At 40.0% G+C, this 213,284-nt stretch overlaps 27 protein-coding genes and 1 long non-coding RNA gene across 40 annotated transcripts; 14 read left to right on the top strand and 14 right to left on the bottom strand.

Moving 5' to 3' along the window:
* Positions 1–5,065: 5,065 nt before the first annotated feature.
* On the top strand, positions 5,066–6,999 carry LOC117568933 (golgin subfamily A member 6-like protein 2). The gene is made up of 3 exons (XM_034249859.2): positions 5,066–5,158; positions 5,326–5,781; positions 5,850–6,999. The coding sequence occupies exons 1-3, from the start codon at positions 5,138–5,140 to the stop codon at positions 6,366–6,368; spliced, it is 996 nt and encodes a 331-aa protein (XP_034105750.1). The 5' UTR covers positions 5,066–5,137; the 3' UTR covers positions 6,369–6,999.
* An 8,520-nt stretch (positions 7,000–15,519) lies between these two features.
* LOC117569396 (uncharacterized) lies at positions 15,520–19,081 on the top strand. Its single transcript, XM_034250532.2, has 5 exons — positions 15,520–15,702; positions 17,646–17,951; positions 18,035–18,106; positions 18,167–18,256; positions 18,317–19,081. The coding sequence occupies exons 1-5, from the start codon at positions 15,679–15,681 to the stop codon at positions 18,884–18,886; spliced, it is 1,062 nt and encodes a 353-aa protein (XP_034106423.1). The 5' UTR covers positions 15,520–15,678; the 3' UTR covers positions 18,887–19,081.
* Positions 19,082–19,097: 16 nt separating this feature from the next.
* On the bottom strand, positions 19,098–20,080 carry LOC117568188 (uncharacterized). Its single transcript, XM_034248645.2, has 2 exons — positions 19,413–20,080; positions 19,098–19,345 (listed from the first exon to the last, which is right to left on the bottom strand). The coding sequence occupies exons 1-2, from the start codon at positions 19,595–19,597 to the stop codon at positions 19,108–19,110; spliced, it is 423 nt and encodes a 140-aa protein (XP_034104536.1). The 5' UTR covers positions 19,598–20,080; the 3' UTR covers positions 19,098–19,107.
* Positions 20,081–20,487: 407 nt separating this feature from the next.
* Positions 20,488–31,644, bottom strand: LOC117568187 (ras-specific guanine nucleotide-releasing factor RalGPS1). Its single transcript, XM_034248642.2, has 7 exons — positions 31,368–31,644; positions 24,387–24,477; positions 23,961–24,325; positions 23,569–23,896; positions 23,052–23,503; positions 22,787–22,990; positions 20,488–21,745 (listed from the first exon to the last, which is right to left on the bottom strand). Exons 2-7 carry the CDS (start codon positions 24,444–24,446, stop codon positions 21,139–21,141), a joined length of 2,016 nt encoding a protein of 671 aa, XP_034104533.1. The 5' UTR covers positions 24,447–24,477; positions 31,368–31,644; the 3' UTR covers positions 20,488–21,138.
* Positions 31,645–32,280: 636 nt separating this feature from the next.
* Positions 32,281–38,336, bottom strand: LOC117568175 (uncharacterized). Its single transcript, XM_034248610.2, has 3 exons — positions 37,121–38,336; positions 35,191–36,109; positions 32,281–35,086 (listed from the first exon to the last, which is right to left on the bottom strand). Exons 1-3 carry the CDS (start codon positions 37,206–37,208, stop codon positions 34,498–34,500), a joined length of 1,596 nt encoding a protein of 531 aa, XP_034104501.1. The 5' UTR covers positions 37,209–38,336; the 3' UTR covers positions 32,281–34,497.
* An 869-nt stretch (positions 38,337–39,205) lies between these two features.
* Positions 39,206–39,925, top strand: LOC117566675 (leptin receptor gene-related protein). The gene is made up of 3 exons (XM_052004780.1): positions 39,206–39,224; positions 39,293–39,548; positions 39,618–39,925. Exons 2-3 carry the CDS (start codon positions 39,327–39,329, stop codon positions 39,732–39,734), a joined length of 339 nt encoding a protein of 112 aa, XP_051860740.1. The 5' UTR covers positions 39,206–39,224; positions 39,293–39,326; the 3' UTR covers positions 39,735–39,925.
* Positions 39,926–40,345: 420 nt separating this feature from the next.
* On the top strand, positions 40,346–53,315 carry LOC117568174 (TBC1 domain family member 31). Of its 3 annotated transcripts, none has more exons than XM_034248606.2 (5): positions 40,346–40,792; positions 40,855–40,968; positions 41,424–43,839; positions 43,905–44,043; positions 44,119–44,322. In XM_034248606.2, the coding sequence occupies exons 1-5, from the start codon at positions 40,500–40,502 to the stop codon at positions 44,265–44,267; spliced, it is 3,111 nt and encodes a 1,036-aa protein (XP_034104497.1). In that variant the 5' UTR covers positions 40,346–40,499; the 3' UTR covers positions 44,268–44,322. The 3 variants fall into 3 exon arrangements, with proteins under 3 accessions (XP_034104497.1, XP_051860734.1, XP_034104498.1); XM_052004774.1 differs by lacking the exon at positions 44,119–44,322 and adding an exon at positions 53,233–53,315 and having other exon boundaries at positions 40,347–40,792; XM_034248607.2 differs by lacking the exon at positions 44,119–44,322 and adding an exon at positions 46,936–47,812 and having other exon boundaries at positions 40,347–40,792.
* Positions 44,562–45,971, bottom strand: LOC117568176 (cyclic AMP-dependent transcription factor ATF-7). The gene is made up of 2 exons (XM_034248611.2): positions 44,778–45,971; positions 44,562–44,719 (listed from the first exon to the last, which is right to left on the bottom strand). The coding sequence occupies exons 1-2, from the start codon at positions 45,904–45,906 to the stop codon at positions 44,610–44,612; spliced, it is 1,239 nt and encodes a 412-aa protein (XP_034104502.1). The 5' UTR covers positions 45,907–45,971; the 3' UTR covers positions 44,562–44,609.
* Positions 53,316–88,975: 35,660 nt separating the features above from the next.
* LOC127565538 (uncharacterized) lies at positions 88,976–94,129 on the bottom strand. 2 transcript variants are annotated; one of them, XR_007954861.1, is made up of 3 exons: positions 93,734–94,129; positions 93,472–93,660; positions 88,976–89,323 (listed from the first exon to the last, which is right to left on the bottom strand). It is a non-coding gene; the product is annotated as an uncharacterized LOC127565538 (long non-coding RNA). The 2 variants fall into 2 exon arrangements; XR_007954860.1 differs by lacking the exon at positions 88,976–89,323 and adding an exon at positions 92,333–92,761 and having other exon boundaries at positions 92,889–93,660.
* A 1,684-nt stretch (positions 94,130–95,813) lies between these two features.
* LOC117569859 (homeotic protein distal-less) lies at positions 95,814–123,091 on the bottom strand. The gene is made up of 7 exons (XM_034251193.2): positions 122,082–123,091; positions 119,205–119,380; positions 116,639–116,832; positions 96,724–96,865; positions 96,514–96,618; positions 96,193–96,406; positions 95,814–96,084 (listed from the first exon to the last, which is right to left on the bottom strand). Exons 1-7 carry the CDS (start codon positions 122,219–122,221, stop codon positions 96,066–96,068), a joined length of 990 nt encoding a protein of 329 aa, XP_034107084.1. The 5' UTR covers positions 122,222–123,091; the 3' UTR covers positions 95,814–96,065.
* Positions 123,092–144,825: 21,734 nt separating this feature from the next.
* Positions 144,826–145,316, bottom strand: LOC117570803 (uncharacterized). The gene is made up of 2 exons (XM_034252659.2): positions 144,981–145,316; positions 144,826–144,924 (listed from the first exon to the last, which is right to left on the bottom strand). The coding sequence occupies exons 1-2, from the start codon at positions 145,221–145,223 to the stop codon at positions 144,922–144,924; spliced, it is 246 nt and encodes an 81-aa protein (XP_034108550.1). The 5' UTR covers positions 145,224–145,316; the 3' UTR covers positions 144,826–144,921.
* A 352-nt stretch (positions 145,317–145,668) lies between these two features.
* LOC117566676 (uncharacterized) lies at positions 145,669–147,373 on the bottom strand. 3 transcript variants are annotated; one of them, XM_052004203.1, is made up of 4 exons: positions 147,283–147,373; positions 146,129–146,284; positions 145,912–146,076; positions 145,669–145,847 (listed from the first exon to the last, which is right to left on the bottom strand). In XM_052004203.1, exons 2-4 carry the CDS (start codon positions 146,168–146,170, stop codon positions 145,698–145,700), a joined length of 357 nt encoding a protein of 118 aa, XP_051860163.1. In that variant the 5' UTR covers positions 146,171–146,284; positions 147,283–147,373; the 3' UTR covers positions 145,669–145,697. The 3 variants fall into 3 exon arrangements, with proteins under 3 accessions (XP_051860163.1, XP_034102114.1, XP_051860162.1); XM_034246223.2 differs by lacking the exon at positions 147,283–147,373 and adding an exon at positions 146,350–146,606; XM_052004202.1 differs by lacking the exon at positions 147,283–147,373 and adding an exon at positions 146,350–146,606 and having other exon boundaries at positions 145,912–146,064.
* LOC117570801 (origin recognition complex subunit 4) lies at positions 146,885–148,570 on the top strand. Its single transcript, XM_034252657.2, has 3 exons — positions 146,885–147,194; positions 147,263–147,672; positions 147,737–148,570. The coding sequence occupies exons 1-3, from the start codon at positions 147,003–147,005 to the stop codon at positions 148,503–148,505; spliced, it is 1,371 nt and encodes a 456-aa protein (XP_034108548.1). The 5' UTR covers positions 146,885–147,002; the 3' UTR covers positions 148,506–148,570.
* A 182-nt stretch (positions 148,571–148,752) lies between these two features.
* Positions 148,753–149,565, top strand: LOC117570802 (uncharacterized). Its single transcript, XM_034252658.2, has 2 exons — positions 148,753–148,953; positions 149,011–149,565. Exons 1-2 carry the CDS (start codon positions 148,762–148,764, stop codon positions 149,458–149,460), a joined length of 642 nt encoding a protein of 213 aa, XP_034108549.1. The 5' UTR covers positions 148,753–148,761; the 3' UTR covers positions 149,461–149,565.
* A 1,194-nt stretch (positions 149,566–150,759) lies between these two features.
* LOC117569800 (rhythmically expressed gene 5 protein) lies at positions 150,760–158,735 on the top strand. The gene is made up of 3 exons (XM_034251113.2): positions 150,760–151,374; positions 157,227–157,413; positions 157,733–158,735. The coding sequence occupies exons 1-3, from the start codon at positions 151,261–151,263 to the stop codon at positions 158,401–158,403; spliced, it is 972 nt and encodes a 323-aa protein (XP_034107004.1). The 5' UTR covers positions 150,760–151,260; the 3' UTR covers positions 158,404–158,735.
* A 1,250-nt stretch (positions 158,736–159,985) lies between these two features.
* On the top strand, positions 159,986–162,542 carry LOC117568085 (NF-kappa-B essential modulator). Of its 3 annotated transcripts, none has more exons than XM_034248463.2 (7): positions 159,986–160,125; positions 160,469–160,792; positions 160,861–160,963; positions 161,193–161,500; positions 161,647–161,784; positions 161,844–162,203; positions 162,274–162,542. In XM_034248463.2, the coding sequence occupies exons 2-7, from the start codon at positions 160,493–160,495 to the stop codon at positions 162,400–162,402; spliced, it is 1,338 nt and encodes a 445-aa protein (XP_034104354.1). In that variant the 5' UTR covers positions 159,986–160,125; positions 160,469–160,492; the 3' UTR covers positions 162,403–162,542. The 3 variants fall into 3 exon arrangements, with proteins under 3 accessions (XP_034104354.1, XP_034104353.1, XP_051861184.1); XM_034248462.2 differs by having other exon boundaries at positions 161,844–162,209; XM_052005224.1 differs by lacking the exon at positions 159,986–160,125 and adding an exon at positions 160,314–160,335 and having other exon boundaries at positions 161,844–162,209.
* Positions 162,510–164,415, bottom strand: LOC117568083 (uncharacterized). Of its 2 annotated transcripts, none has more exons than XM_034248460.2 (5): positions 163,609–164,415; positions 163,389–163,552; positions 163,216–163,325; positions 162,698–163,157; positions 162,510–162,640 (listed from the first exon to the last, which is right to left on the bottom strand). In XM_034248460.2, exons 1-5 carry the CDS (start codon positions 164,304–164,306, stop codon positions 162,552–162,554), a joined length of 1,521 nt encoding a protein of 506 aa, XP_034104351.1. In that variant the 5' UTR covers positions 164,307–164,415; the 3' UTR covers positions 162,510–162,551. The 2 variants fall into 2 exon arrangements, with proteins under 2 accessions (XP_034104351.1, XP_034104350.1); XM_034248459.2 differs by having other exon boundaries at positions 162,698–163,166; positions 163,609–164,414.
* A 121-nt stretch (positions 164,416–164,536) lies between these two features.
* On the top strand, positions 164,537–166,425 carry LOC117568084 (tyrosine--tRNA ligase, mitochondrial). The gene is made up of 5 exons (XM_034248461.2): positions 164,537–164,930; positions 164,990–165,322; positions 165,378–165,952; positions 166,010–166,198; positions 166,254–166,425. The coding sequence occupies exons 1-5, from the start codon at positions 164,794–164,796 to the stop codon at positions 166,412–166,414; spliced, it is 1,395 nt and encodes a 464-aa protein (XP_034104352.1). The 5' UTR covers positions 164,537–164,793; the 3' UTR covers positions 166,415–166,425.
* A 12-nt stretch (positions 166,426–166,437) lies between these two features.
* Positions 166,438–167,401, bottom strand: LOC117568086 (uncharacterized). Its single transcript, XM_034248465.2, has one exon. It carries the CDS (start codon positions 167,307–167,309, stop codon positions 166,512–166,514), a length of 798 nt encoding a protein of 265 aa, XP_034104356.1. The 5' UTR covers positions 167,310–167,401; the 3' UTR covers positions 166,438–166,511.
* Positions 167,402–168,269: 868 nt separating this feature from the next.
* LOC117568854 (larval cuticle protein 9) lies at positions 168,270–168,781 on the top strand. Its single transcript, XM_034249734.2, has 2 exons — positions 168,270–168,378; positions 168,456–168,781. The coding sequence occupies exons 1-2, from the start codon at positions 168,367–168,369 to the stop codon at positions 168,720–168,722; spliced, it is 279 nt and encodes a 92-aa protein (XP_034105625.1). The 5' UTR covers positions 168,270–168,366; the 3' UTR covers positions 168,723–168,781.
* A 264-nt stretch (positions 168,782–169,045) lies between these two features.
* LOC117568853 (histone-lysine N-methyltransferase eggless) lies at positions 169,046–173,736 on the top strand. Its single transcript, XM_034249733.2, has 8 exons — positions 169,046–170,353; positions 170,422–170,539; positions 170,599–170,888; positions 170,947–171,199; positions 171,290–171,798; positions 171,861–172,601; positions 172,661–173,371; positions 173,437–173,736. The coding sequence occupies exons 1-8, from the start codon at positions 169,175–169,177 to the stop codon at positions 173,641–173,643; spliced, it is 4,008 nt and encodes a 1,335-aa protein (XP_034105624.1). The 5' UTR covers positions 169,046–169,174; the 3' UTR covers positions 173,644–173,736.
* Positions 173,737–174,107: 371 nt separating this feature from the next.
* Positions 174,108–181,868, top strand: LOC117572576 (epidermal growth factor receptor substrate 15-like 1). Of its 3 annotated transcripts, XM_034255458.2 has the most exons (12): positions 174,108–174,563; positions 174,645–174,881; positions 174,952–175,727; positions 175,789–176,110; positions 176,173–176,262; positions 176,571–176,633; positions 176,808–177,005; positions 177,073–177,516; positions 177,582–177,770; positions 177,837–177,908; positions 180,276–180,840; positions 180,908–181,868. In XM_034255458.2, the coding sequence occupies exons 1-12, from the start codon at positions 174,498–174,500 to the stop codon at positions 181,711–181,713; spliced, it is 3,828 nt and encodes a 1,275-aa protein (XP_034111349.1). In that variant the 5' UTR covers positions 174,108–174,497; the 3' UTR covers positions 181,714–181,868. The 3 variants fall into 3 exon arrangements, with proteins under 3 accessions (XP_034111349.1, XP_034111350.1, XP_034111351.1); XM_034255459.2 differs by lacking the exon at positions 176,571–176,633; XM_034255460.2 differs by lacking the exons at positions 180,276–180,840; positions 180,908–181,868 and adding an exon at positions 178,361–180,059.
* A 434-nt stretch (positions 181,869–182,302) lies between these two features.
* On the top strand, positions 182,303–184,295 carry LOC117572580 (glutathione S-transferase 1). Its single transcript, XM_034255464.2, has 3 exons — positions 182,303–182,416; positions 183,319–183,425; positions 183,518–184,295. Exons 2-3 carry the CDS (start codon positions 183,331–183,333, stop codon positions 184,092–184,094), a joined length of 672 nt encoding a protein of 223 aa, XP_034111355.1. The 5' UTR covers positions 182,303–182,416; positions 183,319–183,330; the 3' UTR covers positions 184,095–184,295.
* A 393-nt stretch (positions 184,296–184,688) lies between these two features.
* On the bottom strand, positions 184,689–186,328 carry LOC117572579 (neuralized-like protein 2). Its single transcript, XM_034255462.2, has 4 exons — positions 186,047–186,328; positions 185,648–185,906; positions 185,283–185,585; positions 184,689–185,218 (listed from the first exon to the last, which is right to left on the bottom strand). The coding sequence occupies exons 1-4, from the start codon at positions 186,326–186,328 to the stop codon at positions 185,103–185,105; spliced, it is 960 nt and encodes a 319-aa protein (XP_034111353.1). The 3' UTR covers positions 184,689–185,102.
* Positions 186,329–186,425: 97 nt separating this feature from the next.
* Positions 186,426–187,027, top strand: LOC117572581 (uncharacterized). Its single transcript, XM_034255465.2, has 2 exons — positions 186,426–186,554; positions 186,615–187,027. Exons 1-2 carry the CDS (start codon positions 186,483–186,485, stop codon positions 186,975–186,977), a joined length of 435 nt encoding a protein of 144 aa, XP_034111356.1. The 5' UTR covers positions 186,426–186,482; the 3' UTR covers positions 186,978–187,027.
* On the bottom strand, positions 186,974–189,354 carry LOC117572578 (suppressor APC domain-containing protein 2). Its single transcript, XM_034255461.2, has 3 exons — positions 189,103–189,354; positions 187,894–188,868; positions 186,974–187,474 (listed from the first exon to the last, which is right to left on the bottom strand). The coding sequence occupies exons 2-3, from the start codon at positions 188,863–188,865 to the stop codon at positions 187,058–187,060; spliced, it is 1,389 nt and encodes a 462-aa protein (XP_034111352.1). The 5' UTR covers positions 188,866–188,868; positions 189,103–189,354; the 3' UTR covers positions 186,974–187,057.
* A 226-nt stretch (positions 189,355–189,580) lies between these two features.
* On the bottom strand, positions 189,581–193,919 carry LOC117569494 (uncharacterized). Its single transcript, XM_034250677.2, has 4 exons — positions 193,729–193,919; positions 191,747–192,075; positions 191,382–191,690; positions 189,581–190,561 (listed from the first exon to the last, which is right to left on the bottom strand). Exons 1-4 carry the CDS (start codon positions 193,747–193,749, stop codon positions 189,916–189,918), a joined length of 1,305 nt encoding a protein of 434 aa, XP_034106568.1. The 5' UTR covers positions 193,750–193,919; the 3' UTR covers positions 189,581–189,915.
* Positions 193,920–194,282: 363 nt separating this feature from the next.
* On the bottom strand, positions 194,283–212,014 carry LOC117567485 (ubiquitin carboxyl-terminal hydrolase 43). Of its 3 annotated transcripts, XM_034247514.2 has the most exons (7): positions 210,863–212,014; positions 201,521–201,601; positions 199,129–199,335; positions 198,667–198,936; positions 196,379–198,215; positions 195,425–196,314; positions 194,283–195,356 (listed from the first exon to the last, which is right to left on the bottom strand). In XM_034247514.2, the coding sequence occupies exons 1-7, from the start codon at positions 211,607–211,609 to the stop codon at positions 195,306–195,308; spliced, it is 4,083 nt and encodes a 1,360-aa protein (XP_034103405.1). In that variant the 5' UTR covers positions 211,610–212,014; the 3' UTR covers positions 194,283–195,305. The 3 variants fall into 3 exon arrangements, with proteins under 3 accessions (XP_034103405.1, XP_051859736.1, XP_051859735.1); XM_052003775.1 differs by lacking the exon at positions 201,521–201,601 and having other exon boundaries at positions 194,285–195,356; positions 210,863–212,013; XM_052003776.1 differs by lacking the exons at positions 198,667–198,936; positions 199,129–199,335; positions 201,521–201,601; positions 210,863–212,014 and adding an exon at positions 198,479–198,566.
* Positions 212,015–213,284: the final 1,270 nt, after the last annotated feature.

The following is a 213,284-nucleotide window of genomic DNA, read 5'->3' as shown; positions in this document are numbered from 1 at the left end:
TAGCCAACATGGATCTTGGGTGGGTGTCGATTGGCAATAAGAAATTACAAACAGCAAATGCAGTTTCAATTAACAATATTTGTCAGTCTCTGACAGCGACGAGTATAAAATATTATATGTACGCAGTCTGGTTTCAGGTGTCTTCATCGCTGAGCCGCTTTACGGCTTACACACACACACACTCACACATGAGGAAATCTGCAATAGCAATTTGTCGTTGGCAGCAGCTGCAGCCGATGACCAGGAGACGCTGGCGACGCTACGCAAATTGGAATGTGAGACCTCTGACAGTGCGAATAAATGCTTGAGAGTTGGCTTTAGTTGCTTGGCTTCGTTTACTTTTGGCCAGTTGCGTAATCCAGCCTCCAATTCAACGATTCACCGAGCCTGTGGGGCAGACTCTGAACTGAGCCGGTTTTTCTCTGGTGGCAGCTACACATAACACACATTTTGTTATTGTTGCGGACAAAGGACAACGCCTCAAAGATTGCCAATCGGCTAAGCCATCTTCTGGTTTTTGCCACAGAAAATTGCCACAATCAAAATGGATTGCAACAGCCATAAGTCGCTTAATGCGACTTGCCTCTTCTACCTGTTGCACTATGTTGCGAACAAGTGTTCGAAGATCTGTATAACATGCTTTGGTAAACTGCTCTCGTCCGGGCGACCTTGACTGCCTTGGCTGGCGACGCACCTTTCTGAAGATCTTATTCGGATTTCGATTTCATTTACCAAATCATGTGAGTTGTTGGCCAAGCTTTGCTTTGTGGCCACCTGTGGTGTTAGCTTCTTCCACAAGTTTTTGGCGTGAGCAATTAATGCAGCGTTTAATTACAATTGCGCTGACAAAACGAGGCAGCTAATTGACTGCAGACTGCAGACTGCGTCTGTGTCTGGAACAATGAAACTGCTTGCTTATGATGCAACATGGGACAAGGGGCACGAAATCAATTTTGGCTGCGCTGGTCGCTGGTCGCTGCTTGCTGCTCGCTGCAATCAGCTGTAATTTCATTTACGCTCTATGTGGGTCAACTGCAAGAGTGGTAACAATAACATTACAGTCAACACTTGAGCCGAAACACCTGTTCGGCTTCAGTTGGGAGACTGGCGACTGGGGACTGAAGACTGGATGCTGATGCGCGACCACGTAACGAATTGGAGCAACAACAATAAAAACAAAATTAGCCGCAAGCCAAGTCAAAGCAATAAGCAATTACAGCAGCTATATGTCAAATGTGCTTACCCATCGACAATGACGTTGCAGGAAGACAGAGAAAGAGAGCAAACCAAAGAGATAGAGAGAGTGAAAGAGAGGTGGGAATTACTATTGAGGAATTACAGCTCAGCATTACGGACACATTGGGATTAGTGTCCATTAATGGTCTCTGATTGAAGGCCAAAAAGTGTGTTAAGCATGCGCTGCTTGTGCTGTTGTCATTATTGTTGTTATTTTTGTGTTGCATTCCAGGGCAAATCCCATTAGTTGAGTCAGTGCAAGTGTAAGCGTTATGCTCGCACTTAAACATGCTTTTAATTGAAACTAAAAGTCATTTAATTTATGCGCATTAACACACTTTAGCTGAGCAGTTAAATTAATGCCTTAATATTCAAATTATGTACAATTTAATTAATTATAATAAATGAAGTTTATTATTAATCTGTTGTTACGTGAAGCTTATTAATTCATTTAAATTGAAGTCTATTCATTTGTATATACAAAAATGGTAGCTAACATTTTATTTGAGCAAAATTATATAGAAAGAAAATCATTATGAGCTACGATTGTTTCTAAAAGAAGATTATTTTTTCTATCTAATTACCAATTGTGTTTCTATTGACTTTGAACCAGCTTATATGTGCATAATTATGTATTGATGCTAATCTTTTCCAAATAAATTTGCTAAAAATAAACGCAAGCAGCAGAGGCAGAAGCTTAAAGGTTATACAATGACTAATTTGGATTTTTTTCACATTTCTTGAATATTTTCTTTTCGTATTTACGCAAACTGTGCAAAAATATATTATTAATCTAATTTGTTATTATATAACTTTAATTTTATGATATGATAAACAACTAAATAAATATTATGATAAAGAATGTAATCGAATTATATTTTCATGATTTACATAGATATATTGATTGGAATGCAACTAGCTGCAGCGTGCAACAACGCGGCGTATACATTACGAGATTAAGTATACGCAGCAGACGATGTAATTTCGCATGTCAATGCAGTTACTGCATATGTTCATTTTGCAAAATGATTTCAATAAATGTCAATACGAGATTGACAATTTGTTTGACTACTAATGGCAAACATTACCATCGCATGCAATTGCTTTGTCCATGGAATCGACAATCCTTCAGCTGGCTGCTGACTGCTGTTTGCTGCTGGTTACAGGCTGCAAGTCTGCACGTTGTCATTAAGAAACTCGTTTCGTATGCCAAACCATAACCATGCATAACCTAAATAAACGTCGAGATCAATGAAGAGATGCAGTAAATTATGCAATCGACAGGGATGCGAACCTCAGTCTCAGTCTCAGCCTCGATCGACAACGGCGAAAGGTGTTTAAGGCGCCTGGAGCGGGCATCTCATTCATGCAATGCACAACATCTTCTGAAAACGTAAGAGAAACAGTAACAGTAACAGCAACAGCCACTGAAACCAAATATCAGAAATCAAAAGCCAAAAGTAAAACTTGAACCACAACGAGTTGTTGTCGTGTAGCTGTTGTGGTTGTTGTTGTTGTTGCTTTTGTTTGTGCTGTTGTCAATCTCGTGCACGTTGCAGGAATTTCAATTTCATTTTCATTTCGCATTTCGTTTGTGGGACTCGAGTCGAAACAAAACCAAGTCAAGTGGACCCACTGCACATGCCTGAGTCTGTCTTAGCCTGGCCAAAAAGCCTGCTTTAAGCCAGGTTTCGGGCTTTGGCTCTTTATACCCGCTTCCCATAGGGTAGAGGGGTTTTATAATTTTGTGCTGGCAGGAAACACATGTAACAAGAGAAGAAGGTATCTTCAACCCAATGAAGAATATTTATTGTTGATCAGCATCAACATCTGAGGCGATAGTATTTGTTGTTTTGGTTGACAATATGATATTTTGTACTCTTAGGTATTTTTTTTTTTGGCGATATAGTATATCGAAATACCAAATCTGGCTTTTGGTATATTTCAGTAATTTCTTGGTATTGATTTGACATATTTTACGAATAATACTGCACTCTTTTGAGTAAAGCTTTTGTTATATTTCAATACTTTTTATATTTTACGAATAATACTGCACTCTTTTGAGTATCTAATCAGTATATTTTTCGAATACTACCGCTCCGTTTTGCTTTTATTGATAACGTGTTGCGGGTATCTCACAGTCGAGCACACTCGAAGGTAGCTTTCTTACTTTGTTATTGTTGCTGCTGACGCTGCACATTCTTCATTATTTTCTGTTTCATTTTCCTGTGTCTTTTTCTTTTACCTAATTTCAAGTTTCATTTTGTAAATTGGTATTGTCGTTATATCTGTTGTTGTTATTGTTGTCGCGGTTGTTGTTCGTTGGTTGTCGTTGCCTGATTGTCTGTTTGTTGTGCGCTGCGCTTCTTTTCTTTAGCGTCGCATTGAAGGCCGCACAACTGCAATTTCATGCAACTCCTGTTCATGCCTTTAGTTTTCGATTATGTAACCAGTGCACAGTGGAGCAATGCAATAATGCCAAAAAAAAAAAAAAATGCAACAATAATCGCTGCCGATCATAGACACGTCGCCGAGAGACTTACTTCTTGGCCAAAAAGTGTTAATTGTGCATTTATTAAACTATATAATGGCCATTTGTCTGCTGCGTGTATATTTTATATTTTGGGGGTCTGTCGTAAAACGCACACAGCTTATTACCATGCTAAAATATTGTTAAATGGCATTTAGTAGTAAGTGTTAGACCCCCGGCGTTGGCCCCCAGAGCCGCTCAAGCGTGCCTCCAGCTAAGTGTTCGCTTTTGTTGTTGTTATTGCTGTTGTTGCTGTTATTGTTGTTGCCTTCGTCATAAGTTTACGTCTTCATGCTGCGTCCCGTTGTGAAGGTCGTTAATTGTTTACACTAAATGCCTTTTGCGGCAATTCGGATATTTTCGATATTTGGCCATTTAAGTTTTTTTTTTTGTCGTTTGGCGAATTGCAGGCCGAACATCGATTTGTGCTAATTGTTTGTTGTCACTCAAGTTCAGTCATCAGCCATCAGCCATCAACCATCAAGTCGGTAAATATGCCATCTGAAATGCACGCACGTAGACACTTAACCACTTTTATTGGAGCAGGCAAAGCGACGCCCACATGTCCACACTGTACCTTGACTGACCTTATTGCTTGCCTGCTTACTTGGCCCGCGGGCCAATTAATCGCTTGTAGTACATCGCTTATTAAACAACATAATTATGCGTTTCAATCAGACTTTGTCGACACATTCTAGCTCTTGGCCAACGCACACTTCAGGCACTTCCCAAGATCGAAAAAGAGTCCAACACAAAATGGTTTAAAGATTTCAACTGCGACGGCGACGGCTTTACCTTGGGAAAATCCGAGCAGTCATCGTCTGTCCAAAAGTCGAGACCATCAAGTCAGCTGTGCGCCGAAGAGTCGAAGCGCCAACGCTCGCTTCAAAACGCTGAACAATGCTCGCGCAGTTCGCAGTTCACTCTCACTCTCTTCTTTTCGCTTTCAATGACGCGAGCAGCGCAGTTCGGTTGGCGCTGGCAGCGACGTTGACGTCAACGTCGTGACGTCGCTGGTTGCGTGCATTTTGCACATTGGCGCGACAAAGCTTTGCGCTTTGAGCCGCGACCAAAGCAGCGAGCTGAAGCTGTAACTCCGACTGAGCAGCAGCAGCGACGTCGGCAGCAAGAGAGCTGCTGCTGTTGCTGCTGTTTTTTTTGCTGCCTAGCCAAAATTGTTGTTGCTGTTTTTGCTGCTTCGGCTGCTGCTGTTGACGTCGCGTCGCTGCGTTTCTTTTTGGCGCGTCTCATTCAAAATATAAATAGATGTGCATGTAGGGAAATGCGAATAGTGTTCATAGAAGACCTCAGCGGAGGCACATTTCAGCTCTTTTGTTTTGACGCGCTGTTGGTGGTACAGGGATTCCAAGCATGAGATCCCTCAGTTTATTGGTTAGTGTCGTGCATGAAATACAATAAAGAAACTAAAGAAATACAAAATATTATAGCTATCCTGCTATATGAATGAACTGTGCTAAAAATATCTAAGATTATGATTACATTATAGTGAAGTGCAATTGAACAGAAATTTCAATAAAAAATTCGTGCTTGTTTCACAGCTACTCAGCGCCAGCTGCGCGCTAATCCTTAGCTTAGCCTACGCACATCCACCGGAAGGTGTGTGGAAGAAGAAGCTAACCTGGAAGGAGGATTGGGTGCAGGTCTGGAAAACGATTAAAAAGGAGGCATGGGAAACGAAATGGAAAAAGGTTTCAGTGCCAATTTGGAAGGAAGTTCAGGTGCCAGTCTGGAAGGAGGAACAAGTGCCCGACTGGAAGATCGTGAAGAAGCCGAAGATTGAGGAACGTGAAGTGCCCGCCTGGAAGGACATCAAAGTCCCCGAATGGAAGAAGGTAACGAAACCAATTTGGGTGCCCACCAAGGTGGCCGTCTGGAAGGAGATCAAGGTGCCCGTTTGGAAGGAAATTCAAGTGCCCTTCTGGAAGGAAATTCAAGTGCCAGTGTGGAAGGAAGTCCAAGTCGCTGACTGGAAGCAAATGTTTGAGCCACAATGGGTAAGCCTGCAAGCGAAATACTTCTCCCACGAGATGCATTTAATCGTGTGTGCGTCTTGTATGAACAGGTGAAAATGGGCATTCCCGGCGAGAAGTTCTTGGGCAAGGATCACGAGGGTTGGGAGTACACCAGTCACGATCTGTGGCGCAAGAAGCTGATCTGGAAACCCGTGTGGAAGAAGGTCTGGCGCACCGAGAAGAAGCAAGAATGGAAGACCGACAAGGTGCAGGAATGGAAGACCGAAAAGGTGCAAGAGTGGAAGACGGAAAAGGTGCAGGAATGGAAGCAGGACAAGAAGCTGGAATGGAAGGACGAATGGGTGCAAGTGTGGAAGAATTCAAAGAAACAAATCTGGATCAAGGAGAAGCGCGAAACGTGGGTCGAAGAGAAGGTACAAATCTGGCGCACCGAAAAGAAACAAGTCTGGGCCACCGAGAAGAAGCAGGCGTGGAAGGACGAATGGAAATCCGTGCAGGTGCCCGTCTGGAAGGAGGTCAAGGTACAGGAATGGAAGAAGGTGTGGAAGCCAGTGTGGGAAAAGGTCTGGGTGCCAATTAGCCATGGCCATGGACACGGTTGGGATTAAATAGCTCATTCTCCCGCGAGTCTCCCCCATCTCTATATCCATCTCCATCTCTGTCTCCTCCCCCTGAAAATGAGGGCTAACATTTCGCAAACTATGCGACAGCACTGATATTATCTGATAACTGCCCTTGGCTCCCCCCTTGCTCCTTGAGTCCCCAAGTCCAAGTCCAAACCATTCTCGAATTGTTATTACCTAAATCGTTCCATTCTCATCCCTCGAATGCATTTTGTATACAAACCTCGTTTCCATTTCGTTACCTCTATTTCTACCTGTTGCTTTCTCCATATCTTCATCTCTATATCTTAAGTGTACAAATTAGTCATGCGCGCGTTTGTCTTTAAGTTATGAACATTTCATATTCCATGAAACAATTTATTAATTGGCCTTTTGGATTTGCCATTGAACATTCAACTTCAATGAAGAATGAAGCTCAAAAACTCAACAACAAACAGAAGCAAAAACACACTCACACACACACCGACAAAAACAATCATAAGACATAAAGAAAAACAAGTGAAAATTGTGCATTAAAGGTTTTGTAAATATATGTATGTACCTAAACCATAAAAACATTATCATAAAAAAACTGTACAAAATTTCAAACAAAACAAGTGAACAAAAAAAAAATGAATAAAAAAAATTTAAAAACATAAAAACAACAACGCATTACAATTCATTTTTAATTACAAATCCGCACATATATCACAATAAGTGCGAGTCTTTAAAGCGGCCTCTGGGAATGCCACCCATGGACAAGATGATGACGGCGATGATGACGATGATGACGATCAAGTGCTGCCTTCAAGTACACTCCTTTTACTTTCATTGGCCGACGATTGCGCAAGAGCGTCTTCATCTTCATCTTCAACTTCAGCTCCAACTTCATTGCCATTCACATTCCCATTTTGGCATTAGATGGCCATTAGGCTGAAGATGCAACTCATAAAGTTGCCAAGCTCCTGACACGCGGAAGTTGCTGTTAGATAAGCTGCCAAATGCCAATTGCTGCCCCGTCAACCTTGCCACCATACAACACAAAACCCAACACGACACACAAAAAACTGTCGAAAAAAATAAACTCGAGTTGTTGTTGTTGTTGCTGGGGCTTGGGGGCAAGTTGTTGTTATTGTTGCTGTTGCACGATTGTTGTTGCTGCCGCAATCAGACATCAGCAGCATCATCTTCGCGGCAGGCCAATAGCCAAGAGCGCAACATATGAACTTGCCGCTGCAAAGCGATTCAATGCGATGTGGTTGCAACTTGGCATCCGATGCAGATGCCAAATAAATCTCAAGGAAGCATCGCGGCCAGATAAGCAACAAGCAAAGCAGCCGCAATAACAATAACGCCTCACTTCCTGTTCAAGTTGAAGTTGAATGCAGTTGTTGCATAGGGTTATGGGGGAGGTGAAGTGCAGTGCTGGTAGTGCTGCATGCAACACAAGTCCAAGTCACTCGGTCGCCGGTTGTTGCAACATGCTGCTTTAATTGACTCTCAGCCGTGTTGCTTCGCTCGCTCTGTGTGTCTGTGTGCCAAAATGTGATGCCAAGCGCCGAGACACTGAGACACATTGTGCCGGCTCATGTTGCATGCAAGCCCAGTTAGCAGCCAACGGCAACAGCCGCCGAGGAAGCAACTTGTGGCAGTGGCAACGTTAACGGCAACGGCAGCCAATAAAACTGGACATTTGCCGCATTAGGTAACCGAAAAGTTCGAGTTCAACGCGAAACCCCAAATGCGAGACTTTTCTTAATGATGTTTCTGCAAAAAAAAAAGAAATTCACAAATCAACATGCGCACCTTTAATTGATGAGTGGGCGTGGCTGCGATTGGGTAACAACTCCCCCTCATTTGAAGGCTTTAGTTTATTTTTGGCAAATATTTCACATTGCTCTTAGCATTGAGCATTGAATAATGAATTGCAACAGTGTGTCGATTTCTAAATAAGTGTATAACAGTTGTGGAAATCTTTAAAAATAACAAAGAGATTATCTTAGTTCCGATTCCAATTGATTTGTAGAGCCAACTTATCAACAATTATAAAGGAAAACATTCACAAGTTGACACCTAATTAAGTCAATGACAATCATGGGCAAGGTCTTCATAGGCCATATCGAAAACCCTATCAAGATCAATACAATGTCAGAGCGAGAAAAAAAAGCTGAACCATGTTTTTCAAATTCAATTCAATTTCCATAACTAAAAAAGCAAAACGCTGAAAACTCTTCAGAAAACAAAGTTGCATTGTGCGTTGTGGGTTGCATTATAAAATGTAAAATTCATTTTCTGGCATTTGAGGCTTTTCTTTTGTCTCTTGCCAAATGGTAAATGTCTTTGTTTTAATTGATGTTGTTGCTATTGCTGTTGTCGCAGTCGCAGTCTCGCTGTCGTTGCGGCTGTTAAGTATTGTTGCACAAAGCCTCGTTACCTCGGAACGTAATCAAGCTGTTGCTGCTCAAGTGTTTGGCGTGCTTAGGCTTTAATTTGAGTACCCGCTGTTCAGCTGTGTAATGATTCAGTGTCCAGTTAATACAGCTAATCTCTCAATACAATCGCCAACGCTGCACGCAGCACGCGGCACACGGCGTATGCGTAATATTTTCTTGCTGATGAGCAACCGATCAAAATGAAGTGGCGAATTGCGCGCGCGTCGCGCAGCATCGCAGACATTTTATGTAATGCAGTGAGACAACTGTCATGCCAAATTCAAATTGTTTTTAATAGTAACAACAACAGCAGCAACCACATTTACAGTAAAACAAAACGAAACAAAACAAAGCAGAGGCAGCCGCAGCAGGGCAACACTCTACGCACAAGTGAAGCAAGACGCAGCGAAGCTGTTGCTGTTGTTTTAATTGTTGCAGCAGCCACACAAACACACATTGCACAAGCAGCAACAAACAAGACAAAACAAACGAACGGCCCGAAACGTAAATTGAAAAAAAGTAATAAAAATAAATTTGCTGTATACAACAAAAAAAAAATGAAGAGAAGAGAAGAAAAACCAAAATTAAAATATGTTATAATAAAGAGCGAGAAATGCTTATTGTAATAAATCTTTTGTTTGCACACACAAAAAAAGCGCGCCTGAAATATTTATTTATTTATATTTATTTCGAGGCACAACAAAGCGTTCGGCGAGCTCAGGTTCAAGACAACAAGCCGCAAGCTCCTCAAGCAGCAAGCCGCAAAAGCAAAAGCAACAGCAAAAGAGCAAAAGAGTGAGAAATGAGATACACACACAAAGACACAAAAATAAAGTAACTGAGGCACAGCAAGCGGCACGTGAGGTGGCAAAGTGTCTGCCCCGCTGTTGTCAGGTTGCCAAGCGTGAAATGTTGAGGTTGTTGCACGCATCAGCTGCAGATGAAGTTGACGCCTTGATCTGTGCCGCACCCGAGTTGCGCGAGTTGCTCGAGTTGCCAATCTCTGTCTGCATTTGGGTCATTGGTTCAAAGCGAGAGTGCAAAGCACAGAACTGGAGCAACAGCAGCAGCAGCAGCCAAGCGGCAGCTTGTTGTGGCACATTTGTCATTAAGCCAACAGCGACAAGGTCGTCGTCGTCCCCCGAGTTGCACCACCAGAAGCAGGCGCGCACTCACACGCCAGTGACAACGACAACGAAACGAGAAATGAGGTAATAACAGCATGAGCATGCAACAGGCAACAAACAGGCAACAGTTAAGCCATGACACAGGCAAAATGTGGCAACTTGAGTCCACTAATTAAGCGTCAGGCAGGCAGGCAGCCAGGCAACTAGGCAATGATTGCGTTGTCAACTCGTACTTACGGTTATGCCTTGCCAAGTTGCTATTAATAGCCAACGTTTCAATCAGTGGGCGTTTGGCGCAACAAAAGACTTAGGCCACAAACCTGCTTTGGTCACGCGACCATCGGCAGAATCTAAACTCGACCAGTTTGCCAATTTGCTGCTGCTCACAAATTGGGCCAACTGCTGCTCCTGCTGCTGCTGCTGTTCAACTTGTTTTTGCCGTTTTCATTCATCATATGCAAATTGAATTTGTTGTCAATCAATTGTCATTCGCTTTTTGTTACATTTCTGTTTGTGTGAGCTGTTTTTTGCCTATAAAATGGGGGGCTCTCTTTATATTATTTTTATCTCTCTATTTTCTCGTTCGAGTCTGAATGGAATTTCGTTTCAGCCAAGTCCGAGTTTTATGTGCGGGGAGTCGGGTGTGTGGGGCGGAGGCTGAATTTATTACAGCGCTTCAACGCAATTGCAGTTTACGACTTCCTCGAGCTGCATTATTATTAACCAGTTAGCAGTTGGCCGACTCTCAGCCGCAGCAACTGATACGCTAAATGGCCAATATGTGACGCCAGCTTTGTCATGCTTCCCCCCTTTCTGCTCACCCCTAACTATACTTCTACTGTAGTGGCCAGCAGTTGGTTTAAACGTTGTGTATTTTCTTTAGCCTCTTCAATATTTGCATGTTGTAATTTTTTGTTATGCAGCACTTGGTTATGAGGGGAGACAATGTGCAATTGTTAGACCAAGCAGTCGCAATTGTTTTTTCTATCTTTTTGTTGTTGCGAATTTTACATTTTACGAGGCGTTTTCACAGCATCGTTAAGCGCTGAATAACTGATATATAAATGGCCACTACGTACTCACATTTAATGCTGCACATTTTTTTGTCTTTCGCATCGTTTGACAAATTCATTTCGCCATCAAGTTGTGCAAATTCATCTGCAAATTTGTTGTTGTCATATTTTTAGCAAGTACTTAAGCGCACATACTTATTAGTATTCTCGTTCTAATCCCAAAACCAATTTGCCAACTGCATTTTGTTTGCAACGAAAATATTATGCGGAACAATATTTTCGAAACGCACTTAAGCACACAAAACACGTAGCTTTAAACCTTAATCACTACTTAACCTACTAAAAATTGATGAAGTGCCAAGTATAATCCCATATTTGATTAGAACACATTTATTATCACATATTAGTCTTTCGTTATTGATGTTAATATAGTGTATATCAGGAATGCTTTATACTAATATTGGATTTTGGATTCAGAAGCCTTCAAATTGTGGTGGCGCCATCTGTGATCAGCGCTTGCAACCACAGCTGGCGCCATCTAGAGTAATGTGCTGTACCAAACAAGCGTAGCTTGATTAACAAGTGACCCCTAAAAGTATGCAGCGTTTTGCGAGAAATGAAAGCTGATTGATACGATAAAAAACCACGGCTTTTCGTTGGTCAGTGCATCAGAGCTATAAAAATCAGTCAGCATTAACGCTCATTAAAAGACGGTAATGAACAGTTATTGGCATTGATATGGTCGCCCATTTGACCTGCGACACTCGATCATCTTGGTTGTAGCATTGTGTGGTTCGTTAAACTTGGAAATTGAACGGAAACAAATACGAATTGAAATGCCAGCACCTGCATTGTCCGCGTGGCTCTTCATCAAATGCAACAATGCAATTATGTAATCAGTTTTTTATTTTTTTTGTTGTTGGTGTTGTTGGGGTTTTGCATGTGCCAGACTATTTGGCGAGCGTGACTGCAACTGTCTGACTGAGTGACCAACTAAATGCGATTGCTTTTGGCTTTTCCAACTTGAAGATACAAACGTGTGATTAGCACCAACTTAATGTACATGTATTAGTGAGTGTGTGCGGGTGTTTGCAAAGTGTGCCTACTTACGATTGGCTACGCCCAACGAGTCCAAATGAGCAAATACCTGAAAATTAACTCCACATCAAATTTGCATTTCTTGCGCTCTTCACTAACCCAAATGCCAAGTGGCTGATGATGTGTTCAGAGAGAGTGCTTTGAAGAACCCGCATGACTGGCAAGAAGGAGCACCGGACTGATTGCAATTTCCTAGTTGCTGTGAGGCACTTCAAACCACACAACGTCATGGCCATAAACGATTGCGCAATGGCAGCCAAAGTGGGAGACAGATATTATAACATATTGCCAAACGGTCAACGAACGCCAAAAGAACCAGTTTTATTAACCTGCACGCTGACAGGTTCCCCACACACACACACATACACTTTGAGCTTTGAGCCAGCAATGGGGCCTTTGAGATACACCCAGTTACACTCATAAGTAGCGTGCTTGTTGCATTTCCGTTTACCATTGGCGCCCGTGCGTCTCATTTGACTACTCGTTAAATTTATTTTCTTGTCAAATGAGGTGTGAGCCCTCATGCAATGCAAATGACTTTGCCCATAATACTAATATTGGTAAAGCCATAAAGACGACTTTTTGTTGTTGTCGCAACGTGACTCGAAATTTCTATGACAATTCAATTGTGCATATGACAGGCAGGTTCGTGTCTTAAGTCTTTTGTTGTAGTTCCCTTTACGAAATTGGTGTCGAGCTGAAATTGCATTTGCCTGACCTTGAGCGACTGTTGCAACTGCTGTGCTTGCATCTCTGTGTTGCAAGCTTGCACTTTCAGGGAAGTTCAAAAGCAGTGGCAAGTTGTCGCAAGTAGGTGCAATAACAGGTAATTAAAAAGCCCAGACCACATCGATGCAACATCCATAAAAGTACTGCGGCAAGATCCCGATTGCCTTTTGGTGCGTGCGACTTCGAAGTTGTCAAACTGTCAAACTGCAAGCGTAACACACACACAAAGTGGTTCGGCCAGCTGCATCGAAGGCGGCCCAAAATGTCTTGTGGCAGCCATAAAATGCGACATTTGATTATTTTTTTCTTTGCTGTGTGGTAGCCAAACAGGAAGCCGCATACTTTGTATCAATCGGAAGTAAAAGGTGCAGGCAAGCAAAGGATCGAACTGCAATTGCCTTAAAAGTCATTCGCCAGTGCGAGTATGTAAAACAATTTGTACCCCTCTGTTTCTGCTCCTCTTGTCCACACTCAACTGCCCAATAAATTATTTGGTATGCTCACGCCCACGCATGACAAATCTCTGCAATCTGTTGGCTATTCAAATCAGGAGTGGTGCAGGAAGTGTGCATGCCAAAAAGCTGCTCCAATTTTCATGCCGGAACCGATTGCAATTACACACACATACACACACACACACGCCAGCAGACACACACACATGCACACCCTTAAACACTTAACACATTGACTGATTACTGTCAAGATAAAGCGAGCCAGTGGCCAATACAAATATGGAGAAAAAAAATAAATACAACAAACAATAAACAAATCGCCAACACACGATCTGGATTTTGGTTATCGATGTGTGTGTGTGTCTGTGGAGTTGAAAAGTAAAAGTGGTTCAACGGCTGCTTGATGGTGGTAACGTTATGCGTTTGGTTGGCCTGGCCTGGCCTGGTCTGCCATAACACCTCAGTTCACCACACTTCACTTCACATCCAGACTGTCGGTTCTCCATTGACTTTGAGCCACAAAAGGAAGCCCGACTAAGCCACAAGGAAGCCAAGATTCCGTGGCCATGGGCTATGCTGCTATGGCTGTGCTCGCTGACTCTCTTGACCATCGTTACGCATTTCATTTGCACCACTGCAGCGACAGCATCTCAGATCCAGTTCGAGTTCCAATTCCAGTTCGCAGCTTTTGTCTGTGCTCACTTCCTGGTGCGCTCCAGGGGCTGCTTTATTTATCTTGGCTTGATGAATATTAATATGTGTTTAGTTTTACCATTTGATGCGAATTTTGTCCGTTGCCCGAACACTTCCTTATGGGCCATAACTAGTTGGCGCATTAACAGCCAACTGAGTTAGGGTTATGTTTATTAAAGGAGGTCTCAAGGGAGCTGTGAGAAGTAATAGACGACAATGATTTATGATTTGGCAGGAAACTTTTCCATAAAAGTAACAAATCAAATCTATATAATTGAATATCGAAATTAGCAGGCAATTAAACTGCCATGTTTCACATTTCTTTAATTACATCATTTACTGCCGTTTGTTTTGACCATGAGCTGCCCACTAAGCCAACACACACAAACAGATATATTATATATAGTATATAGACTCATAACGGAACAATGCCCAGCTCACGCATGCGAAAGTTGGAACTTGGACAAAATCTCTGCTCATTCATAAGAAACCGGCGAGGGAATTATGGAGAGCGCAAAGAAATAAACTAAATCAACATGCAATTAATTTGGCTTTGAAAATGAAGCGAACCATTTAAAGAGCGCACAACTTGAATGGAATTCCGCATGCTTCAAATATGTGCAGATGCAGGAAATAAATCGAGGCAACTCTAAACGCAGCTCTTGAACGTTTGCCAACTCTTGCCACATTGTTGCACATGCAAAAATGCAGCGTTAGACAATGTGGACACTTGGCAGTTAGATCCCATTTGGCACGCAGCACCAGCGACTACGACTGCCCTTAACCGAATTATGTAGCTCCAACTTTGGCTTACAAATTACAAATTAAATACCACTAATTGATTGCAGTGCGTACTACGCAGTCCCTGGCTCTAGCTCCCAGCGCCTCACGAACGTGACGACCTTCGTATGCATTATTGAAGAAGAATTCCCAAAATCAAAAACCCCATAAAGCAAAGTATGAAACGCAAACAATACAACGATCCAGCTACACATACTATATACGATATACGATACGCAATCCAAAGCGTTTTGTTGTCTTCAACGCGTTCCATATCAAAAATCGTTATTTTCCCATTTCGTGCTATTAATTTGCATTGCGCCAATGTTTGTGCTGGCGTTGTTGTTGTTGTTGTCATTTTGGGTATTGTTTTTTATTAAGATTTATAACATTTATTGCCATATGCCCGACTGTGATTACAACATTTGGAGCAAGCAGCACTTTGCCAGCTTTTGTCTGTCGTCTGCCGTCTGATGTCTGCTGTCTTCTGTCTCCTTCTCCTCCTCGATCACGTCGCGCCAAACAGACGCGAATGCGCAGCACAAAAGAAAAGAGACAATACCGGCCCCAAAGCTGAGCACGAGAGTTAAGCTCAAAAGCTGAGCGAGCGCGCGTTGAGCTTTTGCAGCCAAAAGCTCGCTGTGTCATTGTTTACACACAAAACCGTTATCAGAATTCAAGGTCTTCGGCTTTTGCGTCGTCGCGCTCTCGTTTTCGCTTTTCGCCACTTTTGAGAGCGCGTGCGTGCGTTCGCTCTCATTTCGTTTTCCATTTCATTTCGGTGGCGCCGGCTGCACCTGTGTGGCGCCGTCTATTTAACCTGGCTCCCCAATCTTGGCAGCGGCAGTCTGAACCACGAAAGTGGCCACAAGAGTTGAACGCGCGTTTCCCACCCAGCGAGTGGTGGCAAATTTATTCGTAGTGCATAGAGTGAATTAGTGTTACACTTGGGTCCCGAAAAACAAACCCCCAGCCAACTTTAAGCCGAAGCCATGAGGATCCAGCGGCATTTTGTGGTAATTTCAAACAATAGCAACAATAACAACAACAAGTGTGAGCGCCAGTGTAAACTTTGTGAAATGCGTGTGCGATGATTACTTAGCCAAATGGAACTAATGGAATACAATCTTGACTGCTTATGAAAATTTCATGCGTTTAATTTGTTTACGAAACTACTGAAAGAAAACTAAAGTACTCAGATTCATTTGTAAACATTCGAAATGCTTCAGATATCTTATTTGGGTTTTAGCGCGAAATGTGCGAAGTGAATTCACAAATTTTACACTTTGTGCGTTGTTTTTTGCACACTTTGGCTATTAAATGTTACATGTCATGGGCTTTTTATAACCACAATAATATGACAAAATTTGATTTAAAGTAATTGGTATCTTTTCATAATAATTGATAATAACTCTATCCATAACAGTTTTTGGAGGCAATTAATTACTGCATTTTGCAAGCAGCTTAACTAATCTCCGTATAAACATAAAATTTAGGCATTTTGATCTTTTCATAAATACCAAACCGTTGCTGGAAAATATATATATTTCAAGATCATCGGAATATAATTTTCAATATCTCAAAATATTTTTATTCCGAAAATGGGTCTTAAAAAAATGTCATAGAAATTCATTTAAATATATGTTATTTACTTTCGATGCAGATTAAATTTACAACTGAATAAAAGTAAAGGTACTATACATAATCCCCACTTTTTCCAATAAAATAATAAAAATGTATTTAAGTAAATTAAGTTTCCATAATCGATTTTCCCACTTGGACACTTTCCAGACATTGGGCATTGTCGCCAATAGCACGACATTTGTGGCTCTTTTTATTTTCGTATTTATTTATTTTTGTCATTTTGATTGCCACTCGATTGCTTTGAGGCGCATTGTCAACAATTAAAAACGCACAAATACGACGACGCGATGGTTTCATTAGCGCTTGCCCATGAAATGCAATGTTGAGTCGAGCTCTTTTCCCTCACGATCGATGATCCAACGACTGGCGAAGCAGTCGCTGCGGCTTTAAGATCACAGACGGGGGTTGGGTTCGTTTGCCACTTTCACTGCCCACCAGCAGCAGCGGAAGCTGTAACTTAGACGACTTTACTGCCACTGCCAAATTTGACTTCGACTTTAACTGCGCTGGCGTCGTTGTCGTTATCGCTGTCGTCGTGAGGCGTGCTTGAGCACAATTAGCACCCTCTGAGTGCAAGCGATGAGATAATAATAATTTTTTTGCCGGCGCTAATTTCCATTTCATAATAGGCATCCAGTTGACATTTGAGCGCAAATTGATTGAATTGAATTTGAATGATTAAAATCTGTTTATGAAATTCCCCCACCAAAGATGACAGCAAATTGACGCCAAATACTTTGACCTCGGCCAGACATACCATATTCCTAATAAAGACAGTGCCCTACAACAAAACACCAACGCCTAAGCATACGGATTCAAAGCGAGAGATTTTTGCATAATGCTGTGACACCTTTGACCATGTTTGAAAAGAGGCCCAGCCCGAAGTGAAACAAAAACAAGGCATATGCCCCCAAATGGCTTTGACCTGTAGCCAGGTCAGGCATTATCATGTTGATCTGCCATATTTATACTCGAATCCCCCACACGAAAATAAATTATTACTGCACTGACGTAACATTTCACTCTTACTTTTGTCTGGGAGTCAACGGCAGTCAATGACTCGACTCCCATTGCAAAAATAAGTTGCCGTATGTGTTCAGGCAGGTAAACAGAATGGGGCAAGCCGAGAGAGAGATGATGACGTGATGACCCAGTTATAAACCAGTTTTTGCCTTTTACGCTTCATATGAAGAATATTAAATTAATTAACATAATCGTTGCGAATTCAAGTTGATCCCTAAACGGGCGCGCGTTCGTTGCCTAAGTCTTTTGTTTTGCTGTTGACTAACACTTAACAAATTTACTTTAACTTCAGTTGGGTTTTCTCGGCGCCCTCTTTGTTGCCATCGCCGGCAGCCATGCCAAAGCTGTCGGAGATCAGCAAGCTGCGGAGTCCCAACAAGTTGCGAGCGGAAATGCCGTCGCGGAGAAGCGCATCGGTCACGGCTTTGGTTTAGGTCTTGACATCGGCCTTGGTGGTCATGAAATTCACGAGCACATACACGAGCACCATGAGCATCACGATCCAGGCTACTGGAAGAAGAAGGTCACGTGGAAGGAGGGCTGGAAGAAGATTTGGAATCCTGCCAAGAAACAAATTTGGAATCCATCCTGGAAGAAGGTATACAGCATAAGCTTTATATTTATTTATACGTTGATTTAATTAATATGATTATGTTTTATCAAAACGATGATTTACAACAGATTTACAAGCCTCATTGGGTAAAGGTTCCCGGCTGGAAGGAGATTCAGGTGCCAGCCTGGAAGCAAGTTTGGGTAAGTCAAACCCTTAAGACATAATTTCTTATACTAAATAATATTCTTGATAACTTTTAGGTGCCACACTGGAAAGAGATCTTAGTGCCTGCCTGGAAGGACATTCAAGTGCCTGACTGGAAGCAGTATTGGACACCAGAACTAGTCAAGGTATAATAAAACATCTGATCACACATCAACTCTTTATTAACAATTAAATTAACTCTGAAGGTTGGCATTCCCGGTGAGAAATATCTGGGCAAGGATCATGAGGGCTGGGAGTACACTAGCCACGATCTGTGGAAGAAGAAGGTTGTCTGGAAGTCGCACTGGAAGAAGATCTGGAAGCCTGCAAAGAAACAAATCTGGGTGCCAGAGAAGAAGTTGGAATGGAAGGAAGCGTGGAAACAGTACTGGAAGCCAGCCAAGAAACAGATCTGGAACGATAAACTGGAATGGAAGGAAGCATGGAAGCAAATCTGGGTGCCCGGCTGGAAGGAGATCTGGGTGCCTGGATGGAAGAAAATCTGGAAACCCGTCGTGATATCCGAATGGTTCCCCTCGCCCGATCACCATCATGATCACCACCACGAAGAGAGCTGGGACTGGGATCGCAAGGACAAAGCTGCCACCAACGAAAAGGACAAAGTTGTGTGGAAGCGCGACGATAGCAACGTTTCAGCGCAGAAGCCAACACAACTAAAGCCGGTAGCTAACGGAGATTTCAAAGCCAAGACACTGGAGGCAGCCAAATCGCCAATCGCTGCCACATCGCAATCATTTAAGTTTCCGGGCGCATAAACGCCGTGCCAAATGCCACATTAATTAGAATGTCACCCACCCGGATCCTTGTTCCATGTAAATAGTTGTACACCAGTCGTTAGCACGTAAGGACTTTCGTTGCGTTGGCGTTAGCGTCAATTTAAATTATCTCTAGCCTTAGACATTGTTTTAATTAACCAAATAAAATAAATAAATAAATACAAATTATAATAATACATATGTGGGTTCAGTCTTCTACTTCAATCTACTTCTTCATCATCATTGTGCTGCGGATGATTGGGCTTCTTCCAGGCATCCGGCTCAGGAGCATTGGGCAGCGGTATCCACTCGGTGTGTATCGACGGAGTCCAAACCTTCTTCCACACCGGCTCATAGATGCGTTTGGCTCGCCAGTACTTCACCCAACGTGCATTCCACGAGGTTCTATTCGCCCAGAAGCCATCCAGCTGCGGATCTGTGGTGTCTGTGTGACGTACGCTGAACGATAAGGAAGCGTGGGACGCGTTTAGTGAGTGAAAGTATTACACAATTCCCCGGCGCTTACATGGTGGTTGTCTTGCCGCCCACACTAGACCGAACAGTCAGACACAGCAGTAGCAATAGAGGCAAAAACATTACAACGAACAAACGCCCACAGCAGCTGGTCCGTTTGGGAGTCCACACTGTCATCATCCTGTCACTGTCACCACAGCCGCTGTCACAACCTTCACTGCTTGTGGACCCTTTCATGTTTCGCAATCGACTGACAGCACTTTAGTCATTTCTCTTAATATAAAAAAACAAAAACTAGCTCGCAATGCTGTGGCGCCACTTATAGAAATTGGAATGCACGTCGCATGCCACGCGCTTCGCGTAAATGAATTGCAAATTCGCGCACTTTGCACGATCAACGCGTGAAAATCGTTATAAATAACGTAGCAAATGCGTTATATAATAATACGACTCTTTTTTTTGTTTTTGTTTCTTTCTTTTTTTACTTTTTTTTGTATTTTTCGTTACTTTTTTATGGACTTTTTTTGCTGCTGTTGTTGCATTTCTTACATGCTTAAGGTAAAACTTTGCAAAGAAAATGTGTGTGGATGAGAAAGCTTAGGAGTAAATATATAAATCGTATCGTATGCAAGTATATAAATATATGTATGTATGTGTGTATAATCTAGAGTATAATATTTGATTCGTGGGCTCTCCAACTGCCTCAATTCCCAGTAGTTAACATAACTTTCGTTTCGTAGAATTCAAGCTGTGTATTGTCTATTTAACATGCAACATATAAAACTATTTACTTACAACTTAAATTTATGCCTAGCGTGCAACAACATATAAATTTGATAGTATTTCGTTTAATCATCGTTCACACAATTTAATTTAGTTTAAACTTTAAAGCCTATGGTTTCCTGTTCCGAGTATGCGATAGTTTTTTGATTCTTTGTTACAAAGTTTTGGGAATAAGCACTCGATTGAGTTTTACAATAATTCTACGAGAAGGCGATACAAAAAGTTGCATAAAGTGTGGTTGCGAGTTGCAGTTTTGTAGTTTATCAGTAAGTCGTTGTAAAACTAATTTAATTAATTTAAAATTAATATGGCACAAGTCGCGCATATGAACATACAAAATTAAATGTCGTAGTAATTGATTCCGTTTAATGCCTAATAACATTTTAAGATACAAATACAAATAACATTGCTGGACATTCAAGATACATTTTTGAAGATTACATTTACAATTACAATTACGTTGACGTTTTTACAGCACAACAAAAGGAAATTTTTGCCATGCAAAGAGCATACATAATAGTTTTGGACTTGCAGTCACAGCTCTAGAAGATTAATAGATTTATCAGCGGTCACGGCTAATATCAATATTAATTGAATTCATCCTGTCAGTAATTGTTGAGTGTGTTCGATCCATCATGATCTTCTCATCTTTTATTTTATCATATTCGTCTTCGTCTTCTTCTTGTCTGCTAGGTCTGTCAGTCTTTTGAAATACCATTTGAAATCGTTTCATTTTGCAAAATTACAATTTGTTCGTTCATCTTGTGGTGTTTTGTCTGTTGTTCTTCTACGTGTTTGTTGTGATTGTTAACAAGCAGAGAGTTGCGGGAATGTTTCTGTGGCTGCTTCGTGACATAAGAGTATGTGGACAGCTAATTAAAACTAATTGATGAGTACATTAGATTCGAGGAAGTGGTAGTTAGTTTGTTTGGGGTCGGCGGCATAATAACGTGACCATGTCCATGTGTCAGCTTTGCAATTTTTCAGCGTCTGACTCACTCGAAGGACATCAGATTGGCCGGCAGTGGCTTTGGCACACGCGTCGTTGCCAACTTGCAAATGGCATTTGTCCATAGATGCGTCATCTGTGGGCTGTCCGTGCGAAACTTGTACACGGTGCCCAGTGTTCGGTGGTATAGCTCAAAGGTGTTCTTGTGCTTGGTGTTGTCGCTGACGTGGGCATACCAGCCCTCCAGTGGACACACCTTGCACGGCTCGCGCTTGAAGTCGCCGCGTTCGCTGCCCTTGAACGACTTGGGCGGAAAGTAGACGAGCGAATTGGCCCAGATCTGTAGCCAGTAGCGTTGCCACGACGCCACCGCCGGCTTGCGTCCCTCCTTCTGCACGGTTTTGCGACGCACACAGCCCTGCATGGCGGCTGCTGCCTCCGGCGACATTAGATCGCAATCACTGCCCGCAAAATCGCACATGATGCCCTCGGCACTCTCCAGTGAGGTGAGGTCTGCGTTCGAGAGCGCATCGCTGTGCTCCAACACCGAATCGTCGAGCAGATGATGGCGAGGCTGTTGACTCGGATCGTGCTCCAGGTGCAAATGATGCGGATGCCCGTCGTAATTATTCGGCGCAATTTTGCCAAAGATGCTGCGAATGCAAAGACGGAGTAGAGTTTAGTTGCAAGGTTCAAAGGTGAAAAGCACATACAGACAATAGATATATAGATTTATATATATATACGGTAAGGGGCGTCATGCAGGCAAGCGATCAAAATGGGATAAACAAATCAAAGCATAAGGCAACTGAAAAGGCGTTTATGAGTATAGCTGAGTGTTCAGTTTTTGTGTGAGTGTAAGTGTGTGTGGGTGTGGGTGGCAGAGTGTGGAATGATGAGCCAAACGAAACGAAGATCATTCAGCAAATCTCATACAATTATTTTACACCCAAAAGTGATGCAAAGCAGCAGCCAAAAATGTAAGCAAGTGTTTTATGTGATGTGTATGTTCTTGTTGTTTGTTATCGAATCTCGGTTACAACGAAGCGTGGTCAAAAATGAGTAAACTGATGCACAACTAATTGAACTGATAATGCAAACTGATAAATTAATAACTTGATAATGCATAATATCCTAGCTACGGCTACGATTGGTTTGGTTTGTTTTGGTTTGTTTTGGTTTTTGGAGAGACACTCACCGACGGCATCTGCAGCGCTTGTTGGAGATTGTGCCAATGCCCGGCGCAATCATCACAATGCAGCACTGGCACCTTTGTGCAAAGTTGCGTGGCAGGCTGCTGCTGCGAAATCTACACATATCACAGTCGCAGTTGCAGTCGCAGTCACAAGTAACAAATACATTTTACAGATACAGATACAGATTTACAGAGGCAGAGAAACACAGAACCAAAGCGAAAGCAAATGTGTGTGTGTTTGAAAGAATACAAATTAAGAATACAGCATGAATAACAATACAACAATAACAATATTAATAGAAAAAGTCAACGAGTTATGTTAACGATTGTTTAGGACCCCACAATGTTCAGTCCAATTTGCGCAGTGAGAGAGATTGTGTTGAGTGGTGGTTAAAACGAAATCGAAAGTTTGTTGGGACGAGACACAAAAAGTGTTGTTGGCAATTAGAAATGCGCGAATTGTTTGTTTTTCAGTTTGCATTAAAGATTCAAAACTTACTTTGTGCCCAGGCTGCGACACTTGCGATGGCCGGGCACAAACTTGGTGCCACTGGCCATGCGCATGGAACCAATTGTTTTGGCTGGCGACAGATTCAAGCAACCAAGCGCTGGTGTCACGGATTCCACATTAAAAGATTCCTTCGAGCTGCACGACGAGGAGCTGGGACCAGACGGCGAAGCGGGCTCCAGACTCAGCGAGCGTCTGCAGAAAATGCAAGAGAACTTTAATAATCGGTTAAAAACTAAAAAAGTATTTCATTTACTTGTATTGCTCTTCTTCGAATATGTTCTGCAGCTCTTCAATGTATCGTATGGAGGTTAGATACTTTTGCGTGGACTCATTTGGCTGTATTTGCTGGTAATCCGATTGCTGATAGTTCGAGATGACGCGCAGTATGTTGTTCATCTTGTTGCGTCGTTGCTCCGGCTCCAAGCCGCCCTTGTGTGGATGCGCCAGATCGATGTAAATCAAATCTGTGAGAAACAATCCCAGGTACGGTATGCAAGGCAGGCGCAAACTCTCCAGATATGAGCGTAGATTAGCCCAGTTATTCTGATCGCTGAATATGTCGCTGAGTCGCTCGAAGGACTGTCGATCCTTCTTGGACAAACAGGCCCAGGTTTTCTTGAGGCGATAAATGCTGGCGCTTTGCATTGCCGAAATGATGGCAAACAGCGAATGCAAATTGTTCAGCTCGTGCAGTTTTTTGGCCACCTAAAGTAAGTAACAGATATTCAAATTAATTTAAACTCTTTTTTAGGAGAATGCGAATGTTATACCTTAATGAAGTGTGTCATTATTTCGGCACGCTGCTTGGGTTGCTCGCCATTCAATATTTCGGTTACTGTCCAGAAGCTGGTGTGATTAAAGCGTTTGGTGAACGCCACAATGTTGGGCGTAACCACATGCTTGTCCTTCTTGGTCCAGGCACAGCTGCTCAGCTCATCCGGTTGAATGAGCGCAAAGACCGGAAAGTCCAGCAACGTTATCTGATTAGCCAACAGATCGGCGGGCACACGCAATGCACTCATTATGACAGCATCCAGCTGTTTAATGGAGCCATGCGAAGGCAAACTCTGCGACTTGTTCGCTGGCGCTGCGGTTGTACTGCAAAATGCGATAACAGATTTAATCTAATTAAGTTTGAGGCGAGGCGGAAGCTTCGACTTACGCTATGCTGTAGTAACAACCCGGCGAATCTGGCGACGAGGAGAAGCTGGTCAGACAACCAATGGAGTTCTTGCGCCTGTTGCTCTTAATATTCAGTGTCTTGCTGGCCGGCTGTTGGGCTGCAGTCTGTTCCGCCTGCAGCTCCTTTTGGCCCTTATCCTGACGCAAGCAGGCCAAAGTATGAGCATTGCCATTGGGACTTCGTTGCTTCGATTGACGCGACTGCTGTGGCGATTGCTGTTGCTGTTGCTGCTGCTGAAGTGCTGACATTCCGTTGTGTTGATAATGCGACTGAGCTGTGGGTGAAGCTGTGACATATGCTTGTCCAGCATAGCCCACATAGTCAGTGCTTGGTTTTCTGCTCAGCTGCAAATAGAAATGAGCATTTAAGTAAAACATTGATAACTGAATGCAGCTCAAAACTTACCTCAGAGTAGCGCAGATTATCCGTGGAGAGGTCTCGCGATATTTCCGAATAGCGCATCATGGCGTCGTTCAATAACCAATTGTACAATAAACTGCAATTGCGCAATACAGAAGTAAATATTATTGTTATTTGCTCGTTTGTAGTTTTATGCACTGTGTACTTGTGTGAAAAACTCGTTGATTGTGATAAGCAGAAAGTTTTTGGGTTCCGCGTGCTCCGCACTCTTGGCAGTCTCTCAGTTCACTGAGTAACCATTTTGAGTGTGTGTTTTTATGGTGCACGCGGCTGGCTGCAACAAAAGCCACAATGCAGAACAACACACAATACGAGTAACATGGCAAGCAGCAAGCAGCAAGCAAGCGAGCATCAAAGCTTCAGCCACTGTGGCACGCTTCGCTGCTCAATTTCCAATGCGACGGTGGCCATAATGTGAGTCATGCGGGGGACCAGCCAGAAGTGAGACCTGGATCTGGTCTTTTATGGCAACAGTGAGTAGCCGCCGTTTTGTGTTCCGAGCTGTCGATTGGTTTTTTTTGGGGGGTGCCAATGCAACAGCAACCACAACAACAACTGCAGCAACAACACCAGCTCTAATGCTAATGACATGCATACGAGAGACTGCGCGTAGTCAGCGGAAAGTTTTTTAGGAAAAACAAGTCACCAAAACGGTCAACGAACCCATAGAATCAATGCGGCCCAGAGACAGACAAGTGTTTGATAAACAGAGGGAAAAGTATATTGATCAGCTTCTCTTATTTATAATAACAACTTAGCCTTGTACATTTTTATAGTGCGCAGATCTCAAGTTGAGCAAGCGTTAATAAGCATACACAACATGTGCACTATATTATACATATGAATATATAAATATGGCATATATATTTGCCCCTACAAATTTCTATCTATATGGTCGAGCTGATATATAGTATGCATGCCATACATTTCTCAAAGACTGTCTGACGCGACCCCGTCTAATTAATTTCAATTAAGTCTATAATCATTCCAAAGCGAATGCTGATCAAATGCAATGACGCTCACTTTGCCAGTGTCATTTCTTCGAATAATTCTGTGAGCAATTCGATGAAGAAATTGATTTTACTATAATTAACATAAGATTTCTAAATGCTGCGACATATGGCAAGCTCAATAAAGAAATCGAACAATTTAAAATTATTATTATAAACGTACTTTAAGTATATGTAAACAAGAAATACGTATGAATAAAATCGCAAACGCTTATCGGTAAACTTCATGCAAGATATCGCTTGCTTCGAGGAATTTGTTGTATTAAAAATGTTGAGTGTACAAGTCAAAAATATACGTACAAAAAAGTACTTGAGAATTTCTTTTTACATATGTATCTTGTTATCAATAATCGTAGGTGAACCCCGCACAACAATAAAGCATGCTCAGCGATAAATCAAATCACAAACAAATGCCAAATTTTGTTTTTGATAAGAACTGCGTTTTCCTGACTAGCAATTTTGGAATTTTACTAAACAACTCTATATAGATACTGTGTTTTTGTTTCTGTTTACGAATTGATAATGTGTTTCTCAGTTCATAATAATGTTTATTCAAAATTGAAATATTTTTCAAGACTTGCTCTCTCTCTGCAGTTATCGGACATATGGAAACGGAAACGCTTCAGATAAACGCGTGTAAACATCATCTAATGCTCTAGTAATATCTTATTCCTTTGTTTCGCTGATAATTACAGAATTCAATTACAGCGTAGCCATATTTATATATAATTTTATATTATACAGTTGAATAATATATATGCATATGGGGAAGCAGTACGATATCGGGAGATAAAAGAAATTCAATTTCTGGCAAGACACAAAGCGAATGAATTATTTTCCAGACTGCCTCAAGTTTTGAGCAAATGGATTTTTATTGACTATTTGAACTATTCTACAAATATACATATCAGACAGATATATAGATGCTCATATGGTACATCTGTTTGTAGATATATGTATGTACATATATAGTAGATATATTCGCATCGTATGTGTATCGCTGGCAATAGATTTGAAATTTTGCATTGTTTTGGCTGCGGTTCGAGACGTTGAGCAATTTATGAAAATATCAAATGCAATTAAAGTAAATTAACTGACATCATGGGAGTGTATGTGTGTTAATGTGTGTGAATTGTTTGTTTGTCTGATTTATTGGCAAATAAAATGTTGTTGCTTCTTTATTTACATTTACACGGTTCCCACGTTTAAGCCTTATAAACTGGGGCTATATGTAAATAAGTATTTATTGTTTATGCGCCTTCTGCCTCCTTTATGCAGCATATGTAGAATGATTTTGTTTAGCTTTGATTGCGCTGACTATACGATACAACTGAACATATGTATTTATGTACTTTGATACAAGTAGTTTAATTTGTATTGTGGTCAGGGACAAGAAATTGCGGAGGCGTCTTTGCTGCCGTTACCGCTTCCCGCTTTTGTTTATGACCACCACCCACCACGTGAGGATCGCCCACCGCCCTCAGCACAACAAAACAAGACAGAATGCTACAATCGAGTGTGCTCGACTGTGAGATACCCGCACCTATTTTTAATGAAAGCAAAACAATGCGGTATTCTTAAAATATACCGAATTATGTACCACCAAAATACTGAAATGTGCCGCAAACAATATATGGTATGTTATTATAGTACTACATTCAAAATATACCATAGAGTGCAAAATATACCTGAAGTTATTTAAAAAATACTTTTGTTTTCCCCATACAATTTTTATCTGATTGCAATAAAATTTTCAGGAATTATAAAAACTGTAATTACTATTGAATGTACCATAAATTGACTCTAGCTTAAAAATTACAGGCGGACATGACTCGACTGTTGTCTATGATCAAGAATATACATATATGCTTTATTGGGTGGCAGATGCCTCCTTCTGCCTGTCACATACCTTTCCTGCAGACACAAAGTTATAATACCCATCTACCCTATGTGTAGCGGATATAAACAGAGAGAGACAAGTACATACAGCTGTGACCATTGAAATAGCAGTGCAGACGACCTACACATTTAAAGTTGAAAAATATTATTATAAACACAACTTCGAGACAAAATTTTTTTATAACAGCTTAATATATTTAATTTGCGATAATTAAACATATTTTTCATTTTGGATAATTCAATATTTTTCCGAATGTGGATATTAACATATGAAAATGTCCGTATTATGAAGATCATTGAAATAGCAGTGAAAAAACAAAAATGTAATAAATTTCAAAAAATCTTATAAATAACTTAATCCTTTTAAATTTCGAGTTGAATACGACCTTATAATTTGTTGTGTAGCCTTTATTGGCTATTAGAGCCTCACAGCTACGTGGCATGGAGTCCACCACGTCCTCGCAACGCTTGCAGGGATTCTGGCCCTATACCTCCTGTACAACTTGTCAAAGGTGTGGCTTAGATGTCGGGGATTTCTTGGCAACATAATGCTTGAAGTCCTCCATCAGTTCCCAATCGGATTTAAATCCGGGAACTCTGCTGACATGGCATTACATCAGTTTTTTCATGACCAAACCACTCCGTGACCAGTTGGCCGGTGTGTTTAGGTTTCGTGACTCTGCTGAAAAGTCCATATTGAAGGGGCATTTCATCCTGAGAATACTTCAGCATGATGTTTCTTAATATATTTTCAAAGATTTCTTGGTCTATGATCTCATCGATCATATTTATAGGTCCCACACCACTGTATGAGAAACATGCCCAGATCATGATTTGAAGACCACCATGGTTAGCGGTCTTAAGGGTATGGTTTAGGTCATTTTCGGTGATTGGTGGTCAACGGACATATTGTCTTGAACTTTTCTAATAATTAACACCAGTTTAGACGCATTTGTTCAAAGGATATTACGCCATTTGGAAAATGGCCAGTTCAAGTGGCGCTTGGCAAACTCCCACCTCGCTTTGAGATGTCTATAACCAAGTAATTGCACCTTTTCTGAACTTCGGGGATTCAAATTTGTATCCACCAGACTTCGGCCAATAGCCACTTCACTGATTCCCCAACTCAGCCCTGCTTTAATATCCCTAGAGGATGCAAAAGGATTAGTTTAGCTGAAGAGCACTATGCATCGGTCCTCTAAAATTGTGGTTTTTTGTATCACACTACGGTTTTCAGGCTTTGATTTATAATTTATGTCATTGAAAACCATTTTGGTAAAACATTTTAGGCGACACAGAACTTTTTTATACAATTTTGCTCCTTCCTAAGCTCAAGAAAGGACCTCCTCTCTACATTGGACCAGTTAGGTCCTTTACACACTAAAATTAATTTTTTTTTTTATAGTTATAGTGTATTGTCGTATAAACTACAATAATAAACCAGATTAAACTCACTTTTCATAAAATTAAAAACAATTTCGGCTTTTTTAGTGGAAGAAAAGAAAAAACTGCTATTCTAATGGTCAGCCCAAAAGTGGTGCACTTGGGTAAAAATATCAAAATTTCAGAAAAACTGATCAAAACTAACGGGGTTTTTGCTGTTTTCTTATCTTTATGCTTCATTTTACAAAAACAATGTGCTAGCGATCAACTAACAAAAAGGAATAACCAAAAAAAAACGGTTACATAGTCTTTTCTCTGTCGCACTGCTATTTCAATGGTCACAGCTGTATGTATTTGGAAGCCAATAAATATGTTTATTGTTTTTACATAAATTTCGTAAATACAAACAAAAACAGCTGCAGCAGAAAAGTTCGCGGAAATCAAAAATTGGACTACCGCCTGACTAACTGACTAAGTGACTGACTGACTCTGCTTCCTACACATGAATGTTTTCCAGTGTACTATGTAGGCATTTATGTGGTGCGCATCTTTTCCTCCGCAATGTGTGTTGGCGTTAATTTCCTTTGATTCACATTGGAATTTGCCATCAACAAGAGCAGACTAATACTTTGTCTGGCCCTAGAATGGCCGAGTGACCCTCGCTGTGATCTCTCAACAGCTTTCTTTCATTCATTCTTGTTGTTGGTGCTGTTCAGAATTTACAAAATGGAAATTTCATTTTTGTTATATATTTATTTTGACACAGAGCTGTGTTACAGAGAGAAAGATTGTGTGTTTATGGCGGGCAAGGTCAGTTGGTGTCGCCAGCGTTGACAGCGATGCCATCGCCATCAAGTTCAATAACCGCGCCAAGATTTGTTTTTATTATGGAAAAATGCCCCGACTCCGTTATACGCGTGTGTCGTCTTTGTACATAAATTAACCTTCGCCCGCCCGATGGCAATGCGATTGTGAAAAGTGCATACATATGCATATAATACAGTGATCGCCTGATATAGTCAACTTGGAATGGATTAAGACCAAGGCAATTGATCGAGTAATAAAATGCATGACATTATGCGAGGATTCCATTTTGCGAAGAAATGCAAATTTCTTCATTATCTAGGCTAGACATCGGTTGCAATCTCCTCTATACTTTTTTGCTTGACGAACACATTTTGTAGAGCAATCACTGTGTGTGGGGTGCCAATGCAAATAGGAGAATACGTTCTGCTTTCATTGAGAATTTAATTGATAGCAGCTATTCTGTGTAGTCTTTATGCTATCAATATTTAATCGCATGCAATTACACACAATGCAAATGCAAGTCAAGTGCATTCGCACACACACACACACACACACATATGGGTGTGTGTAATGCACACTTGCAATCACAGTCGCTGTTGTAACAAGAGAAACTACACACGAAAAAACAAAGCCGCTGGCTAGTTGTATAAAACAACAACACAAATCGCAGCTACAATTACAACTACAACAACAAAAACTGAGAAGGCCAAGCAAAAAAACAAATAATAAGCTTGGCTCTGGCGTTTCTTTCTGCTGACGCGCTGCTTCATGGATTTCTGTTTCTATTTCTGTTCTTATTTGTTCTGTTTCTCTGATCCGTGCGCTCATAAAGTGGGTCACCAAAGCAGCAAAGCGTTCCTAGAATCCGCAGCCCATATGCGAATAGTTTTCGAGTGCGTGCATTCACTTAGCACTCGTTGAAGTGCTGAAAGAGCTGAGCTGAACACAAAAAACAATACGCATGGAGCCTTGAAATCGGCATCCCAAATTGAAGCGAAGGCAAGACAAAGCAAGGCAAGAAAAAAAAAAACATCTGGTCTACCCCTGAACTGCTGCGCTGCCTGCCTGACTGACTGCCTGCTTGGTTCGCTGAATGCGCGCATCCTGTTTAGCAAGTAACCAAAACAACAGCTGGAAAATAATGCAGCAAAGTGAAACTCAAATTTCTTGCCAAGGGGCGTACAGTTACTTGTGTGTCTGTGTAATAGATACATACGTATGTGTGTCTGTCTGTACAACAAAATGTTTCTTTTATGGTTGTCTGATAACATTTGCTTATCACATGATCTACATAGCCACTGAGTTTATCACTAAGGGAAGCAGTGCTAAATGCTTTTTTATTGATTTGTTCCTACAATGAATCACTTTTACTCATTTGCCGGCAATATAACGTGAATAAAATGAACAGCGACCACAACAACAATGACGACAGCCACACACCCCTAACAAATCGATAGCAATGATTAAGAGTGTACACCCTACACCTCAGCCCCCTACCTGCCCCAACCAACCCCATTGATGGTTGTCACACGCAATTTTGTGTATGCCGTCGGCAACGTCGTTAATGTTTAGCACACTTCGCATGCAAAAAAAAAAACAAGATGGGCAACAGAAGAAGGGAACAGAGCAGAAGCGAAATTCAAGCACACACACAGAGACAGTGTCCCCCAACATTTAGCGCCCACCCAGTTTCGTAATCACCGACAAGTACACCCAAAAGTATATACAAAAAAAGGAAAAGCAAAGAATTGCACTTGATAGAAATGAGACGATTTGTCTGCCCAGTGCCAGTGGCAGCCGAGAATAGTATTGCATCGAGACATTTATTTATAGTGCGCCCCGTATTCACGCCCCAAAAAAAACTTACCTAAACAAAAACAACAATGACAGCGACAACGGCAAGAGCAGCAGCTTCTGTATCAATCAACCAACGCATTTTAAACTGACAATGTAGTTGTATCGAATACTTTAGCTAATAGCTATTTTATTTTGTTTCTCACTTAAGACAAAAAACACAGACACCCAACGCAACAGCAACAACTCGGCGATGTCGACACCGATTTTTCACGCACGCTTTTTTTAATGCCCGCAAGACTTAAAATTGTTTTTGTTAATTAATTAATATGAAATAAAAACGCGCGCGGCGTACGCACATTGAATATTTATTGTCGCAAGTTCTGACTGACTGACTAGTGGTGCCAAAACATCGATAGGATTACATATCGATTATACGATGTTTCTAATTTTTGTAAACATCGATTTCTTAAGGCAGCGATAACTCAAAATACTGAAACTACTAGTACTACCTCGTTATATTTGCACCGATAACTTTTCATAACGCGTGTAGAAAGTCGCGCCATTTTAAACGGCTTGTTTTTTGTGCTTTTAAATAAAATTTAAATGCAGTCTAGGAGATTTTTTTGCATTCGAGAGTACTACTTTCACTAATAAATGTATGTATAATTTTTTAAAGAACGAAAAAGAATAAGAATGTATTAATGTTGTTTCACCTAAAATATATTACTCAGGGCTGCTCACTTGCCGATACCAGAAAGGTGTCATAAAACTGTACGGTTTGATGAATAGTGAGTCTGGCAGCACCAATCATTTCTTGTTCAATTTAAATAAAATTCGCGCCATACTATTAAGCAGGCAATTGAATAGTGTTTGACTTTTTGAGCCTGATTCAAATAAAACATTACATTTTCTTTTGGGTTAGTTTAATTTATTTTGTATGCATATTGTATAATTTGTGTTATGGTTATTATACAATACATAAATAAATTAAATTATGTTCTTTATTCACAATATAACTATGTATTTTTTTGGATTTCTTTCAAGATACATGTTTGCATTCTGATTTTGTCGATCTTTCGGAAAACTCCATAAAATATATATTTCAAACTCAACATTCCGCTCAACGTTTTAGTCGATAAGCCAATTTGGCAAACATTATGTTTGCATTTGTTTTCTTTGTTTTTTTCTTTTTTGTTTTGTTTTATTGTAGCAAAGTACATTTCCAATGGTTATTGTTGAAAACAATATAAAATAGATCAATGTGTTGTCCAACGTGCTTAGCAGTTGTCGAATTTTCATTCGTTTCATTATCTTTTCTTTTTAAGTAGTTATTACACTTATTATTGTAGATGCGCGTTGTATGTATATAAGTTGCATTTCATTTTTTTAAACTCGTGAGTTTTTGTTTTCTTTGTTGTGTTATCAGTGTATTGTAATTGTTACGGCCGCAATTGTTTACGTTGTTTCAGATTTAGTAAATATTTCTTCTTGTCATACATGTTTATGTTTATTTACAGCAATATAAATACAATTGAATGCTTCGCTAAAGTACGTTTCTTTCCTTTTCATTTGGTTTTGGGGGACTTTGGAACATCTACTATTTCGTTTCAATAATATTCGACTAATTAATAAATAAATTTCATTATCTTTCGTTTCATTCGTTTTTGTACAATAGACGCGTGTTTTTGTTTTTTAGTTTTGTTTTGTTTTGTGTGTGTTATCAGTCATTTTTCATTTACTTTACATGAATGTGCAGGAAATTATTGTTAAGTTTTACTTGTAAATAATTCTCTTTTCCTCTATCGTTTTTCGCCGTCGCCGTCGCTTTCTATAGATTTCTTTTTTGCTCCAATATGATAAGTACATACTATATGTTACATACATACATCATAAAGCATACATTCAATAGTCATTATGCATTATGCTTGCGTGACTTCATAAAGTATGTATACATATATGTAGTAGGTATGTGTATATGTTGGTTACCAGAATTGTATTTCTAAATTGACACAGATAATTTAAGATCACAAAGCGTAGTACAATAAATTAGAAAATAAAGGGAAATACCAATAAGAGTACACACATACATGTTCGTATGTTAATTAAATTAATTTAGGCATGTGTGTGTATATGTTACAATAATTACACAAATACTTCAAGTACTTTCGTACGTTACGTTAATAATAATAATACATGTACATCATACATATAGTACATTATATAATATGTATGTATCGTATATATATTTTTATAGAATAGAATGCTATGTTATGTTGTTGTTTTAGTTGTTGTTGTTGTTCTTGTTGTTACCAATATAATGCAGACTTTAAAATATTTTGTTTGTTATAAATTGATTTGTGTTGCAGACACCAAAAATTGTTTTGATATACATAATATGTAAGTAAGTACAATACAATAAAATGTTAAATTACAATACAATAAATAAGTACACATGTTGGATTGTATGTAAATAGAATCAGTAGCGTATTTAAGTATTACGGACTATATGTTGTGGGTGGGGAGGGAAGGGGATAGTGGATAGGGGGAATATTACCTATTCAAATGGCAATTGTGCAATTGTCTCGTTTCTGCTTTTGACAGACATGCAACAGACTAGAAAATCACATGATGCCACATGAAACTTGCGCAATGTCTTTGGAATTCACAAAGGCGGAAAAGAATGGTAAGAATAGCAGGGAAGTGGAGGGTGGATGGGTGTCAGGGATTCTTATGTGTGCTTAGATCATAGCAATACGATTATGATACGATACGATTACGATAGAGATACATCATAATATGATAGGGCTTACAATTTAAAGGGAAGAGATAAGAGAGTTGTGCCATCAAAGCAAGTTTACTCGTTTGTTGCACTTCGAGAGCCTGCAGCCGTGGAATTAAATTCCATGGACTTTCATTAGGAATACATACATAGTACATCATATATGCTATACATGCGCGCGCGTATCTGTTTCTCTATATATGTATTTATGTTTAGTATGTAGTGTATGTGTGTGTGTGTGTGTTATGTACATACGCGTGTACTTTATGTCTGTCTGTTGGCCGATAAAATGGATCAGTCAAACTTTACCAATTCCAATCGATACAGAGATAGCGACAAACTGAGATAGCGAGACAGAGAGAGAGTGCCAGAGAAAAGAGTTCAACTCTCTCTCTCTCTCTTAATAACAGCCGCCTACAATTTACTTCTTGCTCTTGCGCTTCTGTTTCTCCTCAGCTTTGGCAGCTGCAGCAGCTGTGGCTGCGGCATTCAACAAATTCATGTTCGGCTTCACCGTGCCCTTCTTCTGTGTTGCCGGCTGTTGTGGCGTTGCCTGCGTGATGTTGTTATTCGTAGATGTGCCACTGCTGTTGCTGCTGCTGGTGTTGTTGGTTGTGTTTGTTGTGGTTGCGGTTGCTGTTGCAGTTGCGGTGCCATTGGTGGTGGCTACTGCTGTGACGCCTGTGGCTGGCGTAGCCGGCGTCTCGTCCAGGAAGAGCGGATTCTTCACCTCCATTTCGCCAGTGGGCGCCAGGCCGGGACATTCATAGACAGTATAGTCGCCCTCCTCGTTGTCGTCGTCGCTCTCCACATCGGAGAGGCCGCAGCTGCCATCGGTGGCCTGGCAATTCTCCATGGCGATGATTTGCTGCTTCTGGTGCTGATAGTGATACATTTGGGCGCTCTGCGCCAGCTTGCGATCACACGAGGGCGAGACATCCTTGTTGGGTCCCGTGACGCCATAAGCAGGATAGTCCACATCAGCGGCAGCTTTGCTGCGATTGTGGAACCTAAAACGAAGAGAGAAAGAGAGAGAGAGGGAAAGAGGTTGTCCGTTAGTTAAACTAAGTAGCATAAAGATTGACATGAGTTAACTAAGCGCTTGCCAACTTACCAGGTAACACCTAAAGCTAAGAGACCCACTGTGACGGCCGCACTAACTCCAGCAATCAGCGCCACAATGTAGACGCCCATTTCGCTGTTCATGCCCAGATGCTGGCGCATCACCTGATGACCAGCTTCATCGCTGTTATCCACCGGCAGGTACGGTGATTTGACTGGCTTCTGTAGCTTACTCATGAGCCCTGCGATATCATTGCTACCCTCCTTGGACAGCGGCAGATTGACGCCAGCCACAGCTGCAGCTGCCGCAGATTGCGGCTTGATGCGATGGAAATTTGCAGTTGCTCCATCGAGCAGCTTGGGTGGCTGCTCCACAGGTTTAGCCGCTGTCACGGTGGCAGCCACTTTGCTCTTGGACGTCACCACTTCAGCACCAGCTTCGGGTGCTGGCGCGTACTCTTCGTAATCGTCCAAGGCACGCGAGTCGAGTTCACCGGAAGGATCATTGGCGTTCTCAAAGAAACGTGCGTCGCTGGGACCGACGGCAAAGGGAATGCGCTCCCTCAGCACATTGTTGCGATTAAAACTCATCTCCAGGCTATTCCAGTTGGGTGGGGGCATTCGCATGGGCGGCTGTGGTCGCTCAATGGGCATGGCTTCCATGGGACTGCCGTAGGCAGCATCACCTTCGACGTTATCGTATTGATCGTATTGCTGATTGTTGTTGTCGTTGTTGTTGTTATTGTTGCTATTCTCGTACTCATCCTCGGACTCGGCCATCTGTACCTCCTGCTGTCGCTGACGATAGCGTTCCTCCTCCAGGAGTTTGCGCTGTCGCAGCATCTTCAGTTTGATCAGCTCCAGCTGCTGCTCGAATTGCTGCTGCAGTCGTCGGCGCGCATGCTCCTCCATCAATTGTTCATACTGCTGAGTTTCTAGAGCCGCCGGCGTAATTGGGCGACGACGAAGTCCTGCAAGGCGAAAGCGAAATGCAATTGATTAATTGGTCTGACTTGGGTGTGGTGTTTGCCGTGTGGCATGTGGCATGTGGCATGTGTTTGGACATGGACGGACTCTCATTATGTTAATGCTAATGCTAATGAAGTCCAAGTCCATTGCGTGCAAGTTGCTGTTCAAAAATAACGACAACCAAAAATAGAAAACAAAAGGACAAGGCGAAACGGAAGGAAGAAATAAACGGGTTGAGGTCGCGCTTATAACTCGCCCAAATAAAAAATGCCGCCGGAATAGACAAACAAAAGTCAATTTAATTGCCAATGTTTAAAAATAGACCAATTACTACACGCGTTCACACACACACACACACGCACGCATACAGAAGCAGTAGCATACACACGCACACTAGGACATGGCTGTGACGCGGTAGAAAAAGCTTTATTTCATTTCGTTTGCTGTGCGCTGAAAAGTAGGCTATAAAAAGTACTCTAAGCCTCAACTGCAGCAATCAGCTCAAAACTTGAAGCAAAGCAAGCATCAAAGCGACTCTAGTGGGCTAGTGGGCGGCACACGCCCCCTCTGAGAGGAGTGAAGTGGGATATAAACACCCACACACCCGCACACACTCACTCACAGATCAACGGCAGCCTCTGCAGCAGCTGCGGAGTGTGAGTGCGCGTGGGTGTTTTGATTCGTGAATATTTGATACTCGATATGTACTCCTCACACACATACACACACATGCACATGCATACAGCCATGCACATCTAGTATACAGTAGTATACACAAAACGAAGTTGGCAAGCGGCTGCTTCGCTTTTCCTGCGCCATTCACGACGCAAAAGTTCAAATTACACACACACACTAACGCACAGTGACATTCAGTTCTGTGACTGTGTGCGTGTGAGTGTTTGTGAAGCGGTAGTTGTTAATAGGGGTTAGTGGTGGTGGGGGGTGGTTGGGGTTAGTTGGTTGGTTGGTTGGTTGGTTGGTTCGTTGGTTGTGCTATTTTTAGGCATATTTACCTGGGTAAACGGACATTTCGCAGTGACCCAATATGCTGCACATGAGGACTGCAATCAGTGCGCAGGTTATTTCCATTCGCTTCGCCATATTGCTGACTTCTCTGCTCGGTGCTTTTCTTTTAATTTCTGTTCCGTTTCGTTTTTCTTTCACACTAATTTGGTTTAATTGGTTGCGCTTAATCGGTAAGTTTGACGTCAATTCAGCGCCTCAATATTGCACTCGGCACCTTGGCACAATTAACTGCTTACGAGGTAAGCAGCCAGGTAACTGGTATATGGTACTTATTGGGTTGGTATTTGATTAGCAAAGCACAGCACAGTTGCCATATGGCCGGTTCAAAATGGCCAAGTACATGCTCCTCTCAATACACGGAGGCAGAGACAGCGTTTTATTGATTTTCACACATACACGCACGCACACAAGCTCACTCACACACACATTTGCACTCACGTACAGACGACACGAAATCGGGCAGCTGGTGGTTTTAGTACCTAGATTATTTCGCGTAGGCGTGCAATATTTTATTTGCAATTTCCTTTAGCAGATTGCAAAAGCTGGCAGCAAAACTGTATTGTTGAGCGTTCAACGGTTTCCACTGCACTTGCCACGTCTGTTACAAATGTCAAATGTTGCAGTTTTCTTTCAAGTTGCAGGCAAACAAAAATTTGTTGTAATGAACTTATTAGGCTGCTCCCCCGTTGAGCGTTCGTTTCACGTTGCGCGTTTCTTTTTTTTGATGTTTTACGTTTAGCTTTTGTGTTGCGTTGCGTTGCTTTGTCGTCGACGTATAACGTTATACTGAATGAGCAGCAGGCAACAGCAAAAACCAGCAATGGGACCTGTGACGCAAATGTTATGTCCGCCCCCGCACTGTTAAATGTTGCGGGCAGCTTTTGGGGCCAAGCCAACAACAAAGCGCAGCAACAAAAAAATATTACGGTTCGGCGCATGCGTAAAGCTTTCAATCAAAAGCTCGACAGGTCCGCATGCAAGTGTATGAGTATAAGTGAGGTACCCGAATGCTTGTGCAAGTGTGTATGTGTGTGTGTCAGTGCGCAGGGATTCTTTGAATAAACATTCATGCATTCATGAAAAGGCCGATGTCAGAGTCGACTTTTTGGCAGCTAGCAGGTGGCTGCTACGTAGTCACTTGCACACACACATACACACACCCACAACGTATGCTACATATATGTAAGTTCGTGCCCCAGCTCCGATAGCTTTTGGCGGGCACGCGCTGTACCATTTTCATTTTGGGATAGGACATTTTATTTTTATCAATGAATTTTCAACCAGAACACCCGAAAGCTTCCTAATTCACAGGAACCTTTTTACTGTTGCATGTCCTTAACATTTTCAGTTTCGCAAGGGTGCACAATTTAATGTTAACGATCGCTTGGAACTGTATTAGTATCAGTCATGATTATCAATGAAAAATGGAAATAAAATTATTTTCATTTAAAAACATATTATCGAATTTCTAATCACAGTTTTCTATTACTTAACTCTGCATATATATCCAGCTTATTTTATTGTTTTATTTTATTTGCTTCGAAGTGTGCTGTTGAAATTTGAACTGATTATTTTCTGCGTAGGCTGGACTGTGTGACCGTAAGCTAGATTGGAGGTTTTTTAATGGTGAAAATATACTAAAGTATCATGCCTGTACCATTTTTTATTTGTAAATTTATTTGCAATCACTAATGAAATGAACACTAAATTCCTAATTGTGTCAGCTTTCAACTATACAAAAATTTATTTTTTTGTGGTTGTCTTAAATTTGCAGCAAATTAACAGTATCGATTTATGAGAATGGTCCTAAAATTAACACAAAACACGAAAAATACTCATACATGTAAATTCGTGTTATCGATATTAAATCGTTATTCGTGAATCATTTTTTTTATCCAAGCGACAAAGAAAAATTATAAACAAATACACAATGGCCGCAATGAAAGGTAAGTAATGCGTAATAAATTCTACAACTAATGTATATTAATCCTGATGCTATTTATTTCGTGAACCACTTGCTTCAATTGCCACTTGACCGATTCTGGTTTTAACCAACAACGACACCAACAACAACAAACCAACACTTGCAGCGTAAGTAGCCACCCGCTACATGTGAATACTTATTTGCAAATTCATTGATAACTTTTATTCTGTTTCAGCTTGGTCATAAGTGCACTACTTACGTGCCTGGGAATGACATTTCTGATATTGGCATGCGCTGTTCCCACACCCAAGATATTCTATCCGTTCTTCGTGCTGCTCTTCTATGTGTTATCAGTATTGCCAGTCCTAATAGCCAAACGCTCCACCCCTGGCAGCGAAACCAACCCGAAGACGGAGTTTGCCCTCTTTCTCTCAGCTGGCATGGTGTTGAGTTCTTTTGCCTTACCCATAGTCCTGGCACATTCGGCTGTTGTAAGTTGACATAATCATAGTGCTTTAACATTAAGAGAATAATTAAATCTTTCTGCATTTATTTTATAGATTACCTGGACAGCTTGCATACTGACGTTAATAGCTAACGTTATTAACTATTCGACCATTGTTGGCTATGCTATGCGTGGAGAGAGCTTTGATGCGCCTTACGGAGGCATGTTCTAAGTGGGATCTGTAAAATTAGCACCAACTGCGAGGGAGTTATGTTTTAAGCACCGACGATGGATTTTTGGATGAAGCAATTTTGAATGCAGTTCGCTCCATCACAAAAAATCAGTCAATCTCACATCAATAAATATATTCAAATAACAATTATTTAATGCAAATAACAATATACATAATAGTTTATTAACCGATTCGGTGACTTTTACTCAGGACGTGTCAAATCTAGAGATTGGGATAAAGGTTTTATGTAAATACTAAGTATATCACGAAGGCAGTTTTTTAATCTATGTTCTAGAATTTAGTAGTGAATATATTTTGTGATTTCAGCTAGGATGTCAGGTGCGTACATTTCTCTAAATATCGTTGCCGTTAGCTATCGGTTCATCTGAACTAATTCAGCAGAGAGCCGAGCAATGTAATTATTAGTACGTATGTAATACATACTATGTATGGTATTTAAATACTCAAAAGGAGCTTTAAGAACTGTTTAAAAATGTTAATTTCAGTCAGCTTGTTTTTATGAAAATAATGTCGCAGCTCATCAAAAATGTATATTTTTAGAAAAATAAAATGTGTCAGGCTGTCTCTTATTTTCTTTAGAAATTGGGAAGTGCCGTTTTTCAAAAATAGCGCCTCACCAAAAATAGAGTAGTTCTGAATGACGTTTTTGGTATTTTTTTTGGTATAAGCCAAAATCTGAAATCTCACTGTGGTCACTTTTGAGTCAAGCATTGACATTTATTTGGTTTTTGAAAACTAAAGAAAATGGAAAAAATTGCGTCTAATAATAATCCGCCTTTAGAAAACATTTCCTTGGCCAGTGCAATTTATGATGACGAAAACCAAGAGGAGCAGGAGGACGAGGGCACATTGTACGACGCAGAAGAATGGGATTTAATTTCAGAAATGGAATTCTCCACAGAGAACGACAGTGAATCCGAAGAATTTGAGGAGAATTTTACAGAGCACTTTCAGCCCAGTGTAGCACCCAGTGTAGCTTCCCATGCAGATTTGCCGATGCACAAATATCCCTTTAAACTGCAACATAATGAGACAGGGTAAGTATTTAGCATACCAATCAGGAACAATAAATATTTAATTTATTCGTCGTTGCTTTTAGAAATATATTGACCGTGCATCACACCATTAAAAATGTGGACAAGCAATTGCGTGTCCGAATCGCCGCTTGTTGTTTCAATGGGATGAGCAACAAACTTCTGGTAATTGACAGGCGGTGAGTTATTATATTTCAATTATTCTTCTATTGGGAATGCATAAGAGTGTTAAATAAATAACAGAGATTAAATAGACTTACAAAATTATATTGTTAAGATTATTGAAATTTGTGGGGAGCGTAAGAATATAATTAGCCGAAATTACTAAGAGAATTACTAAGAGAATTCTTTGCACAGCTAGTTTTAATTCCATCGAGCTCATTTAATAGGATTTTATTTTAAGGAACTAAGGACAACAAAATTACAGCATTTTTTCGCAACTAAATAGACAACGTCAAACCATACAGGGAATGATTAATTGTATTTAACAAGTTTGGAATCAATTCATGTGATTAACAGGCCCTGGGGGAGCCCCTATCTTAATTACATTTCTTGCTACATTACTATAACAAAAGTATTGTATGCCCAGATTGATAACGATTTTAATACCTTTCATTTATTATTCCCACAACAGCGGCAACATCTATGTGTTCGATTTTGTTATCAAACGATATTGGCGACTCACAATTCGAGTTCCTCAAGCGACGGTGGTGCATGCCTCACCCTTGCACCACAGTGAGTATATTGTAGGCAACGAAAAGGGACACGTTCTTGTTATCAATGTGGAAAAGTCCATTATCAGCCGGGACAATGAAGTGGGAACCGCAGCAGTTAATCAGATTACCTGGGGAAATCGCGTGCAAAGTTCCTCGATCTCAAATATGCTGATGCGCCTTGGTTCCGATGCAGCGCTGCTCAATTTAAGGAATTTAAGAGTGTCACATCGTCTGGAATTTGATCAGTCGCGACATACACTTAAGTTGGCTGGTTATATACCCAACTCTGAGCAGTTCTTCACCTGTTTCACAAACGATAGTCTGAGTGTGTGGTCGGCACACTCTCAGGAAGCCACACAAATTACGTTGCCAATCAAGGCACGAGATCGTAAACTGCGTTTGCTGCGAAACCAAAAAGCGATTCCAGAGATTGCCTTGCGTGGCGACGACGAGGATGATATCAATTCAATAGATGATTTGGAATTCGATTGTGAAGAGGAAAACTTTGCCGATGGCACGCTGCTCAACTATAGCTTCACACCAAATGGCAATAAACTGTGTTTCACCACTATCGATGGTTACTTGCTGCTGCTCAGCTCAGCCTCCTTTGAGGTCGATAAATTATTTCGGATGCGTGATTTTGTACTCAAACAAATCGAAGTGCTGCCCCAGCCTAAGGAACGTATACTCTTTGGCATTACAGCTCGTGGTCAGGCTGTTATGTTAGATCTGGAGAACACGGATCAAAAGCTTATAGTGCAACACTCAAATGGTCTCAGTCTCAATGTAAGCCGAGATGGCAAGCTGCTCAGCGTGCTGTCAAAATGCGGCGAGGTCAATGTGTGGTCCACGTGTCGCCTTTTCAATGCACTGCAGTCCAAGACGCAATCCATTGCCCAGCTGCGTGCTGTGCTCAAACAACCCAAGCTGCCAGGTCACGTTAGTGGGCCGATGAATCAAGAGTTGCGGCAGCTGTTGAAGCGGGATCGTTTGGAGGCCATGCTACGCGAGTTTGGTTGTTATCCTGAGAAGTATAGGTTCATCATATGGAGTTCGTTGTTGCAACTGCCCTGCAATGGCGTCCAGTATCAGGCGCTGCTAAAGCTAGGCGAACCGCCAATTGTGAAGCGCAATGCGCGTGGACTGCGCATCAAAGGCGATGCTCAGCGTCGTGGTGTTATCCGGGCATGGAGCTGCTTGGCTCACTGGTGCAAGGTATTTGGATACGCTGAGTTTATGCCACATCTGGTGTTTCCCTTTGTCAAGCATCTGCTGAAGAACGGATTGGTTGTGTTCGAGCTGATGGCGACGCTGCTGCTTAATCACTTGCAGCTTTGCTTCGAGTTCTATCCGTTGCCACCGGAAAACTATTTGGCCATGTGTGCCAATGTCTTGCAGTGCAATGACGAGCAGTTGTCCAAGTTCTATCAGGCTCTCGAAGTGCATGCCAAAGATTATGCTTGGTCGCTGCTAACGAATGCTTTTGCTGAGGTATTGGAGGAGCAGCAATGGCTGGCTCTTTGGGATAATATCATTACGGAGCCTCAGTATTTTATCATTTTTGTTATTGTAGCCTATAATTTGCTGCAACGTGAGTTGATCTTGCGCCTGCCGGACAAGGAAGCAGTGTTGCGCTTCTTCCACGAACAGAATCCAATTGATGTGACCAAGTTGGTTGGCAGAGCTCGCAAGCTGATGAATAAATGTCCACCGCAAGTGCATCCTCGGCGTTTTATGCCACCATTTGCACCCATTCCCAAAGGTGTTTATCCCAAATTTCTTAAATATCCCAGCAATTGGATAGCGGAAAAGGAAGAGCAGACTTTGGAACTACAGAAACAGCATCAGGAGATTGATGCACGCATTCGTCATCTTGAATTGGAGGAGTTGCAAATGATGGATCGTTTGCAAAATGGTCTCAAGCAAGAGGAACATACGAGGCGTGTGAAGGAAATGGAGAAACTCTATCAGGAAACCATACAGCGAGAAGAGGAGCGCATCTCTTGCCATCGGAAAATGCTGCTCACCTATCAACTGGAAGTGCGGCAACGCAAAAGTGAAGTTATGACCCAGCTGCAGGAGGCCGAACAGCGTCGTAAAGTATTGGAAATGGAGAAGGACATCGACATGCTGATGCACCGAATAGAACGCGAGCGACGACGCCACACTCAGGAGATGCAATTTGCCGAGGACGAGATACGCAACCAGGAACTGGAGTTGTTGGCACAGCGTTACTATTCAGATACTGCGGGAGCGCCTCTTGCCCAGAAATATTATGACAACATACAAAAAATGTGCCAGGAGCGTGATGAGCTACAACGAAATCTTCGCGAGGTTCGCACATATTGATCAGTCAATCTTAAAGAGTGATAATTACTTTTAATTATTGTTCTTTACAGATGACCATGGAGCATTTGGATAAACCCAGTCGGTCACGAAGGTCTCCGGCACCTGAAGAGCCACACTTAACTGCAATTGAGCGTTCAATTCAGGAAATACAAAAAGAATTCTCAGATATTTTAAACAGCGGCTCCAAACGTAAGTAATTATAATAGGATATTTAAAGATAGGGGTATTTTTTTTTTTGTAAAAAACTAATATTTGTAATAATAGAATTCAAAAAAAATAATTTGCGTTTATCCTTTTCGCATATTTTCGGTGATATTACATTCAAAAACAAATATTCAAAGACAAACTGCAATATAGCAATAACTGCCTATACCACAATGTGCATTACTAATTTATATATTTACAAATTATAAATACATATATATTTATCGACGCAATACTGCCTGATTAAACAAAGATAAAATTATACATATTATATTAACAAAACAATTTGTATATTTATTTTGAATTATTTTATATGCCAGCAATCAACTACGTTTAATATAAGGTTATATAAATATCATGATCTTATTGAGCAATAGCAATAATTTAATAAATAAGCTTTTCTTATAAATATTTATTTCTTTAAACCTATTTATAGAATAACTTTTGCAATAAATAAATGTTTATATTGAAAATATTACAAACAAATTGTACAAACATATTTTAAGGCAGGCGTACAAGTAATTTATTTATCATCTATCTGCTAGAGCTGCTCACTTTTTATCGAGCCTCTGATTTGGTTCCGAAGAAGGCACTATCATCTTGGGCACATTGATGACCAGGTGTATGCTGGAAGGCGGCATTTGGATTTGGTTGCCCACAACTGTAGCATATAGAATGGTTAATTAATTGATGCATTTGGATTTTAATTTGTTTCTCACCACTAGCCAAATTGTTGTTGCTGTTTTGTTGCTGCAGTTGCCGCTCTAGTGCTGCGATGCGCTCTCGCAGCTCTCGATTTTCTTGCTGCAGTTGGGCATTATGATCCTTGAGCTCCTTGTGCTCCCTGCGCATCTTGGTACGATATCTGGACGCGGCAGCACGTCGTCTGTCTAGGCTATCTTCTTTGCGATTCACGGTGGACATTGCCTTAGGAGTGGGCGCAGTGAAACTGCGTTGCTTCTTGTTGTAACTGTTGCTCAGAATAGCTTTGAGTCGCTCTTTGATGGGCAGCTGTGATGTGGGTGTCAAGCTGGCGCTACTGGGTTCATGAACAGGTGTCGTGCTTGTTGTGGTAATGCTTGTTGATAATGGAGCCTTGGAGGGCGGAGCTGCACTGGGCTTAGGTAAGATTAAGGGACGAATTCTTGGTGTGGATGTGGCACTTTTTGAAGTCTTGTTGTTTGCAGGAGCTGCTGTGGTGGTTAGTGAGAAAGTCTGTGCGGGCAGCAGCCAAGTGATAACTTGGGGTTGTATTAACTGCAGTGGCGGAGGGCCATTGTCAGTTGTGCTGGGCACTTGAGATGGGGCGTTGTGGGGTGTAGCAGTAGGAATCGGAGCAGGTGTTGGAGCGGGAGTCTTCAGCAGATCCTCGACATTGGGCACTACGACGTCCAAGGGACTATTGCTGTTGCTGACTACGGCGGGAGTTGCCGCTGACACTGTAGCCGAGTCTAGCGGATACACTTGCGGTGTGTGTAGCGAGTCACCATCCGTAGGTGGCGCCTCTGATGAGCGTGTTGGTGTTACGGGTATTGCGGTATGGCCACTGACTGCATTTTGTTCGGCGGCACGTTGAAACCCAAGGTCAAAGGGGTTAACATGCTGCAGATCCTCAAAGAGGCCAACTTCATCACAGTTCTTAATAAGGCGTGTCGGTGTGGGCGTTTGATCAGTGGGAAAGAGGTGTTCCGACTTCTGACCCAGTGATAAGTCGAGTGTCATGGCCATGTCATGTTTTGGCTGACACTGATTAAAGTTTTCGAAGCTTGCATTCTCATCTCTATTTTTAGTCTCAAAGTCGGCAAAGGAGACGGCGGATAAATCCGCAATATTTGCGTCGTTTTCCATTGTCGCACAATTTATAATTCATTAATAAACAATAACAATCGGCACGCAACACAACGCCGTCAACTAAACAAAAACAAAACCATATGTTTTAGCAGAGCCGAGTTAACAGAGAATTGATTCTGTTATTGTTATTGTTATTCTGTCTTTTCTGTATACTAATAAATCGATATTTCAGCGACAAAACATCTTTAATTTGTGTCGACAAACAATAATTTATAAAGATTTATTATTCAATTATTTTGAAATCAGACTTTGTTAAACTGAAAAGCTGTTTGACTTTACAGGGTGTGACCTTAAGCAACACTTTTGAAATATAAGATTTAACGCCGTTGGTATATACCAAAATCGAAAACTCTTAGAACGCGGCTGGTTACACTCATAAGTTGTTTGCACAAAATTTAAAAAACCGCAGAAAGTGCTTCTAAATATCGTTTATTACAAAAATTCTTGACGTAATCTTGAATAAGCTTTCCACATTAGTCGAGCAGAGTTTTGTAGTATATTGAATGTTGAGACATGTATCATTATTCTCTCACTATACGAATGGTGGCAAGGAAAGTTTGCTTGAAGCTCAAATGCGAAGTTCGCATTGCGAACTATGGGCTATTATTTCATGACGCAATTCAACACTTAATTTTGAGTTGTGCAACACTTAAAGTACAAAAATACAAAAAGTCGTTATAAATTAAAAAGCTGAACACAGTTTAATATTAAATACTTACAGTTATCATTACAAAAAGTAATTATTTTATAATTGCTTTATAAATAGTTTGGATATTCATTACATGCAGGACTTATAATATCACCTACAATTTTCAAAAATGATGACATTCAACACTTCCGTCAAAAGTCTGCGTATCGCTTTCTGGCATCTGAAGTGCAGAGCTTCGTTGCTCGAACCTTTTTTTCACAGCACGTAGGCCCAATCATACACAAAATAAGACACAAAGAAAAAAAAAATACAGCCGAAAAATATTTTTGGCAATAAAGAAAACCCCATAATTTAAAATTTTGTATCTTTTAAATTAGATTTCTCATTGAAGGAAGTAAGAAACAAAAACGAATACGAAAAATAAAACGAAAACAACTAACAGAAGACACGCAAAATGTTTTTGAGCCGCTTTTCGGAAACATGCACGCAACGAGCAATTTTCTAAAACTCTCTGGGACGTATTTATTTCTCACAAGAGGCCGCCGCAGCTTCAGCTTCAGTTTCAGCGCAGAGCAACAATACATACTTGTCTTGTGGGTCAAGTTCAGTATCCAAATCCTCCATAGCTTCCCAAGCCAGTCAAAATGGTGGGCACCCCATCCCATCGGCAGGCATAGCGATAGCAAGAGCAAGAGCAAGATCACAACCAGCCACAGACGAGGAAGATGCAGAGCAGAGCACAGCATGAAAATTAAGAAAAAGTGATGCGTAATTACAGTCATTCTCTTTCACTGCAGCAAACGGGCGATTCCGTACCGAACCCGACCAGAGCAGACCCGTCCAGACCAATGTCGATCTTAAGCCCAATGCCGGGTTTGTGGCTGCTTGCTGTTGCTTGTGGACCACTCTCGGGTATGTTGCATGCAACAGACGCGGTTTTTGGACAGCCATGGCCGCCGCTTGCCGGTAGAAACAATCAGTTTGAAGTTCGTTCGCATAATTATGGGCAATTTTCAAAGAACATGCGTTCCGATGAACATCTCTTTCTCTCTCTCCTGCTGCTGATGCTGCTGCTACTCCTGGTCGCATTCAAAGTCGCAGTCGCAGTTGGCTTTAACATCCATCGTGCGCGCCATTTCTGCGCCGCGACGCATACGCAATCCACAAGATACATTTTTAGTTTTGCATTTGTTTCGCCAGATTTGAAAATTACAGGTTGTCCTTGCTTCGTCTCGTCACTGGCAGGATGCAGCACAGATTTTAAGCAATGCTCTCAAGTTCTTGCTAGGTTTTCTTATATTTTTTTTTGCCAGCTTTCTTTTCTGGGAAGTTTTATTTGTTGTCAGGACTCAACCTGTTGCTAGGCGCCTGCAGCGCTTTTGGCTAATGAGCTGACTGCATTCCCGCTATCGCAAGCATAATAATTCATAACGGCACCAACAATGTGCAATGTGTTATGCTGCCAGGACAATAACCGACGCAGGACCCTTGTGGCATTTCATAAATATTCAAAAATACGAAACTTAACAAGCTGCATCCTGTGTATCTTTCGTTTCCTTTATGAAATTCCTAGAACGCCCCACATTTGTTTTGGGTTTAGTTTTTGGACTTTTTGGACAGTTTGTTTGTTTTGGCTAGCGGGCATTTTGCATAAATTCGGCGTTCTTCTTTTTCCACGGTTGCATGCAGCGGAATGGTAAATGGCTTACAACTTGCCACAAGACTGAACTTTTTGCATAACTTCAAAACTTTTCTCGATGAATTTTGAGTACGTTTACTTTTATGATGTTTACATTGCTTTTTATGTATCAATTAAAAAATCAACAGCAGCAACATTATTGCTTTTTTTGATATTATATATTTTAATCAATACTCTTTTTATGCAACTTCCTGCGCCGCTAGCATCGATTTCTGACTCAACAGACTTCCTGTGCACACAGCCGGTCGAAATGGAATGAAATGATTTTTACTTTTCCGACGGCAATCGCAGACTGAAACTAAGCCTAAAGATAGCTACTATTCGTACGAAAAATTTCGTTTTTTTTTGTGTTTTTGTGTTTTCTGCTTGGCATTTTTATTGCCAAGCTTTGCGTCTAACTTGGCGCTCAATAATAATTTCATAATTATGGGTTATCTGGCAGTCGCATTCGTAAATAAAAAAGCCAAACGGCAAAAAGCGGCAAAATATGAAACCAAAACAAGCGCACAAAACTTTATCACTGACTTTTGTTGCTGTTGTCGTTGCTGTGGCTGTTGTTGCTGTGGTTCTTGCAGCGTGGCCGAGATTGATTGTCGCTAATGGGCGTGATGTGGCTGTGGCTGCGAGCAGTTCCAGTGAAAAGCCCTCACAGACGCAACTACAGCAGCAGATACAAATACAGATATAGATAGAGATACAGATACAGATAGAGATAGAGATGGAGATGGAGACAGGTAAAGGTAATTGTTTTAATTGCCACTGAGTCGGTCGGCCGAAAGTAGATCACGCGGCATTAGAAACTGCGGCCAGTTATAGAGGAAGTCGCCATCGACAACGCCAGCAATTAATTGTGACCTTGACCATACACACATACACACTAGCACACTAGATATACATTGAAGCTGAATCTGAAGCTAAAGCTGCGCCTGTCTAACGGTATTTAGAGCTGCGGCTTAGACACAGAAATTAGCCAAACATTTTTGGCCGAGTTTAGCTCGTGCGGCGAACGCGCCACTAAAGGCAACTTTAGGCAGTCATCATCATCATAAAGACCACAAAGCGAAAGGATGCCGACAAGTGAAAGAGAGGCTATCCAGGGCCTGGACTTCAACGTCGAGCTCAACCGCTGTTGTTGGCGGCGGCACTCATCACGCCGTGATTCGCAAGATGATGGATTGCGTTCACTTTTGATGTATCTGCCACTTTCAGCTCACAATTTAATGCCCCACGTTCATGGGGCGCTGCCTAATTGCTCCTCCAGCTGCCTCCTCTCCTCTCTTCTGCTATCGTTCTCTTTCTCTCATTTGTAGCTTGCCACATCATTTCCATTTCCGTTAAGGCCGCCGGGCTGTTGTCGCGGCTCCAACCCCATCCCCAAGTCCAACTGCTTCTACACATCGCTGCGGCTTGTATTTGATATTTATTCGATATCAACAACAAAATCAAAAGTTAACAAAACTTTCGTTTTTTTCGTTTTGTGTCTCCTTCTGTCTCTCACTTTTTGCCGGCGGCAACTACAACGCGCCACAGTTGAAGCATATCCTGCGCTTGAGGCGCATCCTTGGGTTGCTCAAACATAATTGGCGTCTGGAGGCGTGCCCCTTTGCTCTACAGACTTGTGTCTAACATGCGCCAGGCCTGGATTTAATCTGGATCTCGCTCCTCGCGGTCCTTTGCTTAGAGGGCGTGAGTTCCCTATAAAGCCCAAGTTCCTTTCAAAAAAGGGACATGCGCTCTGGGCAGTCTTTTTTTATTCTACAGTTTTTGGGCTTTGTGGGCCTCGAAACACACCTAGGCCAATAACGGTATTAGATGTGAGTGTGCGTGTTTAATTGCATGTTTCTAGATATCGTTGTGTGTTTTCAAAGGAATTCGCTTGCAAAAGGAATGTTAAATGCGTCATGCAATATCCAAGACTTGGTATATCTAAAAATTTAAACATAATCAAAAAACATGCAAGGAAAATCTAATTCAATTCTAACTCTTTTTAAAGTGAAACCTCATGGCTAAACATTTTCTTGCAAGATAAATGATTTCATCCACAGAAAAGGTGTAAAAAAGACACCATAATTCAATTTTCACCGTCATCCACTAATGAATTCGCTTAAGACAAAGCCGCAGAACGAAAAGATCATCTCGTGTACACAAAGTCACCGAGAGAGAGACAAAACCATTAACCCAAAATTTAAAAACCTGTCAAAATTCATCAATGAAACTTTGTCTTTGATTGTTGTTGTTGTTGCTTGACCCCAGCTCTAGGGAGTCCAGTTAGAAATACACAATTAATTAAGCAAATCTCTTATGATCGTCTTCTGAGGCGGCAGTGAAGAAGCATGCAAAATATCTGGAGGCCACACCGGTGACTGTCACTAATCCAGCAGTTCCGTTTCCCTTTGAATTCATATAGTTGAAAATTGAAGCACTGCTAAAAATAAAATATTTAATAAAAATAATAAGTGACTATTTATAAATTAATAAACTGAAAAAATTATGGTGACAGCTAAATATTAAAATAGATAGAAAATATACGTAATAAAATATGTGTAAGTTAAGCTAATTTTTTTTAATATAAATTTAAACACGTAACTTAATAATGTGGAAGAAAGAAGAAGCCACAAGTACTATAAATTATCAGTTGTAATCAAACATAGTGGTTCTATTGTTTGTTATAAATAAATTGTTGTTAATAAATAAATAAACAAGAAATGTTCTAGTATTATCTATAATAAATATTTAGAAAAATTCTAGTGTTATATTAATATTCAAAAATAAGAGACAAAAAAAGTGGCAGAAGTTATTTTGATAGCAACTACATTTTCAATAAAGAAATAAACGGAAATAATTTTTATAATGATTTTTTTTTAACATTTAGTTAAAAAATGTGAGAAAAATGACTTGTAGTTACAAGTTATAGTTTATTTTTAATTGAAAGATATTCGTTTAGATCCGGAATATGTAAATAACTTAATAAATATAATAGAGTAATAGTTTAATATTTAAAGAAAAGAGAAAAAAGTAGTATCTAGTAATATAAATTATAAGAAGTAGTTCAAAAAAATATAAAAAATGTAATAATTGTAAATATAAATAATAAAAATTGTTTATATCCCCTAAATCTTTGAGCGTCAACATTTTCAATAAATAAATTAACACAGAAACTCCGGTAATAGTAATTTAACTAAAAAGAAATATATAAGTAATCTAGTAATATAATTTTTATAAATAGTAAATCATTAATTATAAGTTGAGCACACATTTTTCCCCAAATAAAAAAATAAAAAATCTAGTATTAAAAATATTAAATATAAACATTTTTTATAAGCCCTAAATCTTTGAGTGCTCTCATTTTCAATAAATAAATGTAAAAGAAAAGTTTTAGTAATAATAAAATATTGTGGTAAAATGAATGAGCTTTTCAAATGAAATAAATAAAAATAAACAAATATTCACCAAACGCAGTTTTTAGTTTTATTTGCCAAGAGATGAAGTAATAATCGCATAATAATAATTCGTATAATTGTTAGCTGCCATGTGTCATATAAACTCGAATAATTTCTTAATTCTCATTCGCGTACAGCTCCAATTTAATTAATTGCGCTGATTCTAAGGAAGTAACAGCATCGTGAGGACAAAGCTTAGAATTGACAGCTTGTTGAGTTTACAAGGAAAACATGAATAATTGGACAGGTGTTGCGTGAATATTTTATGCAATTCATAAAATAAATGCAATGCCTAAAGCAAGAGTAATATTCATAAAAAACTACAAAAATAAAAGTCTCGCGTTTGTTGGTCTAATAAAGTGATGGTTGGCTGTCAGAAAGGCAATGAAATGATTAAGCTATTTGTGGAAGTGGATCACAACTGATACGCATTCATATGCATTCAATTGAGTGAGTGGTTTATTTAGTTATTTACTCGTTCGTTTCTTGTGACCCTTCATGATACTCAAAGTGTTCTCCCATTCGCGATTCACCCGCGGCCATCTTCAACGGTTGACTCCGTCGGTTTCTTTTGTCGTTTCGTTTTTTTTTTTGTTTTTTTGTTTTTATTCTACTGTATCTTTTGCCATTGACAAATGATTGGCAAGCTGGGAGTTGAAGTTAAAGCTAAAGTTGAAGTTGAAGTTGTAGCTGAAGCTGAAACTGAAGCCAAAGCCATTGCAATGGCCAGGAGAGTGAACGCGATGAGACGCAAGTCAAAGACGAAGACGGCAGCAAAAACTCATCAATTAAAAGTGCTAATGGCTATAATAATGATATGTTAATATCACTCGTAGCTATAACTATTCTGCTTTTGTTTTGTTTTTTTTTTCTTTCTTTTTTTTTGGCGCACAACTAACTGCGTTTTCGATCAGTTAACCCGGCGAAAAGGTAACAACAAAGGCCCCAAAATGCTGCTTGGAACAAAAAGCGGAACTCCAAGTCAAAGACGAAGACTGAAGACTCAAGACACAAGCTGTAGACGTAGCCATAGCCCTAAGAATGTTGCATGATTAATTATGCTTTGGCGACTTTTCGGCGCTCTTTGCGAAAAAGCCACAAACATAATACATTCATAAGCATTTCGCATTTGGTTCATTAGCGCATTTCTTTATCTGAAAATGAAAAAAGCAAGATACAAAATAAAAACCACCGATCGGTGGCCAAAACAACTCACGATATGTGTCATATTAATTAAGTTTTTTGTGGCACAACCGTTGCGGATGTGATGCAAGTCGATGTCGAACTCAAACGGTGGCCATAGAAAGTGTTCCGTTGGCTTTTGGCAGGTGTTAAAGTTGCAGCAGAGTCGAAATAGTTTTGAAACCTAATGTTTTTAGATTTCTGCCAAACTTAACTTATAAACTACATTGATGTTTAATCGTTCTTCGATTGATTTTATTGCAACACCCAAAAATTTGATAGATGGCATTTGAAATATTGATTCCTGGCTTCACTTTTGTTTTATTTTTTTGTTCTTTTCGGCTGATTTATAGCTTCAATCAAAACTCATGAATATGCACACGCATATGTGCTCAGCCGGAGGCGCTAAAACTTCTGATTTATGGATGAAAAGGAGCAGCACAGATACCAAAATCAGATAGAGTTGATATCGATGCGGATACAATATGGCACAATAAATATAAATACGTGTATGCAAAAGGACGAAAGACTGAGGTCAATCGGGTCTTTTGGACTGACAGGCCAAATCGCCAATAAATAAAGCAAATGCCGCGATCGCAGAGGATCGACACAGAGAGTCTGATCGCAGTTTACCTTCAGCTGGCCAGCTGGATGGACATGCGCATTTTTCACCATTTTCAGATTGATACGTGCTGGAATTTTTTGTGTGTGCGGGAAACGCGTGGTTCCCCCACTCAATTGGAGGAGACATGTGATATATGCGTCTGCAGAGTCTGGGACGAAGTCTGAAGGTCTGGCATTGGCCCGTCATGCGTATGCCTAATGATTGGTTGTGCTGGGGTTAAGAATTATTGTTGAACTCCTGGCGGATGTAGTGCATCATTTGCAAGCGCTAATGATAGGTCAGCTTCATCGTGGAAGTAAGAAAAGGAAGAGCACAACTAAAATAAAATGAAATGCTCAAGTTAGATACAACATTTGCTTGCATTTTAATTATTGCGCGTCATACGAAAATTTATGCATCCGTCGGCTATTTTTTGTGTTTCGAATGTATTTTTTGGCAGACAAACCACTTTCGACGGGGTCTTTTTGGCCAAGTCAATGATGGAATAGCAATAGACCGGCCATTGCGTGCTAGGAGGCCATCACAGAGCCAGAGAAATTGCAGCCAATTGTAATGCAAAGTTCTATTCCGACAGCCAAAGCCAACGCCAACGCAATCCAACTACGAGTATGCCTCTGGGCCTCGAATTTCGAATTTAACTTTTGTATGTGGCTAGATATTTGGCCAACAAAAGTTACCTTGTTGTTGTTGTTGTTGTTGCCAACGACTGCGGTGGGTAACAAGTTTGGAAAATTTGCGTTTCCGGCATTTGCAAATTTACAATTCGCGCCTTGCATTTTGACAGAGATGGAGCTGCCAAAGTTCGTTCTTTTTTTTTTCTCCTCTTCTTTTTTGGGGTAGCCATTGTGTGGGTGGTTGGTTGGTTTGTTAGTTGGATGGGTGTTAGACCTGTCTGCGGTTGACTGGTATACTAACTGCCAACTGGCAACTGGCAACCGTTATGTAAACGTCTTTGCGCGCACGTTTCGTTTTACAATATTTTTGCTACTGCGGTTGTTTGCCAAATGTTTGTAGCGAGGCGGTGTCAAAGTGGGGTGGAGAGGGGGAAAGAGGTTGTGAGTTTTACCGGGCGGATACTGGGGCTAACTTACCTTAAACATGCAACACTTTGCTGCTGCACATAGCCATAGCTCAAATGGCAAAATGTCGAGTGTCGGGTGTTTGGCTGTTGGGGATTCGGGTGAACGGATATGCTGACAGGCGCTTGGCATTGGGGGCTGCTCCATTGACTCAATAAGCGCACGTAAAACAAGCTTCACAGATCACCAGCAGCTAACCTTAACAAGATCAACAGCTTTTTGTTGTTGTTGCTATCGCGTATCATGCTCTCCGCTCCCATATAAATCAAAAAAACACAAAGTGCGCCACGTTTGTACGAAAACAAAACGAAACGTCAAATTAAAATGCAAATTTAATTGATGTATCGGTCAGTGGCGGCAACTAGTTTCCAGACTAAACACACACACAAATACACACACACACACACACACACACACACATGTGGCCTAGTCGAGTGACCAGAGACTGATCATTAGACGGTTATAGTAGAGCTAAGGCTAACTAAGGTGCACTAAAAATTCAGCGGAAATTACACGAAACAGCAGCGAGCAGAGACTAATGCAATCTTGCAAGCGGTGACTTTGCAGCTTGCAGCTTGCAACTTGCAACTTGCAACTTGCAACTGGCAGTTGCAGTTGCAACTTGTCAGTTTGCAATTTGAAACGCTGTGTGTCTAATTACACGCATTTCGCATTTGGCCACAAGGAGTGCCCCAACCGTGGCGATTTGCCTTCGAGTCTTCGATGGCGACGCAGGATACGTGCCTGATGTCTATTAAGTAATAGTTGTGGGCCACCTAATATCTGTGCAGCTAATGGGCGCAGCTTTTTGAGGGCGTGTGCTTGCAGCAGTTTGCCGCCGTCGTCGCCGTCGCCGTCGCTTGCAACATCAACCTCGGAGGAGGCACATCATCAAAGCCAGCTGCAACTGTAAACGCCGCGAGGACATTATCATTAGCAAGCGTCTTCCATTTGCCTCGCATTTCACTTGTTGCTGATCTCTCTCTTTCTCTCCCCTCCCCTGCCTTGACCAACCGGGTCTTGACTTGATTCCACAGCCATATCAATTAGTACTAAAATCTAAATTGATACGCGTTGTCGGGTATGAGAAGAACAGGGGAGAAAACCAGACAAGTGCATATTGCATAAATTAAAATATATTCTTTAGTTAAAGTACAAATGGACAAAAATACAAACGAAAGAGAGTACAATTTGATCAAGGCTAATGAAATTTTATAAAAGCAATGTAAAAAAGCGAATAGATGTGGAGTAAAAACTGTTTACAAACAAACTTTCATAAGGAAAACAAACTGAAATAATAACGATTTAACAATCTTAAAAAATATGGAAATAGTATGCGATTTACATATTTATAAACTGATAATACATACTCGTATATATACATACTCGTATAATAATGTTATATTAAATATTATATAACAAATTTATATATATAATGTATATTTTCACTGAATAACTTGACAACAGGGAAATAATCAGTCTACGAAATTTTTAAAATGTTTTTGTATGTAAACAAATAAGAATATAATAAATCTATTAAGCAGAATTGTTTATCTGTCTTGTAGTTTAATATTAATTTTTTACATGGATTTTTAATGAGCTCAACTTGGAGTTGAGCGAGTCAATCGCACAGGCAAAGTTCAATCGAAAAGTGGAAAGGTGTCTTTCAATGTCAGAAAAGGCAAAAGTCAAAAGACAGCACTAAAAAATTGTAACTAGCGTTGCAGCCGCAGCAACAACAAAAGCAAAAAAAAAAAAGAACAACAATTGCAGCAATAAGAATCGCAAGAAACTTTAAGACAACATTGATCGATGCCAGCAGTCAATGGCAAAGAAGTCTTGAGTTTCGTATTCGTACATGCAGATGCAGCGAATGTATCTGACAGATACTTTACACACACACACATACACAGAGTACACACTATGTTGCCATATGCCTGTGTGTTCTTGAAAATTTCAAATTGGCTTTAGCTGCTGTCGCTTTGCATGCAAGCCATTTGTTGTTGCTGTTGGAGCTGCTGTGGCTGTGGCTGTGACTGTTGCTGGTTGCTGTTGCTCTTGCTGCTCATGCCAAGATACTTTTTTGAAGTTACCTTCTTTTATTTTTTATATCGTTTTTTTTTTTGTGTGCAGCTGCAACGAGTTGAGGCCAAAATGGCTGCCAAAGCCATGGACCAGGCCCAGTCCTCATTCGGCTGCTTATTTTTCATCTTAGTTTTGTATGTTGTTGTTGTTGCTTTGGCTGCTGCTGTTGCTGTTGCCTGCTTTGTGCTTTATCGTCTGCTGGAAATCTGCGCACGTTTTGCTGGTCGCCGTCTCAGTTGTCTGCGCGCCTTCGCCTCCTCCAACGTCGCCAGCATTTGCGACTTCTTGGTTGGCTGGGGGCCCTTGAAGTCTCTTGGTCTTCGTCTTGAACATCGCCATCGCCATCGCTGTAGTCATCTCTTCTTTTAGCTTTTGGCTGTCTTGGACTTGGCAGCATGGCTGCATTGCAGCTTTACGTTGAGTTTAGTTCATTCTTCGTTTCGTTTCGTTTCAATTTTGTTTTTCTTTATACGTTTTATTTATTTTTTTTTTGTTCACAAGAAATCTTCCAGCGTCAGTTGCCGATGCCGATGCCAATCCCGCGTCCCCTCCCCCCTCGCTTCCCCGCTGGCCAAGCTGTCAGCCACTTGGCAGCGTGTTTGTTAACATATTGTATTTTGAAGGCGTGGGAGCCGCATTGCAGCTCAGGCACAGACAACAGACAGACGGACAGACAGACAGACGGAGGCAGTGAAGCAGTGAAGCCAGAGAAGAAGTGGAAACGGCAAAAAGAAACGTTTTAATGCAGCCTTCTTTTTGCCTTTTGATGCCTTTAAACGCCATTTTCCCTTGACTTGGTTTCAGTTGTTGCTTTGGTTGCTGGCACCGACACTTGGACTCTGGGGTTCTTTTGGCTGTTTATTTTCTAAGCCTGGCCATGTTATTTGTCAATGCATGACAATTTTATTGGCTTTTGCTGCCCTTCGCCAAACTTGATGGACGTCTCTGCGGTTTTGGGCCACTCTGCATCGAGCAGACACTTTAATTTCGTGCACAGTCTCCGTCCGGCAGGGACACGAAGGCATGAGTCTTGCTTGGCTCTCTGGACATGGGACATGCACAGTGCCATTGCCATTTTTCGCTGCGTGCACAGTGCCAGAACAGCAAAAGAAACGAAACGAAACCGATCATGATCAGGCAAAAGGCAAAAGCCGAATAGCGATGGCGATGGCAATGGCGACGGCGACGGCGACTTGAGGCACCATTTAAGCACTAGCACGAAGTAAATCACATCACGACCCAAGCATCGCCATCACTATGGACATGGACATCGATATAGCGAACGCCAGAGAGTCTCGGCTCAGCCTCAGCTCAGCTCAGCTCTTGACTTGGCTAATTATATAGTTTGATTTGTGTTGCCGATATTTGGTGATTTGCGCTAAAGCGGCAAATCATGATCCACGGGTGTCGGAAAATTCAAGGAAAAACGTTAATTTGCCAGCCCAAAAAGAGCGAGAAGAGCGACAAAGCACAACTGCAATATAAAGAGCGATTTGAATGTGGCGTTGGCGTTTTTGCATCGCTGGCGGCAGCTTAAGGAAATCACACGGAATCGTGGCCAGTTTGAAGTATTTTTGTTTTTCTCTTCATTTTTCACTTTCAGTTAGTTGCTGCCGCTCTGGTCCGACAAAAATACAGCTAGCTAAGAATTCATTGTCTTGGTTGGTTGACTTGTTTCCACCAATGCCCCGCGGTCACATTCCAATTGCTCCTCCATTTGACGTTGCCGTCGCCATTTCTGTGGCTTTTACTGTGGTCGTTGCTGTGGCTTTTGCTGTGTTGCCGTTTGCTGTGGTGGCATGTATTTTGCATATTGACGCGCGGCATTTTGTAAGCACATTTCACAGCGCAATTGGCATCGACAGCAACAGCAACAACAGCAACCACAGCAATAGCAACAACATGCTGGTTTCGTTTCGTGCCAAGATAACCCAACGATAACCAACTTTGACTACGACTACGAGTACAACACATGCATGTGGGGCCCAGAGCACCTTTGGCAAATGTAAAATAACTCACGACATCTCGACAAGCCAAAGCCATAGCTAAACTCAAAGCCAGCTCATGACTCATGCAACAACAGCAACTACAACAATCGTAATAAAAGCAACAACAGCAACCAACTAGCACGACCCCAAGTCAGTCCGCAAATCAACGCCAACACTCAGGCGAGAAAAAAAAAAACACACACACACACACACACCAACATACTCTCCTATATATGTATATATAAATTTATATATACGATTACATTATGAAAAACAAAAGCCAACTGCTGCTCCGTACTACTGACATTTTTATTGAGTGTCTGTTTGATGGACTTGAACATCACGCCAACTCTCTGAGGTTTGTTTTTTCACCGTTTTATGCTTTTTGTGCAGTTAATTCCAGCTATCTGTCAAGCCCCTCTGGCTACTCAAGTCAATCGGGGCAGTCTTATTATATTCACTCAAAACTATCATCAGTGCAATAACAATTTGATAAACTTAATTCTGAATAAACTCACCGCTCAATTCACTTTTTTCACATTTGTTGTAGTTTCGAATGCGAAATTAATTTAAATACTAGCCATTGAATAAGTTATTAAATCAAAGTACATATCGATTTGCATTCCTATTGGTGTTATTATGCATAAAATTATATATTTTAATCTGCAATGCACAATATAAATCAGATCAATAGGTTCATAAGTTATTTGACAGTTACAAATCTCTTTTTCTTGCGACTTGCAAGATTTAATTATTAATATTGTTTCTTATTTGCTAAAAGAGAATTAAAGAGAACACTGATTTGCATTCCAATTATTTAAGTGATATATTTTAATGAATTATTTGTATCATTTTAATTTACGTAGAGTAACTTTTTATACAACGCTGCACGTTAATGTTTCATTTAAAATCTAATATCAATAGATCAAGTTTAATTATTTTTGCGCTGTTAACTATCCTCTTATAATATTGCTTCAATATAAATTTAATTTATATTGAATTTATTAGTTTAGTAAAAAACTTTCTTTTGATTACAATTAGCACAGATTTATCGATTTGTGTTATTTTTGCAATATCAACAGCCACTGATGCATGTTTGTGTTATTGCTTTACTAGATTTTATAGAATTATTTCTTTATATTTATCCAAATGTTTATAATAGACATGTGTTGTTTTTTGCAATATTTGTTTTTTATTACTTTACAAGATTAAATTAAATTGTTTCATTAACTTTAAATTCTCTTTTTGTGTACTCCATTTTTAATTTTTTAGATTTGTCATCATTTGTTGTTTTTTTTTTGGTAACTATTCTGAGTTAGATTTGTGTATATACATATGTTTTCCATCTTCAAATTTCTCTAAGCTTAAATTAAAATAATTGTAATGTAATTTATTTAATATTGGTGAGTAAACAGAGTCCTTTAGAAAATTATATAAAATTGATGAGTTTATTGAGTTCTCTTTGGAATATCATCTAGTTGTAGTTCTATAAAATTATTTCATTTTCATCTATACTAGTAGGGTAAATAATGTTTGTAGAATAATTAGCTAACGAGTAATTCTTCTGTTCGTAAATTTATCTAACAGTTCAGCTTAAACTCAAGGATTAGTCGTACCTTAAATGATCTATGACATGCTGTCTAAAAGAAAACCAACCTTAAGAAAAACTCAATTCTAAATATAGTAGATAAAAGTACATTTTTTATTAGCTCACCTCAGGAGAGTCTGGAGTCTCTAGTCTGGTCTGGGCCAAGAGCTGTGTACTTACAATTGACCCTCAGCCAGGCACATTTCCATCGAATCAATAACCATACATCATAAGTATATAGTTTAGCACAAGGCGGAGTCCCGGCAGCATCTGGGCAAATTTCTTCATCGGATCGAGCCAAAGTCGCATCCTTTGCTTGGGCATGTTTTCCTTTGCCGTTGTTGTTTTTTTCGCGCACTGCCCCCAACATATTTTGATAGGACTTTTGATTTATTACAAATTGAAGTTGATTTTAATCGAGTGTTTGCCAAAGTCCGCACGCTCCTCGCTGGTGGAGCAACATCGAGAGCAACTGGTCGATGGATCGATTGGTCTGGTTTTTGTGGGTCCTCCTCAATCCGCAATCTGGTCGGTTGGATGGTGACGCTGACGGGCTGATTGATGAGCAGCGCAGCTGTCGAGCGCGTTTGAAATTTATGACAAAATATATGAGCCGCACTTTATCAAGTCGCTTCGATCGCGCCACGCTGCGAATATTAATTGGAGCGACTTTTAGGAAAGTGTTTTCCATTTAAATTGAATCCAATGCCCAACATTGTTGTGGCCAGCAGGCGAGTCGCCAGCAATGTCCCAGCTTCGTTTCGGGGCATTCGTTGAATATTATTTTGATTATAATGTGATTATTTATGCTTGGGCCAACAGGCCGATCCTCAGCTGAAGCTGAAGTTGATGCTGATGCTGGACGTTTGACACTGATGGGAAGATGAATCCGCATCCGCCACAGATCTTGAGTGACCATGTGTGTGTGTGTGTGTGTGTTGGTGTGTGCATGCAACGAATTGATTTCAAAATTACAGTAATTTTCACAATTTTCTAATTATTTAATCGATTATTGATTTTTGATGTGCGCTAAGTGGCTCACTTAGTGCGTGAGAAATTGATGTGAGAAATCATTTGGACGCGCCTGCCTCATCCACATCTCAGTCCATGCGGATGATAATGGGATGAGGTGTTGATTTGCCTGACGATCGTTATGTGATATGTGAGTGCTTATCTGCTTGTGTGTGTGTGTGTGTGTGTGTGTGTCATCGGGAGCAATTCTTGTTGTGATTACTTCTTTTACTTTGCACCGGGTGTGTAGGCGTAACTAAATCCAAACCACCGGCTAATGACTCAATTAGGCAAAACAATTTGTTATGGAAATTACCAAGCTAAACTCACACCAAGCCATTGGTCATTCGCTCAATGGAAAGCAAAAGTTGAGCCTACACAAGAAATGAGTGGCAATAAAGCCAAAATACACAACAGAGCCCAAAAATAAAATTGATGCCAATTGGGACGAAAGTGAAAATTCAACGAAGCGGCAAAAAGTGGCAATTGAAGAAGCGGCTCAAGAACTCACTGAAGCTAAAGAGCAATTTAAGTGTCGCTTCGTTTCGTTTCGTTTCGCTTATGCTGTTGTTATTGTAATTTCATCTAAGGCCTGTCCATTTGCGGGTGTTACAATTTTGGTTGCCATCAAATTGATGGCGCTTTTAGCCACCTCTCTTTCTCTCTCTCATTTTTTCTGCGTGCCTACCGCGCTGAGATCGAATGCGATATAATGATAATGCTGATGACGATCGTAATGAGCTGCAATTGTTGAGCTTTGGAGTGTGCCACGATTGTGGCCAGCTCACAGCTCCCAGCTCCCATCCCCATCTGCCTGGCTGACTGATTACACTTAAGTGGCCAATGAGATTCGTATTTGTTCCGTGGCAAGTAAAGTGGACTGTGGTTTGTGCTTTGGCTGGGTTGATCTTCAGGATCGTTTACGGTTTCAAGTTTGTGTCGATTTGTGCAATCATTTCATGGTTTAGTTTTGCATACGCACCGTTGTCCCGTCCCAGAGCCATTAAATTGCACCAATTATTACGGTACAACTGTCACAGCAGTCATCGTAACTCCCCGCCAAATCTCTTGGCCATTCACAGTCAATGCGCTCGTGGTCTTGGCTTGTTTCATTTTTGTTTTCATTTTTTTTCGGTCGACTCATTAGAATGTCAACAAATTTTGCTGACAACGATTTGGTAAATTGGCTTGACTCGATTTGCTTTATGCATATGCATATATCCATATCGAGTCGACAGTCGTCTTGTCTATAGACAAAGCGCAGTCCAATAATAATTTGCTACCAATTGCAATTACGGGCAGGTGTCCCCAATGTCTCCAAGTCAAAGCTGTTTCTGGCCTTGTCAATTATTCACGGTGCACTTCTCGAGGTCTGACATAAGTCAGGACTCTGCCTATAAGAGGACTTTGCGGCGATTTCCTTGTCATGCGTGACCCTTGTATCCCATTCGAATTCAATTTACATTGAATTATTCAAACAAATGTGCCTACTATTTGTTTCCGTCGCTCGTTTTTTTCATATTTCTTATAGGCCTCAGGGCCCGCTCTTCCCCTGCAATTCCTAACATTGCTCAAATATTGGTTTTTACCATTATGGCAATTTGCATAGCCAAGTCCATATTGCTAATTATAATAACATGCCAGATATTGTTTAGCTTCTGCAAATATTTCCAGGAATCGTTATAAAAAACTATCAGTTAGCCCTTTGTATGATGTTTCCTAGAAATTTCTGAAATTGACAATTGATTTTTGAATACGTTTAAGCAATGTCTATAAAACTTAACTTTACATTTCGCTAAAAGGGTTGAGCCATAAAAAAGAAAGTTTAAATTGCATTTATTGCGGCTATCAACAGCAGAGCTCTTTATATCTAGAAAAAAAGCAAAAGCAATGTTAATGTTTTAAAATATTTTAATCGAAATAAACATTTTATGATGACAACTCACCGATAATTAGAATAAAAGTATACAAAATGTGTTTGTTATTGCTATTTGCGATTTTATTAATATTCTACTATATTTTAATTACATTATATTTTATTTTGTTTATTTGTTATTATTTTATTTTGTTTATTTTATTTTATTTTATTTTATTTTATTTTATTATTTATTCATTACATTAATGGACAAACTGAGCTTGACTTTTGTTATTGCTTTAACGCGCAGCAGAAAAGATAGCGTCTGGTCACCCTAAACTCGTTTTACACTGCTTTAAGCGTGTCCTGCCAAGCAGATCAAACAAGCAGTGTGAAGCAGTACAAGCAGTTCAACCGCACGCAACGCGACGTCACTGAAATTAAGCGACCATTTTGTGCTTTGGTTTTGTTGCCTTTGTTTTCGTCATTTTGTGACGAGTTGATCTATTTTGCATTTTTAATAGTATTATAGGCGTAATTTAATTGACTGGCAATTTGAGAACAAAACGCGACAATTGTGTGCAGGTGCAGCTAATAAATTAATTATGCGATTTAATTGGGTGAAGACACTACCAACTGGAAAACTGACTAACTGACAAACTGACAACAGGTAAGAGACGATGGCCAGCAATTACAGCAGCAGCAGCAGCAGCGGCACTTAACCATGATTTTTGGCGTGTGAACAATTTGTTACCAACGTCGCCCTGAGCAAGCAATTTCAAGTGAGAGCGAGAGAAGTTACTTGGACTAAGTCGCAGGCCGCGAGGCGTTGAGCAAAAACAAAGTCATTAGCGGTGCAAGTTGCCGCTGGCATGCGATGCAGTTGCTATTGCCTTAGACTATGACTATGACTGGTGGCAGTTGCGGTTGCAGTTGCAGTTGCTCTGTCGGTCAGCAGCAGCAGCAGCAGCAGCTCTTTTGGCTCGCTGCATCTGAACTCTAAGTATGTGACATTTTTCAAATGCTGGGCCAAACAACAAAAGCGGCGACAAGTACAAAGTCAGCGAGCCGCCTCCATAGTCTCTTCGCTCCTCCATTGCCTGCTGCATTTCCGCGCTTGAGAAACGTGCAGACATGCTTCGGGCAGCATTGCAGTGCAGTGCAGCAACTTTTGCAGCTTCAACTGTTCTGGTTGTGGCACAACACGCACACGAATTCAGTTTTGGCAACGCGCGTTGTTCCATCCCGTCAATGACGACGACGACGACGACAGTGTCACAATTTCTGTAGCTGCAATCGAATCGTTGTTTCTTCGTGTTCTTGTTATACTCGTTATTGTTGTTGTTGTTGTTGTTGCCTGTTTGCAGCGCATGTACTCACGCCTGTCTAAAGCTATTTAGCCAGCATTCATTCAAAGCGGCAGATGAAGCTACAGCTTGAAGACTTCAAGGCAAACTCAACTCAACTCAGCTCAAGTCAAGCCAAGCCAAGTCATGTCATTGTCATTCACTCAATCGCAGACAGAGTCTCAGAGTCGAGAAGTCAGCTGCAGCTTCAAATCCCAATCAAACGTTTTGCTGTGCTACGATGCGCTGCTCCGCTCTGCGCTTCTGCAGGGGAATTGTGAGAATTTCCTTTGTGGCCGTCTCGGCGTTTTGTTAACAACAAGTGGAATGCAAACTTTCAGTTGCATCAAAAAATTATTTCGGCCAGCAAAGAGTTTTGCAGGCAACGTTGACATCCTCAACAACAACAACAACAGCAACAGCAACGCTGGAGAACGCTTCACTTCACATCGCTTCGCTTCGCCTTTGGCGGCAGCACATCAAAGACCAAAAGACGCAACGCAACGCAGCCGCTGCCGCTGCTGCCGGCGTTTCTCTACCGCACCGGTATGATAAGAATTTCTCGTGCCTGTGCGCGCTTTGTTAGCGGTTCTCCGTTCTCTTGGTTCTTGGCTCTTAGCTCTTGGTTCTCTCGGCCGGCTGCTGCCATCAGTTATTTGGCCTGACGAACTGGCCTTCCACATGGGTCACATGTTTTGTCTGGGTTTATTAACCTTTCGGTCACTTTAGTTATTTCATTTTTTTTTGTGTGTATTTATTTTTTGCAACAATCAGTTAACTCTCGTTTTGAGCTGAATGGGATCGAGTTCATCAATGATAAGACACACTCCACCGCCGTCTATCAACTATGAACTATCAGCTATCAGCTGAGTGTGCGTGTGTGCGGTTGAATGCCTATCGCACAATTGCATCTGGGCTCTAGGCGCTGACCGAGTTCCGTTTTGGATATATTTAGAGGCTATTTGAATATTATTAACGTCAGATAATTATACACATAGACACGCACATACACCCACAACACACACATACATTTTTGTAGGTCTCTCAACCTGAGTTTTTTTTTGGGAGACCTGAGTCTGGCGATGCGAAACGCAAAGTGCACGCAGGCAGCGACTGCGACTGCGACAACGGCTGGGATGATGGGATGAGCACATTTGCCAGACAATGACATAGAAATGGGTCTCTGCTTTGTTGGTATTTTTGTTTCGTCTATGGAAACCTGCACTCACGCAGGTAATTATTATAATTATCTCAAGGGATGCATGAATGAGCAGGGTGCACAGGGACAAGCTGTGCTGTAGAATATCCTTGCGGCATTCGGCATCTCGTGCGTCCATCTTTTTTTTTTTTGGTTGGGCCGCTTAAACAGACGCCGCCGCCGCCAACATTGACCAGTAGGCGTTGCCCAATGCAACAGCAACCAAATGTGACTTCGCAACTGACACTAATTACACGCCACCTTCGAGAGAGAGCGGAAGGCAGTGATAGCGAAAGAGAGAGCGAGAGAGAGGTGCTCATCCGGTAGGTGGCAACCGATGCCGCCAACGCCAACTAATTGCGCGGCCTCAACAATGAACTGTTCTCTCTGTTCTCTACTCTGTGTGCAGTCTCCTTTTAAAGTTCCGCTCGCACAAAAAAAAGAAAAACACAATTTCAAATTTCAAGTTGCAACCTTTTGGTGGCGCCTCAGCGCACGTGCTGCAGATTACACGTTTCAATGACTTTGGCGACAGCAAAAATTACAAGAACGCTTCGCTTTTCGTTCGTCTTGAAGTTGAAAATGTGCGCACAACGCTGTTTCAATTTGTTGCCCATTGTTGGTAGTTGGTCGCTTAATTAAGTTGACGCCGCAATCAAATCAAATCAAATCCAAATCGCACGCATATGGAAAGGAACGTCGCGACGGGGCGTGCAACCACCAGAGCAGCACAGCACTCTACCATCCACCCATCTCTTTCTCTCCCTATCGCAATCTTTGTCTACTACATTCTCAAGGACTTGAGCATATGTTCTTTGCTGTTCCTGCTGCTTGCCTCAATGTCCCCTGCAATCAAATGCGTACGCAGGGAGAAAAAGAGTGGGGCAGAAGCTGAGGCAGGATCAGAGGCAGGAGCAGGCGAATAGCGCGTGTGGTCTGCTAATTCGCTTTAAAGGCATTTCAGGGTCGTTGCCTCGACCCTCGACCCTCGACCTCCCAGCATCATCATAAGCAGCAGCATCGTTAAGTCATTCATGCATTCATTCACGCATTCACATTATTCATTGATTTAAAGCTGCTTTGAATTTGAGGCTATTGTGAAAATGTTTTTATCAAAATATTGTACTTCATCTCTGAAGGATGGTGAATTCGCTTTGGCATCAAATTCCCGGGTGTAAGTATCAAAAATATCAATTGCCGATAATAATATATTATTATTTAGTTGAACGCAAAGCGTTTAAGTAAACAGTAAGAAATGTAAACACAAAGTATGTGTGCATTTTATGTAGGAAATTCGTGAAGAAAACAATAAAAAGATTCTAATAATAGAAAATGTTAAATTATGCTTCTAACAATGTAAATAATATTGAGTGGGGAATTTGTATAATATGAAAATAATTTATGGTATTAGTAAGACTAATACCGTAATTGTCTTGTTTTGTAATAAGTATTATTGTGCTTACTGTGTTTATAAAAAAAACCTTATCCACACGCAATAATACTAAGCATGTATATCAATATTTCAAAAATATTTTAAATCAATATTTATAAAAATTTAACTATATAAAAAAATTTAACTAAAGGAATTTAATTTAAGTAAATGTGTGTTATTACACACATTTCCGGTTGAGTTATCCTTGATATAGAAGATATCACCGAACTGATCAGTCTTAGCTTTTCTATCATAATTTAGAAATTTATAATAATTATAATTTTCCTCATTATGAATTTTGAGTAGTTTTATTATCATAATTTTTGTCAAACAAATTTTAATGAAATGTAATGTTTTGATATGATTACTATTATTCCTTTTATAAAAATAAAAATCAGTTTAAAATTATTGTTTAGAATCTATTCTAAATTCTAAAATCGAGGTGTTCTTACACACAGATATGCGCTCAAGAGATCCATATACATTTTATGTTTTACGTTATATGTTCAAATTATATGATTTACTATAACTATAAAACTTTTATTATACCAAGCTTAATGGTCTAATGTGTGCATTGTTAGTTTTATATACCATTTAAGCTGTTAAATATTTGAACTCTGCTGTTCTTTCATTATTTTTTAGATTTTGATTCCAAATATTGTAGAAAGAAGTACTACAGCGAAAATGAAATAAATTTAACTATTAAATTAGTTTAAAATGAACTTGTGCTGCTGACAACTTTGTCTCTTATCAGCACAGAATCGAACGCACTGATAAATTAGAGAGAGCCTATGGTCGGTCACTGATGGATCGAGCAACCATTGGTACTAATTTTGCAAAAAGGACAGCAACAAAATGCCAATTAGGACAACAGTACAAATGGCGTCCAATGTGGAGCAGTAGCAACTAAATGAAACGAAAATTGGGAAAGCGGGAGGACGACTAGGATTCGGTTTTAACAGGACATTTCAATGAACTACATGTGGCGTGTCCTATTTCGGGGTATAGGATCATTGAAAGGGAAGGGTAAAAGGGTAGAAAGGATTGCGATTGGTCTATAAGTAGGCTAGCATTGGCATTCATTTTAAAGGCTCTGTTCAACACTCGAGTGCATGCAAATTGATATGGATTGTGTGGATTGATGTGTTGTTGGTCGTGTGACTGGACTTTGGCAAGGGATTGGGATTGGGATTGGGATTGTTAGGGTGTCCGCGCACAAACGGATGCGTAATGTCGCCAGGCGTAACTGTAACTGAATGAGCACCGAGCTCTTTGATACAGCGGACACTGTGTGGGGAGCGGACTGAATGTGGCTTGTTTTACACTCGAACGCATTTGAATACGTTGCTAATGGGATTTTGATGATGACTCTGCTGTGGCTGTGACTGTGGCACTCGTTGCTCTCGTTGCTGTCGCCTTGTCTCATAGTTGTTGCTGACGTTGATGTCAGTGCATTCAATGCTTCTTTTTTGTGCGTATGTGCGTGTGTGTGTGAGTGTGTTGATTCAATTCAATTGTAATGAATATCAATTGAAATGTTGCTACGATAAATTGCAGGATAAGTCAGTGGAATCAGTCGTTGGGCGCTGCACTCGCAAGGAGTGCGGAATTATTTCTTCAACTGTGTGTGGCTAAAAACTTTCACAACTATTCAGCTGACATTATGTCGCTCTAATGCGTACAAGCACATAATGGCCACAGCTCTCATTCACTCATTCACTCATCCACTCACCCCCCTGCTCTCAAGCACTCCCCCCTCAGAGTGCACCCACCCGCCAAGCTGCTTGTCTGCCCACCCAATTATCGTGGTGCAGAGCACAGTTTAGGCCGCAACATTGCCAGGCACTTCAATATACATGTTGAGCTCTTTCGACCCCGGCCCGGATGCCAACAACAACAACGACGTTGATGACGGCAGCACAGCCACAACAACAGCAGCAGCAACAACAGTAACAACAACAACTAAAGCAACAACAATCAGAGTAGCAGCAGGAGCAACATGACCATGTCAAGCAGCAGCAGTAGCGGCAACATAATGTGCCATTCACTTCCGCTTGGGCCAAAGAAAGGCAAAAGATTCAATGGACGCCCCTCAAATGTGTGTGTGTGTGTTAGTATGACTGTGTGTATGTGTGCCTGTCTATGTGTGAGTTATAAAAATGTCCTTTTCATTACGCGTTGCTTTTTCATATAGTCTGCGAGGTTATGTATTATGCATAGACACCTACACACTCACACATCTGTAAGCACACACACACACACACAGATACATACCGAGGTGAGCCTGGCTACATAAGCAAACGCCTGTTCCTGTTCCTGTCTGCCATTTGTGTCCCGTTGCCGTTGCCGTTGCCGTCGCCGTCGTTGCCACATTGCGGTTACATTTTCACGCTTCGCGCCACCGAAGCCACCGAAGCCACCGCGCCGGTGTCTCTTCTCCCCCGCTGTTTACTTTTTACAGGTTACGAGCTGCGGGTTGTAAGTTGCCAGTTGCCAGTTGCGAGTTTTGTGGTCGCTCTGCGGTGGTTGGTTTCTCAATCCTGGGGGTAGCTGGCTGTCCACCACAAAACGTCCCCTTTTTATTTCAGTTCTATTTGAACAGTTTGCGTTTGCCTTTGCCTTTGCCTTTGCCTTTGCCCATGCAACTTTGTACAATTTGGGCGTGTCGTTCAAATACCACAGGCCGTGGGTGGCAAGCAACTGCCGCTGTCGTTGCCGTTGCTGTTGCCATTGCTGTTGCACGCTATCGGCCCAAAAAACCAAAACCAAGAATCAGACCCAAACACAAACCCAACCCAACTCAAACTGCTGCGAAGCAAAACATTTGCATAGTTCGTGGCTCGTTTTCGTTTTCGTCGCCGAAGCTGTTGAGTTGTCCGAATGTCCTTTGCCCTCGACAACTTCATTGGGCCGCCCTCGTAGGCTGCAAATGGCCGTCAACCCCTCTCCATCTCCCACCTCCGCCTTTGGCCTCCGCCTGCTTTTGTATACAATATGGCTTATTATTGGCTTCAGTTCTGTTCATTGTCCGTTGTCCGTTGTTAGCACGTTCGATTATTTGTGTCTTAATTAGCGTTTGTTAAGATTTGTTGTTGATGTAATAAACTAATAAGCCATCACACATACACACACTTATACACTCACTCACTCACACACACACGCACCCACTTTGCTATTGACCAATTCATGATGTTTCTTAATTGCATTTCAATTTCCATAGAACTCACGCCAAAGTTTCAATTGGCATTCGATGTGTTGTGCTATGATGTGATTTGATGTGTTGTATATGAGTTGTGCTACCAACAAATCTAATTGGCCAGCCCCAGCGAACGGGCTTAATAATAATAATAATTTTGTTGCCTGATTAGCAGCAGGTAGTTTTGTTTAGATATTCTACGTTTTTTTCTTTATTTTTTTTTTCTTTTTTTGGTCTTTCAATCAACTAATTTGTGTTTCTACACCGTCAGTATACTCGTATCTGTCTGACGTCGACAATGGCAAAAGTTCTCGTAATTGGTCAAAGTTTTCCTTACACCTCAATTAGCACTCAATTTTCCAGATGGCCTTTGTATACATTGTACTTGCTGCTGATGTGTGAATTGTACTCTATGGTAATACTACTAAGTATTGAATATTAATTTATCAATATTATGTATACTGCTTTTGAGGTAGTATAGGCTACATAAGAGCATTATTATTAAATATGAATTGTTAAAATAAATGACAAAATAATTCTTTTAATTCAAATAAGCTTGAAATGACGAAATACTAATCTTATAATGACTTTGAAATTTAAAATATTTTGTGTAATCCTTCAATGACATATGCTCTTGTTTCAATCAAATTTGAAATTAAAAAACCAATATTTTTATCAATATTATATTTACATATTTTAAAGTAATTATTTCATATAAATTTGTCAGTATTGGGAAATAGAAAGCCATATACAGGCTGCAAAAGAAAATACGTTGAGTTTGTAAAATACTTGACTGTAATTTACAGTTCAATTTTAAAATAAATAGCTTGAATATAGTTAATATGCATTGCGCAATCTTTCAATAATAATTACTATTATATTAACGAAATCTGAAATGATAATTGCAGAATTGTTATTTTTGTTATTCTATTTTTCGGTAAATTAATATTTAATTCAATATCGACGAAATTCGCTTTTCTTTAAAAATATATATAAAAAAAGTATTCTTTCTAAAAATGTAAAGTTTTATAATTGATCAAACGCAGTTACTCATTTCTCTTAGTAACAACTAAATGTTTGTATAGAAAGGATGGGAGATCGAAACTATAACATATATGCATATATGTACATATATGCGGCGCCAGCTATAACAATTCTATGTCGCCGGTTGAGACTAACAATGTCCGCTAACAAGGTTGCTGCGCTAGCTTTCATCATGCCCGCAGCATCTTCAGTGGCATCATCAAAAGCTGAGTGGGACGACGCCGGATATTAATGCATCAGCATGTGTTTAAAATATTAATTACTAACTACAAATGCCATGTGTCAGTCGTGTTGTTAGCTGACACTCTGTATGAAATTCTAAAAAAATGTATTTAAGACCGAATAGAATATCTAAAATTATTATAATAAATGATCCTATCTTAGTAATAATGAAGTTATAGCAAATAAAGTGTTCAATATTTATTCTTGAAGTGATTAATGTGTGATTTATGATTACTGCTAATAAAAAGAAATGAATAAGTAGACAAATTATTTATTATTTGAACATTCAAACCTTCTCTACAATCATCACTTCTATTTACAACAAAGTGCATGCTACCCATTTGCAAATGGGCTACAGGGTATGACTTACAAGTTCTTAGCGTTCTTAGTTGGCTCATAAGGAAGCCCTTCGATGAAGAACCGGATATAGTTGATGGTCAATGAAGATATCAGTTATTCAGTCTTTACAAATCGACCGCTCGCTTCATTACAAGCAATGGGCCAAAATGGGTGTGGCCAAGATCGTGATACTCTTCTTCTTTTTCTGATGGTGCAGCTGTGGCTGCTGATGCAGCGTTGAGTGCCAACTTCCGTTTGTTGACTTTGTTTGGCGCGCGCTAATTTTGCATTTAATTTGAACTTGATTTGCATTGATTGAGCCCTGTTCCTGTTGTGATCTCAAAGCGGAAGGAAGCTAGCCCACCGACATGGCACGGGTCAGCAGCGATCCCTTTTCTTAAGCTATTTCTCACTCGCTCTAGCGCGTTGGAGTCTTTAAGCTTTCATATCCCGTCGTGTTTCTCTAGCTGATTGCATCTAATTTGTGGCGCATTAAATGCAGTTAAAATGCCACTTAACACGTGCTCATGTTGGCCAACGATCTGTTGTTGGCCGCTTTCCAACCAATTGGCAACGGCACCGGTAATCTAATCATTTGTATAATGCGCCGATTTAATTAATGCTCCACAGCCACAGCATAGAGTAATGTAGTGGATGGGATCATTAAAGTTCAATAGCAATTAATATGCATTTGATGGCCTCTCACACAGCGGTTTCCATAACGGACTCGATCCATTGGACAAGCGGATGATGAACCGCAAGTGATCCTAATCACACTCTCAACTGTCGCCATTTCCAGTGCACTTGCAATTATTAATTCTTCATTAATATTAATAATACTTAATTCAGTGGCTGGCATATGCATATTGACTTCTGCGGCTTAACACACTTTGCTAGATAAAAAAAAAATGCGAACAAATGAGATCGTTTGTATGCTAAGACTTATGAATATTCTTTTACAAGTTATTTGTATTAATCATTCAGTTAAAAAAGTTTGCCTTACTGCAACAGATTGAATATTAATAAATATATATTCAATATTTTTATTACCGGGTTTTCCCTGTTTTTTGTATGCGGTTGTATTGACTTTTTTTTGGATTACATTGATTCTATTTTAAGCGTGCTGTGAATTTAATGATATCTATTCAGCATTTATTTATGTAAAATTAATTAATTAATAAATTATAAACAATACATATATAAACAACCGCTGTCAATATGTTGATACTTTTTGGTATAATTTCTCTTAGAGAGACTATATCCACTCTCAACTTACACATTTATCTTTATTAATAGCCTTTATACAATATTATTCGATTTCTTTTTATTTCAATGTATCAACAATTGCAACAAATTTTATGGGGGCGTGCTTATATAGTAATAGTATATAGTAGAGGTGGGCGCGGGCCTGTATTTTAAGGCCCGGGCACGAAAACAAACTCTTTATTGAGAGGCCCGGCCCGGCCGAACACGAAACTTGTTCACTAAGGCCCGGCCCGGCCCGGCACGAAACTTATTTACACATATAAGGAAATTCAAAAGACATGTAATTTATATATACATGTATATATTTATTAAGGTATTTATATTGAATATTGTTATGTATTTAATGAAAAACAAATTAATTCATATTTTTATTTAAAAATAAAATTTTTTCTACATTTTTGCTTTTTAGCCTAGTGCGTTTTTCATTTAAACCATGGCCCACAGATTTGGTAATTTCACAATAGGCCGCCAATTTTTAATTAGTGGTGTGCAAATAAGTAAAATATTGTATAAACAAATCGATAGTAGCATCGATAAGCAATTAAAATGCGATAAATGACGGTCATAATTCGATCAAATCAAAATTGTTTTCAGGCCTACTTCGGGCTTTTACGGGCCTATTTCGGGTTTTTACGGGCCGGGCCTTTTTTCTAAGTCCCGGGCCCGCACGAAGCCCGTACGAATCTTAATTATAAGGCCCGGGCCCGCCCGAACCCGCTCCGGGCCTGTGTAAGCCCGCGGGCCACGAAAAAAAGCCCGGCCCGTGCCCACCTCTAGTATATAGTAATAATTGACCTCAGTAAGAAAACGAAATTTGTTTGACATGAAAGGTGGGATGAAAAATGAAAGAAAGCAAGTAAAAAACTACTAAAAACCAAATTATTACATATATATAAATAATATCGATATACCAAATATAGTGTATATAATAATTTGGTAAATATAATATATATATAAATTATAATTTATTTAGAAAATTCGGTGTCCTTGAATTGTTCTTTTTTTTAATTAAAGCCTGCTAATTGTACAACTCTCAATAAATTTCTAAACAATATTAAAGCATATTTTATATTTTTATACATTCAGCAGCTTTCAATATTCTTCGATCGATTTCTCTTATAGAGACGATCTCCATTCCCAACTCACAGTTTTATCTTTATTTTTGGCCATTGGAATCTCTGTTGCGATTTCTTTTCATATTCTGATTCATGCGCGAACTCGTATTATGCTGAAACTTCTGCGAAATGGGCGTCATTGGCTGGAGATTTGCTGATGCTGATAAAAATACCAGAGTTTTCAGTGCTGCGCCCTTTGGCTTTTTGCCCCAACAACATTCCAGGCGCAAAACCAAACCAAACAACAACAACAACGAAATTCTACTCTGCATGGTGGTGCCATGATGTGTTTTTTAATATCGTTAACGCAAAAGCTACCATATTGGAGTTGAAGCCCTAGCCTTGCAGCCATGTCCGGGTCTCGAGTTGTGTTTTGGGTTTGGACCGAGGTTACACCTACCAGGCTAACAACGACAGCAACAGCAACAGCAACGACGCGACCTTATCGCGACCATTAATCTGGCAGGCAGCGAGCCCGAAAAAATAACGAAATGAAGCGCAGCGAAGACTTGGCTGCCTAAGATGGTGGATGTCGATGTGAATGTCCAGGCTGCGGGCCAATATGGCGCGTTGAGTATATAAAGGCTAAAAAGAAGCTATAGAATCGAGGGCTGGCTAATGAAAAGCAGACCAACAAAAAAAGAAAAACAACAACAACAAAAATTGTGCGCGCGCGCTTTGGAATCGGCGGAGGGTCGACGAGGACGCGAACGTTATGTAAAGAGGTCCAAGTCCGCATGTTAAATATTATGACCAACACACACAAAGCTTCGGAAAATATTAAAAAGCAAAAGAAAAAACAATGCAAAAAAGAAGCAAACTTGGTTAGCATGGTTTCTACACTTTTGCTTTAGACTCGAGGCACGACCACAAAAGCCAACAACAACAACGACAACAAAATAAAAAGAAAAAAAATTCATATTTTTTTATGATCTCAAGTCATGCAAAAAGCGAAACGAATCAGAACGCAGCGCGCATTGGACGTGGTCGCGAATGACGGCGGCCATGACGATGACGATGGCGTTGACGCTGACAGCTTGGCCCCAGTCTCCACTCTCAACTCGCCGGTCTCCACTCTCCACTCTCCGTTCGTTGCTGACTCCTTGATTTTACACTCCTTTTTCTTGTGCGAGATAAGAAGTTGTTTTTTTCTTTTCATAATATTCATATTCATTTTTTTTGGCATTTGTTTTTGTATTCGTATTCGTGATGGCGTACGTCATGAAACGTGAAACACATCACACATTGTATAGATGGGATGTTATATACTCACTCGCACATAAAAGTATTCGCACTGTTGGAATAGTTAGTTTTTCAAGCGCGTTTCTCTCGTATTTTATAGATTTTTTGCATGCGCCATGCGGAAATGTCTGACAGACACGTAACGCCAGAGTCAGAGCCCTGCTGCCCATAAATTTCTATTCGTTATTCGTTATTCACTATTCGCTATTCGTTTTAAGCATTTGCATATTCGAATTGAATGTTTCATTCTACTTCTAAATTGCTGCAGGAATTTTATAATGAACATCCAAAGAGAGCCTGACATTTTGTGCTGCTAAAGTGCAGTTAAGAAATAATTGTTATTGTAAAATAAAACATCAACTACTGAACCCGCAACTAAGCTGAAGAGTGGCAAGAGAAATACATATATGGTGAGAGTGCAGTGAAAAGCTAACGCTAACGTTTGAAAAAAACAAAGTGACGAGAAAGGTCGTAACATCCAGTGGGGGAACAATCATCGTTCAACGTGAGAAGAGTGCCAAGGGACGTGCGAGTGGGAGGACAACAAATCGTTTGAGACTTTGCCTTTGCAACAATGGCTGCCACGCTTTGGCTGTTTAGGTGAAGAGGGGAGAGGGGCGAGAGCAGCCTTTCTGCAAGTATGCAAAGTACTTTTCAGCACGTCCCACATGGACATGCAAGTACACACACACACAGAGACACACACATTTCTTTTGATAAATATGTAACGACACAAATGCATACCTAATGTAATATGAGAATTTTTGCACAGTGTCTGTAATTAGAAAATATTGCCATCAAATATTTAAGTACTTGGATAAGTGGTTAAGCCGTAGCCGGCATTGATATATGTCATTTGCAAATTGTTAATTGCTGCTTTTGCCCTTTGTGTTCGCATATATGTGTCATTTATAATGATCATAAACGTAATAATTAATAATCGCAACGATACAATCAACTGTAGTTTAACGCAAAAGTGCGTAATTGTCTTTTCAGCACGAGACTGAAAATAATTGCTGGGATAAGTTTCTTTAATGGGCCACTGATTGGAAAATCTTTTAGATTAGCACATTTATAGCTATAAATAGTATTTTATATCGTTGATTTATTTTTCTATTCAAATAATAGCTTAATCCATTGATTATGAATGTATCAGTATAATTAATACTTAATATTTGATTATCTATAAAAAAAATGTCATTAATATTTACACACAAAAAAGTGGTAAAATAAACAAAATGTTGAATCACGATAATATGATGTTAAAATTGAACACAGAAGGCAAATGAAATATCACAGAAAAAATTGCTAAAATTAAGAAAAAAATTCTTCAGAAGCGTATTCTTAAATCAATATTAAACGTCCAAATAATTCTAAAACGTAAACTCAAGGATTTAATTGAACGGAGAAAGTAACATTTTTAAACAAGATCAAGTGTTCATATATTTAGATTGTTTAAGATTACAAAAAGTATATTATTTTATGATTTTTCATTTAATTACGTTTCTTGTTTTATTAACTTTTAAATCTAAAATGCTTGATTCAAACATTTATTTTTGGTAGATATCTAAAGTTCAAAATTTTGATACTCATTTTTGAAAGGTATTTTTTCTCTCTATGTAACATATAGTTCTTGTAGAACTTCATGAAATACTACAATATCTTTATCTGAATCTAGCATGTGTTAATTTTACTTTTCTATACAATGTAGTCAACTTTTCTCCACTGTTTGCTACACATTGAAGATGACAAAACAGCATAGAGTAAAGAAATGCAAATGTGCAAATGCTGGGCCTCCAGAAGCTTTCACAACTTGACTGTGCGACTTTGAGAGAGCAGGCCTACATATGTACATGTATATTATACACACTATATAGTATGTACATATAGGAAAACAGCAGAAAAACGCCCAGCCATGGTCGGGCAGATGCAAACCCTTTTGTGGTGGCGATGGCCATGCCATAAAAGGGGGGGAGAGAGCTGTGAGCTGCGAGTTGCAAGCTGTGTGTGGACAGGGCAGGTAACTTGGCAATACTCATACGCCCCGTTTTAGTTGGCTGCTGGCTTTTTTTTTGCAGTTGCAGTTGTTACACACACACACACACACTCTCACGACAACGTCAACTAAACGACACTCAGTCATGTACTCACATACACATACACACACACACACATACAGCTTCAAAACCGCTTCAACTGTGCCAAGCCAAAAACAGTGCAAACTCCGGCAATGGGAGCTGCTGGTCGTATAGGTGTGGAAGCGGGATGTGGCATGTAGTTGGGGGCGGGTCGGAAGCAGGGGGGTAAGTATGGAGAAGGAGGGGGAAGCTTCGTCGCTTGGCATATTCGTGCGCAATTTCGCGTTTGACGAAACATATAATCTTCGCACATTTCTATGGAAATGAATGGATTGGTGAATGCTTTGCTTGATGCATTGATAGATGGCCATACGTAAGACTGGATTGATGAATATATGGCTGGCTGGATAAATTCGATTGGTATTGCTTGTTGCTGCTTCGTTTTGCTTTGTTTTTCTCTCGCTTGTGTGTGTGTTTGTTGGCATTGCTGAGTAAAAGCTGTGGCATATTGTGTACGATTGTTGTTGTTGGTGTCGTGCGTTGCACTCGTTGCAGCAGCTCTTTGCTAGTGCTCTTGTTGCTGCACTCGCATGCAAATTGGTTTGCCCGCTTCAACGTGGACGTATTCGACATGGCCTCCATGTCAGCCACACCCCATTCGTATTCGCAATCGCAATCCCATTCCCATTCGCATCCACAATCCACAATCCCATTCCCATTTTCAATTCCAATTCCCCATATCCAGTCGCAATCTGGCAAACGAGGCGCCTGCTCGTCGCTTGGTTCTTGGGTGCCGCCAGCCGCTTTTCCTGGTGTTGTTTTACCTTAGTTTTTAGCCCGTGTTCTACTTACACCATCACCACTTTGGTCTTTTCACTCGCTTTGCTCGCTCGCTCGCTTGGTGCCTATGCAAATATGCAATTAGTTGGCCAGCTTTGCAATGGAGCGGCGTGTTTGTTGCCATCTAACATGACATTCCGACTGAGTGCCACTGCGCCATCAATACACTACATTTTGCGTCAAAATCGCAAACTTGCAGTTCAACAAAGTTGTTTCATCTCCCCCCCTGAGCCTCCCCTTTGCCGATCGATACAAACGCTGCAAGCGAAGGCGGAGTTTTGTGCTGTCGTCGATGAAACTCAACTTGGATGCATTCGCAAAGATTTAGAAAAACATCAACAACAAAAACAAAAAATAAAATCAAAATAGCTGGCTTCAACTATCAACTTGAAAACTTGCTCGAAAATGGAGCGCATCCTACATTATTTATGGAGTTAACAAAATAATCACTCCTTAATAGTAGTTTATTAATTCAAGTTGATTAACTCCAAAATGGGCAATCATTTACAGAAAACTAACGAGAAGTAATTTCTAAAAACACTAACAAATTAAATGTAATGAAATGAAATTACTCATTTAAAGCAAAGTTTAGCAGAGTTGATTTTAATAGAAATTTTTTATACCAAGTATCTATTAATGAAATTCAAATTCCGTTTAGCAAAAATTGATAATATCAGTTTTAATAACCTAAAATAAATACATTTACAAGATCTACGTGAAAGTTATATTGTTTTACACTTAAGAATTCTTTATAGTTATATAATATAATAAGTATTAACAAATGCCTTAACTATTTTGATTATCATTAAATAAAATGAGATTTATAAAGTTTAGGAGAGTTGATTTCAATAGAAGTGTATTACTTGTAAAAAGTAGTTTTTAATAAAACTAATATTTTAGTTTATCATAAGCTAATTGTGAACTTTATATTACATAAAACATAAAATATTAATATGAATTTAATTAATATGAATGTTACTTTATTGTTTAATACTTACGATTTATTTAACTTGAATATCAATATTATAAGTTTGTAGCATTAAAATGCATCCACAAAATTATATGCGAGTATGTGGCAAGATTTTGGTTAAGAAATATTTTGTCCTTTTCTTCAATAAGTTATTCAAAAAGAAACAAGAAAAATGCTTCTAAAGAACCGTAATTTTGTATCAAGTTCTAGTTAACTATAATATAATTAATTTAATTATTACTTACTTAACTAATTAAAGTTTAAATAATATGAAACAAGTGCCAACATAAAACTCTACACACAATAAAATTATGATTAATAACATTGTTGCAAGCTGATTTGTTAAAATGCAATTACAACTTGCCGTAAGCCAGGTCATGCATGACATTTGTTTACACTTATTATATGTTATTTAATTTCAAGTTAGAGTAGCTCGGAACAACAACTCAATGCACAGTGCGTATACGCAATTTCTGTGTGTGTGTGATATGCATTCAGTAATAAGGGGGCATTAAAAATACTAGCGACGCGAGTGCCTACAAAACGCTAACACTCAGCGCAAAATGCAAAAAGAAGAAGTACAAATTTACAACGGCATTCCAATGAAAGCGCTTCTCTTTTAGTTTTCATTTTTTCTGCTCAGCTCATATCCGTATAGCATACATACATACTTATGCTATCATGTGTGTGTGTGTGCGTGAGGCGACGCCATGTTGCTGAATGTTGCGTGTACGTGCGGTACGCGTGCATAAGCACACACACATATGTATAATACATACGTCTGTGTGCTGGCATATAAGCAGCAACAACAACAACGCATTATGGCCGACACAGTTGCTTGTGGCTTATATGGCATGACGTTGTCGTCGCACTCGCAGTCGTTGGTGTTGTTTTTGTTGTTGTTGTTTTGCGTGCTAGAGACTGAACCACCCAAGCCAAGCCAAGTCAAGCCAAGCCAAAAGCCCAAAATGCGCAACAACGCATCAGAGGAGCGAGAGCTCGCACAAACCGCATACAACTTATTTTTGCTACTCGACTCGCTTTTTGCGGCAGCAAAATCGACCACAGAGGGGAGGGAAGAGTGCCAGGAGGAGAAATACACCCAACTGGCAAAAGAGGAAAAAATACATTTATTGCACTTGGGCAGAGGGAGCTAAGGAACTCGACAAGAAAACCACTCGACAGCAGCAAAACTTGGCAAAGTCTTTGAGTTTTTTTTTTTTTTGCTTTTTTTTTGCGGTAACACAAACTATGCAGCGGGAGTTTCCCTCTCTCTCTCTTTTTGTTTCTGTGAGGCATGCAAAAAAGGCATTTGTGCAGCATGCTGCAAGCCTACGCAGAAAAATACAACAAAACAACAACAAAAAGAAAACAAAGTAGAAATAAACTCTGGGGCGTAGCATCATTAAAAATGGCGTCCAAGTTTTGCGCGCCTGCCGCCCATTGGCACAAGTTTCCCATGGTGGCAAGTTTTGCAGTCGTCGGTTGATACGAATTTCAAACTATTTTAAATGAGTTGCTATGAAAATTTCAATTAATTTTCTAATTCAATTTCGTGGCGGCCCGCAATGATTTATGAAGTGCAGCAAAGCTGCCGCTGCGGCAATCTCAATGAATGCTGAGATTTTACGTTCAGCAGCCTCTTCGTCGCGCGTTGCAAGTTGCAAGTGTGATGAGAAATTTCATAATGACTTCTTAGCTCTAAACGGGCGGCCGTTCAGCTTGCCACAGCCACAGCTTCGGCTACGGCTACGGCTACAACTATAATAAGTGCAATTAGGCCATTGATGGTCGCATCAACAGCAGCTGCTGTGGCGGATGTGAAGGTGAGCGGAGGCAGCCATCAGCAGCATTGAACCTGCCACTGCGAGTGCGACTTGCTACAATCGAAGCTATAGCTGAAGCTGAAGCTGTCGCCTCGTTAGCCACGAGTGAAGCTTTCAGCGTCTAACATGGCAGTCGCCATGTTTAATCAAATACGTGACTTGATTTCAATTTGGGGCGTTTAGGCGTCAGCGTCACCGTCATCGTCAGCCCCAACCGGACCCAACCCAAACCCCGTCAAAATGCGCTCTATATATTAAAGAATTAAAGCTCAACAGGACGACGCACGTCGTCAACTCAACTAATGTGTCCACAATTGCATAAAATTCACCAAAATGAAAAATCAAAGGAAATACTTTATTTTGAAAAAAGAAGCCAATTCTAGTAATGATTACAAATATTTGTGCTTATGCTTTAAATGTTTTTATTGTGATTACTGTTTTCAGCTAAATAAATGTGTGCCAATTTTTATTATTAATACAATCCTAAAAATAAAATCTAATAAAAACCAAATATAGTTATGTTTCTATACTTAATATAAATAAATTCTGCAAGGAATGCATTTCTTCATTAAAAATTACTACATAATACATACTTTCTAAAGTGGGCTAACATAACTATTAACGTTCGAAGTTCTTTGAATAAAGAATTTACTAAGATACAAAATATTCCAGGGCTATTCTTCTATTCAATGCAGTTTTATTTCAGATGATTAAGTTAAAGCCAATTTGTCTTCAATACATTAAATTGACTGAGAAAGAATCTATCGAAACATTTTTGTCTACGTTTACCATTTCAAATTCATCCAAAATTGTTGTGGTGTTACTAAAAAAAATATTTATTTTGTACAAAAAATCGTCTTATTTATAAACTTAAAGGGCAATTTTAGCAATCCAATAATTATCTAATAATTTCAAAGATTAAACAAAATTGACTTGCCCCTTTGAACAGGCAAATGTTATCTTAATTCGATTCCATGAGGATCAGATCAAGATTCATGCTGTTTTCGCATTTCAGATCAATATCAATATTTTTTTCATTTCATGGTTTTATTAATTCGTATGCCAAAGTGTAAATTGTGAAAGATACATAAATCATCATAAATTTTTTGTCAACAGAAAGTCATTTTATAAATTTAATAGGACATTATTTGTACTACAATTTTTGTTGCTTTTTTTTTTTTGGTTGATCAGGTTGATCTTAATGGCTTACTTCAATTACAAAATGTTGCATGTGGTAACCCGAAACCCGGTCAGATGATTGCGTTGCGATGCGATGCGTTGAGGTCTCCGTCTGGACAACGATCACAACCTGTTCGGCACATTTCAGCAAGTCAATCAGAAGTCAATCACTTTGTTGCGTTGATGCTCGCATCGGTATTCGTATTCGGTTTTGCCAGCTCAGGGCACGATTATATACTACTAAATTTCATAGTGTTGTTGTTGTTATGGTGTCTGTTGAAAATAATAATAATAATAATAATATATATAGTAACACACAATAACAACAGCAACAACAACAACAGCAAAAACAACCACAAGCGCATGGCCAACATAATTGCAAATTGGCCCAAAATGAATGCCGAAAAGCCAAAGCAGCAACATGATAATTTAATGTTTGCCAAATGGGCGAACGGGACACACGAAGGTACAACAGATACTACACACATATGTGTATGTGTGTGTGTGTATAGGTACATGTTTATAATACAAAAAAGAAAGATTATAGACCACGTTAAAATGTCTGGCGACCTTGAAAGTGAAATGCGCCACAGTCAAAGACAGAAACAAAGCAAAAAAGAAACTAAAGGAGGCTGTGCAGAAGGTGCTAAAAGTTGATTTTTAAAATTACTTAGTTGGGTTTTGTGGCTTTCTTTGTTCACAGTACTCGCAATAATTGTACAGTGCGCACTCGTAATTGACTGTTCACAATATTTAATTGACATATCTCTGGTTGGGCTAAGTACAAGCAACTCGCACATCGCACTTCAAATGCTTAAATAGTATAATAATTGGGAACCAGCAGCAAAAGCAGCAGCCAGGCACTTGAAAAATTGAAATTCATACAATAATAAATTGGGACAGAGTCCTCAGGTCGAGCAACAGGATTTGTTTTGGGGTGAGGGGTGAGCGACAAAAAGGATCCGTCTTAAATTTCGCAGCCGTCTTGCCGTTTGTACAGCAGGCTACACCTTAAAATCTGAATCTGGAATCTGGAATCTCGAATCTGAATCCAGTCGTCGCTGTCGCCGTTTTTTATGCAATTGTATTTTTGAAAGCGCTCGCATGGGCGTAAACCAAATACAATTTTTTGTTGTTGTTGCTGCTGTTGCTGCTTTCTTTCTTCTTTACGCTATTTTTTATGTTTTCATTCATTTTACATTTTTTTTTTGTTTTTTGTTGAGCTGATTTCCGGCGCGTTTTGGATTACACAATGTGCAGAGCAAGAGCGAAAGGTGAACGGAATTCAGCATTTGAACGGACGTTGAAGTACGACTCTGGTGAGTTTTGAGTACGCGTACTCAGAGCAAAGCATTCGTGGCATTCGCAGTGTGTGCGGCAATGTGGCAATGTGCGAGAGCGAGTGGCAAGTTCCGCCCTAAGCTGTGGTGCACAATTCCTGCTTCGTTCTGCTGCTTGACGTCTTAAGAATCCAATTTGAATTCCGATTTGCCACATGCACGATTCGCACTCGGTTTTCGGCTGCTGTTGGCCCCGGAAATGCTTGAAACAAAAGACCGCGTGCACAGAACCCGATTCAGTTTCGGAATACGAATACGAATCTCCGCACACGAACTGCAAACTGCGACTTATGCCTTTGTTGCCACATTGTTGCTGCGTCCATTCGAGTGGCAAATGCTACAGATGATGGGGTAGCTGCGACTGGCTGGCAACCAGCCACCAACGCTTTCTTTCACCTTTAACCCCTTTTCCTTGGGGTGACTTTTCCCTCTGAAATTGTTCTTGTTGTTATTGCAATCGCATCTAGAGATCTGTGGGTGTTCGCGACATCCGTCTATGGTTATTCCTCTTCATGGTTAATAACGGGTTGTCTCTTCATAACGGTAGTTACTTGCATCTGCTGTTTCCTATATGATCATATTATGAGTGAAAACATCAGGTTTATGTGTTATCTGATCCTGTAATTGAGTGTGTTAGTTGAAAGTAATATTGAACAGAAGAATAACATTACAAATGAAGATATTTAAATATAATATATTTGATGTGCTGTGCACATAACATATTATTTAATGAATAAGATAAAAATTAAACATAGCAACTACTTTAAACCTTTTTTTATGATTATATAAATAATAGTTGTATATATAATTTATCTTTTTATTAATGAATTAAAGTTAACTTAAAATGTAGTCAAATCTTTTTAGCTCAAGAAATTTTGAAAATGGAACTATTTTTAATTTTGCATCTGTAATGTTAAGACAACTTAAATTTTAATATCGCGAATAGTCTCAAAATAAAAGAAATAAATACATTCAATAATGGAAAAATATATTTAGGAACTTAAACAATTCTCATTTCAAGATGAACAATTCTTTCGTAAAACGACAAATCAAATGTGTAGAATGCCGAAAGTCTGAAAATAAAAGTTGGTAACATATTTGATGATTAAAAGCTTTACTACAAAATGTGATTTATTTTTATCATTTCTATTTTAACATATTTATTGAGAGAAAATAAACGTAAGAAGCAACTACACAATTTTGTACAATTTTAACAAAATTAATATGCTGAAATCGACATAGAAGTAATTACATTTTCATTTCAAGATATAAAACTCTTTCGCTTTCACTACGCAATATTAAAATTTATTCAGTTCTAGTTTCTGTTGCGCACAAAAGAAAACAAAAACAGAATTAATGATTCTAGGAAGTTGGGTGCGTACTAAATTCGATTAAAACTGCTGTCGCAATCCATTTCGATCATTTCTCAGGCAAAATGTATTTCAATCAGCATGAAGAAGCTTTTGTAGTCGTCTGTTATGTGTGTGTTGCCATTTGTGGACATGCGTAACGAATAGAGTCAGTAGGTCTCAAGAGAGCAGTGTGAAAAATAGTGGTAGTAGTAGTCGATGTAGTCGAAAGCCACAGAGCACAGCGGTTGATCGGCCGGCAAAGTTCAAACCGAAATTAATCAAAAGTAAACCAAAACCAAAGCGAAAACAAAAGCACAAATGGGGTCCAGCCAAGGGTTAATCTTAGGCTACGTGCATATACATATACATAGATATCTATCTATCAACGAGTCAACACACAAACAGACAGACAGCACTTCGAATCAATGAATACAACGAACGGCCAGCGACGAGTACAAATAGGAATCGGAATCGGGCTGGCAAACGTCCGTCAAATGTCCGTTGAACAATGAAAGTGGCAATTAACCAGAAGCCGAGCATTAAATTACAAAATACGATCAGCAACGGCAACAACAACAACAACAACAGCCAGAGTAGAGCAACAGGTTGCCTGCCGGTCACCGATCACCATCAATAGATAGTAGTAATAATAATAAAAAAATAAAGACACAGCAGCAACAGCAAGAGCAACAAATCGCAGCGAAATCCCCAGATGCGATCAAAGCAACAACATCAACAGCAGCAGCAGCAGAAACTTCGACAACGACGACAACATCGTCAATGGTCAATGGGCCGCTCTGCGGCTGCTGGTTGTTGGTTGTTGGTTGCTGGTTTGTGTGCGATCTCCCAGTGGGTTTCTTAATCGATTTCTTGAGCTACGCTCCCGCTACGTAGTTGCAATTAGAGCGGAGACTCTCGCTCTCTCTCACTCTATCCTTTCTCTCTCTCTCACTTTTGATCTGTCGCTGCAACGCAATAGGAGGTCGGAATTGTGAGCTCGATGTCTCGACCTCGCATTAGGCTGTTGCACGCCTGCAAAACATGATGCTCCCGCTGTGCTGTGCATCCATTGAAAAATACTCACACGGTGTCTGCTGCCAGGCAGCCACTCAACATATTGATTGAAAATTGATCTATTAAAGAACCTGGAAGTGCTACAATGATAATCCGCATACAAAACAATGAAAAAAACATACGCACATTGCCCAAACAATGGCAATACACAAAAACGTTTCGAGTGGGGCGTGGCAACTGCTGCATTCTAATCCAAAAATCCATTGCCACAATGTTTAATGCATGAAATTCAGTTTTTGTCGCAGTGCAAATGCACAAAATGTGCAAAATCCACGCCTCATGCTGCATGCAACAGCATTATCGTGTTGTATTTAATGTTTCGCACAGCATGTGGCATCCACATTGGGATAGAGCGCTGCTGCTCACTTCAATATGATTGACAGCCGGTGGACGAGCGAATGCGAATGCGATTATGATTACGATACACACAGAAAACATTCACACACACTCTCACTCAGCTTACTGTTAGTTGTTATTGCATTTTTAATGATATCACGTAGTTTTAATGCGTTATATCTGCTATTATCATAACTTTCTTCTCTTTTCTTCTTTCATTTTTTCATACTCGTATTTTGCATTTTGCGTAATGCACAAAAGTTTTTTGGCCACAAACATGGCAAACGTTGCTTCCGGTTCGCCATTAATGTTAACTCACATTCATATAATGCAAAACTGTCTCTCTGTATGTGTGTGTGTGTGTTTGTATGTTTTGTGTAATGCTCATTACCATTTGCACAAACTTTTGCGGTAATTGTGTGTGTGTTTGTGTGCGATATCAAATGGTTTTTGCGGATGTTGTCATCGATAGTCAATGCGGTTGACACAAAAGTAAAGTGTTAAATTGTCCACTCAAAAGAGCGGGAATTCTCAATGTTTGGCGACAACAAAAGTTTGCAAAAAAAAAAAACTATAATTTTTGAAAGAGGAAATGTGTTTTTTATAATAATAAATTCAACTTACATTTTTGGTATCCATATTTAAGCATTTCCATAAACAATTTAATATTATTTATTGCTTCAATTTAATTGAATTAACCTCTTTTTTAAATATTATGATTGTTACATGTTCCATAACATAAAACATATTTTTTAAACTGTTATTTTAAATAAACTAATCTAATATATTTTAGCGCAGTAGCTCAAGCTGAACCCGGATGCAACCCCAATGCTTGGTCAGAATGCTTGCCAGCGCCATTATAATAATAGTATTTTATAATTACTCATTCATTCATATATAGGAAAAATAAACTTATTTTTTATTATCCATAACTCTCTCTATACATATACACTTATATTGTGCTTTAAATCTATGTTTCAGCTTAAATTCAGAAAAGATATTTTTTTTACAAATTCTCTAAAAGCGATGATAAAGTAACTTTAAGTTTAATTTATTTGCATTACTACAATTCTAAATAACTTCTAACAAGTCTCTAATTTCGATAATTTTAGGACCAAATCAATACATTTTATGATGAAGTACAGCTGTTAAAACATAGAGTAGTGCAATTCATTTTACTCAATTCCATATTAAAATTGTAATTAATAAATTACACAACATACCAAATATTTTTTAAAACCCTTCTTTTAAATGTGATTTATCTAATCTATTTTAAGTAATTTAATTGAATACAAAACCGATTACATTCAGATTATTATTAAAATTTTTGTTACAATTTTATAAATGAAATAATTTCCAGAATAAATCAATAAATTTTATAGATTAAGTACAGCTTTTATAAATATCTCACATAGTACTTACACAATATACATAGATTCTGTGTTGCGAGTAATTAACTGAAATTCCAATTTTTCCCCATATCTGTGGAATCTCCCTCAACTACAATGGGGCAGCCTGCTAATATGGAAGTTATTGTATGATTTTAGGGTTGTACTCAGCATGTGATACAAGTGCGAGTGTGTGGCAAGAGCAGGGGGCACCCTCAAACCCCGTGTTGCACGCTGATTTGTCAACATTGGGCCATTGTGTGCGACCTTAAGTTCAAGTTGTTTGCATGAGCCACATCTTGATTAGCCCAAACACTTTCCCGAATGAATGTGAATGTCGTCAGCTCAACTCGATAAGTTGGATGTCGCTGATGTTGTTGTTGGCCCTCTAATCGAATTGCTTCAGCGCCGTCCGCAAATCGAGTCAATTTAATTGACCTCTAGAGGTCAAGTTTTATATTATTGCTGCTGCTGTTCTTGTTGTTCTAGCTGTTGCTGCTGTCTGTCTGCTTGTTGCTCTTGTTGTGAGCAGCAGCAGCATTTCAATCGCCTCAGACGCAGCCACAGATACAGATACACAGTTACGGATACAGTTGAAGATAGAGAAAGAGAGAGAGTGAGAGAGAGATACATGGACTGAAAGTCGCTGCTCCTAAGCAGTTGTCCCCATTGCCAGTCGGCGTATCTTTTGTCAAACAGTGTGGGAGCCAGAGCCCGAGCCGGAGCCGAACCCGGTGCCCCAAAGTGAAGCAGTAGCTCAAGCTCAAGCTGAAGCCGGGAGACAACCCCGATGCTTGGTCAGAATTTTTGCCAGCGCCTTAGTTTTTAATGGATTTAATTGAATTTGGCTTGTTGCGTTTATTTGTCTTAATTGTCTGCGAAATAATCATAAATCAGTTTTGTGTATGAGTCGCCGTCGCCGACGACAATTCACAGGCTCTGTGCTGAGTGTGTGTGAGTGTGTGTGAGTGTGTGTGTGTGTGTGTGTATTGCGGGTGTAGAAGCACCAGCACTTGGCTCAATCAATTTATGACATATCTCTCAAATGCTGGGCACTGTTTTAAACTGGCAGTCTCCACTCTCCACTCCGCTCATCCAATCCATCTATTCATTCAACCAGCCAAGCATCCGTCCATCCGCATGACGCGGCATTTTTTCTTGTTTTTCTCTCTCGCTTTTTTATTTTGGACTGAGCTTTGGCCTGGGAACGGCACCAAAAACGACAACGGGAACTTGCTTCACTTGACCGCGCCACATTGTGTAGCAGCTTCGACTTTCAGCTTCAGCTTGAGCCTCAGCATTGGGCATTGTTTTGCCTGTCAACCCTCTTGATGAAGCTGATGCTGAGACGGAGGCTGTGCTGCGCTTGTTGTTGGCTTCCCTTTGTCTAAGGCACCCACACGCCTCAATCGCAATGCTGGTCGCTGACTCTGTGGATTTAGTTAATTTAGCATTAAACATATAGAAATTTATGGGTGAGGAGACAACAGGTTGACTCTCTGATTGCAGATGCTTCTGTTGTTTGCGGTTCATATCAAAGAGTCAGCAGCAGGCTGCAGTTGCTCGATCGTGTTGACAACTAAATAACACGTTAATGTGTTTATTGCGTATGCTGCTGCGTTGTCCCCAGAGTGTTGTGCTGTTGCAAGTTGCGAGTTGCCGTTTTCTGCACTTGCGTTGCGGCCAATGGGCCATTGCATAAGGTGTAGCAGAAACAACCTGTGTTAGGTGTCGCGTTGAACACATTTGCTCAGCCTGCCTGATCCGATCCCATCCGATCCGAGCTCACACAACTTTCGCATTAAACATGAGGCACACATTTCACATAAAACGCGTTTCACCACGTCCAAGTTTCACGCCCGAGTCTCGCTTGGGAAAGCAGCAATCCAGCTTCGAACTTCCCTCTCTTCGGGATGCACTTGAATCGCTTGGCTTTTTGTAGCAGTTCTCTTGCACTTTAACCATTTATTTATGTATTTATGAAAACGTTACAATATTTAATCATATGCTGCATTTCGCTTTTGAAAGCTCTAATGCCACTCGGATAATGCATTTCAGTGCCTGTATCTCTGTCGTTGTTCCAATATACGATAAATAAAACATTAACCAACCGATCGATCGATCGATCGATTGAAGAATGCAACTGCTTTATACTATATCGGGGATGCATACAAGGGTCTTATGTCATTCCGCATGCAGCTGATCAATAAAAATGTGAGTTATTGCCTAAGGCTTTTGCGAAATAGATCTCAACGATCTACTTTTGACTATCCGTTCGATCAACTTGAACTTTGCAGCAGGAAGTGCATACTAAATGTTTCAATTTATTGCGTTATTGCGTTTGACGCAGCTCTCGAGGGAGCTTGTCTAACGTGTTATAAGTTTTTTAATTATTGCCTCAAATGTCTGCAATAAATTAACAGAGGCTATAGATAAAGGTATATAGTAAATACAAATAGTTTATTAAATGTTTTTTTTAACAGTGTAATTTACTTTCTGACTTTTAAAGGTATATGTAAGCTTTGAAAAAAAAAACAGTACCTTTCGCTCTTCATAATAAAATTCTTAAATCAATTCTGTTTCGGATTATAATTTTGTAAGAGCAACTCATTCTTAATTGTAAGTACCTTTGGGGAATTTTCCAATTCACTTTTCTATAAAATTTGGACCTAAAAACTAATGTTGGCACTAAAAACTTAGCAGTCGGATATGTATGGGTTAGAGTTTAATAATAGACAATTTAAGCATAAAAGATATGTATTTAAGACAATTTCTAAAAAAAAAAATTTCTTAAAAAAAATCTATAGCGAGCTTCACAAAAATTTCCACAATGTTCTCAAACCAAAAATTGTAAGAACGTTCTTAAATGTATAATTTTCTACTGAAGTTTTGATTCTTATTTCAAGATCGAAGTTAAATCATTTTTCTTTCTGTGTATATGATCGTAGGGGCTTAGCTTTTTATATACTTCGAAGCTACACTATAGAAAGTAAACTGCTGCAGACTTCTGCTATGCTCTCTTCGCAGACACATAGCAATGTGTTTGTCAACGTTTTGCCAGCTGCAATTGCGAAGAGAGTTTTTTTAGAGCAACTTCAAACGGTTGTTTGTCACGTGCCTGCGCAGACTGCCACGCCCACTGAACGCGTACAATGCAACGATGTTGATTAAATTAGCAGATTTGATATGAAGAACGGGTGCCGGGGGTTGAGGCGCAGTCTCTCTATGGATGTCTGAGCCGATTGCGTAGGAAGTCGACTCGAGTGTACTTTAATTGCCAGTTTCAAATTTCGGAGCAGGCGCAAGCGCAGCTGAATTGTGCGAACTGTGCCCTGCTTCACTCTCTGCCCCTGTGATTGATCTGAGCTCTTACACAGCTGACGCTGTTACAAATGTCACGCTTACGGGTCTGAAGTTTGCCGCCAAATGCATTTTGTTTTTGCCTGTCGGCTTGTTGGCCAGTCGAGTCAGTCAGTCGGGAGCAAATTAATTCATTTTCAACACCTATTTTGACAGTTCATAAAATACATTTGTCATAAAATCGGTCACTGACTACTGACCAGGCCGAAAGGCAACAACAAAAACTGACGACGACGACTGTCGCTCTGTTGTCGTTGTTGCTGTTGGTTTAACTGCTCACTGGTGACTGGAGACTGCCTCTGCTGGTGCTGTTGTTGCTGCTGTGGTTGCTGGCTGGTCAGGCTGGCTGGTCAGTGGCAAGTTGAAGATTTATCGGGTCTCATTGAGATGCAGCAGCCAAACAGCAAAACAAAAGGTTTGCCCCCATGCCACGTCAAATTTGTCCCTTTTGAAGATCCTGTCTGTGGCCTCGGCCTCGGCCTGCCCTTTGACGGGCCCCGAAAAAGCCCCAAAGCGAGTTGGCAAACTTGCAAAAATCTTAACAAAGTTATTTTACCAAATGGTACGACAAAAAATGTCATGTCCTTAAACATGCAGCTTCTGTTGCTTCTGTCCTCCCCCGTCTGTTCCCTCTTTGGCAAGCTGTGAGCTGCCCTTGGTCGCCCTTCCCACTCATCAGTTGGCAGTAAGCCAGTCAGCCAGTCGAGGCAGTGCAATCGATATGCGTGCAGATGCTCCACTTTGATCAGGTCATCAGCGACACATCGTTCATCATTCCATGCGGACGGTGCCCAGGAATGCAGTAGCAGCCGAGGAGCGGCAGCAGCAACAGCCACAGCAGCAACAGCAGCAGCTTCCAGTTGCTGCAGCGGCATGACCAGTAGCCGGTAAGACAATGGCAAAGCCATGAAAGGAACGCTTTTTAAGTTTTACGCCAACAGCCAAACAGCCCCAAAGACCCAAAGTCTGATTCGAACTTGGCCAGGGACGTGGCAGCAACAACAGCTACAGCAACAGCCACAGCAGCAGCGACTTTGACGGATGAATTTCACAAATAACTTCAACTGCAGCTCTGCTGCTTTTTTATTTTTATTTTAGTTTTTCTTTTATTTTGCTGCGTTATTTATTGTACGAGTATTTCGCTTGGCACACCAATACCAATTTGGTATGGAGCTGGACCTCGACTTGGGCTTGGTGTCTGGCTCGAACTCAGCCTTGTTGAGTTTTGGAACGGAACGTCAGGCAGTGCGACATCCACGAACGATTCGTCGTCGTAGTCGTCGTCGTCCCCGTTGTGTCTAAGTTTGGTATGCGTCATTTTTACGAGGAAATTCTTGTGTACAAAACTTTTGCAACGTCCTGCAACTGCAACTGCAACGCTGTGAACGTCACTCTTGAGGCTAATTTATGTAAACACGCTAAGTACAGCAAGTAATTTCGAACTTCAACTTCCACTTCAACTGCAAACTCAAACTATCTGTATTATTAGCTGTATCTGCAGCTTTAGCCTAAGGTTTCATTGACAAAGCCAAAGACAAATGTGCGCCATTGTGGCACGAAATTGTATTAATTAAAAAAAAACTAAAGCAAAGTTCAAACCGTAAACGAAGTACCGAAAGTACTCGTTGTACTCACAGTCAGAAATTCTCACATTCCTCGACTCGATTCCTTGTGGATTCGCCATGCGTCTCTGTCCCTGTCTCTGGCTGCATATTTGTTTAAATTTTAAATTGAAATCGCAAAAAGGTTGCAAATGCAAAAATCCCCTTACGACGACACATTTACTGCCTGTTGTTGTCCTCGCCTGGGATGCGGCCTTGTTTGGTCAGGCTGAGCCAAATTCTTTGATTTTGCCCAACAAATCTGTCCAGCTTTTGGCCATTGTACTCCACAAAGGCCGAGGTGTTGATTTAATGAGCAAAAAACACACACACAACACTGAAGTAGGCGACAGTTGAAGCCTGTCGGTTTCTTCTCTTTTTTTCTGTGTATCACCGACATGGACTTGAACTTGACTGAAGTGTTGTGTTGTGTTTTGTGTTGTCTCTGAATTGAGAATTTGAGTGTTGTGACAGGCGCTCAATGCACGACGGCTTAAAGGACTCCAAAAACCCAAAAATCTCGCAGCTCTTGATTGACGTTTTTATTTTTAGAATTTTGCGAAACACTCGAAATGATCTATTTAAAAGCGCATGTGACCTCAGGCTGAGCTACTTACCCAGACTTTTACCCGCTAATTAATTAGCTGCAAATATGCTTTAAAGGCTTGCTGACTGCATGACTGAGAGACTGTGAACGCAGCCAGGATGCGGCCTTATTGCCAGCCCCTTGAAAGCTGATAATGCGCCTCCTCCTCCTCCCCTACCTCCGCAATGTGGTAGCTGTTGTTGCTGTTGTCTCTCAGTGTCTGTAAGTGTAAATTGCTGAGCTGTGTGAAAATTGTGCCTTTGAGCACATAATGGAACCATTCAGCGACGTACTGTAAAAGCCTGAAAGCCTCAAGCATATCCTGTTGCATTCTTTATGATTAATGGAACAGATTTTATGCTTCCTTCCGTTGCACAGAGCACATCATACAAATGCCACTTAACTTTTTCAAGTGTAAAGTTAATGTGCGAAATGCATTAATGTGCGACGCGTGTCCTGCCCAAAATCCCGCACCCATTCTCTTCGATTTTGACTCCGTTTTTTACAAAACGCAGCCAATGCCCGCCGCAGTCAAGTGGTTCTGAATAAATGAACGGGGCTGTGAATGATGTGTGAAGGAGTTGCTTTGCAGACATAAGAATATTTTTTGTTGAATTTCATTTCTTTTTATTTTGTTCCATTGATTTTTGCTTTTGTTTTCAATGTTTTGTTTATTGTTTCGTTTGATTTCATTTGATTTGATTTTGATTTTAAAATTACGACAATTACTACAACTTAAATGGGGTTTACTCGCCTGGATATCTCTTTTTCTCCGCTCTCTCTCTCTCTCTCTCTCTCACTTTCGATTTATCAAATATGTATTACTATATATGTAAGTATTTGAGATTGGTTTATCCATTCTTTCTATTTTGTGTGTTTCGGTTTGCTTGTTCTCATTTTTGTTGTTGATGTTGTTGATTTATTTAGAAAGTAGTTGCCATTTTCTAGATTAAAACTATTTAATTAATTAAATGCTAGCACAAATTTGTTGCATATACATTTCCACGTGATTTGATGTTTTGTCATTTAATAGTTTACAATGCAAAATTAAATAACACGCACATGAAAACTAAGTAGATTTTGTAAATGAATAATTCGGAATTGAATGTTTATGTTTTTGTTTGTTCTCTGCTCGTTCATAAATTAAACTACAGTTAACCACACGCACTAATTACCGCTTAATTATAATTATAATTATAATTACAACTATAGCAAGCACTACATCAATATATTTTGCATATTTAGCTGCATTTATACTTCTTATACTTTTATTATTTCTCTTTATTTCAATTTATATTTATACTCTTATATTTACTTTACATTTTATGCAATTTTATTATTTGTAGATTTTTTGTATTTTCATAATGTTGTTTTCTTTTTTGTTTTAAATGTAGTTTAGCTTATAGAAATAATTGTTGATTTTTACAGAAAATTTACATTACAAAATTTTAAACGCCTTTTTCACACAATATTTTTTTTTTTGCTTTTCCTTTGCTGTATTTTTTTTCTCTCCTATTTCAAATGACATTGATAGTGGCTTTTGTTAATAATTTATAGAATGCATTGAATATTTTCATTTGAATTAATTTTTTGTTTAGCTGAATATATTAAATTATATTGCACATAAAATGATGATAAATCCTGTTTTCTATTTATCGTTGTTGCGGTTGCGATTGTTGTTATTGTTCCGAGTGCAGTTGAGACATCATAAAAAATATATGCAAAATGTTGTTCCATTGAGATCTGATTTTAACTGATTTCATTTATTACTTTTTCATCTACTATACAGAAAAATAGCGTTAAATAATCTTAAACAAAAAAATCGTATTTATACTCGTTTAAAAGGCTTAAGATCAACAGCTGATTTCATTGTTTGTCCTGGTTATTTGTTTTTGTTCTTTTCATTTATATTTCATTTTTTGTAATTATTATGTTTTCTTTTTTATTGTTTAATGCAATTCACTAAGCTTTACACAAATAATAAACAAACAAAAAAAGTAAAGGACACATTTAAAATAATATTGAGGAATGTATAAATGTATTGTTTATATGTGTGTTTGTGTGTTTGTATATTCTGTCTTTCTGTTAAGTTGATATATTCTTTAATATTATTATTCGTATATTATATGTGTATTTGTTATTAGCACTAACTTTAAAACGACTCATTCACATTTTAAAATTTAATTACATGTTTGTTTGTTTAAATATACAAAATGTTTTACGGCCTTAATAACTGCATTCATATTATTTACTATTTTACAATGTTTTTATAGTACTCTCATCAATCATGCCATACAATTGATCTCAATCATCAATCAACGCTCAATTATTGGCTAACATATGTGCTGTCTGTGTAGGTGTGTGTGTGTGTTTTGTGTGTATTTGTATGTGTAGCATTCACTGCCCCGATGCGGCCCCATCACCATCGCCCACATAAACCGCACCGTTGTGAGGATGTTGGTGGTGGTGGTGGTGGAGATGATGATGATGTTGTTGTAGTTGTTGCTGGTGTTGCAGATGATTCTCGTGCAGATTCAGTTCGGCACAGGGCCTTGCCTCATAGGATTGGGATTGCATGGACTGTGCCCACACAGCGGACGGCGGGGGCAGCGTATTAGGGTGCTGTTAAACCGCCGGCCACACGCTGCAAGAGAAGAACAAAGAGTTGAAGAGGTTAGTTATGGAAGAGGTGACATTTTGTACTTATTTTTATACTATATAATACTATATAATACTAATACTATATACTTACGTTAGTAATGATGGATTCGTCTCGGGCTGATACCAATATTGCGGCACATAACCGCCCATTTGTGGTGGCGGATTGTGGTGATGCGTTTGCGGATGCGGCGCCGCTGGATGAGGTGGCTGTGGTGTCATTTGCGGTGGTGGCTTATGATCAATCCAATGCGGTTTCTGATCCCATGGCGCTTGCGTTGGCGGACTAAGACCCGTGGGTGGGAATTCTTTAATAGAGAAGGCGAGAAAGAAATGCAAAGGCATAAATACAAGTTGCAAAAATGTGTATATGAAAACTGTAAATGTGAGAAATATTTGGTGATGTTTAACTTACCGGGTGATAACTCAGACACAGGCGTACTTGATGGCGTTGGACTATGTCCGGGAGGTAGATAATGTGAGGGTGAACCGCTATTCGAGCCACCGCCGTTATTACCGCCTACAAAGTATACAAAAAAGGAATATATTTTCAAATTAATAACAGCCAATTAAAATGCAACAACAGCTGGAGAAGAGTACTGAAGAGAGAAAGAAGTAAACTTACCGCTGTGCATTTGATTAGGACTATGCTGACCAGGATTGGGTCCACCGCCGCCCAGTGGCATGCCGCTGTTGGTGCCCGGGCCCTGAGCTGCTTTCATCATCTTTTTGTACTTGGAACGACGATTCTGGAACCAGATTTTCACCTGCAAAGAGTAATTGAAGGATATGGGTTTAATAAACAGTGTTTACAATTTGCATTCAAGCCATGCGAGAGCCTTTGTCTGTGTGTTTGTGTTTGTGTGTATCAATTATGGCGCAATTAGTTGCTGTTTACAACTCAGCATGAGTCTCAAGTTTTGTGTTGTGAATTACCGTAAAGAGAAATTAAGCTGTCTGGCTATAAAAAGAGCAGCAAGCAACCTGGTTTTAATTAAGTAATCGCCATGCTTCTTTGGCAGCCACTGAGATGTCGATATTGAGACTGTGAATGCGAATGCGGCGTTATCAAAAGCGATTAACATTCAATGAGAATCGATTTACTATCGAGTCGTACTTTGTTATTGACTAACGATAGTTATATGCACTATGTGTGTGTTGACGACGCGACGTTGCGACGGCTTTTCAAACCGCTTTTCACATGAAATTAAAAGTGAACGCTCATGAAAAGCAGCTGGCAGATAAATGCATCCAACACTTGGAAAAAAAGCACAGAAACAGAAACACATTTTGGCAGCGTGTGACACTTGCGAAAATGTCTTCATATATGCTTGCTGAGTCGCTTTTGCTATATCCACATAAGTGCAGTATAATTTCTGTGACTTGGGGTTTCGTCATCATGTCGAATTTGCAAGCCAAAAACACTTGAACGCGGCAGCAAATGAGCCAAAAATGTATCTCACAAATACTTTCAATTTTCATTTTCAAATCGCAGCGAGTTGAGACGTTTTTGTTTTTTGTTGTTGTTGTGTAGAACTAATTGTGCGCTGAGCTGTGCGCACTTCACTTTTGAAAGCCAACGGCAGCGGCAGCAGCAGCAGCAGCAGCCGCAGCTCAATCTCTGGCTGCCGTTGTTGAAGTGTATGTATAAATATAGAAACAACAGCAAACGCGCGTATCTAATGCTATTTATGCGCGCTTTTAACTGTATCTACAGCTTGCAATCTTTCACATAGACACATGACGTACACACACTTACCTAGAGATGTGTTGAATATATATCCATATATCTATACCTATAACCGACTTGTTCAAGGTCGTTCTTCGCGGTTGGTTGGATTTTTGTAGCATGCGCTCAGATTTTTTTTCGCCCCTCTGCTCGTTTTTTTTGTTGCCCATTTTTTATGTTGCTCGTTTTTTTTTCTGCTGGCGTTTGCTAACAAATTTCACTGGCTTCGTTTTATGGGCGACATAAACAATTTGACAGTGTCTGCCGAGCTTTTGGCTTGGCGTCTGCGCCTGCTTTTGATTTTTATGTGCATTCCGCACACACTGTGCGCTGCGGCAGTTGATTCAATTAAGCGATAACTACCGGTATTGACTATGGACAGACATGTGCGCTAATCGCTGAGATCGACTGAGACCGATTGCCGGCGGATCACCGGATCGCCCAAAATACCGGATAGTTGGACCGAGAGACAGACGGACGAATTTGCCGGCTCGGCGTGTCGTCAGATCGTTGACATTGACGACGGACGGTAGCCAAAAAAAAAACAAAAAACAAAATGTATTTTCATTTTCATTTTCAATTCGATTGAATGTTCAATCAAGCGGCACACGACATTGAAATGGGGAGCAGGGGCGCAGCGCTTGAATTGAGCTACTTTTTGTTGAGTATTGCAACAGCACTTAAGCATCGCTTAGATACATTACTTAATTCTCGCCTTGATCTAAGACTAAGAAACCATTGAAATCGGAACAGATTTTTCTGTAGTTTCTGTAATTTTTGTTTTAATTTTATTTATTTTTGATGTTATGTTGCTGCTGCTGCCACAGTTTGTCGGCAGTTACGCAAGAGAAACCATGCGCAAAATATGCGCTTAATGATAAAATATTGTCGAGCTCTCCGCCAACAAAAGCTATTTATTTTACAAATCTGACACGAGCAGCACACTAAGCTAAGTATAATAAAAATATATATTATATATTCTTTTCGTTATGCAGCTGCAGCGTAATAAATTAAAAATATATAAAATAGTCTAGAATAATTACTCACATAATTTTTATGTTAAATTGTTAAAGCAAAGCTATCAAATTATCATTCTTGTATTTATATTGCGCCTAATGAAGTGCAATAAATTATAACATTTATTTTTAATACGCTTTGCATACATTTTACATTTATTTCTTTTCAATTAAATTGTGTGTCAAATACAGTTGTCGAAGCTAATGGTCAGCAGCCTTTCAATTGTCGGATTTGCATTTAAAATATGCTTTGACAGGTTTGTTTTTGAAATTAAAATACGATAAATTACATAAGATCAAACGCGAAATATGCAATTTGTCAAAAGTCGAGTTCCCCCATGACAAAATAAAACAAGCAAGAAAGTCACAGTCGAGTGGGTGCGACTTTGAGATACCCGAATTACAATTTCAAAAAGAGCAAGACATGAGCGGTATTATTCTTAAAATATACGCATTCAATATACTAAAATATACCGAGTACTATATTTGGTATATCGAATAGTATATCGATTATACATTTAAAATATACCATACAGAACAAAGAATAAACCAAATTGCCAATAATTTCATACGGTAAGAGTGAAAAAGGAAGAGCATATTTATTTTATATCGTCAGAGATGACTTGCTCTGCCTTTCGCTGGAGGCGCAAAGTATTAATACCCTTCTACTCTATGAGTAGCCGGTATAAAAAGAGAAATATGTGTGTTTTGCATTTTTACTTGAAGAACACTTTTAAAACAAATAAAGTCAAGTTGTTCCCCCACTCGAATTGCTAAAAATATTTATGCAAAGCGCAAAAAAGTAAAAACCACGCACGAGAGTAAAAGTGTGGCTGTATCAGCAGACAGACTGTCAGAGATACAGGCAGACGAAGAGACAGAAAGACAGACAGTTAGTCAGACAGTCTGTCAAATGTCAATCAGCCTTATGTCATGGCAATGGCACTCGGACTTCGTCTACATCTGCAGCTCCCAATGGTTTTGTGGCACTCGCACATCAATTTGTACCACTTTCATATGGACAAATATGGCAAACAACGTTGAATAAAAAAAATAAAAAAAACAGAGAGTAAAAAAAGAGTAAACGAGAAATTAGCATGTCACTGTGTCACTTGAGCAGCAGCAGCAGCCGAGAGATCTGTCTTTTTGGCCAGACTGTGGCTGCCGTCGTTTTGTCTTTGGCATTATCCTTTTAACCCACTTTAGCTGTTGCAGTCATATGGCAACACTTCTGGCTTGATCACTTCCGCAATATGCCACTTGGCATATAATTTATGCGAGGCAAACAGCCGCAATTGATGAGGCAGCCAACAACAGCGAAACTGCCTACGGCCAACAGATGCGCCACGACAACGTCGCAAGTGGCAAGTGGCAAGCGGCAAGTAAGCGACTGTTGTCCAGGCTTTCTAATAGCCACACAACTGTTGTTTCATATCACAGCTAGATGACTATGAAGTCTTAGTCTTAGTCTCTCAGTCTCTGTAGTCGGAAACTGGATGCTGGGACACTGCGTGAAGCCACAAAGCCACCTGTGTGTTGGCCAGCGCAATTGAAACTGGTTTCTCAAGCGTTGCCAAAGTGCGTTCGTAATTCAAATACGCTCGCATTGGCTGGGTATTTAATTCATTTGACAGTTGAACATTTAAAACGTGGGAAAAGATAACGAAAATGATTTTATTAACCAAGTAAATACGACGACTATGCATGTCCATTCAAGCGCCAATCATTGATGATAATTTTTGTGTTGAGAGTGTGTGTGTGGGAGCCAAATATATTTATGCTTGCAGTGTTTCCTTAGAAACACTGACACTGTGCCTCTTCTATGATAAATCACGAATGGTTCACGCCCATTGACAGACCCTGAACCTGAACTTGGTTTGGCGACCTGCGGCTAAAGCTGGACCTCGCTCTGGTCGAGGTGGAGGTGGCCATAAATAACGAGCGAAGAAGTTACCACTTTATTAGCAGCCGGCTAAAAGTAAATAGACACGACAGCAAGCACACGGATGCGCCAGCTTAATGACAACAACGACGCCCCAAAACATACAAAAAAGTTAAAAAACAAAAGCAGATTGTTGCAATGCATTTTCATTTTCCATTTTGGCCATTTGAACGACCTGCAAACGATGTCTGTAAAATGTGATTATGTGTTTAGGTTGTGCTTTTTTTGTTGCTGTCTTTCCTTCCGAGCGAGAGAGCGTTGCTCTTAGTTGTTATTGCATTTGTAGTTGTTCACAAATTTATGGCTACCAGCAACAGCAACAGCAGCAGCAGCAACAATCTGGCTGACTTGCTGTGCTGTTTTCCCCGCATTGTTCTCAGCTTGCTGCTTGTTATGTTGCCAACAATAACATAAGTTGACTCCAACTCCGACTAAGACTCCGTCTCCGTCTCCATCTCCGACTCTGGCTGTGGCTTTGCTTTTCATTCATAAATTCCATGCAACAAGATTTTAACATATTTCAGCACATTTTTGGTGCGCGAATTTCAATTTGCAATCTAAAGCGGGCAACATTAAACCATTTTGCCGGCTTCCTTTGCCTTTTGAGCGGCACTTGTGAATTACGAGCCAGACATCCAACCAACCGCCTGCTGTTACATTTTGTAAACATTTTGCTTAACCTGATTAATGGTATATTCAAATGGGAAGCAACCAAATTGGCAGCCAGCCAGCAGCTGCTGCTCTGGCATTATTCCATTGATAATTTCTTCACGCCGCGTTACGCATACGCACCGTATTCACTTTCATTTTAAAACAATTTGAAATTTTTTTGTGGCAATAGTTGATCTGAATATCTGTCGTCGTTTCGTGCAATTTGATGTCGTATTTGTATTTGACGTTTTTTTTTTCTCTCAGTTTTATGACAGCTAATGGCCATAAACTTTCCTTCCAACAAGCACGCGCCGGGTCGCCAGTTGCCTCAGTCGCCAGCTCAAGACAGGTAGTCAGGCAGTCACTAAGACAGTTAGCCAGTTAGTCAGTGGGTATGATTGCTACGTGGTTAGGTAGCGACGTCATCGTCCGTTTGTCCATCCCGTCCGGTCTCTCGCTGGTTGCTGGTTGCTGGCTGCTGGTCGCCAGGCAGCGGCAAGTGGCAATCTATTTTAATCGCGCTGCAATCGCGCGGCGCACCGCAAGCTTCGCGGCGATTTTTAATTTATGCGCAAAAGCACAACAACAACAACAACAACAAAAATACAACATTAAAAAACTAAAATCATAAAAATTTAAATGCGCGCAAGAGAGAAAGAGAGAGAGAGAGCGAGAGAGCGAACTGCTGCTGCGAGAAATAAAATAAAATTTTGATTTATGATCTTGTCGCTAAAGTTGTTCGTCAACAGCCGGCGACGGACAGCAATAACAGCAACAGCAACAGCAACAAGTTGATGCTGAACCTGAAGCTGAAGCTAAAGCTGGCGCAACAAGTGCTTTTTGGCCAGTCAGTCAGCGAGTTAGTCAGTCAGTCAATGCTTGCTTGCGGGGGAGCAAACGGGGCAAGCGGGGGATTTGAATTTTTTGAGGTAACATCGAGCGGTCACTCGATGGCGATCATTCATAAAACGCGGCAGCTTTTCGACTGTTCATGTTCGGCGGCTAAAGATGCTTATCGCTTCGGTCAGCCGAAAAGTAAAAGCCAAACAAAAAACACAGCAACAGCAACAAAACGTATTTATTATTATTATTTAATGTTTAAGAAACAGATTGCAAATTTGCGATTGTGTTTTACTGTGATTCCAGCAACAGCTACTTAATGTTGTTCGTACTTGTCTTGTTGCTGTTGCTGTTGTTGTTTTGCATGCAGCCAGTGCTTTGGGGTGGCTGCAACACAATAGTTGCGTGTGTGTGCTGCAAGAGAAACCGCAACAGCAACGGCAACAGCAACAGCAACAAGATACACAGCCCCACCCACCACAAAGAGCAAGCAATGACTGAAGTCTTTGGAACAACTCTGACTCTGAGATTGCTGTTGCTGTGGCTGTTGCTGTTGCTGCTTTTCTCGCTGCGTTGCTCTTTTGACTGCCATGGTTGACGGATTACGCAACTTGCCGGCCGTAGCATTTCCATTATTATTATTGTTATTATTTCTCTTGCCGTTGCTGTTTGTGTTGTTGTTGCTGTTGTTGTGCCTTTTCATTGTTGGAAAATTTGTACATTGCATGCGATTGTTTTACGTGCTGGCAACGGCAAAAATTTGTTTATAATTTTGAATGCAGCGAGCAACAACAACAACAACAACAACAACAGCAGCAGCAGCCACTGCGAGTGCTGAGCCTCAGGGCAGGCAATGACTTTAAAACGTAGTACAAAAATTTCAAAAACGAAAACGAAAAAAAAACACAAAATAATAATAATAATGAACACAATGCCATGTCGTGGCAAAAAAAAAAAACAAAAAAAAAATAAAGTTTTCTTTTGAAAAGCGTGCGTCTGTCCGTGCTGCCAGCTGTCTCATCGTCTATCTGTCTTTCTGTCTGTCTGTTGGGCTGTGCCATGCCCTAGAGTCAAGTGTCACGCACGCTGTGCCACACAGTAGAAGACATCAGACAACGGCAACCTGCTTCGACTTCAGCTTAAGCTCATTATATAGCCACATGCAAACGTTCTACAGTCAAGGCGAAAGGTTTTCAAGTTCGTTGCCTAAGTCTTTCGTTTTTGTGAGTCGCTTGTTAACAGCCTTAACGCTGCTTTCAGCTCTCAAAACGTACTAAACTAATACACATGAGCAAACAGCCTCAGCTACAGCTTCAGCTTCAGCCCTGGCCCTGGCTGAGGCTTTAGTTCGAGTTTTTGGTAGGTGCAACAAAAGTGATTTCCAAATAAAATCGTTGCGGGCTGTTTTGGGCAACGCCTTCCCAATGTGCATGCCAAAAGCGCCGAAAAACAAGAAAAATCCAAAACAAAAACAAAAAAAGAAACGATCATAAGGCAAGAGTAGAAAGCAACAGCAACAGCAACAGCAACTGTTTCAACAAAAAACGCTCAAAGGCTTCAAGGCCAGGCGAACGCAACAACGCCTTGTATCCAGCATGAGTATGAGTATAAGTATGAGCTGAACAGCTTCTCAGCTTCAACCAAATGAACGCAAGTTAACACCGCTTGCTAGTCCGCGCCAACAAATTGAAAGCAAATCGATGCGCCGGCTGCCGTTGCTGTTGCCAGCCCGTGACCAGCATCATCATTATCAGCTGAAGCAGCAACAGCAACAGCAGCAGCCACGTTCAAAGTTGAAACACGTGGCCAGGGGGCAGGCAAACATACTCGTAGGTTGGTTTGCCCGGTTAGCGAGTTTGACCTACCCGTGCTTTGGACTTTGTTTTATGGCACGCACGTGGCTGCAGCTACAGCTTCAGTTTCAGCTAGATGCCTGCACCTCAACTGAAAGCGCAGCGAAGTTCAGTGAATCGACAGTAGCGTTGCCATGCAAAATATGCGGCAAGCTGACCATTTTTGGCTTTAACTACGTCTATGCATCCAGTCCGAGTTCGAGTCCGAGTCGAGTATCGTTCCCTGGGGGATCTGAATGTGACGTTGTCAGCTATGCCATTGATCTTTATCAATGAGCAGCCAGCAACTATCAGCTATCAACTAGCAACTAGCTGAAGCAGTTGCAATGAATGGCGCGCGCTTCATTAATTTATGCATATATAGGCAATGCGTAAAAGTGAATGAGACGCTGACGCAGCCGCAGCCGCATCCAGCAGTTGTTGCAGTTATGAGCTGTGCTTGCCCCGCGGGAAGCGCTGCTTAATAAACAATAAATATGCAATTAGGCAAGGCCGGGGGAATGCATCGACAGACGAAGTCCAAGTCTTGGAGTCTCTCTCTCTCCCTGTCTCTGTCTGTCTCTGTCTGTTTATGAGTCTGGGGCCTGTTTATATAACGCAACGCGTCTCTAACACAGGCCACAATTAACAAGTTGCTGCTGCGGCTGCTGCTGACGATGTTGCTGGCGTTGCTGGTAATGAGAAATGAGCGCACTCCTTGGAGGCAGCCACGTAAAACAATTTATAAATAAATAAAGATATTGATCTAATTTCTATATAGGCACTTTGGCTGCTGGTACGGTGATTGCTTAATCGCTGCCACGCATGAGCATTTCACCAGCTGCTGTAGCTAAAGCAGCTTCTGTTGCTGTTGCAACCGTTTATTTAGCTTTCAGTCACGTAGCTGAAGTGAGCCATAAAATGTGACAGGAGAAAGATACAGAGACTTTCAACAAGTTTCGATTGATCGCCAATTGCCAATTGCATTTATGTATTAATACCAACTAATACAGACGATTACTAAGTACACAAGTATTAGCTGATAAAGTTGTTAGCGGGTTTGGCGAACTAACGGCCCAGCTAAACGCTCTAAACTGCATCTCATATTACACTTTGCTAAAGCTGCGAACGATGTTCGATGTGTTCGCGCGAACTCGCGACAAGTTAGCCGCATGCCAATTGCCAAAGTTAGACAGATCAAGCGACAAATCGAGCATTATACTAACTCAATTAGTGCTTTATTGGCTCAGAGAAATGTGCCTTTTGCCATTTGTGGCCCCCTAACGCAGAAACAATTAAACAGTCAATCGTAAACCAGACAGCAGGTGGGGCAAACCTATAGTTTGCTTTGCCATTCTTAAAGCTTTTCGCTTTTCTATTACGACAGCATCATCATCATCATCATCGCCATCAGCATCATCGATGTTTGTCAAATCCGGAAACTGTTCCCATGTTCGTTCCAGTCACTGTCCGAGCTACGCTGAGCTGCGAGCTGCGCTGTGAACTATTGAAAATTGTACAGCAACAACAACAAACGACGGCGAGTGGCATGCAATGCGAATACGAATGCGAATACGAATGCGAATACGAATACATTTACGAATGCGAGTGCGATTGCGAATTCGAATTCTCATTCGCTTTGATTCACCTGCAAGGCCTTGAAATTTTGTAATTCTAATTTGTTGCCGTTGCCGTTTCGCCAGTAACTAAAACTGAGTCAGTTTTGCAGTTGTGCTTTTGTAATCCATCAACAGCAACAACTGCAAAAATTATGATGAAAAACAGCAGCAGCAGCAGCAGCCGCAGCAGTCGCAGCTGACGCAAATTTTTCAACAATAAATTGGCGGCAGCATTTGATCAACAATTGTCAAGGTGAGATTCTAAGCAGATAGAACAGCAGCAGCAGCAGCAGCAACAGCAGCAGCAACAAAATGCTGCTCCCAGTTGGGGAGGAAGGGAGGGGCAAGCAGCCGCCGGTGCAGTTCCAAGTTCCAAGTTGACGTCGCTGCTGTTGCTGTTGTTGCTGTAGGAGGGCGTGACGGGGCGGAACGCGCGCAACAATAACAATGTATACATATATATAGAGATATATGTGTATGATTTGTTTTTTTTTTTTGTGTTGTCGAACAAAACTCGAGACCGCAACGCGCATTTAAGTTTTACTTAGTCAACGTTGTTGTACTTTCTGTCTTTACTTATATTTGTATTTGTATTTTTTGTTGCTCCCGCTGTCTCTCTCTCTTATTGTTATTGTTGCTGTGTTTTTTGTGTGCTACAGTCACTGCAAAATATTAGTCATATTTAATTTAGTTTCGGCTTCGCTGCCTGCAGCAGGTGACAGTAAATAGCAAAAAGTTTCTACGTTTCCATCTTATGGTTATGTCATTTTTTTCTGTTTTTGTATTTTCGGCTACACAAAAGCCAGTTTGATGAGTCCCCCCGGGGGAGATCGGTCGGTCGGTAGTTTCCGCACTTCAAACGTAACTAACTGACAAATCTAAGTAACTTTTTGGGCAGCTCTTAAGCCAGCAAACACAGCTGCACGACTGCTTTGGAAAATACTTAAAACTGACGTTAACTGTTTAATATTAATGCGATTCTGTTGAAAGACATCAGCGAATCGATTACAAATGCATTCGTTTCATCACGTGCTCGCTCGCCTATTGATGGACTTATTCATATTGATTATTTTATTCGAAAGTAATGAGAGTTTTAACCGGGAAGCCCCCAATGTGTAACAATGAGCTAAAACGAAAATACAAATAATGCTTAAGTAGGCATGAGATTGCAAAATGGAAATTACTTCGGATTATGGGATACCCTGTACTTTTATAGATGAGAAAATTATGCCAAGTTTTTAAGGAGACGTCAATCAATAAAATGCAATCAATTAAATGCAACCATGCTAACTTACAACGAACTTTTATTTTGAAAGTTCAGTTAAGATTGCGAAATGAAAAGTTACTTTAGATTGTGGGATACCCTGTACTTTAGATAGATGAGAAAATTATACAAATCTTTTAAAGGAAATGTCAATCAAGGAAGTGAAACCTTTAACTCAGTAAGAACTCATTAATCAAAGCTCCTTCTATGCTTAATTTATTCTTGCATTTGTTGTGCTTAAAATCCCTTTTGCATTAGTTCTATTATTAGCTCGGACCTCCCCCATTTCACTTGCAGTTGTGCATTTAGTCAATAATTTAACCACAGCTTTAATTACGGCTATTTATATTGCTGCTCGCACAAAATTCTTTTAGCATGATGGCCCGAAGCGTTGCCACAAAATTAAAGAGCGCTCATAAAATGCACTTGAAACATTTTCCAGGCCGTCGCACATGGCTTCAGTAAATTGGAACGGAGCTGAGGTTTTTTTTGGAGAGGGGTGGAGAAGGGAGTACTCAGAAGTTAATACAGTAAGTAGTGCAATGGAATGTCAAAGAGGGAAAAACTGAGAAAACTGGTAAACAAATTAAGTGAAAAGGGTGAACAGAAAAATATCAAGAGCCAAACAAGCGAAAGAGAGAAAAGTACAAATCATATTTGTGGTCAGCGCCGATCATAATTATACGCTGGTGACGATCTCATTTCATTTTATAAGATCTCAATGGGCAGATAATAATACAAACAAACGAGAAAAAAGGTAGAAAAAAGTGTGGCGGGTAATTGCACAATTTATATATAAGCGCATTCTTTGAGGGTTTGTTTTTTGTTGTTGTTGTTGTTGTTGTTGTTGCTTCGCTTTGTCGTAATTTAAATATTACTTTTTTTTTGCTGTGCTGTGCTGTGCGAAGCCAAATGAAATCATGGTCAGCTAACTATTATTTGTCGCTTTATTTTAAAGTTTGTTGTTATTGTTGTTTCTATTTTTTCCTATGCATTTTCACACACAGAGCACAGAGCAAGCGGATATCACAAAACAGCGATCATGATAATGGAAAAACAGCACGGAAAAATACAAAAACAAAACAACAAAAGACTGGAAAAATGTATAAAATTAACCAAGCGTTAAAAGTTGTCTGTTGTCTATTGTTGTAGTTGTAGTTGTTGTCGCTGTCGCTGACGTTGTCGTTGCTGCTGACGTTAAAGAAAAGCAGCCAAACTGGCGACACAACTCGCATCTCCCATCGAACCCAAAAATACATTTAATTGGTGTCAGAGTACAGCAAACTTAATTGGCATCGCGTTCACAAGGCCAACGAGAGGGCAACAGTGGGAGGATGAGAATAGCAAGTGCAAAAAGGGGATTAAACGATGTCTAAGGGTTGTGCCGCTTCGTATTTGCAAATTTGAGAGCCCAATTATAACATGAGCTCTCCTGCTCGCTGACTCATCATCCACAGACTGGAAGAGACTCGAGAGCACATCCTCAGACCAGCGTCTTCGCTTTGGAGCACCCACCCACAGCCAGAGGGCAGCTAAAGGCGCGCAAATCTCAACGCATCGATTAAAAATACATCATAAAAGGCAGAACGTGGCTCCGACTTTAGTCTGCCGTTCGATATACACATTTTCAGCGGGTGTTGCCAAGTTGGTTTTGGCCTGGAATAACTTCGACTACAACTTCGTCGACGTCTTCGTTTTTAGCTTCAGTTCTGCGTTTTTTGTTTTTGTTGCGGCACGCCGCAATGCCTTGTCGTCGTCATAAAGTTGATTTTTTTCATAATAAAATAATAATTATTGTTATTATCGCGTAACTGAAATCTTGAGCTCAACCCAGAGGCAGGCGTTGAGTCTCAAGACTGGCACGCATCCTTGAGTTTCAGTCAAAGTTGTTTACATTCAACGCTGTTGCTTTCGGTGGAGTGAGGTGGAATGGAGTGTGTTTCCCTGTCTGTGTGTGTGTGTCAACAAATGAGCGCGTAATTAACCCGCCAACCCCAAACGCCAGCCACGTAATATTAGTCAATAGTTTTGGGCCATGCCCAGGTCGAGATCAGATCCAAGCTAGACACGCTGTCGTCTGTGGCATTTCTGCTATGCGCGGCAATTATCATTAAATTTTATTTATTTGAATACTCTCACTTCTTTAGCTGTTGCCCTGGTCAATAGCTGTAACTGTCGCCTGCTTGGTTTTTTATTTTGTTTTTGTGCTTCCTTCACTTCTGTATTATTTTTTTTTTTGCGCGCTTTATGTTTTGTAATTTCCTGCGAGTTGCGTACGATTTTTATCAACCAGCAAAGTTGACGAACGTTGCTGTCCAGTTTGAGCCACTGACCAGTTTTGAAAGCGCAAAAATATGTTGTGAATGAAATGCGAAACTCGCTTTCGTCGCCGGCGACAAAAATAAGCGTGTAATATTTGTTGCCCGGAATAGCCTGCGATGCTAATAGGAAGTGGATACGATGCACAGGATGTCGATGGCCTGTTCCTAACTACTTTATGCTATCGGTTGCGATAATAACGCTCTCTGCCAAAGTGGCCCAACTTGCTTTCTATTTCTATTAAGATGGATGCTTTTAGATACGGCTTGATGAGTTGCTGCTGCTGGCAAAGAAGACAACGTCAAACAGCGACTCGATAACCAGTTATAAACAAGACATGCAAATCCCGAAACACACATTGAAGATGGAAAAAGAGTCGCTAAGCGAAAAGTGAGTGGAAATATTGACGTTCAGTAGACGATTATGAACTCAGCTGGAAACTGTTAAAAATATGAATGCGAAATAAAAAAGAATATTTTACCCGAAACAGAAAATCATTTGAAATTCACAGACGTGTGCTTTCTTTAAAATACATAAAGTCCATATCCTAGTAAATAAATATATCAGTTACTTGAAAAGATATTCTAAGGAATCTTTTACTCGAAATAGAATTTATGTTACTTTTAAGTCTATAATTGCAGCTCAACATATATAGAACTTACGCTTTCGTTGCAATAAATAAATTCCCCATCCTAAATATCAGTTGCACGATCATTTGTAGTTGCACACATTTAACATATAGTTGCTGCACGTGCAAAATTATGTCAACTGCAATCTAGATAGCGCGCAGCTCACGTAAAACTACATGAGATACATTTGTATACGAGTTTGAGATACTTTTGATGTTGATGTTGATGTTGATGTGATCTGATGTGCTGTGCTGTGGCTGGGCATTAGATGCGCTCAAAATGTAAATGCGGTCACTTGTCACTCGATGAGGACGACGCAACTTAAGCGACTGCTGAGAGTGTTGAAGAGAGTGAGAAATTGTCTACTCTTCGCTTCCCCATTCGCCGATTCCCCTCCCCGCGCACTCCACCCACCTTCAGTCTGGGACTTTGGTTCTGGCTCCGGTTCTGTTCAAGCAATGCATCATTGTTAATGGCAAGTTGTTCGTTTGTCGCTGCTGGCAGTTGCTGTTGTTGTTGCTATTGTTGCTGCTGCTGTAGCTGCTGGCGTCGAGTGCTAGTACCAGCATCATGACAACAACATCAGCGCTGATCAAACTTAATTCAAAGTTCCTGTTACGCGAGCGCACGGTGCAAAATTTCGACATAGGGAGGCGACAACGACGACGACGACGTCGACAACATCAACAGCAACTGTTGCTGCCGCAGCTGCTTCTGCTGCTGCTGGTGGGTCACTGTTGTTGCAATGTGCGTGTGATTAAGACGTGTGTGTTGTTGTTGTTGTTGCTGCTGAGTTACATTGTATTATGTGCCATAATTTAATTGACATTGCGCGCGTAAATCAGGCAATCACTGATATACGATGTGTTGTCATTGTTGTTGTCCATGTTGTTGCTGTTGTAGTGGCTGCTGTAGCAGCCGTCACGTTCGCTGCCTGAGCATTTAAATGCGGTCAGCCAGTTTTTCATTTTCATTTTTTTCTGTTTGCTCTGTGTGTTGCGCTGTCGCTCCAAGTTAGCCGCTGATACTAACTAGACACTTGTATTATTTAAATCAAGTTGTGCTAGTTTTTTTCTCTTTATTTCGTTGTTGTATTTGCCACACATTTTATTTCATTTTTTTTGCACACTTAATACAATAAAACTATTTGCGCGCATTAAACGCATTGCTGTTGATGTGGAAATTAATTTTAATTTTATTACAAGTATTTCGTATTCATCGCAAAAATGTTTATTAAAGTTTCATTTCTTTTTGTCAGAGGCCGCCTCATGAAATTCCGTTGAAATTTTAAAGCTCTCGTTGTTGTGGTTGTTGTTGGTGTTTTTGTTATTGTAAAGTCCATGACCTTTGCTTGGATTGCGGAGCAGCGCTCGTTTCTTTTTTTATTTTTGGGGCTAGGGGTGGAGCAGACTTATCGCTGGCAGCGACCAAAAGCAGCAACAAAAGGCTGCTGCGAAGGTGTGCACCGTGGGCGATGCGTCTGCGTCTCCGACTGCGACTGCGTGCAGCAGCAACACGCACACACACACACACACACACACACACACTGGCACACACACATTGGTATTCGCACTGGGACACACACATAAAGCAGGCGTTGTTGATTTTTGCAGACAAGCCAGAGCATCTTGCAACTCAGGCGCAAAATGTTAGTAATAAGTATGAAGTGATTAGAGAGCGAGGATCAAAATAAGTAGAGGAGAAAGGGAACTTATTGCTTATATAATATATATGTATTACTAATTAATATACATTAATAAGGCCAATAAGGTCAAAGTTTTGCCCGAATTTCCGAATCAGTTGATTTATTAAAAAATTCTTAAAACCGATAATATAATTATTATTTGAAGTAGCAATTATTATATCCATCAGTTTTACTCATTAGTTTAATAACTATTTACCCATTTTGCTCAGACTACATAAGGAATATTTCTACTAAATGAGCTATAAGACTACAAAAAAATTGATTGACAAGAGGCAATAATGTAGCCTAAATATTATATATAATAAACGGATTACTTTGTAATTTTAGTCTTTAACACGAATAGTTTAACGAATTCATTTAAGAAATTAATCCTGAATGCATGCTTAAAAATCCAAACTAAAATCAAGCCGAAAATACTTGTATGTCAATTTCAATATTGTATTACAGTAACCTCACTTCATTAAAAACTTTATATTGCCATCTTGATTGATTTCAGCTTCTAAGCAAAAATGCTAAACGAACATTTTTCTTTGTGTCTGGGTCTGAGAGCTTCTACAAGCGCCGTTTTGGCAGTTCATCTGCTAAGCATAAAGAGTTGATGTTGCTGCCAAATCCTTTGTTTTCGATCCAGCGTGGCCTCCTACAATTTTGTTTCATCAGTTGTTGCGCCCTTTTGTGGCCTTTCTGGTTGCTAGCTGCTCGCTGCTTGCTGCTCGATGCTTTCTGCTTATGGTGTTTGCCTTTCTTGCTGCACCAGAGAGAGAGAGAAAGAGATTCAGCGAGTGACTGCGACCAAAAAACCAAGCAGATCAAAATGTGCCGATATGAGCTCATAAACACGCAGTTTAAAAGGTTCTCTGCGCTTTTCAAAAATATATATACACATATATAAAAGATCAGCTTGTTGAGCGGTTCGCACGGACAGCAGCGCTTTTTAATTTTTACTTGTATTTTGCAGCTTTTTTTTGTTGTTGGTCTGTTTTTTATTTTTTCTCCTTTGAGTTTTGAGTGTTTGCGTTTGTCTCGCGCTGTCAGCTTGAAGTTTTGAGTTTTGGTCATGAGATTTTTTTTATTATGGTTTTTTTCTTCGGGTTTTTCGTGGTGTTATTGAAACATTGACGATCAGCTTCCAACGTTCTATGTAATTATTCAATTAGGCGGCGACGGTGTAAAAAAAAACAACAACCGAAAGCGAAACTGAAACAGTAGCAACCATTTAGCTCTAATTGCAACCGAATCAAAGCGAAAGCGAATCGATCACAAGCATAATTAAATACAGATAAAGGTGTATATATAAATATATATATTATAGTATGTATTTATTTCGCATTTTTTGTTTAGTTTGGCGCCCAGCAGCCGCCGGATGCACTTTCAAAATCAAACTACAAGTGCGCGTACTTCAAACTGAGTGAAAGATGCAACTACTAAAATGCAGCTGAAGTGGGGCAGGAAGGCAGCGGAGGTGCGGAGGGGGAAGGAAGGTGTATCTACAAGCAGCTGACGACCGACAACTAAAACGAGTTTTGTTATTTTTTTTCTCTGTATTTTTTTTTGTGTAGCAGAAGAGGCAAAAAATAATAATAATGAAATTACCATAATTATATTTTGCAGGCAGCACTAAAAACCAGCGGCTATAAAGCGGCAAAAAAAAAACAACAGCAACAACTAGTAAATGTGCCACAGTTTTTTATCGTATGGTTTTATACCTATATGTGTATATAGTATAAGATATCTATAGCGAATGCTACAGCTATTGCTATTGCATATTTCATTAGCAGGTGTTAGAACGTGTCGTTCGATTGGGGCTACGCCGGACGACGACGAGCTGTCAGTGTCAGCTGAAAGTTTTGCCTGAGATTTGCGAATGTACTCAAAGCAGTATTCATACTCGCACTCCAGACTTGACTACTCAACATGCAAAACTTTAAGACCAACAAATTGTGTACAATACACGCCCCAAAAAACAAAACGAACAGAACGAGTCTGAGTTTGAGTTTGAGTTCGAGTCGAAAAAAAAACACACAAACACAAAACTAAAAGCTTTGACTTGGCCAACGGCGCGCTGCGTCCCGCTGAAGGCCATTAAGCGTGGCCGGCAGTGGCCAATGCAGTTGTTGTTTGTGTAACGCATAAATCTTGTGGCTAAAGCACAATAGTTTGTTTGCACGGGTCAAACATTGGCGTGCCACGTACTTGGGTCAGTCTCTGGCTGAAGTTCTAGCTTCTGCAAATCAATAAAAAACTTCCGTTGCGCGGCGCCTTCCGAACCTAACTGAGAGGGCGGTTTTAATTAACACGAAGCCTGAAAGCGAAAGTTTTATCCTGAGACAATGTTCGAGAGCACTTGGTAGCACTTGGACTAGGCACAAGTTACTTGCACTCTGGCTACTTGATCAGTTAGTTGTGGGCAACACCCTTGGCGCAGTCATAAATTAATTTTGTTTAACCCCTTTTTTTTGTTGTTGGTGTAGCGGTGGTAAATGCCGCAGGGGTCAACCAGATAAACCAAATTGATTGTGTCGCTGGACTTGTTGGCCTGCAGTTCAAATGGGCGTGGCTGTTTGTTTAGTTTTCGTTTTTTCTCTCTTGTTTTTTTTTTTTTTTTTTGGCTAGCTTCAAACTGCAATGCTGTCAATGCGGACATCGATTGACAGCTGCCAGCTTTAGCTATTGTTGTTGTTGTTATTGTTGTTGGTGCATTTTATGAGCTCAGCTAGTTGGAGCCAAGGGCCTCCCTCAGCATGTAAATCAGCGTTTATAGGGTGACTAAGTAAACTGCTTTTGGCCTGGCACAAATTTATTACACAGCCGCCGTGTGGCACGCCCGCCCATCAGCTGCAGCGTCGAGACGTCTTGTCTGTGGCATGGCTTGGCATGGCTTGGCATGGCATGGCCTGGCAGAAAGCAGCCGTATTCAAATAACTATCTTGATAAACAACTTGCGGCTGAGCAACACCCACGCCGCACACACACACACTCGCACACACACTCGCTCTTAGAGTCGTACATCAGCAGGGTCTTCAACTTGTTTTACAAGTTTCATTTGAGCTGCCTTACAACATTGCCTCAGTTGTTCTCCCTCTCAGTCTCTCTCTCTCTCTCTCTCTCACTCTCTGTGTCTGTCTGTGCTTTACTTGCGTGTGTCTGTGCGTTTGTATGCGTGAACTTTTGTGGCACACTAATTCAATTAGGAAGCCCACGCCCACTATCAATAAATTTCTCAAAAACGAGACTCATTCACATCTACTTTTTTCCACATTTTTTTCGCTTTTTACATTTTGCAACAGTTTTTAGTTTTTTTTTTGTTTGCAGTTTGTTTCGTTTTATTGTTTTTGCCGTTTGCTTTTCATGTGGAAAACTATTGTACAAAAACAATGTGCTCGCTATTCAGACAGTTTGACGTTGGGTCTCGGACGCAGATCGGGACTGCGACTGCGAATGCGAATGCGACTGGAACTGGAACTCAAACTGAAACTGGGTGGGTGTCTCCAAGCCAGCCAGCCACAATGGCAGGCGTTGTTGTTTTTGCTTTTCATTACAATTATTTTTGTATACTTTTTTTTATGTTGTTGCCTCGTATCTTACTCTCTTTGCCGTGGGCAGTAGCGCGTGCATTTAAAAAGATACTCGTACTTGTAGATGTATCTTCTGAATGTATCTTTTGCCTGTGGTTGTGCGTCGTCATACAAAAGTTGACATTGACACACGTGCAAAATAAGTGAGCAACAACAACAACCTCAACTACATCGAGTGTTGTGTCGTCTGACTATTCGTACTTGTGTGTATCTAACAATGTGTTTGTAGTCGTGTATACATATCTATTGTATATTGTACGAACGAGGGTCACAGGCGTGGGAGGCACGTTGCTGTTGCTGTTGGCTTGGCTCGTTTGTCAGTCAACATTAGAGGCATGTCAACAATTCAATTTGAAATGCATTTACTGCTGCTTATGTTTGCCAAAGGGGCAAGGACTACTCCGACGTGTATTCTATCGCCAGGGAATTGAGTCAGTCGGCTCCCCAACCGAATGCACTATAAAATACATCTGCATATTAAATGAAAGCTTGCGAGCTTGCCAGCTGACTAATGACAGCTTTTTTGCAGGTCATGCCAAAGCTTAAAGCACTTTAATGGGAAAAAACATTTTCGTAAAAAGTTGTAAAATATTTGCAAAAAAGCTAAATAAAAACTATAAAATAAATTGAACTGTACTGTGTAATAATGTTGAAAGCGGTATGATATCTAATTTTATATCAACACCATACTTATATAAGGTAGCAATCTAGTTCAAATAAGCACATATCATTATGTATAAACAACATCAATCTAGCAAAGTACTTTTTATATATGAAATAATATATAACTAATGAAATCCTCTTCTTTTATAAATATAATTAGATGGACAATAAAATTCTGTCCTTAATTAGAATAGTTTAAAGGAAGGTCCATTATAATTATATAGATACTGTCATATATAGAAATTCAGGAGTGAAATTTTGGATAAATGTCTCTTCTATTCAGAAAATCATTAAAAATATTTATGAGAGTTCAATAAGACTTAAGATATTAAGATATATTATATATAATAACAAATATATAGGTTTAACCATTTTTATTCACTTTTATAATATATGTAATTGAAAGGCAGCTTGCTTTCATAAAGAGAACTCTTAAATATCTTTCTATCTTTCTATACTATCTATTTAATGAAAATATTCTTTATTGTTATTTGATAATAATTAATAAATTTTTATATATCCTCTATACTCTTCTGAATAGAAAGAAGGTTTGCTTTAATAAAGTCGACTTGAAAATATCCTTATATCATAATATCTGTATAATTATAATACACTTTTAGATATTCTTTATATATCTTTTGAAGCTTAAGCATGGTACTATTTAAGCTCTTCCTAATAGTGACTTGATTTGCACACACAGACAGATCATCAATATGGTCATATAGTGTATATTTATATAGTATTTGTATAACTCACCTGCGTTTGCGTTAGGCCCAGACTCGCTGCCAGCTCGGCACGTTCGGGCAATGCCAGATATTGGGTGCGTTGGAAACGGCGATTCAATTGCTGGAGCTGCAGTGAACTGTAAATGGTGCGTGGCTTGCGCATTTTCTTGCCCTTGCCATTGACACGTAGGCCGGAGTCCTCGCATTTGTCTGAGATTGAAAAGTCTGCAAAAATAGTGAGACCAAAAGAGAAAACACAAACAAACAAAAAAATGAGAATAAGACAAAAGAATGCAGTTTTTAGAGCGCCTATAAAAAGGCACAAAAGTTTGCGACGATGAATTTATAATTCAGCATGAAAATTATGGCAATGCAGCGAGTGAGTGAGTGAGTGAAGGAACCGGGAATAACTTGTGACTTATGCATATTTATGAGAGAAGTGCGCCAATGCCATGGAATGCATAACGCAAAACGCGAACGCAAACGCGACGAATATGGCAGACCAAACGAACTATGTATAGAGAGTATAAAGAGTAAAGAGCCAGACAGTGGAGCCATAAAGCATTTTGACCACCAAATCGAACGTTAAGTAACTTGTAAAATGTGAGGTAATTAAGTTAAATGAACAATTACATTGTCGCCCCGGACTATAAACAAAAAGCAAAAGTTCAAAGCACTCGATCAACTGTTTGTTGTGCACAAGTTCAACGAGCAGTGAAACAGCAAATGTTGGGGCAACAAGGGGTTAAACCGGGGGGGGACAACTGCAACTGACGACGACGTCGCTAATTGTTCAAAAATAACGCGAATCCAGCAACTATTATTAAGTCCCATATATGGCACAGTAGTCACCCGTCATCGTTACCGTTACCTGTGTGTGCATGTGTGTGTGTGTGTCAAAAATATTGGCGCCGCAGCACGTGCTGTGGCTTAATGACAAAATGGCAGCGTGCAAGCGAGATGGCAGCATGTTGCTGGTGACCACCCAGCACATGGGCCATTAGTCAGCCTGACACCAAGTCCCTAGTGTGCGTGTGTATGCGAGAGAGGGAGAGAGCGGGAGAGAGAACAGCTATTGGACCGCTGCTGCAGCGAGTGCGAGCAGCGTACGCATTCAGCCGGCCAACTACACCAAAGAATGGTGTAATTAATTACGCCAAACGAAAGCGTAATTACCGCAATTATAATTACAAACAACTGTGCGCCAAAGCGAGGCAGAGAGAGAGCGAAAGAGTGAGAGAGAAGAGAGCATGTGTGTGCCATTTATTATTAGGCACATAGTACATTAAACATTTATTCATTTGTTGGCGCGCAAATTTTTGCCAATTACTTAACCGTTCAACGATCAGCTGTTTCGTCTCTTCCAATATTCGCTTGTGCATATTTTCAAGTATAGCGAAAAACGTTCAAGGTTAATTGCAAGCTTCGTATGAGTGACAAAATGTCAAACTCTGTCCCACTCAATACATAGACAGCAGTTAAAATATATAGTACATTATATATGTGTGTGTGTCCCTCATCTTCTCGTGTTGTGTTGGCGGCAACAAAAGCTGGCAAAATGAATTGCTTTTCACTTACAGACAGAAACTGCTCAACCAAAACGCATAAAAAAAGATCCCAACAGCGACATAAAATAAATACAAATAAAAATAAAAAAGCGCAACAGCAACAAAATTGTTGAACAAAATGCGATAGTTAACAAAATGTCACAGTCAAGCGCGCAATTATGCCAACATCTCTATATATAATATATACATATATGAACAAAAGAATATTCATTTAAAATTCAATAAAATTACGACACCAAATCTATCTGAAATTGCCAGCAACTCAATAAACATTATACTACTGCAAATATTACTCTAATAAAATAAAGCTTGACATAAACTTAATGGTCAATAAAAGTAAATGTAACCAGTTCTGATAGAAGATGTTGTAAAACATAATTAAGCGAGAAAGATTATGGCGGAGGTGTCTGAGGATTTCTTCAAAGTAAAGTTTTTATGTAAATATATAATTTCGTTCTGAAATACCTAAATAAAGAATTACATTTATATGAAAAAAATTAAGCATCTTAATATATTCATTTATTCTCTTTAGGTGTTAAAAGTAAAGCTCTTAAGTGCAGTAAGAAAATTAAATTAAATTTTAATATACTACTCTAAAATTTTGATCAATAATTCTATATTATGCAATTCTGTCTACCTCTTACGTAAATCATTAAAAATGTGTTCTTCCTAAATATAATAAATAGAGTTTTTATTCGGCTATGTCAAAGTCAAGAGGTGTAAACAAAAGAAGCGACAACAAAAGCACTTGAGAGCGTTGCCCACTTGACGCTCAAGTGTCGCCAAAATGTGCGAATCCCAAGAGCTTGAGCTTGCGCTTGAGCTGAGGCCAAAGGCTATGGCAAAAGCGAACTCGAGAGATCTTCAGATTGAAGAGAAGTCAAACGGACAGAGTGAACTTTAAATGATGTGCGCAGACAGCCAAGCATTGAAGATTAAGTGAGCGATCCTCACATACACAATGGGGGGAACTACTTATAAATTGATAATACAAGACATGTTTTTTTTTTTGGCGACAATTTCACTTACCATCCTTGGGGGGACTCGCACAGGGCGGCGCATAGCTGCCTAAATGATAGCCAGAGTAGGAATTCTGATGCATGGGCGGGAATGGATAGCCTAAGGCGCTGCGTGGACTCGGGAATCCCGAATCCTGACCGCCTTGTGGACCAAAATGCTGATAGGTGCTGCGTATGCCGCCATATCTGTAATGATAGATGGAGAGTGAGATTAGAAATCATTATAATCGGTATTGTAAATGAAAACATTTCTCCTTAAATGTCGCCTCATATCGTATGCATTGTCGGCCCTTTGGCACGCCAGGTCAAAGAACAACAAATAAATGAAAACTAAATCGAGCAACAACAGGCAAGGAAAGCAAGGAAAGCAAGGAAAAGTTTGCGTGTTTTCCGTATTGGGTTTCAATGTGGTACGGAAACTAGAAATAAAGCCAGCACACTTTAACAGAATTTCATGTTTAATGCACAAAGCGTCGAAACGAAACTTTTTTTCTCACAACAAATGGACGAAAAACGACAAAAAAAAAACAAAATAAGCAGGAAAAATAAAGTTTTGCCATGACTTCATTTAGAATAAGTAAAAATGACTTTATGCGGTTAATACGAAAAATGAAAATCAATAACGGAGAGAATAAACGGAGAGAGAGAGAAAGAGAGAGTGGTAAGTGGTTAGTAGAGAGTCTAGTAAATATTTTGTTAACACTTTTTTAGCCATGGGGCAAAAAAAAGTTGCCATCAGGCAAACAGTTAAACAGTTGAACACTTTCCCATGGGCTGCCAACCCTCAGCTGTAGAACAGCTTTACTATATGTGGTGGATATAGGCTCTGTGTTATTTGAACGTTTCTAACCGATTGCCCAATAATAAGCCATGAAATATTCAATACACTGCGGAAACACGGAAACGGAAACAACACACGAAACGCAACTGACAACTGGCAACTGACGGCAACATATATACTATACTATATGTTAGTAGCAACAGCAACTACTAAATAAAACCGCAACCAAACTCCGCAATATGGCAACCACTGAAGCAGCTCTAGCGGATCACATTGGAGTTCCACACGCACTGCCAGCAAAGCAAAAAAAAATGACATAAAGGCAAACCGCAAAGAGGCAGAAAATGCAATGAAATATGTATAATGAAAAATCGAATCGTGCGTTGGAAAAACAATTTACACACACTCAAAACAGAACAGCAAATGGCATAAATATTATGTACAGACAGACGGACGGAGAGTGTTTTATATTCGTACTACAAAAGTCAGAGGGAGCTCGTATTTATTAAGCCTACAAATGGTGAGGGAATAAACTAAACTGCGCTTAATTGAATTTATTTTTGGCTTCCGTTCGAATTCCCGGAGGGTTTGCAAAGAAGGGAGCCAAAGCTAAAGCTGCCTCTGTGTGTCCGCCAGCATAAACCAAACAACAAAATCCGGAAAGTTTCCCAACTGCATTCACATAAGTACCACGGGGAGTATGCAATAACTATCGTATACTATATATAAACTGACTTCTTTAATTAACAACACAACAAAAAACGGTGGAGACATTACAACAACTAAAAAGTAGATAATCATCAGAATGCACACTATAACATATATCAGTAGCTGTTCTTTTCTGATCTGATAAAAATGATGACATGTGAAAAATATGTTTTGTTTTTTTTTTCAGTGGTGTCTTGTAATTTTTTCCAAATAGCCTGAAGCCAAGTTTCCGTTTTTTTCATTTATTAATTTTATGCAAGACAGGTTTAGATTAATATTTCAGCATTTATGAACAATAAATTGAATAGTTGTTGCACTTGTAAGTTAATGTATGTAAGTTTACTACTTAATTTTTCCAATAAAATGATGAGTAAGAAAATAATAATTTTGCTGCAGATAGCTTAAGATTTAAATTAATAAAAGAAGGAATACATTTCAAATGAGGCAATAAACAAAAAAATAAATAAAAGTCTACGAAAATTTTAGTCTCACAATTAAATTAATCAAGTATGCTAATAAAAAATATTCATAAAAAATTAATTTGTTAACAACATAATATAATAAATATATGAAGTCCACCAAATTTCAGTATGTTTTATACAAAAAACAAATTCTACATAAATCGAACTGAGTTCAACAATAAACTATTATAGATTTGTTACTAAAATTTTAAACTTCAAGAAATAATTATCATTTACTCTTTAATGCCAAGATTTCAGCTGTAATTTTACTAATCGTAAAAATTGCCGTAGGCTTATGAGATTTAATAAGACTTAGGAAAATTAATGAATTAATAAATTTAAATATTTATTTCAAGTAATATGTATTTTATACATTCTCACACATGCTTTGAACATCTATCTGCATTAACTAACTCATTTTAATATATTTGCCAAATTAATTCTAAACTAACTCTCACTGCTTCCTACTCGATAAAAGGCGTTTGTCATTATGCATATTGCATTTGGATAAGAGTGAAAACCAATACAATTAAGCACACAAACTGAACCAAATTGAAGGCGAATTATGATCTAGGAACGCCCTGAAAGTCAATTTTGGGTGTGTTACAATATTAAGACCTGATGACGGGGGCTGATAACAAAGCGAATCGAAAACTGAACCCAGCTAAGTCTAAACTCTGCTCGGGGGCAGACAGTTGTCAGCCAGTCAGTCAGTCCGTCAGTCAGTGAGTTAGACAGTCAGTCAATCAGTCAATCAGTCAGTCAGTTAGTTGGTTGGTTGGTTGGCAGACAGTTTGTCAGTTTTAGCGAGTGTTTGTCCTTCACCGCAGCACTTTTGACATTTTTGAGCGTTGATAGACACAAACAATGAATGCAATTTTCGTTGTAATGCAACGCAAACAGAATTTGCGTCTGTTGCAGCTGTTTGAAGACTCACCCGGCGGCGGCATGCTGTTGCAGCTCCACAAAGGCCGATTTGCCGGGTATGTTGACGCCGGGCGTGATGCTGGCGCTGACGGCGGCGGTGCTGCCGCCGTCCATGTATTTGGGCGTGTGTGGTGCGTCCGGCGCATCCATGCCCGATTGGGGAGTGCTGGGAGGCCCCTCGTAGGGGCTCCCTAGGTCCGTGAAATTGAGCGTGTTGGCGCCTATTGAGGCCACTTTATCAAGAATTTTGACGGCTTTTCTTGGGAACGCGCGCGCAGGAAATGTGAATGTTAATGACAACAACTAAAGCTGTGTCCTCGATGTGTGTATGTGTGTTAGTTTGTATAAATACTTGTTGTAATTTGATGTGTATTTGTGTGAGAGAGTGTACTTGAGTTTTAATTTGCACTTTAAACCAGTTTATCGAGTATTGATTGTTTTAGCTTTATCTTTATTTTGTAGTTTCTTATTTTTTGCTGTTTTAGTTAGCTGAACTTGTTGAGATGGACGCGTAAATCCTTTTGTTGTATTTGTAGCGGGCACTTTTCGAACTTTATTTGTTTGCACATGAAAACTGTTGCACTCGCAGAATTTGGGTCACCCTTTAATAATGACAATGATGATTAAGCGGATGATGATTGTGTTGTGTGTTGATGACACCACTTGTAACAATTTGTTGTATATTGAAAGCTTTTTGTGTGCTGCATTTAATTGGCATTCACAAAATGCACACACTCCAAGAAGACAAGAAGACACTAAACAACAATCCACAAAACAACAATCTGTGCAATTTGCGCGACGGCAAAGCAATCGAGCCAACGAGCGAGCGACGAACGCGAAATCAGAGAATCCAAAGAGAATCAGAGAATCGTTAGCTGGTATCGAAATCGTATGGGGGAATCGAGCAACTCGAACAACTCAAACGTAAACGTAAACGTACGAACGAACGAACGAAACCGGGCTGCGAACGGCGCTGCGACGAGCGACAGCAACAACGACCAACCACGAACAAAGTGCGTATACGACTAGGTACGAGCTCAGCGCTGCGATTGCGCGCTGCCCCGGGTCCGCAGTCGTGGCAGTCAGCCAGCTGTCGCTTTGCGGCGCTGTCGCTGTCGCGTGCGAGTGCAACAGCCGCACATCGCGTAATGCTGGCTCTGAACGTGCGAGCGAGACGGCGACTGCAGCTGAGACGCGTTCACAGCCCACCACCAATGGCATGACATGGAACCGGTTTGACGTCGCTGCGCTGCCGCCACGCTCGCTGTGTGCGTGCGTCTGTGTGAGCTGTCGCGGCAGCGGTTGGTGTTGAAACCGCACCAATACCATAAATTTTATCAATGGAGTTGGATAGAGAAGGAAACGCGGGGGGGAGAGGGCGCCCATGGCGAATGCGTTATGTTGCTGTTTTTTGTTCGTTTGTTTGTTTGCTTGTGTGTCAATATTGTAGTTCGCAGCCCGTCGTCTAGTTTTGTGGCGCTCTCTTGCACCCCCCAAAGCCACCCACTTGAGGCGTGGCCAGCAGCAGTGGCAGCAGCGCTGTTCTGTGTGTGCCCTCTTTGGGGGATTTACAACATTATCAACATTTATTTGTATGCAAATTTATATTTTTTTTTTTTTGTTCAACTGAATTCTTTGGGTTTTTCTTTTTTCGTTGTTGTTGTTTTCTTTCTTTTTTCTTTTTCTGTTTTTTGGGTGGACAACGTCGACGACGCGCGCTGCCATTGAAAGTGCAAATATTTTGACATTTTAAATAATGTTGATTAAAACTGGCAAAGGTCTCAATTATTAAATTGATTGCTGAACCTGTAATTTGTTTGTACGCGCCACAATATGTGTGGCACGCAATCAACAGTTGTATTTTAAGCCATCGAAAGAAGTAATTCATTAATGACTTGTTTACACCGAATAATGAGCAGCAGCATTAAGAATGTCTATTCTTACACTACATTCCTCTAGAGAATAATTCTAAAAAATAACATTTATTATTCTATGCAAACAAAATCAATTTTATAGTCAAAGATTTGTCTTTGGGCATCGCTTTAATATTAAAGCCACTTCAAGACAACTAGCGCCATCTACTTGTCCAAACTGAGCAACTTAACAGGCAACAACAAGAGCAACAACAACAACAAAACCAGTCAAACTGGCCAGCAACTTGACGTCGCTCAACAGCACAGGTACAAAGGCATGCACACACACACACACGTACACTACCTCACAGTCACAAATACTACCTCAAGTTAGTGCTATCACGCCCCTCTGCATACACACACACGTTCACATACTCGACAATAGAGAGCGCTTGCGCTCTCTGGCTCTCTTGCTCTCTCTCGCATACTTACACACTAGACGCCGCCCACTCGTGAGCAACAAATTCAAAATGGCGACACGTCGCTGTCGCCTTGTAGCGCTGCCGTCCGTAAAACAACAAAAAATTTTCATTCACAAGACGCAGCCGGCTGCGGCCGTCACTTTTTGAAAGCAACACAAGACAAAAAGAACCTTTAGGCAGCGGAGCACGAGCTCTTGTTCACAAGTGACCCAAACGGTTGACCAACCGTCCGTCCGTCCGTCTGTCCGTTTGTCTGTCTTTAGAAACCCCTCGAGCCCCCATCAGCAGTTGTCACCTGTACTGCCCGAGGAGGATTTCCGCTTTGGCTTGGCGGGGTTTTTTTTTGTTTTTATGGAGCTGCTTGCTGCATATTCATAAGCCGCTGGTGCAATTAAAGGCGTCGTCTCAATTGTTAGACAAGAAACGTGCATCGATCAATAAGCGCTTAAACTATTGGGCACCGCACTGATCCGATTAAAATTGTAATCCCTGGCAAACGGCTTCGCTGCACTAATTTGAAGGCACCACCAAGTAAAATGCACGTAATTGTTGCAATTAGTTAATGAAATATTTATTAAATGCAAATTATGATTGCGGCTTTAGCTGCTGCTGCTACTGTTAACTTTCCCACTGTCTTACTGTAAGTAAAGTGTATCTGAGCGTGTGTCAGTGTGTATGAGTGTGTGTTGTGCAAGTGTGTGAATGTATTTGCAAACAGTCTGTCTTCAATAATTGCACATAAATCAAAATTAAATCGTCACTCGACGTGGGGCACGTGCAATCGAAACACTTCAATTCAACGCGTTTGCAAGTCAATTTTACCAATTGTCTATTATATTAAATAGACAAATTGACATATGTTTGCTCAGCTCATTTCATTTTTTATCAGCGTATAAATAAATAAATTATTTCGACTGTGAATTCCAAGAACTGTCTTGTTAAAGCTGAATTAAATGTACATATAAACACTTTATCAATTTAATTGTAATTGTGAAGTTATTAATAAAATATATATGTACATATGAATGTTATATAATATAATCAATTAATTTGACTTTGATTTTAATTGTAGTTGTAATATTATTGAGTTACTATAATAAAATATATTTAATATTCCCAACTAAATTAATTTGATTATGAATTGCAAGAACTGTGTTTTTAAATTATAATATGAATTTAAATCACTATACAAGCTACATAAGAATTATTATGTTTTTGAATTAATATAATAAAATACATTTCATATTACCATATAAATCCAAGAACTGTTTTTTTTTACTACAACAGTAAATTAAGGTTAGCAAAAAAAATAAAATTACAATTGAAATCGAAATTCAATTAGAATTAAAGTTTCACTCAATATAAACTCAATATAAACCAAGTTATTACTTGGCTAAATAAAACATAATTAAATGGCTGCTGAAATACTCTAGTTAATTAAGAGTGTTCTACTATAATCGTAGTGTAATTTCATTAGAGTGAAAAGTATAATCTTGTCTTCCACTCCGATAAATGGCTATCTTGCATATCCATGTGGAATACTTTAACCATTGATGTCTTACTCCGAGTGACGTCCAAGTAACTAAAGAGTAGAAAATCAGAATTAAGCAAACGTAGCATTCAAATACAGAAGCCTAATCGATTTTATTACCAAATAACATTAATTCCCAAATTAAAGCCAAGCGCCGCGACGGCAGTTTGCAGTTGAACAAATGAGACGATTAATTTTGTTAGTTCTCTGCTGTATATAGTAGGCCTAGGCAAGAGCTCTTGACGACCCCAAAACGAAATATAAAAATAAAATGAAAGAAGCATACACTGTGTACACAGAAATCAACGGAAAATTTGAAATGCACAGCAAAACGCCCACGTGAAGGCAAAGAAGAAAGCGCAAAACGTCAAGGGTTCTTCAACGTTCTTGAGCACAAGGTAAAAACCCAACGGGGCAAAGGCAAAGACGAGGGCGGGCAGCGAAGAACTGAAAGAAAGGAGAAAAAAAAGCAACACGGAAACACCTACAAAGGCGGGCAATAAAAGCAAATGGAAAGCAATGAGCGGCCCCAAAAAGCCAAAGTTCCCGGGCAATACAATTTATCATTTAAATAATAATGTGCCACAAATGACGAGAATGAAGGGACGACGATGCACACGGAAGGGACACTGCCAACCGACGAAGGGACGAAGGGTCACTGAGAGCTGTGAGCGAGATGGCAAGCAAAGACTATAAATCAATCAAATCGAGAGCCACAAGAACAGCAGCTAGAGCGAGATGGTAATGGCTCAAGTCTGTTGAGTTTCCTTTTGGGGGTTGGTTGCTTCGCCGCTCGGCTCAATGAAATGGAAACTGACGCTCGCTTCACTCGGTTAACGTGGCTCTGTTGGTTAACTTGGTTCACTTGCCCGAAAATGAAATGCGAAACAACGCGCTCAAATTACATTTTAATGAGCCAGCCAAGGCAAGGCAAGGCCACTCTAGTAGTAGTAGCACCACAAACTGCACGCTGACCTAAGCAACAATAACAACAACAATGAAAAGAGAGCTGCCACAACAACTACAACGAGAGGGCAGGAAGAACAACAAGTTGAGCGGCCCCAAAATGCCCATTTGATGCGCCTTTCAACGCCATAAATTTTATGAATGCAGCTTCAGTCATAGAGACGGCGACTTTTATGAATTTGTTTATGATGTACGAGGAGTCTGATGAAAGCGCCGCAGCAGGCGCCAAATTGGGTCAGCCACAGAGACAGAGAGAGAAGGAGAGAGAGACTGTGGACCGCCCGTGGTTGGGCATTAGCGTTGCCCACATGTTGGCTGAAGCAGCCAGTGCTTCGAGTCTCTTGCTTTGCTTTGCTTTGCTTTGGCTGTGTATTGACATTCAATTCGAAATAAATCAGACTTTACGACTTCATTGCACATTGGGAGCTGCTCTCTGAGGTCTCTGGCTGCCATGGTTAGTGGCTGGCCGCTGTGGCTGGCCGCTGTGGCTGGCGGCGTCTTTCAAGCAAAGGCAACGCTGGTGGCGTTGGCGCTTCAAGCATCCTGTGTTAATTGGCCGCCATCGCCGTCACTGCCAATAAATTTTCAGCCCCAACGGCGACGTCTACAACGACAACGACGACGATGGCAACGGCAACGACTTATTCTCATTGTTGATGTATTCATTGAAAAGTATTGGCTTTTGTGGTTGTTGTTGTTGTTATTGCCAGTTCGATTAGCTGGCACTATGTTGGGGCCACTTGCAACGCGTGACTTTGGCACACCATTTGCGAATTCCTGCGGCGCCAATTAGCCAAAATACAAAAAACGTCTACGAAAAAATATTCGAAAAACCAGTAAACGGAATTTCAATTGAGCTACTGTGTCGCGCAAAACGTGTTGGAGAAATTCGTTGATGTCTTTATTGCAAAACGAAAGACTTAGGCGACGAACTAGCAACCCATACAGGATGTTCGTTTGACACCCGCACTTGACGTCTGCGCTGCCAAAAAAATCATGAACCTCAACCTCCGCTACGTCGTTGGTGTAAAACAATTTCACACCTGGGAAACCTTTTAAGCAGCGTCACCCAAAAAGCCATCAACCGCCGAAATGAAATGTTTTGAAATTTGAAAATAATTGTTGACACTTTTTTTTTTGTATTTTGTCTGTAGTACTTGTTGTGGAAGTAGTTGTAGTTGTTGTTGTTTTTGTTGTTGTTGTTGACTGCCCATCCACGTAACAAGTGCGCCTCTTGGCTGCACATGCGCATAGAGGAGAATAGGAAAACTTCCGGCACACACAACTCACAACTCAAAAACTCAGCCACGAAATTTAGTTGTGTCACATTAAAAAGCAATTATCACCTTAAATTAACCAACGTATGTACTACAACGTACAACATTTTGTGGGTGCCATCAAATATTCAAATTGGTTGCCTCGCATTTTTTCTAATGACTTTTCAAAAAACGAAAAAAAAAAGATAACCAGCCAACAACAACAAGAGAGTGTGTTTTTTCGACGGGGGAGTTTGGCTCAAATTAACTTGTTGCTATTTTCGATTGGGCGCGTCACTGTCAGCTTGACTTGAACCCCTACTCCTACCCCTTGTTACCCCTTGGGACGGGGGTTTCGAACGGTTGCGCTTTTAATTCGTTTTAAATTATATTGTACTCGGCTTCTTTTTTTTGTGTTTAGAATTTTTTCTGTATTCCTTGCTGGCGATCTAGAGTTTAATTTAGCATTGAAACGTATTTGACTGAAGTTTTAACGACAACAAAACTGATTCACAATATTGTACATGAACATTGGATCGAATTCAGCGGAAAGTAAGTGAAAAAATCCAGTTTTTTTTATCATCAATAATAATTATTATTATTTGCTGTTAAGCTGAAAGTTCCATTTACATAAAAAACGGCCAACGAATTGCAGCTATTGCCATAACAATTAGCACAGCTAACAAGCTCTTTATTTATGGTTAAGCATATTAGAATATTGTTAGAGCCTTAAACAATCCCGTATTGAGTATTATTAATTGTTAATAAATTAGTAATCAACTGCTAAAGAGTTTTGCTTAAGTTACAAGTCACACATATTTTCCTAACAATTAACGATAAGCAACATTAGTGAAATTTCATCTGTCCTCTTGAATTTTTTAAAGAAACGTAATAAATACTTAAAAATAATAAGTAGGAGAACTACAGTCGAGTCTGCTCGACTGTAAGATACCCGCTACCCATTTTCTATAAAACTATATTCTACAAATTAACAAAAAATATACTGTAAATACAAAAATATACTTAAGGCCATATTTTATATATCGACACATTACATTACGATTTCAGTAGGCGTTTTTTGACAAGTGTTTCTTAAATTTGTTCAACAATTTTTATTTGATGGCAACCTAATTTTCAGGAATCTCAAATACTTTAGTTATTTTTGTATATTTTAATAGTTTGGTATTATAAATATCACAACTATTGTGATACCAATTATCAAGAATTGTATGTATAAACATCATTTCAAAAATACAGTATTTTAATATACCAAAAACTAATATATTTCAAATATCAATAACGAAGAAAATAATACTCCGATTTTAGAATTCTATAAGAAATGTTTCAAAAATACACTTTTTTAATATATAATATTAAAAACTATTCAATTTAAATTTTTATTACATTCCTTTTCGTGACACTTTTGTACCACGGTGCAATGTCGCATATGCTCCATTATCAAAACACCTTACTTAGGTAACAACAAAGTCAACAACAACGAGGTGAAATTTGTGTTTTGACGGAAACATTTGTCAGCGTTTTTGCAGCCATTTGTGGCGCCTCTGGAGTTGGAGTTGGGGGAGTGAAGGAGGTACGCACTGCAGCACACAACCAAAAAAAAAAAACATAATAAAAAGGGTTGCTGAAAACATTTGAACAATTTAATTAGATTTCCCCCCAACACTTTTCGTGGTGTGATGGAAAATGATGCAAACAAATTATCGTGGGCCTGTTAAAAAGAGTCCGACTATAGTACAATAATAGTTGATGTGTGAGAGAGAGAGACTGCAATAAAATTTGAAAAGCGTGATTTATGCGCAGCGTGTGTGACAAGATTATGGCATCTCCAACATAGTTCCATTTGGTTTATTTTCGAGTATTTTGTTGGTTGTGCATTCTTGACATCCACAAACTGAGGAAAACTGGTAATTTGAAATGGCGTCGACTCCATTGTCAAGTCAGCCACATTTGATTATACAATAAGCAATCTGGCCGGCAGCCAGAAACAAACACTCTCCAGCAATACGAACCACCAACGAAGCTGCAAACGTTGCGCCGTCAAACTGAGCATTGAATGATGCTCCAACTGAACATTTCCAATCCCCAGACTCAATTCATTCACGGCATGGCAATGCTCGTTGATGGCACACAGACCATTGACATCCTCGTTGCCGGCGTTGACTTGGCCATAGTTCAGCAGTAACAGTAGCAACAGCAACAGATACAACCACGAAATCATGGAATCAATTCCGAATTTTATTAACAAATACAGACAAAAAATAAATGCTGTTGATACGAAACCAGAGCTTGTTTGATTTAGAATTCTTTTTTGTTGTTTTTTTTTTCCTAAAAGCCAAAGGTGTCTCTGTTCATATCGAAGCAAACGTTATATATAGAAAATTAATTGCTAAGCAGGCCAGGATGAGGATCAGCAGCTCTCTTTCCTTAACTCACACACACGCACACACTCCTTTGTGTATTATTGGGGACCCTTTTGCCTTAGCCGTATGAGTGATATGATTTATATTGTCTTTCTTAGCGGCGCCACAGTCGACGTCGTCGGCATCTTTAATGTCTGCTATATATATGAGCATATATGTATCTGTTTGTGTGTTTGTGTGTGTGGGTTGATGATGATGAGAGGCGGCTGCGCTTTTAATTTGTGTTTGCTTCGCGTTTCGTTTTATTTTCAAGAATTTTGTGTGCCGCCGACACCCTTTTTAGAGGAAGAGGAACAAGTCTGAAACAGTATCTCTGCGTGTAACCTGTCCACTTCTTCACACTTCATTCGCTGAAGCGCTGCTGCTGCTGCTGCATCGCTCCAGTTTCGATTGCTAATCCGTTTTGCCAAATTCGCCATGCACTCAATTTGCAACGTGGGCGCTAATTATAATCAGTTACCTGGACACACAACACACAGGATGTTGTCGCATGCTGTGCGGGTGAATTTGTTAATGAGCTGACGCCGTTTGCGATTGTCATTTGCCTGCCTCTAATTGTTGCGAATTGTTGTTCCAAGGATTTGTACATTCAACAAGGTCATTGCAAGCGCCAGTTGAAATGAACTGCAGAGCAAATCGCTGGCAACTGGGTTAATGCTAATGTGAAGAGTGTCTTGTGTTCTGGCCCAGTTTGTTTGCATGCAAATGAGGCCTAAGCTCACAAGTCATCTAACGGTGCTGCCTTGGTTGTTGTTGTTGCTGCTGCTGCTGTTGTTGTTGCAACGGCAACGCCCAGGCGCAGCAATGCGCCCGCAGCCAGTGGCAGCATCTATCAAACAGAACAGCGACGACTGCTCTCCATACAGAGAACATGGCCATGTTTTGTATTATAAAGTGCACTACGGCTACCAGTTAAGTGCATGTTGCTGGCGGGCCTCGAGAGTGGTCAGAGCGACCAAAGCATCAAGCGCAGAGCATCGGTAGGTGTGTAAACTATGTTGCTGCCGCATGTTGCTGTGAAAATGTTGCTGCTGCTGCTGTCCGGCCGAAATACGAAAAAAACGCCAAGGGGCAAGAACCTTTTTTCATTTCGGCTGCGCACTAACCGAGTGGGCGCGATCACCTGATGTTGCAGCCACAGCAACAACAGCAACATCAGCAGCAACAGCAGTTTAAGCAACGCGCCAGCAGTAGAACAGCTTCTGTGCAACATGGCCACCTTGCTGGTTGCAAGTTCCAACTGAAACTGGGACTGAGACAGCGACTGAGGTTGGCTTTCTTTTCATTCATGCACTTTGGTGCGCTGTTCCATGCGGGTTTGGCAACAAGTTGCCAAGCTATAATTACCGCATCCATGTCGCTGCAAGTTGCTACTTCATAAATTAGCATGCTGCCACCACAAGTCTGACTTTGCTGGCCTCGCCTCGCCTCGGCATGTGCTCCATTTGCAGTGCTTTGTCATTGCCATTTGCAGCAGCCCCTTGCATAGTAGAATGTGCTGCAGCAGTTTTCCATGGAAATAGGCAACAGGCAACAACCAGCAACCAGCAACAGCCAAAACACAAATCACAAATCACATTGGCAGCGGCCATTAGGCTTCCGTGCTGCCTAGTCGCAGTTTTTAAGAGTTGAAGACGCGCGGTCGGAATTGGAGACGCAATGTGGAAGCCCAGACGAGGCCATGCTAGCCTCCGGCTAGTGTACAAGCTGCTGAAGCTGTGGCTGTCGTTGTGGCTGTGGCTGTGGCTCTGGATGCTCCTACTGCTCGTTTTCCTTGAATTTCGCTTCACTGGAGCTGAGCAACATATTGCAACGCCCTCGTCCGCGTTCGTCCTGCGCCGCTCGCTTGTTAGGGCCGCCAAAAGCTCGTTGCCGACCCTCTCTCTCTCTCTCTTTCTCTCACTTACTCCCCACCCCTCTCTTTGCGTCTCTTTTTTTTGCTGACTGACCCACAAACAATTTGTTTTTGCATTTCGCTGGCGGGGATTACACAGCGACCGGCTATGATAGCTACCACCCCAAAAAAACCAAAAACAAAAATGAGTCAAGCAGAGCATCTTCATTTTGGGTAGTCCAGTTTTCTATATACTCTTTCCAAAAAAGGATAGAATGCTCATACACCGCTTAATAATTGTTTATGGAAGTTTAGTTTGTCCTTTAGAAAAAAATGAAAGAACAATTCAAAAATTCAAAAAATTTGCAAATATTATTGAAATGACAGTGTTGCTTCACTGTACCAGTCTAAGCCATAAAGCTATGTATAGAAGAAGTATTTCAGCAGTAATATTAATTTTGATTTATAAATTTGTGTATGTAATACTTAGAAAGAGTTCTAATCCATGTATTCGATATATTTGCCTAACAACAAAAGCTTTTTTCCGTTTTGCAATCTTTTTTATTACTTATACATTTATTATAATCTGTTTTACAACAATATTTTTTCATTTTCGGCAATCTTACCACCAACAACATTCTCTGTCTGTTCCTCCTACTTTTATCCACGATAATGCATTATTCTGATTGAACTAAATTTACAATTTCAATTGTCTGCAATATATAATGTATTTTATTATTTTTCCTTAATTTTTATCACTTTTACAATGTTGTTTTTTTTACAATGACTTCTACCATAGATTATAATATTAGTATTTATTTTACAGAATAAAATGTTTACTAATGAGACACCTAAGACTAAATTATAATTTTAAGCAAATAATTTTTCCCGTTTACTGCAATATTTTTTTAAATTAATTTTATAAGCTTCCTTCCATTAACAGCATTCTATGGCTACTTCTCTTACTGTTACCCATAGTCATTAATTCTGTTTTAACTTATAATTTAATTAAAACTGTGAGACATACGACTAAGCTAAATTTATAATTTTAAGCAAAAATATTTCCCCATTTACAGCAACATTGTATATAATTCATTTGATCATAATGGGAGGCATTAACAGCATTCTCCGGCTGCTTCTCTTACTTTCACCCATTCCATGGAATTTCCTCCCACAAGTGCAAAGCTGTTAACAAAGCTGTTATGCCCCACTGCGCAGTGTAGCCGAGTGACGCCAGGCAAGAGGCAGTCAACATCAACATCATTATCACGATCGGGCACGATTGGAGCGGAAGGTTCAGAGTCCGAACTGGTTCCTCATGGACCACGCTCATTGCGTGACTGCGTTTCAAGGTTTCTTTGGCTTCAGTTTGAGTTGTAGCTTTTGGGTTTTTGTGGATTCGGCGCATATCAGACGGAAATATTGTGCGAACTTGTGGATTTCAGGAAATCAATCTTGTTGCCATTAAATCGCATTCGCTATTCGACTTTTTCGCTGTATCGTTTTATTGTTTTACAGCATCTCTCGACATCAAGAAACAAAAAAAAAAACTTAAAAACTGGACAGAAGTTGCCACAAAATTAGCATAGGCACGAAACATGTTGCAGCCCTTAGCTTTAGTTCTCTCTGTCTCTCTCTATCTTGCACTCTTGCTCTCTCTGTTGCTCTCATCATTAGGCAAAGCTGCAGCAAGGGGCAACAACTCGACGCTGGCGTATTTGTTCGTTCAACATGACCGCAGGCAAGGCTTCAGTTGTGGACTTGGTCGTGGCCTCCGTCTTGGACTTCGAGTTGGGCTTCTTCCGTGGCCGGTTAACACCCAGTGCCACAGCCCCGAAATGAATGAGATCTGGCCAAGACGAAACAGACAGGCGGCTGCCAAAGCTGCCCAACTGCTGCTGTAGCTCTTGATGATGTGGACGGTTGTGGACGGTTGTGGATGTGGCTGCTGCTTGTGGCCGCTGGGCATCAACTCGTAAGCGTTTTTGAAGACCTCCAGTGCAGCACGCGATTTATATACGACACCCATTTGGACATGGAAAGGAAATGGAATGGACAGCACAGAGACACACAACGAGAGAGAACCAAGACGAACAAACGCCCAAAAACACTGAAGCACGAGTCGCTCGAGGTCTTTCCTTACCGTTCTATAAATCTCTCCCCAGCCCCAAAAAAAAACAAAAACAAGACTTTTATATTTATTAATGATTTCACTCGAATTTGTCGGTAGTTTATTTTTAGTTTTTTTTTTCGTTTTTTCTTAATTATTTGTGGCGCGGCGAATGGCAATGGCGACTCAACTTTTTGGCTAGAGCCACTATGAAAAATGTAGTTTTAATTGGATTAGGCCAAGTCACAACAACAGCAGCAGCACTGTAAACAAATCGAGAGACAACTCATTTAACGCGCAACACGTGCAACTCATAGCATGTGCAACACGTGCAACTCATTTTCGAAATGCTAATAAAATATAGATTTATCATCCGCAGTCCGCAGTCCACAGTCCGCAGTTGCAGTTGTAAAAGGCGCTACCATAATGATTAGAGCAAATAGTTTTGAGTACATCTTAGCTAGTGCCAACAAGTGTTTGACTTGGGCTACCCCAAAAAGCGCTGCATCATTCCACAGCTCAGCGAGTGACGAGGGTACAAGAGAGACAGAGGTCGCGGCAGGAGTTGGAGATGGAGACAGAGTTGAAGTTGGAGTTGGAGATGGAGATGGAGCCAGAGACAAGCCAAACACTTGCGTGTGTCACTGTGCTGACGCTCAAGTGCTCGACTGGCTCCAGCTACAGAAGAGACAGCTCCAAGCGAGAGGCACCTGTACCAGCTGTAAAGGCCATGGTTGTAGCTGTAGCTGCTGCTGCTGCTGGTAGAGAAGCTATGGGTTTGGAGAGAAGTCAGCAGACTGAAATGAAAATTAAGTCATCAAGCCCGCCAGCCAGCTGAAGTAGGTGCTGTAAGTCCCAAAATCTAAACAGGGCGGTGGAGAGAGCGGGAGAGAGTGATTGTGAGAGCAAGACAGATACTTGTAAACATATAATAAACATATAAATTTAAGCATGTTGTGGTTGCTGCTGCTGATGCAGACACTTCTTGATGAGATTTCAGCTCATCAGCATTTCGTGTCTGCGAACGCGAACGTGAACGCGGGAGACAAGTGTCTGGCGACGTCTCCGTCTCAGTCTCAGTCTCAATCTCAATCTCAGTCTCCTACTCCGTCTCCAGTTCCAATCTCAAAACTCAGTCTCAGTGTCTGCGATGAAGATGAATGGGCCAAGTTGACATATGAGGGTTTTAATCGTTATAGAAAACCTACGCATGCGATTCAAGCATTAAACTGAAACAAAAACAAAAATTCATTTCGTTACGTTTCTTTATCTCTCTCTTTCTATACTATTCTCTATCTCTCTCACTCTGTGTCTAGTCTCTCTAGTAGTTATTCTAATGACTTCATTAGGCTGTTGCAGACTCCCACGCCAATGGCCAATGTTATCCTGCGGCATTCCTTTGGCAGCCGATTTTGCTTAAATGGGCCGCCACACTTGACTTTGCACCAAGTCATGGCCACATCACATGGCCGGATTCGGTTTTTGTGTCCGATGAGCGCCTCATCAAAAGGATAAAACGGCTTTCAACAAGTTTCGAGTTGGCCTTTTGTTAGACAGACACAGAGCACACGAATCTCAAGACGCCGAATTCGAACAATGCCTTTGTGTGCCCACAACAATAACAATAAAAATACAAAAAAAAAAATAACAAATCAAAGAGCGAGCCGAGCAAAAATAATAAAAAGGAAAAGCTGAAGCTGGAGCTCTGTGCACAAGCAGCAGCAGCGGCAAATGTCAGTCAGCCATTGATTATGATCATCAAATTATTGAGCGCCTATGAGCAACATTGGTTGGACTCGGACTCTTTACTGGGATTGGGATTGGGCACAAAACGCCCCCTTCCGCAACAAAAAAAATGTTTGCTGGCCAGGCTGTAACCGAGGTTGAGGTTGAGGCTGAGGAGGCTGCTGCTGCTTTTGCTGTTGCTGCTGCTGTTGCTGTTGCTGCTGATGATGAAGACAAGAAGAAAACGTAAAACTGCTGACACAATCGAAGCAATTAAATCGTATGACGCGGCGGCAATGCCAATGCAATCGAAGTCAATCGAAGGCAAAGTCGAAGTCGAAGCCGAAGAGGGAGTCCCAAGTCCCAACTGAAAGTCGCAGCTCTCGAGGAGCGGATCTCGACAGCGATAAACGATTTTGGTTGCGTCTTTACAACTTTAACAGGTGAGAAAATGGGTTCAACTTCAACTGTACCACATGTTCATGTGTGAGTGTGAGTGTGTGAGTATGAGTTTGTGTGTACACCCATTTGTTCATTCATGAGTCCTGCTCAGGTTTCTAATTCAATTGTCGAGCTCGTTGGCGGACTCTTTGGCGCTATGACTGGCCACAAATGAGACGCAGAGGAAGGCGGAAAGGGCAACTAGACAGGGCAAGGGGTAAAAAATGATTGGAGGTTTTTTTTTGTCCATTTTGAAAGATCGGAAAGATCGTTGTTCCCGCTTTGCTCGCTCCAATAGACCATTTATTTGAACAACACAGCAGATCTGCATGCCCGATGCTCTTTTCAAGTTCCCGTAAATAATTTCACCAATAAAATTGAACTGAACTTCCGTTTTGATTGCGGGCAAGCGATAAGAATATACCCACAAAAAAAATCAGATAGTTCGGCTATTCACTGCGAGTATTTCAAATTGATTTCGTTTTTATTTTTTCCAAGTCCAGTCGAGGTCATTCATAATTGTCCATGCTCGAGTATAAGCCACGAGTTTTGATAAATAAAAAATTAAAACATTCTACCATTGCCCAACTCTTGTCAAGCTCTTTAATCTATTCTATGGAACTCACCCAGTTGTGATTGGCTTATAAAACAACTTTTTTTGAGTTTTGATTTAGATTCAAACAATTTAATTTTAACAGAGTTAAGCGAATGTTTAAAATTATTCTTTTCTAAAAAATGTATGTGCTTCAACTATGTTTATTTAAGTTAATTAAGTAAATAGTTTACTTTGATTATCAAAGGACTAATCATATATGTATGTTAAAAAAATATATATTATATTTTATTACAAGATTTAAATATTATTGTTTATTTTCAAGCTTCATAATATTTTTATTGTATTAGCAAAATAAAAATAAACAAGTAAGAAAGCTACAGTCGAGTGTACTCGACTGTGAGATACCCGCTACCCATTTTCTCAAAATATACCGAATATACTGCAAAAATACTAAAAATATACCAAATGGTATATTTGGTATATCGACATAGTACCGAATTCAAAATATACCATAGACGGCACAATATACCAGATTGTCAGCCAAAGCAACTAAGACCCCTAGTAAGTAGGCGTTTTTGCCCATACAAAAGTATTTCTTTAATAACTTCGACAAATTTTATCTGATCGGAATCATAACTACTATAGTAAATATTGTATATACCAAAATTCGCAACTCTAGCTTTAAAATTACGCTTGTTATTCGATTTTTTTGATTTGCGGGGGCGGAAGTGGGCGTGGCAAAAATTTGAAACAAACTTGATCTGCGTGCAAACATAACAAATGCTGTCGAAAAAAAAAATTATAGCTCTATCTCTTATAGTCTCTGAGATCCAGTGTTTCACACGGACAGACGGACAGACACACAGACACACAGACGGACATGGCTAGATCGTCTCGGCTGTTGACGCTGATCAAGAATATATATACTTTATAGGGTCGGAGATGCCTCCTTCTACCTGTTACATACATTTCCTGCCAGCACAAAGTTATAATACCCTTCTACCCTATGGGTAGCGGGTATAAAAAGGGAGAAGGCTACAAAAGTGTGCATTTTACAGTTAATTTAACATTTAAAATAAAAACTAAGCAGTGCGGACAAATATACCGAAGAATGTCCGCAAAAATAGTAAAATATACTGAAGAACATACATATTTGGTATATCGTTGAAGTACTGCATTCGAAATATAACATATCATAAAGGTGAAAATAAACATAAAATTGTAGTAATTTTTTTTATATTTTTGTTTATTTACAAGTTTTGTGTATATTTTATTAGCAAAATAAAACAATTGCCAACTTAAACAAAAAAAAATGTATATAAACATATGTTAAATTTCATTTGTTTAGATGTCATTTTATTTCATGTGCAAGCATATTTTTTATTACATCAGTTTAAATCCTTTTCATGCTATAAAATTGTTTTTTATTTTCTAAAAATAAACTATAGTAAAAACTTTAACATAAAAACTTTTAGCAAAATTGTCATTAAGTATACAATAATACATTAAGTATAAAATATAAATATTTGTTTCAAGTTCAGCTTCTCAAATTATTCTATTCAATGCAATCATAGATCATATCATATCAGTTCTACGAAGTATATTATTATTATTTTTTGTAAGCCACAATCAAAACAGACTGATCGGCATTAACTTATGTAACACAAATATCACAATTCAAAAAAAGTTGCAAATAAACTAGAAAAACCCAAACGTAATTAAAAATAATTGAATTTTAGTTTTGTTTTTCTTCTTTACTGTACTGTGTGATTGTTTTTCTCGAATCGAATGCGAGTAGCCGCAAAGTGCTAAATATATACAATATCGTTGTTGTAATAATAAAATCTATGAATTTCAAGCGTACTTTGGGGATAGCTTAGAGCTATTGGGGGTTTGGTCCATGGGTTGGTTGCCAATTGACAAGCAAAGTTTCCACGCTTGGCAAGGCTGGCGGCAAATTGACGGCAATTTATTAATTCAAAAAAACGAAAAATGGCCAGCAGAAAAAAATGGAAATGGAAATGAAAATGGAAATAGACAAAACGCAAATCCTATTTGTCAATTTATTTGCGCAAGTATGCGTGCAACAATAGCAACAGCAGCAGCAGCAACAACAAATTGTCAATTGCTTAAGCAAATTGCGCATAATTGACATTTTTTCCAATTGCTCAACAGGCATTGTTTGGCTCCCACACGGAGGCCACACAGTCATCGGTTCATAGAAGCAGTCATAGCCATTCCCGTTTAGATCCAGCAGCTACCCCGCTGTCCACTCTGCTCTCCTCTCCTCTCCTCTGTTCACCTCTGTAGTTTCTCTAGCCACAATGTCGTCACGCCCGGACTATAAAACTGTCCGCGCCAATGATTTAATTTCCCAAATATTGTTGGGGCATAAATCTTGCCACGGCCGCAACAAGTGTCAACAACGTTACAACCCCGTTGTAGGTGGGCTCAAAGGCAACAAAGTTGCCGCTGCCGATGCCGATGCCGCCGCCGTCGATTGCATGAAATCAATTGTGGCACCTTTTTTGTTGGTTTGATATTCGATTAGAGTTTATGGTTTGTTTTTGCTGCAGCAGCGGCAGCTCATTAGTTGCAACAAAACGTAGAACAAGAGAAAAACCCTCTTGCCCCTTGCGGCATCAGCTGGACGCTGTGCCACACCTACAACAAGGAGAATGTGTCGCATTGTGTGGCACTGACAATTATGGCCCTTTTGTTGCTCAATCTGCCGCAACACTTGTGTCCTGCTCCTGCTGTGTTTCATAATTTCCGCCTAAAAGGATTTCACAGTTCAAGGCATTATGAATGTCTGCCTGTGTCTGTGTGTGTGTGTGTGAGTGTGTGTTGTCCATAGATAATCCCATTGGCATTATAATGAGCCGCTTTTGTGTGAGCGAGTGTGTGCTGTCTCTTTGTCTCGACTCGAAATCAAACACTTATGTCATAGACCAACACGAGCATTGGCCAAGTTCTAAAGCTAAAGCACGCAAGCCAAATGTGTCGCCATGTTGGCGTCGTCTCTGAAACGGAAACGACTTCGACAACGACTACGAATAGAAATAGAAATATAGTAGTAGTCGCAAAGTAAGTCTCAACACACACAGACTCAAAAAAATCTTAGATACTCGTTCCATGGCGTGTTTGCGTGGCGGCAAAAGTGGCCCCTATCATTATAGCTGTCGTCTTAGCTGAAATTGGAATTGGAATTGGGATGCGAGTGCGAGTGCGAGTGCGAGAGCGAGTGGCGTGGCTTCGAGAGTGGTCAGCGACGTCGGGCGGATGCGCTTCCAGACAGTCGACAGCCAGCAGCCAGCAGCAGCCAGCAGCAGCCATCACTAGCCGCAGAGATCTCAAAAGATTTCTAGGCCCAAAAAAAAAAGAAACAGAAACATGTTGCATGTAGCCTTTTGTTTTTTGGTTTTTTCGGTTTTTTTTCCTAAAGAGGGGGGTGGAAGCAGTTACCCAAAAATGAAGAAAAAAATTGATTTACGACTTCCGTTGGTAATGAAAATTCACTTCAACAATAATTTTTTAACATTTTTTTTCTGGTTTCTTGAGCTACTTCATTTTGTTGGCCAATACGAAGTTGTTGTTGGCTGCTTTGGTGTTTGCTTTTATAGACTCATTTAAGGCGATTATTTAGCAATTTTTTAACGTATTGCCATACGAAATTTATTACGACAATGGCGCAAAGGCAGCCAGAAGTTTGCCAAGATTGAAGCAGCAACAGCAACAGCAACAGCAGCAGCTCCAGTTAGTGGCGAAATTTATGGGCCAGAAAGTGAATCATTTAAGTTAATGACTTTCAAACGTGTTCCATACACACACACACACACACACACAAACACAGCGAAGTTGACTTGGCTGATTGACTTGGCATCAAAGTCCGAGATGATGTTCAGCCTGCTGACGCATTGGCCAAGACAAGTAGCTGCGGTGATTGATAATCCGTTGATTGAATTATGAGCGCAAGTGTAATTTGGCCAAGCAACTAAGTAAGTGTGTGTGTGTGTGTGTGTGTGTGTCTAGGCTTAGACAGCTGAACCAACTAAATGCAGATCCTAACTATGCTTCATGGCAGCAGCAGCAGCCGTGGGCGTTATTTGGCGGCAAATCAAACTAAGCCCAAGAAATTGGCAAATTGGCTTTGGGCTTGCGGCACAACTTGAAACGTTTCAAATTTGTTGTTGTTGTTTTGATTTTTGATTGTGTCTTGTGTCTCATTGCCAATGGCGTTTTGAATTTTCAAGTCACATTTATGAGCTGCCGCATTGTCTTATTATAATGTTGAAGTTTTGTGCCAGCCAAACAAGAAATCAGCACACAAAACCAGCAGAACAACTGTTTGCCACTTGCTGCGTTGTCTACCTGTTAGCCAAGTTAAGCAAAACTGGATTAAGTCCCTTTTGCTTTGTTATTTTTTTGCGGTGCTGCTGCTTGGTGCTTGGTGCTGGACCTAATCCGACTTCATGTAATTGCAAGCAGACATGGCGCCAGTCAGTCAAAGCCATTGCCAATACCATTTACCATTTAGCCATTGTACGGCAGTTAATAGGATCAGCAATGCTCTGTCTGAGCCTGGCGTGAAATCCGCAAATGTTGTTTACCTTTTGCGAAAAGGGGTCACAGCCCAGAAAACCCTTGTCTTAGGCGTCAAGTGCACTATTCACACACACACACACTCACACACAGCTACAGGTGTATGTGCGTGTGTTTACTTTGGACTGCTGCTGATTTTGGCTGTTTGGCCATTGTTTTTACAATTCGAGTTCAAGTGACACCCACAAAATGCTGCAAACGAACTTCTCGTATTTATTATTATTATTTTATTTATTATTTTTATTCGTTGCCCACATTCTCTTAGTACTCTTGCTTACAAATGTTCTTAGCCTTCTTCCTATTCTTGGCAACAGCCACGGCCGTGAGTCAACAAAAAAACACACACACACACACACCAAAGTTCGCATCGATGGGAAAATTGTGCAAACAATAAAAACGCAGAAAATAGGCACATCGAAAGCTCTCAAGCCAAATCAAGATATAACGAACAACAACAGCAACATATACTCTACATATATATTTGGTATATATAAAAATATATATGGGTGTGTGAGTGTACCCTATAGCCATTATTATATTTCACTCGATAGCAATTATTGCTACCGTTTAATTGTGCGCATTGCGATTTTGTGAGACGCCGCCGTTGATTTTTCACACGCGTTCTCTGAGTTCAGTTCTGTTCCTCATCTCTTCTCTTCTCCTCCCGCTGAACTAGTTCCTGTATTCCCGATTCCCAGCCATAGTTCCCCATCGCTTCACTTGACTTGATTCCTCCTCCCTCAATCTGTATCCGTGATTTCTGCAGCTGGCAATGCCCACGACAGAGTCCAGAAACAGCCAACAGCCAACAGCTCGAGTCTCGTCTGTGAATGCAGCCACGTGGCTAATGATCCGCAAATTATTCCCCTCACCTCGCCTCAGCATTGCCCCAAATACGAGCTGAGTTTGTATTCAAGTAAGACTCTATGAAAATTTAATACATTTCCCGCAACTACAGAACTGTGCAAAAATGTTTGAAACGAACGCGTAATTTCCACACTTTGCCTTTTTGCCGAGTGCCATCGAATGAAAGTTTTGGCCAATAATTTGCATAGGGAACTTTATGGTAATTGCTTGTGACCTATGGCACCCAAGAAACAACCAAGTAATACTCACACTTGCTTTGAGCACTTTCCTCATATTGCCATCAGCTGCTTTGGCCTACACATGCATAAAAAAAGCGAGCTTATAAATAGAATACACATATTGAATATGCAATGCGATTTGAAATTATTGATATATAGATTGCTGCACAAATAGGATATGAAATATGTATATGTTAGAAAATTTAAGAAACTAGCAACTTTTTCGCAGTTGAATCAGATTAAAAGTGCAATCAAATATTACATGTTTAATGTTTAATCGCCCCCGGTAGAATTTCAAAAGTAGAATCTATTTTTGGCATATGCACTAATTATTATATTTATTATTCCTCAAATAACAATCCTAAGTTTTTCTAATTAATCTGATATATTTTGTACTATATGGTATATTTTGCGTGTAGAAGTGTATCGATATACCAATTATAGCTAATGGTATATTTAAGTAATGCAGTGCATTTATTTGGATATTTTAACTATCTTTTCTTCCACAACGGCTTTTCCAATTTATTCAGATTGTTTAAATTTGCATACCAAGAGCCTAAATATATTAACAATTATACATATTGACCATTATAATAAGGGGAGATCAGGACCAGATTTATATTACATAAAGATTAATTATATGTACTATATTTAAAATAGAAACAAATTAGGTTATAAGGGTAACAAACAGATCCTGCGGGTGCAGTCTTTTTAGATGCCTTTTAACCTTGTCTCTCATGAAACGTTGAACAAGCATATGTATTTGGGTGTAAGGCCAATCTATTCAAATAACTCTTTGCCAGCAACTGCAAGATATTTGATCCCCTTCGCATTGTTTCGATCTTTATAAAATTGGGTAACGCGTATTTCATAGTCAAGCACACTCAACTGTGACTTTCTTACATTGTATATCTTCAATTTAGCATCAAATGAAGTAGTTATCTTTAATACCCGCTAAATTGATCCAGAGTAATAATGGAAAAGTGAATATGCGACTGTCTACTTCCTTACCGTATAAAAACTGTTTCCATTTTACAAGCGTCGAGTCATTCGCAATGTTAAATACAAAAAAAAATTGAAAGAAAAAAAGTGCAAGCAACTCGGTCGCAGTTAATTACCTGTGCGAACTTTTCAACTAGACATGACTGAGGGAAGCAACAAACGAAAAAGAAAAAAAAAACAAACCCAACAGCTCCAGCTCCAGTCGTTACAGTAAGCACTCGGTAAGTTTTAATCAGCGCCACTGGAACCGGTTATCTAGCTGACATTTTCACCTTGTTAATTATGCGCATGGTCATGCAAATCAAATCGCAGCGCGATTCTGAGCCATAAAAATGAAGTGGCGGCTCAAAGTTGCATTGTCAGCGACCGATGGCCGAGAGAAGAGGCGACTACGATGATCTCTTAATTGCATGGCATGAGTGAAAACTGGCAACTGGCAATTGGCAACTGGCAACTAGAGCTGCAGGCCGTACTGGACAGAAGTCAAGTTCATTCATTGTGGTAAGAGGACAACACCTGTCCAGCCAGCTGAATCTCATCCAGAACATTGCTAATACCATCGAATTGTTATTCCTTTGCCAGCAGCTGAGCTACAGGCATTAGATGCACACCACTTGAGTGATCGCCATTATGCCAAATTGCTGACAAGTCTGACCTCATCCTGCAGATGACAGGTCTAGGTGTAGTTGAGGGTGTAACTGCAGGTGCAGAGAGACACAGAAAAACACAAATTCGAAATGGCAATACTCATGCTGCTATGACAGTAAAGTGGCGCCATCTGTTGTCAGCTTGCCAAATCAAATAGCAGAGCGGAATTAAAAAATGCTGTAAAGAATTCTTAATGCAGAAGTGTAAATGATGTATTAAAGCGTTGCAAATAATCTAATACTTTCAGCTTAGCAATAATGCATTCGAGTGGGTTTGAATCGTCCGTATTCCCCATTGGTTGTCGGTGGCACCTTCGCTTCACTGTTCACATAGGAAGTATTATTCAATTCCTCTTCCTCGGCATCAAACGAACTTACATGCTTAACGGTAGTGGTATATTTATTGTGCAGCCTTTTGCGTTGGGCATATTTCATAAATGTTTCATCTCCGTACGTATGACGACTGTCGCAATAGATCTGAGCAACGCGACTAAATTCAATATTCTGACGGCCCGGATACCAGCTAAAGTTCTTTTGCCAACGCTCCTTAGATCGATCATCGTTCTCGGCTACCAAACGGTAATACTTTAGCTGATCTGTGGTAATGACTTCCTTAGCCATTGTTGAATAAAGATATTATTTTAGGGTTTCAATGTTTACTATGTATTGTCAATACTGATTTGTAGTCTACTAAAAATTTGGATTACAATTTGAATTACATTTCAGAAATGCCCTTATCGAAAAAGTACTTATGTATAATTATTGCAAATATTTAGTTTCATTTTTATTTTTAGAATATAGTTAGTTTTAAATTGATAAAACTTGTACAGACTCCGAGCGCTTTCCAGGCAAATAAGGTAACCGCAAAAATCAAAAAATACAGAAGGTTTTAAATAGTTCATTATCAATGTTGATTGCCAGCAATTAGCAATATTGTTCGGTTTATAACTCGGTCATTAAACTGAATTAGACTATGACATTTTTGGTGTAGATGAGTTTGATAATTGTCAACACAATATTACAAAATAAATTACCAAAATATCGCTGAAAAACTAATATTCTTCATTAAACTTTTTATTTATTTTTGCAATAGTTTCAAAATTTTGTAAAGTACACAATGATCTCAGCAAATGGAACTTTTCGAATACTCCAAGTGGTATTTAGTATATAACGGCCATCAGGAACAATATATTTAATTAGCGTGTTGACATGTTGCACCGGGAGCTTTTCTACAAGTATATCATGCTAAACATGATATATACATTGTAATTATTACGAGAATATGTCTCCAATTAAAAAGAATACTTACATCAAAGGGACACGTGTGATTGAGATTCGAAAACTCCTCAAAGATGCCAAATAAGACGTTAACGAGCGCATTATTACGTTCCTTTAGAAATCTGCAACCGTCTACAGTGACATTATATCGATCAAAGATGTGCCTGTTGTCTCTCTTGTAGACCTTTAAAGATACCTATTTAAAATCAAGTTAGATACTACACCCATATTATTTTTAAGTTGTTTACCCAAGTGTTATCAACAGGCAAGGACAAAAACTTGGTTTTCATGGAAAAATATTTGTAAGTACGATTAACGGACCTTAGATAGCAATAGTCAAATGTCAACACTTCTGGGTTTCTTATAATACACTTGGCATTGTTAAATTCAAAAAATGCATAAATCTGCAAATAAACGTATAAAATAATACAAAATAATTCAAAATGTTTCACTATTTAATACAACTCACGCCAATTGGGCTTATTAAAGCAACGACTAGTGAAAATCGCCGTGAAATCATTACACCGCTGTTGGGGAAAAACGACTATTTCGTTTAAGCTATCGAATAATATTGCTCCAATGGCGATTCTGTTTTATACGCGCCATTGCAACTTATAATTACAAATTGGCATATAGATTTTTATCCTAAATGCTACTCTATTATTTTATTTAAATATTTCGGAAATTATATCATTTCTTTTTAGTGCTTATAGCAAAGATATTATAATTCCGATTATTTCAGTTGTAAACAAATAATTTTCTTTTTATCAATTAAAATTGTTTAAAGCTACTGATAAAAAAAGCCGTTACGTTTGAAAAAGTATGCATCACTGTTCCACAACTGTTGTGCTTACAAAACGATCGCATCAAAATGTCTACAGCTTCGTTAAGTTTCGATAAATTTTGAGTTGACTTCAGTGAGGAGCAATGTGCGCGTGGAGCAACTTAACGGCCCAACTGTTGACAACTCTGAACTGAATATTGTGACAATCGGATTTCTTGAATATATCAATCCATCGATAATGTTACATCTCTAGCACAGCTGATATTTTGGCGGCAATTTTTAATAACAACAAGCTGTAAACAGAAGCATAAACCCAGTGAAAATAATAATTCAAAACTATGCCCGAGGCTGGACAGGAGGTAATTAAAGCACGTCGTTTCCTAAAGGATCGACTGCAACGCGACTACACTACCCTACGTGGCTATGAAGCCGAGCGCTCCAATGTACGCCAACTACTTCAGCGCACAGCAGAAATGGGAGAATCAAATTCCTTGTTATTAATAGGACCGCGAGGAGCTGGTAAAACTACAGTAAGTACGAACATTGCATTACTGTAGATGAACAAACACTAAATTTAATATATGATTACTGTTTACAGCTCATTAATTCTGTGCTTACCGATCTGTTAGAAAACAATGCGTTTGTGGACAACACGCTTATTGTGCATCTCGATGGCAATCTTCATACAGACGATCGTATAGCACTTAAATCCATTACAGTACAGATGCGCTTGGAGAATGCAGCCGATGGCAAAGTATTTGGATCTTTTGCTGAGAATCTAGCATTTTTGCTGCAGTGCCTAAAGGCGGGCGATAAGAAGTCCAAAAGCGTCGTTTTCGTATTGGAAGAGTTTGATCTATTTTGCGCACATCACAATCAAACCCTACTTTATAATCTCTTTGATGTATCACAGTCGGCACAAGCGCCGATTTGCGTCTTGGGCGTCACTTGCCGCCTGGATGTAATTGAGCTGCTCGAGAAACGCGTCAAATCCAGATTTTCACACAGGTAATGTGGTCGCCTGCTTCCGAATAACCTTCATAGTATTTAAACATAATCTATTTATTTGCAGGCAAGTGTTTCTATTTCCCAGTGCCCATCAATTTGAGGAATACGCAGCGCTCTTTCAGGAGTTAATCAGCATACCAAGCAGCAAGGAGCTGAAGAGCAATGTGGATCGAATTGACAGTCTAGAACTGCTCAAATCGGAGGCATTCACCTTTCAACGCAATCATTTCGATAGCGTGGAATATACATTTGATAAGAGATTTGTCGACAACTGGAACAAAGACATTTCGAAGCTGATGAAGTCACCAACTGTAGAGAAAACACTCAAAATGCTCTACGATTTTGATGTCAGTCAGGCGTTTCTAAAGATGTTCACCTTCCGCTTGGTGGCAAAGATAAAACGCGAGGCGCCTCACATAACAGCTGAACTGGTGGCAGCGTTGGCCACTCAATATGAATGCGATGACAAAGTGGATCTACTCTGCGGTCTCTCAGTACTGGAACTGTGTCTCATCATTGCCATCAAACATCATTCGACTATCTACGATCGCGATCCATTCAATTTCGAGATAGTTTTTGGACGCTTTAATAAGTTTGCCAAAGTCTCCAGCACAATGCAGGGAGTTGAACGTGCCATTGTGCTGAAAGCCTTCGAGCATTTGCGCATCGTGGAGCTCATCATGCCGTTATCAAACAGTGGACTGGGCAAGGTTCAAAAAGAGTTCGAAATGCACAAATTGGCACTCACATACGGACAGATCCAGCAGGCGGTACAACGTTATCAGGCATTGCCCACAGAAGTCGCACAATGGGCGCAAAGTTCATTGATCTGATCTTTAGCATTCCTTAATATTACACTTTATTTATTTCCCTATTTAAATACACTTGTAAAAAAAACAACAACCTAATCTTAATTATGTATTTAGGACAATTGTAGTACGTTAACTACCAAATCGATAATGCAAATTCTTAGCGCAGCTGTTGCCCGCATTTGCCAGAGCAGTTGATTTCCCATCAGGGAGAGTTTTTTTCAATATAAAAACCTTTGATCAGCCCCAAGTCTATCGTAGTTGAACTGTGGCCAGCAGAATGAGATCGATCAATATCCTGGCTATTGCAGTGCTGCTTTTTGTTAGCCTCCTTGGCAACTTAAGCAATGCCGATGAGAGTCCTGGCTTCTTTTTGAAGATCACTAAAAACGTGCCGCGCCTCGGCAAGCGCACCGAAAGTTTTGTCATGAAGAATATAAAGACCATACCTCGCATTGGACGAAGCGATCAAGTCAGTTAAATAGCTAATGATTCATCAGTAGGTTATTTTTAAAATGTTCTTCTTTAGTCCACCTCTGTTAACCCACTTTTGGCCTGGCTCTGGAACACGGACTTGGATGTGGAGCAGCCGCAGCTCAGTAAGCGACGTCTGCCTTCGAACGGTGGCAACGCAGCCAATGTCGAACGTGAGTTAAACGTTGTGCAGCCAGTTAATTCGAATACACTGCTGGAGCTCTTGGATCGGAATGCTATACCCTCTGAGCATGTCAAGTTTGTGCACTGGAAGGACTTTGATCGTGCCCTGCAAGCGGACAATGACCTATACTCGAAAGTTATTCACCTGGGACGTAATCCAGACCAACGTCTGAAGCAGGATCTCAGTTACAGCAGCTACATTCCCATTTATGGATCCAATGATGAGCAGGGTCAAGATTTTATGCTCTATAAGGATGATCGGGACTTGTATAGTAATGCTGCTCGCTACGATCGCAATTTCTTGCAGTACAATCGTTTGTGAAGGAACTTGGTATATAATACAATTCCTTTATTAGGCTAATGTTGATGTATATCTGTGCGCAAATGGTTATAATAAAACCACGAATTATTTCGAAATTTCGTGAGTATTTTTAATTTTTTCCTGGATTCAGTTAATGACGTTGACGTTCTCATCACGAAATCCGGGAAGAAACAGGCAGTTGTCTGACAGATGGCAGCGCATTAACGTTCCCCTTAACGGTTTGTTTCCTGTAGAATGCGGTTAAATCGGCTTACACATTTGTCTTGTTTTTCGGTATCAGTAGTTCAAGATGTGTCAACAACCTAACGGATGTGCAGTGATCATATATTTTGAATTGACTGTACCTACAGGCCTCCCTTCTTAAAGTTCAATGCGATGCAATTAGATTGATCAAATGTAATTCTCGTGAATAAACATCAAACATTAAATTAGAACGCAACGAGTTTATCAATTAAACGTCTTAATTTACGGATTCAATGAAATATTTTGTATGTAATTAGGGAATCCCATCCTTGAATAATTAGCAATCATGTGTGTATTCATAATTAGGCACAACCGGTTCTTGTAATCTTAATACCCCAAAAACCTTTTGGCGACACAAAAATTTGCAACAATTTGAATTTGTTTTTTTTATGATCATTCTTTACTCTTCAATCAAATAAATTTTACGATAATCGAAGCCCAAACAAAAGAGGATCTCAACTTGGCGCCAAGACACATATTAATTATCATTTGGTTGTTAAATAAAACACACATACAATATCGTATTTTGTTTTCCCATCAAACAGCAAATTTGCAATAATTGCTTCAATAAATGCACACATAACATATGTACTGTATGTATGTATGTATGCAATTGATTATAAATTACGTTCTGAAGCTCAACTGCTTTTGGTTGTTAGGCATGAGGCAGACTCAACGACGACGACAGTAAACTTGACTTTGAAATTTTGCAATTTTTATTTGAATTTATTTATTTGTATTTTTCAATTTCTATTTTAACTGCAAGCGTGTAGAACAAGTTTGCTGTGTGCGTGTCACTCAATCAGAGAGCGAGAGAGTTGCGAGAGAGAGCCGCATTGAGAGAGCACCTGTTTGCATTGCCATTTGCACTCTCGCAAGCTTAGCTCTCAGTTATGACTAGTGTTGTAAGCGTGCCGATATTTCTGCAAGAAATCTATACGTTCCACCAATAGATTGCGAGTAGTTCGTGCAGAGTCGTGTCACGCGTGCATCACAATTTCAACCGGGCTCAAAGCTTAAATACGTGTGCACCGCTGACTGTTGCTTCATTTGAAGACGAGTCGCAGTCGCAGACGAAGCCGGCAAGTTGTCAATTTGCTGTGTATGTGTTAGTGTATGTGTGCGAGAGGAATTTCAACAGTGGGTGTGAAATGTGAAACGAGCTTTTTGCGTTTTAAGCCGAGACAGACATCAACAAACAAATAAACAAAACTGAAACAGCAAAACAAATAAAACGAAATTAGTCAAGCTCGTTGTACACTTTAATTAAATTAAGTGCAAAAGCAAAGAGCATAAGCCAAAGTGAAGCCATTGGACAAAAGAAAGTTTCGCTTTTGGTATTAACATCAAATGGGCCACAAAAGCGCCTTTAATTGAGCCAAATAACAAACATCAACAACAATAAAAAATAAGAAGAAGAAAAAAAGAAAGTCTGACGACGCGCATTACACAAACACGCCAACCTCAACCGACAACAACGGTCTGCAATTGGCCCCCAGGAGACCGGATCCAAAGTAAAAGCCCTATCAAACGCATCCAACCTTTCGACCCAGCAACATGACGCAAGTTGCAAGAGTGATCTTAGCCTGCTGCCTGCTCAGCGCTGTTACCATCCAAATGAGCTCAGCCTCGGCAATACCGATTTGGGAGTTTTTGTCGCGTAACGAAAAGGTAAGTCCACTTCACTCAAGATGCCACTAAAATAGCCAGCAAAATAAAAAAATAAAAAAAAGTGAATTGAATGAAACCTTCTAATTTGCATCGAACAAAATCATAATGATAATCGCCAAATTACGCATACGCCATGTTCGCTCCAGTTATAACAATGACAATAGCGTGGTGTGGTGCCTCGTGTCCTTGGCATTGGCAATCCGGTAAATCTAGCACAGTTTTTCGCACATTTACAAACATAATTATCAATATTTTGATGTGATTTCATATTCGATGTTATGATAACTTTTCAATGAACATCATAAATAGCAGTGCTTAACAAAGACACACACACACACACACACGCACACACATTGTGATGTACAAATATTAACGGCGCTTTGCTGCTTTTAGCAGCTACATATTTTAATGTTATGTCGTTCGTTTCCACACCAGGCAACAACATATCGAACACACATCGAACATATTGAATAATTTGAATACTCAATACTGAATACTGAATATGCATGGGCAGCCGACATTAAACTGAGCATCAGAGTGAGCGGTATTTGAGGCTCATTTGCATAACTGTACCGCAGTCACAGTGGCCCCACAGACAAAAAATAAATAAATAGTTAGCTGAATCACAATAAATACAATGCTACTTAAAGACAAAAAAAATCCAAACAAAAAAACAATAATGTATTGAAATAAAATTAAATTAAATAAACATTGAAAACAGCTGAAGCTGAAGCTGAGGCTGAAGCAGAAGCTCCACTAGAGTTCAGTTTTGTATTCAGAAATATACATGTTTGAATATCAAATATGTCGCGGTTATCATATTTATACGCTGAAGAAGAATTTCGGCGTTAGTCATCCTTGACATAAATATGATCATCATATGCCGCATAGCTCTGAACTTGACATTGTCCTCAGTCAGTGTGTGTTATCGTGTTATCAATTGTTTGGCTTCTGCTAATCATTGTTCATGTGGTTCCATTCCTGCAGACGACAATCGACATAATGACGACAACGGCGAGATCATCATCATCAACCAGCTCAGCCGGTCTATATCTCAAGTTTGTCATTCGGTGAAACGCTTAGATTTTTGTTTACCTTCGCGCATGTCTCAAGCGTTTGCATGTTGCAAATATATATATCCAGATATACTCGCTCATAACATATATATATATATATATATATATATATGGCAGACAAGTATAGCAGTAAGTTTAAACATACTTAATGTATTGCCGGTTTCAAAAGACTCGAGACTTTTGTGGAAGACTCCAAGAAACGGAAATTTAGAAAGGCATCGAGTCACTTTGTGCTCAAGTGTTTTTTTTTTTTGTGTGTATGTTTGTCAGTTTGTGCAGCTCGGTAGAAACAACCAAAAGCAAGGCTTGGTGAGAATTGCCTAACATACAAACACACTAAACGAGTATAAATTATATATAAACACATACATATACATATGTTATATTCACCTGGCTAACAATAAAGTTACTTAGTGTCTGCCTAGAGAGTGAGATTAATTATAAATTTTATAGGGGACTCGGACACCTTCATTGTATTCCCTGCCAGTAATTACAGCTCTTCTATAAACACAGGTTTCTCCTCTCATTCTTTCGAGTATCTCATTTCCCTATCATGAGAATTTCAAGCTTGTAGCTTGGAGAATTTGAATAGGAAACGAATGTTTCCCATCGCATTTCCCTCATCAGTACTATTTTTTATTGTTTGCAAACAAGTTGAGTTATTTGAATTCGCATGGTGTTTTTATTTATGGCAAAAATGACGGCTAACATTTGCTAGCAAAATGAAAAGTACTTACCAAAAAAACCAACCATAAATCCAAATGAGCTTGCACTAAATCAACGGACCGGGACGACGACAACAAGACAAAACATTAAATTTCGTTTATGATAAACAAAATGTAAAAAACTAAAACGACGTTAAAAACTATTTTCATTTACATTGGCAATTGCTGCCAAAAAGAGGGGAGGGAAGGAGAGATTGTACAAAATAAAATACAAAACAAAAATTCACAAAAATAAAAAAGCTTTTCACTTTTTTGCGCAACAAACCGTGACAACGACGGCGCCTGCGTCAAGTCTTTGATTGGGATTGAGATCGGACGTGGATCACACTCCGGTTGTCTATCTGGGCGATCTATGGTTGTGTAGCGGGTGGTGGGGGGGTAGCGGAGATGTGGATGGGGGCATGTTACACGCTCATAAACAGTTAATGAACTCTGCGGCTATTATAAATACGATGTAAATATCGTAAGCATGCGAGTTATTAATGACAGCTTAATGCAATTAGTTATAGTGAGCCCCTCTCGACATCGTTTCGCCAAGTCATGCGGCTGTGCTAACTACATCCTATAAAGCATTTGTTTTTCTCTTTTTGGTTTTTTGTTTTTTTTTTTTTTGGCAGCGCATCTATTTTAGCAACTCGCACGCGAACTGCGCCTTAAATAATTTCAAGCAGCTTTGTTGTCGTTTCGGCCTTTTTATTTTGTTATTTTGTTATTATGTATTTCGATTTACTTTTATTTTTATTCTAAGCCCCTCCACACACAAAGTGCTCAGACAATGGAACCCGAGTCTCGTTTTTTGTAATGCGAGTACAATCCAACAAAACGAATTCGACATGTTCAATTCTATACACAAAATCGCGTACTTACGTATGTATGTTGTACTATACGTGAATATCCGGTACCCGCATATCAATAGACAAACGAGAAAATAATTTCCAAAAGCTAATTAATTGCGAAATTCTAAAACGCAGATGGCAAAACTAAACAAACAATAGAAGACGGACCATTAGAAATTGCTAATTGAAATCTAAGTTTTTTACTGCGTACAATAAATAGTGATAGAAGCATCTAAAGTGGGATTCTATCTATAGGTCAAAGTACGTTCACAAGTTAAACCCACATACAATACATTTGCTAACTATAAACTTGTATATCTTCTCTACTATATAAAATAGATTGATATTAGATAATAGATTTTTAAGAAAGTTGTTGAGTATTAATAGGAGTTAATTTCATTTGTTTATAGGGTGTCTCCCAGTCTCGTAGTCCCAACCTCAGCAGACTTACTTGTTTTTTAATTAAATTTTGTTTACCGTTTTCTGTTCGCTTCATCTCACCTCATCTCTAGCGCTTTCGATTTTCGATTGCAAAAACAAGCAATGTTTTTGTTGTCGCTGTGTTTTTTTTTTTCTTCTCAGTTTTGTTGTAGTTTTTGCCCTTAATGTTTAGGTGCAAACGCGTTTAGCCGGTTTGACCCGAACTTCAATAAATAAATTATGTTCGCATTACTTTTTTACGTAAAAAAAATATGTATTTATATTTGGGGTATAGTATATATAGACTCACAGACCGACTTACTCCCATAAGCAAAAATGCAGCATCGTCATCATCATAATAAACGTAAACGGGATCAACATTTCCAATGGTAATGGCAATCATGCCTTTGTATTCGATGTCTGTGTCTCTCCATCTCCATCCGATTTTGTCTGTCTGTCTTTGGGCCACTGGCTGGACGCTAATGTTAACGTTTCTCCACCGGTTGTTTATTAGTTTTGTTGAAATTTTTTACCCTTTTACTTGTTTGGCTATCAGTTTTGTTTTTTTTTTTTTATTTTATTATTTCGTTTTTGTCTTCTGTTTCATAATGTAAACTGCGTATATCGACAGGTTATTGAACCAGACACAACACAACATAATAATAATAAAATAAATACAACAACAAAAAATTATCAAACATTTGGTTAGCATTTTAGTTCCGGGGATACACCAAATTGCGAATATTTATGGCGTTCTGTTGTTGTTTTAAGTGCGAATTAGAAGCACTGTTAATTAAATCCATGTATTCCCCGAAAAATGGGGAATCTTCAAGAAGACCGTGGAATTCCCTAACTAAACAGATATGATCTCCGATACATGATAAACACGGACTATATTTAATGTTGTTCTCATGATCACATCAATACTCACACACAATAATTTCAAGTTCAAATTCTTGTTTTATTATTAGAAATATTATGCATGCATAATAAAAACTCCTAGAGGTTATACGTAGGTTCAAGTACGTTTCTACTTCATTTTCAACTATCAGCATTTGAAGCTAAGCTGAGTTGAGCTTTTTTTTCAACATTTCTCAGCTTTCTCATATGCATATGCAATGTATTAATAATTATGCATATCCATTTATAAATTCAATTAACATTTTTCATAATTAATTGGAAATGATGCGCGGGTTTGTTAATCATTTTGCAAGCTGCTTATAAATCATTAGCTGCCAGGCAACGACGATCGGCAAGTGCGATCTCAGGTATTTGCCGGTCATTATAAAGCCAAGATTTGTACTCGTAATTTGTATACTACGTATATATGTAAATTTATAATATATCGGATAATGTGTGTGACTTTGACAACACCCGCCTTCATTTTTATATTTACACATTTTTTTAATTTATTATTTATTTTCACGTTGCTGTTGCTCACATTCATTTGGAGATTCTCCTTAATTATTTAATTGTGTCAGGGGCTGGAACACTAAAAAAAAAGGCTGTAAAAATGTTAAATAAATCAGATAAGGGATTATATGGGGATTTGCTGACGTATGTATTTGTGAATTCGTGATCGTATTCAGAAATCATAAAAGCCAAAAAACAAAAAGCCTACACGTATCATTTATTTATATGTGTACTTTATATTGGCTTGGTAAATTGAGTAATTTTTTACTGCACACACACGAAACCTAACAAACAACAATAACAACAAATCTGTGTGCATTTGTGTGTGTTTGTATGTGCGAATGTAGAAAAAAGCATATTTGTCTCAAATTGCATTTTACAGTTTGCACACGTCTTGTGGTCAATAAACATACATATTCGCTACAGGTTGTTGCCATTGTTTTTGTTTTTGTTGCTGTTGCTGCTGCTGTAGCTTTTGCTGTGTTGCTGTTGCTGTTGTGGGTTTAACGGTAATTTGTAATTTGAGCCAGCGTTTTGTGCATACATCGGGTATATCATTATGCAAACAGCGTTAAATTGTAAAACTTCGAGACGTAGCCAAGAAGCAATGCAAATCCAAAACCCAAACCCAAAACCAAGTCGCAGTCCAATTCAAATCCAATGCAAATGAATCTTTTGGCTTGACTGGAACCAGCTCAAGGTGCATGAGACCGAACAGAATTGGCTACCATTCGAGTATGACACAAATTCTAATTCTTTGGCCTTACTTTCTATTTATTTCCAAATTAAGTTTAGCTTGTCGCTAATAAATGAGAAATGCCGGATTTTGTTATTATTTTTTTCGTATTAATTATCAGTCTAGTGTCTGTTGATTAGCATGTCAAGTACTAGATGATGGCAGCGATGTGAGGCTGGGCTTTGCGACTTTGCGTCACCAGTCGCGAAATTCCGATCTTGGGCATGTGTCATCCTCCCCACGTAGAATATTCTGCAATTAAAAGTCTATTCAACGCTTCGATGCGCACAAAGAATAGCAAGCAAACAAATCGTTGATAATGCAAACTGGGCATGCGCTGCGCTGCTTTGGCTGCTGAACCGTAAACTAGAGCACAGCTGCGGACCCAACCCAGTGATAGACCCACACACACACACACACATACACATACGTAAACACATCTTACAGATTTAAATAACATATATGCACACATGTTGGTAGAGGCAGTTATTGCTCAACGCGAGTCGCTTTTGAAATGCATTTCATTTGAGCGCATCACTCACACGCACTGTTGCCCGCTGCCGTTGTTATTCCCGTTGTTGCTATTGCTCAAGCCAGTCTCTCAAGTTATCTCTAATTTCGCCTCTCTTCTTCCCCTCCCTTTCAGATGTCGTACCTCTACTCAACGTTCGCACAACTGGTTAGCGTGCACTGCAAGTCAACGGTGGGCGGTGGCCTGCCCGTAAACCAATGCAAGCACAATCTGCTTGGTTATGGCTATGAGAAATTGCAAACATTCTCCGATGCGCAACTCGAGGCACTTGATCCGTATCAGCGCGATGCCAATGAGCTGAGTGAGTATTGCATATTTATGACATCAACATCATCACCCTCTAATTTCTATCCCATCCCCATCCCCATCCCCATCCCCAACCTCAACTCAACCCAACCCATCTCAGTATGCGAAGCGTGGGAATTCAGTGCCAAACTTCCGTGAGCGATAACAGCAGCTGACAGACTGCAGCTATTGCTACCACTGCATTCGATTTTTGGCTTGAAATTCCGCGCTACGTGTTGTCACATGTTAACCCATATGTGGCATATATGTGGCGATAAGAGATAAGAGATAGGAGTACGTGATTTCAATGTGCTTTCAATTGTGTCTTTCCGCAGTCTGGTCATCGATTATGCGGGATCATCCCAGTGCAACGCTGATAACCACACGCAAGCCCCAAACGGTGCCGACACCTCCGGCCTCGTCGCTCATCATACTCACCCATCAGCAGCCACCGCAGCAGAATCAACAACAGCAAAATCCTCTCTTCGATGGCAGCAGCAGCGGCAACATCGAGCACAAGCACAAATACGCCATGGACATGGATATGGCCTATGGCTATGGCGGCGGTGAGCAAAGTCCAGCTGTCCAGCAGTCAAGTGAACTTCCCGTTGCCGCCGCCTTGACAGCTGAGCCACCACAGACGTATCTGAGCGGTCCGCTGGTGATTCGTCTCCGTCCCGATGGCACACCCGTTGAGGAGGACAAAAACCGGCCGCTGCCGCGTGACGATGATCTGGAAACTTATCGTTTGGCGCACGGTGGCAACATCGGCGGCAACAGCAACCCACGCCCGAACAGACATCGCAAGATTGCTACCATTAGCGCACTCAAGCAGCAACACTTTGCGGCCATTGCTCTGCAGAGAGAGCTGCAACCACCTCATCCTCAGCAAGTGCGACGTCAGTTCCGCCAGACACAGCCACAGCAACAGCTACAGCTACAGACGCAATCCCATCCGCAGCCCCTCATCAGCTCTGGCTATTATTATAGCAAGGGGCAGGCGTAAGATATCAGTCACCACAGGTTGAGGGGGCGTAACGCCTTCTGAATTGATTTTTATTAGATTATAGTAGTACTATAGTTTTAAGTATAATGATTGAGTGTGTCGGGTGGCTGAAAGATTTGAATGTGATATTGATAATGGTCGTGCATGAGGAATCTTTGTTTAACCGCGTAAATGGTTTCGATGCACTTGAGCTTTAATTGAATTTCGTATTTGTACAATTTATATAACAACGTTTAAGTTTTCTTTAATTTTATTTATTCGTGTGCATTAGTTATAAGCTGATATAGAGATTCTTACAAAATAAAACTTTATATTTGTATTTGCAAAATCAATCTGAATTTTTGTTTTTTGATTTTTTTTAACAATTTTGTCATATCCAATCAAACCAGTTTGATATGAGTATGATTATGTATTTAATTTGCACACAGTGAAAGCCATACTCTCTGCCTTTGAACAGCTGTTGCTTTTTGTTTTAACCCAAAGCTTGTTTTTGGGGATTTTCTTTATAATACCATCTTCAACGAAATCTGGATGCTTTGTGAATAAATACCAAAATAGTAATAGAATTTTAAATAGGTTGATGATTCACATTTCTTACAAATTTGCTGAAAATTGTATTCACAATATCTTGAACACTAACCACAAAAATAACGAATTTTAAATAAAGCAAAATTAATTCGGCGAATATGTAAATAAGCACCGGACGCATCTGCACCCAGAATGTCAAAAGTTACGGAGATGAATAACTAAGAATGAGTGTGTAGATAAATATTAACTCAATTCTTTGCCAAATGAAATGTCCGTTTTACAAAGCTATCACTGTACGTATACGTAATCTGCGAATGTACACAAAAACTGATATCTATATTTATGCAATGAAAGTGCCGATTACAAAGCATTTTTACCAATATTCGAATAAAAGGTAACTAAATCCAGTTCCCATTGTGGTGAAATTATCACGCGAACACCTCATTAACCCACATTATAAAAAAGTACACATGCACTTTTAAGAGGACAATGGAGTTATCACGTAAAAGGTGAATCCGGTTTTTAAGGCAGATATATCATATTTTAATGTCAATTCTGAAAATCCAATATACAAAATTCTTTTTGGAAACTGCAATAACAAATCTTTCCAGTTTTTACCAAGTGCATATCAATCACAATTTAATGGCATGCAAATTGATTATCAGTTAATACTGGCAATTTTAGCAGAATGCTTAATATAAATTAATTAATATCATTAAATTGTTAACAGTTGCATATATAGCCCGTTCAAAACGCAACGGCTAGCCTTCGAAAACAGTGATGTAAAACGATATTCAATAACAACCGTCGATCGATTACAATTTAAATACACCAGAATAACCATCGATGTTTGGTTCCATCAATGTTTTCAATGTATGTTTTTCTCTAAAAAAGAATTATTACTTAAATTAAACAAGTTAAATTGTACAAAATACACAATAATCAAGAGAAACAATAATGTTGTTCTCCTTTTTCAAAAATTGATAACACCCATGCTTTGCTATCGATATTTCCCCATTCAATATGGTCACACTCGCACACAGCTGTTTATATAAATGGTCTCACTTTAAAAATAGGTCATAAAATGCACAAAAATATAAATAACTGTTAGACCGCTAAGAAAACTAAAGAGCATATAACTCAATAGACGCGCAAGAATTATCAATCATTAGTGCAGATAAAACTACCGATAAGGTTTGTACATTCATAACACAAGTAATTTAAGTAAAATTTCATATGACGCAGCAGTCGGGGAAGCCTGGAAAAAGAACACATTGCTTGTATGAATCACTAAATAAATCAAAGAGATAAAACACATACATATACGGACCCAAATATACATGTATATATGTACAGAAACGGTCATTTCGATTTTGAAACACGCGAAGCAATTCAGCAGCACATGTGTGTTCATAGTTGTGTATTTATCGATTAATCACAAGATCCATTGTATATTTTTAAAATTCGGGGAATCCCCTGCTGAATACATATCATATGTAGGTTGAATTAACAACTTATTACGTTTGAATATTTTCAGTAATTGAAAGCAAGTCGAGGTATTATGGCGGAAGAGGATTCGTTCGTTATTTTAGGCAGTTCCCCTCTGCCGTCGCTCTACTCTCATGGAAATTCTCTTCTACACGATGCCCTGGAGTATGATGGAGATGGAAATGGAGAAACCGCAGTGGCTGCGACAGAGAATACAGCTGCTATTGCTGCTCCTGTCAATTTGAATCAACAAAACGAAATTGCGGAACTAACAAAATTAAATGAAAACAGCCTACCCACAACTTTGCCATCGGAGCAAAATTCATTGGCTGCCAGCTTCCTCTTAGGCGATGTTAATCCTGATGTGCTTAAGGTAAGCTAATTGATGCGTATGTATATATGTTACGTATTTTATACATTTTAATTTTTTATCTCTTACAGAACAGCGTATACTCACAATTTCCCAGCCTTTGCTCTATGCAAGCTTGTGCCGAGGATGTTGTAAAACTACAAACAATGATGACCGAATATGTGGCTCTAAAACGTATGTGCGTTTTATTCCTTTTTGTGCTATACAAAAGCCAAATCTGTTGTGATTTTAAACAATCAACAACTTTACTTTTAATATTTTCATAAGATTGTTTAATTTGCAACAATTTGTGCTTTTGTGTAGCACAGACTTGAATAATACTTTTCATACAATTGAACAGTTGATTTGTAAGACTTAAACGATATATGATAATATCCCATTTCATAAAAATCTTTACATGCAGAAACTTTGGATAAAGTTAATCATACGATGCAAGAATATTATAAAATTACCCAGAAGTGGCGAGAGGAAGCATCTGGAAGGGAAGAGGCATATAAACAAAAGCTACAGGAATGTCAATTGCAGATAGATAAATTAACTGAGGAAAACCGACAACTAAAAAAGGATGTTGAATGGAATTTGGAGCAAATGCGTCTGGTAGAGAGTATCAGACAAAAGGAACACGATGAACTTCGTCAAAGTGTGTCGGAAAAGTCTTCTTTAATAAGCAATATGCGTGTTGAAATTGATAAACTGCAACAACATCAAGTAGTAAGTGATACATTTCAATGAGTATGATTATTCAACTGTGCTTCTTATCACGCTTGAAAATAACAGATAACGAATAGCTTTACATTATATGTAGATATTCCTTTGTATTATGTTCGTATAAGCTCAAAGTGCAACTATATTTACAGCCGTCCTTCGAGTACGTTCCTGAAGCTACCACTACAGAATCTGAATATATTAAACGCGAGGAACATGAACTTCAAGTTAAGGATCTAAAACGACAGATGTCACAATTATTGGCCGAAAATCTTGAAATCAATGATATGGTATACATCATCGTATACAAAACAATTGAGTTTATCCCACTAATATATTTTCATTATAGAAAAAAACATATATTGATGAGATCAACTGTTTAAAGGTCAACCTGACAAGTGCAGAAGAACTTTTTAATGCAACGCGCGCCGATGTCAATAATTTAAAAGCTAAGGATCTTCAAAAAGATGAAGAAATTGCATATTTGAAGACACAAATCGATATTTATAGAAGAGATTTTGAAATGGAACGCGCTGATCGGGAAAAGAATGCCGGTGAGAAGGAGCAATATTTAGTGGATTTGCGAGCATTGCAAAGACGTAACCAAGAGCTCATCGAGGCTCTGGCTGAATCGCACAAAAATAGTAAATCTAGCTATACGCCGTCAACATCAGCTAGCACGAGCACTGTACGTGATGAGCAGAGACCGGTAAGGGTACGTGATGGCCGTTGTGGCTTGAATATATAGAGTGATTACAATTTAGAACTTACATTTGCAGGTGTTGGATCCAACAGGCGCAGCTGCAAAGACAGCGGATACAGAATTCCGTTGTCCGATCTGCTCAAAATCATTTAACGCATTAACTGTTCTGCAAAGTCATGTTAATGACTGCCTGGATAAAAATTAATCTTTCTTTTTGTTTGTGTATAATTATTTAATTTAATCAAAAATACTTAGATTTAATGAAACATAAACCACATCATTTGTGTGTTTTCATATATTTACAAATATGCGTATACATATACATATATACCCTTTTTGGTGGAATGCATTATTTTAAAGCTTGCTTTGAATGGGAGGCATTTCTAATGACCAAACTCGTCGGACATCCTGGCTCGCAACAAGATTGCTTAACACTTTTACATCTGAAATATATTAGTTAGTGAATTATTAGAAAATTTAACAACGTCTTTTGTACGAACCACTAGTCCTGGCAAATTCCTGCAGAGTTTGCCGGATATCAAAGGTCGGAATCGCAGTATTTATATTTGGATAGACGACATCCTCATGCTTAATATTGGACACACAAACTCCAAGGATGTTACCATTCTGGTCGAACATTGGGCCACCGCTTTGACCAGCCTGCACACTGCCATCGGACATTATTGCACCGTGATCGCACTTAATAATGCGACCTTGGAATATGGACGGATTAAAATCGTACTTAAAGTTGAAATTCACATAGTACGGAAAGCCAGCGTTGTACACGGTTTGTCCCAAAATAGCACGATTTCGAGCCAAACGAACACAATGGCGTTCAGGCACATCGTCAGGAGCAGTTAGCAGAGCTAAATCATAGGGTCGATTCTCATCGGGATTGCACCAAATAACATCAGAATGAAATTCCCGATCAATAGCTCGACAAAGCACTTTCGAGTTGGGCTGCAAGCACTAATTAAAAGGTTTGTTAATGAACAAATGCTATTTAGCTAATATTTACCTGTCCAACGACATGTGCACAAGTCAGAATAAAGCGTTTGTTATGCACTTTTATAAATGTGCCAGTGCCTTGTTGACCAGATGATTCAATGACTGCTATGGTTCGTTCCCCTTGAATTCAAAATATAAAAACTCAATTTATCTTTGTAAGAATGCATTTTAAAAGCGACTTACAAGCAAAATTGGATGGCTCTCGTGACATATTAAACATAGTGATTGGCGTGCCCAATTGCTCCATAAAATCACGCAACAGATAACCAAAATTGGCAGCCAAAGTCAGATTAACATTCTCTTGCTCCCGTTGGAATGATGTGCATATAATAACACCAATTAACCGACTGCAATAAACGAGTAATCTTTAGTTATGCAAATAATATATATCACCTGCACTTACAGTTTATTATTAAATACCGCTGAGCCCTCACAGCCCAATGGCAAGGCGTTGGATAAGCCAAATAGAGAGCTACCCATTACATTGGACACCTTGCCAATGCTAATGGTTTTGTAGAAATTTTCCAAACCAAAAGGCGAGCACATGACCAGCACATCGTCCAGAGTATGAATTGGCTGGAGGTAGCGCAAATAACTGGCGATGTGCTGCAGGAAACGCTTAAAAGATTCACGCTCTTTTAGAGCTCTCATGGTCAATACCAGAAAACTAGAGCGCAAGACATCTTGGCTATCCGAGTCGGCGTTCATCAAGATCTTGTGCAGATTTCGAGACACTTCTGCCGCACAAAAGACATACAAAGGCTGCGCCGTATAGCGGGTCAGTATGTGGGTCACTTGACCAGATTGCTGTGCACTTCGATCTGTTAGTGGACGACGCTGACGATCAAAGGTCACCAGATAATTTAATTTACGCAGCAGTTTGCCCTCGTCGCAGGTGTTATCCTGTACATCGACTAGCTTGCATTGTTGCAGGCTATGCAGAATTCGGTCGCCATCGCCATCAGGATGCACAAAAGGCTGCAAGATGCTGCCGGAGCTGATGATGATCTCGTTGTTGATTATAACTGCCGATTGTTTGACCGACTGTTTTGCAGTTTGATTGGTTATATCTAGCAATGCATGACGAATTTTCAGTAACATTATGAATAGCACATTTACTATGAGCTGCCATTACAGGCTAGAATTCACTTCAAACACAAAACATTTAACATGAACGAACGTTTCTTTGTTTTGATTAACAAAAAGCGATAAACAGTCAACATAACAACAGTGTTGCATTGAGCGATTAATGAGCAAGTGTTTTAAATATTCTTGTGATATGGTCACTCTAATGCAATAAGTAATTTACCGGGAATTAGTACCGTCAACATAGTTTAAGAATTACTACTTTAGAATTATAAGAGAATAGCTCTGCTTAACATAAATTTTATTGCAAAATTAATATTCTACATATGCTGTGATGTCATATCATGAAAACCATTTACTTGTACAACCTTGTATTTCAAAGCATGTATGGAACAGCTGACGGTCAGCTGTAGTCGCAAATACCAAAACATTCAACATAACCTTATCTTTGTTTGTTATTCTACTGTGAGCACAAATCCGGATCTTTGATTAGTTTTGCATAATGTTCGCCTTAAGAGTGAAACTATTGCGCCCGCTATTTAGCGGATGCAGTTACTCCAAGCGCACTTTTAGCCACAGAAATCTATTGGAGCTGTCTGACCGCGGCTTCTTTCAAAGCATTTTTCCAGACACTGCAGCGTAAGTTCACGCCAATAATAAATTAACTTAATCTTATATGAAAAACTCATGCAATACAGTCCAAAGATGAAGAATCTATTTAAAACTGCGCCCCAGAGCATATATGCCGGTTTCGATCCAACAGCGGACAGTTTACATGTTGGAAACTTGCTTGTGATTATGGGCTTATTGCACTGCCAGCGCGCCGGGCACAAACCGATAGCTTTGGTTGGTGGAGCCACCGGGCTAATTGGAGATCCAAGTGGACGTAAAACGGAGCGCAATCAGCTGGGCGAATCTGTGATAGAAACAAACCTGCAGGCCATCGAGCAACAGCTGCGAAAGGTGTTCAAAAATCACGAGGACTGTCTCTGGGATACAAAAAAATACAGCTCCAAGCTCGAGCCACTCAGGTCAGTACTTAAGTTTTCTAAATTGATATGGCAATGATTCGATATCTGATTTTAGAATTGTCAACAATGCAGATTGGTATGCGAATCTGAGCCTGATTGACTTTGTGGCGAACATGGGAAGACACTTTCGCATGGGATCGATGCTGTCGCGTTCCTCGGTTCAATCACGTCTGGAATCAGAGGATGGCATGAGCTTTACGGAGTTTACGTATCAAATCTTTCAGGCCTACGATTGGCTGCATTTGTTGCGCAAACACAACTGCTCATTTCAAATGGGCGGCTCCGATCAAATGGGCAATCTTATGACTGGTCACGAGTTGATAAGTCGCGTTGAACCTAAGCGCGAGGTGTTTGGAATGACACTGCCAATAGTTACCAATGAGGAGGGCGATAAGTTTGGCAAATCGGCAGGAAATGCTGTGTGGTTGGATGAAAATAAGACTTCACCATTTGCATTGTATCAATTCTTCATGCGCATGCCAGATTCCGAAGTGGAGAAACTGCTAAAGTTGTTCACCTTTATTCCGCTGCCTGAGGTGGAGCAATTGATGCGAGAACACTCCAAGGAACCGGAGAAACGCAAGGCTCAAACTCTTCTGGCGGAAGATGTCACTTTGCTTGTACATGGCGGTATGGAATGGTTTACAATCTTCATATCATTTATTTGCTTACAATGGTAATCCTTAGAGAACGGCTTAAAGCAAGCGGAACGAGTTACCAACGCTCTGTACAAGGGAAACGTCGATGGCCTCGCCGAGTTGAACGTGATGGAGATTAAGCAAACTTTTCAAGGTGCCACCATGGTAGACATACTTCCTGAGCCAGGCATGTCCATTCTGGAGTTGGCCATGAAGGCCAAGTGTTTTCCCACAGAAAGTAAGCTACTATTTATGAACTTGAGATTAATATAATCACTATCAATGAATTTCAGCCGATGCCGTACGTATTATTAACGCTGGAGGCTTTTATGTCAACCAGAAGAGAGTGCAGAACATTGCAGAAGTTATTACGACTGGCGTCCATGTCCTACGTAATGGAGTGTCCCTATTGCGTGTGGGTAAACGCAACTTTTATATTGTTCGCTGGCAATAGTGATAATCCATAACAAATTGTTGTTAAGTTACATTTATTTACAATCTAAGAGACTATTAAGAAAGTACATTGATGTAGACACTTGTACCTTCTCTATCTATTTTCCTCTGGGTGCTGGATTTTTACGCCAACGCTTGCGCGCGAGCAAATCTTTGGCCTTTTCTTTCTTCAAATCCTTGTCGTAGAATTTGCCACTCTTTGTGAATGTCTTCTGTTCGTTGCGCATCTCCGCGAGTTTGCGATTTTTTTGCTTTATGATGTTTTTCTTGTTTGCGGACTTCTTTTTGCCTGCCTCCGATATCTGAACCTTGATTTTGCGCCCCTGCAATTCGGTGTTGTGCAAGCGGAATCCTTGTTGGAAACTTTTCAGATCCTCCATCTCCACAAAGGCAAATCCGCCCCGTCGCTTTTTGGGTATTCTAATGGATTTTACAGCACCAGCAATCGCAAAGTGCGACTCCAAATCGTCCTTTGTCGTCTCAAAGTTGAGATTTGTAACGTAGAGTACGTGTCTGTTTAATTTCGAGGCACCACGCAATAGACTATTCAATTGATTAGTGGTTATATGTCCATCAGCATTGGTTTCTTCTTCCTCGTCCGCAGAGCCTTCGCTGCCATCTGCAACCTTTTGCTCCGCTTGTTTGGTGTCATCTACCTCATTGTCGTCATCTGGGTGGTCTTCGTTCTCGGCGTCACTGCTATCAGAATCGCTGGGGTTCTTGGCATCCTTGTCCACATATGTGCCTTCAAAGATCTCTTTACGTTTCTCGTCATCAAAGTTGCCCAGTAGATCAGCAGAATCATCGTTTACTGTTTTCCTCACTCTCTTCGGCTGTATATACAGTTCCACTTCATAGTCACTACCAGAATCGGACCCGCTCCCATCGCCGGCCATGATTTAACCGAAATAAAAACACAAGCAAATAACAAAGTTGACAAGTTGCTGACAGCACGTGTAACAATGAGTGTGACCGCAAACTAAATCTATAATATATACCAAAAGAACATAGCTGTCCAGTGTTGCCAACATCCGAGTTGCCAACATCCGAGTTGCCAACATCCGAGTTTTCTAAACGAAACAAATAGTTACAAAAATATGATAAAATAAATGTCCAAAATAAAATAGATTTTTAAACTAGCTGAAAGCCTAGCTGGTTTATACATGAAAATAGATTAATTGGAAACACATGTAGATTTTACTAGTAGTAGAATAGATTTGATATCAAATCAACTTCGATCGATTTTCTTTCATTTGAGCTTAAATTAACAATTTATTTAGATGTCTGCACATTGACACTAATTACACTAATTTTAACATATGCATATGTATAAGCAATGGATTTGATGTTTATTTTCGTTTTTAAGAACAGGATATATAGGTTGCAGTTGTTCCAGACATTGCACACTTATAAAAACCTGTTTCATTATCTGAATCTTATGCTAATTGTCCAAATTAGTTAATTATATGTTCAGAACATATTGGTCATTATTTGATTAATATTAAGTTCATTTTCATGTATAAAATATTTCATATCTTCACTGAATAGAAGAATGATAACTATTTCTTTAAGGCACATGTATCTAACTATATGCGATATTCAAATTGTCTACATTCGAGTTTATACTAAAACTTGTACTTTGATGTTTTATGATATTTAAAACTGCACTGATGAGACCAGCAAAAACTTGATTATCTGCAGATAAGCTAATTTGCAATATAATAAATTATAAACATTTAAACATGAGCACGCTCAAATGATTGTAAGGTACTCTCTTGCTTAAATTAAACAAAACTGTTCCAGATCAAGTTTGGTGAAATTTCCGTTACTCGTCGGGCCAGTTTGGAAATGTCATCAGATATCAGATTTGTAGCTAGTGACTATAAAAGCATAGCGCACTTGCATATCTCATTAGTTCTGTTTCGTTCTCAGATAACAACCAACTACCTCAACATGAAATTCGTGGTAAGAACAAATTGTGATAAATTATGCAAGTTTAGAATAACTTAAGAAATAAATATGTATGTACATATATTTTACAGATTGTTCTTGCTTGCCTTTTGGCCGTCGCCTGTGCTGTCGATGAGCGTTCTGCTGTTACCACTGAGGAGCGCGTCCAGGTTAATCCCGATGGCTTCAACTACAATGTTGAGACCTCCAACGGCATTGAACTGAACCAGCAAGGAAAGGTTGATGAGCACACAAACAGTGTCTCCGGCTCTTACAAATACACCGCTCCTGATGGCAGCCTCGTCGTGGTCACCTACACTGCCGATGAGAACGGTTACAAGGCCGACGTTAAGGTTTAAAATGCTTGAAAACAAAAACAAAAACAATTATCAATAAATTGCATGGAAAAAAACTAAAATTACTTTCTGAAGGCCATTTTTTCTTCGAAAAAAAAACATTTCTCTTTTGGTATTCTGTGAGGCTGTAATATTTTTCTACATTTTGTTAGTTTTTTAATTCGGTCGTTAATTGTTTAGATGAATTTTTCTTCAATTATAGTCAATAATATATTCTTTAATTAGTGAATTTAACAGGAGATTGAGAAACCGTCTCTCAAATATTTTGAGCATCATGCAACACACCCTGTTTCCTTACGATATTTCAGTGTTAGAAAATATACCATTTTAAGCCCAGTGAACAAAGTTTTCCAACACGTTTGCAGTCAATTGCTCTTGTTATTTTTCACGGAATTTTTTAAATTGTTAAATGTTGTGTTGCACGTCAAACGAATCTTAAACATTGCCAAATAAACATGGCCTCGGTGTCAACGGCAGCAATGGATTGTGCGGAGGAGACTGAACCGACGTCAATTGAGCAAGCAATAACAGACGTATCAGAAAAGTCGCTCGCGGAAGCATCGACCGGCTTTTTGCCACAAACAGACAAAAATACAACCACCGAGCTGAATCTCGATGAGCCAATGGATGCAAATATTGCAGACACCGCCACAGACATTGATGCATCTAAAACCAAAAGCGATCAAGATAATACGGAGTTTAAGGAATCCAACAGGATTGTGGCAAAAGCAGCAGATGGTGAGGAGAAAGATAAGTGCGGCCCTAGTGAGCTGACTTCGCTGACAAGTTCCAAGGATGACACTGGGTCCTCTATAGAAAAACTTGATGGCAATAAACCAACTGAAACAGATTTGGAAAGCAGTATTGAAGTCATCAGCAGTCCTATTCCCGACGATAATGACGCTTTGAAGGATACTAAGGATTCCAGTTATGATATGGATAATAGCACTACAAAAGAAGAAACCACTGACGAGCCGAAACCAATTGAAGTTGATTTGGACAGTAGCATTGAGATGATTGATAGTCCGGGATCTGTACCGGTCTTAGGTAAAGCAGATACAGAAGAGACTGTTTCAAAAAAAAAGGAACACGTGCTCGATAGTGACAGCAGCATTGAAATCATTAGCAGTCCTGGCAAAGAAGCTGCTTGTGAGTTGATTGACAAAGTTTCAATCACAGAAATGAGTGAAATTAAAGAAAAAGATAACAACCAATCAGAAGCGAAACCTGCATTCGATGCCAAAGTGGAGCAGCAGCCGGAAATAGTTGAGTGCGAGGACATTGCCAAGGATATCGATGACGTAAAAGTCAAAGTCGTCGATGATACAAGTGCTCAAGAAAATTTACTAACTGTAGAGCTCGAAAAAACTGAAAAGATGGAAGATGAGCCTATTAAAGATGAAATTAAGACGGAAGATACAGAAGACAAGCTGACAACAAAAGACATTGACCTTCCGGAGGATAACGAGATCTACTACAAAAAGGATTGCCTCAATTGCAACTGCCAGAAGATGCACAAGCAATATGTCCTAGCCAGCCTGGCAGCACTGAACTACTACAGAGTGCCCAGAAAGGCACACAAACGACAATACATCTGCATGAGTTGCCACGACACGGCAATGGATGTTTACGAGGTGAGTGTTCCTTTGGTTCCTCAGTTCTGCTCTGGAATACAAGCTAATCTTCAACACTATTTTTATAGGACTATGCCGGTCACTTGTTAGCAAAGCAACCCTTGCTGCTGCGTGACTTTAAGCAAGATCATGCCGAGTATGTGGCACTGGACAGCAGTGATGAAGAGGAAAGCGAGGATGTACCGAGTAAGTGTAGAGAATCCTGCATATTTGAGCTTTCTAGATGCTTTAATTCTCGATTGCAGAAAAAGCTGAATTTTCAGCTAACGATTTGCAGTTGATTGAAAATGAGTTGGAGGATGCCATCAAGACGGTTGTGTCTAAGGTGAACTTGGAAGATCAAATGACTTGGTCGAAGACTATACTGCAATCAAAGACCGAGCGTATGGGCCGCGAACTGGAGTTGGCCAACGAAGAACTGAGTAATCTGCAGCATATGGCTGATAAAATGCACTTTGCTCTATACAATCACTGCCAAGTGGTGCATAAACATATGCCGCCACTTGATCTATATCAAAACCTGAGTGATTATGTGGTAAGTGCAATTGCATATTATCTTGTAATATGATTAACTGGTGATTATATTTTCGCAGCAAGTGCCACCAGCTGGAGAGATAGAAAGGCCACCCATTCAAATCAATGAGACCTATTACGCGGTTAAGAATAAGGCCATTGCCAGCTGGGTGTCGGTCAAAGTAATTGAATTTACAGAGAGCACAACAGTTGGTGGCAATTTAGTGAAAAGCTACAAAATCAAATATCTCAATACGCCATATCAAATGGTCAAAACAGTAACAGCCAAGCATTTGGCCTACTTTGAACCGCCTCCAGTGAGATTAACCATTGGTAAAAATAATATTGCTATCACATGGCAAAAAATCCTGTTCTCTTCACTATATTATATTCTTATTCTAATTTTGTTCTAATATATTGTAGGCACTCGTGTGATAGCCTATTTTAATGGCAACACATTGACTCGTGGCAAGGAGAAAGATGTTGTGCCCAGCGCTTTCTATCCAGGAATTATTGCTGAGCCGTTGAAGCAAGCAAATAGATTCAGATACTTGATCTTCTACGATGATGGCTATACGCAGTATGTGCAGCACAATGATGTGCGTTTGGTGTGCATGGCATCGGAACGGGTGTGGGAGGATGTGCATCCTGGCTCGCGAGATTTCATACAAAAATATGTGGAAAAGTATTCAGTGGATCGACCAATGGTGCAGTGCATGCGTGGCCAGAATATGAACACGGAATCGAATGGCACATGGTTGTATGCTCGCGTCATTGATGTAGATTGCAGTCTGGTGCAGATGCAGTTTGACGATGACAAGAACCACACGGAGTGGATCTATCGTGGATCCTTGCGATTGGGTCCCGTCTTTAAGGAAACACAAAATGCACTGAATAGTGCCAACGCTATGCAACAGCATCGTTTGCCACGCGTAAGCAATACATTTAATATATCATTTGTAACTTACAAAATCTAAATGCAACGCCTTTTTAGCGAACTGAACCATTTATTCGATACACCAAAGAAATGGAGACAAGCACTCGGCAGGTGAATCAGCAAATGCGTGCTATAGCACGAAAAAGCAGCTCTGCTCCACAAAATGTCAACACTTCGTCGACATCGGCGGTGGCAACGGCATCGGCAAACGCAGCATCAAGTAGGAGCACAGTGCGACATTTGAATAACTCCACCATCTATGTCGATGATGAGAATCGACCTAAGGGACATGTTGTGTACTTTACAACAAAACGCAACCTTCCACCCAAGGTGTACACTCATCACGAATGCTCACCTTCGTGTAAATTCAATGTTGCATATTGTCTAGATAGCTACAGTCCATTGTCCAAGCCACTGCTATGTGGCTGGGAGCGTTTGAAATTCAAACAGAAGACTAAAACTAACATTGTCTATCGCGGTCCGTGTGGAAAGACTTTACGAAATTTGGCCGAGGTCCACATCTATTTACGAGCTACAGAAAATGTGCTAAATGTCGAAAACTTTGACTTTACGCCTGAATTGAGCTGCTTGGCAGAATATTCTATTGACCCGACAATAGTTAAGGAGGCGGATATCTCAAAGGGTCAAGAAAAAATGGCTATTCCATTAGTCAATTATTATGATAACTCGCTGCCTCCGCCATGTACTTACGCCAAACAGCGTATACCTACAGAGGGAGTGCACTTGAATTTGGACGAGGAGTTCCTAGTGGGCTGTGACTGTGAAGATGATTGCTCGGTAAGTAGCTCCACATATCCCCATGTAAACGCCTATTGATTAAGCTTATTCGTTTGCAGGATAAATCAAAGTGTTCTTGCTGGCAGCTGACTGTCGCCGGCGTTAGGTACTGTAATCCCAACAAACCCATCGAGGAGATTGGCTATCAGTACAAGCGCCTGCACGAGCATGTGCCAACGGGAATCTATGAATGCAATTCGCGCTGCAAGTGCCAAAAGAACTGTTTGAATCGTGTCGTGCAGCATTCGCTGGAAATGAAGTTGCAGGTGTTTAAGACATCGAATCGTGGCTGGGGTTTGCGTTGCGTTAATGATATACCGCGAGGTGCTTTCATATGCATCTATGCAGGACACATGCTAACCGAAACGATGGCCAACGAGGGGGGACTAGATGCGGGAGATGAATATTTTGCAGATTTGGATTATATTGAGGTGGCCGAACAATTGAAGGAGGGCTACGAATCTGAAGTGGATCATTCAGCAACGGAGGAGGAGGAAGATATCTATGCACCCGATCCTGAAGACGATGATGAGTTCAAGCCTAATAAGTATTACCAGCCGCGTAAGAAGGATAAATTGCGTGCTTCGCGCAATCAGTCAAATCAAGCTAATGAATTAGATTCGCAAGAGCGGGCTGTAATTAATTTCAATCCTAATGCAGATCTAGATGAGACAGTGCGTGAAAATTCGGTGCGGCGGCTGTTTGGCAAAGACGAAGCGCCCTACATAATGGATGCCAAGACAACCGGTAACTTGGGACGCTACTTTAATGTGAGTGCGAAATGCATAACCAAACCACGACCAAGTATTATTGATCAAAATTCATCTCTTTGCAGCACTCGTGTGCACCCAACTTGTTTGTCCAAAACGTATTCGTGGACACACATGATCTGCGTTTTCCATGGGTTGCATTCTTTTCGGCCAACTATATACGGTCTGGCACTGAACTGACATGGAACTACAACTACGAGGTGGGAGTGGTGCCTGGCAAGGTGTTGTACTGTCAATGCGGCGCCTCGAATTGTCGAATACGTTTACTTTAGATTATGTATTATCTAGCTGTAGCTGTATGCTGCAATTAATTGGCATGCATCAATTATAATCGAATTCCTAATACACATTTGAATGAAAATAGATTTTTTAATTTTACGTTTTCTACAATTTCAAAGAAAGTTTTTTTTACGAAAAATAAAGTTATCTTTAAAAGATGTCTAAAATACAGCAAGGTTCGACAATTCTCACCTAGTGCCACTTTACATCTCATATATTTATTTTTTCTGTCTATCAGTTAATAATTTAATTTAAAAATAAATAATTTTATTTTCCTAATAATAAAGATAATTAATTTAAATATTTGTTGACCTCCAATGAACACATTTAAAACTTGCATGGGCGGTATATTACAAACTCGGAAATCCAATGATTCTCAAACTGTGAGCACGCAGCCCTGCCCGCAGTGCTGATAAACAAGCAGCGTAGAGTAATTGACACATTGCTCAACACTAGTTAGAGGCCGATGCTGAAAAAGGCAGAACCAAATTAAAATTTCGTGAGTGTAATTAAATTCCCAGCCGTAATGTGCTGCACTGCAAAACTATAACAATAATTAAAGAACGTACAAAGTACGTGTGCAACTCGCGGCACTTGTGAATTTTATCGGTGGGTGGGCAAAAAGCCACAAACTAAAACGCTTGCTACGACAAGCGAGTTCCGCCCTCGCCTCTCTCATCATCACAAGCCACTCCACCAATAAGAGAGTAGAAAAAATCGATTTTGTGTGATAGTGATAACAGAGCTTACGCTTGCTTACGACGAGTCATTTGTTGGCTGAGACGAGACTGACTCTGTTTTTGCATTTGCACTACGCGACATAAGCGACACAACAAACGGAGGAAGCATGAATTTGGATTTTGTTCGAGTGTGCGGCAAGCACAATCTCATCTATGAGGCATACTACAAACAGGTAACATGGAGGAATGCGGTCGACCCCCCGCTCCGCCCCCTAATATTGATTTTTACGCGTTTTTGTGGCAAATTGTTGTAGATTGACCCAAAGGGTACGGGCGCCATTGAAGCCATGACGGCGGCCAAGTTCTTGAAGAAATCTGGTCTCAGTGATGTGGTGCTCAGTCGTATATGGGATCTATCCGACCCCAATGGCAAGGGATTTCTCGATAAGCCAGGTTTCTTTGTCGCCCTCAAGCTAGTCTCATTGTCGCAGGCGGGCCAGGTGGCTAACATGAACAACATCTACATGGACACAGTGCAACCACCAAAAGTGGTAAGTTACATAGCAAACGCTAACGATTACACAACAACCTAACTGATTTTTTCGTTTTTCATGGACACAGGGTGATATTCCTAAAGCAATACCATCTCGCATGCCAGTCGCTCCTGTTGCTGCAGCTGGAGGCGGAGCCTCTGGTGGCGATTGGACAATTAGTGTGATTGATCGTCTCAAGTATGAGCAACTATTTGAATCGCTGAATCCACACAATGGCATGCTGCCGGGCAATAAGGTTAAGGGTGTGCTTATGGACTCCAAGCTGCCCATGAATATATTGGGTACCATTTGGGATCTGGCCGATCAAGATAAGGATGGCAATTTGGATAAGCACGAGTTTATTGTGGCCATGCATCTCGTCTATCAGACACTCCAGAAGCGTACAGTACCCAGTGTGCTGCCACCCGAGCTTCGTAAGGCGCCCAAGCCGGCAATGCCACCGCCACCAAATGTGGCAGCAGCTGGACATGGTGCTGCTATGCCACGGGCACCTAGTGGCGAGGGATTCGGTGATGGTGGCTTCGTTGCCAATTTTCCCAAAGATATTGCCCCACCGGCAGCTATACCGCCGTTGCCCGTCGCTGTGCCGCCCATGACGCGCATACCGCCGGTGGGTGCGGTCAGCTCACAGCCGCTGATACAAACTGATCCGCTGATACCAATTGGAGCACCGCCATCGGTGACAGCGAACGCCGATTGGGTTGTTAGCTCCAGCGAATTGCTGCGTTTTGAGGAAATCTTTCGGCAATCTGATTTGGATAAGGATGGGCTAGTGTCTGGGCTGGAGGTGAAAGACATATTCATTAAATCGGGTATACCACAGCGTAGTCTGGCAGATATCTGGTAAGTCGCTTCACTCCAAATGAAATCGGACTATAATATCATCTTTCATCCCATCGAAAAGGGCACTTTGCGATACCAATCAATCGGGTAAGCTAACTGTGGAACAGTTTGCTTTGGCCATGTGGCTTGTGGAGCGTAAGCAACGTGGTGTGGATCCACCTCAAGTTCTCACCGCCAACATGGTGCCGCCATCAATGCGTGCGATAGTCTCTGGTGTCGATGTGCAGCAGCAGGAGCCGAAGCCAACATATTCGAACCCGGAACTGGAAATGATATCCAAGGAAATCGAGGAACTGGCTCGTGAGCGACGAGCTCTGGAAACGGAAATTGCACAAAAAGAGGCCGATGTTCGTATCAAGAACGGCGAAGTGCGCAGCCTTCAGGTAAAATAAAATTTTATTAATTATTTCAAATATGTGATTAAATTTATTTGCAATCTTTGTAGAGCGAATTGGATACATTGACGGCAACTTTAAAGCAATTGGAGAATCAACGTGGCGAGGCACAGAAACGTTTGGATGATCTGCAGGCTCAAGTAGTTATCTTTGAATGCACTGATCAATGCTTGCTTTGCGTGCATTTATTTTTTTTTTTTGTTGGGTTTAACTGTTATTCTTATATATGATCGGTTGATCCTTTACTTAACTGCTTGCATTTCGCGTTTAACTATTACTTTTTTAAAATGATATTTTGACTGATTGGTTTAATTTGAATATGATTTCCCTTTCTTTATTATGTTTCGCCATTGTTAACCCACAATTGGTTTATCTACCAATTCAATATCAAATATTACTCATACTAAAATGGTGAATGCACTTTAAATACTTATCACAATACCATAAGGTTACCCAAAATCTGGCCGTGCTGGCCAATGTAAGTCATGATATAACCTACACCAATGCTCAGGTTTGTTTTATTTTTTTATCCTTTCTTCACATTTTGTTTGTACCTTTGTTCCGTAGTATGTTTTGTATGTTTCGTTATGTGTTTGTTATGTGTTCTGTATGTTTATTGTTAATTGTGCTAAATATTTCTGATTATGATATGTCATTAAACTGTATTTCTATGTTCTTGTTAAAGGTCAATAAGATACGCGATCAGTGTCACAAGCAAGAGGAGACGATCAATGAGCAGGAAGGTGAACTGAATGCTAAACGCTCGGAACTGCAAAAGCTCAAGGATGAAGAGTCAGCGCTGCAAAAGGAATACGATAATAACAATAATGAGTTGTCAAAGCTCACTAAGCATCTGCAAAACACACAGTTACAGATCAGTTCGGTTCGTATTCAAATAAATATAGAAAATATTAGAATTCTTCTGACGTGTTTTCCATCCCATATTATAGGTGCGGTCGATGGTTACACAATTGATGGAAACACAGCGTCAAATGACTGATGCACTGCTCATTTGTCGTGCTGCCATGGAAAATCAAAATGCTGAGCTGGTCTCGGAATATCAGCTAAAGATCGAGCCGGACTTTGATGATGCCCGCAAAACACTGGAAAAGGAGGTTGAAATACCTAAAGACGATCCATTTGATGAGAACAACAGTGGTGCCGCCAATAAGGCAACCAATGGCTTTGATAATGATCCATTCAGTGGACAGGGCAGCAAGCCCACGCCTGCCATTAAGACCGGATTTGATGATAGCTTCAACATGAGTTCCGGCTTTGACAGCGGTTTCGATGCATTTGGCCAAAGTGGTGCAAGTGGCTTTGGCCAGACGACACGCGATCCATTTGGTGCTGATGCATTTGCTGCCAACAAACCAAGTGCTATAACGCCTGAGGTAGTTGCTATTAGAATAGATTTTTTTATCATTTAATACAACATATTACTTAATATGTTTTGCAGCCTGGTAAGGATGATTTCGGCAGTGATCCGTTTGCGGCTTTGCATGCGCCAACAGGCCAAGGTCAGGTGCTTAGTCCCAATACAAATCGATCTGGTCCACCGCCCAGACCAGAGTCACCTAGTCCAGCATTGCCGCCAAAGAAATCAAAGGTGCCGCCACCCAGACCAGCTCCACCACGTGCGTCACAGGTAAGCAACCATGCAATGCGAATACAAATTGATTAAACAATTGCTAATGCTCGGCATCTTTAATAGCCATCGAGCGGCTTCGGCTCCAGCGCTGCTGGCGGCGGAGGATTTGCTGATTTTGATGACTTCGACAATAAGGTTGGTAGCAAGTTTAATGTACGTTGGGATCGGTGGTAATGCATGCACACCGACCACACCGCAATGACAATATTCTAAACCTTTGTATCACCGATTGTACAGTTTTATAATTTTGCATTAACTTGGCATTGCAATACTAGTACTTAACGATAACATATTATTATTACTTTTCGATATTATGTAGTATCGTTATTAATTGTTATCACTAACCTCCATTAAGTTATGTAGTTGGTTGAACCCTTGTGTTAATCTCTAGTCACATACTAAACAAAAATAAACAAACCAGTTTCATGCACATGCCATTTGGTACGTAGAACTTTTGATTTACTCTTGATTTTTTGGCTTGATGTTGTTGTTTTTGGCCAAATGTGGTCTTTGTTCCCACTTGCCCTAAATGCTGCCCGTACGAGACTAACTATTTGCTTTCATCTCTTGCAATTCTCTATTTTCAGTGAACATCTTAATAATTATCATACATATATATTTCTATAAATGCATAGATATATGCACATACTTACATATATGCAGATACATATATATGTATGTATGTGTGTATACATAATATGACTAATTTAATATAATATTGATATGGTACTAACACACAATACACTCAAAAACAAAAACACACAGTCGAAAGTTGAGCCTAGCAGCAGAAGAACAAATTTTAAGCGTACAAATTCAATTGCATACATATATATTACAATATAAACACAACATATATCATAGATGATTCGGCATCGTAATGCACACAGGCCGTTAGCATACTCGCAGTTTCATGCCTAATTAGATAAATGTACTAAATTTAAATCAATTGAATTGTCAAGAATCCCCCAGACAAAAACGTTATGTCGTGTTTAATGTAGTCCAAAGATGAAAAACCAAAATCGAGAAAGAAAAACAAAAATACAAAACACAAAAAAAAAAAAATAAAGCAGCAGAAAGAAAGTCATGTTTTTGGAAATGTTGTGCAATATTTTGAATTATTATAAATATAATTATGAGCATTATTCAATTAATTGATAATTTCATTTCGAGCACAAGCGTCGACCAAATCACATTATATATACTTGTATTATGCATTTCAAAACTATTTATGTGCACCACGCTGAATCGTTTTAGTTTGGATTGCATTCCAAGGAGATGTGAAGCTAGTCCCATGAATGATAGAATGAAATATAAACTCAAATAAGGAATTTAAATGCAAATTGTTGTTGTTTCTGCATATGATACTAATGTTTATATCAATTATACACAAAAAGCTAATACATCTACATATACAACAAAAGAAATATGACCACATATACATACATACATATATACTTACTGTCATACTAAAATGCAACTATAGTAAAAATAGTTCGAATTTCAGTGACTTTGTAACTTCCATGAATGCTTTACTGTTTATTGAATCATTTCCCAAATGTGGAAGTTACATTTAACTTATATTGCTTTTCACATAGAGCTAAACATATGTATGAATCCAACTGTTAATACATTATATAGAGAGACACGATGCCATCGACTAGAGAGTAGGAGCAACAATTCGAAATTGATTCAATAACGTTTGTTTACCTAGATACAGATACTCGATAATTGTTCATTGACGATCGATAATCGTTTAGTCGGCGATCGATTAATAATCTAGTTCCCTATTACAAATACACACAAAAGCGTATCTTGAATTAATTAATTTATTTGTATGTTATGGAATTTTTTGATGAAAGTGAATATCAAATATTAAATGAAAGGAAAAGAAAGGAGGAAAGGAAGGACATTCGCGAACTCGTAATTACTTAATAACAATAATACATACCACGAAAACTGTTCAGATACCGAAACAAAAAGCTTCCCGTACATTGATTTTAGTGTTTATTACATACATACATACATACTTACTAATGTAACGAAACACACATATTTGATGAACAAAAGTTTTTGCATTAATTAAACAAGAAATATCTATGTTCGACATCATTAATATTAATAATAATAATAATAACGCATATAACAAGTGAGTTATGATAAACAAAGTATAACCATAACGAAAATAAAGAAACATTTTTGTCGCATCCGGTTATATCATGATTGTTTTATGCAGGGCTCTTTCCCACAGCCGCCCCGCCCCGCCCGCTCTCCCCTCTCTTCTCTTTTTCTTCGTATGTACAAAGCTACATTTAATAATTAATCTGTTTTGCTTTTCCCTTATAAGATTACGATAACGGTGATTGGTTATATTGCCTCACTCTTTGGTATATAATTTATAATTTATTCCTTTAGTTCTTTGAAATTAATTTGATTTATGTTTTTTTTATTCCTTTCACACACATTTTTGATTTTCTCTTGGCTCATTTCAACAATTCAACACAGCTACAAAACATTCCAATTAAAAACCAAATCACAACCACAACTACAACACCTATCCCATCGATAAGCTCAACGCTGCTCGATAGCTTCTCGCTGTTTGACGATCCTCTGAGCAAGAATCTAAGACAGAGCCCAAGTATAGCAGCTAGCACCACCACACCGACATCAGCATTGTCATCGACACAGCCACAGGCACAGCCACTGCACTCACCATCCACTCTGCTACTGACATCATCTATAGCGACATTGACATCCGCATCAGCAACGGCAGCCACCGCAAGTAATCCACATTTGTCGCGTTCCAATACACCGCTGCAGACACAGCAAGACACAGCTCCATCTGCTGGCCTCTTTGATGCCTTTGGCAGCGGCAGTGTCGTGGACAAGAAGGCACCAACTCCTGTGCCAGTGGTAGCTGCTGTTCAAGGCCCCACGGACTTCAAGGATGATCCATTCAAGGATTATCGTTATGAGGATCCATTCAATATTAAAGATCCATTTGCCGATGAAGATACTTCAGTTACGGGAAGTAGCAAAAAGAACTTTTCGGAGGACTTTAGCTCAGAGGGTGAGACTTTGTCACAGTCATACTTAAAATTATAAATCATATCTTTCTAATTGTATTCGCTTTGCAGATGAGTTGCCTTCGAAGACGAAATCAAAGGCAGCCACTCCGCTCAATAACGAATTGCTGCAACAATTCGATGCCTTCAACTTGAATGCCAGCCCGGCGCCATCGCATCATTCAACTGCATCGAATCCAAAGCAATCTCAACAGGCACTGGATGCATTTGCCGATTTTGATGATTTCGTAATGGTGGATAAACCGGCAACTGGGAATGCCAGCGAATTAACTCTAACGGCGCCGTCGCCAGACTCGAGAACAACACTGACTTCGAATAACAATGCAAATGCAAATAATAAACTCAATGATTCCTTCTTCAATGCATTTAATGACAACTTCAATGACAACCAACTGGACCCGATGAAAACTGATAATAACAAAACCAAAGGCTTACTCAACGAACCAACTAACCCCAAGCTGCAGGCATCGACAGCAGCTTTCGATGCGTTCGCTGTGAGCAGCAGCGGCTCAACGACAACGACAACAACGGAGTCGAAGCTTTTTGATGCCTTCAACGATAACTTTGACGATAGCTTCAGCAATAACAAGCCCGCAAACTCAGCCACCGCATTGGATAATAATTTTGCTAAATTTGATGCCTTCGATGCGCACAATTTCTCAAGTGACTTTGGCCAGGCATTCGATGACAGCAATGCGAATAAAAGTAAACAACATAATGGAAACGTTTTCAGTAAAGTAAACAAGGAATTATCGCAAGGCAAGAAAACGGATAAGTTTGCTTCAGACTACTCGAAACCCGAGAGTTACGACGCTGATCTGGAGGAAGCATTAAAGCGAAGCATGATGGACAATTAAAAAGAAACAGAAAAGAACAGAAATACAACACAACAAATGAAATAGTAACAAAACAAAAAAAAAAAGAAAACGAACACAAATAAATGTGATGATGCATACAATCGAACAATCTCTAACAATGACAGGCATATCCGTATATCCGATATTCTGCTATAAAACTAAACAAATTACTAAGAAGTACTCCTTTTAAGTAATTTCCAGAAATGTAAAATAATTATTTTTTTAAAATTTTGTTTTTGCTCAAAAGTTATTGTATGGTCATTGTATTTTACATACAAATGAATTCCATAGTGCATACTCGGCGGATATATTGTTTTGCAAATCCAAAATACTGGTATTATATATTCATTACTTCATATTTAATAGTTATCTATGTATATTCTAATCGCATACTCTCGTAAACGTGAACGTTGAGCTAATATTATTGTTGCGTTTACACATGTACCAAAAGTCTATGAATAAAACAAGAGAATTACAACACACTGTCACTATATTTCTCTCCCTCACTGACTGCCGCTCACTAATACTAATGACTAATAGAGATCTGAGATCTAAGCTTTGGCGCAGCGAGACGCTCTCTTTATTTAGTGAGCGTCGCAACTCACAACAAATTTGTTTCGTTCCATTTTCAGTTACGTTCCCGAGTTCACAGCGAGCGGTCGTATAAAATAGAACTTCGAGCAGTTATTTTAATATATACTATGTAAGTATCCACACTCTATATTAGATGCGCAAAAAACAACATATATAGAGGGGTACCCTCTAAATCATGACACAGACATACACTTCACTTACTATGTATATATTCGCAAACAAAAACAATTTGCCGGCAAAGTTTATGTTATTGTTGTTGTGGGGTGGAGAGAAAAAAAGGCACGATCTCGCCGTATTTTTCCTATTAGCTAAGTAGCTGCCTCTGTATGCGTGTGTGTGTGTGTACGAGTTTGTGAGTCTGTCTATTCCCCTACTAATTAAATTTATTTAGCTTGCGCTGCGCTCTGTCGCTTTCCCTTATAAGTGAGTGTGTTTGTGTGTGAGTACAGTGGGTGCAAAGGCGTTTGCCGGTCAGAGATAACAACCTGCCTTACATCGAGGTGGGCAAACTGTTCTTTAGATTTGTTCAGGTTGTTAACACAGTTCCATACACTCAAAGACATGCATATAGCTTCGTTGTTGATAGTCGCTTATCAGTTCGCACCGCGTTATCAGCTATTACTGTTTAATTTAGACAGGTATTCACTATACAGATGGACACAGAAAAATTTTACATATATTTTTATTTTGTAATGTTATGTATACACGAAAATAGCTTAAGGTCTGGATAAGAGAGCCAACTGACTACCGTTTAGTAAATAAAATAAACAAATAGGAATTACGACAATTGATGAAATTAAAACCTCATAACGAATAGAGTTGTTGCAATGTTCTGTGCATATTAACATTTATTTCTTTATTTACAATATAACCAATTAAAGTGAATTATAGTTTTATTTACGGCTATAGCAAAACAGAACTTAAACTAGGTTTATATTTTTTTTAAATTTTAAAATTAAATTTTGAACACACTTTAATACAAATCATTTTCATCGCTTTCTTTTGTCATAGTTGCCAAGCACGATGTCGAAGCCAGCTCTCTACTATGCCACCTTGAGCCCTCCCTCACGCGCCGTTCTGTTGACGGCCAAGGCGATTGGTCTTGAACTTGAACTGCGGTATGTGCCTCCGCGGCCCCCCTCGGCCCACTCTTCACTCAAATGCATTAAGCCAATTAACATGACAATTTTCATTTCTTGATGCTGTGCAGCCCAATTAACCTACTGAAAGGTGAACATCTGACGCCAGAATTTGTGAAAATGAATCCGCAGCACACGATTCCCACACTCATCGATGGCGATGTCACTATCACAGACTCGCACGCCATTTGCGCCTATTTGGTGGGCAAGTATGGCGCCGACCATGAGTCGCTCTATCCCAAGGACCTGGTGAAGCGTGCCAATGTCGATGCTCGTCTGCACTTGGACTCGGGTCATCTGTTTGCCCGTCTGCGTTTCCTGTACGAACCCATTCTCTACCATGGCTCAACGGATTGTTCCATCGATAAGATCGCTTACATCCAGAAGTGCTATGAAATTTTGGAGGGTTTCCTCAATGAGCAGACTTATCTCTGCGGCAATGAGCTGACCATTGCTGACTTTTGTTGTATAGCCACTGTGACATCTGTCAATGATGTGGCGCCCATCGATGAGTTCAAGTTTCCCAAGGTGACTGCATGGCTGAAGAAGGTGGCTGAGCTGCCCTACTACCAGGATACCAACGGGGAAGGTGCCGATGAACTGAAGGCGATCTTTAAGACCAAGTTGGCTGAGAATCGCTCCAAGTAGAATCAGAGACGCACAGAGTATTAGAGTATTCATTCTATTCCAAATAATATCTAACAATACACACAATTGAGCGGTGCTTGAATAAAGTTTAGACTTACCAAACACAGAGTAGTTATTTTTGTATTTTTATTTGATTTGATTTTGTATCGATTTACATATATTGGATCCTAATTATATTATGTCTTTATTACATACAATGCACATACACTTTATCCCTTACAATATTACGTCGTATTCATATATTTATATATATAGTATGTATATTATAATTTTATCTTAACTTACATTTAGCAACAATATTCTTAAAGGTACATAACGGAAACGGAAATCGCCTTGGATAGACCGAAACGGCTAAAAGGCAGAGCGGTGCTTGGTTTGGAGTTTTCTGCGGGGCGGTTCGTGTAGTTTTTCCATTTGAAAAGGGAAAGGGGGGGTTTTATATAGATGGTCTGGGAGAGCAATGCATAGAAAGCACTTGGTACATATCTTAATGTATGTACGCATTTGAGCCAAAGCATTGCGTGAGTTTTGGGATTGGGGTCGAGGAAATTGTTCGTTAATGCAACGACAACAATGAGTAAAATACATGTGTGATGCGTTCAAACATTTTCTACATATACAGATATATATATATATAAAATATAAATATAAAGAACTGGTATCACGGAACCAAAAGTATTATAAACTATATCTACAGAACGAAAGAAAATACAAAATTCGTTTGCAACTCCAACTGGGGAGGTGACAAAACAGAGCAAAGCGCCTTCCACTGTCCCAAAAACTTTTGAATATGCCGCTCATTTCACACGGCATTATGGAACGAGACGTCGAGGGAATGAATGGGAAGTCAATGAACGGCGGCACTTCACTTCCATACACACAATGCAATGTATAAAATATATAAGTAGTATATATGGGTAAACAGGCTATCACGTCGCACGCTCATGCACAGCACTCTATTACATAAAGTGTGTGTGTCTGTATGTGGCTTTATGGTGTCTCTGTTCCTTAATCTCGTCGCAGCAAGAAACGCTTAATGCTCTCCGGCAACGGCAGCCTCGTAATAGCGCCCGCTGTGATGTGCTCCAAAATGACATTGCGACAAGCGCTTTGTAAGGATAAAACTGTAATAATCAAGACAGTAGATATGGTACCTATATGCATATATATTCATAGACTTAAACTTACTGCCCTCCAACTGTATGATGCGAATCTGCTTGGTTGTGCCATAAACATCGATAACCACATACAAGGGTGCCATGTTCAGTGGAATATCCTTGGACACTGGGCCCTTATCCACACCATTAATGATAAAATGCAACTCGGCCTTGGACGCATCATTCTCCGTGGGCACATAGATGATGCCAATGCGTGAGCCTCGATCAGTTAACAGTATATCCGAGTTGCCATTGTCCATCGATGGTCGCAGCAGTCTCTTTGGTAATAAGCCACGCGGTGTCCGCACATGCGTCGCATCACCCAAAAGATTGCCTGCCAAGAAAAATAGGTAACAATATACGGCCATCCAATAATACTTAATAATTAGCACTTACGTTGTGGCGTTTCATTTAGTTGTGGCTCCACATTCTCACCCTGGGCGGATTGCTCTTGGCGTTGATTCATCTCAAATTTGGAAATCGGATATATCCAGCTATTACCCAAATTGGCCAAGTCCGGCAGAGCAAAGTGCGGCAATCCCTCGCTGCGCATGCCAATTATGTTCGGCGTTAGTTCTGTGAGGCCAAGTCGCATGTGTCCCGACCAGCCACGTTCGATTTTCTCAATCTCGACGAGGAAAATATCACCGGGAGCCTTCAAAAGTGCAAGAATCAATTAATATATAGAGTGCACTTCATTAGGAGATAGTCGTAAGCACACACACAGATACACACACACACATTTACAATCGCATCGATTGCCACTTGATTGCTTTGTGTGTTTTTGTTGCTTACCAGCGGGCGCTCGGAGAATGTGAGTGCATCGGCAAAGCTGGTGCGGCGAAAGGCGACCGTTGCATCGTCATCCAGATGTATATTGGAGCCGTGATACGGATGAAAGCGAAATAGTTGACGTTCCCAGCCGCCAATCGCAGCAGTTGTTGAGTATTTTACATCGTTATTCATGTTTACTGCTGCTGTTGCTGCATCCTCGTCGATCTGCTGTTGTTCGCGGTCCGCGGCAAAGTCGGCTAGATGCGGCGCCTGGTGCTTATTGTTGTCATCAACGGCATCCATATTTTGTATTGTTATAATTTTCTACCATATGTATTGTTTTTCTTTTTTGTTTTTTTCTCTTTATTTATGTAAATTTTGATGGTTTGTTCCGAGTTGACGAAGCGATAGTGCTGGGCAACGCCAACTTTGCTAACCCAGTGTTGCAAAACGCACAATGCTCACACATTTCGCGTTTGACGTAACAGTGAAAACAGCTGATTGCAGCACACATAACAAAAATAAAATAGTAATTATTTTTTAAGCGTTTATTGAAAGAAAAGTGCAATACAAATAAAACTGCTTGCAGATGCGTGTACCAGGAGCACTTTATGCGGCACGTGGACGTGCACCACAGAACGAAAATGATGTGCCATTCCAGGAAATTCTGCCCTTGCGCCTGAAGAACTCTGTGAGCGGAAAAGCGGATTCGGGCGCAGATGTAGCGTGTTTGCAGGAGATGGGTGTGCTCTTTGCCTGCCTGAAAGACAACGAATTTGTTGAGCAATATTGCAGCAAGGAAATTACCAAATTCCAGCAGTGCTACAAATTCTATATGGATCGGAAATTCGAAGCCAAGAAGACCGTTAATCAGGGCATTGTTCAACCCGGCAACAATCTCAACTACAAACAGTTGAACAAATACCTCAAACGCTATCCCAATCCCAAGTAACAATAAGCTGTGTTGAGCCATTTATTACAAAATATAATGTACAATTAAAAAAAAAACTAGTAATACTTATTATCTCTTGTTCAGTACACAACGTCTGCATCTCCGAGTCCAGCAGAGGATTGACTTACTGGCGATGGCTGGCTAAGCACAAAATCCGATAGATTTCGCGTGCGTGTACCGCGTAAATTGTGAAACTGCGTGTGCTGCTGCTGCTGTTGATGTTGCTGATGTTGTTGCTGTTGCTGATGCTGATGCTGTTCATATAGTTCGGACATCAGCGCCTGCTTCTCGCAGGCCAACAAATCCGCCTCATTGGCTGCGTAGTTGTCCTTGTAGTTGAAATGCTGCAGTGACTTGCGCGGCAGAGCCAGATTAATGTGCAATGGATAGCCACCGTGCTCCCAGGTCTCGGTTAATATGGCCAAGCTGCGATTTGCTTCCAGCACACGTCCACGCTGATAGTTCAAGCGTTCCTGCTGCAGTTCAGACCATTGATCCTGCAAAGCAGTTAGAAGAGAAGACATATAGTTAGCCTTTTTGATACACTTCGCCATGTTAGAATATGATTAAGCTGGTTAAGCAAAAGTTCAAGTAGTTGATGTCTTAGCTAATGTGCTTCTTATTGCACTAGTAAATGTTGTCAACTGTGATGTATCGCTTCCTATATTTTAGACTTGAGCTGTGCATTATTCAGTTAGTGAAAAAGAAGATCGACTTTAATGGACAGCTGGGAGCTTCATCCGCGTTGCATTGAAAATAATTCTGGTTCATGTCTTCGATTCTATAGTTTGAATGAACTTCTTATTTAACTTTGAAATGTTTAAATTTTAATAAAATGGTCGCCTCCTCGTTTGAGCAGTGCATTGACAGTTCAATCAGTTACGTCTGTTAGTCATAATATAGATAGATTACTTACAAATCTTGTGCCCAGACGACCAAAGTACTTGATCTGCTCCTGCACATTGAGAACCTGCTGCATGTAAAAGTCGCGCGCCTTCTCCACACCATCCAAACCAAAGAGCAATAGCTCTCGCTGCTCCTCCAGATGCTTCAAACGCTTCAGCATGTTGTAATCAATGCCATGTTGCAGCGTATGCCTGCGTGCCTCGCGTCGCTTGCTGGACTTCTTGGGTGGCAGCGCCAGACTTAAGCCGCCCAAAGCGTAATCCGTGGCCGAAGCGGACGATGAGCCGCCATCAGCCGAACCACGGTGCTCGAATTGCTCGCGTGCTGTCTTCAAAATCTTTTGTTTGCCACAATTGTCCGCTACTGTTGTGCGTTCGCTGTGCATCAGACTCAGCTGCCAGTTCTGCAAGGCATTGCGTATGTCTGCCTTGGCCAGCGACGACGTCGGCGGCGTTTGTTGTGATGTACTTACTGGCTGCCTTGGTGGCTTCGGCGGTGGTGGCGCTGGAGTGCCATAGTCCTCATCACGTTCCAGCTCGGGACTCAGCGAGGGCGGTGTGCTCAGAGTGAGCTGCGAGCGCGGTCGCACCTTGGCTGTAGGTGCCACCGAAGGTGTTAGTGTTGTGTCCAAGCTCAGGCCAAGCAGCTGTGGTGCCGAGGGCGGACGTGGGGGCTTCGCTAGCTTCTCTTGGGCCTGCTGTTGATTGCGCAGCAGACACAACTTGAGGCCAGCGCAGAAGCGTTCAAAGGACAACAGACCGCTGGGCGGAGTGACGCGACGAAGTGAATCGAGCACACCTTGGGGCAGACCCTTAGAGCCATCATCCTGCCAGCCCTTCTCAATGTCAGTGTAGCGCACATAGCCACTGTGCTTGTCATCGAGTATGTCGAACAGCTTCTTCATGGACAGCACAAACTGCTTGGGCAACGCGTCCAGTGAACTCAGGCTGCCACTTTTGCTGCAGGTGCCGTTGGAGAGCATCGTCTGTGATGAGGGAATGTTTATTTTCAGCAAAACGAAAGATGGAAAGTGTGCATAAATAAATGTTTCACGAGATTTCGCCCACAACAAATGTTTGTGCTCAATGCATATTTTGAATAATCATTTGCATAAACAAATCATTTCTTAAGCGAGCGCTAACGAAAGACTCAGGCGACGAACTTGGGCAGCATTCCGTTTGGTAAAGTAAACAATTTTGAAACAATTAAATTCACTCACTTGTAGCCGCAATTAATGCGGAAGCTTTTTATTATTGGAGTGCAACGCGAGTTGTAACTCGATTCTAGGCAGCCTTTTGAGGCCGTTGCGACTCCCAAGGCTTTGTGTGCGCTGCTTGTGCAAAAGTATGTGTTATTATTTTGTGGTGCATACAACAAACAACACAGCACACACACACGTACGATACTCGACGATACACGACACCCAAACCCAACGGACTGGTTAAGATGACTGCAGAGACTCGAGTGGCGCACGCATGCCTCCAACTCTAACTCCAACTTCAACTGGTTAAACTGACTCGCTGCTGGCTTGGCGGGACAGGTTTTTCGTTTTGGTTTTGGTTGTGGCTTACAAACACACTCACACACATAGACACACACACACACACACACACAGTGGCATACCAATACAAGAACGCGTGCCATGGACTAGCTGAATCTGTATCTGAAAATCCCCAAGCATAAACGCAAGACAGTGGTTCAATTATAGCTGAAATATTTATTAGTAGAAATTCAATGCGCTTGGTATTCAGTCAAGGATAGCTAATTGCTTACTTTAAGATACATATGTATATGTATGTATGTTTGTGTACTATAAGTGTAAATTGTAATTGTATGTGTGTATTTTTATTTGTATTTGTTTTTTTGCATTCATCGTTGCCCCTCAAGAAATGCAAACTCTGCGCAGTCCGCCAAATTGGATCGCTAGAATGAGCATTTCATGATGTGGCCCGCACTCTTCCTTTCTCTTTCTCTAAATGCTACAAGTTTTAGTTCCTAACTAGGAGAATCCATTCAATCCAAATCTATGCATCTACAAATCGGCCACAGACTTTCGGCGCACATATTTGGCAAAGTAATCGGGACGCCAGCATTTACAGGAGCCGGGTATCAAGAACCAATCGTAATAGAGTCGCACCTGGAAGCAGCCCAACTCATCGTGGCCATCGCAATGTGTATCAGCCGCTGTGCCAGCTCCGTTCGCATTGCCAGCATTCGCAGCACTTGTGGTGCCATCTGAAGCATTGGCCACGCCCGCACGCTTCTGCAGATACTGCTGATAGGCCTGGAAGTCCTGCACGGATGGCGCCTGAGTTGTGGTGCTGCTCGTTGGCACTGTGTCCTCGGCATTGGGATAGAAAATCTCAGCCACCAACAGGCTGACCCAACGTGGCGATGACAAACAACCACCGTCGAGGTAGTGACAACGCGCCTGGATGCAACGCGTCACCTCCACGGTCTGGGTGAAGTAACCTTCGTATGGGATTTGCACCACATAGCGCCAGGCACCCTGATAGTTCTTGGCAAACACTGGTGTGGCATACTCCACCTTGGCGGGGCAGGGTGTTGGTGGCCCCTCGTAGCGTATGGGACCCACTTCCTCACGACGCTCGGCAGTTGGGCCCGAGGAGACGGCGGGACTGGTGTCGCCTTGAATGGCGCGATACAAAGTGCAGAAGCTGGAATACACAATAGAAATAGCAACATAAATATGGAAGCTTCAACATTCGTGCACAACTAATAAGCTGCCAAACAAATTGAAAATCATTAAGTACATACATACATATATCAAATATTAAGCTCATAAGCTTCAAACAAAATAAAATAATCATAAATAACATATAATAATTCTCATTCTCAAAAATACAAAAATATATCAAAACATACAAGTTTTTTTGTTCAATTTTTACCACAAAATCAAGAAACTAAAAAGACAATGTTAAATAGTTTTAAAATCATACAAAATAACTCAGTATCAAAAAATATAATTTCTTTTAAAAAAATTACAATAATTTGGCAAGTATACAATACAATACAATGTCAAAATTTTAGATATGAAAATAAATATCTAAGCCGAAAAAATGAATTCCGGAAATTTACTATCCAAATCTGTAATCTAAAAGCTAAGCACAATACCAAAAACTTCAAACATTCCAAAATATAAATATTTTACCAATTACTTTTCGACAAATTAAAATTCATCGAAATAATTCGAAGATATTTCTATGCTTAAACGTTTGTCATTTCTTCAATTATTCTACACTTTTAAAGCTGAAAAAATATTATCTTTAAATAGTTCCACAAACTATAAACTGCTAAATAATTTAAAATCAGAATAATAAGTCTCTCAGAAACTAATAAGATAATTTACTGCATGTAAATGTGTGCTTGATAAGCATCGAAGTAATTAAAAAAGTTATAAACATAAAAATATCTTACACTGAAAGTTATGACTCTTTTTTATGATTAGAAAACATAATTTGATTTAATTTAACTTACACTCCGCCACCGTCGCAGAATTTACGTGGCTTGCGCTCCTCAGCAGCGCGTCGCTGCTCTTGTAGCCTCTGCTGCTGTTGCTCCTCCTCGTCGAGGGCGGGATCGAAGTAGCTGTACTCATTGGACTGCACACCATCGGGCAGACTGCGTGTGACACGCGAGGCATAGTGACGATCGATGTTATTGTTGTCCAGCTGCTCCACTGGCTCATCGCGAATGATTTGTGTGACCTTGGGCAGAGTGTCGTCCGCCTTGAGCACGGGCAGCGTCTTCGACAGGAACTTGAGTGTCTGATTGCGGATCAGTTCGCTGAGGGGAAATAAAGATTGAAAACTGAGCAAGGAATGGTGCTGAGAGGTGCTTACAAAGGATAAGGTTCGCCTAGCACATTCTGTCCCAGTGGATTCTTGGGTATCTGTCCTTTGTTCAGATCTCCGCAGATATTGTGAACAGAGACTGCTGACTTTTTGCCAGCGGCAACATCCTTGCAGTCGGCATTGACGAATGTGTAAGGAGGTGGACGAACACGCGGTGGCACCGCATTCGGTGACTCGACAAAGGCATAGTATCCCTCTGGTGGCTCCTCGCCGTATTCTGGCTGCGATTGCGATGCTGATTGCTGTTGCTGTAACTGCAACTGTTGTTGTTGCTGTGTTGCCGACAGCTGGGCAAGCAGCAAAAAGCTGAGTATTTTCTAAAAAGCAAAAGGCAAAAAAGGGAAAGAAAGAAAAACAAAAACAAAACAAAACAAGTTTAGCAATAATTAAGAGCGCTTTTTATTTGTAGTAATTTCTAATGTGCATAAAGAACGCGCCAGCATAAATCAAATTAATTGCCAGCGAACCCGTATATGAATGGATATCATTGTGACTGTCTCCGTCTCTGAATTGTGTGTGGTATTGGCATCCATCCCAATGGGCACAAAGACAGACGCGCTGCTCTCAGTTCGTTTGGCGAAAGCGCGAAAGTTGTCTGACCTGCGGCGCCGTTGGAGGCATCAAAATAAACACACAAACAAGCAAAACAACCCAAAAGGCAACCAACAACCGCAACGATTGTAGCAAGAAGAAATGGAACTTCAACTGGCACCGCGTGCAAAGCGATACTTTTGCATCTTAATCTCATTGTTGGACACTTGAAGAGCAAATACCAATGACAACAACAACAACGATAACAACGAAAACACAAAAAAACTTTCCCTGAAATTCTGTTCGCCACTTGACTTGACTCGAACTCCAGCTGCGACTCTTTCAATGAAATCAAAAGTTTCCGAATTCTCTCGCATTTTTCACAGACTCCAGCATGATGTTGCATTCAGGTCAAGTGGCAAGTGGGCGTAACAAGCACGCGGCTTTACCGTGTCGCATTGTTTTTGTTTTGTTCCCTCTCCCTCCACCCAATGGTAATTAGGCCAAGAAGTCAGCCACACTTTTGGAATTTTTTAGACACAGTCGCAGAGTGCTTGGAGTTTCGGCCATGGCTCAGCAGTTTCGATATTTGGGATGCGGGTGCCAAGAGACTTTGCATCTCGTTTTCGTGACATGATTCACAGCACAATTTGAATACCGAAACGAAACGAAATTGGGTCAGCCACCGTCTGTGTCGGTGTCGCTTAAGTAGCGTCTTGATTTCGAGTCGTTGTTTCCCTTTTTGTTTATTCTAATGAGTAAGGCCTCGGTGAATTTGTCGTTGTCATTTCGATCTCGTTATGTGAAACTTGTTTGTTCTTCTTCTGCATTTCGAAATGTGTACAAATTCAGTTAATTTGAAGATGTTTCCTTTTCACTTTAAACGGCATTTGCAACTGCGTTAAAACTGCTGTTTACTCCTCCTTCTTCTCCTCCCTGGCTGCTAAGTAATTGCAGCTTTTAACGGGTCGCTTTAACCTCGGCCTAACTGCAACTCCAAAGAATGTTAATGACTATATTTAAAGATGAATAAACTCAAAGAACCGCTGGTCAACGGGGCCAGAATTTGTCGCTAGTTCTGGTTGGTGTGCGTCTATGCATGTGACTGTTTGTGTTTGTGTGTGTGCTGTGAAATTGTTCTAAATACGTTTTAGGTAACGGGAAAGTTGCTCCACGCCAGGCAAAAATCCCACACTCACACACACACAAAAAGAACAGAATAGAAGAGAAGCGTGTGTGCACATTGTGTGGCATGTCTTGGAAGTGGACCCGATTGGACCGTCACTTTAATTCATTAGCATGTCTATATAATATATACAAAGTGTAAGTAGAAGGCTGTTGCTCCAGAATTTATGCTAACAGTAAATGACAGAATGGCAGCAGTGCAAAACAAAAGACTTAGGCAACGAACTTGCTTTTGAGTTCAATTTTAAACATACCACAAGTAAACGATAATCCATGTTGGCTCCACACTCCACACGCTCTTAACGGCCAACTTAATTATATTGCTTTATTTCAGTTCCTCTTCTGCAACAAACACACACACACTGGGTTTATTTTGTTTTATTTTCTTTCCAGCTGATTTGTTCGTGCGCTAAAACAGAACTCGACGCGGCAAGTGCAGCAACTTAACTGAGACTTGGACTGCGCAGCAAGCAGACAATGAACCTCGCTGGCCACGCTTCTGCTGCTGAACTTGGCCAAGAGAGGCGACTCAGTTGGCCATGGCCATGGCACAGAAAGTGGAAAGAAAGCTTTGCCACAGAATTTTGCATCTGCGAGAGAAGAGCGACAACATTCGAGAGAGAAACGAAAACCATTAAGAAATGGTGCATACTTTCAGGCAATGCGTAAAGAGATTAGAAAAGTACAAACTATTTTAAAGCATACTTTTATGCGCAGATTGAAATGTAAAAGCAGATGAATTGGCTTTGAATGCTAATATTTAAATCTAATTCGGTTGATTGGTTTTATTTGAAAATCGCATTTTATTTCCAACAATTTCACGTTTATTCATGAATACAATGTACAGTACACAATTCATAAATTAATAAACTTGCTCTTAACATACAATAGTTTAATCATGTGTATATATATGTATACGTATATGATGTATATTTAATAAAGTGTACATTATGCAAAAACAATGTTTTAAAGTCTTTAAACATTTGTTATCAATATAATGGTTTGGTTTACTGCTTTTCTACACATACAAATACAAAATGTATAGCTCCAACATACACATACGACGAACAATTAAATGTGCAATTGGCCATTTTGCATGAGTGTGTGAGTGGTGTTTGTGTTTTTCTTTTTGTAAATATTTTGCAATTATTAAATTACAAATACTCTCATCATAAACATAATTATACATAGTAATTGAATTATTGAAATATATAGATATATTTCCTTTTATACACAACAGAGTATGTATCGATTTATAGACGTAGTTTGAAACTTGGTTTCGTATACAAACTAAAGTGTACTTCTTATATGCCATGCACTTCTTCGACAAAAAAAATAATAATAAAACTAAAGTTATTGCGTTTGTGTTGCATGAAAAGAAATGTTGCTCAAATCATATTGTACTTTCATATTTCGCTAAATAAATAATTATATAAATAATGCAATGTCAATTTGTTAAAAGAATTCTCATTCAGCGTTGAGTCGAACGTCTTCAATTTTCTGATTTTGCAATCAATAAATTAACTTAATTCGAATTTTTGAAAAGCTTCTCAACTTTTGAACTTAACGATGCAATATTGCAACTATCTTAGATCAACTAAAAGTATATATATATACGTGTATATATGTGTATGTGTATCGCGTTTCATGTATAACATCATTTTTCGTAAAGTATGAATATGCAATTGCATCGATCGTTTTTTGTTATATAGAAGTATTCAATATATATAAAGTAATCTTTAGACTTATAACTATAGTGCGTTTGTATGTTGCCGGGTTTAATTATGTCCCGCATGAATCCAACTCGTCAATCGTCACTCTGCTATCGCCACTAATTCTTGGGCGATACGGTAATTAGCTTGTGTGGTGTCACAGGAGAAATCTAAAATAACACAAATCAAACGAATTATTTTAAGATCTTTGTACAGAATATTATTTGCGTTGACTCACCCAAAGGGAGCGACCCATGTACGTGTCATCGTCGTCCTCAATTAGACCGGATGTGTGGTGATGATTCTGCTGATCGATGAATAGCAGCGTATCCTTGCTGCAAGTGTTGGCTGAGTTGCGCAGCAACGATGACAACGTCTCGCTGCATTCGCGCAACTTATAATTGGAGCTGGTGGAAAATGAGTGCCTCAGACTGAGGTTAGCTGCCGCTGCCTGCTGTTGTTGCTGCTGCGTTACGCTCTCCACGGCAGAAACGCTGCTGCGCGAGCCGTGCCAATTGTGACTGCAATGGTTGTGCAACGCATGCCTCGACAGTTGCAGGCTGGAAGACAACTGCGGCGCAGCATTGCCATTTAGCAGAGCAGCTGCCGCCGAGGCAGCATTCATGTGGCCATTGAACTTGTTCTGCAGCGTCGAGGCTGCCGTCACCGATTTGCTAAGCGAGCGCGGCGAGGAGCATGACGACAGTGAGCTAACCGACGAGGCCGAACTGGACGCTGAAGATGTGCCCGAACTGGCAGCAGCGTGACCATTAGTCTTCGGCTCAGCCGGCGTAATGGTCTCCTTAATGGGCTCTACAACAGCTGAAGTTACAGCAGGTTCGCTAACTACTGCCGGCTGAGGCTGCTTCTCGGTGCAATCCTCGTCCATAGCAAACATTTGTGTGGCATCAGCGTCTGCCGTAGTTTCTGGCTTGGCAGCAACAGGCGGTGGCGTCGGAGTTCTTGGCAATGGAGCAGAAACAGGCTCAATGTGAGCAACAACGCTAGTTTCTGCCACCTTTGGTGGCTCCGGTTCGGGGTCATCGGCAAATGCCAATTCCTCGATATTAACCACTTCCTTCGGCGGCAATTCCGCTGGACTTGCTTTGGCTTCTTGTGGAGCAGCAGCTGTAGAAGTGAAACGAAACGATTAGCAAACAGTTGGCATTAACAAACGAACTGCGATTCTTACCTTCCTCGTCGATTTCACAAGCGACTTTGGGTATGGGAATAGCCACAGGCTTCGATGTTGCCTTCTCGGCAACTGCAGCAATAGGTTCAGGAGTTTCAGTGGTCGTGGCAACGCTGCTGATGTCTTTGCTGCCGCCGTTTGCTGGCGTTGTTGTTGTGGGCGGCGCAATGCGCGATACCCAATGATCACCCGAGTTTGAACTGGAGCCGGAACACTCGGCAGAGGCATCCACGCTGCGTCGCTGATAGAAGAGCATGTAAGCCTCGTTGTTGATGATGTCCTGCTCGATGTCATCCTCGGGCACCTTGCTTACACGTTGATCATCAAACTTGTACCACTGGCGATCGTAGGGATTCTTGCAGGCAGCCGTATAGTGACCCGTCTCCAAGGTATCGCCCTGATGGTAGCACACGGCATACAGATCGTAGCGCGTATCCTTTGGCTCTGCGCGTGAGTTAAGTGTGGAGGAACGTGAGTCGCCGGAGCGTGACTTTTTGTTTGACTGGTGCTGCTCGATGCCATGACCCAGGGAGCCGTTGCTCTCACGCACTCCTTTCGCCAAATGCGGCGACATATCAAATGCGGTTAGTGGAAACTTGACCATCGTGGTCAGTTTGGCCGCTTGCGGTCCCTTGGCCTGATGCTGGCGGAAACGCTTGAAGTGCACCACCAGAATGTCTGGCAATGACCACAGACCTAGCGTCTTCACCACGGGCAAATACTGCTGGCAATGCGGACAACGCCAGGCATCCTCGGCACTGAGCGTCTCCGCTTTCGTATAATGTTCCAGACATTGTTCCAGCGTTAATGCAGCGGTATCTTTGGGTTTGCTGGCGCTCAGACGTGCCACGCTCTCGTGCTCCACAATGGCGTCCACATCGGACTCCACGTTGACGAAATGCGTCTCGGGTGTGCTCCACTCCAGCAGCAGCTTGATGTGCGTTGGCCCCGCCTCCGAGGAGAGAACCGACAGCGCCATATCAATCATTTCGGTGAGCAGCGGATGCTCCACTTGCTCCAGATATGTGTCTGGATCGGCTGAGGGATCTTGCAACCGTATCTTGAACATATCGGTCAACGGTGTGGCATATGAAAATACTTCTGGCTTCAGCAATGCGGACATTTCTCGCAGCATACGCTTCTGCAGATCCTGGTAGCTGCAATCGCGTGGCGCCTTCATGCTAAATGGTGCTCCAAAACGTGTGCACACGGCGCTAGCATCGCCCTCGCCCGCAGGCTTCCTGTGGACATTGGCCACCAGTAATAACAGATCTGCGGAATGTGGTGCTGCTGCTGTTGTTGTTGTTAACGCCGCGGTAGCCACAGCGGGCTTCTCAGCGGCAGTCGCTGTGGTTGCCTCAATGGAGGCGACTTTTGGCGTTGGCGTTGGGCTCACTTCGGGCACTTCAATGCAGTAGATGTTCTCCACGCTGCTCAGCGTCTCCACGGGCTGCGTGTCGTAGAAGACTCGCGTAAACCCCTCGGCATTCAAATCAACCAGCACCATTCGTGAGGCAGGAATGCCAGTGTCCTGCAGTTGTTCGCGCAATGCGACAATTGGCGAACCGGCTGGCACACGCAGACCCATCTTGACCTGACGTGGCTGCTGCTTCATGTAGACAACGGTCACAAAGATGGTCAACTGGGTGACCTGCGGCAGTTGCACCGAAATGCAGTGGAACGGATCGAAGGTGTTGGACTGCTTCTGGCAGCGTGGGCAGGTCAACGAGGAGCGGAATTGCGCCTGGAACACGGCCTGAACAAAGCTATTATTGCAGCGTATGTGATTCGCCAGCGTCTCGGCGGCAATAATCTCATCGGAGCGTCCATATGAGTTCTGTGTGAAGAGAACAAAGCAATATTAGTGAATGGCTTCGAAAAATGGTATTAGTAAGCTTTAATTATATATTAATTCCCCGAATTTCAACTTCATTACAGGAAAAAGAAAAGAAGAGGCTTCCTCTCTCATATCTAATCAATCATCTAACAGTTGAAACCTTGGTTAGCTCATTAAGTATATGCACATTTATTTTTATTATTATAGCTTTTTAAGATCACTTCATAATAGAAACCTAACGATTATCCAAGCTATAAATATACCTGTTCTATACTTGCGATATTGTTAAACTTGAACTTTCTTGATTTATTTAATTTCCGCAGCTCATTCTTGATATAGATCAGCTATTCTTGACTGAATCTGTGAAACGAATTATCATAACTTGAACCAACTGCAGAATAAAACTTAATCATAAAACTGAGAACTTTAGCTGTCATATTAAAAAACCTACCTTAATGCTCTTGTAGCGTCGTTTGCTTGCCGTGTTCAGATCCTCGTGCACCTTGTCGAGCAGCCAGAAGAGAAACTCCTGGGCATCGTGTTGCGTGGAACTGCGAAACTGTGTGCCATAGCGATCGACAACGGCCTTGAAGCTGGTGCTGTGATCGCTCTCGTTGCGACAGGTCCACAGCGCCTTGAGGACATTGGCCAGCTGTTCGGTTAGTTCGCCTTTGGTGCCAAATTTGCGTGAATTGATTTTATTGCGACGCTTCAGATCCGCCTAAAATGAATAAGGGAATTACGATGATAATTTAAAACAAGTAAGAAAGCTACAGCAAAGGTAAAACAGTGTGGTATTATTATTAAAGTATATCAAATTAATATACCGAAGGCTATAATTGGTATATTGATAAAGTACTACATTGAAAATATACCATGGGTGGATAATGAATTTCAATTTGTGTGCACTCACCTTATACTGATCGAGCACAAAGTATTCGGCGAGTATGTCCGTGTGGCTGAGACACTGCAACACCGCATTCATGAAGCAGGTGTTGCCATGATTCTTTAGTCCCATAACGCCGGGCGTCTGATCGGCCGGCCATTGATAGCCCCCAATGGGTGGCACACGCTCCATGCCATTGCCATTTCCCATGCCCGTTTGGCCATGTTTGTTCGCCTGTAAAATAGAGAGAAGAAGCACAGAGAATGGATTACTCACTGGGGACCACAAATTGATGATGGCTAAACTCGTTTGCAGCGGTTGCCGCCACTGCAAACTGCCTCCACAAACAAGCATTTGGAAGGGGGATGGGGATGGGGAAGAGGAGGAATTGGGTTTCAATTTCGTTGCCAATTAAAAATTGTTTAGCGTTGCGCCAATTTGCGATAAATGAAGAAATATTTAGAAAACAAGCTAAATACACACACGAACACAAAAAGAAAGCAATTTGTTGTTGGCCTAACAAAGATACGCCTTCTACTTTGGTGCTTCGGTCGGTCTGTCTGCTTATCAACGAGCCACACATAATGCGAAATGTAATCTCCTCAAGCCTCATGCAAATATTTAACATTCGAATTATATAGGCGATAATACTAATTTATGTATGGGCCACTGATACTACAATGTAAGTGTGCTAATATCTGAGCAAACAGACAGACGGGACAGACGAGCAAACACTGTTGAAAGTTGGCAACAGGTTGATAAAGCGCAAAGGAGGAAGTTTGGTTTATTGAAATCGTTGCTAATCTCGATTAATTATGCATTTCGGATTTACCTAGCGAATAAACACAAAATTAATTGTATTTTTATGTAGATGATTCTATTTGAATGCCGTCTAATAATTGTGAGTTTATTCAATTTTTATTAAAATATAATATAATATAATATATAAATCTAGCTATTCGAGTTTCTATGCAGACCTTTAGAATCTTTAATTTTTATTTGAATAAAATATAATATATAAGTCGGACAAATCGGGTTTTTATGTTAAGCATTTAAATTCATTGAATATTATATTGAAAGTTCTGCTTGCTTGAGCTTTAAATTCTGAGAATACTTTTAATTTTATTTAAATAAAATATAACATATAAATCAGGCAAGTTATTTTCGCATTCAAATTGAATTTTATCAAATTGTGAGCAATGTTAAATTCTAATTTAAATAAAATATAATATGCAAATCCGAGAATTCGGGTTTTTATGATAAGCTTCAAAATTCATGGGATACATTGACTGTGCTGTTTGCTTGAGTTCTGATAATCTTCCATTTAATTAAAAAAAAAATATACAATACAAATGGAACAATTGAAGATTAACATTTCAGGGAACACATTAAAAGTGCCCGATTGAATTTTGTCAAAATAATATTAAAAATATTTGCATAAATCTCGTAAAAATTCTACAGAAAGCACTCGAATGAAAAGTAAAGAAGAAATATGTATTTATAATTAGCAACTAATTAAGAGAAAATTGCGAATGCAAATGTAATAAACAAATCTGCAAGATGTAAATCTTTGTGTGTATGTTGAGCACGTGTCGGGGTCGATTGGATTTACGATTTACGATTTTATAAACACGCTCTGTAAATTTTGCATTCACATGAGAAACGTTTGCCCCAGTTGCAAAAGTGGTGTGAGAATGTTGCAAAAGCAAAAGCAAAAGCTGTGGCTGTGGGGAGCGAGATGTTGGATTGAACGCGTTTCGTGTAGAAATCATATTTTGTTGAATTATGAAATTGCAACGAAATATCAAATTAAACAAAAAAACTGCGAAAGCAGCAACAGCAACACAATACAGTAAATATTAAAGGCAAATGGTCAAAGGTTATGTGTCGAGAGCGGGGTCAATGCTAAGTGCATGTCTGCCTGTGTTTGTATTGCAGCCAAAATCAGATGATTTAAGCAAACAGCGTGTATATATGTGTGTATGTGTGTGTTTGCTACAATTTAGCTTTAAACAAAATTGAGGGAGAAGGAGACTTAAAATTTATAACGTCATCGAGCTATCGATTCAGTCAACGGTGGAGTAAAAACGAAACAGAAAAAAACAGTTTGAAAAGAAGCGCTTAGCGAAATCAAAGCCGGTTTTTCAAAACAAAAAAAAGATATACAAAATAAAGGCACAAAACCCACGCAAGTCTCTGGGCCAAAGAAATAAAAATAAATAACCGAAAATGTGGTGCCAATAAAACTAGACACAAAACACAATTGGCCCCAAAGCCTGCTAGCTAAAAGGCAAAGGCAAAAAAAGCAAGCGAAGTGAAGTCATGACGTGGGTGTTGCACTTGGACTTGGCTCTTTGTCTTTGTGATCATGACATTAGAAGAGGAGTTTCACAAGCAGCTTAAGGGTATTAACTCGTACCTCTTTTCGACGCCAGCATCCGGTGTAGAATGGCACAATCTCAATGAAAGTTGGCCGATGCGCAGTGTTGTTCTCTGGCGACTGCGTTGCAATTATCGGATTAGTGGCAAATAAAAGACACAAAATTGTAAAGATGATATGAAGAAAGAGAAAGGACTAATAAGTTACGTGTCAAACTTAATACGTTTTGTTTATATTACGTGGCCTAAGCCAAGCGAACGAACGTCATTTACACTTGGTTGTCAACTGTTGTGACACCAGATTGCGAGTGCAATCCCCAGTTACTTGTCACATTTAAGCCACCTTCTCAATCTTTCTCGGTTTGTCAGTCAATAGGAATGTGTCAGCAACAAGTTACTGCTATTGTTATGTATTTGGTTTTAGAATAGAGCAGAACAGTACAGAACAGAATAGAGGCAGATGCGGACTCAGAGCAACCGGCATCCGTTGTGTTTCTATTGGCATTGCTTTATCGCAATTGACAATGCATTGGCATTGGACACTGCACTTGACAAATGGCATTGAGGCGACATTCAAAGCCAGCTGCTCCTTCTATTCCTCTTTCTCTCTCTCAAGCATGTCCCGATTTCTATGCCAATTTCTTACATTCAGCGAAGGTCAATTCGCATCCCTTTTTTTTTTTTTGTGCCGCACTTAACTATGTCATAATCTGTTCATTATGAATAATTAGCTCGAAGACTGAAATTTGATAAATTATCAAAGAGCAGAACGAGGTTTTTGCTCTTTGCATTTGTATTTTTTAATCAGCTTAGTTCATTAAACAAAGCCCCAATTAAATCCTAATGATGTAAGCCGAGATTAAGACCCAGCTTAAGAAGCCAAAAGGCAAAAACAAAAACCAGCACAGACAGCTGCCTCTTAAATCACTCTCGATGTTGTTGTTGTTGCTTTAGTTGAATCAAAAGCATTTGAAACGCACAACTGGCCAGCGACGACGAGCCTCAATAAATAAATTGAGTGGAATTTGCTTTAAACGCATGTTCAGTTCTCTTCTGTTCTGTTCAGCATATAGAATATACGGTATATAGCAACACATACGATGATTTTTTTTTTTTATATATATATGTGCTCGTATTTGTCTGCCGATGTGTTGCGGTGCGGTAGCTAGTGACCTAATCGCAGTGGCCAAACCAACGTCAGACAGAATGTAAAGCATTTCTCACACAGCTGGAGACGGCGACGTCGCTGTTATGCTCTGACGTTGCGCATACGACGCGTTCGCCCGGCAACGTTTCTTCTTTCTCTCTTTTGGGTGGCCATACAGCTTAATACGCTATGCGAATGTCTTGTGCAATTCGAAAACTGAATTAGAAGTGAATATATTCAACTGGCAAATGATGCTAATCGATGGCAAATTGCCGATGATCTCAGTATGAGTATAAAATATTTAACACAAACAGCTTTCAAATTTTTCATTAATAAAAAATTCATTGAGCCACGTAATTCTCAACTTATTTTTAGTACACTTCTATAGACAATGAATTATTAAAATAGTTGTGGTTGGTGGATTAGATAAATACTTCAATTAAATGCGAGTTTAATGAAAAGTGTCTGGGAGACTTTCTGATTAAAAGTCAATAGCTAAAGATAACTAATTTAATTGAATTCATGCTTCAATCGACGATAAAAAGGTTATTCCCCTATTGCAATTCGTTGCAAATATAATATTTGCAGTTTTGTTTTCGTTGTTAATTGAGCAGCGCCACGTCTTAGAAGTCGCCAACTGTCGTCGAGTCTCGAGTCTCAGTTTGAGACATAAACACCGTCAGCAGCGACTCCGTTATTGTCGTCTGTCGTCGCCACTTGTCTCAATTTACTGTGGCAATTTTATCATCATTATTATTTATAAATTTAAGCGCATTTATCTTTGTTTTTGTTATTGTTTCGGTTTATTTGTATTAGAAACGACGAGCCGCAGCAGTTTCGAGTTGCGACTCTCAAAAAGTATATACGATACATATGTATATTTATTCTCATTTGTGAATGCCATTTATATTGTGTTTGCAAGTATCGAATCATTTGTTTGTCTGTTTGTTCACTCAATTTCAAACTGGGGGGCAGAATGTTGATATTTACGATTTTTTTTTATTTTTTGTGTGTCTCTAAAAATTCCATTGGCCGAAATTGTTTAAGCGCTACTGCAAAAATGTCTCGATAAAGCGGAATGAACGTTGCTTCGATCACTTATCTGTTCTACAAGTGTGTTCAGCAGTTGTTTGCTGTAGTTGTTACTGTTGTTGTTGTTGTTTACGTAACTGCAAGTGGCACTTGCATGCATCGTTGCAACGATCACACAGCTCTGTTTGTTGTTGTTGTTGTTGCTGTTACGCTTACGTTTTTATTAAATAATTGTAAATAATTGAAGATAATTGTCGTTGCAGTTTCGTTGCTGTTTTTATTCGGAACCGACTTGCAAAGCTACTATAGCATGAATGAAATAACAACCTCTAGTCTATGAGTCGAAACTGGGCTTGGCCCCAGCACGAGAGCCGCTGATTGAGCTGGGAAGTGTGACTATCATGTGTTCTACCGGTTCTTCAACTTGTATACTATATTGGAATTTATCGATCGTGTCTGTGCTTGCCGTATTAATACATTTGAAGATTACGGCATGGAATAAGCTAAATATAAAAATAAGTATGAAAACTACAACAGAGTTTGCTCGACTACAGAATATCCGCTTTCTGTTTTCAATAAAAGCAAAGCAAAGTGGTATTTAAATATACCAAATTGATATACCGTAATCTATATTTGGTATATTGATATAAATATTCTGAAAAGAAAACTACATCTCTTATTTCTTATATTGCCGGATGTTGAACAAGCATATATATAAAATTAATATACCGAAAAATACAAGAAATATACCGCAATGTATATATGGTACATTTTTATAACAAGGTATCTCAAAAATATTCTAGCTCTATCTCTTATTGTCTCGGCTATTGATCAAAGCCCCTCTTAACACAAAGTTATAATACTCTTCAACCTTATGATTAACGGGGTATAAACATAATATTGTACTTGTTAGTTGTAGTGTGTAGTGTTGGAATTTTTGCGCTGACGCTGTTTTTTTATCGCCTCACAATCATTTGTATTTCATAATATTATTGAATAGTATAGGTATTCGCATTGTATTCAATTAATTTCATAATATGTGACAAGCTAAAAGGGTGCTAAGTGGAAAGTGATCACGTGTCATGACAAATTCGTCATCATTAAAATTGATTGCAAATTATTTTTAGTGTTACGCCTCAAGAAACACAAACACATAATTTGATAATCGCTGAGATTTTGGCGATTAGAAAACGAAGAGACCTTCAAAAAAGAAACGCGACCGGTTCAATCTTTTTTGAATGAAGTGCTTTGAAGTTGGATTGTTCGTGTCGTCGTTGCAATCAATTGGATTGACAAAAGCAATCGATACTCAATGCACTCATTACTTGAGTTCAAGTTATCTGTATCTGATTCGAAGTACTCCGAACATGATGTATGATCAGTTCATTCCAATTGAATTGACCAAAACAAGTCATTGCGCTAAATTCACTTGACACTTTCCAAGACACTTGATGAATGCATTGTTCACACTCCACTTTCTGTGTGTTTGATTGCATTATTATTATTATTTGTTTGTATGGTTATGTAAAACGCACTCTCCGCACGTGGCCAACAAAAACATTTCAAAGCAAAACCCGCCCACAAAAAAAAAAAGCTGCCAAGGTTGCGAGTCTCAACGCTCTTTCTAATCAGCACCTTGACTGTGTGAATTGCTCGCTTATCAGTGGCGCGATATTTACCCCTAAACACTCTGCTCTGAATGTGTATTCGTATACTAAGTGCAAGTGTTCGTTAGTATTTATTCATTTATTCTGAGGCAGGCCTACCTACCTGCCTCTGCACGCGTAATGCGACACCAGCAAGGACAAAATTACCACACACATACACACACAGAGAACTCGGAATGTGATTTGGCAAAATTTGCACTTTATATGATTTTTATTTGGTTATCACAAACAAAACAATGACTGCATATCACACAACAGTTATGACTCTCTTTTGTCTGTTACGTGAACAATTTGATGACAGTTTTAGCGCTGGTAGCGCGCCAGAAATATATCTACAGTCTACAGTCTCTTTATAATAATGGGTGTTATGAGTTCAAATTTATGTGTGTAATTAACCCATCATGACGTAAATATTTCCATAGTCTAATTTTTGTTTTTTTTTTTTTTTTAACTTGCCATAAAGTAATCGCATTTTAATTATGTCTGTACACACATACTCATATATACCTCAAGCGAGCAACAATAAAGCTTTCCACTTAGTGATTTATTTTTTATTTAAGTTTTGTTATTTTTGGGGGCGGGGAGACAGGGTGAAGTTGAGGTTTGACCTTTAGGAGGTAGTTGAAACGATAACATATGCTGAAAAAGTTCACTTTCATTGCAAGTTCACTGAAATATTTAATTAGGCAACACATTCCATTAGCCCCATTCATACAATATTTCACTTTCTACTTGAATAATATAACAATATGATATTGTATATGATCTGTCAATAAATCACACAGCTCTTTTACTATAGTTATAGATTACTGTTGCGTTGTCGCTAATCAATTTGAAGAAGAACATGAATGAATTCCATGTTTATTAACCGAAAATAGATTTTGCAACTGAAGAATATTCAATTGAGTAAATTTTTGTGAATTAGTTAATCACACAGGTCCGGGACTGATAGCACCACATACCAACTATATAATCTTTATAAATAGACTTTATTTATTAATTTGATCGCTTAGCAACACTGGCAATGACAATTGCCGCAAAATCTCAGCACTGATTACGTTCAATGATCCGAGTGAATGAACTCAGCTTCTTTTCGTTCAAAGATGAATCTAGTTTAGTGCATAGTTTAACAAATTGTGTCGGACATTGTTGTTGTGCTCTTATTATTGATGTTGTTGTTGTTGTAGTTTTGGCAACTATTTTTACACGCGCGCACCGCGCATTTGTTTATGAAAATATGTTGCTACAAAAATACACACCACAAATACCAAATAAAATGCCAAAAAAAAGAGGGAGAGAGAGAAGAAGACGTAGGCAGAAGAACAACAAAAACCATTCTGAAAACATTTTCAATTAGTTTGATCTCAATTGATTTTACCTTGAAAGCAAATTCAAAAGAGCACGCAAGTCGCAAGAGAGGGACGACGCGAATGTGATGGCGAAAGAGAGGTGGAGAAGGAAGAGCACAAAACGTGTGCACGGCGGCAAACCAACAACAAACAATAATAATTCGCACAGTTTGTTGTACAACTGCAGCAACAACAACAACAACAACTAAAAGAGGCAGTCGCAAAAGTTACGTGTTAGCTTTGGCCTAGCGGAAATACAAATATGTGAAACGAACACACACACACACGCTTGAATATCATAGAAAATCAGCAAGCAAGCACACAAACATGCACACACACACACACACACACACACAGACACTCGTCAGGCACACGCGGTTACGTACTAATCTCGACCATCAACAAGTGCAATTGCTACTACAACTACAAACACTACTACAAATTTTACTACTACTATTCTCTCGACTACTGTCTCTACTACTTATCTCAACTGTCAACTACAACTACAAACACAATTACTACTACTACTACTACTACTACTACAATTTTTACTACTACAACTCATTCTACAATACTAATAGTATTTTTCATCGCAACCCAACACTGGCACTATTTGTACCATTTCTACTACTTTGTCTACCACTACTATTACTCTTTCTACTACTTTGCATCGCACCCCAACACTGGCTAGTCAAAGCTTACGGAAATAGCTTGCAAATGACACTCATTGCTGTCACTCCCTCTCCTTCCCACCAATTGCCCATTCAATGTTGAGCAGTCGCAGCAAATCACGTGTTATTATTGCCGTCTATGAATTGCACGTCGCACGTTTCATCATTGAGTGTCACATTTTGGCTTTAACCCCCTCGTTCCCCCTTGCACTAGACCAACAACTAGTTGGCACATTGCATGGCTGTCCCAAGCGCCTCTACAACTGTTGTTCGGCATTTTTTCCGTTTAATTCTATTTTTATACCCTGTGCCAAACTAAAGGGTATTATAGTTTTGTGTGAATGCATGTAACAGGTTGAAGGAGATTCCTAGTTAATATAAAGTGTTGATAAAAGAAAACAACTAAGTTGCTTTTAACCATGCTCATTTATTAGCCTGTTTAAATGAAGAGATCTCAGAGTCTATAAGAGCTGTACCCAAAAAATTAAGTAAGTACATAGGTTTCTTTATGCATTATACATCGGAAGATTGTTGAATTTTGTCACGATTTAAACGCCAAAGCTTAACAAAATTCTTAAACTCAGTTCTGAAAATTCAAATTTTCCTAATGACTTTAATTTCTATTTACTGCACTGCCAATAAGAAACACAGGGTATATGCTAGTCAAGCAATCTCGATAGAGCATTTTTACTTGCTTTTTTTAATTTGGCATGCAATTTTACACAATAGACAGCAAACGACGTCGACGGCGACGACAAGCGACCCACGCGCAATGCACCAATTGGCATTTTAATAAGCCAAATTGAATTGTTGTTGTAGTTGTAGCTGTTGTTGTTGTTGCTGTTGACGTTCTACTGTTGCTATTGCTGTTGTTGCTGGTTAGTCGCATTGCACTTGCTACTGCTGCTGCTGTTGTTGCGTCTGCGATTTGAATAAAATCAATGCGAGATGCTTGAAGCGTGAATCATAAATCAACTGCTGGCCCACAGCTGGAGTGTGAGGTAATCATAATAACAGCAATAACAATAACAACGGCCTCAACAGCAACAGCAACCACAAACAATGGACAATTGCCTCATGCCACTCGCAGCAACAGCAACAACAGTAGACAGCTGGAAGCTGGTGAAAGGTGGCAAAATGCCGCCGAAAACTTAGTTGGCCAATGACAACAAGAGGCCTAAGCCGTCAGCTGTCAGAGTTTGCCAGTAAAGCTGTTGCTTAAAAAAAACAATCAAGTAACTAACTGTACAGTTAGAGCAACAACAATTCACATTATTCGCTGTCGTTTTCATTGAAGTCGCCTCGATTCAACTCAATTCAATTCGTGCATTTGAAATTATTGTACGAGTTTTTATTTTGTGTATTTCCAGTGCTATCGTTAGGAATTCGAGGCGCGTAAAAGGTCAACAGTGGCTAAGGTCTTGCCCTCTATAATTAATCAACACACACACATATACTTGCGCGCTTATATTACAATAACAATAACAAGATGAACAGTATGAAAATACTTGTCGCACATTCGAATTTATATTCGTATGCATCGCTTATTAGATCAAATTCAGTTCAGGGGGAACACAAGGGAGAGGGGCATGCCCTACAATGCGAGTTCGAGTTTAAGCTGTTAAACTGTCTGCCGCTGTCATTTGCGCCCTGCACTTGCCTCGCATTCTTTGTAGGCTGCCTCAGTCTTCGTTGTCGTCACTCCTGTTGCTCTCCGTCCCCCCTCAAAGCGTCTTTGACACAAAGCGTGGCACACATTTGTCAAACTGCCACGAGGAGTCGTCACACGAAGAGTCACGAGAGCGAAAGAGAGAGCAAGTGAGAGAGAGGGAGCTAACGACTCAGGACTGACTTCATTGTCTGGGGCCCAGCTGCACTTTATTCGCCGCTTCGCTCCAACAGCGCACGACCTGAAAACTTTTGTTGTTGCTGCTGCTGCTGCTTTGCTTTGTTGCTGTTTTCGTTGTTATCTTCTTGTGCAGTGCTATAGTTTTATTTGAATGTATTTGTGTTAGTTGTTGTTTCAGTTGAGGTTGTTGTCGCTGCTGTTTTGTCTATTTGTTTATTGTTATTATAGCGCGAACAGGCCAACAAATGTTGCCAACATTTACACAAATTGTTTGAACAATTGTTGGACACAAGACAATAGCAGCACCTCACCGCACCACCGCACACAGCACACCTACCTATCTACCACCTACAACAACACCAATATTCATCATTCACCACAGCACCCATAAAAAATAATTATGAAAATAATAATGAGAAGGCAATTGTTAAAAATAACATTAATTTCCATGAGCTGTTCGCATGGTAATTCTGTAAAAATAAAAAACAAAATATAAAGTACTCGAAATGAAAAAAAGACAAGTCAGAAGTCGCACTCTGCGTACTCTCTCTCTCCCTTTCTCTCATGAAGTCATTAATCATCAAAAAATGTAAAACAAAATTTAAAAGGTTAAGCCAGGTTAAAGTAAATAAGGCAATTAATTGAGGCAATTCCCTTATGCACAATTTGCTGATTAATCTTATTATATTATATATATATTATTATATATAATTCAAAAATATTTATGAGGTAAAGGCTCTCTACATCTATAGCTACCATTGAACTAGTTTGGAACTAGTTCATCAGAAACAATCGCCATGCAAATTTCTTATTCTCAAACATTCCACACAATGCACAGCATAGTTAACATACTCCCTTTCTCGCTCTTCACTCTTTTTCGGCTTCTGCTTCCCATTTCAATTCGCTGTGTGTCTGTCTGGCTGTTAAACGTATTGTAAAAGAAAGCAACACCGAATAAGTCTCATTTGTGAACAACGCTACGCTGCTGATACGTTGTCGTCTGTTATCAACACGCATTTATGTATGACTCAGCACAACAACAGCAAAAGTAAAACGAAGAGGAGCGAAAACAGCAACAACAAGAACTGCTACCGAACATGGAAACGTGGCAAATGCCGATTTGGCCATCGTATACCGCCCAGTGGGTGGCAAAAACAACAAAAGCAGAAGCAATAACAACATCATTCGTCGTCACGCAATGCAGGACACACAAGTGTATGTGTAGGAGTGGATTTACATATACCAATTACTCTCTCACCCACTCACAGACATTCGTAGATTTCAAATATTAAAAGTTTGAACGTATTTGTAATGCTCTAAAGATGGCACCACAAAGTGCAAACGAGAGACAAAGACGCGGCGGCAGTGCAGAGCAAAACAAAGGCAACGATAACGCCACCGACACCAAACGATGTTTTTATAAATACTCTCTCACACACACACACACACAATTGCACTCTCTGTTTCTCTCTTTCTCAGGCGCTCCTTATCAGAGGGAGATGCTGCTCTCTGCTGCTGTTTTGTAGTTGTCCGAGGGAACAAAGAAAGTGAAATGTGTACACACTTTTTGTGCAATGAGTACTTAGTTGTAACAGTGTCACCTACATATTAAATACCTAAATACTACCTAAATACTATTTTATGTTTATTTAATGTTTAGTACTTACGCCAACATTCACCGTTGCGCTCAAATGCTGCGCAATGCGATTGATAAATTTCCTGAAGGACGAACGGCGCATCACACGTGCATTTTGGCCGGTCGAACGTTTGCCGTTTACATTGTTGTTGTTGCCGTTGTTGCTGTTCGTGTTCGTGGTGGTGACTGCGATTGTTGCCGCCCTATTATGGAGGCCAATTGTGTCCTTGTCAGACGACGCCTTGTAGCTGTTCAGCGACACAATGCTGCCGCTGCGGCCTCGACCGCCGCTCACACAAGACGAAATGGCTGTGCTGCCGTTGATGTCGCCAGGAGCCGCCGCAGTCGTTGCCGTGCCGACTGTCTTGAATTTTCGAGACCAGCGAAACGGATTGCGTGGCATGGAGAAGGCGCGCCGTATCTTTTTGGCGGCATTTGTGGCCATTGTGGAAGCCTGGGCGGCAGGAATGATTAGCACTTGCGGCGCTGGCGTCGGCGCTGGAGCAATGGACGTGGCTGCAACCATCGTTGTGGTTGTTGTGGCATGTGTGGGCAGCGGATTCGATTCCAGCTGTAGCTTCGTTTTTTGCGTTGGTGTTGTTGCTCTTTCTGTTGTCTCTGCCTCTGTTGTTGTTGTCGTTGTTGCTGTCGCTATTGCTGTTGCTGTTGTTGTGGCGTTGACGTTGGCGTTGCTGTGGGTGGCGGCCGCTTCTGCCGCTGGCGCTGCGACAGCGTTGGCGGCTGCACCGTCGTCGTTTTGTTGCACTTTCGTTCCCATTCTCGACGTTTTTCGTATTTTTTACTTTTTCTTACAATTCGTCACATAAAGTAATTGCACTGTCGGGTTTTTTGTTTTTTTTTTTGTTGAATACACGTTTTGATTTATAGAAAATTGACTTTTTGAAGCACTACTTGATTTCACTTTTTTTTAGCGCACTTTTAATCCACTTTTTCGTTTCATTTGCTCGTTGTTGTTCTGCTCTCTACTTCTGCATTGTGTTTGTATTGCATGAAAACAGTCTGAACGCGTTACAATTGGTATATTTGTAATCACAAACCGAATATTTTCCCTGTATTGCCGCTTAATTCTGCAATTAAAATATGATTTTTTCCGCAGAAAAAGAACAGAGTCTGTCGTCCGCTGCTAGTGTTGTATCGAATCCAGCGTGACCACAAATTCAATATGAACGTATACCACTTTTGCTTGGAAGAAAATACGTATAATACCGCATTCACAAAATCCCTAAATTATGCCTGCAAATATACAATATACGAGAAATTACTAGTTCGTTCATGTGAACCAAATGATGATTTCGAATGAGACAGAATGTACTTTTAATTATTTTGTTTAAAAGTTAGTTTTTTTTACGTAAACTAGTATTACTGTAGCAACTATTCAAATAGAGAGATATCATCTTATTGTCTCACATAAAATTGTACAATCAATACAAAAGGTACAGTTTGAACTGTACTTTCCAGGGCTGCATGACAATGAAGGCGTTTCATTTTCAATCCTTTTTGGGTGACATTATATTATTTTTGTTTAATTTCATAATTTTTTTAGAGCTAAATACTGAAATATCAATTCGCTTATTATTTATAAAACAAATATTTCTTTTAGACGAACTTAAACTTGGATTTTCTTTAAAATAGATCCTTTGAAAATTCTGTTTTATTTCGAGAGTGTGACCAGACGCTTTATTTCTAAGATATACGTTTTAACGCTGATGAAATATACCAAAACGCAGCGAACAGTATTAATCTAGGATCAAGGCATAAATTAAATAAATAACAAAATTGTGAGGAGATATAACAATAATTTGCTTTGATAACTGGCGAGAACAAGTCAAATGAATAACCTTATTAAATCTGTCCAATTATCTAAAATAAACTCTGTTGTTTCCGTCTTGTTTCTAACTCTTGAAGGTACTTCAAATATACCTATTTCAATTTCATGGAATACCTAGGCACTCATTTATGAGAAATAAATCTTTTAAATAATTTAAATATAATTTCACTTTGGTCACATTGTATTCTATTGTTAAAAGGTCTGGCCATATTTCAGTGTTGGTAACTTAATTTCAATTGGTGGCAGCGCTGGACGATTGCTGAACGAAAGCTGATTGTTACAAAATCTATTGATGTACTAAAACGTAATGAAATCTTACGTTGTGTTTACGTAACGTCTGGTAGACGCTTCTAATGCAGTTAGTATAAACACAATATTGAAGTTTTCACGCGATAAGTTTTTCCAATATGTTAAGTATAATAAGTAATGCATGACAGAAGCATTTACTTATATTTAAATTATGTATTCTATACTTGTACTCCAGCTTTATACGATAGTAAACAGTAGGAGGAATTAAGCGAAAACAGTTTCATTAAATAGTTTAAGTTATTGTCTCCCTTAAAACTTTGACTTTGGCTGTTGCCCTCGCAAACGCTCAAATGCA

This window comes from Drosophila albomicans, chromosome 3, assembly GCF_009650485.2.
Source record: "Drosophila albomicans strain 15112-1751.03 chromosome 3, ASM965048v2, whole genome shotgun sequence".
Classification (NCBI taxonomy): Eukaryota; Metazoa; Arthropoda; class Insecta; order Diptera; family Drosophilidae; genus Drosophila; species Drosophila albomicans.
Note: the sequence above shows the minus strand (reverse complement) of the source record. Positions and strands in the feature narration are given on the sequence as shown.

What these genes read in the sequence shown, in the direction of transcription:
- LOC117566675 (XM_052004780.1), top strand. Translation starts at nt 39,327, where the DNA reads ATGACATTTCTGATATTGGCATGCGCTGTTCCCACACCCAAGATATTC. An exon ending in TCCTGGCACATTCGGCTGTT is followed by an intron (nt 39,549 to 39,617) that starts GTAAGTTGACAT and finishes TTTATTTTATAG; the next exon opens with ATTACCTGGACAGCTTGCAT.
- LOC117572580 (XM_034255464.2), top strand. Translation starts at nt 183,331, where the DNA reads ATGTCGAAGCCAGCTCTCTACTATGCCACCTTGAGCCCTCCCTCACGC. An exon ending in GGTCTTGAACTTGAACTGCG is followed by an intron (nt 183,426 to 183,517) that starts GTATGTGCCTCC and finishes GATGCTGTGCAG; the next exon opens with CCCAATTAACCTACTGAAAG.
- LOC117568175 (XM_034248610.2), bottom strand. Translation starts at nt 37,208, where the DNA reads ATGGCGAAGCGAATGGAAATAACCTGCGCACTGATTGCAGTCCTCATG. An exon ending in CGAAATGTCCGTTTACCCAG is followed by an intron (nt 36,110 to 37,120) that starts GTAAATATGCCT and finishes TTCGCCTTGCAG; the next exon opens with GACTTCGTCGTCGCCCAATT. An exon ending in TTAGCTTTAGGTGTTACCTG is followed by an intron (nt 35,087 to 35,190) that starts GTAAGTTGGCAA and finishes TCTTCGTTTTAG; the next exon opens with GTTCCACAATCGCAGCAAAG.
- LOC117568084 (XM_034248461.2), top strand. Translation starts at nt 164,794, where the DNA reads ATGTTCGCCTTAAGAGTGAAACTATTGCGCCCGCTATTTAGCGGATGC. An exon ending in ATTTTTCCAGACACTGCAGC is followed by an intron (nt 164,931 to 164,989) that starts GTAAGTTCACGC and finishes CATGCAATACAG; the next exon opens with TCCAAAGATGAAGAATCTAT. An exon ending in CACTTTGCTTGTACATGGCG is followed by an intron (nt 165,953 to 166,009) that starts GTATGGAATGGT and finishes GGTAATCCTTAG; the next exon opens with AGAACGGCTTAAAGCAAGCG.
- LOC117568187 (XM_034248642.2), bottom strand. Translation starts at nt 24,446, where the DNA reads ATGATGCGCTATTCGGAAATATCGCGAGACCTCTCCACGGATAATCTG. An exon ending in GGTTGTTACTACAGCATAGC is followed by an intron (nt 23,897 to 23,960) that starts GTAAGTCGAAGC and finishes CGCATTTTGCAG; the next exon opens with TACAACCGCAGCGCCAGCGA. An exon ending in TGTCGCAGCCTGGGCACAAA is followed by an intron (nt 21,746 to 22,786) that starts GTAAGTTTTGAA and finishes TTGCATTCGCAG; the next exon opens with CATCTTTGGCAAAATTGCGC.
- LOC117572581 (XM_034255465.2), top strand. Translation starts at nt 186,483, where the DNA reads ATGCTCACACATTTCGCGTTTGACGTAACAGTGAAAACAGCTGATTGC. An exon ending in CACATAACAAAAATAAAATA is followed by an intron (nt 186,555 to 186,614) that starts GTAATTATTTTT and finishes AACTGCTTGCAG; the next exon opens with ATGCGTGTACCAGGAGCACT.
- LOC117570803 (XM_034252659.2), bottom strand. Translation starts at nt 145,223, where the DNA reads ATGGCTAAGGAAGTCATTACCACAGATCAGCTAAAGTATTACCGTTTG.
- LOC117568086 (XM_034248465.2), bottom strand. Translation starts at nt 167,309, where the DNA reads ATGGCCGGCGATGGGAGCGGGTCCGATTCTGGTAGTGACTATGAAGTG.
- LOC117572578 (XM_034255461.2), bottom strand. Translation starts at nt 188,865, where the DNA reads ATGCTCTCCAACGGCACCTGCAGCAAAAGTGGCAGCCTGAGTTCACTG. An exon ending in GTCGTCTGGGCACAAGATTT is followed by an intron (nt 187,475 to 187,893) that starts GTAAGTAATCTA and finishes ACTGCTTTGCAG; the next exon opens with GATCAATGGTCTGAACTGCA.
- LOC117566676 (XM_034246223.2), bottom strand. Translation starts at nt 146,400, where the DNA reads ATGATTTCACGGCGATTTTCACTAGTCGTTGCTTTAATAAGCCCAATT. An exon ending in CTTTAATAAGCCCAATTGGC is followed by an intron (nt 146,285 to 146,349) that starts GTGAGTTGTATT and finishes GTTTATTTGCAG; the next exon opens with ATTTATGCATTTTTTGAATT. An exon ending in ATCACACGTGTCCCTTTGAT is followed by an intron (nt 145,848 to 145,911) that starts GTAAGTATTCTT and finishes TATCATGTTTAG; the next exon opens with CATGATATACTTGTAGAAAA.
- LOC117568083 (XM_034248459.2), bottom strand. Translation starts at nt 164,306, where the DNA reads ATGTTACTGAAAATTCGTCATGCATTGCTAGATATAACCAATCAAACT. An exon ending in AGAGCCATCCAATTTTGCTT is followed by an intron (nt 163,326 to 163,388) that starts GTAAGTCGCTTT and finishes TTTGAATTCAAG; the next exon opens with GGGAACGAACCATAGCAGTC. An exon ending in GTGCACATGTCGTTGGACAG is followed by an intron (nt 163,167 to 163,215) that starts GTAAATATTAGC and finishes CCTTTTAATTAG; the next exon opens with TGCTTGCAGCCCAACTCGAA.
- LOC117570801 (XM_034252657.2), top strand. Translation starts at nt 147,003, where the DNA reads ATGCCCGAGGCTGGACAGGAGGTAATTAAAGCACGTCGTTTCCTAAAG. An exon ending in GAGGAGCTGGTAAAACTACA is followed by an intron (nt 147,195 to 147,262) that starts GTAAGTACGAAC and finishes TACTGTTTACAG; the next exon opens with CTCATTAATTCTGTGCTTAC. An exon ending in AAATCCAGATTTTCACACAG is followed by an intron (nt 147,673 to 147,736) that starts GTAATGTGGTCG and finishes ATTTATTTGCAG; the next exon opens with GCAAGTGTTTCTATTTCCCA.
- LOC117569859 (XM_034251193.2), bottom strand. Translation starts at nt 122,221, where the DNA reads ATGGATGCGCCGGACGCACCACACACGCCCAAATACATGGACGGCGGC. An exon ending in TGCGAGTCCCCCCAAGGATG is followed by an intron (nt 116,833 to 119,204) that starts GTAAGTGAAATT and finishes CTATTTTTGCAG; the next exon opens with ACTTTTCAATCTCAGACAAA. An exon ending in TGTGTCTGAGTTATCACCCG is followed by an intron (nt 96,407 to 96,513) that starts GTAAGTTAAACA and finishes TCTCTATTAAAG; the next exon opens with AATTCCCACCCACGGGTCTT.
- LOC117569800 (XM_034251113.2), top strand. Translation starts at nt 151,261, where the DNA reads ATGACGCAAGTTGCAAGAGTGATCTTAGCCTGCTGCCTGCTCAGCGCT. An exon ending in TTTTGTCGCGTAACGAAAAG is followed by an intron (nt 151,375 to 157,226) that starts GTAAGTCCACTT and finishes CCTCCCTTTCAG; the next exon opens with ATGTCGTACCTCTACTCAAC. An exon ending in GCGCGATGCCAATGAGCTGA is followed by an intron (nt 157,414 to 157,732) that starts GTGAGTATTGCA and finishes GTCTTTCCGCAG; the next exon opens with TCTGGTCATCGATTATGCGG.
- LOC117567485 (XM_034247514.2), bottom strand. Translation starts at nt 211,609, where the DNA reads ATGGGAACGAAAGTGCAACAAAACGACGACGGTGCAGCCGCCAACGCT. An exon ending in GCGCAACGGTGAATGTTGGC is followed by an intron (nt 201,602 to 210,862) that starts GTAAGTACTAAA and finishes ATTGCAACGCAG; the next exon opens with TCGCCAGAGAACAACACTGC. An exon ending in GACGCTACAAGAGCATTAAG is followed by an intron (nt 198,216 to 198,666) that starts GTAGGTTTTTTA and finishes CTCTTCACACAG; the next exon opens with AACTCATATGGACGCTCCGA.
- LOC117568933 (XM_034249859.2), top strand. Translation starts at nt 5,138, where the DNA reads ATGAGATCCCTCAGTTTATTG. An exon ending in TGAGATCCCTCAGTTTATTG is followed by an intron (nt 5,159 to 5,325) that starts GTTAGTGTCGTG and finishes CTTGTTTCACAG; the next exon opens with CTACTCAGCGCCAGCTGCGC. An exon ending in AAATGTTTGAGCCACAATGG is followed by an intron (nt 5,782 to 5,849) that starts GTAAGCCTGCAA and finishes TTGTATGAACAG; the next exon opens with GTGAAAATGGGCATTCCCGG.
- LOC117572576 (XM_034255458.2), top strand. Translation starts at nt 174,498, where the DNA reads ATGAATTTGGATTTTGTTCGAGTGTGCGGCAAGCACAATCTCATCTAT. An exon ending in CAGTGCAACCACCAAAAGTG is followed by an intron (nt 174,882 to 174,951) that starts GTAAGTTACATA and finishes TCATGGACACAG; the next exon opens with GGTGATATTCCTAAAGCAAT. An exon ending in CAAGTGCTATAACGCCTGAG is followed by an intron (nt 177,517 to 177,581) that starts GTAGTTGCTATT and finishes TATGTTTTGCAG; the next exon opens with CCTGGTAAGGATGATTTCGG.
- LOC117568853 (XM_034249733.2), top strand. Translation starts at nt 169,175, where the DNA reads ATGGCCTCGGTGTCAACGGCAGCAATGGATTGTGCGGAGGAGACTGAA. An exon ending in TCCAGTGAGATTAACCATTG is followed by an intron (nt 171,200 to 171,289) that starts GTAAAAATAATA and finishes AATATATTGTAG; the next exon opens with GCACTCGTGTGATAGCCTAT. An exon ending in AACAGCATCGTTTGCCACGC is followed by an intron (nt 171,799 to 171,860) that starts GTAAGCAATACA and finishes ACGCCTTTTTAG; the next exon opens with CGAACTGAACCATTTATTCG.
- LOC117568085 (XM_034248462.2), top strand. Translation starts at nt 160,493, where the DNA reads ATGGCGGAAGAGGATTCGTTCGTTATTTTAGGCAGTTCCCCTCTGCCG. An exon ending in AACTGCAACAACATCAAGTA is followed by an intron (nt 161,501 to 161,646) that starts GTAAGTGATACA and finishes CTATATTTACAG; the next exon opens with CCGTCCTTCGAGTACGTTCC. An exon ending in ATGAGCAGAGACCGGTAAGG is followed by an intron (nt 162,210 to 162,273) that starts GTACGTGATGGC and finishes TTACATTTGCAG; the next exon opens with GTGTTGGATCCAACAGGCGC.
- LOC117568188 (XM_034248645.2), bottom strand. Translation starts at nt 19,597, where the DNA reads ATGAAAGGGTCCACAAGCAGTGAAGGTTGTGACAGCGGCTGTGGTGAC. An exon ending in GGCGGCAAGACAACCACCAT is followed by an intron (nt 19,346 to 19,412) that starts GTAAGCGCCGGG and finishes CTTATCGTTCAG; the next exon opens with CGTACGTCACACAGACACCA.
- LOC117569494 (XM_034250677.2), bottom strand. Translation starts at nt 193,749, where the DNA reads ATGGATTATCGTTTACTTGTG. An exon ending in TGGATTATCGTTTACTTGTG is followed by an intron (nt 192,076 to 193,728) that starts GTATGTTTAAAA and finishes TTTGCTTTTTAG; the next exon opens with AAAATACTCAGCTTTTTGCT. An exon ending in CTAGGCGAACCTTATCCTTT is followed by an intron (nt 191,691 to 191,746) that starts GTAAGCACCTCT and finishes ATTTCCCCTCAG; the next exon opens with CGAACTGATCCGCAATCAGA.
- LOC117572579 (XM_034255462.2), bottom strand. Translation starts at nt 186,328, where the DNA reads ATGGATGCCGTTGATGACAACAATAAGCACCAGGCGCCGCATCTAGCC. An exon ending in ACTAAATGAAACGCCACAAC is followed by an intron (nt 185,586 to 185,647) that starts GTAAGTGCTAAT and finishes TTTTCTTGGCAG; the next exon opens with GCAATCTTTTGGGTGATGCG. An exon ending in CATCATACAGTTGGAGGGCA is followed by an intron (nt 185,219 to 185,282) that starts GTAAGTTTAAGT and finishes TGATTATTACAG; the next exon opens with TTTTATCCTTACAAAGCGCT.
- LOC117569396 (XM_034250532.2), top strand. Translation starts at nt 15,679, where the DNA reads ATGAGGATCCAGCGGCATTTTGTG. An exon ending in GGAATCCATCCTGGAAGAAG is followed by an intron (nt 17,952 to 18,034) that starts GTATACAGCATA and finishes GATTTACAACAG; the next exon opens with ATTTACAAGCCTCATTGGGT. An exon ending in GGACACCAGAACTAGTCAAG is followed by an intron (nt 18,257 to 18,316) that starts GTATAATAAAAC and finishes TTAACTCTGAAG; the next exon opens with GTTGGCATTCCCGGTGAGAA.
- LOC117568176 (XM_034248611.2), bottom strand. Translation starts at nt 45,906, where the DNA reads ATGGAAAACGACGCAAATATTGCGGATTTATCCGCCGTCTCCTTTGCC. An exon ending in CAACAACAATTTGGCTAGTG is followed by an intron (nt 44,720 to 44,777) that starts GTGAGAAACAAA and finishes TATATGCTACAG; the next exon opens with TTGTGGGCAACCAAATCCAA.
- LOC117570802 (XM_034252658.2), top strand. Translation starts at nt 148,762, where the DNA reads ATGAGATCGATCAATATCCTGGCTATTGCAGTGCTGCTTTTTGTTAGC. An exon ending in GCATTGGACGAAGCGATCAA is followed by an intron (nt 148,954 to 149,010) that starts GTCAGTTAAATA and finishes GTTCTTCTTTAG; the next exon opens with TCCACCTCTGTTAACCCACT.
- LOC117568174 (XM_034248606.2), top strand. Translation starts at nt 40,500, where the DNA reads ATGGAAAAAATTGCGTCTAATAATAATCCGCCTTTAGAAAACATTTCC. An exon ending in TACAACGAAATCTTCGCGAG is followed by an intron (nt 43,840 to 43,904) that starts GTTCGCACATAT and finishes TGTTCTTTACAG; the next exon opens with ATGACCATGGAGCATTTGGA. An exon ending in TTTAAACAGCGGCTCCAAAC is followed by an intron (nt 44,044 to 44,118) that starts GTAAGTAATTAT and finishes TTGTAATAATAG; the next exon opens with AATTCAAAAAAAATAATTTG.